At 42.7% G+C, this 228,238-nt stretch overlaps 6 protein-coding genes across 11 annotated transcripts; 4 read left to right on the top strand and 2 right to left on the bottom strand.

Annotated features, from left to right (window-relative positions):
- The first annotated feature begins 26,646 nt into the window (after positions 1 to 26,646).
- On the top strand, positions 26,647 to 151,854 carry CLIP1 (CAP-Gly domain containing linker protein 1). 4 transcript variants are annotated; one of them, XM_061169192.1, is made up of 26 exons: positions 26,647 to 26,823; positions 65,143 to 65,337; positions 69,268 to 69,836; positions 83,126 to 83,250; positions 85,472 to 85,694; positions 89,452 to 89,649; positions 90,277 to 90,380; positions 92,222 to 92,282; positions 93,483 to 93,515; positions 96,588 to 96,692; positions 100,489 to 101,433; positions 102,995 to 103,111; positions 105,468 to 105,525; positions 106,059 to 106,142; positions 107,043 to 107,199; positions 108,738 to 108,903; positions 109,002 to 109,217; positions 114,875 to 114,991; positions 117,120 to 117,226; positions 122,236 to 122,356; positions 140,258 to 140,310; positions 146,223 to 146,340; positions 146,418 to 146,568; positions 147,138 to 147,187; positions 149,294 to 149,418; positions 150,220 to 151,854. In XM_061169192.1, exons 2-26 carry the CDS (start codon positions 65,253 to 65,255, stop codon positions 150,443 to 150,445), a joined length of 4,314 nt encoding a protein of 1,437 aa, XP_061025175.1. In that variant the 5' UTR covers positions 26,647 to 26,823; positions 65,143 to 65,252; the 3' UTR covers positions 150,446 to 151,854. The 4 variants fall into 4 exon arrangements, with proteins under 4 accessions (XP_061025175.1, XP_061025178.1, XP_061025176.1 ...); XM_061169195.1 differs by lacking the exons at positions 93,483 to 93,515; positions 96,588 to 96,692 and adding an exon at positions 111,438 to 113,705; XM_061169193.1 differs by lacking the exon at positions 93,483 to 93,515.
- Positions 151,855 to 153,800: 1,946 nt separating this feature from the next.
- VPS33A (VPS33A core subunit of CORVET and HOPS complexes) lies at positions 153,801 to 178,916 on the top strand. Of its 2 annotated transcripts, none has more exons than XR_009697360.1 (13): positions 153,801 to 153,958; positions 156,216 to 156,281; positions 156,892 to 157,019; positions 157,897 to 158,083; positions 164,491 to 164,607; positions 165,552 to 165,726; positions 169,103 to 169,296; positions 171,194 to 171,320; positions 172,400 to 172,467; positions 173,374 to 173,511; positions 175,967 to 176,104; positions 177,521 to 177,669; positions 177,795 to 177,868. XR_009697360.1 is itself a non-coding variant. In XM_061169749.1 (13 exons), the coding sequence occupies exons 1-13, from the start codon at positions 153,857 to 153,859 to the stop codon at positions 178,520 to 178,522; spliced, it is 1,791 nt and encodes a 596-aa protein (XP_061025732.1). In that variant the 5' UTR covers positions 153,801 to 153,856; the 3' UTR covers positions 178,523 to 178,916. The 2 variants fall into 2 exon arrangements, 1 of the variants encoding a protein (XP_061025732.1); XM_061169749.1 differs by lacking the exon at positions 177,521 to 177,669 and adding an exon at positions 178,341 to 178,916 and having other exon boundaries at positions 177,795 to 177,963.
- Positions 178,917 to 183,663: 4,747 nt separating this feature from the next.
- Positions 183,664 to 183,798, top strand: LOC133075488 (uncharacterized). Its single transcript, XM_061169760.1, has one exon. It carries the CDS (start codon positions 183,664 to 183,666, stop codon positions 183,796 to 183,798), a length of 135 nt encoding a protein of 44 aa, XP_061025743.1.
- A 409-nt stretch (positions 183,799 to 184,207) lies between these two features.
- DIABLO (diablo IAP-binding mitochondrial protein) lies at positions 184,208 to 200,684 on the top strand. 2 transcript variants are annotated; one of them, XM_061169518.1, is made up of 6 exons: positions 184,208 to 184,293; positions 185,146 to 185,272; positions 188,641 to 188,772; positions 190,598 to 190,642; positions 190,832 to 190,928; positions 200,087 to 200,684. In XM_061169518.1, exons 1-6 carry the CDS (start codon positions 184,217 to 184,219, stop codon positions 200,281 to 200,283), a joined length of 675 nt encoding a protein of 224 aa, XP_061025501.1. In that variant the 5' UTR covers positions 184,208 to 184,216; the 3' UTR covers positions 200,284 to 200,684. The 2 variants fall into 2 exon arrangements, with proteins under 2 accessions (XP_061025501.1, XP_061025500.1); XM_061169517.1 differs by having other exon boundaries at positions 190,532 to 190,642.
- Positions 200,685 to 201,161: 477 nt separating this feature from the next.
- On the bottom strand, positions 201,162 to 202,588 carry B3GNT4 (UDP-GlcNAc:betaGal beta-1,3-N-acetylglucosaminyltransferase 4). The gene has a single exon (XM_061169659.1). The coding sequence runs from the start codon at positions 202,345 to 202,347 to the stop codon at positions 201,274 to 201,276; it is 1,074 nt and encodes a 357-aa protein (XP_061025642.1). The 5' UTR covers positions 202,348 to 202,588; the 3' UTR covers positions 201,162 to 201,273.
- A 2,857-nt stretch (positions 202,589 to 205,445) lies between these two features.
- On the bottom strand, positions 205,446 to 221,033 carry LRRC43 (leucine rich repeat containing 43). The gene is made up of 13 exons (XM_061169658.1): positions 220,941 to 221,033; positions 219,667 to 219,927; positions 218,940 to 219,050; positions 215,484 to 215,623; positions 212,882 to 213,120; positions 212,008 to 212,195; positions 211,059 to 211,291; positions 210,671 to 210,812; positions 210,346 to 210,513; positions 210,068 to 210,256; positions 209,732 to 209,768; positions 209,564 to 209,611; positions 205,446 to 205,549 (listed from the first exon to the last, which is right to left on the bottom strand). The coding sequence occupies exons 1-13, from the start codon at positions 221,031 to 221,033 to the stop codon at positions 205,446 to 205,448; spliced, it is 1,953 nt and encodes a 650-aa protein (XP_061025641.1).
- Positions 221,034 to 228,238: the final 7,205 nt, after the last annotated feature.

Raw genomic sequence — 228,238 nt, 5'->3', positions numbered from 1 at the left:
GCCATTACATCTTTATAGTCAAGTCCATGAAAATAAACATTTAGATGATCTTGAATGATTCCTGTTAGGTAGTGTTATTCTCCTCACAGGCCAGCAGAGGGAGCAAAATATAACCATTTCAGATTCGGTTTTCATTTTGGGAACTTGAGAAACCAAATTAACTGGGAAGAAAAATTATATGAAAGAGAGAAATTTATTTTCAAGGCCCTCACAGAACGTGCTAGAAATTGAATAAAATGTTTAATACTTTTGGCTTTTTTCTCTGAGTCGAAGTCCCTAATAAAACTGATCTTTTACAATAGTTTACATAGTGCTTTTACATTGTCTTACTCAACATTTCTGTCAGGTAAATGTCTTATCACCACATTATGTACATAACCTAAGGAAACTTCAGCGGCATAGAGAGGTCAAAAGGACTTGTCAGCAATTAAGAAGTGGTTGTTGAGACTTCCCTGGCGGGCCAGTGGGCTAGATCCCTGGTCGGGGAACTAAGATCCCACATGCCACGTGACACGGCCAAAAAAAAAAAAAAAAAAAAAAGTGGTTGTTGAGAGGCCAGTCCAACTAAAGACTTGACTGTTCCCTAAATCACAGACGTAGTTGTTTAAATGCCCCTTAAGCACAGCATTGTGCAGAGTCTCCTATGACACCAGAGATAATCTAACAGTTATCTCTCTAGCATGTCCCACAGACGATCATGTTGAGGTTCTTTGTGCTTTATTACCCCATTGTCACAATCGCCATATTAGGTAGGGATCATTAACTTCATTTTTAGAGGAAATGCCTAAGACACACAGTGGCTGAGTAACCTGGTGAACCTAAACCCAGATCACTCTGACCCCCATATCCATGCTCTTAACCATTAAACTGCCTCTCTGTCAAAAGCTCTATAAATCACTGGTTTCTCAAAAAATCGACTCCTATTTCTCTATTTTTCCAGTTACTTATTGAGGGTACACTTGAGTTGTTCTATGTGCTTTGGGGCATTAAAAGAAGAAAAGGATAGAATCTGTTTTAAGAGGAGCTTGGCTACTAGCAGGAGAAAATGGATGGTTTCCTCTTAGGAGATTGATCATGTGGCCATGTGAAGTGGGCAAGGTACCTGGGCTATTTTGGGATGGTGGGAGAGGCACCTAGGAAGGACTGGCTTTAAATTCACAGGGCCAGGGGTTTCAGTATTCGTTTGGAGGGTATTTGAAGACTTCTGGAAAGAGAACCTTTGAGCTAATCCTTTAAAAAGGTAGGTAGAACTACAGATTTCCATAGACAAAAAGTGTTGAAATACACAAGAAGTGGCATGAGTAAAACCAAGCAGGAACACTCAAGAAATGTAGGATGGTAGAAAAAAAAAAAAAGACTTAAAAGTATTGTTTATTCATTGATGCTAAGAACTCTTGATTGCTTTGCTATGGGGTTTGAATTTTATTAAGACAAAGGATCTGCTAAAGATCTTGCAATGTGAAGTGACCTCATCCAAGTGGTATTTTAGGAAGTGAAATCCTAAAGCAGAATTCAGAATAATTTGAGGGGAGATACTTTATAGAAGTGAACCCAGAAAAATGGAAAGTGGTTGCCTTAAGAAGGTGGCCCATTTTTTAAATGCATTCTGTTTGGTGTATTTGAATATTAGGAAGAGAGTGTTGGGTGGAGGAGTGAGTTGTTGTTTGCACTTGGCCATGCTGTGACAGGTCTCCAGGTGTGGAGAGGTGAGGTCATAACCAAACACTTGCACTTCAGGCTGGACTGGGAGCCGGGGTGGGGACCCGTTTCTAAGCTTTGCCTTCGGTGAAAAGGAATGTGAATTGTCATACAGGCTGCTAAAACGAGGCCAGCTCTTTGTCATCTCCTTGAGCACGTAAGTGGAAAGAAGTCTCCGTCCTCACTAAAATACTGAACGACTGATTTCTTTTTTCAAATGTTGCATGTCCTTACGTGGTCAAAGTACAGTCTACTTTGTGCCAATAAGAGGCTTCCTCCTAGTTGGTTCTATTCTTCAGCGTCTCTGATGGAATCATTTTGCCCTTCTGTCTCATACTGTGTAGGTTATCATTAGCACATAAAACCAGCAAGGGTATTGTAACAATCGTGAATTTGTAAGGTAGGGCTCAGTTCCCAAGAACTCGTGTCCACACAGGCTGTGTTTTTCTTTAGCATTTAAGAAAATAATTTTTTCTTCAACTTAATATATTCGTTTGATTTACTGGTATAAACTCACTTTTAAATATTTAGGATTAAATTATTTTGTTAAAGGGTTTCTAGATAGTTCTTGATAACAGAGCCGTTCCTATAATCTTAATAATGTGGAAGTCTCTGAACCAAACATGTTTTTAAAATCAGCAATCATCTAGCTAGAATGTTTATATTGAAATATTGGAGTGGAGGGGAAAAAAGTGAAAGCTGTCTTAAAGGAAATATCTTTTTTTGTCTCCTAAAGAAATAACTGCATTGGAGAGGAACCAAGACGGTGGAGTAGAAGGACGTGCTCTCATTCCCTCTTGCGAGAACACCAGAATCACAACTAGCTGCTGGACAATCATTGACAGGAAGACACTGGAACTCACCAAAAAAGATACCCCACATCCAAAGACAAAGGAGAAGCCACAATGAGATGGTAGGAGGGGCTCAATCACGGTAAAATCAAATCCCATAACTGCTGGGTAGGTGACTCACAGACTGGAGAACACTTATACCACAGAAGTCCACCCACTGGAGTGAAGGTTCTGAGCCCAACATCAGGCTTCCCAACCTGGGGGTCCGGCAACGGGAGGAGGAATTCCTAGAGAATTAGACTTTGAAGCCTAGTGGGAATTGATTGCAGGACTTTGACAGGACTGGGGGAAACAGAGACTCCACTCTTGGAGGGCACACACAAAGTAGTGTGCACATCGGGACCCAGGGGAAGGAGCAGTGACCCCAGGGGAGACTGAACCAGACCTACCTGCTAGTGTTGGAGGGTCTCCTGCAGAGGCGGGGGGGCGGGGGCTGTGGCTCACTGTGGGGACAAGGACACTGGCAGCAGAAGTTCTGGGAAGTACTCCTTGGTGTGAGCCCTCCCAGAGTCTGTCATTAGCCCAACCAAAGAGCCTAGGTAGGCTCCAGTGTTGGGTTGCCTCAGGCCAAACAACCAACAGGGAGGGAACCCAGCCCCACCCATCAACAGTCAAGCGGATTAAAGTTTTACTGAGCTCTGCCCACCAGAGCAACAGTCAGCTCTACCCACCACCAGTCCCTCCCATCAAGCCTCTTAGACAGCCTCATCCACCAGAGGGCAGAGAGCAGAAGCAAGAAGAACTACAATCCTGCAGCCTGTGGAACAAAAACCACATTCACAGAAAGATAGACAAGATGAAAGACAGAGGGCTATGTACCAGATGAAGGAACAAGATAAAACCCCAGAAAAACAACTAAATGAAGTGGAGATAGGCAACCTTCCAGAAAAAGAATTCAGAATAATGATAGTGAAGATGATCCAGGACCTCGGAAAAAGAATGGAGGCAAAGATCGAGAAGATGCAAGAAATGTTTAACAAAGACCTAGAAGAATTAAAGAACAAACAAACAGAGATGAACAATACAATAACTGAAATGAAAACTACACTAGAAGGAATCAATAGCAGAATAACTGAGGCAGAAGAACGGATAAGCGACCTGGAAGACAGAATGGTGGAATTCACTGCTGTGGAACAGAATAAAGAAAAAAGAATGAAAAGAAATGAAGACAGCCTAAGAGACCTCTGGGACAACATTAAACGCAACAACATTCGCATTATAGGGGTCCCAGAAGGAGAAGAGAGAGAGAAAAGACCAGAGAAAATATTTGAAGAGATTATAGTCGAAAACTTCCCTAACATGGGAAAGGAAATAGCCACCCAAGTCCAGGAAGCGCAGCGAGTGCCATACAGGATAAACCCAAGGAGAAACACGCCGAGACACATAGTAATCAAAGTGGCAAAAATTAAAGACAAAGAAAAATTATTGAAAGCAGCAAGGGAAAAACGACAGATAACATACAAGGGAACTCCCATAAGGTTAACAGCTGATTTCTCAGCAGAAACTATACAAGCCAGAAGGGAGTGGCATGATATACTTAAAGTGATGAAAGGGAAGAACCTACAACCAAGATTACTCTACCCGGCAAGGATCTCATTCAGATTCGATGGAGAAATCAAAAGCTTTACAGACAAGCAAAAGCTAAGAGAATTCAGCACCACCAAACCAGCTCTACAACAAATGCTAAAGGAACTTCTCTAAGTGGGAAACACAAGAGAAGAAAAGGAGCTACAAAAACAAACCCAAAACAATTAAGGAAATGATCATAGGAACATACATATCGATAATTACCTTAAACATGAATGGATTAAATGCTCCAACCAAAAGACACAGGCTTGCTGAATGGATACAAAAACAAGACCGATATATATGCTGTCTACAAGAGACCCACTTCAGACCTAGGGACACATACAGACTGAAAGTGAGGGGATGGAAAAAGATATTCCATGCAAATGGAAATCAAAAGAAAGCTGGAGTAGCAATACTCATATCAGATAAAATAGACTTTAAAATAAAGAATGTTACAAGAGACAAGGAAGGACACTACATAATGATCAAGGGATCAATCCAAGAGGAAGATATAAAAATTATAAATACATATGCAGGGCTTCCCTGGTGGCGCAGTGGTTGGGAGTCTGCCTGCCAATGCAGGGGACACGGGTTCGAGCCCTGGTCTGGGAGGGTCCCACATGCCGCGGAGCAACTGGGCCCGTGCTCCACAATTACTGAGCCTGCGCGTCTGGAGCCTGTGCTCCGCAGCAGGAGAGGCCGCGATAGTGGGAGGCCCGCGCACCGCGATGAGGAGTGGCCCCCGCTTGCCGCAGCTAGAGAAAGCCCTCGCACAGAAACGAAGACCCAACACAGCCATAAATAAATAAATAAATAAATAAATAAATAAAATTTAAAAAAATAAAAAATAAAAAAAAGTAAATACATATGCACCCAACATAGGAGCACCTCAATACATAAGGCAACTGCTAACAGCTATAAAAGGAAATCAACAGTAACACAATAATAGTGGGGGACTTTAACACCTCACTTACACCAATGGACAGGTCATCCAAAATGAAAATAAATAAGGAAACAGAAGCTTTAAATGACACAATAGGCCAGATAGATTTAATTGATATTTATAGGACATTCCATCCAAAAACAGCAGATTACACTTTCTTCTCAAGTGCGCATGGAACATTCTTCAGGATAGATCACATCTTGGGTCACAAATCAAGCCTCAGTAAATTTAAGAAAATTGAAATCATATCAAGCATCTTTTCTGACCACAACACTATGAGATTAGAAATGAATTACAGGGAAAAAACTGTAAAAAACACAAACACATGGAGGCTAAACAATACGTTACTAAATAACCAAGAGATCACTGAAGAAATCAAAGAGGAAATCAAAAAATACCTAGAGACAAATGACAATGAAAACACGACGATCCAAAACCTATGGGATGCAGCAAAAGCAGTTCTAAGAGGGAAGTTTATAGCTATACAAGCCTACCTCAAGAAACAAGAAAAATCTCAAGTAAACAATTTAACCTTACACCTAAAGGAACTAGAGAAAGAAGAACAAACAAAACCCAAAGTTAGCAGAAGGAAAGAAATCATAAAGGTCAGAGCAGAGATAAATGAAATAGAAACAAAGAAAACAATAGCAAAGATCAATAAAACTAAAAGCTGGTTCTTTGAGAAGATAAACAAAATTGATAAACCATTAGCCAGACTCATCAAGAAAAAGAGGGAGAGGACTCAAATCAATAAAATTAGAAATGAAAAAGAAGGAGTTACAACAGACACCGCAGAAATACAAAGCATCCTAAGAGACTACTACAAGCAACTCTATGCCAATAAAATGGACAACCTGAAAGAAATGGACAAATTCTTAGAAAGGTATACCCTTCCAAGACTGAACCAGGAAGAAACAGAAAATATGAACAGACCAATCACAAGTAATGAAATTGAAACTGTGATTAAAAATCTTCCAACAAACAAAAGTCCAGGACCAGATGGCTTCACAGGTGAATTCTATCAAACATTTAGAGAAGAGCTAACACCCATCCTTCTCAAACTCTTCCAAAAAATTGCAGAGGAAGGAGCACTCCCAAACTCATTCTATGAGGCCATCACCCTGGTACCAAAACCAGACAAAGATACTAAAAAAAAAGAAAATTACAGACCAATATCACTGATGAATATAGATGCAAAAATCCTCAACAAAATACTAGCAAACAGAATCCAACAACACATTAAAAGGATCATACACCACGATCAAGTGGGATTTATCCCAAGGATGCAAGGATTCTTCAATATACACAAATCAATCCATGTGATACACCATATTAACAAATTGAAGAATAAAAACCATATGATCATCTCAATAGATGCAGAAAAAGCTTTTGACAAAATTCAACACCCATTTATGATAAAAACTCTCCAGAAAGTGGGCATAGAGGGAACCTACCTCAACATAATAAAGGCCATATACGACAAACCCACAGCAAACATCATTCTCAATGGTGAAAAACTGAAAGCATTTCCTCTAAGATCAGGAACGAGACAAGGATGTCCACTCTCACCACTATTATTCAACATAGTTTTGGAAGTCCTAGCCATGGCGATCAGAGAAGAAAAAGAAATAAAAGGAATACAAATTGGAAAAGAAGAAGTAAAACTCTCACTGTTTGCAGATGACATGATACTACACATAGAGAATCCTAAAGATGCCACCAGAAAACTACTAGAGCTAATCAGTGAATTTGGTAAAGTTGCAGGATACAAAATTAATGCACAGAAATCTCTTGCATTCCTATACACTAATGATGAAAAATCTGAAAGAGAAATTATGGAAACACTCCCATTTACCATTGCAACAAAAAGAATAAAATACCTAGGAATAAACCTACCTAGGGAGACAAAAGACCTGTATGCAGAAAACTATAAGACACTGATGAAAGAAATTAAAGATGATACCAACAGATGGAGAGATATACCATGTTCTTGGATTGGAAGAATCAATATTGTGAAAACGACTATACTACCCAAAGCAATCTACAGATTCAATGCAATCCCTATCAAATTACCAATGGCATTTTTTACGGAACTAGAACAAATCATCTTAAAATTTGTATGGAGACACAAAAGACCCCAAATAGCCAAAGCAGTCTTGAGGGAAAAAAACGGAGCTGGAGGAATCAGACTCCCTGGCTTCGGACTATACTACAAAGCTACAATAATCAAGACAATATGATACTGGCACAAAAACAGAAACATAGATCAATCGAACAAGATAGAAAGCCCAGAGATAAACCCAACCCACGCACCTATGGTCAACTAATCTATGACAAAGGAGGCAAAGATATACAATGGAGAAAAGACAGTCTCTTCAATAAGTGGTGCTGGGAAAACTGGACAGCTACATGTAAGAGAATGAAATTAGAACACTCCCTAACACCATACACAAATATAAACTCAAAATGGATTAGAGACCTAAATGTAAGACCGGACACTATAAAACTCTTAGAGGAAAACATAGGAAGAACAGTCTTTGACATAAATCACAGCAAAATCTTTTTTGATCCACCTCCTAGAGTAATGGAAATAAAAACAAAAATAAACAAATGGGGCCTAATGAAACTTCAAAGCTTTTGCACAGCAAAGGAAACCATAAACAAGACAAAAAGACAACCCTCAGAATGGGAGAAAATATTTGCAAACGAATCAACGGACAAAGGATTAATCTCCAAAATATATAAACAGCTCATGCAGCTCAAGATTAAAGAAACAAACAACCCAATCCAAAAATGGGCAGAAGACCTAAATAGACATTTCTCCAAAGAAGACATACAGATGGTCAAGAAGCACATGAAAAGCTGCTCAACATCACTCATTATTAGAGAAATGTGAATCAAAACTACAATGAGGTATCACCTCACACCAGTTAGAATGGGCATCATCAGAAAATCTACAAACAACAAATGCTGGAGAGGGTGTGGAGAAAAGGGAACCCTCTTGCACTGTTGGTGGGAATGTAAATTGATACAGCCACTATGGAGAACAGTATGGAGGTTCCTTAAAAAACTAAAAATAGAATTGCCATATGATCCAGCAATCCCACTACTGGGCATATACCCAGAGAAAACCATAATTCAAAAAGACACATGCACCCCAATGTTCATTGCAGCACTATTTACAATAGCCAGGTCATGGAAGCAACCTAAATGCCCATTGACAGACGAGTGGATAAAGAAGTTGTGGTACGTATATACAATGGAATATTACTCAGTCATAAAAAGGAACGAAATTGGGTCATTTGTTGAGACGTGGATGGATCTAGAGACTGTCATACAGAGTGAAGTGAGTCAGAAAGAGAAAAACAAATATCGTATATTAACGCATGTATGTGGAACCTAGAAAAATGGTACAGATGAACCAGTTTGCAGGGCGAAGTTGAGACACAGATATAGAGAACAAACATATGGACACCAAGGGGTGAAAACCGCGGTGGGGTGGGCATGGTGGTGTGATGAATTGGGTGATTGGGATTGACATGTATACACTGATGTGTATAAAATTGATGACTAATAAGAACCTGCAGTATAAACAAACAAACAAACAAACAAACAAAAAACTAATACTAAACTTTCTTTGGGTTATTTGTATGGAAATATGTTAATATAAACGTTTCAGACATTACATGAAATGTCTAAAAATCTTATATGTTTTGGTATAATGTTATAAGTCATAATTCTAGTTATTACTTTAAAATGTATATCTCAGAAATAACTAAATTTCCTTGTCAATTGCATTATTATGAACTTTCATCAAATCTTTAACCGTGGTCATTTTTAAGTCTTTTGTCATTTACAGACAGTTTTGGGTGTACTCTGATGCTTTCGCAAAAATGTTCCTGTAAAAGGGTTTCATCTTCAAGGAATTCATGGAAAAGACTCTGACAAGTACAGGTTTCTGGTAACTGACTGTACTGCTGAACTGAATGAATAAGCATTTTCAGAACTCTAATGAAAAACTGATGAACTCATAAAAGTGCTAACAAAAGATCAAGATGAAAAAAAAATTAATTACATGGGACTGAGTGAACTGATGAGGATGATTATAGTTTTTGTGACTTTCTGTTTGAATAAAAAAAAAAAATCCCACAAGGACTCAGAGGCAAAGAATATAAAAATCAATTTTCACTGCAAAGTAAAGGAGCTGTTACAGTGGAGGATTACTGGACTGAATGTCAATATTATGACATAGTATGAGTGTGTTTCGTGTTTGGTAATTGCAATCATTGTTGCTTTTGTTGTGGTCATCCATGTACAATGCTTGGTGTCAGTTTATTTATCTCTTGTAAAAATAAAATACAGTGTGTGTGAAAAAAAATTACATTTATTGTGGGAAAATACGTCACATAAAATTTAGATCTTAACCATTAAAAAAAAAAAAAGAGGGCTTCCCTGGTGGCGCAGTGGTTGAGAGTCTGCCTGCCAATGCGGGGGACGCGGGTTCGAGTCCTGGTCTGGGAGGATCCCACATGCCGCGGAGCAACTGGGCCCGTGAGCCACAATTGCTGAGCCTGCGCGTCTGGAGCTTGTGCTCCGCAACAGGAGAGGCCGCGATAGTGAGAGGCCCGCGCACCGCTATGAAGAGTGGCCCCCACTTGCCGCAACTAGAGAAAGCCCTCGTGCAGAAATGAGGACCCAGCACAGCCATAAAAGAAAAAAAAAAAAGAAATAACTGCATTTTGTGGGAGGGAGCTGGGGGAAATGGAGTGAGGCCGTAAAATGAGACTAAGCTAAAAGTTCTCCCTCTTACCGATGAAAAAAGTAATCAATAGTCAACCTAAGAAAGAAATGGAATGTTTTATCCAAGCCAACCTGAGGACTATAACTTGGGAGACAGTCTTTCAGAAAAAGCTCTGAGGACGTTCCAGAGAGGTAACGGGGGAGGTCAGGATGTATGTGATTTGGGTGAAGGGGTATGTGCACACATCTTAGTAGAAATTTACTGCTATTCGAAAGGAACAGATACCTTAGTTAATGGTTTTAGTGCTTTTCCAAGTATGGGAAGATGCAAGAAACTGGGTTCATAAAATTTTCTCCCGAAAATACCTATCCAAGAGCCAGTTCTGCCCGTTTTCCCAGAGCACAAAGTGCCTCATCCTGATTTTTGCCCTGAATTCCTTTCAGGGTGTATTGTAGGTCAGTGACTGCAGTGGCTAATGACTTGGTTCTTGTAGAACTGAATGGTGGGCAACATTCTTTATTTTTACAATCCCCTCCCTTTCGGTCTTAATTTTGACTAAGGTTTTGGGGGCCATTTTGTGACCACTTTGTCCCATGGCGCTAGGAATGCTCATTTCCAGGTCAGGTGAGGATTTCATTGATAGGCCACTCTATGTGCTATTGCTGAACTAGGCCCCTCTTAACAGTAACCAAAGGCCTCTGGACCACCTGTCTTACTGGTTTGTTATGGTCCAAGAAATGGTTCCTTCTTGTTGCTTCTTCCCGTATCTAGAGCTACACTATTACAGTCATTGATCTTATCGAACTATATATTTGATTAATCGTTTCAAGTCACCTAGTCATTATTTTTATGAGGCTCAGTCACACATTTGGTAAGGCAAGAAACAATAATCTTGTAAAATAGGCAGAATATAAATAATACAGCTAATAACATTAATAAGGTCATCAATAAGTAAAGTGATCTAAGGAGTTACATGTTTGGAGCCAGAAGGAGAAAAACTGATCTTTATAGTCGAGCAGGTAGTATTTTTTGTCATTGTGAAGGCCTGATTGATACACAATACACACGAGAGGGGAGGGAGGAGACCCAAACCAGCAGAGAAAAATTTTATGTTTAAATTTTTCTTGTCTTGCCTTAAAATATGAATTTTATTTCATCACTCCCTATTCATACTCTGGCTGAGCATGTCTTTGTCATCCACCCTTGGAATTAGAATTTGTGGATTTTATAATTTAGAAAGCCTCTCTGTAAAATTCACCTCCCATACCCTTCTATTAGCTGACGTTCAGTGTCTGTGCATTAGATCCAACTTCTAAGACATTTATTTGCAATTAAATTAGATCCTTTCATAACCATTTAAAGAATAAAATAAGATACTTGATTTCTCTGTTTAAAATGTTTACTTTTGGAACTTCCCTGGCAGCCCAGTGGTTAAGACTCCACGCTTCCACTGCAGGGGGCATGGGTTCGATCCTTGGTCGGGGAATAAGATCCCACATGCCATGCAGCATGGCCAAAAAAAAAGTTTATTTTAGAATTGTAAGCAGAAGGAATAATAAAACCATAAATTTGAAGGAAAATAACCCATAGAGAAAGCACACAACATTTTTTCTTCATACTGCATAGTAATGTATTTTCTCACCAGATAATTTTCTAAACCCCCCAATTTTTTTTCTTTCCCAAAATGGAAATTCTTGATTTTGTTGTGGATTATAAATATAATACATATTTGTTTTATAAATTCAAACAAAACAGGATATTATAAAGTGAAAGTCCTTTATAATCACAACTTTCAGAGAAAATTGTGTTCAGAGTTTGGTATATCTTCTTCCTGAGCAAATACATGTAACTAAGAATTTTTTATTAATGTGTTGTATATATAAATGTGTGTTTTAACAAAAGTGAGATTATACTTTACTTTCCTTGTCAGTATTTAAAATCTAAATTTTTATTATTAATGGATGTGTAGTAGTATACCGTATTTTATTAAATACTGTTTACAATATTAACAATGCTGCAGTGAACACTTTTAGAGGTAAATCTTTGAATATTTATGGAAATATGTGCATAGGATGTGTTATTTCTAGATTATAAATCTGATTTATTCGCAATTTTTATTTCTTCTATGAAATGTCTATATCTTTTACTCATCGTTCTTTTTTTTTTTTTTTTGTCTGTGTTGGGTCTTCATCGCTGCACACAGGCTTTCTCTAGTTGTGGCGAGCGGGGGCTACTCTTTGTTGCGGTGCGTGGGCTTCTCATTGCAGTGGCTTCTCTTGTTGCGGAGCACGGGCTGTAGCCGCGCGGGCTCAGTAGTTGTGGTGCGCGGGCTCAGTAGTTGTGGCGCACGGGCTTAGTTGCTCTGGGGCATGTGGGATCTTCCCGGACCAGGGATCGAACCCGTGTCCCCTGCATTGGCAGGCGGATTCTTAACCACTGCGCCACCAGGGAAGTCCCGTGATTTTTTATAATATGAGGAATTACTGAAAAAGCAAGGGTCTAATCCTGACTCAGGTTTCTATCACTGTGGACGGCTGAGATTGCTCCTCCAGAGGGGTGACATCATGCTAGAGTGAGTCCTTAAAGTTTTCGCTGGAGGCTAGTTCATGAGTCATAAGCGAGAATGACAAATGAAACTGGATTACGACATGTTGTGGGATTAGACCCGGGGCAGATTTCTCACAGGCTTCTAACAAGTGTCCTTCTGTTCCTACCTCGTGCCTTCCATGCCTGTCCTGATCTTTGACTCTCTGCACCAAGTACAATTCTGTTTCTTGTACTGGTCCAGTTTACTTTAATGTTTTTTGTTTTGGTGGGGAGTGCACCGTGTGGCTTGCGGGATCTTAGTTCTCTGAGGAGGGATCCAACCCATGCCCCCTGCAGTGAAAGCATAGAGTCTTAACCACTGGACAGCCAGGGAAGTCCCTCTGTTGATTTTTTTTTTTTATTTTATTGAAGTATAGTTGATTTACAATGTTGTGTTAATTTCTGTGGTACAGCAAAGTGACTCAGTTATACATATGTATATATATTTTTCATATTCTTTTCCATTATGGTTTATCACAGGATACTGAATATAGTTCCCTGTCCTATACAGTAAGACCTTGTTGTTTATCCTCCTTTAATGTTTTTATATGAGAATATACGGCGCACTCCTGAGGCCCTACTATGTTAGGGTGGTTGAAACGTAATGTGGTTTCATGACTTAGAGAATCAAAGATCAGGACAGGCACAGCAGGCATTGCTAGGAGTAGAAACTGTTGCCAGTGTTCATAATCGAAAGAAATGTTGTTTCCCTGAATTCTATCCAACAGGTGTGCGGACTCACAGTTAAGAACCTCACATTAGAGCAATCAGAGGAGAGGTGTCTCAGGGCTGCCTTAGGGAATTTGTTCTGGCTGTTTCCTCTGCCTGGACTGCTTTTCCCCTGAAATCCAATTGGCTACTTTCCTCAGCTCCTTCAAGTCTGTGCTTAAATTTCACCTTCTCAGTGAGGCCACCCTGACCACGGATTTAAAAGTCTACACACACCACCCAATTGTTCCCAATTTCCCTTGATTTACTCTCTTCTCTGTAAGCATTTTTCACTCTCTAACATATTATAAAATTACTTTGGTTATTGTTTACTTTTTTATACATTTATTTATTTTACTTATTTTTGGCTGCGTTGGGTCTTCGTTGCTGCGCACGGGCTTTCTCTAGTTGTGGTGAGCAGGGGCTACTCTTCATTGCGGTGCACGGGCTTCTCATTCCAGTGGCTTCTCTTGTTGTGGAGCACAAGCTCCAGGCACGCAGGCTTCAGTAGTTGTGGCTCATGAGCTCTAGAGCGCAGGCTGAGTAGTTGTGGTGCATGGGCTTAGGGCTCGAACCCGTGTTCCCTGCATTGGCAGGTGGATTCTTAACCACTGCGCCACCAGGGAAGCCCTTGGTTATTGTTTATTGACTTCCATCTCCAATTAGAATTTAAATTCCACAGGCGCAGGGATCTTTTTTCCACTGATATGTCCCAAGCGCCTAGAACATTGCCTGGCACATTAGTAAATGCTCAATAAATTCTTGTTGGTTAAGTGACTAGATTTGGAAGTTGAAATATCCTACTTGTTTATTACCTTTTAGAGATTGGCTGGCATCTTGGCAGAGAAGTGGATTCATGCACAAGGTAAGAGTTTAAACTCTGATCTCTAAGGTCCCTTCCGACTCATGAATGTCTGTGTTTTGTCCTCACTTAGGCTTCCTTCACCATGAACTGCATTTCATTTTTGAGGAACCAAAGCAATCTCCTAAGCACATTCTTTATTTAGAGCAAAATTACCCTCATGTTTAATATGCTTTGTGTGAATGATTCACTCTCAGTTGCATGTAGGGTGTGTAGGCAAAGATAGACCTTACTGTGCTTTCAAGAAGTTGCAACCAAGTGTATTTTACAAAGGAATACATGAAAAACCGCAGGCACAAAACAGATGATCTACTGAAAATTCATCAGTTATGGTGGGATGGGTTATGTTGATTTCCTTGTTCATTGAATGTTTTCTCATGAAGCAGTATTGAATTTTGTCAGATATCTTTTCTGCATTGAGATTGTGTGGGTTTTGTCCTTTATTCTATTGATACAGTGTATTCCATTAACTGATTTTCAGATGTTAAACCAACTTTGCATTCTTGGGATAAATCCCACCTGAACGTAATGTATAATCCTTTTTATGTATTGGTAGGTTCAATTTGCTAGTATTTTGTTGAGAATTTTACATCTATATTTATAAAAATATTGGGATGTAGCTTTCTCTTTTTGTTGTACTGATTTTTAAAGTACAGTGAAGCTTAATGAGTCTGTGGGTAGTAATCCAATCGTCTAAGAACTTGCATCCTTGAAAAATTATTATTATTTTTTTAATGTCTGAAACATTTATATTAACATATTTCCATACAAATAACCCAAAGAAAGTTTAGTATTAGTTGTTTTTTGGTTTGTTTGTTTGTTTTTTTATGCAGCAGGTTCTTATTAGTCATCAATTTTATACACATCAGTGTATACGTGTCAATCCCAATCGCCCAATTCAGCACACCACCATCCCCACCCCACCGCGGTTTTCCCGCCTTGGTGTCCATACGTTTGTTCTCTACATCTGTGTCTCAAATTGAATAATTATTTTTACTTTATTTTATTTTTTTTATAAACCACTTTATTGAGATAATATATCACACAATTCTCCCATTTAAAGTACACAATTCAATGGTTTTTAGTATATTCACAGACTTGTACAACCAACACCAGAACCAATTTTAGAACATTTTCATCAGCACAAGAGATAATCCCACCCCCCCATAAGCAGTCATTCTTCATTCCTGTCACCCCAGTCCCTGGTCACCACTGCTCTGCTTTCTGTCTCCATGGATTTACCTCTTTGGATCATTTCATAGAAATGGAAATTTGGAGAGTTTTGCCATCTTAACAATATTGTCTTCTGATGCATGAATATGGAACATCTTTTCACTTATTAGGTCTTCTTTAATTTCTTTTAACAATGTTTTGTAGTTATTTAGTGTATAAAAGTCCCCCCTCCTTTTTTTATTCGCCAAGCCATGTGGCATGTGGGATCTTAGTTCCCCGACCAGGGATCACCCCCTGCATTGGAAGCGTGGAGTCTTAACCACTGGACCACCAGGGAAGTCCTCCCTCTTTTTTCTTTTTTTAAAATGCCATTGACTAGTTGAAAAAACTGGGCCAGTTGTCCAATAGAATGTTCCACCTTCTGAATTTGTTATTTAACTTTTCCTCTATCTCCTAGATTTCTTGGAAACTAGAAGATAGCCCTAAAGGCTGGATTAGATCCAGGTTCAGTTATTTGGGCGAGACTACTTCATAGATGGTGCTGTGTGCTTTGTGTTGCATCACATTCAGAGACACATAAAGGCTTGTTGTCCCATGGAAAAGTTTTAAGTAGGAGTTATATTGACTTTGCCTTAGAAAAAGACCTCTCTGGGGTCTTCCCTGGTGGTCCAGTAATTAGGACTCTGAACTTCCAATGCAGGGGGTGCGGGTTCAGTCCCTGGTCGGGGAACTAAGATCCCACATGTCATGCAGCGTGGCAAAAAAACCCAAAAAACAAAAAACCTCTGTGATAACAAGGCAGGGACGGGATTGCAGAGCAGTAACACAGAGTCAGGAAGACCAATAATCATATGTATTATTTTATCCAGAGGAAAGGACATCATTTTTTGTGTTGCAACAATCCGAAATTGATGGTGGTTTAGACTAGAGTGGCAGTAAGGATAGAGAAGGGTAGATGGATTTACAACAAATTTGATAGAATTGGCAGAACTTGGTGACTAACTTCATGGAGAAAGGAGATAAGGAAATAAGGAACCTAGAGGAGGAATTAGCAGTTCAGTATTGAATATATGCAGTTCGTACCCATGACACGAGCAGTAAATAATAATTGAATAAATTGAAGTGGAGATGTCCAATATTCATTTGTATATACTAATTTGAAAGTCAAGAATTCTGGGCTGGACATGTAGATTTGGGAATTATTTGTATATAGGTAGTAACTGAAGACGAGTGAACTGGTGAGATTATCCCAAGGAAAATGATGGGTGAGAAGAAAAGAGGGAACTCAAACAGATCCCTAAGGAACATTAATATTAAGGGGTAGATAAGAGAAAGGCCTACCAACGAGATTGAGAAGCAACAGCCAGAGAGGAAGGAGGAGCATAAGAAAAATGTGATGTTATAGAAAAGAAAGGATGAGAAGGGGATATGGAAAGAGGATGTACCAGTTAGCTGTTGCTGAGTAACAAACCACCCCAAAACTTAGTGGATTAAAACTTCAGCCATTTATTTAGCTCATAATTCTGTAGACTTAGACTGTGCTTAGTTATGTAGCTCTTCTGGTCTCATCTGGCTCCCTGATGAGTCTGAAATCAGTTGCAGGTTATTTAGGCAGCTCTTCTAATCGAGTTTGGCATGAGTAATTGTAGCCACTTTTTGCAATATACCACAGAGGGAATAGACAACAGTGAAAATGCTAAGATGTTGAGTAGGTCAAATTCTTGCCTCCACTGCTCAGCTGAAATGACTGTTGCCAAAGTCATCCATGAGAGCCATTTCACTAAGTTCACTAATGACATGGCTGTCATGGATGATGTTGGCAGTAACAGTTTCAGCTAAGCAATGGAAGCAAAACCAGATCGAAGTGGGAAAACAGAGACCTCGGGCATAGAGAACTTGTTCAAAAGCTTGGCTGGGAAAGTGAAGATGTGTGAAGGGAGTCCTGCTCCTCTGGGTCTCCGTTGCAGCGTGCAGGCTCCAGAGCACGCGGGCTCAGTAGTTGCGGCCCGTGGGTTTAGTTGCCCCACCGCATGTGGGATCTTAGTTCCTATACCAGGGATAGAACCTGCGTCCCCTGCATTGGAAGGTGGATTCTTAACCACTGGACCACCAGGGAAGTCCCTGTCTCATTTTGTTTTTAAGAGAAGCTTGAACATATTTACATGATAATGAGGAACTGGTAGAGAGAGACAGGTTGAAGCTGCTGAAGAAAAAAATGGATAATTGGTGGGGGAGGGCAATATGAGGGGGGAGTGAGAGGTACAAACTATTGGGTGTAATATAGGCTCAAGGATGCATTGTACAACATGGGGAATATAGCCAATATTTTGTAATAACTGTAAATGGAAAGTAACCTTTAAAAATTGTATAAAAATTGGGGAATTCCCAGGCCGTCCAGTGGTTAGGACTCTGCACGTCCACTGCCAGGGGCCTGGATTTGATCCCTGGTCAGGTAACTAAGATCCCACAAGCTGCGTGGCATGGCCAAAAAAGCATCATATAAAAATAAAAAAATTATTTAAAAATGGATAATTCATGGACTTCCCTGGTGGCGCAGTGGTTAGGAATCCGCCTCCCAATGTAGGGGACATGGGTTCAATCCCTGGTCCAGGAAGATCCCACATGACGCGGAGCAACTAAGCCCGTGCGCCACAACTACTGAGCCTGCACTGTAGAGCCCGTGAGCCACAACCACTGAGCCCGCATGCCACAACTACTGAAGCCCGAGTGCCTAGAGCCCATGCTCCGCAACAAGAGAAGCCACCACAATGAGAAGCCCACGCACCGCAATGGAGAGTAGCCCCCACTCGCCGCAACTAGAGAAAGCCCGCGCGCAGCAACGAAGACCCAACGCAGCCAAAAATAAATAAATAAATAAATAAATAAATAAATAAATAAATAAATAAAAATGGATAATTCATATACTTGGCATCAGTGTTCAACCTGAGATCTACCTAGGTATGCAGAAAGTTAAATAAAAATATGATAAACTACCTTATCTGGCAAAGCCCAGACTAATGAGAGGATTTATATGTGAAAATACTATTTGTGCTTGTATTCATATATGGATTATATACATTACAGACCATGCAAGTGTCATCTGAGGACTCTTCACTGAGGAAAAACTCCTATAAGTAAATTTTGGTTTCCCCTGAACCCACGTCTACATTGGAGCAGGACTCAGGACTACATGGCTTTCCCCTAAAAGCAAATTCAAACTCATAAAGACATACATTTTCTTAAAAAATTGGAGTAAAACACAGCTACACACAACATATAGTAAGACAATAAAAATCCTCAGTAGCCATTTCTGTTTTCTTCACAAAGTTCCTTTTCAACAAGTCTGTTAGCCCTCAAGTATTTATCATTCTAAGCAGCTCTATTTTTGTTCTTATCAAATATTTGCGCCAGATAAACAGTTCTTGTTCTAGGAGAGGAATTCTGTTCTTTCAGTCTTTCTTCTCTGTCAGCTTGGCCTGTTGGCTTCTGTCTCCATGTTCACTACCTCGGCATGACAACATAGCTGCTTTGGCTCCAGACAGTACATCTGTGTCTGTCTCCATTTATCAAAGAAGCAAAAGCTTTCCCAGAAGCACCTCTAGCCGAATTTCCTAGGAAAAGCCTGAGTAAGTGAGCATAAATTGTTGGGCACATTGTCATGTCAAGTATAACTGGGGTTTAAGTCAAAGGAAGGGAGAGGATCTCAGGTTGGTAATCAGCAATGTCAGCCACAGCTGAGTTCTTTGAGGGCAGCGGTCCTGATTTTGTGTCTCAGTGTTTGTTTGGAGTCTGTTCCTAACATATGCTCTTTCTTGGCTCAGAGCCTCCTCCTGCTGACTCAGCCTTCCCTCCTCTTTCTGGCACAGCTGGCACCTCTGAGTCTCTGCCATGATGCTGCCACAGTGGGTCCCAGAGCAGGTGCACAAAACTCTCAACCAGCCATTCATGTCTAAAGGAGGCCCAGAAGCGCAAACTAGATCTTACCTATGCCTGACCTTGCCACCCATCTTCCTAACAACGTTGGCATAGAACTACCACCCTGGCTAAGGGTTTTCTTCCAGACTCTCAAATGTGGAGTAGGGACAAAGAGTCTAGTTCTGGGGGCCACCCCTCTTCCCTGCCCCAGATCTCAACCTGTAGATCTGCCTTCCTTACCTGCTCTCTTGATCTTTTCCCTCCATCAACTCCCAGGCCTGGAAGTACAGCATTTTCTCTTATTTCTTTGATGCCATATTCTTTCTTCCCATGTCCAGCCTCCTAAGTCTTAATGTTGGACAGGAGTTTCTTCTGTACCTCATAGCAGAAACTCTGGTCTTCCAGGCCCTTGGTACGACAAATGGGAGCTAAACAAATTTTTAATAATCCTTTCTTGCTTGACAATGATGGAATACCAAGCCATTTTTTTTCTCTACAAAATTCTATTTTAGGTTGCATGACATTGTGAATGCAACTAATGCCACTGAATTGTACACTTAAAAATGGTTAGAGTGGCAAATTTTATGTTATATATTTTTTACTACAATTTAAAAAAGTTATTAATGTAACATACCAAAATCCATTGATTTGTACACTTTAATGAGTATGTGAATTATCAAGACATCTCAACAAAGCTATTACAAAGATCCTATTTTTTAAAAAATATTTATTTATATATTTATTTATTTGGTTGCATCGGGTCTTAGTTGCGGCATGCGGGCAAAGATCCTAGTTTGAATGTCAAAACCTGCATATAAACTTCTTTTTCTTTTCTCTTCTTGGGCAACAATCCAACCTCACTTTCTCTCCCGCCTCCCAGTCATGGCAAGTGGATGCCTTGCGCTGTTTAGGGTCAAGGTCAGGTGTGAGGAACATGACAAGAAACGTGCATTAATATTTTATTTAAAATGAATACTTCCAGAGACTTCCCTGGTGGGCCAGTGGTTGAGACTCTGCGCTTCCAATGCAGGGGGCGTGGGTTGGATCCCTGGTCGGGGAACTAAGATCCCGCATGCCAGCGCGGCCAAAAAAAAAAAAAAGACAACTTCTATTAAACAGGTATGTATGTATCTCTCCCTTGCTTATTTAAGGCAAAAACATAGCATATTATGCACAGTTTTGTACCTTCCTTTTTTTTATAATGATAAAATATTAATTTATATTAATATTAATATATTTTCCCCAGGAAATCCTGAGTCTCATTGACAACCATTAAACCCAAGTGTATCCAATCGACCTCTTCACATGTAATAAATGTATACTCAGAAAGATATACACCCATACCCACACAGACTGTGAGGCATGAAATCAATGAAGTTAATTTAGTACTAATGAGTTAAACTAGTTAATCTAGTATTAATTTTTTATTTGTTTTTTAAAAATTAATTAGTTTATTTTTGGCTGCGCTGGGTCTTCATTGCTGCTTCTCTAGTTGCAGCGAGCGGGGGCTACTCTTCATTGTGGTGCGCGGGCTTCTCATTGCAGTGGCTTCTCTTGTTGCGGAGCACGGGCTCTAGGCGTGCGGGCTTCAGTAGTTGTGGTGCACGGGCTTAGTTGCTCCGCAGCATGTGGGATCTTCCCAGACCAGGGCTCGAACCCGTGTCCCCTTCATTGGCAGGCGGATTCTTCACCACTGCGCCATGAGGGAAGTCCCTTAATTTTTTTATTTGAAATAAATTAAAAACTATCTATTATTTCCATGATGTAAGATTAAGGATAGTATTAAGTCTGCCTATTTAGTTTGAGCCTTTCCTTCTAGAAGGTGTCTAAATGAGATTTAGTCATTTTATTTGAATACAAGCCCTGGCAGAAGCTGACAATTCCCTGTACACATTTCCTTAATTTATAGTTCAACTTTAATTTTTATCTCTTTTGTACAGTTAGACTTTTTAGATCTAATATGGTTGTGATTGAACACTAAGGAAGAGCTCAGTCTGTAAAATAATAGACTCTTAGAGTTGGGAAGGACTTTAGTCCAAACAGCCTCCCAATTAAAAAATCTCTTTTCCAAAATCTCCCACCTACCTGGTTATCATCCATTCTCTACTTGCCTTTTTTTTTTTTTTTGAGTATTTATTATTTTCATTTATTTATGTATTTATTTTTATTGAGATAATATTCACATAATATAAAATTAATCATTTTAAAGTACACAATTCAGTAGCATTTAGTATGCCACAACTGCCTCTATCTAGTTCCAAACATTTTTTCATCCCAAAAGGAGACCTGTTGATTCCAACTTCCCTCTCATTAAACTGTTGATTCCAACTGTTGATTCCAGCTTCCCTCTCCCCTGCGTCACTGGCAACCACTATCTATGTTCTGTTGCTATGGCTTTAGATATTTCTGGCTATCTCATATAAATATCCTTTCTTGATATTTCGTATAAGTGGAATCAGACAATCCGTGACCTCTTGTGTCTGGTTTCTTTCACTCAGCGTAACGTTTTCGATGTTCTTCCAGGTTGTAGCAGGTATCAGTACTTCATTTTTTTTTTTTTTTTGACTGAGTGATATTGCATTGTATGTATATACCATTATTTGTTTATCCATTCATCTATTTTGGGGCATTTGGCATGCTTCCACCTTTTGGCTGTGAATAGTGCTGCTGTGAACATGTATATACGTGTATTTGTTTGAGTCTGCTTGATTTTTTGCTGAAGGTAGAATCAACTTTTCATGCACTCAACAAATATTTGTTGCATTAGATTAAAACTGCTGCAACAACCACTGATTTCACAAATGTCTTGCTTCACCGGATAAAAGTCACAGAATCTTAAAAATGTTTGTGGTAAGAACTTCATAAGTCATCTTGTTCAACCCCCTCATCATGAAAGTACACGCACTCAAAGCAGTAGTCTATTTAGAAGGCCCTAAATACAGTTTACATCATGATGTGTGGTACCCTACTGATATTGTTCTTTGTTAACTGAATGTGTACAATACAGCTTTTGTTGTCATAAGATGGTTCTCCTTGAGAAGTGATCTATGCATTTAAATTTAGTAGCTTGTCATTCTTTCATTGTTTTGCTTCTTGAAAGATTCCACAAAACCACCACCATCAGCATTGTTTTTATAAAGTAGATATGGCAGACAGTCTTAATTGGTTTCAGTGATAAAATTAATTTTTGGTCCAAAATAGTCTGAATGCTTCATCATGTGTTGTGGGATTTATTTTTTGGTTTCCTTTCTTTGAATTTTAAGACACTGTCTTGCTCTGGATTAGTCACTTTTGGATTAAATGAACCAGCACTAGCTCCTTACCTTTGCAAGAAAATGCTGGTATCTCCTTAAACACCAGAGTTAACTTAAAACATTTTTCTTGTATCTGACTTTATAAATCTCTCTCTCAATTTTTAGCAGAGTTGAATGAAATTGACAAGGAGTATGGTCTGGTGCATTATATCCACCGTGGGCATAAAACCAGTGGAATTCACGGAACAGTGATTATCCCACCTTGATTTAGTAAAGCACATAGCAGTAAAAGTCAAGGTTGGAGGATAAGTACTTGATCTCCACTGCCGCGCTCTCCCAATACCTGGAACAGTGCCTGGGACACAGCAGGGGACCAGTAACTATTTGATGGATGAGTGAATGAAATTAATTTGACTCTAGTTTCTGAAACAATGCTAATAAAAGTAGATGTAATTTAAAAAATAGCATAGTGAAAATGAATTCCTATGTCTTCTTTATAAAGATTATTTTAATTATGGACTGTCTCTTAGGAGTTACATTAAACATTTTTATTGAGGTATAATTGACATATTATATTAGTTTCAAGTGTGAAACATGATTCAATATTTGTATATATTGTGAAATAATCACCACAATAAGGCTAGTTAACATCTGTCACCAGACACAGTTGCAAAAAAATTTTCTTTCTTGTGATGAAGACTTTTAAGATTTACTCTCTCAGTAACTTTCAAATATGCAGTAGAGTATTACGAACTGTAGTCACAGTATTGTATGTTATATCCTCATGACAGTTATTTTATAACTGAAGGATTTACATTTTTAATTGTTATCTATTATGGTTCAGGAACTTAAAAAAAGAAAAAGAAAACAAAAAAGAATTTACTTTTAATTTAAAGAGTGTTCTTGTCTTGACAGCTTGTTTCATTTTCTATTTTAAAAGCTCTATAAATCCTCACATCCTTTTAGAAATTTACAGAGTACTCTCCAACCACTATTTTATACTGAACGTTGTTTTTGAATGGCAATAAGAACTATTTGTGCCTTTAGTGATTTAAAATGTTTTTAACAGTAATTAATTAATTTAAAACCATTATTTATAGTAATTTTCTCTGGATGTATGGGATTATAACTGTTTTGTTTTCTTCAGTTTGCTTGTTTTAATTTTATGTACTGAACACCTATTATTCTTTAAAAAAATGAAGATAAAATACTGGAAAAAAGTCCCCAGTTACTTAGAACCTGAAGTCTTATACTACATCCTTTTTAAAATTAATCTACTATGAACCAAGTGTATTCTAGGGACGCAGCTAGAGCAATGACCCAACAATCCTTCTCTCTTGAAACTTACATGCCAGTAGGGATGGAATTAGACAGGTAATAAACAAAATAATAAACCTGCTATACAGCAGAAAACTATCAGAGAAAAGAATGAAGCTAAAGAGCTGTGTAGAAACAAACTATAAACACCCACCACTTTGCAGAGAATATTCTCTATTCATTTGTTTGAGGACCTTAAATACCTTTTTTTTTTTTTTAAATAGAAATCAAAGTAACGCATGCACGTTTTTAAAAATAAAGTACGGGGCTTCCCTGGTGGCGCAGCGGTTGAGAATCTGCCTGCCAATGCAGGGGACACGGGTTCGAGCCCTGGTCTGGGAAGATCCCACATGCCACGGAGCAACTGGGCCCGTGAGCCACAATTACTGAGCCTGCGCGTCTGGAGCCTGTGCTCCACAGCAAGAGAGGCCGCGATGGTGAGAGGCCCACGCACCGCGATGAAGAGAGGGCCCACTTGCCACAACTAGAGAAAGCCCTCGCACAGAAACGAAGACCCAACACAGCAAAAATAAATAAATAAATAAAATTAAGAAGTGTTGTAAGAAAGGTTTAATTAAAAAATAATAATAATAAATAAATAAATAAAGTACGGGCTTCCCTGGTGGCGCAGTGGTTAAGAATCCGTCTGCCAATGCAGGGGACATGGGTTTGATCCCTCGTCCGGGAATATCCCACCTGCCGCAGAGCAACTAAGCCCGTGTGCCACAACTACTGAGCCTGCGCTCTAGAGCCCCCGAGCCACAACTACTGAGCCCACGTGCCACAACTACTGAAGCCCGCGCGCCTACAGCCAGCGCTCTGCAACAAGAGAAGCCACCACAATGAGAAGCCCGCTCACCACAACGAAGAGTAGCACCCGCTCGCCGCAACTAGAGAAAAGCCTGCGTGCAGCAACGAAGACCCAACGCAGCCAAAAATAAAACAAATTAAAAAAAAAAAAGTACATCAGGGTTTATAACGAAAAGCAACGTTGTTCTGCCAATCTTCCCAACCCTGTTCCCCAGAGACCACTAATTTTTTGCTTTCAGTTCTTCAGGTGGTAACTTCCATATCTCCAAAAGTATACTTATATTGTTATTTATTTATCATCTGTAGACATTATCTATTGACTTTGTGTTATGATTAAGCACCACTACCTTTTCCCCTCCACACAGGTCTACCACTATTTGTAGTTGTTCTTGTTAGTTACACTAATGATGTGAGTAAACCTTTTTTTTCCTAGCAAAAAGAAAAAAAAGAAGTATTTAATGACTTCCCCACTTTGTAAAATGAAGATTTGGGAGCTCTACTGGCTTTCACCTTCTGCCACTTCCCTCCGTCTTCCAAAGTTTTCTCCATTGAGCTGTTCCAATACTCTTACAGCAGATATACATTTTAAAAAGCTCAGTGGCTCAGCTCTAAAAACGGAATGTGAATGCTTATTTTGAAATAGGACTGAGCAACTTCTTTAGTCCTAACACCAGCCACACCGTGGGACTGAACACAGTCAATGCCCTGGTTGTAGGACAGGGACTAGGCCTTGGTCACAAAATTTAAGTGGGCGCTAAAAACTCAGTAGTCAAGAAGAATACTATTTTAATGTAATACTCTAAAAATCAAAATTAATGCAAAAAAGTCCATAAGGAACAAAATATAATTTAGAAATAAAGATAGGCTCAGCAGAATGAGTAGAAAAGAGAAAATCGGAAGTGTTTATATTTGCACCCCACGTTTAACAGTGGTCTTTGCCTCTTTCTACGGCATCTGTGATTACACAGGTTGTGTACTAGAGCGGAAAAGTGTTTCAGATGAGAGGGTGAGGTGTGCCTTTCAGATTAGGAATATCGATACTGGATATCCAGGTGCCACTACACTTTGACCTCGCAACTTGCAAGCTAAAGCGATGTTGAATTAGGAAACAGAATTTTTGTGACTTAAAAGGTGAATCGAGGGGAGGGGCCAGCAGATAAAGTTACTTATTTGTTCAGAATTCCATGCATTTTCAATGTCGTTTCCTCCCCCTGCTCTGTGCACGCCTGTTGGTCCAGGCAGCACGGTGCTTTGAATAAAGGTCAGCAAAGGGGTCACCCTCCTGATTATTCCCTTCTACCGGAGAGGAGGAGGAAGCCCCGGGCCCCTTATCCACCCCTGAGTCGCTGCAAAATCCTGGGCATCCCTGACAGCTGCAAATTCCTCCCAGGAGCTGCCAAGCTTCTGGGGTTGCCATGGTCCATGGGAGTGAAATGCTGGCCGCCCTCGCTGCACCAGCCCGGAGCAGGCTGTTGCTGCCTTCCCTTCAGTCCCTTTCAAAAGCTTTTAAAGGAGATCCCTGGGGGGAGGTGGGAGGACGGGACATCAACCAGGGCTTCCGTCCAAGCGGCTGGGGCGAATAAAAGAGGCTTTTCTCAAACTAACGGTGCAAGTGCTGGGCTTGTTTCACGGGATTTTTAACCCTCGTTCTTTCCCTGATGGGAAAGCGAGAGCAGAGATGGTTCTTCCCAAGCTTCACTTGCTGTAGGCAGCGCCTTTCAGCGTTTCCCCCAGGGATCCCTCACTCTGGAGGGCGAGGAGGGCAGAGAGGATGCTCCCTAAACTTAACCAGCTGTGGGCAGCTCCTCCTAGCTTGTTTCAAAGGGTTTCTCACCCTGGGGATTTGGGGGTGGGGGGTGGGGTGGAAATCGGCTCCAAACTAACAGGCTGTGTGGTCAAGACTGAATGGAGCTATCGGGTGTGACTTGCAAATTTGGGGAACACTTTCAGAAAATGGGGAACAAACCGAGATGATGAGAAGCCCCTTAGTCCAGGCCTCTCGGGTTTCCCTAGCACCTTCCTCCCCATCCCGGTCCTCGTTAGGGTCTGAGGGGCGGACGGCGGGCGCGCCGGGGGTCTGGGGTTCGCCGCCCCCGAGCCGCGGCGGGTGCAGACAAAGAGGCGGCGGTGGGGGGCTCGGGCCCGACGCCGGCCGCGGGGTGCGGGCCGCGAGGTTCGGGGCGCGGGGCCGGCCGGGGTGGGCGCGGCGGCCGAGCGCGCGGGGAGGAGCCGCCGCGGCGTCTTCTCCAGGCGGCGCGTCACGCTCTCCCCCGCCCGGAGCCGACGAGCCGGGAGGCGGGAGGCGGTGGCCGCGCGGCTGCTGTTACTGCTGCTGCTGCTGCTGCAGTGGGGCAGGTGGCGGTGACTGGCGGCGACCGAGGCGGCGGCGGCGAGCGGTGAGCGGGGCGCGGCCCTCTCCCCTTCCTCGTCCCCTCCTCACCTTTCCCCTCCCTCTCCGCCCGGCCCGCTGCTGCCCGCCCGGCTCGGGGCCGGGGGCCGGGCCCGGCGTCCGAGACGGGGGACCGAGTCCCGCGCGCCGGGCCGCTCCCGAGGGGCCGCGGGGAGCCCCAGGGCGATGGCCCTGGCGGCCGGCGGTCCCTGGGGTGCTCCGCCCGGAGCCGGAAAAGTGGCCGGCCCTGTCAGCGCCGAGCCCGGCCTTCCCTTCCTCCGCCCGCCTCAAGATGGAGCTTGGACTCCTTGCCCCTGCGCCGCCCCAGGCGCCGCTCCCTCCCAGGCACCCTTCGCCGCTCTCCTCGGCCCCGGAGGGGGTGGGGGTGGGGCGGACGCCCGGGGGGCCGAGGCCCGGCGGGACCTGTTGCCCCGGCGGGCACCTGAGCGTGCTCGGGCCCTTGGCCGCGGTGCCCGCGAGCCGGAATGGAGGGCACCCTGGCCGTGGCCTCCGTGGCGGGCGCCGGCCGGCGGGCTGGCCTTGCTGGCCTGGGGCCTGGCCGGCCGTGGCTTTTGTCCCCCAGCCCCACGCCCCCCGCCGAGTGGGACTGTGATTCTTGGAGAAGGTGGATGACAAGAGGTGACAGGGATTTCTGAAATAACACCGCCGCCCCGTAACCCGAACCTTCTGCCTCGGCAGGGCATTGGCTCGGAAGACAGATGACACTTGTTCAGAGGTTATTTTAAAAGCAGAGCCTTCTGATTCCCCTCCTCTGGAGGTCCTGTGCTTCCGAAATCTGATTTTGATCTGGGGAGAAACCCTGAACTCGGCTGTTTCTCCACTTCATGTGGCTTTTCCGTCTGGCAGGAGCCGAGCACCACTCCCTCCTCCCTTCCCAGCCCCACCTCTCTGGTGTGAAGACATTGCACGTTAAGTCTGTAATCTTCAGTTACCTGCTTTTAGCAAAACCCGGGCGCCTATTACCGTTTTTAGGAAGGAGGGTGGAGAAAATGCTGCTTTTTGTTGTTATTTTTGTTGGATTCAGCGGCCTTGCCTTCTTCCTGTTTCGGGTTAGGACGGTGCCTAGCCAGTAAGAGCTCAGCATTAGTGTCACCGCTGCTGCTCTTATGGTTCTGGTTCTGGTGGGTGTTACTGGTTTTTATTTTATTTTATTTTTTTTATTACTACTGTTACCTATAGTATGCGCAAGTCCGGAGACGAAATGTGTTAGAATTTTGGGTTTATTGATAATCTTTTGCAAGAATCCTCAGGTATGTGACTCCTCAGCTTTGGGGCATTTTTCTCTGGAAATATTAACATTTATTGAGGGCTTCCTGTGCTCATGCCCCGGGCAAGTCTTTTATATGTTTTAGCTCATTAATTAACCTAACCCAATGATGGTGCTGTTATTATCCCCATTTTACAGAGGAGGCATAGAAAGGTCAGGAACCTTGCTCAGGGTCACACAGCTGATAAGTGGTGGTGTCAGGATTTGAGCTCAGGTATCCTGACTCCAGGTGCTGAGTAATTAAATTAGTATAGTGCCTCTCTGGCAAGGAGCAAGGCTGGCCCTTTTTATAGGGTCTTTTTTAAAAAAACTTATTTTTGGTTGCGTTGGGTCTTCGTTGCTGCGCGGTGTGCAGGCTTCTCAGTGCAGTGGCTTCTAGTCGTGGCACGTGGGCTCAGTAGTTGTGGCACACAGGCTTAGTTGCTCCGCAGCATGTGGGATCTTCCCGGACCAGGGCTCGAAGCCATGTCCCCCTACATTGGCAGGCAGATTCTTAACCACTGCACCACCAGGGAAGCCCAAGGCTGGCCCTTTTTTTTTAACATTTTTATTGGAGTATAATTGCTTTACAATGGTGTGTTAGTTTCTGCTTTATAACAAAGTGAATCAGTTACACATATACATATGTTCCCATATCTCTTTCCTCTTGCATCTTCCTCCCTCCCACCCTCCCTATCCCACCCCTCTAGGTGATCACAAAGCACCGAGCTGATCTCCCTGTGCTATGCGACTGCTTCCCACTAGCTATCTATTTTACGTTTGGTAGTGTATATATGTCCATGCCACTCTCTCACTTTCACTTCGTCACAGCTTACCCTTCCTCCTCCCCATATTCTCAAGTCCATTCTCTAGTAGCTTTGTGTCTTTATTCCCGCCTTACCACTAGGTTCTTCATGACCTTTCTTTTTTTTCCCCCTAGATTCCATATATATGTGTTAGCATACTGTATTTGTTTTTCTCTTTCTGACCTACTTCACTCTGTATGACAGACTCTAACTCCATCCACCTCACTACAAATAACTCAATTTCGTTTCTTTTTATAGCTGAGTAATATTCCATTGTATATATGTGCCACATCTTCTTTATCCATTCATCCGATGATGGACACTTAGGTTGCTTCCATGTCCTGGCTATTGTAAATAGAGCTGCAATGAACATTTTGGTACATGACTCTTTTTGAATTATGGTTTTCTCAGGGTATATGCCCAGTAGTGGGATTGCTGGGTCGTATGGTAGTTCTATTTTTAGCTTTTTAAGGAACCTCCATACTGTTCTCCATAGTGGCTGTATCAATTTACATTCCCACCAACAGTGCAAGAGTGTTCCCTTTTCTCCACACCCTCTCCAGCATTTATTGTTTCTAGATTTTTTGATGATGGCCATTCTGACTGGTGTGAGATGATACCTCATTGTAGTTTTGATTTGCGTTTCTCTAACGATTAATGATGTTGAGCATTCTTTCATGTGTCTGTTGGCAATCTGTATATCTTCTTTGGAGAAATGTCTATTTAGGTCTTCTGCCCATTTTTGGATTGGGTTGTTTGTTTTTCAATAACAAAAAAGGCTGGCCCTTTTTAAAGCAAAGAAAGTGGGTGATTGCTTGGCCAAGAGCTTATCCTAGGTTTTTGAGGTTCAGAGAAAGTGGTAAAGTACAGCTTAGGCTTCCCACTAGGCATTGTTCAAAAGGGTAAAAAAACGAACTGGGTGGACCTTGCGAAGGTATTTTGTCTAAAGATAAAGATCGGCCCTTCCCTCTTTTTTTCAGCAATTGCTTAAGCTCCTAATTGTGCTTCAGTATGACGTAGGCAGATCTGGTTTCTGTTCTTTAGGAGTTTAGAATTTGGTGCTTCTCTTATTTACCTTAAATTTTTTTTTTTTTAACCTAGTGTCTAACACTGAGTCTGTCGCATCCTATGTGACCCGTTAAGTCAGTCATGTTTGACTCTTGCTTTTACGTGCTGTCTCTTTTGGGATTCCAAACCCAACTCATGGTGTGTAAGAGATGACTTGGTCCTCTTATACTCCATACAAAGGTAGGCACTTTTGAATTTGCCACGTAGTGGCTGCCTGATGTTCTTCATTGTTTTTTACAGATGTATTTTCTGTTCTTCCCAATGTGTGTGTGTGTGTGTGTGTGTATCTCAATGATATGTGTGTGTGTATATCTATCTATCTATCAAGGACCTTGTATTTCACTTTATAGCACCCTCTACAGAATTCTGCAGAGTCCCATGTGCTCAGTAAATATTTATTATTTAGTTAATTGAAAATATGAGGTCCATAAGTTTCAGGACTGGCTTTATAGAAGTTAAAGCTAAAGAAAAAAACTGAAAGTACTGTAGTAAAGTCACAGGAAGATGGCTTAATATTTGTTAACATTAAAAGAAAACTTTGTGCAGTGTTAACTAAAGTGAGACTTTTCACCTCATATAATTTTCCACTTTATCTGAATTATCAGCTTCTTTCCCTCTCTTCCTTGTACAAATGAGGTGGGAGGTTGAGTGTTTTTCTCTGATATAAAGAATGGACACTGTTGTTTATTAATCATTGCAAGCCAGTAGTTCTCCTTTTCAGTAATTTTGAAATCTGTGGGAGTCTTCCCAAAGGGAGCTTGTGGGGCTATGGTGTACTTATATGTGGGCAGTACTTAGGTCTCATTTGGTATTCACTCAACAAATATTTATTGAGCACCTACTGTATGCTGGGTGCTGTTCTGGGTGCTGGTGATACAGCAGTAAATAAAACAGACAGAAATCCCTGCTCTCTTGAAACTCGCCTTCAAGTAGGGGAGGCAGACAATACCATATTAAAAATGTTGGAGAGTGATACATGGTAAGGAAAAATAAATCAGGGAAGGGGGAATATGAAGTTTTGGGGACAAGAGTTAGGGTAATGGAAATTTTAGATAGCGTGGTAAGAAGAGACCTAGCTGAGAAAATGACTTTTAAATAGAGATCTAGAGGAAGTGAGGGAATGTAGATCCCAGAGGAAAGAGCATACTAAGAAGGGGGAACAGCAAGGGCAAGGGTCCTGAGGTGGGAGCTTGGGAGGGGACAGATAATTTAAGGCCATGTAGGTTGTAGTCCTTAAAATATGTATTAGAATATTTTAAAATAGTGAAAGGTAAAGAATTTTGTGCCATGTTATTAGTGATTTTGATGAAGAAAAAGTTAAAGATGGGGGAAGTAAGGCTTAAAGAATTTCACTAACTTCCCTAAAAGGCCACACAGCCAGTGAATACAGAGCTAGAAATTGAACTTAGTTTATATTATTTTAAGCAATGCACAGAATATGTTGGCAATGGAACCTTAAGTAAGTGGCTGGCAGAAAGGCCAGACCAGTACTTGATGTTCAGACTTGCTGTTAAGTGTATACTTTCCTGTTTGTATGCAGGATTTTTGCTCAACCCTGGGAGGCCTTGTAACTGACATTTGCAAATATAGCTTTTTCCTGGAATTGTGCTCCTGGCAGTAAAGCCTTCCTTTTTAGTCTTAAAAGCTTCATGGTTCAAAATCTGTGTTTAATATAAACTTTTATTTAAGTCTCTTCAATCTTAATTGGAAGGCAGTGACAGTATTACTCTGAATATGAATTTTTTAGAGAACTGTTTAGGGAGGCTTTAAACTAATACAGCATCTTATATATTTTTAATATACATAGTATATGTTTCCCATGTAGATGGAACTCAAGGAATCCATATGCTTTAAATCAGCATTTGAATTACAATGCACTTTTAAGGGAAAACATATTGACTGATGGTGCTGTACAATTTCAAGAGTGACTTCTTCAGATTTCAAATCAGGGGAACAGAGGAGTTCTTTTTTTTTTTTTTTGGGTGGGTTGGGAGACTGTAATTAACCAACCTTGAATTTGGCTTGGACATCTGGGTTAATATCCTGGCCCTGGCACCAAGTACCAAGGAATCTTGGCCACAATTAGTAAAGAGCTTTTTTTTTTTTTTTTTTTTAATCTCCATCTGGCACTTCCAGAAGGACAGCTTCCACTAGCACTAACTCAGTGGATGGGTCTGTTTTTTAATTGTCTATCTTATGGTGGTTCAGCAACAAAATCTTAAAAGTATTCTTTGCAAAATCTTAGAAAAGAAGTACTCCTATTACAGAATCCCTGTTGGAAACCCTTTCTGATATCTCTTTCCCTGGGGAATTGTATTCTCATTTGCCTCTTAGGAATCCCAATGAGACTACAGACAGACATTTTGCTGCCCTAATGTTTTATATAAGCATAAGGTCTAATATATTGTACTTCCATCTTGAATTAAGTAGTTTGATATTTGTATTCTCCTTTGCTTACTTATGTCTAAGTAATAGCTTGGATTAGATCCCAGTTTTAACTCTGCCCATTTTTTACTCTTAAAATTGCCGAGTCCTTGATTTACTGTATCTTCTCTGAAGTTAAAGGCCTGAAGATCCAGATGTTCAGGAGGTGCAAATCATCCAAAATTTGTGTTTGTTGTAAAAGGGAAGACAACTTTAATGAGATTTTTTTTTTCCTGATTCTACAGATTCCTAGTCAAGTAGTGCACTGAAATATTTGGCATAATTTTTCCCTGTCTTCTCAGGAAAAATAAGAGGTATTAGGGAAATTTCCCTAAAAATCTTTCAATCAAATCATTTTATCTCCTGCCTTCTCTCTTTATCTGGTTTCCTCCATAGAATGATTTCTTACTGGAGACATTGCCTTCTAATATCGTAAGGCAGGAAGTAACCTATTTAGACTTTTCTTTTCCACACTATAGAAAAATAAACTTTATAGGCAGGGTAATTTCTTTTTTTTACAGCTTAAGTGAAAGAAAACTTTTATCACTAAGTTTCTTTCACACATGGGTGACTGGAAAAAAGTGTATTGCTAATTTCTGTTGTGAGGCACACGTGGCTTGCTTGGGTTGTGACACTGAGAATCTAGTATCAGAGTCAGATTCAGATTTTAGAAAATTTTTTCTAGTGAAGTTGTTACTTTTTTAGATTCTCAGGTTTATTTTCCCCTTACGTACCAGTTTTACAAGGGCTCTCACATTTTAATAACATATATTGGTCATCCTATAATATGTGGTTTCAATGCGTAAGATATAAAACACACATATTAAAAAACACAGAAAAAAGCAAATTATCCATAAACCTACTGCTCAGAGAAGATTATTTCAGTGTTCTAGAGTATGTCCTTCTAAACTTTTTTTCTTTATACTTAAAAAATATGTTTATGGCTGGATCTATATTTATTTTTTGAAGTAATTACAAGTGTAATATTTTCACTGGAAATATTCTGGGTAAACCAACATGGGGAATCAGAACTACTGTTAAGAAGTTTGAGGGACTTCCCTGGCGGTCCAGTGGTAAAGACTCCACGATTCCAATGCCGGGGGCACGGGTTCCACCCCTGGTCTGGGAACTGAGATCCCGCATGCCACACAGCTCGGCCAAAAAAGAAAAAAAAGAGAAGTTTGAGGTCCTGGATTTGCTTCAGCCCCAGCTCCGTGAGTCATGTGTGAAGTTGGGCAAGTTGCTTGACCTCTGTCAGTCTGCTTCCCACTCTGTCAAGTGGGGGTAACACCTGCCCTGTCCACCTGCTGGGGTTGCTCTATTAATGTAGGGATTCGGTGACAGTCTTAGTGCTAAGAGAGTCGTCGGCGCTTTCAAATACCAGAGAGACCCAGGAGACAGAGGAAAGACTAGTCCAGGATCACTAGTTGCCTGTGAGTCACCTGGCTTATTTTGTGAATGGTTACATTTTTAGTAAAGCTTTTCAGATGATTGTGACCAACAGAAAGTGTCCTGTGGGGTGGGAGAAAACCCCAGAAATACCGATTTATCAAACATTTGTTGAGTGCTGCAAAGACTCTGTCTCACCAGGTGAGACAGCTAACTGTGGGCCAGGTGGAGGCTAAGGCGGAGACGTGCTGGGGCCCTGGAAGAGGGTCTGTTCTCTTGGCGTGGGTGTGTGGGTGTGTGAGAGGGGATTAAGGAAGCTTCCGAAGTGGGAATTAGCTCTTGTGTTTGGCATTGGTGGAGACGGAGGGTGTCTAGGCAGGGATGGGTTAGAGAAGACATTCTAGGCCGGATTGAGCAAAGGCATAAAGGTAGTGTGTTGAGATGATAGCAGACAGTCTACTGCTCTGAAGTTTGAGGGCAGGTAACAGAAAATAGAGCTCAGACGTCTGGGTTTATATCAAGCAAAGGCTTCCCTGCCCTGAGGAGGAGTCCCTCTTACTGGTCTGTAGCTCTTTATAATCATTAAGTTTTTTGGCAAGTTTTTTTTTATGATGTTTGGTCAAAAATATCTGGTTGTAGGTGGTAAATAGGAAAACTTCCGGGTATACCAATTATCTTTTTTTCCCCCAGTTATCTTTTTTGCACAGAGTTGTGCAGCCATCACCACACTCAGTTTTAGAATATTTTCTTCACACCAAAAAAGAACCCTGTACCCATTAATAGTCACTCCTCATTTCCTCCTTACTCTCCCAAGCCCTACTCTCTATCTCTAGAGATTTGCCTATTCTGGACATTTCATATAAATGGAATCATACAGTGTGACTGACTTCACTTAGCAAAATGTTTTCAAGCTTCATCCATGTTGTAGCGTATATCAATGCTACTTCATTCCTTTTTATGGTTGAATCACATTCCATTGTGTGGATATACCACATTTTGTTTGTTCATGAGCTGATAGACATTTGGGTTATCTCTACTTTTTCCTGTTATGAATAATGCAGCTGTGAACATGTGTATATTAGTTTTTGTGTGGACGTATGTTTTCATTCATCTTAGGTACACACCTAGGAATAGAATTGCTGGATCATGTGGGAACCCTGCCTTTTGAGGAACTGAAAAACTGTTTTCCAGAGTGGTTGTACTGCCAGCAATGAGCGAGATTCCAATTTTCCCACATCCTCATCAACACTTGTTATTATCTTTTTGATTACAGGCATCCTAGTGAGGATGAAATGTGATATCTCATTGTGATGTGATTTGCATTTACCTGATGGCTAGTGATGTTGAGTACCTTTTCATGTGCTTAGCTGTCATTGTGTGGCTTCTTTGGAAAATATCTCAGTTATCATTTTTTTTTTTCCCTTCAAAATATTAAGTATAAAAGCAAAGTGCAGAAAAATAGTATGTTACCATTTAGGATAAAAAGGGTATACAAAGGCATACAGGTTACCTTTTTTTTTTTAAATAAATTTATTTATTTATTTTTCGGCTGCGTTGGGTCTTCGTTGCTGTGCGCGGGCTTTCTCTAGTTGCAGTGAGCGGGGGCTACTCTTCACTGTGGTGTGTGGGCTTCTCATTGTGGTGGCTTCTCTTGTTGTGGAGCGTGTGCTCTAGGCGCGCGGGCTTCAGTAGTTGTGGTCCATGGGCTTAGTTGCTCTGCGGCATGTGGGATCTTCCCGGACCAGGGCTTGAACCCGTGTCCCCTGCATTGGCAGGTGGATTCTTAACCACTGAGCCACCAGGGAAGTCCCCAGTTATTTTCTTTAAAATTGTTTTTATTGTGGTAAAACATACATAACATAAAATTTACCATCGTAACCATTTTTAAGTGTACAGTTCAGTGGCATTAAGGACATTCACGTTGTTGTGCAGCCACCACCACCGTCCATCTCCAGAATTCTTTTCATCTTACAAAACTGAAGCTCTTTACCCATTAAACAATAACTCCTCATTCCTCCCTCCTTTAGCCCCTGGCAACCACCATTCTACTTTCTGTCTCTATGATTTTGACTACTCTTAAATACCTCATATAAATGGAATCATACTGTATTTGTCTTTTTGAAACTGACTTATTTCACTTGACATAATGTCCTCAAGGTTCATCCTTGTTGTAGCATGTGTCAGAATTTCCTTCCTTTTTAAGGCTGTATAATACTCCATTTGTATGGTTACACCACATTTTGCTTATCCATTCATCTCTCAGTGGACACTTGGGTTGCTTCCACATGTTAGCTATTGTGAATAATGACGCTATGAACATGGGTGTATAACTATTGCTTCGAGACCCTGCTTTCATTTCTTTTGGGTATATACCCAGAAGTGGAATTACTGGATCATATGGTAATTCATAATTTTTTGAAGAACCACTAGAGTGTTTTCCACAGGGGCTATACCATTTTATATTCCTACCAACAGTGCACAAGGGTTCCAGTTTCTCCATATCATTGCCAACACTTTTTCTTTTTTCTTTTCTTTTTTATAGTAGCCATCTTAATGGGTGTGAGGTCTTATTTCAGTGTAGTTTTGATTTGCATTTCTCTAATGATTAGTGATGTTGATCATCTTTTCATGTGTTTATTGGCCATTTGTGTATCTTTGAAGAAATGTCTATTCAAGTTCTTTGCAGAGTTTTGAGTTGAGTTGTTTTTTTGTTGCTGAATTTACCAATTATCTTTTTTTAAAAATAAATTTATTTATTTATTTATTTATTTTTGGCTGTGTTGGGTCTTTGTTGCTGCGTGCAGGCTTTCTCTAGTTGCGGTGAGCAGGGGCTACTCTTCGTTGTGGTGTGCGGGCTTCTTATTGCAGTGGCTTCCCTTGCTGCGGAGCATGGGCTCTAGGCACGCAGGCTTCAGTAGCTGCGGCACGCGGGCTCAGTAGTTATGGCTTGAGGGCTCTAGAGCTCAGGCTCAGTAGTTGTGGCGCACAGGCTTCGTTGCTCCGCGGTATGTGGGATCTTCCTGAGCCAGGGCTCGAACCCATGTCCCCTGCATTGGCGGGCGGATTCTTAACCACTGCACCACCAGGGAAGTCCTACCAGTTATCTTTTAATTCATATATTCATCAGGCATTTATGAGCACCTGCTGATGCGAGGCACTAGCCCAGATGTTGGAGATACAAAGTTCAGTAAAACAGGCTCACATTCTGCTCTTGGAGAACGCAGAGCTGTTAACGGAAGTAAGGTTAAGGCAAGACTTCAGTCCTTGCCTGACAGCAAATCCCAGCTCTGTTACTTTTATGGAAGATCTTGTACAAACTGCTTAACCTTCTGGAGCTTAGTTTTCTCATGTCTAAATTGGGGATAATAGCTATTTCACATAGTTGTCGTGACTATTAAATGAATTAATGTCTGTAAAACTAAGTGTCAGAACTCTTCTCTCCCTTTCCCTTAATCCCTTGCGTCTTACCGCCCTCCCATCCCTAAAGGAAGTCGGGGTTCAGCACCTCAATTTTTTTTTTTTTTAAACATCTTTATTGAAGTATAATTGCTTTACGATGGTGTGTTAGTTTCTGCTTTATAACAAAGTGAATCAGATATACATATACATATGTTCCCATATCTCTTCCCTCTTGCATCTGCCTCCCTCCCACCCTCCCTATCCCACCCCTCTAGGTGGTCACAAAGCACCGAGCTGATCTCCCTGTGCTATGCGGCTGCTTCCCACTAGCTATCTATTTTACGTTTGGTAGTGTATATATGTCCATGACACTCTCTCACCCTGTCACATCTCACCCCTCCCCCTCCCCATATCCTCAAGTCCATTCTCTAGTAGGTCTGTGTCTTTATTCCCGTCTTGCCACTAGGTTCTTCATGACCTTTTTTTTTTTTTTCCTTAGATTCCATATATATGTGTTAGCATACTGTATTTGTTTTTCTCTTTCTGACTTACTTCACTCTGTATGACAGACTCTAACTCCATCCACCTCATTACAAATACCTCCATTTCATTTCTTTTTATGGCTGAGTAATTTTCCATTGTATATATGTGCCACATCTTCTTTATCCTTTCATCCGATGATGGACACCTAGGTTGCTTCCATGTCCTGGCTATTGTAAACAGAGCTGCAATGAATATTTTGGTACATGACTCTTTCTGAATTATGGTTTTCTCAGGGTATATGCCCAGTAGTGGGATTGCTGGGTCGTATGGTAGTTCTATTTTTAGCTTTTTAAGGAACCTCCATACTGTTCTCCATAGTGGCTGTATCAATTTACATTCCCACCAACAGTGCAAGAGTGTTCCCTTTTCTCCACACCCTCTCCAGCATTTATTGTTTCTAGATTTTTTGATGATGGCCATTCTGACCGGTGTGAGATGATACCTCATTGTAGTTTTGATTTGCATTTCTCTAATGATTAATGATGTTGAGCATTCTTTCATGTGTTTGTTGGCAATCTGTATATCTTCTTTGGAGAAATGTCTGTTTAGGTCTTCTGCCCATCTTTGGATTGAGTTGTTCGTTTTTTTGTTATTGAGCTGCATGAGCTGCTTGTAAATCTTGGAGATTAATCCTTTGTCGGTTGCTTCATTTGCAAATTTTTTCTCCCATTCTGAGGGTTGTCTTTTGGTCTTGTTTATGGTTTCCTTTGCTGCAGCACCTCAATTTTCTTCTTTCATTTAAGTCAGAATGGGGGAAAGCCCCACTTCTACTAGTCTGGGAAATGAAAACCTTTTTTCTGTCATGTTTTAGAAAGTTAATTTGAGGAGGAGCGCTTTGCCACTATTGAAGGGCACATTTTTAATGAACAGCTTTCCCTGAAGAACTTTAATTTATGAGGAGCTAAATATTCAGCATGGGAAAGTACCTCCTGCTCCTCATGTCAGAACTTGCACCTTGCTAAACCTCAGGCCCTTTTGTATATTTGTCAGTTTTATTTCCCACAGTTTAATTAAAAGGGGTTTCTTTCTTTCTAAGGTCTGATAGAACTTGCTGTGTGTCTGTGTAGAAGATTACCTAAACAGGTAAAAAATAACCAACAATGAAGTTGGGTGTTAAGATCCAAATGAAACAATTCCTAGTTTCCTTTGACAGCATCTAGGGTGGTTGTACGGAAAACTGTCTTAGGGACTTATGAATAAATTTGAAGTAGCCGAGTATCCTTCAGTATTGTGAAAACAGAAATGTGGTTATTTTTTCCATTTGCTCTAAAGAGCTGCAACTATTTTTTTTTTGGCCACACTATGTGGCTTGTGGGATCTTAGTCCCCTGACCAGGGATTGAACTCAGGCCCTGGCATTGAGAGGGCCGAGCCCTAGTCACTGGATCGCCAGGGAATTCCCGACCTGCAACTATTAAACTTGCTCATTTGCAAGTAAAAGCAAGAAAATTTTTGTAAAGAGGCAAAAAAACCCAGTAAGGAAGTCATTGATTCTTCTTTGTGTTGTCTTTGTGCCCTTTTCCTGATCAGAACAAACAGTTGTGAAGTGTTTGCTTTTGGTATGGGCAATGTGTGGCTGTTTCAGGGCAAGCGAAAATGTGCTTACTTTTATTCCTTTGTGAAGACTGGAAAGGGAAACGAGTTTTAACTTGCCTTGAGATTAACTCACTCATCTCACTGCTGTTTATAACAGATCAGAAACTTTTATTCATCAGTATAGTTTAGGGTCAGGAGCCTTTAAACTGGAGACTGGGGTTTAAGTCCTAGACTCTTAAGTAACTGTGACCTTAACAAGTGATTTCACTTTTTAGAATCAGTTTTCCTCGGTGGTAAAATGAGGAAGTTGAACTAGATTGCAGGTCTCTTCTGATTCTAAAATTTTATGATGCTATATTAGGCACATTTGCTCCTTTTTACACATTAGTATAATTGACTGCTGCTGACCTATTAAGTTCTTCTGGGAGATACTAACCAGGCCTAGTAATTTCAGTTCCTTTTAAGATCCCATCTCTAAGCTGGTGGTATTAGAGTTACAAAGTCACAGGAATTTTGTCAAAACTTGTATAAATGAGCAGAATAGCTCAGCTTTACATGTTCCCCTCCTTTTAAAAAGAGTTATTTTGCAGATGGAGGAACTTTGGGAGGCTGCTTATTATCTGCTTGTCTAAGTAACAGGAACAGAAAATAAATCTTCACTCAAACTGAGCTGTACAAAGACACTCATCATTGCAGGCCGATGCATCATGGCTCAGTGTCCCGTCTTGAAAAAATTGTCAAATGCTCCAGCTCCTTTTGCTTTGGTTGGGTTTTGGCACCCTCCCCCTCCTTTTAAAAACTGCTGTGGACTTCGAAACTCTGGGTACAACTTGTATTCGGTACTGTGTCATATACACGTCGTTTTAAAAACATATAATTTTCGAGCACAGAATAATTTTTCAAGGGGTTATGTCTCTCTGTTGACATCCAATTCTGACTTTATTTGGCAAACATCCTAAACTGAGTCTTTAATCATTTAACATTCTACTTCTGTCTTTGATGGAAAGATGTAAAACTTTCTATTTACCTTCAGCACCTTATTGTGTGATATTCTCAAACGAACACTTAAGGTTGTTGGTACACTGACTTTATAAATTGCCCTGTAAGGGCTCTACCAGTTAGACATTGGAAGTACAACTCCCTTGTAGCACCATTTGAATTGAGGAGCCAATTCATTTTCTGACCCTTCCTGGCTGTGTCAGCCCTTTAGTGTCTAAATGGGCTTCTCACATTGATCCTTTTAAACAAACAGTGACTACATTATTTATTTTCATCTTATGTACTTTATCCTTGCTAGAGATATGTAGTTTGTGTTTTTAATCTTTGTGTTAATTTTAAAGCTATTTGAGTCTGGCCCGTTTAAAAAGTTGTATATTGTGTATGAAATATATAAATACTTATGTAGATAAGTATCAGTGAAAACAGATCTTAGTGGTCCTCTAGTACAATAAGGTGACAAAAGGCTAAAGAAGACCCAGAATTATGCCTCCTGGACTCTTCCTAAACACCAGTATTTCCTCAAATATTTCCAACCCCTGAGTAACCGTCAGGAGTTCTTTGACATCTGGGTTGTCCTGTTGCTGTCATCAGTCTGGGTAGCAAGGGCTACTCAGGGGTTGGAAATCTTTGAGGAAATACTGGTGTTTAGGAATATTGTTGACAATGGAATTTTTTAAAAAAGGACATGGCTTTAATATTGGATAAATATTTGTTAAGGAATCTACCATATGAAAGGCACATTGATCCATAGTCAACAAGGAATAGTTCCTTGTTGCAAGTGAAGACGGTGAGGACCACGGTTTTGAAGGATAAATGCTAGTACTCTTACTCCGACATGTGTCTCTTGGGAGTTAGTATAAGTAAATCCTGTAAAAGCAAGGTAGTAAATTTGGTACATGTGGGCCTGAATGGAAGTACTGACAAGTGGCACCACAGTTAAGTTGGTGTTTTTACATTTTAATTTTACTTGTGTCTCCCATGTCTCCTTTTCCCTCCCTTTAACTTACGTTATTGTTTTGTATCATGCTTTGTAATGATTTCTGAAAAGTATATACTTAGCACTGCACGAATATAAATTATTACTAGCTCTGTCTTCAGCTTGTGGATTAACTGTAAATTTATCAAAAGCAGTACCAAAATAACGTGAATGAATTGTGAGAGAGATATCAGGCAACTTTCAGTCCTTAGAAGGTTCTGTTTCTTTAACCAGGTGATTGTTGGAGAATGCTAGTAATCTTTAGGCTAGACTGAGATGCTGCTTTTTCCAGTGTATACAAGAAACTAAATAATGAACAGTGGTTTTCTTAATTTCATTTTTCACCTTGTATAGGGCTTCTTAGTTTGTCTCTGTCTTCTGCTGCTATGGATGCATTTAGATGTTTTAGACTTTGTACTGTATCTCAGTATTTCATGGTATTCTCTTAAGAACACCACTGTTTCCAGACGCCCTGGCCTCCTGAACAAATTTGAGACACTGCCCCACCCTTTTAGGCATAGCACTCGGAAGGACAGTCACCTCTCTGGAAGATAGATTCTCTCATTTTCTCTCTTTCACTTCTTGTGTGTGTTTATTTCTGAGAGGGCTGTATGACCTTTTCCCCTGGCTAATCTTTCCGTTATTCCTGAGTATTGGAATGCTCTGCTGAAGACGGTGGAATAAAGAAACAGAGGGGCCATTTGGATTTTCCCTCTCTGTCATCAGCCAGCCTCAGCAGACTTACCTCTCGCTTTACCCTTTAAGCCAACCACTTAGTTGCTGCTAAAACCAAATGGCTCCAATTCCCTGCTCATTCTTCACTTTAGTTTATCTCACTTGCTGTCACACTAATGTGAAGCAGTGGCTCTTTGGTGGCCTGTGCCCTAAACTGTGTTTGGTGACATCACACACATTTTCTGTGTTCAAGGGGCAAGCTTCTGGGAGGCCCGGACCTTAGGCTGACCTTAGGTGGCTTCACGTCACTCATCATCGTTCCCGCACATTGAACCCTCGCCCTGGAGGAGATGCTCCCCTCTCCACCCCCCAAGGAGTGTTCTGTGTCTTCATTCAGTGGACTGACATGTTTCCCAGATGTTAAAACTTGGGACATTGCTTTTTCTTCCCTGGGTCTTACATTTTAAATTATAGCCATTAGACTGTTTCTAAGTCAAAGCCAATTTACTAAAGTTTGGGGGGAAAAAATAACAGATTAGTAAGAAATGAATAACTGACAATGCGGTTTCATCCTGAGCCCCTCCTTCTCTCCTGTAGTTTTCCCCTCCAGTCTCCAGGCCTGTCTTTCCACATGTTCTTATGCCACCCGTCCTTGACTCTGTGTTGGTTTCCTGCAATCAGAAAGCCAGAAGCAGCTGAGCGTGATGGCACTTCAGTAGAACCATGCTTTCACGCCCCTCTTCGTGCTTGAAACGCTGCCTCCTGCTACGTTGCCCTTAAATCTGCCAGTCACTACCTCTCAGGTTCCTTTCTTGTATCTTGAGACACACTTATTAAATTTTCATCTGTAATTTAATCTCTGTACTTTGCTTTGAGTTTTGTGTGGGTGTGTTTTCAAACTGCATTGAGCTATCAGTTTTACTGGGCAGTGCCTTGTGCTATAAGCAAGGCTTCTTTATACATCATGTATCCCTGTCAAATAGATATTTTAAAGGTCCTCTTACAAAAAAAAAAAAAATTAAAAAAAAAAGTCCTCTTACTAGAAATGTTATTTTTTCTTTTTTTATCTTAACAATTAAATTATTCAGTTTTACATTCAAGAATTTACACATTTTTCCTTTCCCTCACATGTGTGTTGTAATGAGATAGGAAAGACGAATGTTGCATACCCACGGGGACTTGGGGTATCTGATTGGCAAGTTCATTATCGATGTCAAGAGGAGAGCTACCTTATAATCTACGTTAAGCGTATGTTCTAGAGCTGCACTGTCTAGTACAGTAGCCATAAGCCACATATGGCTATTGGCAAGTCCAAGTTGAGATCTGAGTATAGAATACACAATTGCATTTCAAAAACCTAATAGGAAAAAAAATGTAAAAATAGCTTATTAATAATTTTATATTGATTACATTTGAAGTAATATTTTGCATATATCAATATTTGGTTAACAAAAATAGGTTATTAATTTCACCTGGTTTTAAAAAATTTTTAAACATGGTTATTAGAAAATTTAAAATTACACATTTGCCTCGCATTATATTTCTGTTGGACAGAGCACGTATCTCTGTGTCAACAAAGGTAATCTAATTTGAGACTTACAGCTCTTACATAGCATTCACTGGAGGTGGTAATTGAACAGTTTGCCCATAGCCTCATTGGCCTACTTTTTAAAGGAGGCTCCAGGGTTGGGAAGCCTTATAATATTGTCATCTTCATCAAATGCTTAGAAGATGATGCTTTAGTTTGGAAATTGCAGTATTGCATCATTTTTGGTGTTCTTGTTTTGTTGAGTCAGTTCAGGACTTTTTTGAACTCTTGCTGTGTATCAGATACTTTTTTTAGGCCCGTTGGATGCAGAGACAAATTTCATCCCCGACCATGAGAAACTTAGTCATAGCATGATGTGCAAACCAAACAGGAGTGAGTATGATTCATCATTCAATTATAGCAGACTGCACGGTGGCTAGAGCAGTCCAGAGGAGGAGGAGATAGGGCAGGAAGCGGTCAGAAAAGACCTCTGAGGAGGCGATGTGTCTGCTTGTATTCTTCTAGAGTCATTCATTTCCTGTGTCCCCCAGAAGCCCTTACACGTGGGGGTGTGCCGCGTGGAGCAGTGGAATGTGGGCCTTGGGTGTATAAATAGGCATGACTGTGCAGTTCCCATACGAGGACTATCAGCTCTGTTCACCTAGGAGATGAGTTATGTTTAACTTGGCCCCAGGCAAGCCTACCAGCTTATTGATTGTGCTTTGCTATCCTTCTGTGAGGTTGAAATACTTGACCTTCCTTGTTTTACTCAGGAATTGAAGAAAATACGAAAATGATCTTCAACTTTGTGTTTTATGTCTGTACAGAAATATCAATGTGAATGAAACTGAAAGATGGGAAAAAATGGAATAACTTGGCTTTCCTTAGTAGAAGTACAAGTCAATTTGGAAAGCGACCAGGGTGTTGTGTAAGTGTTTTCAGTGACTGAAGCAGAGGAGCTCAGGTTACAAGGCGTCTCCTGTATTGGGGGTGGGGGACAGCAAGTGACACAGCAGGCAACAGACGCTTATGTAACCGTGACTTCAGGGGAGGGGATTAAACTGTGAATGAACTTCCCAAATTCAGGACCATGCTATTAGAACACAGCCTTTGAGTTTTTCTCTCTAGCTTGACTTGAAAATTAGCTTCAGAAATATCTTTCTCTAAACTAGCCTTTCCATTAAACCAGAACTTCTTTCCCCCTTCCTTTCTATTATAAAGTGCATGGACTTTTAACATTTTAGAAATAGACAGGAGGGCTTCCCTGGTGGTACAGTGGTTAAGAATCCGCCTGCCAATGCAGGGGACACGGGTTTGAGCCCTGGTCCGGGAAGATCCCACATGCCACGGAGCAACTAAGCCCACGCGCCACAACTACTGAGCCTGCGCTCTAGAGCCTGCGAGCCACAACTACTAAGCCCGCACATCACAACTACTGAAGCCCGCACGCCTAGAGCCCGTGCTCCGCAACAAGAGAAGCCCACACGCTGCAATGAAGAGTAGCCCCCGCTCGCCACAACTAGAGAAATGCCATGCGCAGCAACGAGGACACAACGCAGCCAAAAATAAATAAATAAAATAAATAAAAAAATAAAAAAAAAAAAGAGAGAGAGAAAAAAAAAAAAAAAGAAATGGACAGGAGCTCAGAAGTCTCAGAGTGCAGCTGTCTGCAGGTAAGTCACTTCGCCTGTCTGATGCCCGGTCTCCCCGCGGGCACCCAGCAGGGCCGAGCAGAAACCTGAGTGTCCAGGTAGGTGTTCACTCTGCAGTCGGGGGCAGCTTGTTTTTGGAGGCTCACTGTTAAACTCCCTCTCCCAGCAGGTTAAATTCATTGCAAATTCTTCAACTCTCCTTTGCCTCCCGATACAATTTCCAGATTTAGTAAATAGGGGAGTATTTTCATGTTGCTGATGGGGCAACATGGACTGTAAAGGGACTGTGGGGGAGTGTGGAGATGTGATTTGCCTCGGAGGATGCGGTGCCGAGCTGGAGAGCACCAGGAGACTCTGCCCTTGTTAGAGGCCGATCTTACCAGGTGTGGTTCTTCCTTCCCTCATGGCAGAGTACTCTTACTTTGGCAGAGGTTGAGCCACAAGTCCTTTCACTTGTGAATCCTTGCCCTGTCACTTAGGGAGTTTGGATTTGAAACCTGAAACAGTGGAACTACGAAAGGACGGAGCTAGAAACCGATCTTATGTAATGAGTATCCTTAGGTTATATAGATGAGAGTGCCGAGTTCCAGGAAGGGGTTAAATACTAGTTTAAGGTCATCCAGCTGGGACAGAATCCAGGTGTTTCATTTCCTAAGCTAACCCTCTTTTCCTACTTTTTTTAAAAAAAAATACATTTTTTATAACAGTAAACAAAAACAAAAACCGCAAAACAACAAAAGAGTAAACAAAACCTTAGGAAATCAGAGAAGAATTATGAAGACTATTATTTCTTTTCATTTGGACATAATTTATACCATGCTTGTTGTGGGGAACTGCTTATTTTGAGGAACCTCTCATTTCTGTAAATTGCTTAAGCTTTTTTTAGGTTACAAAGGGTGAGGAAGAAGGTGGAGCTTGGATTTTACTGAAATATCTTCTATAATAAAAACTTTTTATTATGGGAAATTTCAGACATTTACAAAAGTGAGTAGTACCATCATCTAACTCTTGAACACTTATCAACTCATCATCAGTCTTATCTTACATACAGTCAGACTTATGTGTTGTTTAAACATATTTTGCTCTTGCCAGTAAAATGTCTTTTTTTTTTTTGGCTGCACCACGTGGCATGCAGGCTCTTAGTTCCCCGACCAGGGATCGAACCCTCGCCCTCTGCAGTGGAAGTGCGGAGTCTTAACTGCTGGACCGCTAGTGAAGTCCCAGTAAAATGTCTTTTTGCTTTAAAAAAAAATACAGTACATTTATTTATTTTTTTAAATAAATAAATTTATTTAGTTATTTATTTTTGGCTGTGTTGCGTCTGCATTGCTGTGCGCGAGCTTTCTCCAGTTGTGGTGAGCAGGGGCTACTCTTCCTCGAGGTGCGTGGGCTTCTCATTGCGGTGGCTTCTCTTGTCGCAGAGCACGGGCTCTAGGCGCGTAGGCTTCAGTAGTTGTGGCGTGCGGGCTTCAGTAGTTGTGGTGCGCGGGCTTCAGTAGTTGTGGCTCACGGGCTCTAGAGCGCAGGCTCAGTAGTTGTGGCGCACGGGCTTAGTTGCTCCGCGGCATGTGGGATCTTACCGGACCAGGGCTTGAACCAGTGTCCCCTGCACTGGCAGGCGGATTCTTAACCACTGCGTTTATTTATCTTTCATATAATTATGCTTTTTGTGATGTGAAGCATTTCTGTCTCAGGTGCTTATCCTAAAATATTCTTTGAGTTCACTTAGCTGAGATGATTCCAAAGCTCTTAGCAAGAGTTTTTATCTCTTTGCCACTGTGTTAGGTAAGAAAAGCTAGCTGCTGTAGCAAACTCCACTAATTTTAATGACTTAAATGGATGAAAGTTTATTTTCAGTTATGGAGGAGTCCAGGGTAGGTATTTTCTGATGGGGGAATGAAGAGAAGTGATGCAGGGATTCAAGCTTCTTCCGAGTTGTGGTCACATTGTCTTCTATCCATGCTTTTGAGGTTGCCCTTCTCATCTCCATCAAGCCACCGGAAGGGCCAAGAATGGGAAGATATTATGGGGGAGGCCTAGAAGTGCACACATCCCAGGCACTGCTCTCATTCCATTGGCTAGGACTCAGTCACGTGGTCACCCTGAGCTGCAAAGGGAGCTGGGAAACGAGGTCTGTGACTCCTGGAAGAGAAAGAAGTCGGCTTGGTGAACACCTAGCCTCTCCCCATGGGTACCCACTTCTCACTGCTTACACTGGCCTGTTGGTTTCATGTTCCTATGCACATAGCACAGTAGAGTCTGCTTCCTCACTCTCTGGTTGAAGCCCATTTTACTGTGGCTCCAAAAAAGTCATTAAAAGTTTTTTTCCTGCTTAAGAAATTATATCTGTTCGTTAAATAAAATTTGAGAAACCCAAGAAAACACAAAGAGGGTATTAAAAACTGCCAGTAATCCCATCACCTAGAGATAATTACTGTTAATCGTTTATTACATTTCCTTCCAATTTAAGAATGTTTAACCTCTTAGAAGTAACAATAAAATGTCACTAATTCTTATTCTGTGCTGGCTTGAAAATTCCAGAACTCATGGGGGTGGGGGGAGGGAACCACAACAATGACAACAATCTGGCAATTTTGGCTTTTCTTAGCGAAGACACACTATTGTGGAGCTGTGGTGAGGCTTCGTACTTCTGGCATTTTCGAAATGAACCTCTAGCTTACACATTATAATCCTTATTCCTCTTAGTCAATAAATATTGGGATTGGTGAAGTTAGCGATGTGGTAGAGTGGCAAGGCCAAGGTGATATTTTAAGTTTATGACTTACATCCTACTCAGTTTTCAGAATTTTTAAATATAGCTTAATTTTCCAGGACAGAATACTAAGGAAAGGTGTTTGAAACTGAACTGAAATAAAAACTTGCAAACTTGAAGTATATAAAAATACCTTCCTGGGGCTTCCCTGGTGGTGCAGTGGTTGGGGGTCTGCCTGCCGGTGCAGGGGACGCGGGTTCGAGCCCTGGTCTGGGAGGATCCCACGTGCCGCGGAGCAACTGGGCCCGTGGGTCGCAACTACTGAGCCTGCGCGTCTGGAGCCTGTGCTCCCAAGAGAAGGCCGCGATAGTGAGAGGCCCGCGCACCGCGATGAAGAGTGGCCCCCGCTTGCCACAACTAGAGAAAGCCCTCGCATAGAAACGAAGACCCAACACAGCCATAAATAAATAAATAAATACTTAAAAAAAAAAAAAAATACCTTCCTGGTGGGGAGCTGGTTACTTAACTTCAGGTGGATGAGCTTTTCTCTGCTCACCTGCATTGCCTATGCTGGTCAGTAGCGGAGAATGATGCTGCTTGATTTTACATGGGAGGAGAATTTCTTGGGACAAGGTGCATGTTTTGGGTCATCGGCTCCAGGTTCAGGATTATGGAACCTTCTGGTTTTTCTTTAACGTGGTGAGGTTGCCTCCTAGAGGCGGACAGGCATCGGAATCCCTGTTTGTGATGCCGTCATTGTGACCTCACAGCCAGGATTGCTCACAGTGTTTGCCCAACTTCTGCCCGGATATGAGGTGAGGCCTGGCAGACAGTGTGCAATTCTGCAGACACCATGAGGTACCGGTTTGTCTCATTTTGCTAGATTTGTGTCGACTTTTCTGCAACTTCAGTAGATAAAAAGTAAAGACACTGACATTGGACCCTCTATATTTTATTGAAAAATAATGTATAATGATAAGAATATCACTGTTTTAAAGTATCCTCTGGCAGGACATTTGAAAATAGAAAACTCAGCAGTAGAGTAGAAGTATTTTGCTGTGTGAATGGGTATGTAGATAACCAGTGGCTCAATCAGCTATGAAATTTGCTGTCAATTTTCCCGTTCCCTGCAAATAAACATAATTTTTTGCTCTGTGAAAATGTATCTATAGCATTAGACGAGTAACAATTTGGAATGATTAGACTTGGTTTGTCAGTGGTATAAATTAATCACCCAGAGGCCTAAATTCTGATATATCACAATTGAGAGGTTGTCACCATTTGGTTTTGAATATATTGCTTTGCTCTTTATACTTGTTTTAGTGGGAGTTGGAAGAAGAGGTGTTGGTTCACACAGATATCCAGAAATCTAGTCTCTGAGGGTTAATACATAATATAATTTTCTTAAGGATTGTCCTCCTTTAAACAAACAAAAATTTCAAGGACCTCTGTGTTCCTGTGTGCTGGGTGCAAGCACTTGATAAATTATTCCCTCCTATTTTTTCTCTTTTTTTTGACTGCACGGCATGTGGGAATCTTAGTTCTCCGACTAGGGATTGAACCCGTGCACCCTGCATTAGAAGCGTGGAGTCTTTAACCACTGGACCGCCAGGGAGGGCCCCCTCCTATTTTTTTATTTAAGTAGATATTGGACCCTTTTCCTAAGTTTGATTCCCATGAGTTTAAGTTGAGAGATGAAGTGGGCAAAATTTTTTTGTTGTTACTGCTTTTTCCCCCGAAAAGCATGTCAGTATTCGAGAGACTCAACATCCCAGTTTCTGAAGTAGACCTCTTTTTTAAAGCATTGTCCTATGTATTCCCTATTTTTTCACCTCTGTAACAGTCACATGTCCCTATTTTCCTAAACACACATGACCTAGAGTCTTAAAACATTTACTTTCTTTGAGACTAGGAGGCTTTTTTAGATTTGCTTGGTGTGTTCCCTTCCAAATGTGTCAGATAAGTCTCCTTCAATTGGCTTTTCAGAAATGAGTCGTCCTGTACACGTAGGTTGTAGACACTCAAAATTGCCAATTTAAAGTCAGTTTTATCTATGGGGACAATATTTAACTGCTTTAGATCAGTTTTCACTATTGAAAGCATTTCTGTGCATTCAGCATTTTTTAAAAAATAAATTTATTTATTATTTTTTTGGCTGCATTGGGTCTTTGTTGCTGTGCGCGGCTTTCTCTAGTTGCGGCGAGCAGGGGCTACTCTTCATTGCGGCGCGCGGGCTTCTCATTGCGGTGGCTTCTCTTGTTGCAGAGCATGGGCTCTAGGCACATGGGCTTCAGTAACTGTGGCACGTGGGTTCAGTAGTTGTGGCTCGCGGGCTCTAGAGCGCAGGCACAGTAGTTGTGGCGCACGGGCTTTGTTGCTCCGCGGCATGTGGGATCTTCCCAGACCAGGGCTCGAACCCGTGTCCCCTGCATTGGCAGGCCGATTCTTAACCACTGCGCTACCAGGGAAGGGAAGCCCTCAGCATATATTCTTATGCAGGGAGAATAGAACTGAATCTTTAACTTCTGAATTTTCATTCACTTTGCAAGACCTCTTTCATGGAAGGGTTATCAGGATGGGGTCTGAGTGGTAGTGGGTGTTAGCAGATGGGAAGTGATCCCAGAGGCATCTTGAAATGACACTGTGGCAGTTTTCTGGGGTGGCTGGAGCAGTACCTGCTCTCTGTGTCTTGCATAAAGTGTTAGATGGCAGTAGTGTCACCTCCAAACTTGGGCTTCGTAAGTAGGGTCTTTTCTTTCCCCCCCGTTCAAGGTCCTTGTAACTAAACCACTGTTCTTACTACAAGTAAACTTTTTCTTTGTCTGGATGTTTTCAATGTTCTTACCTTTATGAGGCAGATGACAGGTGATTGCGTATTAAATTACTTATTAAAAGGAATAACTGCAGTAAGCATATGTTCTGTGTTTTGAGAAGGTTATAGTCTTGAACAGTATCTTCTACCTCTGAAAATTTGTTTGTTTAGAATGGGAGAGTGATTTGTATGTAATTTCCTGTCCAGTGATGTGTAGTGAGAAAGGTTCTTTCTGAGAGGAAAGTGGGGTGCTTGGATTCTTAGAAATAGTTATATCTGTGGCATTTTCTATGTCCCAGCATTGTTTTAATCTCATGAAACCTCCCCAGATGCCGGTATTTTCCAGTATCTAACACACTAGACAAATGTGTACCTGTCCTTGACTTCATAGAGGGTAGAAGACTTTTTTTTTTTTGGCCACACCCCTTGTGACCTGCGGGATCTTAGTTCCCCAACCAAGGATCGAACCCGTGTCCCCTGCAGTGGGAGCTCAGAGTCCTAACCACTGGACCACCAGGGAAGTCCCAGAAGACAATTTGTTTGTTGGGTGGAAGAATAGTCCTACTTCCTGAAATCCCAACTTTGAGTAAAGCTGACATTCTCAAGAAATACAACGCACATTTCTTTTTAAGAAATACCAAAGAGGATAGGTCTTATAAGGTTATTTGCTTCCCTGAAATAAATATCTTGCCCTTTTATATTTGTTACTTAGGTCAGATCTCGGAGTTAAATCACAAACACAGGCTGTTAATCTAGTTCAAAAGTTTTGCTTATTCCAGGCTTGGCTTTTTTGTCTTCTTAAAATAAACCTGTAGGTTACACAGAAACAAAACAAAACAAAACAAAAACTGTTCCTCTGGTGTTGATGTTTGGCAACAAAGCTTCCCATTTTTAGGTGGAAATGTAACCCTTTCACTGAGAGGGAGGGAGGCAGAAGGGACTGTGTAGCTGAGCTGCTGTGGCCTGGGGCTCTTCTCCCTGCTACATAGTTGGCTTTTGGAAGTAGGTCTCTCTCTGTCTCCCATTTGAGAATGTACTAGCAAAACAGTAGCTATTGTTGACTATTCAGAAATGAGTTGTTAAGTTCTAGAGATGAACATTTTACAAACGGTTTTTGGCTTGAAAAATATTAGAACTGTGGCATCAGTCAGTGGTGTAAATAAAGGATTCTGGGGGTTCTTGTGTGTGGTATATGTTGTAATATTATAGTTTGGAAGGTGGGATAATAAAGTGATGTGACTGCCTTAAAAATAAATGAAAAAAATACACCAGAACTTAGTTTTTTCATTTAGGGAGGTGTTCATTAATTATAGTGATAAGCCATTCATGAATACTTTTTCAAACTGTTGGAATTGGCCCATATGCCTTGGATAAATTTTTGCTATGTTCAGTAGCTGCATGTCATTATATTTTTGAGGTTTTTGGATTCAAGTTTTGGAAACAGCTAGTAGTGTTTTAAGAGCCAAGTCCAAAGAAGAGTATTGAGAGATTGAGATGGTCACTGTCGCCTTGGTTCACTAATAAAGTGCAACTTATAAACTGTCTCTGAAGTTATTTATTTCTTTTTTTTTTTTTAAATGCAGGCTCTAAATCTGAGATGGGGCCCAACACTGCATTTCTTTGTTTATTTTATTTTTGGCTGTGTTGGGTCTTCGTTTCTGTGCGAGGGCTTTCTCCAGTTGTGGCAAGCGGGGGCCACTCTTCATCGCGGTGCGCGGGCCTCTCACTATCGTGGCCTCTCTTGTTGCAGAGCACAGGCTCCAGACGCGCAGGCTCAGTAGTTGTGGCTCATGGGCCCAGTTGCTCTGCGGCATGTGGGATCTTCCCAGACCAGGGCTCGAACCCGTATCCCCTGCATTGGCAGGCAGACTCTCAACCACTGCGCCACCAGGGGAGCCATGAAGTTATTTCTAAAAGAAGAGTTAAGGGGGCTTCCTTGGTGGCGCAGTGGTTAAGAATCCACCTGCCAATGCAGGGGACACGGGTTCAAGCCCTGGTCTGGGAAGATCCCACATGCCACGGAGCAACAAAGCCCGTGCGCCACAGCTACTGAGCCTGTGCTCTAGAGCCCACATGCCACAACTACTGAAGCCTGCGCGCCTAGAGCCCGCTCTGCAACAAGAGAAGCCACTGCAATGAGAAGCCCGCGCACCGCAACAAAGAGTAGCCCCCACTCGCCGCAACTAGAGAAAGCCCGACCGCAGCAACGAAGACCCAATGCAGCCAAAAATAAAAATAAATAAAATAAATAAATTTTAAAAAATAAATAAATAAAGAAGAGTTAAAAATATTTTGACCAAAGCAGTATTATTCAAATAAACTTACCATTTCCTCAGGTGGTCACTTTGAAGGACACTGTTCATTTGGCACGTAGAGGGTTCCTGGAGGTTCTAGAACAGTGCTGTCCAATAGAACTTTCTGTGATGGTGGAAATTATTCTATATGTTGCATTGTGGCTCTTGAGCGCTTGAAGTGTGGCTGGTGTGACTGAGGAGCTGAATTTTTAACTTGATTTCGTTTTAAAAGAATTTAAAGTGGCTAGCGGCTACCATATTGGAGAGTGCAGACCTAGAATATTTAGCTTTCAGCCTGACTTGTAAACTGGGGTGAGCAGGTTATGCTAAGATACCAAAAATTATCAAGGCAAAGTAGGTTGTGGCATATCTGATCCCCCTCCCCTCCCGCAGTGCGAAGAGTAGTAGAAAACTCTGGAATTTGTCATTTGTGTTCAGTGGTATCCAATCTTTATAGCCTCTCCAGGTTTATCCTTGCTAAGGTGTTATCCGAAGGGTTTTAGATGAGAACCTTTCTTTGTATTTGCAATTTAATCATCGTCTTTTGATGCTCATGGTTCTTCCCTGAAATTTAAGACCTACCCCAGCAGCCAGCCCCCATCTGTTACAAGCACCCATGGTTGGAGTGAATGAAGACTCGGCATGCCACTGGAAAAGGGGCTGCCAACCTTTGGTTTAAATCTTTGCTTGGTAATGGTGGTTAGGTTAAGATAACTGAAATGAACAAATGAAATACATATAGGGCCTAAAGGGAAACTCTAGACATCTTTTGTCTTGTACCAGTAGAGTCTTAAAGTTTTTTTTTTTTTTGGCTGCACCTTGTGGCTTGTGGGATCTTATTACCCGACCAGGGATTGAACCCCGGCCACGGCAGTGAAATCTCAGAGTCCTAACCAGTGGACTGCCAGGGGATTCCCTCTAAGGCTCTTTATTTATTCATTCATTCATTCATTCATTCATTCATTTATTTTATTGGAGTATAATTGCTTTACAATGTTGTGTGCATAGCGAAGTGAATCAGCCATATGCATACACACATCCGCTCCCTCCCCACCCCGCATCCCACCCAACTAGACCATCACCCTCTAAGGCTCTTTAAAGTCTCCTTTTCATTTAACTTTCTAAATTGATTTCTTACAAGAATCTCCTAATGTTAGCCAAACTGAGCGTCTCATTGTCTTATTCCCATGCTTTATACCTTTCCTCTTCCTTCCTTGGTCTTTTCTGAAATTTTTCTGCCTTTTAAAAAATCCTGACTGCCAACAGCTGTTACTTTCCTTTGACACACAAGTTGCATTGTGTTCTTAGTTATTTTTCATATATCTGGGTCTTTTCTCTCCAACTGCATCATAAATTCTTGAGCTTATGCCTGCGTCATATATTTTTCTGTCACCTGTAGCAAGCACCAAGAATAACTTTTTAAAATATTGGGTATATCCCAACTGGTTTGTAAACTCATTTAAACGATTGAGACTATTTTTCTCATTTTTTGTAGTGAGCATAGTTTATAAAGTATCATGAGGGATATAATGACTAAAATACAGTTTCTCCCCCCAGGGCATTTGTAACCTGTAGAATCAATAGGCCGTGTACACCCAGCTCAGTGTGCTAGGTGATAGGAAAGCGATACAGACTCAGTTCTATGGGAAATTGAAGGATGAACACATTTTCATTGGAGAAGGTTTTGTGGGCTGGCTGTATCCCTGAATTTGCCCTTGAGTAAGGTTTCAGCAGATGAAAATAACTAGGCTTGGAAAGGGCATTCAAGGCTGAGTGAAAAACCTGAAACAAAAGCATAGAGTGAAAGCACCAGGGCTTCTGTAGGGGTATTTGCCAAATCGATCATGTGGGTGATTCATGTGCATGTAATTGAGAAAATGAACGTCTGATCTTATCAGTTGTTCAGCAGTGTTTCTCAAATGTTAGCCTCAGAGTTACCAGAAGGGCTTAAAATGCAGATAGCTGGCCCCGCCCCCAGAGTTCGTTTCAGTAGGTTTGGGGAGGGTCCCAAATTATTTGCATTTCTAGTAAGTTTCCAGGTGATGCGCATTTTGAAAAGTGCTGATTGAGAGCTCCGGTCCATCTGATATCTGCCTTAGAGAAATGTCTGTCTTACATATGCAAATACCGCAGTGTCAGTGCATCATTGTGTTCATGTTGCTTTATGTACACACATCTGGTCTTCCTGTAGATTGTAAGTTCAGGCTCCTTACATCACTCAACCCCTAGCACAATGCTGTATCAGTGGTAATACAGTAGTAAATCCTGTGCTTGCTAACTTGGCATCCAGATCTAAAATTATCTGAACAAGAAGCACATGCTTTTGGAAGGTCTTATAAACTGGGAAGCCCTTTGTGACTCAAAATGTAAAGCAAAAATGCATATAGCAGCAGTTCTCAAACTTTTTTCCTTAGGACCCCTTCACATTCTTAAAAATTATTGAGGTCTCCAAAGAGTTTTTATTTGTCGGTTTTATCTATAGATATTTACCATACTAGGAAGTAAAACTGAAAATATTTTAAAATATTTATTAATTCATTAGACATAATAATAAACCCATACATGTTATATTTCTTTAATGAAGAATAACTATTTTCTAAAGTAAAAAATTTAATGAGAAGATGGCATTGTTTTAAATTTTTGCGAATCTCTCTAAATATCTGGCTTTAACAGAAGACAAGCTTAATAGAAGTGAACTTCTGCATTTAATCTGTAGTGATACTTTTTTTTTTTTTAATTGATTGATTGATTGCTATGTTGGGTCTTCGTTTCTGTGCGAGGGCTTTCTCTAGTTGCGGCAAGCGGGGGCCACTCTTCATCGTGGTGCGTGGGCCTCTCACCATCGTGGCCTCTCTCGCTGCGGAGCACAGGCTCCAGACGCGCAGGCTCAGCAGTTGTGGCTCACGGGCCTAGTTGCTCCGTGGCATGTGGGATCTTCCCAGATCAGGGCTCGAACCCGTGTCCCCTGCATTAGCAGGCAGATTTTCAACCACTGCGCCACCAGGGAAGCCCCATTTTTTTTAAAAAATAAATTTATTTATTTATTTTTGGCTGCGTTGGGTCTTTGTTGCTGCGCGCGGGCTTTCTCTAGTTGAGGCGAGCGGGGGCTACTCTTCGTTGTGGTGCGCGGACTTCTCATTGCAGTGGCTTCTCTTGTTGTGGAGCACGGGCTCTAGGTGCGCGGGCTTCAGTAGTTGTGGCGCACGGGTTTAGTTGCTCCGCGGCATGTGGGATCTTCCCGGACCAGGGCTCGAACCCGTGTCCCCTGCATTGGTAGGCCGATTCTTAACCACTGCGCCACCAGGGAAGTCCCTATACATTGTTTTGGTTGAAGTACATGAAGAAAATTGGCCTCACAGATTTATAGGAAAGGAAGAGCATTTTCAGGTAATTATGGATTTTCTTCTTTAATACTACTCCAGGGCTTCCCTGGTGGCGCAGTGGTTAAGAATCCGCCTGCCAATGCAGGGGACACGGGTGGGATCTTCCTGGTCCGGGAAGATCCCACATGCTGCAGAGCAACTAAGCCAGTGCGCCACAAGTACTGAAGCCCACGTGCTACAGCTACTGAAGCCCGGGCACCTAGAGCCTGTGCTCCGCAATAAGAGAAGCCACTGCAATGAAGAGTACTCCCCGCTCGCCGCAACTAGAGAAAAGCCTGTGCACAACAACGAAGACCCAACACACCAAAATTAAATAAATAAAATAAATTTATGTATTAAAAAAAATACTACTCCAAGAACTTGATAGGCTGTTGTTTCTTTTTTTAAATTTATTTATGTATTTATTTTTGGCTGTGTTGGGTCTTCGTTTCTGTGCGAGGGCTTTCTCCAGTTGCGGCGAGCGGGGGCCACTCTTCATCGCGGTGCGCGGGCCTCTCACTGTCACGGCCTCTCACATTGCGGAGCACAAGCTCCAGACGCGCAGGCTCAGTAGTTGTGGCTCACGGGCCTAGTTGCTCCGCGGCATGTGGAATCTTCCCAGACCAGGGCTCGAACCCGTGTCCCCTGCATTGGCAGGCAGATTCCTAACCACTGTGCCACCAGGGAAGCCCGGCTGTTGTTTCTTAAAGGTGGCATCTCAAACTATATGAATGAACTTTTATTGTTACGTAAAAATCCATTGGTCTAATTTGTGCTTTGAATGAACGCTTTACCCATATGGGATCTTGTAACATTATACATTGTTGGTTGGAAAATATTGATTTACTGAGTTATGAGATCTTCCAAATATTGGCACATTAAAAATTATGTTTGTTAACACCATCGATCTCATCAGAAAAATGTGTAGTATTGCGAAGCTCACAGCAGAGGATAGGTTTTTCAAAATTCCTTCTCTTGAAAACTTAAATTTTATCATTGTCAACAAATAGTTGTTTTCCTTGAAGTGACAGGCTCACATACTTCATTTTCAAGAAAATGTCTGCTGGAGATACGGAGTCTGAGTAACCTAAGTTTGTCAGGGATTCTTTCAGGTGGAAATGGTGTTCCCTGAACAGAGTGGCTGATTGAGCTTGCCCCTCAGTTGCACGTGTGCTTTTTATTGAGACGGTCATTGTGCAGGGGTGTGCAGCAGAAGTGCTTCACGTGGACTTCCCATTTTGTTACTCAGAATATTAAAAAGGCACATATTCAAGGTTGAAATTTAATAAAATTATTCATTTTTATGCTTTATCAAGTGCTTTATCACATTCTTATGTGAAAGTAGTTTTTTTTTTTTTTCCTGGAAGCACTGAATACAGAAAAGAATAGTACAGTGTGCCTCTACTGCCTTGATTATGGCATCTACACTTTTTACCCTCTATTGCTACTGTACCACTAGTGCAAATGTCAACATTGCAGGAGAAGGCAAGTCACGTTTTAGCAATATTATGAAAATAGTTTTGACTCCCTGAAAGGGCCTCTGGGTGCCCTAGGCGTGCAGGGCTCACACTTAGAGAACCGCTGCATTAAAGTAACAAAAATCAGGGTTGGCAGGACGGCCTGTCTCTGTGTCACTCCTGCCTTAGAGATCTTACCCTCCACTTTGTAAGCTCAGAAACTCTTTTTTTTTATCCATATACTCAGAGATTAGACTCATACTAACAAATTCAGAGATTGAAGTTTATAAAATATAACTGTGTATTTATAATGAGTGAAATGCCAAAAGGCACCGTTCCCTTTGGTCGCTCTTAGAAACCCAAACCATAATGTGAGCAAAGGATTTTGGAGCATTGTCTCAAATGTCCTTAAATACTGATTTTCACCCAGCTTTTCCAAGTCTGCTCCGTAGACTCCCTCTGTTTATTTTCCAGAGAACCTTTTCCCAGAGTGAGTAAAATACACATTTTCTTTTAACTCTTTTTCTAGACTTCTTGGGCTGTGCTTCTTTTTAGTTTGGCAATGCACAGTCACCTTTCTTCCTTCTTTTGGTGTATTTCATGTTATGTTAAATTACTCATAATGAAATTATGTGTATACATATATAAGAATCTGCAGTTTAACAAGATCCCCAGGAGATTTGTGTGCACCTAATGAACAATGGAGTGAATACCCATGTACACCCCACCCAGTTTAAGAAATTGAACATTACCATTATGTGGACTTTTGATGTTGTTTTTATAACTGATTATTACAAAACATAGCATTATTTTTTTGTTAAATTTTAGGTTCATTATGTTTAGGTTGCTTTCTTCACAAATCCACTTTTTTTTTTTTTTAAGTACACTGCTTCTTAACTACAATGTAAGACATAATTTTATACTTAACCATTCATCTCTGTACTGCTGGGTTCATCTGCTAATTGAGCCCAATTCCAAACTCTTTAACTCGGCCTTCTATAGTTCATGTTTGTGATTATCAGTCTTCTCTCTCGGTCACCGGCCTCTTCTCTGAACAGTCTCTTTCCCTCCTTGCCTTGTCCAGAACTTGGCTGGTCTCTGAAGACACTGTTTCCCCTGCAGCCCTCTCAAGGGCCTACCTCAGACTTGACCGTGTTGTTTGATGCTGTAAATTGCTACTTCTCAGGCCTTCAAAAACCGCAGCCCCTTCGAGGCTCTACCATGCTGATATCCACTGACCTCAGCCTCTTGCCTTCACTCCTTTTAGCTTCTGCCTCCTTCTTGCTATCCACATCTCCTCCTCCAGTCCCTGTATTTTAGACTCCCACAGTCCTACCAGTAATCCCTTCAGCGCTCAGGCCCCTGAGTTCCATCCCCACGGTCAGAGCCTTCAAGCTTCTCACTCTAAACACCACCTCTGATCCACTGACCCCTTGCTACTCAAAGGGGAGGGGGTGTCCTCAAAATGGCAGGATTAATATCCTCTGGGAGTGTTGGAAAGCAGAATCTGAGGCCCCACCCCAGAGTTACCAAATCAGAATCTGCAGTTTGACAAGATCCCCAGGACTTCCCTGGTGGCGCAGTGATTCAGAATCCGCCTGCCAATGCAGGTGACACGGGTTTGAGCCCTGGTCCGGGAAGATCCCACGTGCCGTGGAGCAACTAAGCCCGTGCACCACAACTACTGAAGCCTGCGTGCCTAGAGCCCGTGCTCCGCAACAAGAGACGCCACCGCAATGAGAAGCCCGCACACCGCAACGAAGAGTAGCCCCCGCTCGCCCCAACTAGAGAAAGCCCGCGCGCAGCAATGAAGACCCAACGCAGCCAAAAATAAATAAAATAAATACATTAAAGGAAAAAAAAAAAAGATCCCCAGATTTGTATGCACATTTGAGTATCCAGTGTCTCCATTCTAACAATCCTTCATCCTCTTTGAGATCTCTGATCCAATTTTTCACTCTGACCCCACCCTGTCTTCACTTCCCTTTTTACTCATCTCAGATTCCCCGTGCCATTTTAATCACTCCTTTAAAACACTCCTTTAAAATCACCATCACCTCCCTTGCTTTTCCCTTCTATTTTAATTTTAACTGGCAGAATTTTGACTGTAGTTGAACTTAGCTATCTACCTTCCTCATATCTGTGCCTGAGCAGAAGCTTGTTATTAGAGAAAAAGTAACAGGAGACAGGTTTCACTTTAAATTCATGACCACAAGCCTCACGTGTACTTTGGGCTGCTTGGTGTTCCTACTACATTTCCCTAGTAAGCTCCTGTTTCTCTGCTCAAAGACAAATGTTTTTGTGTGTTCAGCACTCTCTCTGAGCCTCCCAGCGGTTTCTCCTTTCCTGCTTACCCCACCGGCCAGTGAGAAAATGAAAGAGTACCTTTTACATAGTAGTTTCTCAGGAAATATTTGTTGAATGAATGGATGACCATCTTGTGGGAAGATTTCCTTCAGAGAGTGAATCTGTTCAGCAAAGTACCAGGTCCCAGAAGCACCAGCACTAATTTGATTGACCTTGGGAAAGTCACTTACCTTCTCAGACCTTAATTCTCTTTGTCCATGAATGGGCATAAAGATATTTGTTCACCTACCTTCACAGGTATTTTGAGACACAAATAAGGCAGTTTTATATTTGTGCTTTGTGCACTCTCGGCACTGTACATATGTAGGTCATTTTAGTAATACTTGTCCTAATGTTTTTTTATTAAATTAATTTATTTTATTTTATTGTTTATTTTTGGCCGCATTGGGTCTTTGTTGCTGTGCGCCGGCTTTCTCTAGTTGTGGCGAGCAGGGGCTACTCTTCATTGTGGTGCGCAGGCTTCTCTCTCATTGCGGTGGCTTCTCTTGTTGAGGAGCACGGGCTCTAGGCACGTGGGCTTCAGCAGTTGTGGCACACAGGCTCAGTAGTTGTGGCTCACGGGCTCTAGAGCGCAGGCTCAGTAGTTGTGGCACACGGGCATAGTTGCTCCGTGGCATGTGGGATCTTCCTGGACCAGGGCTCGAACCTGTGTCCCCTGCATTGGCAGGCGGATTCTTAACCACTGTGCCACCAGGGACGCCCCCTAATTTTTTTTTTTTTTTTTTTTTTTTTTAGTCCTAGTGTTTTTAATTGTGGTGTGTGGTCTCTTCTGAGTTTGAACGTTAGATTTAGGGAAAGAACTTGGGCTCTGGAATCACACTTGTGTTCATCTCTCTGCTTCTTAGCTGAATAACTTTAGGTGGCAGGTCATTAACAAGTGAGGAAATACATGTGTTAGTTTCTGAGATGTTCCTTCACTAAAGAAGGAATAGTTATAGTAGCTAATCTATAGTATTATTGTAAGGCTCAACTGGGATAATAAGGATAACAATTATTTCTAAATTATAATATTCTGGTGTTGTGGTCCTCAGGTGTTGGGAGGATGGGGGTGTCTTATTTTAGATACAAAACTGTTGATTCAGTGATCATAAGTATCAAAATTTCAAATATTCTCGGTGTATTAGTGAGGCAAGAATATCTTTTTTCCTTTCGCATGTGTTTTGGAATTGATTAGTTTCAATGTGACATTCACTGACCTTGAAACACTATGCAGAGCTGTTGGTTCTGGATCATTACATTTTATGGGTACCATGACCAAGACTTTGATCTGTTGTTTCTCAGTGAATTGATTTTTTAAAGCAAGCCTGACTTGGCATTCATTAATAATGCATGAAGAAGAAACTTAAATTGGAAGATTTAAAAACCAACATTGTTGGTTTTTATTTTTTTTATTTTTTTTAAATGACGAATTTTTATTCATCAAAAAACCATGATGAGAATGAAAAATAATCAGAGAAGGAGAGGATATTTACAACAGATGTAACTCAATAATGATTAGTACCAAGAATATATACAAATCAATGAGTAAAAGACAGCTGACATGAACACAACAGAGACAGGTTTTGAATGGGCACTTTTCAAAAGAAGAATTGCAGTGACCAATGAACATAGGCAGATGCTCAAATTTGTTCCTAATTAGAGAAATGCAAAATAAAACCACAGTGAATGTCTCAACATCACACTGGCCAAAGTTAAAGTCTGGCAATATCAAGTGTTGGTGAACTGGAACTCATACACAGCAGGGGAAAAGGAGAGGGATATTAAATGTTAAAGATATGCCTACCTCACAATCCAGCAATTAAACTCCTAGGTCAATGCCCTACAGAAATGTGTTTACGTGCACAAAGATGCTCGTTGCAGCATTGCTTATAATAGCCAAAAACTGAAATCACTCTGGAAGTGTCTGTCGCAGTAAAATAAAGTGGTACTAAGGAAATGGCACATCATACAGTAATGAGAATGAATAAATCACACCAACATGCAATGTGAATTGTATAAGCAATGTTGAGTGAAAGATACCAGACACAACATACAGTGTGATTCCATTTTTGTACGTCAAAAGTAGGCAAAACAAACTAATCATATTGTTGCACACATAACCGGTAAAACTATTTTCTAAAAGGGGAGTGTTGCCATAAAGTTAGAATAGTAGTTACCTCTGGGAGACAAAGGCGAGGCGGACACACAGGGAGATTTTGGAGTGCTGGCAGTGGCTTTCCTGCATCTGGTTTGTGATTACATAGCTGTTTGCTTCATCCATTAAACTGCATATCTGTTTTATGTACATATCTGTTTTATGTACTTTTCTGTATATTTCACAAAATTTAAAAGAATGAGAGAGAACTTGTACTACGAAATATTAACAGTGATTAGAGCCATAATTATTAAAATAGTGTGGAAAACTAGAAGGCCCAGAAATAGGTCCAAGACACAGAAAACACAGAGTGGTTTTTTAAATTGCTCCTAATTCTCTTATTGAGACAGACTAGATTTTTCTCCTTCATTAAATCTTGGTCACAGTTCCCTGCTTTGGGATTCAAGTAGCTCAGATGGACCGAGAGCTAGAGGCATGAAGATTAGACAACAGAAGACATAAGACTTTGGGTTTATGACCGTTCTTGGGTTCCTGATAACCACACGCCTCTGTTTCTTAGGCTGAGGCTTTTAGGTGGCCAGTGTTTTGTGAGCTTAGCATGTTGAGCTGCAAGGTTTGAAACTGACTGAGGCTGGCCTAGTCGCTTATTGTGGCAGTTTTCGGAATTTCTCTTCAGGGAGGAGTGCTTGACCTGAGCCCAAGAATTCACTGTTTAGCCCGAGTGAAATATTTTAAGGAGTACTTCATCCTCTCTTCTCGCCGCTATAGTAGCTTTTCCAGGACGATCGTGCCTCCTTTGTCTGTTCTGTCCTTAACTACCTGACCATTGTCACTTTATGATATTGGACCAGGGTGAAGAGTAGCCAAGACACAAGACCCCATGGTAATCTCTGCAGTTAGCTTATCCCCATCCTCCTCAAATATTTTTGCACGAGTAAATAGCCTAGAGGAGACTCAGCGAAACCCTTCATGTGTCTAAGGCGGTAGCAGGAGCAGGTAGCTCTGCTTGCGGCCTACAGACTGTGTATGGTGAGGGTCTGGCAGTAAAGCACGTGGTTTCCGCTCTGAGTTAGAACCACCTGACCTGGCACACAGACTCCCAGCACACTGCCGCCGTCCTGGCAGTGAGGGTGATGGTGGTGACAGTTAAGGAGCCCAGGAATTTTGTATTAATAGCCGGGATCGGCAACCCCTGTCTTCAAGCACACAGCAGTGCTTTCTCTGTTAATCCCAGTCTTCCCCCAAGCCACACGGCTTACCTTTGACTTTGTAAAAAACACTGTGCCGTTTTGGACCCTCTTGAGAACCATGGGGAATCTTCAGAGTGAGCCTGATGAGACTACTGTCTTGGTTTGATTTCCATTCAGTCTGATTATCTTTGGTTTTTTTTGTTTGTTTGTTTGAAGATTTTTTGATGTGGACCATTTGTAAAATCTTCATTGAGTTTGTTACAGTATTGCTTCTGTTTTTATGTTTTGGTTTTTTGGCCTCGAGGCATGTGGGAATCTTAGCTCCCCGACCAGGGATCGAACTTGCACCCCCCTATTGGAAGGCGAAGTCTTAACCACTGGACCGCCAGGGAAGTCCCACTCTGATTATCTTTGAATAGAAAAACTTACATGGCTATATTAGTTTCCTGGGGCCGCCATAACAAGTGACCACAAACCGGGTGGCTTAAGACAACAGATTTGTTCTCTCACAGATCTGGAGGCCAGAAGTCCAAGATCAAAGTATCACCAGGGTTGGTTCCTTCTGGAGCTCTGAGGGAGAATCCGTCTCATGCTTCTTTCTTAGCTTCTGGTGGCTGCTGGCCATCCTTGGCTTGTAGTCACATGGCTGCAATCTCTGCCTGGGTCTTCACCTGGCCGTCTCCTCTGTGCTCTCCTCTTCTAATTAGGACACTTGTCATCAGATTTAGGGCCCAGGCAGGTGATCCAGGACGAGCTCATCTCAAGATCCGTAACTGAATTACGTCTGCAAAGACTCTTCTCTCAAATAAGGTCACATGCATAGGTTCCAGATGGACATATCTTTTGGGGAGGCCACCATTCAACTCACTACAGGGACCGTAGCAGCTCCTCTGTTAGCCCTGGCCAGACTGTTTACTGATGCTTGGCATTGCTTGTAAGAGAGCCAGAGTGTGAGGTCTGTGCTTCATCATCCAAGCTCAACTACCAGAAAAAAATGCAAAATGCAACCGTTTGAGAGAGTCAGTAAATAGCATTTTTCTCTTTGAATTCTGTTTTATTAGGTATTATGTCTAGAAATATTTTTCTGTATTCCAAAATCCCAAGGTCTTCCTCCTCTCTTAAAGAGCAAATGGCAAGGTACTGTTTTGCCTGAGCCCAGAAGCTGTAGATTCATACTTGGTCTTGAGTAAATCAGAAGTTCATTGTGTTTCTGTAGACAAAACAAAGATAACTTCCTTTTAGTACTTTCCAGATACGGCTTTTTCTTACAGAGTTTGAATTTGAATCTTTCTCTTGTTTAACATATACTTGGTTTATACTGAGTTATTGTATAATTCTGTGGATTAAATAGTATATACAGTTAATACGGGCTAGTGGTCATCAAGCTTAAGCAACATAGAAGTCAATGAAGTGAAAACTGAAAGCTCCCTTTTCTTCCCCCCATTAGTTTGGTGCACATTTTTCTGAACCCTCTTCTATGGATTGTGTGGTTTTTAGGCACTGTACTGATCTGGTATTATTAGATACTATAAAGAAAAGTGAATATATTGCCAGCCTTAGCTACTTGTCTTTAGGATAGTAAATTGCTTTTAAATCTATTTCAGCAGCATCTTCGTAGTTTTGATATCTGGAGTTTTCTAGGTTCCTAGGTTCATTGTGGAGATGGTTTTCTTATACATAAGGAAAAGTTTAGGCTGTGAAAGCTACTTTCGTAACTCTTTCTACTTTCTTTCTCCTATAGATTCTAAATTCTTTTTATATTTTTCTCTTTGCAGATTTAACCCAGAGACTGACTCCACTATAGAAACACCCACAGTTCTATCAATGACTGGGGAAAGATAGTGGCAACAGGCAAAGGAAAAACAGCTCTGATATCCTAAGGACAATGAGTATGCTAAAACCAAGCGGGCTTAAGGCCCCTACGAAGATCCTTAAGCCTGGAAGCACAGCCTTGAAGACACCTGCTTCTGGTAATGCTTTATGTTTCTCCTTAATAGCACGTTTTTCATCCTATGTGAAGACTTCTATTTGAAAAATTTAAAAAGACAATCTTATAAAACTTCATATTGTTGAAAATACTTGAGAAAGTTTCAATTAAAAGACATAGAATTTTATATTTAGTAGTCTTAATCAGTGAAGAGTCTATTTCATCGATTCAGCGTAAGGTTCTGAAATAGTTGTCAAGTTAATTTCAGTATTTGAGCCTTACAGTGTTAAAGTGTTTCTTCAGTTTTTCTGCCCATGTGTCTTCCTGAGCTCATCAGGACCTTTCTCTTGGGGTTTAGGGATAGATAGAGAAAACAAAGGCTAATCTGGCTTAAAAGATATGATGACAGGGCTTCCCTGGTGGTGCAGTGGTTGAGAATCCGCCTGCCAATGCAGGGGACACGGGTTCGATCCCTGGTCCGGGAAGATCCCACATGCTATGGAGCAACTAAGCCCGTGCGCCACAACCACTGAGCCTGTGCTCTAGAGCCCGCGAGCCACAACTACTGAGCCCGCGTGCCGCAACTACTGAAGCCTGCGCGCCTAGAGCCCGTGCTTCACGAGAGAAGCCACCGCAATGAGAAGCCCGCGCACTGCAACAAAGAGTAGCCCCCACTCACCGCAACTAGAGAAAGCCCGTGTGCAGCAACGAAGACCCAACATAGCCAAAAATAAATAAATAAAATAAATAAATTTATTTAAAAAAAAAAAAGATATGATGACAGTCATTGACCTGAAATTGACCATCATCATCAAGGGAGCAGGTAGTACAGTAGCTCAAGTCTGGCTCATGAGGGAAAACCTTCCCCATTTTATAGATGAACTTGTGTCTTTTATTATCTTTAACAACCTGTTCCTCATCTGTTCTCCATCTCCTCCTTCAGCATTTCCATTTCCATCCCATAATGATCACCTAAGGTCTTTAGTAAGAGAGGCAGGAGAGAAGCATCTGATGCTTGCTTTTACCATCTTTTATGTGATTTGTATTCTATTAGATCTTATGTTTTCAGCCTTTCCAGACAGGTGCCCACCATAATCTATTAAGTACAACATTGTTTTTTCAAGTTCTTCCATAAAGACATTCATTGGTCTTCCTTGAGGGAAGGGATCTTTGTGTTTGCTTTTTTTTTCTTTTTTTTCACTGCTGTATTCCATCCACACACCTAGAAAATTGCCTGGCATGTAACAGGAGCTCAGTAAATATGTGTTGACTCATTGGAGATCCTGAGTTATTTACGTTTTATGTATCAGGATAAAACCCGGTTCTTTTCAGAGAGGCCATAAAACATTGTAATAGGGAAGAACATTTTGTATTCTATTACAAGTTACTCACTAAAGGGATGTTGCCTGTAAGTTTAAATTATACATAATGGCCCATCTCTTGGAACCCTGCTTCCCAGATACTGAGCATTAAGCTAAAATACCTTTGTTCAGCTCACATGAAACATCCTGACCAGGCCCACCTGTGAATGACTGCAGGGAGGAAGGAGTTAACCCATGCCCTCCCGAGGCTGATGAGAACCAGGAAGTGTTTGACTTTACTCCCTCCCCTTTTAGTACAAAAGGAGCCCGAATTCTAACTCAGGCAAGATGGTTCTTTGGGGCCCCAGGCCACCATCTTGTCGGTCTGCTGGCTTTCCGTATAAAGTCGTTATTCTTTGCCCCAACAATTCGTCTCTTGGTTATCTGCCTGTTGTGTGGTGAGTAGTACGAGCTTAGACTTGGTAACAACATCTTAGAGGAAAGCTTTACTGATAAAGCAAAGGATTGTGAAGAAATGGGTTTATTTAAGGACTATTTAGCCTTGGGGAAGTCAGTCAAAATTGGCATCCCCTTCTCCTCAAAATCCTTCCTCTTTTAAGACCCCTTCAAATGCCAACCCTTCTATAAAGCCTTCCACTGTTATATTTACCCCTGTTAGCATTGTCTTTTTCACTTTTAGTATTTTTCGTGCATACCTTTTAGCACTTGAAGTCCTTGAGTGCAGGGGTCATGAGTAATTCAACTTGGTTTCTCCAGTGTTACTTGGCACACATGAGGTTTTTTTAAATTAAGATTAAAGCAGCTTATTAATACTGAAACTTACACACTTAAAAGGAAGTAATTGCCAAGGAATTCAAGACACTTTTACGAACATTGTTTTTCAGAAATTCATGCTTGCAGCACTCTGTGAAGAGTAACTGTTGATGTGCAAAGCCAGAACTGATGCTAAAAAAAAAACTGGCCCCTGTCTTCGGCAGATTATTTATTATCTGTTCTGAGAGCATCCACTGTCTTCTAAACAAACAAACAAACAAGCAAAAAAACCCTCCACAAATGGAAACTCCACAGTCCCCCTTTCTGTGTCGGGTAAAGAGATGTTCAGCGCCCACTCTCGCTCAGCTGGGCCACTCGGCTCCCCAGTCTGCGTGATTCAGTCCTGTCGATCAGCCCTCAGTCTAGGTATCACCTCCTCCAGGAGGCCTTCCCTGACTGCTCTGCCCAGAGGCACTGTCTCCTTCGCAGCACTTAGACCACCTGAAGTTACCTGGTGTGTGCCTTGACTGTCTGCTTCTCCACCGCTAGACTCTGAGCTCTGTGAAGGCATGGACTGTGCTGTCTTGCTTTGTCCCTGGTGAAGAACAATGCCTGGGACTAGTTCTGGAGTGGTAGGAACTCAAGAAAGATGCATAATGTGGATAAATACATTATTTCATTTAATCCTCATTCAAAGAAAAAAAGCCCTCAAGATAGATATTACTACTTTCCCCTTTTACAGATGAAAAAACTAAACTCAGAGAGGTCACGGAACATCCTAAGATCACGATATGCCCAGTAAATGGCAGACATTAAGAATTCAGGCTCTCTTTGCCAGTTCACGCTGAATATTTAATAAACACTTGCCAGGTGAATGCGTGAATGTATTTCCAGTGTAAATATCACATTCCTGGCAGAATTTAACTCTGTCTTTACCGTAGGGTAGAGTTTGCCAAGTCGTCTTGCCTTTACAGGGAGTCAGGCCAGATGCTCTCTTTTCTTCCCTGCTGTGATTTCCATTTCTGCTAGCAAAGGAATGGTCTTGGAATAATGATGGTAGGGACTGTGGCACTGAATCCCCTCCTGCATCAAGTTAATTGCGAATGTGTGTGGTTAAATGGGCCTAGTCCTGTCAGCTTTAACTGACCACTCAAATGGGGGAATAGAGCCCATCTCAGTGGGTCCGAACGGGCATTTGCTCATGATGTGCAGGATACAGGGTGAAGAATGAAATCAGACCTATATTATGAATTCTGGGAAAAGGACTACTTTTTTTTCTCAATTTTGACTTCTTCCAATCTTAATTGCAGATAAGGACTAAGTCTTGTCAGCTCACTGAGTTTTGACAGCATTGAAAATGGTAGCGATGCGGGACTTCCCTGGTAGTACAGTGGTAAGGATCTGCCTGCCAATGCAGGGGACACAGGTTCAAGCCCTGGTCCAGGAAGATCCCACATGCCACAGAGCAACTAAGCCCGTGCACCACAACTACTGAAGCCGGCGTGCCTAGAGTCCGTACTCCGCAACAAGAGAAGCCACCGCAATGAGAAGCCTGTGCACTGCAATATAGAGTAGCCCCTGCTCGCCGCAACTAGAGAAAGCCCGTGTGCAGCAATGAAGACCCAACGCCGCCAAAATAAATAAATAAGTTAATTAATTTAAAAAAAGAAAAAGAAAATGATAGTGATGAGTCAAGTACTTTTTGCCTCCTTGCTAAAAAAAAAAAAAAAAAAGAAGGAAAAAGAAGAAGAAGAAAGATAAACAGAGCACCTCTTGAAGAGTTGTGGCTCCTTCTGTTGCTTTTGGCCCTTTCTCTAGTTTATTTTCCTTTTAACTTAGGGGTTGTCTGCTTAAATATGAAATCGAATCTTTTCTGATCCTTTCTTCTCTGTTTTCAGTTGCAGCTCCAATAGAAAAAACAATATCCAGTGAAAAAGCATCAAGCACTCCGTCTGCTGAGATACAAGAGGAGTTTGTGGATGATTTTCGAGTTGGGGAGCGAGTTTGGGTGAATGGGAATAAGCCTGGATTTATCCAGTTCCTGGGAGAAACCCAGTTTGCACCAGGCCAATGGGCCGGGATCGTTTTAGATGAACCCATAGGCAAGAACGATGGTTCAGTGGCAGGAATTCGGTATTTCCAGTGTGAACCTTTAAAGGGCATATTCACCCGACCTTCAAAGTTGACGAGGAAGGTGCAGGCAGAAGATGAAGCCGATGGCCTGCAGACAACTCATGCTTCCAGAACGACTTCGCCTCTGTCCACTTCGACAGCCAGCATGGTGTCCTCTTCCCCAGCCACCCCCTCAAATATTCCCCATAAATTGCCCCAGCCAACCGCAAAGGAACCTTCAGCAACGTCTCAGATCAGCAACCTTACAAAAACCACCAGTGAATCTATTTCCAACCTTTCGGAGGCCGGCTCAATCAAGAAAGAAAGAGAGCTCAAAATTGGAGACCGAGTACTGGTGAGTCCATAAACCTTCCAAGGTCGTTATGTTGACCTGAGTGAGGGGTTGGAATACACACGTGCGGGCTCAGAATCTGTTCTGTAGGGATGACCATTCATTTATAGAGAAAGTAATCAGCTTTTCTGGTTCCATTTATGTGTAAATATACAACAGATTAGAAACTGGCTACGTAGTTTGCGTGTAGTATAAGGGTAGGTTTGCAGGGATCGACTCTAGTTTTATCTTCCAGTTTAGTCAAAAGAATATTGAGTTTTTAGCTTGTAAATATTAAGGTAACTTTACTTGACAAAACAAGCTGAGAGGTGGACTTAGATGTTTTTAACAAAGGTTTTTTTCTTTCTGGTTTTTAATTTTTGCTTTAAGGATAGTGTGTGGGTAAATATGAGATCCTGTTTCTTTGAGTGTCTTGGAAAACTCAGAGATCACAGGATGTTATTTCAGAATTTCTCTGCCTTTTAAATGATCAGGTTTAGGTCTAGGAAAAGAAAGGAGGGACTTCCCTGGTGGTCCAGTGGTTAAGAATCCACCTTCCAATGCAGGAGACGCGGGTTTGATCCCTGGTCCGGGAACTGAGGTCCCACGTGCCGAGGGGCAACCAAGTCCGTGCACTCTGGAACCTGCGCGCCACAACTAGAGAGAAGACTGTGCACGGCAGCTAAGACCTGACGCAGCCAAATAAATAAATATTAAGAGAAAAAAGGAAATGTACTGTAGTTTCTTTTTTTTTTTTTTTTTTACTAATAAGCAGGAAACAATGTATAAGGTCTACATGCTGTACATTCTAGAACCCCTGAATGACACAGTGACTGACTTATTCTTTTTTTGTTTGTTTTAAATGAGAGGCAGTGTAGCAGTGCTAAAAACACAAGCTGAGTCCAGCTCTGCCTTTGTGACCTCAGCAAGTTATTTAACTTCTTAGTTTTCTCATCTAAGAAAATGAGGTTGAATAACAGTGCTAACATCTGGCATTGTTGTGAGGATTAAATTAGATGATGCATATAACATTCTTAGCAGTGCCTGGTATCCAGTCAACACTCAAGAAACGGTAGCTTTTTTTTTTTTTTTAAAAACAGCAGAACCTTATTTATTTATTTATTTATTTATTTATTGGCCACACCATGCAGCTTGTGGAATCTTAGTTCCCCGACCAGGGATTTCAATCCTAGGCCCTCGGCAGTGAAAGCACCGAGTCCTAACCACTGGACCACCAGAGAATTCCCAAGAAATGGTAGCTGTTTTTCTCATTGATGAAAATTTAAAGCTATTCTCTGACTTTTTTAACACTTTGGTCAGTTCAGTTCAAGGCATGACGTTTGTCTGAAGTCTTTGACCCTGTGCTCTTCAGTTTCCTTTGCATCCGTAAAAATTCCATCAGTCTTGGAGGCTTACAGTAATATAATGGGAAAAAAAGAATGGCTGTTAGCCTTTAGAATGTCCCGTGCATCTTGTTTAATGTGTCAGCAGTATATGGAATAGCCCCCATAGAATTGGTGAGGAAACAGAGGTTCTAAGAAGTACAATCGCTTGCCCGAGGTCATACACCCTGAAGAGTGGTGCTTCTGCGATTTAAATGTAGGTATTTTTACTCCAGAACCTGTTATGTAGAGCTGATGATAGTATAATTTTGAAATTGGAAGTTTTTGTGATTTTTTTTGTCCTACAGACAAGGAAACTTAAGCCCCGAAAAAGGAAGTGACTGCCTATAGTCAAATAGTGCGTTCACTATAGGTTTTAGATTTAGAACTTGGGACTTCTGTCTCCCAGTCCTGTAGCATCATGAATCTAGAAGGCCCCGTGCACCTGTGGGAACCCTTTAATACCTGTTACCTTCAAGGGGGTCCTTCTGGATCTCTTAGTTTCAAGGTCAGTAGGTTCCTTCTTGTTATAATAGTCATGAGTTTTAGCAGTTGATGCTTCAGGACTTAGAGCATCATTTCAGTATGGCAGTGCTCTGCGGCTCAATCTCATACTCACTTGCTATACCAATTTTTTTTTTTTTAAAACCACGCTGAGCGGCTTGTGGGATTTTAGTTCCACCACCAGGGATTGAACCCGGGCCCTCGGCAGTGAGAGCACGTATCCTAACCACTGTTGCAGTGAAGGTTTTTTGATGCTTACTCTTCTTTTCATTTTTACTGATGTTTACTTCCCCTCCCCTCTCCTCCACTTTTTACTGTATAGATATTGCTGTCATGAATGCCATTTAAAATTTTTTGTGTGTATCTCTCTTACTTTCCTAGGATAAATTTATAGTGGTGGAATTACTAGGTCAAAGGGCCTAAAAATATTTAAGACTTATGGTACTTATTTATCTAGTAAGCTTTGGTTAAATCAGAAGCCTGTTACCTTAGCACAGGACAGCTTTGTAGATTAGACTGCAGGTTATATGCAGTTCCATTCTAAGTGCTTAGCTGTAAATGAAATGGATAACGTATGGCATGCTTTCAAAACAAGTAGCTCTCCTTTTCCACCAGAGTAAGAAACAGTTGATTAAATTACTAGTCAAGTATTGTGCTGCTTGGCTGATAAAACAGACAAAATGACAAGGTCCGGATGGTTTAGCTTACAACAAAGGGCTTCCATGAGGATGTAAGGATTAAAGTGGACCTGAAGGAGAGTAGGAGTTGGCCAGGCAGAGCAATGGTAGTGGCAAGAGGGAACATTCTAGCAGAGGGATTGGCAAACTCCCCAGATGGGAGGGAGTTGGCACGTTTGGGGAAGTGGCCAATGTCATTCCCCACAGGCGGAGGAGCCCATCGGGGTAGGAGGTGAGACTCATTCACTAGGTGGTGTCTGCGGGGACTGGTGGCATAGGGCCTGTAAGTTTAGGCCATGTTAAGGATTTTGATTTTGACCTTAAGAGCAACAAGAGTGATAAGTGATGTGATTAGATTTGTAGTTTGGAAGGATCGCTCCAGCTGCTTCGCAAAGAATAGGTCAGAGGTGGTTGAAAGTGGATTTGGGGTGACCGTTCTTTGAAGAAGTTGGATGTTGAAGGAGAGTAGAGCTGTCAGGCTGGTGCTGGAGGAGTATTGGATCTAGGGAAGGTGTTTTCTAAAGATGGCAGAGTCCGGGGTGTTTACATCCTGCCTAAAATGATCTGGACCAGAGGAGCAGGGTGCAGATACAGTGGGGGGGGGGGATCAGTGTTGGGATGAGGGTCCTGGGAAGAGGTGGCACCCCGAGCGCACACGCGGGGATTGCTTTGCCTTCGATTGAGACGCACGGAGATTTCCTCCATTTTTATAGTAAGGAAGGAGGAGAATCTGCAGATGCAGGTTGGTTTGTAGAGGCTTGAAGGGTGTATTTGTAGGAAAATTTTAATTACATGTGCAAAACTAGCGTACTTGGAACAGAATTTGCATCTCTAAGAGTCTTAAGTCTAATGAGAGTGTTTTTAGAGGCAGTAAAATTATTTACTGTTTTGGTTAGTTATTTCTAGGAGAAATTAAAGGAGTACCTTAGAATCACAGTATTTTAGATCTGGAAAGGCTCTTTTGAGATCAACAAATGCCTCTTTTTGCTTAGAATACTGAAGCCCAGAGAAGAAATGCAACTTGCCTCAGGTCGTATGTGATGTACGTGTACACATATCATTATGGCCTCTTGGTCCCAGTTAATATGTTTTTTCTACTTTAATGTGCTACCTTGTTTAATAGAAATCTTTGATTTAGGAACGTAAAACATTTTTACTTCAAAATTCATGTATAAAGGGAATTAGATTTAGAAATCTGAAATATTTGATTGGAATTCTCCTAATTAAAGAAAACTTCTGTTGGCAACCTAAATGTACATCAGTGGATGAGTGGATAAAGATGTGGTATATATATACAATGGAATATTACTCAGCCATAAAAAAGAATGAAATCTTGCCATTGGCAACAACATGGATGGACCTAGAGGGTATTATGCTAAGTGAAATAAGTCAGAGGAAAGACAAATATCATATGATTTTCCTTGTATATGTGGAATCTAAAAAAATGAAACAAACCAACACACATAATGAAACAGAAACAGACTCATTCATGGATACAGAGAACAAACTGGTTCTGCCAGAGGGGGATGGGGGGGAGTGGGCGAATTAGGTGAAGGGGATTAAGAGGTACAAACCTCCAGTTATAAAATAAGTCACAGGGATGTCATGTACAGCATAGGGAAGGTAGTCAATAATATTGTAATAACTTTGTATGGTGATAGACAGTTACTAGAATTTTCCTGGTGATCATTTCGTAACATATGAGAGTATCAGGTCCCCACGTTGCACTCCTGACATTGTAAGTCAGTTATGCTTCAGTAAAAAAATTCCGATAGAACTAAGATCGTTAGGTCACTGTGATGTGAGGAGCGGTATAGAATATTCCCAGTCCCGCCCCCAGCGCCCTCGTGGCGCCTTCCACTTGGAACGAGCGCAGAGAGGGCAGGAGTGGAGGCTGCCTTCTCCACGCAGCTCTCTCCAGTTCTTGCTCTCATCGCGGGAAGAGCAGGAAAGCGGATTTCTGCGTCAGGTGTGAGGTTTAGCTCAATGACCTCTTGAAGATCCAGGTGGGATCTCCTGAGCTATGACTGTATTGGGCACTCCCATCTTGGGGGAGGCAGTCAGGGCCTGGGGAAGCCTGTCCTCGCCCCCCTCCATGCTCGTGGTCCTCAGTGGGGTGGATGAGCTGGGTCAAGGAGGGTCAGTTGGAGCTGCTTGTAACAAACCCACCTGCCTCCTTCCCATCTCTCTCTGGCCCCTCTGTTTTCCCATTTGTCCTCACGAATATTCCACAGATCTCCTTAGTTGAAGATTGCTTTCATCTGTCTTGTGGCATGAGCTGCTTTGGGCTGATGCTGCGGTTCAGCTGACTCTCAGAGACTCACCTCTTTCCAGACTGGGAATCCCTGGGATGACCAATTACTCTGAATGTTTTTGAGATGGTCGTGCTGCATTTTCGGGTGTAGGCACTATTTCAGGGATGTGATGTCAGGTTCTCGAGAACTTGACTGACTTCCAGCCATTCTGTTTCAACATGGTTGTCTCCATGTCCGGTACTGTATGTTCTGTGCTGAATTCTTAGCTTATGACCAAGTATGAGAAGGAGACTTTTTAGGCTTTTGTTTTTAAAGTGACAAGCTTTATCTTTCTACGAGCTGCTCCCAGGGCTCTTAAACTAAGAATCCTATAGTGTAAATCTGTAGGTCTTTTGGATGCTGTGAAAGGGAAAAACATCTTCCTGAGATTTAAAAAAAAATCTTATTTAAAGTTATTTTGCTTGTGTTTGAGTCTAAATAACTACAGTTCATTTAGTATGTACTTTTCTGTGTGTCTTCATTTGTTCAGCATTATTTGTGAGACTTATTATAACATGTAAATTTAAAACAAACACATATAGTGGGGTCATATTATATACACACCATTTTACAGTATACTTTGATAGATTTGGGGCATTTCTATGCTAGTAAATACAACTCTTCATTTAAAATAATAAGCTGCTGTTTGGTATCACACTGTTTGGGGCACCTAATTTAATCATAGACATTTAGATTGCTCCCAGCCTTTTTTCCCTAGAAATGAAATTTCTGAGTCAAAGAATATATAAATATTTTAAATCATAATAAATATTGCCAAAGTACAGTCCAAAAAGCTGTTACCATTTTATGTTCCCACAAAGTGTGTACAAGTATGCCCTTTGTAATAATTTGATTTCTTCTGTTTTTCTCAGTCTTCTTTCCAGTGACTTATAACCCCCAAATCTACAAGTCTGGTTGTGATATTGCACTCATATTGGGCGTTTGTTCATCATCTACCTGGGGTGGTTCTTGGGCTCTTTTTGGGTGGGGCATTTGCGCTCTAGGGAAGCTGTTCTTTACACAGTGACCTCTCCTTCCTTTGATTGCTGATAGAGTAGTTGTTAGTAGAAGGATCTGTTATTTTGTATGGCCCAAGGTTGAGAAGACTCCAGATGTTCACATTATGTTAACTCTTTCTGGACACCTTGGCTGAATGTTGAGATCTTTTCCAGCACCACAGTCTTAGCCTAATTCCTTTGCAGTGAGGATTGCTGCAGATTTGAATCATTTTTTCTGATTTTAGTTTTCCTTTTTTTTTTTTTTTTTTTCTTTTCATTTTCAATTTCCATAAGACTTAAATCTTACTCAGCATAGCCTTTTAGGGCTGTCTGGGAAGGATCGCAGAGAATCACACTGTTGATGAGAAGCGAGATTTGGCAGCTTCCTCCTCTCTGCACACAGCCGGGTTCAGTAGAGCCACTTCTTAGGTCATAGTTGATAGCAGTGCTCCTCTTCCTGCTCACTGCTTTCAGCTGTGAGAGGGTAGGATTCGTGTGCTTTTGCCATTTTCACTCTTGAGGCTTGGGAGTGCATAAACTCATCCATCTGCCCGTTGGATTTCATGTCTTTGGTTTTACGACCCATCCTCCTCTCTGCAGCCCCATTGTCCTGCGCTGCCTTGAATTAAGCCGTCTTCCTCTTCACCTGGACCCCCAGACTGCTGTCCATGCTGCTAGCCTCGTCTCTCCTGGGTTCTGGTCTTCACACAATTACGGAGTGATGCGCCTGACACGTGGATCTCATCACGCTGTTCTCCTGTGTGGTGGTGCCCTGTCTGCCTACACCAGTGCTGTTTTCACAGTGCTGGGGGTTTTCTACGGGGCTCAGTACCTGGGCACTGGCTGATCAGTGTGAAATTAGGTTCTTTTTGCAAACCTAAGCCAGTATCTTTACACCAAACATGTCAAAGCTGGTATCTCTGCCTTGAGGACTTTGTGTAGGCTCTTGAGGAGGCAGTTTATGCTGTCTAGCTTTGGGACTTGAAGAGAGGAAAGTCTGACCACTGCCCAGGCCAGAGTCTAATGTTGAAATGCCTGTTGCTAGATCACATCTTCTAACTTTTAATACTGCTTCTGTGAATTCTTTAAGCATAATTACAAAAATATCTTGAGGCTGAGACTCTTTGTAGCTTCTGAAACATATAGATTAGAAAAGCAAACTTTGCTAATACCGTTTTGGTCAAGTGGGGTACTTTTTGATCTCAGTGCTTTAAAAGAATGTGACTCTGGCAATTAAATATTCTGCTCTTTTATCAACCTCAGGGCTAGTAAGGGTTCTTTTTTTTTTTTTTTTTTTTGGTTCCTATTAAATGTTTAAACAGTTACAAATGGATTTTTTAAAAGATTTATTTATTATTTATTTATTTTTCTTTTATGGCTGTGTCGGGTCTTTTGTTTTAATAGCAATAGTTTAATTAATTAATTAATTTTTGGCTGCGTTGGGTCTTCGTTGCTGCGCGCGGGCTTTCTCTAGTTGCGGCGGGCGGGGGCTACTCTTTGTTGCGGTGCGTGGGCTTCTCATGTGGTGGCTTCTCTTGTTGCAGAGCACAGGCTCTAGGCGCGCGGGCTTCAGTAGTTGTGGTGCACAGGCTCAGTAGTTGTGGCTCACGGGCTTAGTTGCTCCACAGCATGTGGGATCTTCCTGGACTAGGGCTCGAACCTGTGTCCAGGTTCTTAACCACTTAACATTCTTAACCACTGCGCCACCAGGGAAGTCCCCCTCTATGTATTTAAAATGATGTTTTCATTTATTTATTTGTTCATTGCCCATCTCCCCCTGACCAGAATTTAGGCTCCATGAGAGTCTGGAAACTTTCTGTCTCATTCACCGTCTTTTCCCCAGTACTTAGAACAGTGCCTGGCACACAGTAGGCATTCATAAAATATTGTCAAAAGAATCAGAGGGTTTTAAATACTGTTGTCACATTATACCCTTAAAGGGGAGGAGTAACATTGTAAAGTATGACAAGAGATGCAATTAGGACCTGTGGATAAAAACCGGGCCAGGCGGATCTTACCTTTCTTGCAGGAGTTGCCCAGTGGAGCTGCCCTAAGCTGGATTGCTCTCTAGTTGAGGTGGTATAAAATATGGCCATCATCATCTCACAGGTGATTAAGTTTTAAGTCAGGGCTAAATTTGTATCGGTAAATACCAATTAGCCATATTTACCTTTTTAAATTAAGCTGCTTAACTTACAATATGGCAGATAAGAAGCCACCTCACAAAATTCAGTAGCTCACGAAACCCCTGTGGAGCAGTCCCTCATTACCACTCACTAGACATTTTATAGCTTTATAAATTGAGGCACAGTGGGGTTAAATGGCTTGTTTGAGATTTGATGAATAGATGGGAGAGTTGAGAGAGGATGAAAGGTTTCCTTTTTCTTGTTTGTGGACCCATTCATCAGCCCAGCAGAATTTTTTCTTTTTTAATATTTATTTATTTATTTATTTGGCTGCACCAGGTCTCAGTTGCAGCACACAGGATCTTTTTTAGTTGTAGCATGTGGAGTCCTTAGTTGTGGCACACGGGCTGTTAGTTGTGACATGTGGGATCTAGTTCCCTGACCAAGGATGGAACCCAGGCCCCCTGCATTGGGAGCGTGAAGTCTTAGCCACTGGACCACCAGGGAAGTCCCCAGCAGAATTTATCAGTGTTCTTATTTTTCGAAAGAGTTTACAAGAAGGGTGTTTGTCTCTGTTCCCACAGCATTTTGTAGAAACCTCTTAAAGTGCTTATCACTTTTCACTAGAAATATTTGCTTGAATTTTTCTGTCAGTGGCCAACACTGTATTCTGTTTATATTTGTATCCTCAGGGCCCAAGCACTCAGGATATATATATTGAATGAATGAATGAGAACTTAAAAACGTGAGATTTGCTAAAGCCTGAGCACAGCTAGGTTTTCCTTTAGCTGAGTTTCTAGTTTAAATTAATTTGGTCTCCAGTAGTGACTTCTAATTTTGACTTAGGTTGACCACAGTGTTATGAGTTATATATATATATTCTGAAAGTAAAGAGAATGAATGGTAGTTACTTGTGTTTGCCATAGGGATCCATTTTTTTGTTTTTTGTTTCACTGTTGTAAAACTTTTTATCTTTAATAATCTTGATATCTGGGACTTCCCTGGTGGTGTAGTGGTTAAGACTCTGTGCTCCCAATGCAGGGGGCCTGGGTTCGATCCCTGGTCAGGGAACTAGATCCCACATGCATGCCGCTGCTAAGAGTTCCCATGCCACAGCTAAGGAGCCAGCGAGCTGCAACTAAGGAGCCCGCCTGCCGCAACTAAGGAGCCCGCCTGCCACAACTAAGACCCAGTGTAACCAGATGAATAATAAATAAATAAATATTTTTTTAAAAAATCCTGATATCTGCCCCTAAAACATAGATTTGAAAATTGTGGCTTATACTTAATGTAAATGCACATACTATAATACTCTGGGTTCTCTGGAACACATGAGAAGTAAAACTTAACTTTATAAAATCACGTTTAAATGCTTAGAAAAAAATTTGACTGTAAAATGATTAAGTAGAAAAGTGAGTGATTTTGGATGTGACTTTCTGTCTGTGTTAAAGATATTTTGAATAATTACTAAGGATCTTTTACAGGGGAAAGGAAAGCATATTATCTGTTATATGAGTCAAGAATTTCAAGTTAGGTGAGAGAAAAAGTATAAGAAAACTGCCCATTCTAGGAACTAGTAATCATCCATTTGAAACAAACTTTATGGCTTTTTTTTTTTTTTTTTCGGGGTAGATGTATGTTCTGTTACCTGCATTTAGAGAAAAAGTTGCTGATCTGTTTGTGGTAATTTGTTATAAAGTTTCTGATCTGAGTGAAGCCATGGTTTGTTTGGAGAATTTACTGCCCACAGCCTGTTAGACGCCTCTTGGAAAAACAACTGTCATGACAGTAACTTAGACTCACCCCCAAAGAATTCAACAGATTATCTGGAAAGATTGCATCATCTTTAACTAATGTGCTGTGTTCTGCTCATGTGATACTGGCTGCTCTGAAAGGTGTGTAAGAGGACAGAGAAAACAGAGGCCAATTTTATATAGGTTACTCTTCATACATTCCATGGTTACCAATAAGAGTGCTAAAAAGTCCAATTTGCCAGATCTAGAACTAGTACTTTCCTTAGCATGGACACACTGGCTGCTAACATATAGCAGACTCTCACACTATCTGTCAGACACTGACTAAACAGTTTTATGTGGATTATTTTATTTAATCTTCACAGCAATCCTATAATTATCGCCATTTTACTTATGAGGAAGCTAAGATTGATTGATTGATTTATGGCTGCATTGGGTCTTAGCTGCAACACGTAGGCTCTTTGTTGTGGCTCAAGGGCTTCTTTCTAGTTGTGGCACACAGGCTTAGTTGCCCCGCGGCATGTGGGATCTTAATTCCCCGACCAGGGATCGAACCTGCGTCCCCTGCATTGAAAGGCAGATTCTTAACCACTGGACCACCAGGGAAGTTCCGAAACTAAGATTTAGAAACTAAGCAACTTGACTAATTCATAGACAGAGCTGGCATTTGAATTTGTCCAACTTGGAGCCCATGCTCACTTAGTCTGTGTTAGCATATGTCTTCCTTTGCTCTCTTCTGAGCCATCAAATTCAGCCTCAGCCACTGGATATCTTTTTCCTTTTGTTGGTTTACATGGAAAAATGGCCTTTTCTGTGTAGTTCCCTATGGAGAAGGTCACCTTTCATTTCTTCAGCAGATGTTTGTTGACTGTCTCCTGCTGTGCACTGTGGATTGCGGTGCTGGACACAACGGTTCCCGCATGGAGTTTTCTCCGGCCTCCAACTCCATCTTTCCTCAGTGACACCTGTCATGACACCAGGACGTTTCTGAACTGTCCAGGGGCTGCCTGCCCTCTGTCACCGTTCACACGCTCTCCTGCCTAGAGTACCTTAAACTGTAACTGCTTTGGTTCCTTAAATCAGTTTCACGAAGAGTTTGTCTTTCAGAGAAAAAGTATATAGCTTTGAGACTTTAACGTTTTCCATCTTCAACAAAGCTTAAATAGAGCTGGAAAAAAATGTGTATCATCCCAAACTCATAGAAAACTATATTCAGAGAAAAATTAGAACCAAATAGCTTTGGTATTAAAAAGCAAATTAATATTGGTCTTAAGAAGTTAGGAAGGAAAGAGTAATAAACCACAAGGAAGTGGGAAAAAAGGAAATAGTGAGATAAAAAAGTGAATTAAATAAAATAGAGAACATTAAAAACAAAAAGGAAAAACTGAAAAGCTGGTTCCTTGTGGAGATCGATAAAGTAAGTTACCTTCCCAAGGTAAATCTACATTTAACACAATCCCATTGGACTTTTTTTTTTTAATTAACCAAAATGATTTTTAAATTTATTAAATCAATAAACCTACATAACCTAAATGTCTCCCAGTGGGGGCTGATTTAATAAACTGGAGTGAATCCGTATAGTGGAATGACGTGCGACTGTAAACACAAGGAGGGCGTTCTCTGTGTCTTGATGTGGAGTAAAGCGAGGTGCAGGGCAGCTCAGGTAGTACAGGTGCAGGACAGCTCATTTTTTGTGTGTAAAAATGAAAGGGAGGAGTAAAAATATGAATTAACATTTCCTTTTTTTTAAAAATTTATTTATTTATTTTTGGCTGCGTTGGGTCTTCGTTGCTGCGCGTGGGCTTCCTCTAGTTGCGGTGAGTGGGGGCTACTCTTCATTGTGGTGCGTTGGCTTCTCATTGCGGTGGCCTCTCTTGTTGAGGAGCACAGGCTCTAGGTGCACAGACTTCAGTAGTTGTGGCACGCGGGCTCAGTAGTTGTGGCGCACAGGCTTAGTTGCTCCGCGGCATGTGGGATCTTCCCGGACCAGGGCTCGAACCCGTGTCCCCTGCATGGGCAGGCGGATTCATAACCACTGCGCCACCAGGGAAGCCCCAACATTTGCTTTTATATGCATAAAGAAATGCTGGGAGGAGGATACACTATACATCAATAGCAGTGGTTACCTGTGATGGGGAGGGTCGGATAGTTAGGGACAGGAGTTTAGTAAGAGAGGCTTTTCCCTGGATACATACTTACATTTAAAAGTTTTTGAACCATGAGAATGTATTAGCTATTCAAGAATTAATTCATTATAAAGAATTACTTTTTTAATCAGTAAGAAAAAGGTGAACATCCCAAACGAAAAATGAGTAAAGTACATATTGTGATACATCTGTACTGTGGATATTAAACAGCTGCCATAAAATAGCAGGGAAAATGAACCAAAATGTCAGCAGTGACTGTCCCTGGGTGTTGAGATTACAGGAATAACATTTATTTGTTGTTCGTAATGTTCTTAATTGCCTGCAGTGACTCGCCTCTTGTATAATTGGGGAATTTTTTTTAATTAAGGAAAAAGAGGGAATTCCCTGGTGGTCCAGTGGTTAGGACTCTGTGCTTTCACTGCCGGGGCCCAGGTTCGAGCCCTGGTTGGGGAACTAAGACCCCGCGAGCCATGAGGCTCAGCCAAAAAATTTTAAAAAAAAGCTTAGCTAAAAGTAAGAAAATCAGTATTCTGAAGAATAATAGTAGTAAGGGAAACCAGCACTAGGAAATATCATGCAGGTTGTGAAGTAGCAGTAGTCAAAATGCCAGGGCAGTAGCACAGATATTGATCTTTTGAAACTGTAAAAAGACTCAGATCTGTTCTTATGTGCATGTCAGAGAGAATATGATAAAATGAGTATTTGAAGTAGAAAAATAATGGCAAAGGAAGAAATAATAAATGCTGATGGGATAATTTTGGAAATAATTAATGTTTGCATGTTATATCAAACAACAGCTGGGACAAAGAGACATTTAAAAAGATTCACAGCTTTGAACAGTTCACGTAAAATAAAATGTGAAGAACAGTCATTTTAATAGTTGTGAAGAAATGGAGAGCCTCACAGTGGAAAATATCAATATTTTAAATATTTTAAAGAATTTGCATTTCACGTGTGTGGATGTGTGAGTATTTGTCTTTAATACGTATGTGTTATTGCTGTACCTGGATAATGATGTTAAAGGAAGTTTGGGAACATAAACACAACAATTGTTACAGTGGATTATGCATGAATTTTGTTTTTCTTTAATGACGTAGGGGTTTTATTTTTGTAGCAAATATTTATTTTGAAGCAGGAACCTCCCTCTGGAGTAATAAGGTATTTTTTTAATTCGACTAAATGTTGATGACTGCACATCACCTAGGTGATTTCATTATTGGACTATCTCAGGTATCGGATCACTCTGGTGACAGAAGCCACCCAGGTGAACTTTGCTAACCTTTGGAGAGAACTCTTTGAAGAGTTGGAGAGGAGGTTAAGAGAAGACCTGCTTATAGAAATGATGGAACAGTACTGGCTGCAACTGCAAAGGATTAAGCTGTGAAACTGTAATCATGTTCATCTCTTCCTTTTAACGTTCTCTTCTTCCAGGTTGGTGGCACGAAGGCTGGTGTCGTCCGGTTTCTTGGGGAGACAGACTTCGCCAAGGGGGAGTGGTGTGGTGTGGAGTTGGATGAGCCTCTTGGGAAGAACGATGGGGCTGTCGCTGGAACAAGGTTTGTTTGCAGTTGGAATCTCGTCTCCCTCTTGCATGTAAAGGTGCTCAAGCCGATCCCACCAACCGTGTATAATAAAATGGATGTGAGTGTTTTGGAGAGCTGCACTTTTATTTCCTAAGACTCATCTACAGGTTTTTCCCCCACTAGAATCAGAGTCTTTCTTTTGACTGACTGTTTTAGTAATATGTGCAATGCGTCTGAATAGATTCTGAGCAAGCATTTGGTTTATTTATCTATCTATCTATTTATTTTATTTTATTTTAAAAATTTATTTTATTTATTTATTTTTGGCTGTGTTGGGTCTTCGTTGCTATGCGCGAGCTTTCCTAGTTGCGGCGAGCGGGAGCTACTCTTTGTTGCTGTGCGCGGGCTTGTCATCGCGGTGGCTTCTCTTGTTGCGGAGCACGGGCTCTAGGTGCACGGGCTTCAGTAGTTATGGCACACAGGCTCAGTAGTTGTGGCTCGTGGGCTTAGTTGCTCCGCGGCATGTGGGATCTTCCCGGACCAGGACTCGAACCTGTGTCCCCTGCATTGGCAGGCGGATCCTGAACCACTGCACCACCAGGGAAGCCCTATCTATTTATTTTTAAGACTTTTTTTTTTTTTAGAGCAGTTTTAGGTTCACAGCAGAATTGAGAGGAGGGTACAGAGATATCCCTCCTGTACCCCCTGACCCACACGTGCACAGCCTCCCCCATTCTCAACATCCTGCACCCAAGTGGTCCATTTATTACAGCTGATGAACCTATATTGACACATTAGCCCCCAAAGTCTGTAGTTTATATTACAGTTTATTCTTGGTATACATTCTATGGATTTAGACAAGTGTGTAATGACATGTTTCTACAAATATGGTATCATCTATAGTGTTTTCATTTTATTTTTCAAAATAGAAAGGAAATACTATATCATCCTTTTGGCTGCTCTCCCTTTGATAGCAGTCAACGTCTGAATGAGTTTCTGGGCATTGGAGGGTAGGGGGAGTGAGGAGAAGGAAGCTGCTCTTGTTAGGGCGAGAACGCAAAATGTGTCTTTATATCTGGTGACAAGGATTCCATCCTGTGGCAAGAGAACTGACGGCAGGCACACCTATTCCACTGTGAGGATAACCCCACTCTCACCTCCCAGGGATGGGGTGGGAGTTAAGTCATGCAGATGAATGCAAGAGGCGTTTCCCACACTTCAGATGCTTTGAAGGCCTTGGGCACAGTTGTGGTCTCTGATGCATTATTGTTAGTAGTATAAAGTGTTATAGTTAACATTTTACTTATAAAATGTTTACAGACTGATTATAAGCGTATAGGTCTTATGTACCAAATACAATAATAATGCCTTGAGGAGATTAAAAAAAATCTCTTAGTGCTGCAACGATTATGAAGCCATATCATTGATATCCTTGATATTAAGATGTTATAATTCGCTAGAGTCGTGAGATCTCCAAGTGTCAGTACCAGTTGATACTACTCCACCTTTACTTGAGTGAACCTGCCAGAGTTACGTACTTGTTTGATTTCTCTTGCCCTTTGTTTGGCAAGGTTTTATGAAGTGAGATCACTCCTCTGCTGTGTGTTTATCAGATAGTAGAAATACCTTCCCTTTGCGTAGAATCTTAGTAACAGATGAGTGATTCCATCTCTGTGTATCATACTGTTATTTCCTAGTGTGTTTTCTAAAACATTATTGTGGGGCTTCCCTGGTGGTGCAGTGGTTAAGAATCCGCCTGCCAATGTAAGGGACACGGGTTCGAGCCCTGGTCCGAGGAGACCCCACATGCTGTGGAGCAACTAAGCCCTTGCACCACAACTACTGAGCCTGCACTCTAGAGCCCATGAGCCACAACTACTGAGCCCGCGTGCCTAAAGCCCTTGCCCTGCAACAAGCGAAGACACCGCAATGAGAAGCCCACGCACTGCAACGAAGAGTAGCCTCTGGTCACCGCAACTAGAGAAAGCCCGCGCGCAGCAACGAAGACCCAGTGCAGCCAAAAATAAATAAATAATTTTAAAAAGTAATACATTTAAATAAATATATATTATTGTGGTTATTTATCAGCTTGCACACCAGTGAGTGCCACAGGCTGGTGCACCACCCCAGCTGGTTGGTAAAATTCACAGCAAACCAGTCACGAGTTAGGAGTCAGGAGAGCTTTTCGGTTATAGTTGTTATTTATTGTAATTAAGCTGCTTCTTGTTACTGTTCCTGTTGTTGTCTCCTAAAGGTATTTTCAATGTCAACCCAAATATGGCCTGTTCGCTCCTGTCCACAAAGTGACCAGGATTGGCTTCCCTTCCACCACACCAGCCAAAGCCAAGGCCGCTGCAGTGAGGCGGGTGATGGCGACCACACCCGCCAGCCTGACGCGCAGCCCTTCTGCCTCTTCTCTCAGCTCCATGAGCTCTGTGGCCTCCTCTGTGGGCAGCAAGCCCAGTCGGACAGGATTGGTGAGCCTCCCTTCTCCCGCTGCGTGTCTCTGCGGCCCAGGCACTGTAAATGCCCCCCCGCCCCGTCGGTGTGCCTGCTTTGCTTTAGGAGATGTGAAGTCTCCCCTTGCCCTTGTACTAAATGTTCTCTGTAGCTTGTGAAAGTCCTTACAAATTTTGCAACAAAACAAAACAAAACCCTCTAGCAAGAATACAAGTTTGAAATAAAGAATTTTTTTAACAGCCCTTTTCAGGTTCCTTAGACTTTAAGATATCACAGTTCTTGGTGAATCTGTAGTAACTACTACTTAGTCTAACATATGGGATGATTGAGTATTCTGAAATTATTTTGGCATCAGAAGGACAGGAAAATTGGAGGGACCCTTTTCCTCAAGGACCTGGGTCTCTTTCTCTTTGACATCAAACAATTTTAGGAACTACAGTCTCTTGAGAAAAGGCATGTTCTTAGAATTTTAGTATTATGTTCATACAGTCTAACCCACTGAAAGCAGTTAGTGTGTGGAGCGTTCCTGACTCAGGCCAGAGGATGCAGAGGGGAACTTAGGGAACTTGAAAGGATGCTAGGAAAAGCCATGTTTTGTTTTGTCTCCATCTCGCCCTTCCCCCACTCCCTCTTACTCTCTCCCTCTCTTTCCCATTTAGATCAGCAAGAGAAAATCATCAGAATCAAAATAGGCAGCATCTCATTCTGTTTGTTAATGTCATGCTTTTTTTTTTAGCGTCAAAGCAATGACTTTTTTGGCTTCGCCCCCTCCCACCCCCCGCCGTTTAGTTTATTCACTTGAAGTGAGGCAAGTACTGTTTAAATTTGAAATGGCAGTATGAGGTTGTACTCCAGACTGAATTCAGGATCTCTGCTTTATGACGATGAACTACAGACAGGAGTTAGAATGTGAAGTGTCATGATCGGGCAGTAAGGCTGCTGGCCCTTGATCTCGTTTTGCCTTCTCTCCATTGACCTTGGGCAGGGAAGGCAACGGCTGGCCCTTGATCTCATTTTGCCTTCTCTCCATTGACCTTGGGCAGGGAAGGCAACGGCGGAAGCATCTTTCTTTAAAGTAGGGGTTATGCTCCTCTGGACTTTGTTCCTCTTATGTTCAGGTAAAATAAATAACCTGCTTGGACTATGTCATTTTGCATATAAAAGTCTGCATCTTCAACAGAACAATTACAAATGGACTTATGAGAAAAGCTTGTCAAGAACTTTTTGAATGTTTGAGTGAAATGGATGAAGAAACCCCTCTGTTTGGACGAAGCCTTGCTCAGAGTGGGTCAGCAGACTCTAAAGTGGACATCGAGTTTACTAATCCAGGAACAATTCCGTGGCAGTATCTACTCTGGATTAGGAATTATTTCTTGTGTAATTTTTATTACGTTGTAATTAAGTGTCCATTTCTTTGGAGATACCCAAGCCCTGCCTGCTCCCCCAACCCGTCCTCTTACTTTTTAGAACAGTTCTGATTCCTCTTAGTTCACCTCATTTTCTTTTGAAGAAAACTAGCAAAAGAGAAATGAGTCTCCTTGCCTTCTAAAACAGCTTGTTTTTGTATCTCTTTATATAGAGTGGCTATAGTTTCTAAACCAAAAATCACCATAAAAGAATATACCAAAAATACAGAGTAATTGAAAGCGTGACTTCTTAAAAATGCATCTCAACAATGTGTGATCCCTTGTATATATATATAAAAAGTGGGAACATTCCTTAATGCAGAATGATCTTCTGAAAGAATTGAGTACAGAGATGCCCAACCTTTCTGGTTCCACAGAACCTTTAGAGTCTCAGTTATTTTTTCACAGTGCCTGTAGGCCAAAAGAAATAGCTAACAGTTCTGTTTATTAAGTAGTTAGGTCCAAACAACTTAATATTTATGTCCTAACAATTTAGTAGCTCTTCAAAAAAAAAAAATATGGTTCACATTAATTGAAAGGAAAAAGAATATTTTTAATTCATTCTTAAATAACCACAATGAATTAGTATTAGGTTGCATGCTCTTCTTGGGCACTGCATATCCTGTCAGACCTTGGACTCTTCCTGGACACTGCCACCCTCACTTCCTGTGCCACATTGGCTTTTGCACAGTACTTGCTTTTGGTCTGGAAGTAGCCAAAACCCAGCTTTGGAAAGACATGAAATTACGGAAGGGAATGTAGTACAATCCAAGGTTGAAACTGAATCGCCTCCAGCTGGTAGTTTGCATGGTATCCAACAGGTGTCGCTCTGTTTCCTTGTGTTTCCCTGTGAGTTTGCTGCAGTACCCTGGGGTGTACCTCTGCGCAGGGTTTGGGAACCTCAGATTTAGTGTATTCAGGAAGAAATGTTAGTATGAGAAAGTATAACCGCATAGTAAAATCGGAAAATCAAGGTCAGACGGTTAAAAGAGAGAATAGGAATGCCCCTCCCCCCCATATATTTAAGTAAGTCAAGGAATTTCACTAAATAGAAACAGCGAAGGACAATTTGGGTTTACTTTACTCTCATAGTTGCCAAATCGCCTAACTATGAACTGACAGCAGATCGTCACTGTCGGTCTGTGTCCTGGCTGGGGGCTCAGGTAGACGGAGGACGAGGAGAGCCTTCAAGCAGCAAGTGAGGCTTTGACTGCAGAGGATGAAGTCAAGAGGCGTTGACCTAGAGCCAGTGATTGCTAAGTAAATGGCCTTGGACAAACGCTTGCCAGGGGATGCGGCCTCTTCTGGACCACCTCCCAGCCCCTGGAGCCCAGCTTGGGAGAGTGTTCCTCAACTTGCCCACATTACCTATTCACATTTAACGGAAGGTTATGTCCTCTGTGTTTTTACATGACGATTAGCCATCTTGAGGAGGTATCTGGTGTGTGAAACAGCAAAGATTAACAGGTGACAGCGCTGAAACACGTTTTCTCCACGCCTCACCCCACCACTCTTTCTCCCTCACCTCTTGTTTTGCTCCAGTTCCCTCTCCAGTCCCCATTTTTTCTCCCTCCTTCCTTCCCCTGCTTCTCTTTCTCCACAGATTTATCTCCCCCCCTTTTCTCTCTCCCATGCCCTTTTTCCTCGTTTCTCTTACGTGTACTTGCACACTCATTCACCCACTCACACACGCTTTTGAAGGCACATACAGGTTTCCTTTTAATCTTTTGTCTCTATTAAGTTTTTCTGGTGACTGGGATTCAGGTCCTCATGGCTGGATTCCTGGGTGAAATCACCTCTGCCTTTCATTTTGAAAGAAAGATGAAGAAAATCCTGACAGAGATCCAACTACGTAATCAGTTGAAAGAAGGTTTGTGACTCCAACGGTGACCTCTTGGTCACGTAATGGTATTTAGAAGCTTAAGAAGTTGAAAAAAAGGTCTAATCCCGAACTCTAAGGATCAAAAGATTGGCCAAACTGTCATAACAAGAAGATAACTATTCATGAAGCTCAGGCCGAAATGGAATCTAGAGAAGCTTGTTACCTGAGTTCTGAGGAATTTTTTAGATTCCTACCCGGCCCCGTCAGCCGAGCTCAGGGCACCTTTGCTTTTGAGCCACTTCTTCTAAACATCTTCCCGGTTGTTCCATGGCTTCTTTTACATTGCTGGGTTCTTTGTGAAACTGACAGACAGGAGGCACACGCTGTCTTGTTTCCTCGATGAAAAGCCTTTCCTAAGCCTCGGCAAGCCTGCGAGCTGGGGCAGCGCTTTTGCTTTGCCGAGGAGACACCTGCCTGCATGCACCGCTCCCTCCTTGCGTCCCTGATAGCATCATCGCCCTTCACTTCTTTAACTTTCCTTTGCAGTTGACCGAAACCTCCTCCCGTTACGCCAGGAAGATCTCCGGCACCACTGCCCTCCAGGAGGCCCTGAAGGAGAAACAGCAGCACATTGAACAGCTGCTGGCTGAACGGGATCTAGAGAGGGCGGAGGTGGCCAAGGCCACGAGCCACGTGGGGGAGATAGAGCAGGAGCTAGCTCTGGCCCGGGACGGACACGACCAGGTGAAGTCTGGCACTGACCTTGTTGCAGAGATGGTGACAGGTTCTAAGCTGATCTTGTTGCAGAGACCGTGATGGTTTCTAAATTGAGGGAGGAGGTTGAACAGTGTACCCGGTGCTTGGAGCCGGGGAGCTGGTCTCGAGAGCACTGGAAAGGAGCGTAGATGTCTCTGCTGGGCTTGTTTGCACGCTGTGCCCTGGGGTACCAGTTTGCATCATCATAAAGATGAATTTCTGTTCTTCTCGAGTCTACTGCACTCTTTTGGTCTTTACATCCAGGTCTCTTGGCCTGTCTGTGTCAGGTGAGCTTGTGTACTAGGACCTTACCAGTGGTGACAGCTCCTGTTTTGTAGATTATGCTTTGTACGAGTTTCAGCTCAGAAAAGATGAGCGTTGTTTTGACATTGCCCCCTATTTCTTTAATGGTGTGGTTTTTCATCATCTACCTCCCAGGAGTGCTGCTGAGAATAACCTATCATAAGAGATCATAGAAAGCATTTTAATGCAAAAAGGTTTTTTGAGTAATGCCGACCCACAGTGGTACCACTTAGCCGTAGCTCTTTGGAGGCATCCCTGGGCATGCATCTGGGTCAGAAGGAGGCCACTCACCGACACCCTTGCCTTCCCCAGCATGTCCTGGAATTGGAGGCCAAGATGGACCAGCTGCGAGCAATGGTGGAAGCTGCTGACAGGGAGAAGGTGGAGCTTCTCAACCAACTTGAAGAGGAGAGAAGGTGATCCTAAACTGTTCTCCTTTTAAACAGCCTTCGGGAGAACTTGCCCATCAACAATCTTGTTGGTGTCAAACCCTTAGAACCAAAGGACTCTCTGTGTGTTCAGTGGAGCTTGAACTCCTCATGCTGTGTGAGGAGGGTTTGCTTTGATTTGACTTTTTTGAGAAGTTTGGAACCAGCTAAATGTGCCCTGATTAAGTTAACAACTATTTATTGAGCACCTACTGTGTGCCAAACATCCTCTAGAGGATGGCCTGAGTCAGTTCATTCAAACCCAGCTTCTACCTAGAGCCACTCCTGGAAAAAGGATTTTCTAGGCCCAGTTACCTGGTATTTATGAAACGCCTTCTGCATATCTAGTGAAATCGTATTGTGTCTGGGGGGTGACAGAGGGGCCCTGACCTCAGGAAACTCACTACCTTTATAGGAAAACAAAACTCTCAATTAGAGAATTATCCAGGTCGGGATGAAATCAGGTGCTAAACTGTGTGAGACAGAGAAAGCAAGTTTGATTCTTACAAAAGGTCTTTTGAGGCCGTGAGCGAACAAGATCTCTGGGAAAAGTGTCTGCGTGGAAACGATTTGACTGTCTCTGGGCTCTGGGACATTGTTTGTCCTCGGTTGCACTTAATGTCATCTCCTGTCATTTCTGATCGCAGCGATGTCATGCAGGGGTCTTTAGGATGGTCACGAGCACTGCTGCGCTGGGGAATACAGGGGGGTAATAACAGTGCCTTACCAGGGAAATGGCTGTCCCACTGGAGAGAGAAGCACTGTACTCAGGAAGTTCTCCTTGCATCCTAAAAATGGCTACGAGTGAGCGAGACATAGTGACAGACCCTTCCAGGCCCTTCTGAAGGCCAAGGCATCTGCACCACTTGCTTCTGTTTTTAAACCGGCTCTTGCTCTGCTGACTTCTGGGCAGTAGAAATGTCCCCCAGCTCTCCAGTAAGCTTGAGGGCTTTAACCTATGATTATATTTCTGACTTAACCGAGTAGAATTTTTTTATTCTTAATTTTGTTAGAAATGCTAGTGAATTTGAAAGATTTTTTTTTTTATTTGCATGTAGGTTTGTCCTCCTTTTCTTCCTTCTCTTACATCCAATTTTGTAAAGATTCACAATGTGGGTGTTACCCAGATTTTGTAGATCTTCCTAGTATCATATTTCATTGAATTTGTGATGGCATTAATTGAAACCCACATGCCATATCAGAGATTTTTAAACGTGAAAAAGAAGTGTGCATTTTAGAAACAAAGAAATAGGATCCTTGATTGCCTCTCTCCCAAATTATTCACAGCCTTATTCTCCCACTCTTGGAACAGGTACTCGTGTTGTCCTGGGGATCTCTGCATGGGTAGCATCTCTGCTAACCTCACCCTAGAATGCCTGATGTGGGGTGGTATAAAGAGAGATTTGTTTTCTGTGCCACTTTCCCCTATGTTCTGTTATTGGAAAGTAGAAATTATAGACTTCCATTCTCAAACCTGTTTCTGTGGTAATCAAACCTTTTCCTTTCAGGCTGATCTTGTCTTGATTAGATCCATTTCTGGTGGCTGTGACCTGGGGAACCAGTTGCTTTTTCTCAACTCTTACCTCATCCCTTCTGGAATCCATACCTGGATAAAACTTTAGAGTTTCCCAAGTAGAGAGGAGCTCTTAGATTTATAAACCAGAGGCTTAAAGATGCATTTCTTTATTTTCTATGTCTCTAAGGCATTTCTTTCCATCATCATCTGCTAAATTCATCAGGACATTGATTATATATATATAATTTTGAGATAAGGCAGAGGTGTTTCTTAGTTACTTTCTTAGGTGTTTTGTTTTGATTTTATTCCACAGGAAGGTTGAGGACCTTCAGTTCCGGGTTGAAGAAGAATCAATTACTAAGGGCGACCTTGAGGTAAAACCCCACCACCTCTCTAAAGCCTTTATGGGTACAGTATTCAGAAATACGGATAAAATCGTTGTGGTCAGAACAGGCAGCAGAACCCCGGCCTCTGGCCTGTGGGCTGTGGCTGCCCTCGAGCCTGTCACTGTGCCGTCCCAACTCTGGTGGCCGAGTAAAATTTTTACTACCCTTTTCTCATGCTTCAGAATTCAAAACCTTGAATTGGAGTTAATCAAGTCATAAATCTGGCAGTGTGTCCTAAGTGAGACTCTACACATTCCTCCGATGATCAGAAATGGCATTTTAAAGAACATTTTTTATTTCACCATGATAGTTCAGAACAATCTCAGCTTTGCTTTTCAGTTGAGCAGGATAAATCTATAACCCTACAGACAATAAATGTATGTTCTAGTAATTGATTTTTTTTTCTAGTAATTACCAGAAAAAGAACAATTTTATTTCAACTTCTTTTATTCCATGGCATATTTTAAATTCACAGAGATTTACCTTTAGCATCAAGTTTCTCTCTCTTAACAGTCATTCATATTCGTTTTTTAATAAGACACCAGAATTAAATGGTTTCGATGCTTTTCAAACCACTGCTAGATGTATGACAAATATAAATCTAAAAATTTTCAAATTTGCAGATTTTTTTGTACTTTAATCTGTAATATTTTAGTAAAAGTTTCACTTGTCTGTGCAGTTCTCAGAATACACATTTTTGCTACTGTTGCAATTTTAGTCTATTGATTGCCCCCACCATGCGTCAATTTCAAGAGCCCTTCCAAATAAGAACTCTGATTTCTTTGGGAATAAATGTATCTTTACAGTCAATGAAGAATAAGGGAAACATATTCTGAGTTCTAGTTTTATAAGACCCAGAATTTATTGGATTATCAGTAATTTGATGAGTATCTTCCTCCCTCATTTCATGTAGAATCACAGTCGTTTAGCTGACTTTTGTGTTGTTCTCATCCATTTAAAAACACCCCAAAGTCTCATTAGAAGTTTCATATCATCATCTAATTCATGTCAAATACAGCCTATGATGTTTTGAGGAGGGGCAGTTAAAATATTTACATCAGCACTAGGCTAGGATAGTCTGTCTGGTAAACTTGTAATTAATCAAAGTTATTTTGAAACCCTAACACATATTGAAACTTTAGTTGAATCTCTCTTTTGTTGTTAATTTTTTTATTTTTTTACTGATAGCAAAAGAGCCAGATTTCTGAAGATCCTGAGAATGTAAGAGGGCACTTAACTGTGTGGATATTTCCCTTGTTAACACAGATTGATTACAGATTAAAATGCTTATTGATATACTCAAATACTAACTGCATAATCTGATCTTGAGACATTGTCCTTAATATTTCTGTGCATGTGGGCTTTCAAAGCAGTTACATTTGAATCCTGAAGACATTGTATGTAATGACTAAGTTCTGTAAACCCATTTGTTTAACACATAGGCACACGTTTCTTCTATAAAGAATTTCGGCAAAAAGAAAGAAAAGAATTTTGTATGGGGCCCGGCCTTCTTCCCGTAATTCATAATGCCTTCTAGTTTTAATAGAATTATTCCAAAATAGATGATACCTGACTGAAACATAAAACATATTAGATGAAGTTGTTACAGAAATTTTGGGGGAAAGTTTCCCCAAGTTTAATTTATTCCCATGAAAATAAAGGAATCGAGTCCCAGACTGATTGCCTTTTGTGTGAGCGCCCACTGCTGGCCAATGGCTGCCAGTGCAGCTGACGAGAAATTCAAACTTCAGTTTGTTGGGGCAGTGTTTTCCCTAGTTTGAGGCTAGAGGCAAGCATTCTTCAGTGAAGACGTTGTGTATTTTAAATTTATTAATTTTGAAGCGAGATTTTTCTAGTAGCAGTGCCACTAGGCACGGAGGTGTATTTTTTTTCCTTCCTCCCTCTGTTTAGGATCAAACACCCAATTCAGATCGTACCAGAGTGGCCTCAGAAGCACGGCTTCTCGGCGTACCCTGCCAGCTGAGATGCCAATTGAAAAAAACCTAAAAACTTCTTCCTTTGAGGTACCACCACAAGAGAACAAGATTAAAACAAAGAATTTTTCTTCCCACCACCTCCCGGCAGCTGAACTAGACAACTCGAGACTGAACTTTTTAAAAAGCCTCCGTTCTGAAGGTCTCCTTTTTGTGAAGCTCCTTCAGTGATCTGGGTCTCTTCTCTGCTTCCAAAACAGGCTCCTGCTACCTCCGGAGCCAGTCTGCATGGGACTCCCTCCCGCCTCTCCTGTGCGCTTCTCGCGGAGCCTTGGCTTTCCCTCTCAATCCCCTGCCCCAGGGCTCTCCTCTTGGGATACTCTGTGCTATTCTAAGAAAGGAATCATTTTAATGGGAGGGTTGTTCTGTTCAACATAACGTTTTTACCACATACCGTGGAAGGGAAGCGGATCGCTAGCTTCCTTGCTGGTAGTTGACCAAGTACAGCTGTAGAGCCCAGATCATTCGTGTGCACTCTCACCAGTCAGGAGGCACCTGGAGGATCTCGGAATGGGGAGAAGATCACATTCAGTGGGTATTTGCTTTTTATCTGGAAGTAGTGACCTTTCACCCAGAGGACACTGAACTCAGTGTCAAGGGAAGAAAGGTTCTGTTGCCTTTGGCTTCTTCCTGTTAATTTTGGATTTCTGTTCTTGAGGCTGTGACCCCAACTGTGTAGATCTGGATTAGATTCTTTTCTTGTAAAAGCAGGTAAATTGAACAACCTCTGTCTAAGGTACATATGGATGAAGGGGACTACCCAGACAATTAGGTTTTGAATTTTATTTCATTATTTTTGTTGAATGTAAAGAGCTGAAGCAGGTGAAGAATTTTTACAAAAAAATTTTTATTTACTTTTTAAATATTCTATGATGGTTTTTTTATACCTGATTCACAAGCAAACTGACCTCTTGAATGCACTGAAATCCCCAGAGTACCACTGGAGTGAGCAAAGATGTTTATAATGTAAAACATTCCACCTCGTGCTTAAGCTTTGCACTCCTTTCTGTCACTTTAGAGTTTGTTGTCATTTCCTTGTTGCCCTTAATTGTCCAGACTGATAGATCCGACCAGTTGGAACCACAAAATAACTAGAAGCTGCTGGGAGCAGCTCTGTCAACAGGTTTTATCAGTTGATTATGTTGATAACCTCTTGGGTGGGAGAGGTGAGTGGGGAAAGAGGTCCATTCGGACTGACCTAGGTTATTTCAAATTGATTAAGATTCTGATGCACTTAAGCCTGTTAGAAAGAGGTCGGCCTCTGGCTTCTCCATCAGCTTCCATGTAAGTAAGTGATGATGGGGAGTCTGAGGTTTTGAAACATGTGAAGACCTTACCGGCTCTTTTTGCGTGGAGTTGAAACTCATGCCTTTCTGTTGAGTCACCATTTCTTACCTCTGAACTGAGAAGAATGAATTGTCTTAGGATCAAGATTATGAGCCCCTTACCAGTTGCGGTTCAACTTTTCTCCTGCTTTGAACCTCAGGGATGGAGGCCCTCAAGCATAATTATTACCAAATTTTCTCTTTTAAATCAGATCCCCCCCACCTTTTGTTTTCTGGCAACAGTCTTTGGAAAGTCCACCCTTGGAAGGAAATGAGAGCTTTAGTGGCTCCTCGCCTGTCATATTTGGGAATGTTGCTAAGAATCTCAGACCCTTCTCACTCATCTCAGCAAAAGGCCCCTGGTGTGATTTCCTTAGCTCTAGGTCCTAGATTTCCTTCGTTAGGTTTAATACTTGACCCTTGCTCACGTCAAATTTTACGCCAAAGTGCAAAGATCTGCTGTAGGGACTAACTGAACACCTACAGACTTATGACGTTCTCTTTTCCATATTTGGGTGATAATGATCATTTTGAGGGTCAATTTACTTTTTAAGTCACTGAGTCAGTTACATACACATTAATGTCAAGTTGCTGTTGTGGGGAGGAGGGAACATGATAGATTAGAGGAATATTAACTATTCTAATGTGTGCTGATAAACTTCACTTATCAATATAACTTATATTTGGCTGCATGCCTCTGACACTTTTCACCTTGCCTCATGCGTTTTCCATTTTTTCTTTCTCAGTAGACTAGCTCGTGTCCCCTGCCCACCTCATCCTCTCGGCCATAGTGTTCATCCTCACCCCCCAGCCTCTTCACCTCAGTCCGCCCTCATCCCCCGCTCCATCACCCTTTCTGTTCATCCTCCGGCGGAAGGTACTGCCGGCTCAGCCTGCATGCCGCGCCCTCTCCTCCTGCGCTGGCATGTCACGGTGGCACTGTTGTGTTTCTTCCTCTTCCTTTTTGCTGACAGACGCAGACCAAACTGGAGCACGCCCGCATTAAGGAGCTTGAACAGAGCCTGCTCTATGAAAAGACCAAAGCTGGCAAACTCCAGAGGGAGTTAGAAGACACTAGGGTAATGGCTTTCACTATTTAATGAAGCAGACCCATGTTTGCGAACGGTGGACACCGCGGGTGACCGGCCCTGCAGTGGGCCCAAGCCTTGACCCAGTGGTTCGACTCGAGTTTGGCCTTGGCGCCGCCCGGGTGCTCGTGAGTGTAGGCTGACGGGTGGGCACAGGTGTTTTATGTGGAACCTTCTGTCCAAGGTGAAGATTCATTCCCCTTTGGTTAACTCAACCAACATCAAGATCCGAAACTCTGCGACCGTGTAGACTGCATGGACGTCCACAGCTGCATTTGAGGTTCTTTGTATTCATACCGGGAAATACCTTTCTCCAGTTTGCACCGGCAGTCAGTTGTCCTCTTGTTCTCATATTCCTAGTGGGTTTTCTAAATAATTTTTTGTTGTTTCACTTTAGCTCTCTTTTCCTGCCTTCTTCCCTGGCCTCTTAGGCAAAGGGAATTGAAACATTGGCTCTTTTTGAATGAGAGTTAGGGACTTTCACCCCAGCTGTCTTTTTTTCTTCGCACCTGATCTCTTTGCATTTCTGTTACCCAGTAGGTTAGAATCTCAGGGGTCAGGAGGAAAAAGTGTGTTGGGAACAGAATGGCTTCTTACAACCCCCAGCTCACTGCGTTTGACCCTCAGAGCCAGTGCATTAGTCATGTTTTCACTTATTTATGTATTTAAGCACCCATATAGTGCTTACTTTATGCCAGACACTATTGCAAGCACTTTACAAGTATTAACTTATTCAGTCTCACCACAACCCCAGGGGAGAAGTAGTAGTATTGTCCCCATTTTACAGATGAGGAAACCGAGGCACGGAGAGGTTAAATAATATGTCCAAGGTCACACAGCTAATAGAGATAGTGGGGCCAGGATTTGTATTTGGGCCATTTGACCCCAGAGTCTGTGCTCTTAACCACTACAGGATGGAGTCTGTCTATTATGGAAGTAGTTTTGTGGTAAAAGATTTAAGAACTAATCTGAGTCACATATAAGAAAACATGTATGTATTATATACCTTTTAAATCATGAATTTGACTGTTAATAGCTAAATCACCCAGATCCTTAATTTTAAAATTTCAAAAATTATTCTGTCTCTGATCAAATTTGGTATCCTGATTTTTTTCCTTTTGAATTATTAGTATTTGTAGAAATTTCTCTTCTTGAGAAATCATTGATCTAAAAAATCTAGAAAATCGAGTAATTTTTCTTCTCTAAGTCATGAGTTTGTATTTTTTAAGAGAAAGAAAATGTTCTCAGTCGGCCTCAAAACTAAAGATATCGTCTGTGTATTTGGTAAGAAAAAAAATCCTGGTAGTTTGGTGCCGTTTCTTTGTTACCCGAGAGCCAAAGACTTGATCTGGGAAATACAAGGGACTAACAGTAAGACTGAGCTCCCGTGGTGTGGCTGGCTATTGAAGTAAGGATGTATTTTTTTTACTTCTGAACAAATCTCCCTTACAGCTTTGTCAGCAAACAATTTTGATTTTTTTTGTTTTTGTTTTTTTTTCTGTGGAAAAGAAGGCATCCGTTCACAGCATGGTTTATTTAAGTATTTCAGATTCAAGCAAGCTGTCATCTTCCTGTAACAAGCCTTGTCTCCTGTCGATCCTCACTCTTGGTTTGCCAAGTGTGCAACGAACCACTGACCCATCTAAGTTTCCCATCACCTGCATTCCTTTTTGGGAAGCGCTTTAGAATTCCTCTAAGCCAGTAAGCCCAGTTTATAAACAGTGTGCTTGGCGCTGTAGAAACATTAGCAAGAATAAGAAATGATACCTGACTTTTATGGTGGGAAAGGCAGACACATAGATAGTTTTGCCTGAGGGCAGATTTTGGGAAATAAAGTTAAAAGATGGAAGTGCTGTGAAAATGCTGCATAACCACACTATTTATTATTTTCCCTTATTTTTTACTTGGCATTTCCTCAGTTTGACGGTTTTGTTGTGACTGATTAAGAATTAGTGCCCTATTGGTTTCAATTTATTTACGTTATGAACCTTGTAGCGGTGGGGTTTAATAATGCACCTTATCTGTGGACTCCCCACCTCCACCCCAGAAAAAACTATGTAAATGAATTAACGTCTTTGAAGCACCTGTAACCCTGAAACACAACAGTTATAGCCAGCTCTGAAATACTTAATGATTTGATCATGCAGTTTTGGAGCCCCAAGTGCTTTATTTTCTTGTTCTTGGTGGACACTTTAGTCTTCATCCATGTCACAGCCTGTAGGTGGACAGAGGGGCTGAAGGAAAAACACGCCCGTTACCTTCTGTCCCGATAAAGGCAGTGAGGGAGCAGAGCCTTCACTCCGGAGGACTTTTGATCCATGAAATTTGGGATTCACTGATGTCTTTAAATCATTCAAGTTCCCTTCTATTTCCCAGGTTAGTCCCATAATTAGTTTTTATGCCCAAAGCTACCATTTCCCACATATTTTGTGTACTAAACTTGCTGCGTAACAGCAGAGGGAAATAACTTCCTAAGAACAAAAGGACGCAGGTTAGGAAAGTGTTTTTCCTCGTCCTGGGGGTATGAGTTTAAATAGCAGCATATTCCCGGGTTCTGTCCCAGAGCTCAGGTAGAATCAGCACACGTGGGAGGAACTGGGCCTGCACCGTAGACACACGTCCCAGGCAACTCACACGCACACTAAGGTCGGAGAACCACTGGGTTAGGGGAGCGAGACATGTACGTCAAGATGGTGAAGGATTTATAAAATCTAAAAGGGGGAGGGACTCTGTATAAGATTCTTATGTATCATTGCAGGTAAGTAATCATTCTTTCTTTGTCCTTTTTAAAAAAAGGTTAGTAAATTAGTTCTTCTTTATCCACTTGAGGCTTTTATTCTACAGTTGTCGTGGTATTCACTGAAACATTTCATAGATATTTTTACACCTTTAACACCAGTGCTATCCAACAGATTTATGACATGAGCCACATATATATAATTAAAAATTTTCTGGTACCCACATTAACATACTTTTTTAATACATAAAAAGGAGCAGGTGAAATTAATTTAATCATATACTTTATTTATTTAAACAAATATATCCAAACTATTATCACTTCATCATGTAATCAATATAAGAAATTATTGGGAATTCCCTGGCAGTCCAGTGGTTAAGACTCCGTGCTCTCACTGCTAAGGGCCCAGGTTTGATCCCTGGTCAGGAAACTAAAATCCCATAAGGCACGTGGTGTGGCCAAAAAAAAAAAAAAGAGAGAGAAAGAAATTATTAACAAGATGTGTTCTGTTTTTCCCAAGTCTTCATTATTTGATGTATATTTGACACTTGGAGCCACGTTTAAAGTGCTGAGTAGCCACGTGTGGCTAGTGGCTGCTGTACGGGACAGCACACTTCTGTAAAGTCACTTCCATCAGATAGACAAACGTTCATACACCTTGGTTGAAGTAGGCAAAATAAAGATTCTTCTTCCAGAAGGCAGATGTAAGAGAACCTTGAAAGGTACTGTTTCTATTAACTTACTACAGTTAATGGGTACTTTCCTGATTAAGGTTCTTTAAAGGGAAAAGAAATACTTTGGGGGTGAGTTAAACTCAATTTTATTTTCCTTTAGCATCTCAAAATGGTGAAAAGTTTGCCGAAGACTATAAATTTGATTTGGAGCTCCCGGAACTGGGCTTAAGCCATTATGACAACTAGATTAACACATAGCCATTCTTGGTGGCTTGACTGCTGCCTGAGCTGGGGTAGTTACTAAAGATCTTCAAGGTTAAAGAAAATCATCAGTGATTTGTTATTTAAATGATCTCTCTTTCTTTGCTGATACTAGGTGGCCACAGTGTCAGAAAAGTCCCGCATAATGGAACTAGAAAAAGACCTAGCGTTCAGAATACAGGAAGTAGCTGAGCTGCGAAGGAGGCTGGAGTCCAGTAAGCCTGCTGGGGATGTTGACATGTCACTCTCCCTTTTACAAGAGATAAGCGCTTTGCAAGAAAAGTTAGAAGCCACCCATACTGACCATCAGAAAGAAATCACTTCTCTGAAGGAGCATTTTGGAGCCCGGGAAGAAACGCATCAGAAGGAGATAAAGGCTCTTCAGGCCACCACAGAGAAGCTTTCCAAAGAGAACGAGTCACTGAAAAGCAAGCTTGATCACGCCAACAAGGAGAATTCGGACGTGATAGCTCTGTGGAAGTCCAGGCTGGAGACCGCCATCGCATCCCACCAGCAGGCGATGGAGGAGCTGAAGGTGTCCTTCAGCAAGGGGGTCGGCACGGAGACGGCAGAATTTGCCGAGTTAAAAACGCAAATAGAGAAAATGAGACTAGATTACCAGCACGAAATAGAAAATTTGCAGAATAAACAAGACTTGGAAAGGTCTGCTCACACTAAAGAGCTTGAAGCCCTGAGGGCTAAACTGATGAAAGTCATGAAAGAGAAAGAGAACAGTCTGGAAGCCATCAAGTCGAAGCTGGACAAAGCGGAAGACCAGCATCTAGTAGAAATGGAGGACACCTTAAACAAATTGCAGGAAGCTGAGCTAAAGGTAAAGGAGCTAGAGGTACTACAAGCCAAATGCAATGAACAAACCAAGGTTATTGATAATTTTACATCACAGCTCAAGGCTGCCGAAGACAAGCTCTTGGATCTTGATGCTCTTCGGAAAGCCAGTTCCGAAGGTAAATCGGAAATCGAGAACCTTAGACAGCAGCTTGAGGCAGCTGAGAAACAGATTAAAAATTTAGAGATCGAAAAGAATGCTGAAAGTGGCAAGGTTTGTATCAACATCCTCCATCTTTTTCTTTTCCATTTCTTGTTCTTATTTTGCATTGTATCTTATTTTTCAGTTGCGGTAATTCATCCTCCAGATTCTTGACTTAGTTAAAACTGGTGCTAACGAATTTCCCAGTTGAGTATAGTATCTTCTGAGTATTTTGAGTATGGTTTCATCTGAGGAGATTAGAGAAAATAATGGCTCAACTATGTGGATTGATCCTGGTTTCCTAGTATCTGAATACTTTATTACTTTATCTCTGGGCTTGCTGTGATCTCCTGTTTAAGCTTGGTTCCAGTCTATAAACTTTTTAAAATAGAGAACTCCCCAAAAATGATGGCATTGAGGTGAATGAATTGAAAGAATAAGATAGAAACTTGTAAGATCATCTCCTCCTTTCCCACCTACATAACTGCCTTGTCTGTAAGGTTACATGTGAAACAGAATGTGAACTCCGAGAGCACTTGACTGGTGCGAATTAACATGCTATGATGAATAACGTTCACAGCAAAATGAAGGTGAAGAGCCTGGAGCCCTTTGCGTTGCTACTTATGTCTCATTGGAGTTTTTTCTGTGTCACGATGAGAACGTGATCTAGTCCCTGGTTTCTTGAGGAAAGACTGGACAAGTGTGCTTTTGATCAAGGCATAGGAAATGATGTGAGACATTCGCTGGCTACCTTTCTTACTAACTAGCCTTGCTGAATGTCATCTTCATTTTTAAGGATTGTTCAAGGAAGGAACCCTTTTTCCCAGTCCTCCTGCCACTAGAGGAGGCGCTGGTATTGCTGCTGAATGTTCTGAGCTTTTTGCGGGAGAAGCTGCTCTATTGGCAAAGAAGGAAGGGTTGTGATGGTTAAATGGGGAGAGGTGAAGACAGACAAACGGCAAAAATTGCTAAGTAACATTAGTTGAAGATGACAGTCATAGGAAATTTTTCTCAAATCTCCTCACTTGGTTCTGAAATACCAATCAAAACACAAAAATTAAATTAATATGGAATATGCAGCTAATGTGTTGCTCTACTTTTTTTACATTAAGATTTAATGAAAGCCAATTTCTAACGACTGTTGTGTAGTACATTTTTAAAATTTTATTTTTTATTTTAAATGTTGAAATACTTTAAGCGTGTACAAAAATACAGAAAATGAAACACAGTCCGCATGAATCCACCATTCCTGTCTTAAGGTTTTCTAAAGTCCAGAAGATGACATTGCTCAACTGTCTCATTTAGAAAGTAAGCATCTGTACTTTCTGCTTTAGAGCATGCTGACAGTCCAAATTCAGGTATAGAAAAATACTCTTTTGATTATTTAAAATTAGCCATTGGACAATCTTATCAAGAACTGATTGTATGAAAAGTCATTGGCTTCTTAGAATTAAAGACAAAAAACCAAAAAAACACCAAAACGACTTTTTACCCATGCCTTTATTCCTTTCAGTTTTGTTTGGTTATGTTTGTATCTCATACATTTTTTTATATTTGTTTTATGTTTTCTTTCTCATTCTTTTTTGTTTCCTTTTGTTCACTGGTTTCTGTACCATGTAACTCTGTATGTTAGGCTAGTAGCATCACCAAAGAGCTGCAGGGAAAAGAGCTAATGCTTAATAAACTTCAGGAAAACTTGAGTGAAGTCAGTCAAGTGAAAGAGGCTTTGGAAAAAGAACTTCAGATTTTGGTAAGTACCTGTTGGGAATCTGAATCTCAGGGTTTCTGGCCATTCAAATTGTTCCTGTTTAAAAAACAAAAACTTCTATAAAGAAAGACGTATTGCACCTATTTCCTTTCTCTTGCAAAGTATTGATTGGTTGATGAATAACTTGAGAGGAATTGGATCAAACCCAAACAAGCAATAAAGGTAAGTATTACTTTTTTTTTTTTTTAATCTGTCCTTTGCCTCTGGTAATGCATTGCTTTGGCATGTTATTGACTACTTAGTTTCACCAAACACAGGAACCTTTCAAGTTATATACCCAGCACATTAGGTTTCATACATAGTGAGGTCTTGCCCTATGCCTTGTCCTACCTGCCCTGTGACAGCAAGCCAGCAAGCTCTCCTGGACCATCGGCACCCTCTGTTAGCAAGGCAGGGTGCTGTCTAATTAATGAGTTCACAGAATTCTCTCTTACAGCTCAGTTTATTCCTCCTCAGGAAATTACTTTTCCTTTCATATATATCCTCTTAGCTTAATCCCAGGTTGTAGGACATTTTTTGTCTTTCTCAACTGTTCTCCCTTCTGCCTTGCCTCCTACATCAAAAACACAAGCTTAGTCAAGGCTGATAACCACGGGCAGGTGCCAGTGATACCCACACGTCATGGGAAAGGAGAGGCGTAGGCTCATGGAGAAAACTTGATAAGAGAAACATTAGCTATGAAGGGTCAGTTGTCTTGGGTCTTACATGCACCTTCCTGTTCTCCACGTTTTACACTTCTCTGCTAATACCAGTGGTGAATAAAAGTGTTTGATTTTTGGACTTCCCTGGGGGTCCAGTAGTTGAGACTCCATGCTTCTAATTCGGGGACACGGGTTTGATCCCTGGTTGTGAAGCTAGGATCCCACATGACACACGGCCAAAAAAAAAAAAAAAGTGATTTTTTTTTTCTTATTTAAATGCCAATATTACATATTTCTACTTTTAAAATGTTAACTATATAGCCGCTCTCTTCATTATGGTAGCTACTGTCTATATATATGGCTCTATAAATTTAAATTAATTAAAATTAAATAAAATATAAAATTCAGTTCCTCAGTTGCACTAGCCATGTTTTAAGTGCTTAGAAGCCACACGTGGCCAGTGGCTGCCAATTGAACAGCACAGTTTCATTGTAGAGAGTTCTATCAGACAGTTATGATACAGCGTATTTCAGCTACATATTGAGAAAAGTTGACCTGGAAATTACCATTTTTCAATATGGTGTCCTTTAAGAAAATGTGTTTTGAGTTTCATGTCATTTCTCTGCCCTCCTCCCCAAACTTTCAGGATGCCTTACTATTTTTTTAAGTAAGAGTATTCCTCTACGTCCTCTGAAAACATGCCACCTGAGGTCTGGCTTTGGGAGTAACACAGGTGGACAGCTTGTGGGCTTTGATGGACTTGTGGCTTGTGAGCCCATTTTCAAACTAAAATATTAATTAATTAGAAAGACTCATTTAAAAATTCACTTGGTGTATCTAGCTCAAAGTTCGCCTCAGGAAAATCAGGAGAGTGGTTTTATCTTGCCCTCCTGTCATGTTTAGAAAAGATAGTGAGTGAGCGATGGACTTTTTGGTTTAAGGTAGCTGACACAGATCTGGTTTTAAGATACTAGGTTCTGACTATTCTTAGATGTAAAACATTTCAGAACTCAGACCCACAGACATAGAAAACAAACTATGGTTACCAAAGGGGAAGGGCTGGGGGGAGGGATAAATTAGGAGTTTGGGTTTAACGTATACACACTGCTATGTACAAAATAGATAACCAACAAGGACCTACTGTGTAGCACAGGGAACTATACTCAATATTTTGTAATAACTTATTAGGGAAAAGAAGTTGAAAAAATATATATGTATAACTGAATCACTTTGCTGTACACCTGAAACTAACCCAATTGTAGTATAATTGTAAACCAATTATACTTCAATGAAAAAAAGAAATATTAAAAAAAAACAAATTTCGGAACTCTGTTCACTGTCTCAGGCAGATTTCTGAAGAGAGGTTCTGCTACTTGAGGGTAGCAACATGAAGAAAAGGCATACGTGTGGCACCACATGTGTATCCACACATGCATATACTGACATAAGTGTGCACATCCACACGTGTACAGACATATGTGCATACCCGCGCATGCAGCACACATGCAAACCTCACTCGTGTGTACACGTGCACAGTATGCATATGGTAGTAATTGATGCCTACATGTTTTAAGCGTAAGTTAGCTTTAATGAAACAAAACTAGCAACAAAAAATAGATAATGTTGTAGTCATAGAAACTTTTTATTTTTATAATCTGAAATCTTTCTATTCTGAACGTCCACTTCTTTTTCTTTAGAAAGAAAATTTTGCTGATGCTTCAGAGCAGGCAGTCTCTGTTCAGAGAAGTATGCAAGGTATGTCTTAGCAGAGTATGAGCAGCTCTCTTGTTCTCAAGCTGGAGCTGGCCTTTGGTGCATAAAAATAGATGCTGCCTGTAGCCTAATTTCACCACCCTGGAAGTTCCTGCAGCGCACAGTAATACTGGGTTCCCTTGGCTTCCTGAAGCCTCAAGCTCCCATTCATTCTTTCTTCTTTTTGACTTAAAGCTTGCTCCATATTAAAATGTAGGTGTACTTGGGAAAAGTGTTGTCTTACTTAAGCTTCAGTCATTGATAGCTTTATTGAGTTTTAAGTGGAAGGAGGAAAGAGATGCCTGGAAAAGGGATGCCTGGTGCCTGCCTAATCTACAGATTTGGGGAGACAAGAAAGAGTTGCTTGCTTGTTTCTTTAGGTTCGTTATTCAGTGGTTTGATTTGTAATGGGACTCTTTAGTATTCCCGTGATCCCAAATCTCAAGCTTTTGATTTGATTTGGTTTTAAGACAGTCAGGCTTTAGATGGCTTATTAACTATGAAATGTATTAAACTTTTAACTTCATCCCAAATAGAAACTGTAAATAAATTACACCAAAAAGAGGAACAGTTTAATGTGCTGTCTTCTGAATTGGAGAAGTTGAGAGAAAATTTAACAGGTAAGAAGACGTCTCTACACATTAAATGTAGTAGGCTTCCTAGGATTTGAGATAATTTTAGTGTGTTGTTACAGCATATCTACTATTCAGGCATAAATTCTTCACTCGTGTTATATTGTGATAAAATACTTGTTTGAGGTCTGTAAACCTTAGCGAATTCTCTCTGCCTTGTTTTCAAACAAGTCAGAATCCACCCCATCTCACTACTCCCCCTGCTATCCTTGATCCAAGTCAACCAGCATCTTTAATCGAAGCTGTAGTAACAGCTGCCCACCTGGGCTGCCTGCTTCTGCTCTGACCCCTTCAGTCTGTTCTCAGCCCAGCAGCCAGGGGGATCCTTTCAACATCAAGTCAGATCATGTCACTTCTCTGGTCAGAATGGCCCAGTGGCTCCCATCTCACTCACAGTAAAAGCTGTGGTCCTTACTGTCATCAGGTCCTCTTATCTCTATGATTTCATCCTGTACTATTCTTCCCCTTGTTCCTTCCACTGCAACCATATTGGCCTCCTTGGTGATACTTGATTGTCAAGCATGTTCCTGCCTCGGGGCCTTTGCACTTGCTTTCCCCTCTGCCTGCATTCTTCTTCCCTCACTTCCCTCAGGGTTTTACTTAAATGTCACCGTCTCAGAGAGGCTCTCTCTAAGATTTTAACCTCCCCGACTCCTTTCTCTGCTTGTATTTTTTTTCCCTCTTAGCACTTACCACTATCTATTGTACTATTTATTCTCTTTATTTATCTTGTTTATTGTCTGTCTTCTTTGCTAGAATGTAATTTTCCTGAGAGCAGGGATTGCTATATGCACATATTCCCAGAGCAAGGCTTGGCATACAGGGTGTAGTTAATACATTTTTGTTGATTATAACACAACAGTGCTATTTTTTTCTATATATATTCAGATATGGAGGCAAAATTTAGAGAGAGAGAGGAAAGGGAAGAACAGTTGATAAAGGCGAAGGAAAAACTGGAAAACGACATTGCAGTAATAATGAAAATGTCAGGAGATAGTTCTTCTCAGCTGACAAAAATGAATGATGAATTACGTCTGAAAGAAAGGTATGTATGAGTATTAATAAGAGCGCCTGCTTTGGGTTAGGCCCTCAAGCAAGGTCTGGGTGGGAGGGGAGCTGAAATCTTAAGGACTATTAGGTTTTAAAGTTGCCTGAATCTCATTCTTTCTCTGTTATCACAGTGTATTGCAGACTTTCTGGTGACTTGTAAAGAAAAGGTAGTAGTTTACCAACGGCAATAACATCTTTTACTGGCAGTTAAAAATATTTTTAGGGACTTCCCTGGTGGTCCAGTGGCAAAGAATCTGCCTTACAATGCAGGGGATGCGGGTTCGAACCCTGGTTAGGGAACTAGGATCCCACATGCCATGGGGCAACTAAGCCCACGCACCACAACTACTGAGCTCTTGCGCCTCAACTAGAGAAGAGAAAAAATATATATATATATTTTTAACCTATTTCAGTGGGATGATAGATAACACGTGTGAAGGGCTGATCATGTGCCACACGCTATGCTAACAGCTTTGTGTAGAGTATATTTTCTAGTTCTCCTAATTAATAATCCTCTGAGGTGAGTGTATTATTGTTCCTATTTTAAAGAAAAGGAAATTGAGGCTTAAGGAGGTTAAGTAACTTGCCTGAGGTTTCGGATCTAGGTGGTCTGGTCCCAGAGCCCTTGCTGCTCTTCATCACTACACCCTACTTCCTCAGCGCTAAAGCTTCTTTTATCGTAATCTCTCTTCTCGTCTTTATTCTGAGGCTCTCGTTGCTTTGATTTTTTTTTTTCTTTTAATGGCTGCCCTATAAAAATCAAATGTTTATTTTATAAGGCAAAAACTTTTAGAGGACATATTAGCCCCGGTAGACTTCTGATTCTGAAAGCATTAATACTTGGCAGAGTTAGTTTACGTCCAGCCGTGCACTCACGCACGGCTCAGCGTTGGTGGGTGACGGGCAGATGGGCCTTGGTTGGCCGACTGTGGCAGACCTGCTGTGAGGTGGGCACAGCTGCCCCGGCGGTTGTGGCACAGAGCCTTGGAGAAGTTGCATTTCTGTCGGTGCTTATCCAGAGGCACCGTCCAAGTTTCCTTCCTGTTCTCCGGTCCATGAGCCAGCCTTTTCTCCAGGTTGATGGCCCTCGTACATCTTTGTGGGACCACGTGGTTCTCTTTGAGCTAGAACGTCACATTATTGTTATTTTCGTATCTTCTGTTCTCAAGCGACCCCAAAATGAGTCTTTGATTATCTAGTCTGCTAAAATTTGGAAACCTTGAAATACTTACCTCCTCTAATGTGCTTACTTTTCACTCATTTTTCCTTATTGATCTACTGACATAAAATAATAAATGTTCACAGAGGAGTAGTTACTCTAAGGTATTTGTAACCATCACAATTGTTAAAATTATTCTTCAGGACAAGTCAGTTTTTGTTTTTGTTTTTGTTTTTTGCTTATTTCAGATGTTATTAATTGCTCATAACATTTATAATCATTAAGACAATTATTATTAATATTTTAAAGTACAACTCTAGAATTTAAAGTACTCTTTTGAAAAATCTGACGCCTTATATTGAAACTTGTTCTAGAAATGTAGAAGAATTACAGCTAAAACTTACCAAGGCTAATGAAAATGCAAGTCTTCTGCAGAAAAGTATTGGGGAAGTAACTCTCAAAGCTGAACAGAGCCAGCAAGAAGCAGCTAAAAAGCATGAGGAAGAAAAGAAAGAACTGCTGAAAAAATTGTCAGACCTGGTAAGGAGAGAATCAGTGGGACTGTTGGCTGGCAGGGGAGGTTGAGGGGCAGAACAGACATGGGCAAGTGACTCACTCCTGACTCGGGGTGTCTGCAGGAAAAGAAAATGCAAATGAGCCACAACGAGTGTCAAGAGCTGGAAGCCAGGTATGAAGAAGCCAGTTCTGAGACACAGGCCAAGCATGAAGAAGTGCTGCAGAACCTCCAGAAGATGCTGTTGGACACAGGGGAGCGGCTGAAGGCTGCACAAAAGGAGAACAGTGACTTGCTGCAGGAGATGGAGGAGCTGAGAAGGCAAACCGACAAAGCCAGAGTACGTGGTGGCGAGAATCGTGTGGTCGAATTACAGTTTGCTTGCGTTCCGCCTCAAGGCTGCAAGGGGGCTTAGAAAGCAGCAGCACGTGGGATGGGTTCAGTGGCCGTTACCAGTGTCGGCCCTCAGAGTGCGTGGCAGGAGGGCGAATTACATGTCCTGAATCTTCAAGTGCTTTGTACCAGCCGCTGTTCCTTCTCAGGGAGGGTGATGGCTACAGGTCTTTCCCCAGAATGTACTGTGTGGCCACCACCCCCTACGCGGCTTGCTCCCCAGCTGTCACGAAGAGTCTGCTGTTGCCTGACTCTTTGTTGCGGGAAAGCATGTTCCTCTAATCTTGGCCATCTTGCTGCCACCTTGCACCAGGGTTAGGAGAGACCTCTTGCAGAGAAGCAAGAGGCAGAGGCCACGTGAGGCAGGTGGGCAGGGGATGGAGCCTGGTTGGAGGAACAGAGCTCTTAGAGGATAAAGTAGAAGGGAGAGCTCTAGAGAGGGCTCTCGCATGTCCCCAGGAAGGCACTACGAGCTCATCAACAAGGAAGCTGGATTTAAGGGCTGTGAGAAAACATCCTACTGCTAAGTAGAGTAGAACTTGATACACTGATTTTCATTGTATGGTGTCAGGATCGTATCAGTGTCCCAATATGTTTTTTGACTCTGGTAACGTAATGAAGTTCAACCCTCCTACTCCCATCTAAATTGCTCAAAGAAAAGCAAATACTTGTCTTTAATTATTTTTAATGTGTCAGAGAAATGTTTATATATATATATATATATATATATATATATGAGTTTAGTAGACAGAAAATAGAAAAGAGCATACATAGGACTTGAAACAGAGCCCATTTAAAACTTATAAAATTAAGTGTAGCATGACATGTAATACATGTCATGTATAGGATGCCTAAATTTTCTTTCTTCTACATGCTGTCCATCAAAGCTTTCTCTTTTCCCTGTGAAGTGTCTCCAGGTTTATGAACCATTTAACAACTGGATATAATTTCCAGAGTTTTTGTCTTTGTGGTTCCCTTTATGTGGACAGACTCTAGTTTTTTAGTGTTTCCCTTAAAATGTTGCAGCCTGACCAAACCACAGCATTCTAGTGGTTTGTGTAAAGGCTCATTAATTGTGTTTGTTGTTGTTGTTGTTGTTTTTATAAGGATCATTTGGTTAAAATGCCAGGATTGTTCCCCCTCCAGAGTTGTCTGGATATCCGATTTCTGTGAATCTCAATGTTGTCAACAGCAGGGGCTCAACAGACTCTTTTGAGAATCTGATGAAACCTTAAGATATTTTCCCCAGGAAAGCTGGTATATGCACTCAACAAGTTTTAGATGAAATCTCAGGAGATTCATGGAGCCCACAATGCTCCCATGTTCCCTAGTTTAAGAGCCAATGAACTATAGCTGTGCCGTCCAGTACAGTAGCCACTAGCTACGTGTGGCCATTTAAATCTAAATTAGTTCAAGTTATAAATTCATCCTCTCAGTCGCAAGCACTGCACGTGTGGTTAGTGGCTACCACAATGGACAGCGCAGATAAAGTCCATTTGTATCATTGCGGAAAGTTCTGGACAGCGCTGGTAGAGACATTGTGGTCAATTTACTTTATAAACCAATACACTTTTTTAAAGCCCATTTATTTTGGTTGCCAAAGACTAGAAAATTAGTCTGTATTTTTACTAAGTTATATGTAATATTGAAGCTAAATCAGTCTCAGGCCAGGTCCTTTAGTAAGTAAGGTTCTGCATTTAGTTTGAAAAGCAACAGTTTATAATACCTTGCCCTTCCTCCTCTTTTTTGGTTAAAGTATACTCACTTTTTGTAGTTCTTTAGATTGTGTTTTAAAAAATTCTATGAATCCCTTCTACAATAGAAACAATTGGATAATTGGAATGGCAGGAAAGAATTTCATGCCCTGACATCAAAGTCAAACTACTGTTTGTATCTTCTAGGTGTCTATCAGGAATACTTCAAAAGTTGTTTCAAAGATAAACCAATAGATATATCAGCACTTTGCAAAGCTAAACTTGCTTTGCATTATCCTTTTATGGGGTCTGTTCATCGAGTTTCTTTCCCCTGTTATCCAGATAGTTTCTATGACATTTATTGTAAAAATTTTTTTAACTTTTATGCTTTAGGTTACATTAAGTTATTCGGGCTTGCATTTGTCTGCTTGATTTCATTTTGTTTCCATTCTTTCCATCTTTTGTTTCTGTAGTCGCTAACTTACTTATTAACATCAGCCAAAAAAGAAATTGAACTAATGTCAGAAGAGCTGAGGGGTCTGAAATCAGAGAAGCAGCTTCTTGCACAGGAGGGAAATGCTTTAAAGTTAGAAAAAGGCTCACTTTTGTCAAAGCTTGTAGAGGTGGAGGCCAAAATAACTTTACTTCAGGAAGACCAACAGAAGCTATGGTCAGTGAACGAAACTCTTAATTTAGAAAAGGAGAAAGTCTTAGAAGAAAAGCAAGATGCTGAAAAGCTTTATCAGCAGGAGCAGCTCAATAAAGCAGCTTTGGCTGTTGAGAGAGAGAAATTACTTAAAGAAATCAATAACGCACAGGAAGAACTCTTGAAGATAAATATGGAAAATGAGTCTTTGCAGGCTTCCAAAGCAAGCTTGCAGGCACTCACAGAGGAACTCCAGTCCAGCCAAGATATTTTGATGGCTGAGTCTAAGAAGAATCTGGAAGAAAAAGATCACCTGGAGGATCATATCAAGAAGCTTGTAACTGAAAACCTTGCGTTGGCTGAAGATAAAGATGAAATTATTCAGAAGCTTCAGAGCTCCTATGAGGAGCTAGTCAAAGATCAGAAAAGCTTGGTGCACGAGATGGAAAATCTCACAACTGAGAAAAAGTCAGCTTTGGAGAAACAGTCAGGTCTTGATAACATGTGCATAGCCTTAAAGATCGAAAGAGACCATCTCCTCCAAAACAGCAAAGATCTGCAGTTCGAGAAGGACATGCTGCTTCAAGATCAGGAAAAGCTGAATGCCAGCCTGGAGGCTGCCCTCCAGGTCAAACATCTGCTCAGCACGGAAGCCAGTGGGCTCCGCGCGCAGCTGCAGGAGGCCAGCAAAGCTCTGAGGGAGGCCGAGCTGGAGACTCTGCAACTTCAGGCCACAAACACAAGCCTCACCAAGCTGCTGGAAGAAATGAAGACCAGTCGGGAGATCACAGACTCCGAGCGCGTCCAGCTTCTGCGTGAAAGAGAAACCTTGGCCTCGTCTGAGAGAAGGCTCTTGGCCAAAAAAGAAGAACTTCTAAATGAAAATAGGCTCATCACTGAAAAACTCAACAAATGCTCGGAAGAGGCTGCCCACATCGAGATGAACCTGAACGAGAAGATCACTTACCTAACTTCTGAGAAGGAGATGGTTTGTCAGAAAATCACTAAGCTCAAAAAGCAGCAGGATAGTCTCTTGAAAGAAAAATCTGTACTGGAAATGCAAAATACAGATTTACTTGCAGAAAGGGAGAATTCCATCAAAGCCATAGAAGACCTTAAAAAGAAATACGATCAAGAGTCTGCAAACAGAAGAATCGTTGTGCACGAGAAGATGAAACTGCTTGGTAATCTTGATGCTCTGAAGAAAGAGCTTCAAGAGAGAAAAAAGGAAAACCAAGAACTCGCAGCCACCAAGTGTGATCTCGCTTTGATGCTGAAAGAGGCTCAAAATGCCAAAAAGACTCTAGAAAAAGAACACGCGAACGTACTGCAAGCAAAGGAGAGTTTGAACGCTGAACTCAAGGCTTGCTGTTCCGAAAAGAACATCTTGCTGAAGGATGGGTTGAACCTGCAAGAAGAGTGTCAGAAGTTAAATGAGAAGATCCACATGATGCAGCAGTCCCTAATCCTGGAGAAAGAAGCCAGGACCCAGGACAAAGAGTCATCCTTGTATGAAAACAACAAACTCCACGGGAGAGTGGTGCTCCTGGAGCAGGAGGTGGGGGAGCTGAGGGTGTGCAGCAAGGAGCTCCAGTCCGAGAACTTTGTGCTAATCCAAGACAAGGCCAACTCAGAGCAGAAAGTGGCGGAGATTGTTAAGGAGAAGGAACTCTTGAGCGCAGAGACGGCTCAGCTGGCCACCAACATAGAGACTCTGAAGAGCGATTTTGCTGCCTTGTCCAAATCCAAGCTGGAACTGCAGGAGCTGCACAGCTGCCTCACCAAGATGCTGGATGACCTGCGGCTGAACCACGAGGTGACCCTGGCCGAGCGGGCCAGGGTGATGCAGGACAACAAGAACCTCCTGGCTGAGAACAGAGAGATGATGCTGAAGAAGGACGAGCTCCTGAAGGAGAAGGAGAAGCTGGCCGAAAGCTACTTCATCCTTCAGAAAGAGATCAGCCAGTTGGCCAAAACCAACAGCCATATCTCAGTCAACCTCCTAGAATCTCAAAATGAAAACCGTATTTTGAGGAAAGACAAGAGCAAGCTCACTCTTAAAATTAGAGAGCTCGAGACTCTGCAGTCCTTTACGGTAAAGTGGGAGGTTCAAGTGTTGAGCACCTGGCCTAACCCTGTGCACTAACCCTGCAGTGGCTGAGGGATTTGTCTTGTTTCCGCAGAAGGAGACCCACCCCATTTAATCACTGGCTTAGATATCTCAAGCTCTTTGTCACCACCTGAAAGGGCAACTCTTTACTAAATGTCTAATTGCAGTTGTCCCTCTCCATTAGAAAAAATTGCAAACTGTGAATAAAAAGGATAGATTTTTTTAATGTAGGGAGAATTTTTTTGTGAAAAAGGCAACCGTGGTTCTTAAAGGCTTAAGAACAATAGTAAAATGGGCACATGTTAAAACAAAGTATCTTCTATGTGACTTTTAATTGTTTCATTGTGTCTCTTCATTTGGAATGGGAAGATTCCAGGGAAATCTCCACAGTTGGTAACAGGGAAGGTATAAAGGCAGAATTCCCATAAGCTTTATTAGACCACATGAAATTGTAATAAGCAAGTGCCTAAAAAGATTTTAATTCACTTAGGTGATTTTTTTCAATATCTTATCAGCTAAGGATTTGTTTCCATATGCATGTTATCTTTTTTATTCACAGCCATGCTTATGTTCATTACCTACAGCTTCTCATCGACTTTGTCATTCAGTGCTTCTCATTAAACGCTTGAGCCTTACACTGTAATTGCCCAAATAATTTTTATTTTTATTTGAGAAGTTCCCAACCTAAATTCCAAGTGATATCAAAAGCCCCGAATTTGAGATAGCAAGAATAGTATTTTAAATTTTTAACAATAAATATGATGAAGAGAAAATTCGGCCACATAAGGATGTTACTCTTTATCATTGCTAAGCATTTCTCTCAAACATAAGTCAGAATAGTGAGCACTGTTGTTAGTGGAACTTGGAACTTAGAAAATGTAGGTTTAGAGGGGTCTGAAAAAACACAAATTGCATATTACAGTTAGCCTGTTGAAAAAAATGGCACAAAAAGGGTCTATAACTTTGTTCTGCTTCGGAGTAAAGACCTTTGATGCCTTGGTCTGTCTGCTTCGGCATGGGATCAGTGACTGGCTCACCGTCTCTGTGTGATTGCCTTCACCACACAGACCCTGAGCCCTATGGCCTGAGCGTTAGTCACCTCCCCGGGTTGGTGAGGGGTGCCCTCATTTCTCACGGGGCTTTCTCGTATTTAGGCTGCTCAAACAACAGAAGATGCCATGCAGATGATGGAACAGATGACCAAAGAGAAGACAGAAACTCTGGCCTCCTTGGAGGATTCCAAGCAAGCAAATGAAAAACTGCAGAACGAAGTAATCAGATTTAAATGGCTTTTTGTACAAAGGACGGCTTACCGACTTCATGGAGTGTTTGATCACTAACTCAGGATTGTTTATTTTTTGAAGTGTGGCCTTACACAGGTTTGATCTATGTTAGTGGAGTCGAACGTACACCGGGATGATAATATTAAATAAAGTGTATTACTTCATTACTTATTTAGTAGGATCAACCTTTAAAAAAGGAGGGGAAAACCCTAACAGCGTGGCTTTCTGTGATAATTGTTCAGTGATAGAACTAATGAGAGGAGGTACCGATAACATTCTCTAGCTTTTGTATTTTTTATCTTGAATCACATAGGCTTTTTTTCTCAACTTTCTCCCAACTTTGAGCCACTGAATTCCATCCCGCAGCCCTGAGTTTGACATAGGCCTTTTTCTTGGCCTAATTCAGTACTGGTTCCCTTTTGTCTCATTTTGAATCAGTCACTTCTGGGTCTTGGATAGATTTGCGGCCTCAAGATAATTTTGATTCTGTCCAGAAGTAGCATTTCTTATTCTTGCACCTTCCTTTGATTCCCAGTCCCCCCACCCCCAGCTCGTACCAACCCTTTCTTTCTTTGGAAAGCTGTTACATAAATCGCAAGCAGATTGCTTCGCTGAAATAGTTATGTGAAGTTCTGTAGAACTTGAAATGCTTTTTAAAGCGATAGTCAGGTAAGAGGTTAAGAAATTAAAGCCAGGGAAAATCCGGAGAGCCGCATTGAATAGCTACTATAAAGATCAGGCCTTCTCATGATGGAAGGTCAATGATTGAAATCCATAAAGACATGAACATTTTGAGATAATTATAGGGTAAATAAAACTTGACATAGAAAAGAGTATGTTTATAAAATTGATGACTAATAAGAACCTGCTGTATAAAAAAAGAAAAATAAATAAATAAAAATTAAAAAAAAAAAAGAAAAGAGTGCGTTTAGGAATTGACAGTCCTAACAGAAGAGGACTTAAGCTGAAAATATAAAAGCATCAAAAATAATAGGTGATAACCAAAATTAGAAGGTAAAGTAAATGAGAAGATTTTAGGGAATGTCTCTAACCTTTGAAGATAGATTCAGGGAGAATTGTGTGCTTCTAAACCATACCCCTTGGTGTCTTGTTACAGCCAGAATACAGACTGGAGGAATCAGTTTTTGGACCCACTGAACATTCCATGAATCTGGAATGTTAGGGGGCATTAAAAGGGAGATGGTGGTGTTGAAACTAGCAAGACACTTTCTAGGGCTCCTGACTGGTAGCAGGTGACAGGACAGAAGTACCTTTGGCTGTACGAGATAACTATACAAGTCCTAGAAAGCCAGCAAGGCGCCAGAAGCACACCCTGTGTAATGGATCACCCGTGAAGAGCTCCCCATCCTTGGGGGATGCACACCTCGAACTCCAGCCAGCTGCCAGAGCCTGTGGTTGGTCACATCCCCACTCATTCTAGTAATGTGTCTGGCTTTCCCACCAGGGGCCAGGACCTAGGCTGGCTGTGTCCCCCATGGGCAGGTGATGGGGCTGAATGTGAGTGAGTGGTTTTCAGTCTCACTACATGACCTTTTCCTTTTCAGATTGAAGTTGAGATGAATAACTAAATCTTTTCCCATCTACAAATATCCCAATAATTTTTATAATGAGGACCATAGAAGTTTGGTACTGACATTAAAAAATATCTTATCCTAAATGACTAGTCTTTGGGGAAGAAAGTGGTTTATTTTCATTCCAGAGAATTAATCCTTGCTGATGGCATGCCTTTGCAATTTCTTTTTGTTTTTTTTTTAAGATGGATTATGCATGAATAGCAAGTTCAATGATAAATTTTGAGAATTGTATACAAGGTGAAAGAAAACTTTTGCTTTAATTTATGTAGCAATTTAGTTTGACATTTTGGCCAGGTGTACAGGACATGTCTGACTAAAGTAAGGGGGAGGTTGCAGTTTATAATAGACTTGATCATTTATAATCTCTTCACCCAGGTGATCTTTTTGTTTGTTTGTTTGTTTGTTTTGCAAATGACTAATTTCACCTTTCTAATGCACCTTTTCATGAATGATTTGTCTATCCAGTCATGTGATTGGAAAATGAAATAATTTCATCAAGTTTTTTTCTCTTGGTGTTTAAGTTGGATACACTTAAAGAAAACAACTTGAAAAATATGGAAGAGCTGAACAAATCAAAAGAACTTCTGACTGTAGAGAACCAAAAAATGGAAGAATTCAAGAAAGAAATGTAAGTTTACCTCCTTTGAGAGAAATTATGGCACTAATTTAAAATTGCAAAAAGGAAAACAATGCTAATTATTTTTAGAATACTTGACAAGTACGTAGTCAGAAGTAATAGTCTCCCTCCTGCCCCCCGAACGCTGTTGCAAACCCGAGAAGTCACCCCTGTAACGTTACACTGTGAAGTCAAAACAATAGCTAAGTTACAGGATCAAAATGAAATGTGTGCTGGCTGATGAGTTAGGACAGCTGGAATTCAAATGTGACTTGGTAAAGCCTTATGAAAATCCAAGGGGAATCAGAGCTTTTTAAATTTTTTATTTTTTTTAATAAGTATTTTAATTAATTAATTTATTTTATTTTTGGCTGTGTTGGGTCTTCGTTTCTGTGCGAGGGCTTTCTCTAGTTGTGGCAAGTGGGGGCCACTCTTCATCGCGGTGCGCGGGCCTCTCACTATCGTGGCTTCTCCCGTTGCGGAGCACAGGCTCCAGACGCGCACGCTCAGTAGTTGTGGCTTACGGGCCTAGTTGCTCCGCGGCATGTGGGATCTTCCCAGACCAGGGCTCGAACCCGTGTCCCCTGCATTGGCAGGCAGATTCTCAACCACTGCGCCACCAGGGAAGCCCAGAGCTTTTTAAAGTAGTATGCTTACATGGTAGCTAATCTCAACATTAGGAAACATCAGACCCTCTGTGAATCAATCCCTCAAAACTCTTTCTATAGGAAAAAAAAAAAAGCATGCACTTTTGAGATTGTCAGTAGTCTTGATTTTAAGAGTAATCTAATCTTCTGGCGTGGAAATTAAAAGAGCAGAATTTTGGGAGACTCTTTCCAATCAAGGTTTACCCATCAGTCTGCTGCCTAGATTTCAGGCAGACAGGCTGCCCATGTTTCCTTTGTCAATACCACCTTTCGAGTTTGGTTCTTATAATCATTGCAGGTGGTTATTTATCTGGCATTGTAAGTGACAGTTACAGAGTAGATTTCATTTTGCTTATCTGTTCTGAGAACTATACTGTATCAGCCATGTGAACCTAAAATTCAAAGCCAACTAATCTGGTGAACATTTGAGTATGTCCTTTGTTCTAGGTACAGTTAAGCTAGGAAGGATACAAAGGTGAATTGCATGTGGACCCTGCCCTCCGAGGGTTTGTATTATTTATTTCCAGTTTTGATCAAACGAATAGATGAGATTCAAACACAAACAAAAGCACCAGTTCCAAACTGCTGTTCTCAAGTCACCATCCTCAATACTATGTGTTGATCAAGCTCGGATTAAATTAGTATACTATGTCTAGTTCTTCTGAGAGTTCTTAAAATCCTCCTAGAAATGATCTCATCTGAGCTGCTCATCTGAGGGGATGGACAGCTCACGACATTGATGGTGGATCCTTTTGTCAGTCTTGGTTTTAGTGATGTTTCTCTGGGTGGTGTTTAAACAGCTTCCAACGGTTCCTTTTACACCGATGTGTACGTGCACAGTCGTGGTGATTGGCCACCAGGAGAGGCTTGAATCTCCTGGTCTGCCGGACGCAAAGGGCACAAATAGAAACGGTCACTGTGATAGGAAAAACGAATTCAAATCAGTTCAGAGAGGGTGGGTTCAGCTACAGTTCAGGGTTCCCCCCCCCTGCACCCCCGTGACACAGTAGCTCTGCTCACCTGAGTGTCTGGAGCCCATCATCTGCGTCACAAAGGCAGCTGGTGAGGGAGGATCTGAGCGTCGGGAGAAGATACCCTCACCAGGCCCCCTCTGCCATCACCCCCCTCTGAGCTCTCTGGGCCGTGCTGGGTAGTGGAGGGGCGGGGCCAGAGGGAACCCAGCCGAGAGGTGGAATTCCTGTCTCCTGCAGGGCTGTCTGGGCGTCTCCTGTAAGGGTCGTTGCACTGGTCTAGCGTTAAGTGTCACCCTCCTCACTCAGTGTCTCTGTCATGTCCCCCACCCTCCTCAGGGTGGGGTGGTTTCACCCCTGTCGAGAGGGAAGCTCTTTCTGCGTGCCCTTCTTTGAACGACCCCATTGAATAAGGAAAGCTCAGCCTCGGGCCCGCGGCCGCAAGGGAGCGGGAGCAAAAGCCTGTGGGCCGCTGCGGTCCACCTCACCTGCGCCTTCCTCCCCGGGCCCGGTTCCCGGGTCTCTGATCCCTGAGGGGGGAGTTCGGGCCAGGGGGAGCCAGACCACAGGGCAGACAGGGCCTGCGCTGCTTCTGATTGTCCTGGCCCAGCAGGGCTGTGAGAATTGTGCCTTGTGCCAGTAACTTGGCCGGTCAAGGCCGGGACTCTTAGCAGCACGGAGGGGCAGTGGGAGACACAGCGGTGATGTACGTGGGAAGCTGCTAGAGGGAGGTGTGAGGAGTGGGTTGAAAGCGCCCCCCGCCCCCAGTGACTCATTGTTCCCTGCCTGAGACTTGGCCGCATTTCAGGGACCAGCTGATATAAATGTACTGTGTCATGAGAACAGTGCTTCTTAAAAAGAAAAAAGCAGTCATTTTACTGTTCCTTAGTCTTGTTCCCCGGTGCTCCGAGCTAGGGAAGGAGCAGCTGTTTGTTTTTCGAGGTTTAGCACGTACCTGGGATCTTCATGGCCTCTAGAGCTTTTCAGGTGTTTCTCTTCACCTGCCAGGACACCTATGCAGACCCAGGAGTTCTAACGGGAGCCACCTCCTACAGAAACTTGCCCTCTGCCCTGGAATCCCAGCATTTGCAACTAAATGTTCCTTTTCCTCTATGTCACTTACTCAACTGGTTTTAGGAAAACTTGATTTTGGTGAGCCAGCTCCTATTTTTAGTTGGAGAGAGAGAATAAAATGGTTTCTCTCTGGTGTGTAATTTTTGACTCTCAGGGAAAACGATATAAGCCATCTAACTTTTGCCTTTAATTACTCAACCTGGCACAGTAATAAATCTAGAATCTATTTAGCATGGTAATTAATAGGTTTATGATAGATTCCTAAGTAGAATGTCTGCAAGTCAATATTAGCAATGTTTGCCTCTCAGTTTTAAAACTGCGACAGTCTCCTTTTCTGTTGCAAGATATCTATCTTATAATGTAGAAAGAAAAGCATCTTTAAAAATTGTGAGAATTATATTTGTAGGTATTTTTAGAATTATTCCTTAGAGTATGTCCAGAAGTTGGGCTGTTAGAGCCTCCTTCTTCTATGAAATGTACATATCCCCTCTGGTCTAAAGAAAAATTGAAAGAGGTGTTTCTATATTCAAATCACAACTGAGGTCTGTCTGCCAGTTTTAACTCCAGTTCTCTTGGTTCTACAACTTACTTGATTTGGGGCAAATCTTTTCACTTACCTGAGCTTCAATTTTGTCATCTTTAAAATATAAATAATAACATTAGCTTCCTTGGGCTTTGAGGATTAAATGTATGTGAAATCATTTTGCAGGTTTTAAAACATTGAACAAGTATCATTTTTATAAACCTTAGGGCATCTTGATATTTCTTTGACTCCTTGTTTTAATTTTCTTTACTGTGGGCTCTTAATAGAAACCAAGGATTTAAAAAATTTGAAAGGATGAAAATCTTTAAAAGAGAAAGAACAGGATCTTGAACTTATCTCTGACAGGCCACACAAATGCTGAAACCAAATAGCCCCTAATGAAGGTGGTGACCACTTGGGAATAAAAGGTTTGGCTTATGATGATTTCATCATAAGTAAAATTTTCTGATTTGTCAAGAGCTGATGGACTTTGGCCAGAAGATGAACTTTAGCTGTAGTGCGCGCGCGCGTGTGTGTGTGTGTGTGTGTGTGTGTGTGTGTGTGTGTGTTTTGATCCATAATTAAAATCAAGCCTCCCAGCTTTTGAATGACTAATTACCTGAAGCTAAAATTCCTTCTCAGTTTTTCTTCACTTGCTAAATAAACATCTCTGTAAAATGCCAAATTTAATGTGCTAGGAGGATTTTTGTGTAGACATCTTCCCCTATATCTTCATGAGGTCAGCCCCGTAGGTATGTTATAGGTACGTGGAGAATTAAAAATCAAGAAAACTGAAGATGCCAAGCACTGCCACCCATTAGACAACTGAAGTTAAAAATAGATGTGTTCATGCATCAGCAGATGGATTCATACCCAGATGACTTGATTCAGAATTCAGCCACGTATGACAGCTCACTAAATGGAATATAGCCAGCACAGACTTAAAATTCATAATTGCATCAAAACCTTCTATGGTATAAAACTAAAATTCAACAATCAAATAAACTGTTTTCAATGTCCACGTGTAAAGGATAATTTGGGATGTATATTTGCAATTAAGCTTAATAATGGGAAGATGTTTAATAAATACATTTACCCTGTTCACATTTTATATGCTGATATTCATGGTATAATATGGTTAGCAAGCTGTATTTTTATTTGCTTCTTTTAATTTCAAGTTAGCAGTATGGAAAGAATACAATCAAAATAAAACACTTGTTATATAATTAGAAAACTGCATTTCCTTTGGGCATTTCACCTCTAATTGTCCTGAAAATATACCCAGATTCCCGCCAGCACTTGATTCTGACAGATACTGGCAAATGGAACCATCAGATATGCATTTCTGCTAGGAAAAAAAAAAAAAACAGATTACAGATTTGTACAGTTAGAACAGTGCCGTGGCAGCAAAGTAAATCACTTTATCAACATGATAGGTTTAAGTATAATTTTCTAATGGAAATAAGGGGAATACTGACCATTTCATCTGTCATTTATTTTAGAGTGACATTGCTTTTTTGTATGGGGAGTATTTAGAAGTGGGGTAAGTGTGGGTGATGAGAGAGTGGATGTAGTGTTTATCAGGTTTGAAAAAAAATGGAATACATGTGAGTAGCAGTCCTCCTCCTGAGAGGTTAAAGCCATTTGGCCCCTCCTGCATGTAGATAATGCTGCCTTCTGTTGTTATAGAGCCTATCAGGCACGTGACCCAGATATATTTTCCTTGGTGCTGTGAAGCTGGTCGTCTCCCACAGTTTCCTTGCCTGTCTTGTTTCTATGGTAACCCTGCACTCACTGTCCTTGCAGAGAAACCCTAAAGCAGGCAGCAGCTCAGAAGTCCCAGCAGCTTTCAGCACTGCAAGAGGAGAACGTGAAACTTGCCGAGGAGCTGGGGAGAAGCAGGGACGAAGTCACAAGTCATCAAAAGGTCAGTGGGCGTTGGGTGGGCATTCCCAGCTCGGCCATGCTGATGTCTGCTGCTGTGGGCAGGGCGCTCGGAGGCTCCTCAGAGAACGTGCTCGATGTGGTGGGGTGGTTCAAATGGGATTTCAAGTCACCTGTGTTACATGTCTCCTCGTTTTCAAGCGTGCTGCTGTAGGACTTGGGTAGGAGTGAGTTGACAGGTCCTTTAAAAAAAAAAAAAAGCGCTGGGAACTTGCAGGCAAGTAGAAAATAAGATCTTTATCAGATGATCTTATGGCAATGCTTTTAAATGGATAGGGACAGTATCTTTTCCCTACTGCTTGGGTTTCAAATTTTTTTTTCTCTAAGATTTTTTTTTTCTTTCATCAAAATTGATTTTAAGAAAAAGGTTCCAAGAATACAGATTTGGTGTGAGGGTTGGCGGCTGTTTTTAAATAGGACTCTGCTTTTCTTTAAATTAAAAAAAATGTTTAAACATCTCCTAATGGAACTGTGTGTACATGTGCACTTGTGCGCATTGGTGTATGGAACGTGTGTTACACTTGGAATGAACGATAAGCTAACCAGAACCCACTTGTTTCCATATTTAAATTACAAAGGCTTCTGACAAGTTTATTAAACACTGAAGCGAAACTGATTTTAAAGAATGCTGTATTCTGCTTTTTTCTTGAATCAAAACGCTAGACTGTTAGTCACATCTGACCTCAGAGCAGAAGTTCCAAAAAATGACATTTTTAAGAGAATTTTACTGTGTGGTCATTATTTCTTGCTTTGCACGTCAAGGGGAAAAAAAATTTTTTTTCCCAAGCATACTTTGCAAATATTAATTCTCATTTGGATGGAGTAGATTGAGTGTCCATTGATGTGGTGCCATTTGTAGTGAAAGCGCTCTTCAGAGAGTTGATTTCATACTTGCAAGTCTTCGTTAGAGCTTTCCGCAGCTGCCTTACTTCACTGGAGAAATGGCCCATGTCTCCAGACTCCAGGCCAACAATGATGCTCTTGGTGATAGTAGCTCACATTCAGTGGCTCTTATTTTACTGTGTGACAGGCACAAATACATGATAGCCGTCCTCTCGATCTTCACAATAGTTCCATGAGATGGCACTGTCATTACCCCCACTTGTAAAAGAGGAAACGGAAGCCCAAAGAAGGTAGTAATGTGCTCAACCTCATTCAGCCAATAGCATCAGGAGACGTGTGTCATTTTCTGATTTGGGTCAGGAAAAGGATCAAAGGGGGTTGACGTAAATAGGGTTGCTGCATTCTGCTTTGGTCACTATGTGAGAAAGCGGGGTTCATGGAAAACAGAAGCCCTTTGACCAGATGAGGTTCTTTTTTTCCTGGCACAAACCAGAGCGTCTGAAACCCTGTGGGTACCTCTGACATCAGTGTGTCTGTAAGGACTTGCAAGGAAAGGATCTCGGCCAAGTGCTGAGTCTGTCCGTCTCCTTTTATCTCGTCTCACTGGACGTCGTTGGTGGAGAGCGTGGAATCCACCAATGGGAAGAACACACAGAGGTCAGCCTCCTGTCTCACGTTGTGACCTTAACCGGACTGTTGATTACATTTCTTGTTTCTGTCACTCAGAACCGGAAAGACTAAGAGGGAAGCATCACGATTCCTCGGGCAGAGGTTTTCAGGGTTCCTCTCCATCCTCCAGCCCTTTCTCTTTTGCCTTGGTATTTGAATTACCTTCTTTTTGAAAAGGTTTTGGGACTAAAAATTTGAAGCTCAGTGACTTTGAAGAATGTTAGAAAACAGCACCTGCAAGAAACAACCAGGGCAGTGACTTCCCTTAAAAGCAGGGGTTGTTTTGCCCTTTGTAGGGCCCTGTGTTTTTCTCTGGAGAGAGAAGCAAGCGGCTGTGAACTAAACCATGATAGGCTGCGATACCAGAGATTGTGAACAGCGATGGTGAACACCAAGGAAGACTGCAGATACTGCTTCCCTTGACGTGTACACGTTTCAAAAGAGTGGAGAGAATCCCCCCCATTTAAAATAACTTAGAAGCAGCCTTAGGCTGAAGAAGACTGATTAATTCATCGGCTCTTATTACTCTTACTACATAATCTCCAAGAGTCTAGAGTGCTGCTTACTTATGTAAAATCACGAATTTCCACTTTGTTACTTGCTGCAGTTGAGCCAAACTATTGATCAACTTTGTTCAGAAATATACTACAGAGTTTGGCAGAAATCCTAGACATAGTCAGTGTTTCATTCTAAAGTGAAGACAGTGGAGGACTGTGGTCCAGTGGGTGAGACTCCGCGTTCCCAATGCAGGGGGCCCGGGTTTGATCCCTGGTTGGAGAACTAGATCCCGCATGCTGCAGCTAAGACTTGGCGCAGCCAAAATAAGTAAGTAAATAAATAAATATTTTAAAAAAATAATAAAGTGAAGACAGTAGAGACTAGATTGACGTGGGACAGATAAACACTGACCTGGGACCCGAGTTCCATCCCGGTCCCTTTGCTCAGCAGCACCGCATTCGCTGACCGTGTACTGAGCGGATTGCTCTGCCGTTGTTTCACAGAATCATCACCACATACCTGAGACAGTAAGGTTATTTTGTAGGACGGAAGGAAGCTGAGGCTCAAAAATGAAGCGGTTCACCAAGGACACAGAGCTAGGCAGCGGAGGAGCCGAGATCAGAACTCGTGTCTGACTAACTCGTAAGCCTGTTTGCCTGCTCCTGTCCCTTACTGAGAATAAAACTTATTTCTATGTATCTCATAATTATTGTTAAAATTAAAAAAAAAAAAAAACCCTCTGAGCTAGGAATGGGGTAGGTGGGGTCAAACAGTACTATAAAAATATACTTTCAATTCTACTGTTACTTTTTTTCTGCCTCAAATATTTATTTTGCTTAGAAAACCCACGAGATTCCAGAATCTGTTCTGCATCTTTTTTTTTTTTTTTGGCCTCGCCGCGTGGCATGTGGGATCTTAGTTCCCCGACCAGGGATCGAACCCACGCCCCCTGCATTGGAAGCACAGAGTCTTAACCACTAGAGTGCAAGGGACATCCTATCCTGCATCTTAAGACTCTCACTGGGAATGTGGGCTAAGGATTTTGATTTCCTTGAGAAGCCATCTTCATGAAGAGGGCTATTTCATTTCCTGTTTGTCATTTGGAAGTCGGATTATTTGTTGAAATAAAAGAATCCCTGCTCCCCTGTGACAGTGGTTTTGTAGAGCATTCTCTCTATCACCTTAAAAGGTGATGAAGGAGTTCCGAAATTAAGAGGGCTAACAGTGAGCAGGACTGGTTGGTCAGAGGTGGGGAGTGATGATAGCTTCTGTGCTTTCTTAGAAACCCTCGTCTGCCGTGATTGGCAAGCGGGTGCCACGTCCCCCGGGAGGAAGTGTTTGAACAGTCGTGGGGCTTACCTGCTCGCTGGCAGCCCTCCAGGGTGGAGCTGGCTAAGCCAGAAGCAGAGCCCCTGTCAGACACTCTCCTTTCCTCTCTAAGTGCCCTTTACCCAGTAGGGTTTTTCATTTTAAGAGGGGAGGGGAGTGACAACCAGCATCAGTTAGGGTTGTGAGAAGCAGAAGTGTTGGAGTTATCTGGCATCGCCCGTGACAGAAATCTTCATAAAATGTCACATAGAGTGCCTCGTCTTTTAAAAGAGGCTATATTAGATTGAACATATGAAATAGCTATTGTTCTGCAATTTCATAGGGTTCAACCTAATAGCTCAGGTAATTTAGTTTTTCTTATGACTGATGGTTTTGAAGATTGTCATTATAATTGCTGTTGACGGTTTGCCCTCACACTGTTTCCTTCCTGATGGCCTGACTGGTTTCATGCTGCTTTGGGTTGGTTTTGGGGATGTGTGTGTGTGTGTGTGTGTGTGTTCAAATACACGTAACATAAGATGTACTGTTTTACCCATTTTACAGTGTACGATTCAGCGGCACTTAGTCCATTCACAGCGTTGTGCGACCATCACCTCCGTCTAGTTGCGACATCTTCATCGCCCCGAAAGGAAACTCCACTTAAGCAATCACTCCCCATTCCTCCCTCCTCCCAGCCCTTGGCAACCACTAATCTATTTTTTTTACCCCGTGGATTTGCTTATTCTGGATATTTCACATAAATGGCATCATACAGTCCGTGTCCCTTTGCGTCTGGCTTCTCTCACGGAGGATAATGTTTTCGAGGCTCATCCATGTTGCAGCCTGTGTCAGAACTTCATATCTTGTCGTGGCTGAGTCGCATTTTATTGAAGGGATAGACCACGTTTCATGTATCCGTTTGCTTCAGGCGTCTCAGTCTCCTTCTCCACTCAGACTGCCACCCGTCCCTCCTGAAGCCTCCACCCCTGCCTGGAGCCGCTGCGTCTCACCGCCCCTTCGGGTCTTCCGCGGGTCGGGAGATCCTCCTCGTTTCTAAATCTCGCCACACTCTTCACACTTGCAGCCCTATCTTCAGCTTACCAAACTTTTAAAGTTTGTCTTCTGCCTTATTTCTCACTCCCCTTTCCTTCTGCGTCCCTTGCAGTCGGCTTCCTGCCGCCCCAGCGCACGCCGGCAAGGACTCTGGCTTGAGCAGTCGCTTCCCTGCGGCTGCGCACGCGCGGCTCCTTGCACGCTCTGTAGACGGTGCGCACCACCATCCGCGTGCCGACGCGCCTCCCATGGCTTCCTCCGCACCTCACGTGTCTCCCGCATCTCCCGCCACACCCCGTCCCTGGCCGTGTGCCTGTCTGCTTGTCCATCTCTCCTCCTCTTCCCCCACTCGTGCACTTTTTTCCTCACCGCCGGAGGCCCGTGCCGTGTCCTCAGCTCTCGTCTGCAGGTGGCTGCTTCCTTCCCGGGTCCGGGTCGCAGTCTCCTCGGCTCTCTGCGCGTGACCCTCGGAGCCGGGTGTGTGGTCGACTCAGGCTCTCTCCCCGCACAGCTCGGAGACAGTGGGCCTCCTAGAGCAGGACATGCAGGTTTAACGAGTGAATGAATGAACGGGTGATGAATGACTGTCTCATCTTTAGCCAGGCCCTCAGGTCCCGTTTTACAGCGTAAGATATGGAGACAGTGTGACTGCTCTTTCTGCTTTCTTCCCGTCCACTTACTTCCAGTTTCATGGCTCTGTTGCAGAGCTGCGGTTGCCAAAAGCCAATCACCACACGAGCGGGACATTTGCTCTGTGTGGATGGTGGACTGTACAGTGAATTCGGGCAGGGTCACGTGGTGTCAAGCTTAATGGAAACCGTGCAGAGCATTATTTCTTCTCATAGGGAATACTAAAAATAATCAGAATGATGTGAGTTCTTCTACAGAAACAGTCACCTTAAGGAGTTAGTTTTTTTTTGTTTCTTTTTAAATATGCCATTTTTTTAAATTTTATTTATTTATTTATTTATTTTTGGCTGTGTTGGGTCTTCGTTTCTGTGCGAGGGCTTTCTCTAGTTGCGGCGAGCCCCGGGGGCCACTCTTCATCGCGGTGCGTGGGCCTCTCACTGTCGCGGCCTCTGTTGTTGCGGAGCACAAGCTCCAGACGCGCAGGCCCAGTAGTTGTGGCTCACGGACCTAGTTGCTCCGCGGCATGTGGGATCTTCCCAGACCAGGACTCGAACCCGTGTCCCCTGCACCGGCAGGCAGACTCCCAACCACCGCGCCACCAGGGAAGCCTAGGGATTCCGTTTTGAAATGTATGATGTATCATTCCCAAACCTCACATGTATTCTCCTCTGTGAGGGTTGCAGATACACTGAACTGTCCCTATGGGAATAGTGCTGGTTTTTCCCCTGGTTATTTGCAAAATGAGGTCATAGTTGGCTTATGGAAACTGGACAGATATGAGATGACTCAGTAACTGTATTTCATCAACACCTCTTCCGAACAGAGGTTATAACAGATGTAGTATACAAAAAACTGGGGTTATCATCTAAATTGATCCATGAATCATTGCCTGCCTTTTAAATAAGCCTGCATTCCCAGACCTGAATGTTTAGAAAGGAAACGCTGTTTTTAGCTTGTCGTGTTTTATTTTGGAAAAGTAGTGATCATCGGCCATCAAATTTTAATCTGGAGTTGGGGTGGGGTGGCTTCCTGGCCAGTAGGGCCGAGTGAAGCTGGATCACAGAATCTCTCCCGCGCACTATACCTAGTGAAATGAACACACTTTTTCAACTATTAAAAACACCTTCAGGAAAATCCAGCAAAGCCAATCAAGTTCATGCTGTGAACGTTGAAACTGACAACCAAGAAAAGAAACAAAATTGTGGTGTGACTCTGTTTGAAACTGTGTTCACAGTGGTAAGAGAAAGGAAAACAAATAGCAAAATCCCCAGAAATTTCCCTGTAATTCTCCCCATCCCCATGCCCAACCCAGTTTGGAGAAAATTAGCCTGAAGAAGTGAGTAGGCAGTCAGGGAAAAATCTTTGAGGCCAGAGCTGCTTCTGCCACCCAGCACTCTACCAGAGCAGGAAAAATGGCTAGTTGTCATTTTCCATAACTCCTTTAGCTGACAGGGTGGCTTAAGTAAACAGGGGTGGGTGGGAATGGGTGGGTTTTTACTCAAATGATGGTAAGTTCACAGGTAGGTAGTCCCCCGTGGGTCCAGCCACTCAAGAAAGAATGTCCTCAGGGAACCCTGCCCTCCCTCTCTTCTCTGCTGCTGTCCTCAGCAGATAGTTTTCATCCTCTTAATCTCAGTGGCTCTTACACCCCCAGGCATTGCAAAACTTTCCTGGAGGAAGCAGGCGGAAGGACAAGTGGGGAAAGGCAGAGGGCTCCTCTTTACATGGTTTATCTTTTCATTTGGAGAGGACAATTCAGATCTCTGTAATAGTGTCACCTCCAACCACGAGTAAGGCTGGATTCCTCCAGGAAGGGAAGGAAACAGAGGAGGTGAGAGTAGACGTTGAAAGAGCCAACTTGTAATATCTGCCTGGAGCTGAAGCTGAGCACACACTCCTTCAGGAATAGAGTTGCCTCTTTTCTGATGCAGTAGATGAGACGCAGGACACTAAAGGGAAAAGCTCAGAGAGAGAGCTCCAGCAGATCGTATAGTCACCCGAACAGCACTCTGCCCACCCTTGCCCCAGGGCCCTCTGGCTACAGAAATACATAGACTGCAATGCCCGATTTTTCAGTTGTAGCTTGGAGGTCTCAGATAAAGTAGGAGGGGCATAAAGGAAAATTCATTTACATTACATGTGAGCAAATAGAAGGTCTAGGTAGAGCTGCCCAGGGTAAGATGAACAATTGACTACATACGGTACCAAAAGAGGAAAGAAGAAAAGAGAAGAACCTAGGAATCCAAAGAGAGATGAGGGATTCAGGCCATGAGAAAACATTACCCAGAGTAAAATATTGCTTTGTGTTATATAAAAGCTTAAGTGATGTAAATAAAACAGCTGTTCAAAGAGAAGATGGTAAAATGACACAAGCTGAACAGAGAGAGGAAAGAGTTAAGGAAACAAATTGAAGACCAAAACCACACCGTATCAGAACTGGTAAATACATCAGAAACAGACAGGGACCTAATGAACGTTTCTGAAAATATACAGAGAATTCTTCAGGTCCCCAGGCAGAAAAAGCAGATTCCTTATAAAAAGAGAAAAAATAGCCCACTGCAGCCGCATTCAATGCCAGAAAAAAAACCCAAAAAACATAGTGCACTGTTTCCAAAGTTCTAAGGGACAGAAAATATGATCAGGAGCATCATATCCAAGCAATTATTATTCAGGTAAGAAGACAGGTGTTTCCAAACTTGAAAGAACTTAGAAGCTATAGCATCTAGGAGTCCTTCTGGAAAGTAGCTTACTTGCTGGTAAAATTTGGCCAAGCAAGACATGACTCAATATACAGGACTTACTAGCTCAAGAGAAGCCTGGCAAAGGGACTGGAGGTGAGCACTAAATCCAGGTAAATAGACAGCTAAGCTAACAGTTTAGGGAATCACAGATGAGGAACAGAGTTGTGATTTTAACTTTTTATTTGGAAATCATTTCAAGCTTTGCAAAAGTTGTAAAAATAAAACACAGAATGCTCATGTAGGCCAAAGATTTGTTTTTACCTAACCACAGTGCAGCTGTCAAATTCAGGAAGTTGAACACTATTATCTAATGTATGGGCCCTATTCCTGTTGAGGCAGTTGTCGTGATATCCTTTATATCAATAGTTTTTGAGGGGTTTTTTCCCCCCCCGATTCAGGATCTAGTCCAGGATCATGCGTTCCATTCATTGACTCAGGTCTCTTTAGTTGTCTTTATCTGGAATGGTTCTTCTGCCTTTGTCTTTTATGACTTGACTTTTTTGAAAACAGGCCAGTTATGTTGTATAAAATCCTTCATTTTGGGTTTGTCAGGTGTTTCCTCATGATGGTATTTAGGTTATTCATTTTTAGCAGGAAGACTATATAAATGATTACCATTTCCTGCCCGGAGGCAGGTGATGTTGCTTTATCCCATTATTGGTGATGTCAATTTTGATCATTTAGTGAAGGTAAGCATAAAGCATTTGCAAGACAAAAAGAAAAAAATCAAAGACAGAGGAGAAAAAAGAAAAATATACAGAGAGAATATGACTAACAAAATTTGAGGTGATAGAGTTGAAAGAACGTGGAAGTATGCAAGCCTCCTCATCTTTTATATCAGGGTGATGTTTGATATTATTTAAAATTAAAATTAACTTACACCTAAGAAAATGATATTAACATCTATGTTTTTTTAAAAAATATATTCTACTTAAAAATTTTACAAAATAAATGTATAAACCTAGTGGGAGTTCTTAGAAAGGAATATATCTTTGTGGTAAAGAACATTTTTCTGCCCTCAGCCATTTTCTTTTATTTACTTTGATTTTTCTTTCTCCTGTTAAATTCAAGTCAAATTAAATTTGCTTTTTTCTCCCCTCTCTGTCCTTCTTGCTCTGTGTACATGGAGAAGTCTGTCTGTGTGTGCGAGGAGAGACAGCTGATGTTCATTGTTTCTTCTCTGAAGGGGCTTGTCCACAGAATTGACAATCCTCCTCTTCCTTCCTCCCCATTACCTTCTCCACTTCCAAGAGCACGAGTCTGTGTGGGAGGCGAGACTAGAGATCCGCAGACACAGGGGATGGGGATGTGTCTTGTGCTGTCAAGGTAGCGCCGCTATTTTGGACCTCAGAACACTGGCTCCGAGAAGAGGCTGAAGTCGCCCACACGTGAACCACTTCCCTGGGGAAGTCGGTGAGAAAAGCAGCAGCTGAGCGCCAGCTCGCTCAGACTAGCTGAGCAGAGAGTTCCTCCTGTGAGAACCCTGGCTCCTCAGCGTCACTGCCAGCTCACACCCGAGGAGAGCACCAGCTTACCGGCTCTCTGACCCCGTCGTGTACGCGACACGTAGTTATTGAGTGCCTACTGTGTGCCTGCCCGTGCTCCAGAAACGGAGGAGACAGCGGTGAACAAAACAGAATACTGGTCGTCCTCCCTCCGTCAAGTGGTCTGCGTAATGGTTCCGAACTTCAGCACATCCTTCACTTCACACAAGCTAGTATTTTTCTTAGGTGATAGATTGAAAACAAATTACCCACCATGTTTATTGTATTATAAAACAGTTTTGTGGATAGATCAGCTGTGTGAGATTTTCTGGTCCAGTGTTCCCCAAATCATGGTCACGTGTATACTATCTTCACTGTAATGTTATCTTCTTAATATTTTTCTGTAAAGTAACCCTCCCTTTTATTCAGCCTTTTATTACAGGAAGTTTCAAACACGCACAGAAGCAGAGTGAGAGAACAGTGAATCCCCACGTGCCCCACTCCAAAGGCAGTCAGCTCTTGGCCACTCTTGTTAATTTTTTTTTTTTTTTTTTGGCCGCACAGCCTGTGGGATCTTAGTTCCCAGACCAGGGATTGAACCCGCACCCCCTGCTGTGGAAGCGCGGAGTCCTAACCACTGGACCTCCAGGGAAGGCCCAGTCATTCTTGCTTCAATTCTACTCTCACTCACCCTCCACCCCATCATAGATCAATTTGAAGCAAATCCTAGAATACTGTCATTTTATCTGTAAATATCTTTGTACCTCTAAAAAATAAAATTATTTATCCCCCCCCCCCTTTTTTAATAAATTTATTTATTTATTTATTTTTGGCTGTGTTGGGTCTTCGTTTCTGTGCGCGGGCTTTCTCTAGTTGTGGCGAGTGGGGGCCACTCTTCATCGTGGTGCGCGGGCCTCTCACCGTCGCAGCCTCTCTTGTTGCGGAGCACAGGCTCCAGACGCGCAGGCTCAGTAGTTGTGGCGCACGGGCCTAGTTGCTCCGCGGCATGTGGGATCTTCCCAGACCAGGGCTCGAACCCGTGTCCCCTGCATTGGCAGGCAGATTCTCAACCACTGCGCCACCAGGGAAGCCCCGAACCCTTTTTTTTTTTTTTTTTTTTTTTTGGCCATGCTGTGTGGCTTACGGGATCTTCGTTCCCAACAAGGGATTGAACCCAGGGCCCACAGCAGTGAAAGCACCGAGTCCTAACCACTGGACCGCCAGGGAATTCCCTACTCCTTTTAAATTGTAATGTTATTTCAAAATTAAAAATAATCATACATGTTTGTAACATGAAACAATACAAATACATACCATTTCAAAGTTATTACTCCTCCCATTGTTGTTTCATTGAGGCAACATTATAAATGGTTGGGTGTACCTTTCCATACTGCTCTTCATGTGTGTAACAGCATATACATATAGTTTGTTTTTTACAAAAGCAATATTGTATACACTACTCAAACTCGCCTTTTTCCCCCGAAGTTATATATATTAAGGTATAATTTACGGGCTTCCCTGGTGGCGCAGTGGTTAAGGATCCGCCAGCCAAGGCAAGGGACACGGGTTCGAGCCCTGGTCCGGGAAGATCCCACATGCCGCGGAGCAACTAAGCCTGTGCGCCACAACTACTGAGCCTGCGCTCTAGAGCCCGTGAGCCACAACTACTGAGCCCGTGTGCCACAACTACTGAAGCCCGCGCGCCTAGATCCTGTGCTCTGCAACAAGAGAAGCCACCGCAATGAGAAGCCCGCACACCGCAGCAAAGGGTAGCCCCCGCTTGCCGCAACTAGAGAAAGCCTGCGCACAGCAACAAAGACCCAACGCTGCCAAAACATAAATAATAAATAAATTTATAAAAAAGAAAAAGGTATTAAAAAAAGGTATAATTTACATACAATTCACCCTTCATAGGTATATGGTTTGATGAGTTTTGACATATATATATAGTAATATAATTTACCCCGAAATCAAGATTTCCTTCACCCCCAAAATTTCTCTCATGCTCCTTTTATAGTCAGTCACTTCCCAATCCCTGAAAACCATTTCTCTCTTTTATGGTGCTATAAAAGTTTTGCCTTTTCTAGTAGGTAACATAAATGGAATCAAAATAGTATGTAACAACAAAATATTAGCAAATTAAACCCAACAATGTTTAAAAGGAGGAATGATAGATTTAAAACAAATTACTAGCTTGTGTGAAGAAAAATACTAGCTTGTGTGAAGTGAAGGATGTGCCAAAGTTCGGAACCATTACACATACTCCTGCTTTTGTAGGCTCAGTCAGACCACTTGACTGAGGGAGGAGCAGCAGTTTTCTGTTTTGTTCACCGCCGTCTCCTCCATTTCTGGAACATAGTATATAATTCCACGACCAAGTAAGATTTATCCCAGAGATGCAAGGCTGGGTTCAGCACTTGAAAATCAAATAATGTAATCTATCACATCAACAGACTAAGGAAGAGAAGCCACAAGATCATATCAGTAGATGCAGAAGAAGCATTTGAAAAAGCTAACACCCATTGTGATAAAATCTCTCTGCCAACTAGGAATAGAGGGGAACTTCATCAACCTCATAAATAATACCTACAAAAACTACTGCTAACATCGTACTTAATGGTGAGAAACTCAAAGCTTTCTTTCTAAGATAAGAAACAAAGCAAGGATGTCTCCTCTCACCACTGCTTTTCAACATCGTACTGCTAGTCATTGCCAATGTAGTAAGAAAAGGAAATAAAAGGTATACATATTGGTGAGGAAAAAATAAAACTCTTTGTTCACAGATCACATGACGTAGAAAATCCAAAAGAATGACAAACTCCTGGAACTAGTAAGTGATTATAGCAAGGCTGCAGGATACAAGGTTCAGTGTACAAGAGTCAGTCACTTTCTTATATCAAAGCAATGAACAAATGGAATTTGAAATTGAAAACATAATACCATTTATGTAAGCAGCCCCCAGAATGAAATACTTAGGTAAAAATCTCACAAAGTATGTACCAGGTCCATCTGAGGAAAACTACAAAACTTTAATGAACAGAAGCAAAGAGCTAAATGAGAGATATTCCATGTTCACAGATAGAAAGACTCAATATTGTCAAGATGTTGGTTCTTACCAACATGATCTGTAGATTTAACACAATCCCAATCAAAATCCCAGCAAGTTATTTTATGGATATCGACAAACTGATTCTAAAGTTTGTATGGAGAGGCAAAAAGACCCCAAATAACTCAGTATTAAAGAAAAACGAAGTTGAAGGACTGACACTACCCAATCTCCAGACTTAGTATAAAGATACGATAATCAAGTACAGCAAAAGAGTAGACAAGTGGGTCAGTGGAACAGAATCAAGCGCTCAGAAATAGACCCACATAAATATAGGCAGTTGATCTTTGACGAAGGAGGAAAGGCAATACAATGGAGCAAAGATCATCTTTTCAGCAAATGGTGCTGGAGCAAGTGGATACCCACATCCAAAAAGTGAATCTAGACACAGATGTTACGCCCTTTATAAAAATTAAGTCAAGATGGATCATAGACCTAAATGTTAAGTGAATAACTATAAAACTCTTAGAAAATAACAGGGGAAAACCTAAATGGCCTTGAGTATGGAGGTGACTTTTTAGATACAACCCCAAAGACATGATCCGTGAAAGAAAGAATTGATAAACTGAACTTTCTTAAAATTAAAAACTTCTACTCTGTGAAAAGCAATGTGAAAAGAATGAGAAGACAAGCTGCTGACTGGGAGAAAATTTTTTACAAAAGACACATGTAATGAAGGACGGTTAGCCAAAATATACAAAGAACTTGTAAGACTTAAGAATAAGAAAATGAACAGCGCAATTAGAAAATGGACAAAAGACCTTAACAGACACCTCACCAAATAAGACATGTAGATGGCAAGTAAGCGTATGAAAAGGTGCTCAGTATCATATGTCATTAGGGAATTATAAATTAACAGTGAGATAATACTACACACCTATTAGAATGGCCAGAATCCAAAACTCTGGTAACACCAAATGCTGATGAAGATGTGGAGCAACAGAAATTCTCATTCCCTGCTGGGAATGCAAAATGGTACAGCTGCTTTGGAAGACAGCTCAGCAGTTTCTTACAACACTAAACATACTCTAACCATATGATCCAGTAATTGTGCTCCTTGGTATTTACCCAAACGAATTGAAAATTTATGTCCACACAAAATCCTGTGCATGGATGTTTACAGCAGATTTAATCACAATTGCCAAAAACTTGGAAGCAACCAAGATGTCCTTCAATAGGTGAGTGGACAAATAAACTGAAGTACATCCAGATGATGGAATGTTACTCAGCACCAAAATGAAATGACCTATCAAGCCATGAAAATAGATGGAGGAACTTTAAATGCATATTACAAAGTGAAAGAAGCCAATTTGTAAGCAACATACTGTATGGTTCCAAAGATATGGCATTCTGGAAAAGACAAAACTATGGAGACAAAAATATAGTGGTTGTGAGGGGTAAAAGGAGGAGGGAGTGATGAATAGGCAGAGTACCAAGGGTTTTTAGGGCAGTGAAACTGTTCTGTACAATACTACAATGGTGGATACATGTCTTTATCCATTTGTCAAAACTCGTAGGATATACAACACCAAGAGTGAACCTAATGTAAACTATGGAAGTTTGGGTGGTAATGATGTGTCACTGATTGTAACAAATGCACCGCTGTCCTGTGGGAAGTTGATAGTGGAGAAGGTTGTACATGTGTGGGGACACAGAGTTATGGGAAATCTCTGTACCCTTTGTTCGATTTTGCTGTGAACCTGAAACTTCTTTAAAAAAAATAAACTGTATTAATTGAAAAAAAAAGTATGTAACCTTACGCATAATAACATTAAATGTAAGTGAATTAAACACTGATTAAAAGGCAGACATTGGCAGAATTAATTTTTAAAAAACATCATCTAACTATATGCTGCCTATAAGAGACACAATTTAGATTCAAAGACACAGTGGATTGAAAGTAAAAGGATGTAACAAGATATATCATACAAATAGTAACCAAAAGCAAGCTGGAGTATCTATACTAATTATCAGACAAAGTAGACTTTGACGACAAAAATTGTTACTAGAAACAGAGGAAGAAATTTTATAATGGTAAAAAGATCAATCCCTCAAGAAAATAACAACAATTACAAATATATATGCAACTAATGGCAGAGCCCTAAAATACAGAAAGCAAAAACTGACAGAATTAAAGGATGAAATAGATAATTCAGCAATAATAGTTGGAGATTTCAGTATTCTATTTGAGTAATGGATAGAACAACTAGGCAGAAGATCCACAAGGAAATAGAAGACTTGAACATCAGCTAGGCCTAACAGTCATCTTTAGATCACTCCATTCAACAATAGCAGAAGACACATTCTTCTCAAGTGCACATGGAACATTCTCCAGGGTCGACCATATGCTAGGCCATAAAACAAGTCTCATCAGATCCTGCAAAGTATGTTCTCTGACCACAATGAAATGAAACTAGAAATGATGACCCAAGTATCTCAGGTGTAGTTTTAATTTGCATTTCCTTGATAGCTAATGATTTTGAGCTGCTTCTTTGGTCAAGTGTCTGTTCAGATCTTTTGCCCATTTTAAGATTTGGTTTGTAGTCTGTGTATTATTGAGTTGTAAGAGCTCTTAATATGTTCTGGATACAAGTCCTTTATCAGATTGAGTTTTGCAAGTTTTTTCTCTCAGTCTGTGTATTCTCATTACACTTTCTTCACAGTGTCTTTTGAAGAGCAGAAGTTTCAAATTTTGGTCAAGTCCACTGACAGGGCTTAGAAGTAATAACACTCCAATATCAATGAGCACACCGAACTCCCTAGATTTTGGTTTCTAAATACTCTTCCCCACTAAAAGGTCCTTAGAGAAATGGCTGATTCCAGGGCTGAGACAGAAAGACTACAAGATGAGCCTGGAATATCTTGTGTACCAAAAAGCAAGGAAGCGCTTAAAGAATACTGGGGATTAGTCAGAAACTTATCAGAACCATGTTGAAGGGGCTTCCACTGGCCAAATCTGAGATAATTTGAGCATCAAAAGAAACAATGGTAGTAATGGATTATAGCCTATTGAATAAAATAAGAAACGATGATATATAAATATGCCATGGAAACAGATATAAATAAGTAAATGAGGGAAAAATGAAAGCCCTTCCTGGGACTTCCCTGGTGGTGCAGTGGTTAAGAATCCGCCTGCCAGTTCAGGAAACACGGTTCAATGCCTGGTCCGGGAAGATGCCACACATGCCGCGGAGCAACTAAGCCCATGCGCCACAACTACTGAGCCTGCGCTCTAGAGCCCACGAGCCACAACTGCTGAGCCCGTGCGCCACAACTACTGAAGCCCTCGCGCCTAGAGCCTGTGCTCCGCAACAAGAGAAGCCACTGCAATGAGAAGCCCACACACCACAACGAAGAGTAGCCCCTGCTCGCCGCAACTAGAGAAAGCCCGTGGGCAGCAACGAATACCCAACACAGCCATAAACAGATAGATCGATAGATAGATAGATAGATATAGATAGATAGGAATGCCTTTCTAAAAAAAAAAATAGAAAGCTCTTCCTTATGGTAAAATGCTAACTGTTAAGTACGTGAAATGATGGAATTAGAAAATCACTATTTGGTATCCATCATGGTAATTATTTCGGCAAGAGTCATCAATTGGTGCTAAAACCAGTGGGTGAAATTTTGTTAAGGAACAGAATGTTTACATAGTTTCAGAGTCTCTCTCCACAAAATAGTAGTATTTTTACAGTGGAGAAACATGGAAGATGCTTCTTTAGCCAAGTGATTGAAGTTACCCTCACCGAAAATCGACATTGTGTGCCTCTTAATATCACATACTGAGAAGGACATGGGATCACTTCTGTGGTATTTCTGCCAAAAAGTGCATAGTCTGACTCTACTCATGTGGGAATATCAGGTGAATCCAAATTGACGGACATTTTACTCGCCTCTGTGCTCTTCAAAAATGTCAAGGTCAAAAAAAAATGTCAAGGTCAGGGAACTCCCTGGCGGTCCAGTGGTTAGGACTCCGAGCTCTCATTGCTGAAGGCCCGTGTTTAATCCCTGGTTGGGGAACTAAAATCCCACAAGCTTCGCAGCCAAAAAAAAAAAAAAAAAAAGTCAAGGTCACAAAAGACAAAGAAAGAATGAGGAACTAGACAGGCTAAAGAAATTTGACTACTAAATGAAGCTTGTTATCCTGGATTGGATCCTGGACCAGAAGAAGAAAAAAACATTATTTCCCATGAAGAATCAGTACAATAAGTATCCTAAACTTCTGTTCTGTGGAAATTCAGGCACAAGAAATTCAGCCTCCAAGAAATGGGGAGAATCTCTGCATACTTGTTCTTTGCAGTGTTGAATGATTTTCCAAGTGTTTATTAATTATTTGTATTTTATCTGTTGTGAATTATCTGCCATGTCATTTATCCATTTATATCTTCATTGTAGTCATTTCCCAGTCTTGTTTGTTTATTGATTTTTTCTTTTTTAATTTTTTTAACTATAAAAGTTAAACAGCTTCCTTGTTTAAAAAATAAATATAAACCATATAAAAGGGCACAAAGGAAAAAATGAGAGCCCCTCTCGTCTCCAGATCCCACTCTCCAGATGTTCTCCCTCTTGTTTCATTCCTTTAAAGTTTGCCTCCCACTGTTCTTCCTTCCTTTTACTCTTTACAAATTTCTAAATATATCTGTGAATTACTCATGCAGCAAAAGCATTTATCTTAATGGACTAGGAAAGGAGAGAGTCTACAGTGGAAAAAAACTGTATGTTAATCTCTATAGATTTCTTGATAAACTTATGTTCAAAACATACATGTTTATATTTAAGAACTTTTAAAGTATAAAAGACCTTTATAGCAAAGCATGTACATAACTGACACATAATCAGAAATAAGACCACAACGACTTAGCGTGAATTAGTGGCTTAAATTCTGGGCCACTCCCAAATGGTTGGAAACCATTACATAGTCTTTGGTGTTATCCTTTGATTAAAAAAAACCATGTAAGAGCTTTTGTCACCTCTTTGTTTTATTAACAGTGTGAGTTAAAATTGGTACTGTATTTGGCTAAACTGCATGTGGTACAGATTGGGGGTAGAGGTGAATCTTTTCTCACAAGATTGGCTAGCTGAATCTTTTGTTTTTTATCCTTAATAGAATAACAGAATTTTAGAACTAAAGGGCCAGTGGAAATTTGTCTGTAACTTTCTTATTTTATAGGTGAGAAAGAAATGCCTGGATATAGTAGGCATAAGATAAGGCCCGTGTAGAATAAATTACCTGTTCCTAGCCCTACACAAGTTAGTGACCTTTGACTTCTTTTGTTTCAGTAAAGGAACCAGAATGTTAATAGTGAAGCTTTCACTCATTCATCTAACAAATGAAGGAAACATTTATTGAATGTCTAAGATATGGCATATACATGGTGTTGTTTAGTATTTTAACTCTCAGGTCCCTGATGTACACTTGGTCCTTTTTCACTGCCTCTGAGGAAAGCCCGTTGCTTTAGCGGTACTGGAGCATGGGAATGTGACCTGGGGGATGAGAAACTGACCTCTCTGTTATGCACTGAACTTTTTTTTGTGTGTGTTTTTTTTCCCAGCTGGAAGAAGAGAGATCTGTGCTCAATAATCAGTTGTTAGAAATGAAAAAGAGGTAGGCTTTCTTTTTGTATATATTGTTTTGTGTGTATGTGTGTGTGTTTAATAAGGAAAATGTTAGAACATGCTGTGTACAGTGACTTGTAGAAAACACACGACCTTATATTCAGAAAATTGCATCGTGATAGTTTGGTACTCGTACTTGACAAATTTGTAAAAGTTTCAGTATGAATTACTAAAAGAATAGTTCGATTTTTAAGCCATGTTCAGTTGCATTTGTCCAGAAGTGTTCTAAATTAGATTGTCTCATATTATACTGCTTACCTCCTAGTTTCAGTAACTAAAGTACTATAATTTTACCGAGAGTAATCTGCAAATAAATTCAGTTATATAAAAATTTCATTTTTTCAATAATAATGGGAAACATTTTAAATGTTTCTACTTACTTTCTTAAAAAGAGCTTTGTTATTTGTTATTCTTTGATGATAATCGAATGCTGTTCACATGGAAGCTTCCAGTACTTTTGAGTAAGGATAAACGGGCCCCCAGGAGTAATCATTTAGAAGCCTGATGCTTATGCTTTCTGATAGTCTCTGTCTGCTTTTTTAAAATGTGCAGTTTGTGTCTAGAGAAATTCTCTGCTTTACTCTGCATGCCAAGTAGGCATAGTGTATACTGTTGCTAAGAACCACAGCCTGTACAGTGGTTTGCTGTAGAGTACATCACAACAGTGACAGGTGTTTTTGTCTTATTAATTACAAAAAGAAAAATAAACCTTTAGGAATAGTATAATCAAGAATTCTTCTATACCTCAATTAAAAAATAATAAGAAAATAAAATAGAAAAAAAAAGAATTCCTTCATGGTCTTGCAGAGCATTTTATTCTTACTTGTCAGAGCAGAGGAAGTCTCCCTTACTGACCACTGACGCATGCGTTTATGCTGACGTTGTCCCTCCTGCCAGTATGGCGGTTGCTTCAGAGTCAAGGGCTTTATTTAGCCCGCAAAGATATTTGGGTTCCATAAGCTCCATTCTAAAGGAAATTAGGCCTCAGTTCAGGGGTGCCTTCCTCCTTTCTTTTTTTAAGACATCCTTAGACTCATTCTTCTTTAAAGTTTCACATCAGAATGCATGTGTGTTTCATGACTGCCACGCCCCTGGTCCAGCCAGGTGTTTGCCCAGTGCCCATGAGCTGTGGTGACTGGCCTGCCATGCCTTAACCTGGGGCCCAGGTACAAGCACAGCTCCACCCGTGGGGGCCTTGGGATATTTAATTTTCCATGAATAAGGCTTTGTTTCTTTAAAAAGAACCCCATGTATGCATTGTCAAGGGTATGTGAAAAAATTGATAGCACTTATTCCTGAGGCATTCTGACAAGGGAATGAATAAAAACAGGCTGGTGTGAGTACTGATGTAATCCCTTTGCATTTATGTAGCCCTTGTAATTCACAAATTTCTCATATCTCAAAACAAACCATTGAAATATATGGTGGGGCTTGCATTTAAAAATGATGAAACTAAAACCCCCAAAGTTAGGCAACTTGGCCAAGAACTCAGATGCAGGCACAAGACCCAGGACTTCAGATTCTTACAAGGGATCCTTTCTTATTGTACATTTATTATTTATTGATTTTTACTTTTTAATCTTTTTTAAAAATAAAGATACTATTGCTTTGTTAGTCCTTTTCATGTGACTTTGACTAAATTACCTGCCTCTCAAAATGTGATTAGACATGTGACTTTTTTCACGGCTTGAAAAGATAGAACAAATTTGGGTACTTGTCCATTCCTCTCTTCTTATTTCACCCTGCTCCCATTTTAGGTCCTGGATAATTATTCTTTTAATCAATAAACACGGATAAAGATGATAATTTTTCTGGGAGTGAAAAATGTTAAAACTTAGTTTCTTATATTTAGAACCGTTTTTTTAATCAAATTGTTAATTAATCCTCATGGAAAGTTATGTCTCTTTCAGAAATCTGAATGCAAATATATTTTAGCTAATATTTTGGGGGCCTTAAATGCCTTCTGAAAGTCAGTTTGGTAAAGGATTCATATGTAGGTCTATGTGTGTAATAGTTAAGTACCTGTAGCATAGAGTACTAAAAAGAATTGGATACTTTCTTAATTTAAAAATCTAGAAGGTACTTAAATCATGAAGATATTTGAAATGTAGTGGTTCATGCAAGAACTGAGATCTTAGCCAACAGTTTAATTTAGAGGTGAGAACTGAACATACACAGTCAACATAGTATATGATGGCTTCATTCAAACTCTGTTGTTCATTATGTTGAAGTGCAGTACTTACTCCTGATGTAGGGTGAAACTACTTATCGTTAAGAAATCAGTATCACCCTCTTGTACTTGCTCTGTTTTTTTGCTATCTAGCATCAAATTGCAAGCAACACGTAGTGTAAGTTTTTCTCTTAGCTTAAAAATGTAATCATTTCTTTGGGAAAGTGGTCTCCAAGTTAGGCAAACCTCTTTCAGAACAGGTTCCAACACGTCTAGTAGATAAAGCAGAGGCAACCTTGAGCGCTCTAATTGATGGAAGTAGAGAAGTGTGTCCCTCTGGCCAGAGAGCCTACGGCAGATTTGGGAACCTGTTTGGCTCCCCTCCCTTCTCTAGGCTTTTTGATGTCCTAGAAGGAACTCCAGAGCCATCATCTTAGCTGTGGACTTGTAGAGTCAGGCTTAATTCTGTGTGCGTCAAGGCAAGATTCCTGTCAGGAGGGAAAACTGGCCGACGGTCCCGTCCACCAGTTCTGAAGAGGTCACTGCCACGCCAGCTCATTCAGCTTACCGTGGGTTGCTAACTGTCTGACTGTCTCCAAGCTTGCGCTACTTATCAATGCTCATTTCACCCCTCTCTTTTCCCTTTCCTACTCTTGCTTCCTTTGCTATATCTGTGTGTCTTTAATGGTAAGACTAAAGAAAGTCTATCCACGTTATAATAAATAAATTTCATATATTTTTAGTAAACAAAATTGTTGTATATATTTTTTGGCTGCCTTTGTCCCTCTGTGTCTTGCTTTTGTTTTGTAAAATATTCTCAGCAGTATATATACATACACACACACGTACACATATCTTTTTTATATCTATATACAGCACAGAACTTCAGTGCAAATAGAGTACTCCTTACTGCATTTGCAGTTCTCTTCATGTTCCTAATATTTGGTTCTTGTTATCTTGCATTTTTTAAAGCTTGCCCAGTACAACTTTAAGGTATTTGCTTCATTACTGGAATTTCTTTCTTATGTAAGTAGTAAGGAAAGAATCTGGGTAGTATGTTCCCTTGGTGGAAAGATTTCTGGCCCCTATAACCCTTCTTTCATGTTATGTTTATCTTCCCTTCTTGATACTTTTAGTAACGCCAAGTCACTGGGGCCAGCGTGGCTTTAAAGTAACACAGGCCTTACTGTCAATGTGATGTGTGACTCAGGTGTCAGTAATGCTGGCATAAATGGTTTAAGTTAGCCCCTCTTGGTTTGCACGGTGGGATTGGGCTTAGAAATCACCTAAGATACTAACACTGAAGACCTGTCACAAAGATAAGCTGCCAAGGTCTATTTGTCCCTTCATTTGGTGTACAAATCGCAAGTCAGATCCCTTTTTTAACCACGCATCTTTTGATAACTTTTGTACGAGAAACATCTGCTTGCCATCTTCTTAGAAAGCAGCCTCACTTAGAGGGTGGACGTATGTGGCGATAAGCAAAGATACCTGCTCCTTTTTCCTTCTGCCGGCTGATGCCGGCCTCATCCCTCCCTAACACAAAGAACCTGTGAGAGCTTGACTAACTAGAGTCCTGATTACAGAGGAATCTAAATCCGTTAACCCCCAAATCCTGGTATTTCTCAGTAAAAACATTTAAAATCACATCTTTCAAATTTGAGTTGGATTTACAAGTGAATCTCTTGAAACGGTTTTTATAATAGAGTGAACTACCAAATAAGTTTAATAGAAACTTAAAGAGCCCAAGAGTTATTGAATCTTTGGATAAAATCAGATATTTACTTCCCAAGTGGAAAAAATGCCTGTGTACATCCCTTTCACTTAAATCTTTGGGGGTTTTTTGTTTGTTTGTTTTTGTTGTTGTTGTTTTTACTTAAACAGGATCCTATTTCCTAGCGAGGTGTTATGCAGTTAGTAATTTAACAGCACCAAGTGTTCATATAATGCTTGAGTGTTGAATTCAAGACATTTTCTCTAAGTCTCAGATTCTTTTCTTACTACTTATTCTGGGGTGTAAGTGTAAGCCACACAATGAGATAAATACAACACTTATATTTTTCATCTTTGTGTAGAATAGAATTTCAATTTACCATAAACCATGAGAATTCTGTAATTCGTGTGCCGGATATCTTGGGTCTCACTAACCAGACATACATTCTGCCATTTCTAACCTGGGCCTCAGTTTTCAATCCCTCCAGTTGGTTCAAAGACAAACTGAACCACTACATGCTCTGCACTCACCCAGCTACTTCTAATAGAACCGGGAGTAATTCGGTTTGTTGTGGTTTAAGCCATGAACTCTCACTGATGATTATCTATGTGGATGCAAATGAGTAGGTTGTATGGCCAGCCTGAGGGCTGGCCGGGAAATTTTTCTCCAGTTGTGTTTTCCCCAAATATTTTTGTGATACAAGGTCTTTTTTCCTCTTGTTTCACACTGCATGTCATTTTTTTAAAACTTATTTCAAAATCTGAGGTTTCCAGAAGAGCAGCAAAGGTAGTACCTGGAGGTCCCACATTCCCTTCACCCAGCTTCCCCTCACGGGCACATCTTACATCCCCTGGTCCTTTGATCCAAACTGAGAGAGTAACATTGGTCCAGTACTCTTAGCCAGACTCTAGACGTTGTTCAGATTTCCCCAGTTTTTCCATTCATATCTTTCTGTCTCTCCCAGGATCCGGTCTAGGAGACCACAGTGCATTTAGCTGTCCCATCTGTGACAGCTACTCAGTCTTTCCTTGGCTTCCGTGACCTTGGCACGTTTGAATTTTCACCACGAAAATTTAAATACACTCACACATTTATAAACACATAGTAGCCTGCTCTCTGGGGTTGTCTCTATTGTGTCTTGCCCTCCTCCCCTGTCTTCCCTTCATCTTTCCCTTTCTTTTCCCACTCCCCTGACTCCAAGATAAATGTTCTCCTCTCCTGGAAAGCCCGGCCCCCGTCCCTGTGCTGATAACCAAGTGCTGGGTCGGCCTGAGAACATACATCCCGTGTGCTGACCTTCTCCCTCCAGATGCCCCTTGGCTTCCATTCTATACCTGGAAATCCATCTTCACATTTCCGTTCTAGCCTTTATGTCATTACCTTTGATTTCTATGAGCAACTTAATGTCTGTCCTCTTCAGAGTCTATGGACGAAAAGTAATAATCCTTCCGTTTGAATAGTGGTAATAATCTCTGCTACTGTTTTGGCCCAGAAGATCTCCAAAACACACTCTTGGAACTTGCTGAAAGTTACTGAAATTAGTGAGAACCAATCGATACTTCCAGCATAAAACTGCTCTGCATGACATCTGTTTAATCGCTTTGCATGTGTGTATTTTAATTGTTGTTATTGCTTGGTAATGATTTATTCAAGAAGTAACAGAATTCATCTGGGGGGGGGCTTAGATTTTTAAAGTAATTATTTGGGGGTGTAACAGTCTTGTTTTTTAATTCTGCGTCTTCCAAAGTTATTAACTTGTTTCTTTAAATTCAAACGGATACAATGATATGCAGATTCTGGCATGTCTCTGCATAGGTAAACTTTTTCTCCCCTCACAGTAAGTAAAATTTCAAGTAACATTCTGCAAGCGTAATAGCCTTAACCCCCTGTAAAACTTCCCCGTGATATTTTCTCCCTGTATATTAGCTAAAGTTAATTGCGCGTTTGTTCTAGGACAGTTGTACACTGACCGCTCTCTCGGTTGATTTCTGGAATTTTTAACTCTTTGGTCTTTTAGAGAATCCAAGCTAATAAAAGACGCAGATGAAGAAAAAGCTTCCTTGCAGAAATCCATCAGTATTACTAGTGCCTTACTCACAGAAAAGGACGCAGAGCTGGAAAAGCTGAGGAATGAGGTAGAGTACCACCTCGGGGACCCTGGCGGTACCCGTCTGTGTTCCGACCGGAAGCTAAGCCCAGCCGTGTGTTTCAGGTCACAGCGCTCAGGGGAGAGAACGCCTCCGCCAAGTCCTTGCGCGCAGTCGTTCAGTCTCTAGAGTCCGACAAGGCGAAGCTTGAGCTCAAGGTAAAGAACTTGGAGCTTCAACTCAAAGAAAACAAGAGGCAGCTCAGCAGCTCGTCAGGTAAAATGGCCACGTGGTTCCTCCCGACCCCGCTGCTTCCCGCGGACGCGGGGTTCGTGGCGGGCGCGCGCTTTGTAGGCGGCGGCTGCGCCGCGCCGCGCCGAGCCGACGGGGCTGCTCTGTGCCGGGCTCGCCCGCCTGTAGTCGGACGAGGCCCCACGCAGAGGGGCGCGCCTGCCTGTCCCCACTTCCGGACCTTCCCGTGGCCCTGAGCATCGGCAGGAGTTTATATAAGACAGTGGGTGATAGCTGCCATCCCAGCAGCAGCCGCGGCTTCTGCAGGTGCCCCGCCGGGGAGGAGGAAATGACGGCCGTGACCGTGACCGTGACCGTGACCGTGACCGGCGTTCCTCCCCGCAGTGGGCCGGCCTGAGAGAGGACGACCACGTCCGAGGGGTCCAGAGAGGAGACAGGAACTTCAAACGTGTTCTCAGAGAGGCGCATGTGGGGATTCCACATGAGAATGAGTTTCTAACACTGGCCCTTTCAATGCAATAACAAGGAAATAAGATTGTAATTTTTTTAAAAATCCCCCTCCACTTTTTTTTTTTTTTTTTTTTAAATATAAGGTAATACTGATACTCAGGCAGAAGAGGACGAAAGAGCCCAGGAGAGTCAGGTAATATTCCTTCCTTTTGCTTTGCTTACTTGCTGTTTTTAAAAAATAATTTAATCTTTTGAATAGGTAATACATTAATATGTTCTAAACATTAAACAACGTTAAAAATACGTACAGTAAAAAAATAAAAAAAAAATCTCCCTCCAAACACCATCTCTCTCCTGCTCAGTTCCCAACCCCCCAAACAGGTAATCAGGGTTATTAACGTCTTTTTTATGTTTTCAGAGATTTTTTTAAATCTACATACAAGCCAAGACTAATACAGTCTTTCCCCCTCCTTTTTTTTACACAAATGGGGGCATATTACATAAACTGATCTGCACTTAGCTTTTTATAGCTGTATGGTATTCCATTATATGGGTGTACCATAATTTAATCAGGCCTTATTGGTTGACATGACATTTGGGATGTTTTCTGATCTTTTAGGTGTATTATAAACAATGCTATAATGAACTGTCTTGAACACCTTATCATTTTATAGATATACTAATATTTCTTTAGGATAAATTCCTAGAAGTTGAATTGCTCCATAAAAGGTTCCTTCCTCATCTTTACCTTCAAAAGACAGGGTTCTTGAAAACTGTTTCCTAAAGCCAAAATTATCAAAATGGCCTTAAGTTTTAAAAATGGTATTATATGGAGGCAAACTATTCTGTTTTTGGAAATGTATAGCCCACAAGCAACAAACATCTATTTTCAATTTTTATTATATATTTTGGACATACTTATCCCATTCAAAATTCAAAGGTACAAAAGCCTTCTTTCACTTTTAAATAAAAGAGAAACTCAGTGCATTAGTGGTTTGTTTTAGTTGTGACATCTCCTTTGAAAGGCATGTAAGGATTAAACGCACAGCCTAATTTACCCTGAATAGCATTGTCTCTGCTTAGTTTGTATGTCTGATGAGCACAAACTTAATTCACAATGTTTTCTCTTTCCCCCTTCCTTTCTGCTTCCGTTTGTTTCATCTGCCACTGCCAACACTTTTCTTCCAATCAGCAAATGGTTTGTTTTATGTTTCCTAATTTGTGAGCACGCGTGTGTGTGTGGTTTCCCACTGTACTTACATCCATTTTGTGGCTTTTCCCCCCCTTTCTGATATGTATCTGCTAACAGGATAAAGTCTTTAGAAAATACAGTTTGAGAAGTGAGATGAGATTCAGTGGGTCTTGCCTTCAATGGCAGAAGGGAGATTCTGCAGAGAATCACAAAGCTAGTGATTTCTAGCTTTGTTTCATGACTGCCCCAGCAGGAGAAAAAGGCCAAATATTTCTTTAAAAAGTGAATATGTATGTATGAATATATACACACAAAAAGATGTATTTTTTAACACTGTAAAATGGGATTTTTTTCCCAATGGACATTTAGAGAAATGAGACCTTTGTATTTGTAGAAGAGGGAAGAAACTTACTGATTTTTTTCTTTTCTTGGCTGCGCCATGCGGCATGTGGGATCTAGTTCCCTGATCGGGGATTGAACCCTCACCCCTTGCATTGGAAGCGCAGAGTCTTAACCACTGGACCGTCAGGGAAGTCTCGAAACTTAACTGATTTTAAATTAAAGTGCCCTTGCTTTGCAAGGTTAGGACAAGAGCGTTTCCTCCTGGTGGGCAGTCATCTCATTATCCCACTGCCCCAGTTCTGGGCCCAGGTGGCCTGAATGCTGCCCCTTTAGTGTGTGGCCACACCTCCTCAGGTGAAAGAGAGCTTAAGCCTTCTCTTTAAAACGCCTTCCTTTTTCTCTGAAGACCCATTTACCATCCCACCATGACTAATAAGTGAATGTTAATTCATAGTTGGAGGAGAATTTCCATGAGCGTTTTGAAATCTACAGAACATAAAAGTCCTGGCTTAGTTGTAGTTTAGTGTAACAAGTAACTGGTTACGCTTTCTGTACAGTGTATGTGTGTGTGTGTGTGTGTGTGTGTGTGTGTGTGTGTGAACATAATCTAAAACACGGTTGAGTCACGGCTGCTGTGGGCCCCTGCGACTCCAGCATATACTCTGCAGCCACAGCCTGAGAGTGTACTTGTAGCCTTCTTGATGCTCCAGCGAACACATTTCAGACATTTTACACATCTGCTTTTGTTTTTTCCTAAAAAATCAGATTGATTTCCTAAATTCAGTAATAGTGGACCTTCAGAGGAAGAATCAGGATCTCAAGATGAAGGTGGAGATGATGTCGGAAGCAGCCCTGAATGGGAACGGTGACGACATGAACAATTACGACAGGTATTTCACGTCCAGCGATACTGAGTGGAACCTTAGTTCCATCTAAATAAATGTGTGTTTTTAAAGTTAGGTTCTCCAGACAGAGGACAAATATCGCATGATATCGCTTCTAGGTGGAATCTAAAAAAATGGTACAAATGGTACAAACAGAAATAGAGTTACAGATGTAGAAAACAAACTTACGGTTACCAGGGGGTAAAGGGGGGGAGGGATAAATTGGGAGATTGGGATTGACATATACACACTACTATATATAAAATAGATAACTAATAAGGACCTACAGTATAGCACAGGGAAGTCTACTCAATACTCTGTGGTGATCTATATGGGAAAAGAATCTAAAAAAGAGTGGAATTATGTATATGTATGGCTGATTCACTTTGCGTACAGCAGAAGGTGACACAACATTGTAAATCACCTATACTCCAATAAGAATTTTTTAAAAAGAATATATATATGTATAACTGAGTCACTCTGCTATACAGCAGAAATTAACAAAACGTTGTAAATCAACTATACGTCATCAGTAAAATTAAAAAAAAAAAAAGTTAGGTTCTCCAGTGGATTGGAGAAACAGTTGCTTTGTGGTTATTTGGCCATAAATTGACTTCCACAAATCTGGCAAGAGAGTGAAAATGGTTTGATGTGAAAATTTAAAACGTGGACCGTAGTACTTAAACACTTGAGGCTCCCAGACTTGGCCATAATTCTTGCTTATTTTTTGTTCATTACAAGTGATACTGTCTCTTGAATTTCTTCTGATGGAGATGAGTTTCTGATTATGCACGTTAACATTTGTAGTGATGACCAGGAGAAACAGTCCAAGAAGAAACCTCGCCTCTTCTGTGACATATGTGACTGCTTTGATCTCCACGACACAGAGGATTGTCCTACCCAGGCACAGATGTCTGAGGACCCCCCCCATTCCACACACCACGGCAGTCGGAGCGAGGAACGGCCCTACTGTGAAATCTGTGAGATGTTCGGGCACTGGGCAACCAACTGCAATGACGACGAGACTTTCTGATGAAGCCTCACATCCAGAACTGGGCTTTCTCAGATGCACTAGCGTTTAGGCAACTGACCACCAGCATTGTGTGTGCAGACTTCAGGAGAACTCATGTTATTTTTGACCCCCCCATCAACAAATCTAAGAAAATATTTTGATCTTCAACAAATCTCCCTTTTAGTCTCCCCTTATAAGTTTATCAGTTAGAATAATAAATAGGTGAGCTTTCACCTCTGATTTTGTCTTGATTTTTAAAAAGTATTAACAAGACATTGCACCAGATGCCATTACATTAATTGTCCCTAGGGAGACCTCAGAGAATGACTCCTACCCTCACAGTACCTTATTTAAGTACTTTAAATTATGCTGTTACTTTTCATATTTGCACTAAAATATTTCCAGGCTGCGTTTGTATATTTAGATGTTTTGGTTAAACTTCGACACTGGAATGAGTTGAAAAAATGTGCCACTTTGCATTTTCATCTACTCATTTAAAGTATTTTATACTTAAAGAAATACCTGAGCTCTTTGCACTACCTGATGTCAGTAGTGCCTTTATTTCAGGCTTGATGATACTTAGGTGTGATTATAAAATCATGAAACAGGTAAAGGGAGGGGGAAGCCCCCAAACTGCTGTGGGGACATTTTATAATCTCTATGCTGCACCCACTTACTCTTTTATGGTGTTTTGTTTATTGGTTTTGCATAATTTCAGCTTCTATATATTATATGTATATATTTTTGTAAAATCTCTATTTTGGGAAAAAACATATACAATGTGACTTTCTTTTCAGATTTTTACCTTTATGAAAAAGAAAACACTTAAAATGTTCATCAGGACCTAATGGACTAGGCCAGAAATAGCATCATGTGGCTTTGCAGCTCTTTGTTCTTTGTGTTTTCATTTTATTTCTTTATCAGATATAAATAACTGGGAGAATTTTCTCCAGATTTTTTTTTCCTTCTCCAGCAGATATCCCCAGCAGTCAGTTAATTAGATAATAAGCCACTATAAAACACCTAAATTAACCAATCTACAGTCTTTACAAGTTTTTTTTTTACTGTGTTTTTAGATGAATGTACGATGAGAAATTCAACATTAATAATTTTGGATTTTCTTATCACAAAAATAAACTGAAGGACCTCAACCACAAGAAGTTTATCAACCAGTTTGAATCTATTTATCTTCATTAGAATGTCTCCTAGAATATGTAAAAAGTAATAAATAAATGTATCTTCCATGAGACATGTATAATAAGAACTTCTATAATTGTATATATGCCTTTGATGTATTTTCCTCTCAAGATTATCAACTAGGTGTTTGACAAGTGAAAAAATAAATCTGTAGTCTGTTGAAATGTGGGGTTATAAGCATATAATAGGAACAGTTTCACAAACACAATATGTAAAGCAATATTAAAATCTGAGCAAACAGGTGTTCTGTATCTACTTTAATAAATGGTTATTCTTTTTTGCCAGTGTAGTAAACTGGTATTATTCTCAGGTTTATTTGTCATAATGGTTTTTCTTTAAGTGAGCGAGCACTAGAGACCCAAATAGCAATTTCTACTGCAGTCTGTTGATAAATTGCTTTTAAGAAATTATCTCAAAGCATTCTATGACCCATTCAGCATAAGATAAATACCCAAGGTGGTTATCCATTGCTATGTCTCACTGTATTACCTGACAGAAATGTAAGTGGCACCATGTAGTACCCACTACCTATTACAGCATGAAGTTTTGGAAGGAAACTCTGTGAAAGCTGTTGTGGTATTTTCCAAAATGATAACTGAACCAAGCAATCTGTTTTATGAGCTCTGACTCCCCCACAGGTAGATAGTTCCAAAGCAGAGTTACCAGCTGAACATTATTTTGACCTAAAAATTACCCTGACAGTGGTCCTTGACTTCAGCATTGACCGAATTGATGAAAAGACTCAAAACTATGAACTACATTTGTTGTGGTGACCATCTCACAACATATACATATATCAAATCATGTTGTACACCTAAAATTAATATTAAATATCCATTATGTCAATTAAAAATACATTTTAAAAAGAAAACAACACTAAAGTCTGTGATATTTATAGGGCAACTGCGGTAGTATTGCAGTATCTCCAGTTGGGTCTTTACACAAAACACCTCTGTTGATCATTTAGAATCCTGGTCCTGTTTGCAGAGGATCGTTTATCATCCTCCTCTTGCTCATTTGCACCCACACATGCCTGAGCGTTCGCTAACCGTGGGCATTTTTACCTCTTAGGTGGGTGTGCCCTCATTTACCAGTTCAGGACATGGCCTGCTGAGCTCAACATTTATTCTCACAGATGGTGCTAAAATAATACATGTTCTCAGTTGAGCAAAAAACCTGCGCACGTGAGAAAAGTTTGTGATACAGGTTGAGAAGAATCCCTGGGAAAATCGGGTGAGAACTAGGGCAGGGAACAGTCTGCACGTGTGGAAACGTTATTTTAAAATTAAATGTCTTTGATAGAGTCAAGAAGTTGAGAGTGGAAGTATGTAAATATGTATAGTTGATTACTGTATCATCTCCAAATTCCACTCTTTGCTTTTTCATACTCCATGGTAATTGCTTAGCGATTCCTTTCTTGGTAACAGTGTATAAAGGGTTGAAGGAAGCCAGGCAAGACCAGACATTTTCAAGCCTCTTTCACCAGATTCCAAATAGCCAATTTTACACCTCAAAGTACTGAAACGCATATATCTTCCTAATAAGTTATTTATTGAGCACTTATTAAATTACAGGCACCCTGCTAAGCCTTTTACGTAAATCACACGATGTAAATTACATCCTGTTTCACCCTCGCAACTCACGAGGTAACATGCGAATTTTACCTAGATTCTACATCGGATAGTATTTGTGTGAAATACCATGTCGCATGAATGTCTACCAGGAAGAGCTGAACAGACAAGTCACTCAAGGTTCCCTCAGCCCTTAGCCATTTTTGTAGATTTTAGCCGACAAACCAAAAGGGCAAAGCGCAGGACCTTTTTGATTGCTATAATTTAAAAGATTTCCATTCAAGTTTAGCTTCGTTACCATTTTACAGCGAGTATGCTTGCTGCAAAGATGAAAGTCTCGATTTTTAAACGGGACAAGTAGGATCCGGTCTCGGCCCTTAAACCCAATTCTCAGCACCCAACTGAGGTGCCCTGGACTGAAGCGGGGTCTGGACGGGTCTGTCGGTCGTGGGGAGCCTCAGAACCCACGCAGTGGAAGAAAGAGGCGGGCGCTAGGGCCTGGGGAGAGAGCAGCAGACACCCGCCGATTCCGGTTTCCGGGTTTGGCTTGCTGTCAGCGGCCCTCGTCACGTGAACATGCCGTCACGTGACAGCGTCTGTGGGCCTCACGTAGGGGTAAAGCAGATCCGGTTGGATTGCGGGGAAAAGAGAGCGGTGGGGCAAGATGGCGACGCACCTGTCCTACGGGCGAGTGAACCTGAACGTGCTGCGCGAGGCGGTGCGTCGCGAGCTGCGCGAGTTCCTGGACAAGTGCGCGGGAAGCAAGGTGAGGGACAGTGCGCGGCGACACCGCCCTCCGGCGCCGTCCGGCCTGGCCTGATCAGGTCCCTGACCGCCTGGGCTTCAGGTGTACGAGGTTTCCTAGGGCTTCCAGGAGCAGAGCTGGCGGCAATGATAAGTCGGGGAGAGGGGCTCGCTGGTGGGGCCTGGGGCGTCCAGCCCGCAGTCCGCGTGGCATCGTGATTGTTTCATGATGGCAGAATAAGCCACCGTGCTGTCTCAGCCCCTAGTGAACCAGCTTGTGTCAGGTCGAGGGGCGGATCTGGTGCCCCCCAGCTCCCACCCCAGACACTGGAACTGGTGAGGCGGGCCCGGCCCGGCCCAGGGACATAGCTGGTCCAGTGTCCATTCATTACAATGATCATACGTGTCGTTACAAATCATACCCTCAAAAGTATGAAGCACCAGCACCTTACAACCTGCTGCTCCCTCGGATTATGAGAAGTTGTAGCTATTTGAGGTTTTAATGTCGGCTTCCTTAAATAGTATTGTTCCTCCTGTTAGACGTTTATTAGCACCCAGCTCACAATGGGATCAGAAACCGTAGATTAGAGACTTCATAGGATTTCTTTTAAGTGGTATTACCTCTTCTCTCTCCCCTTAGGATTTATCAGTCCCTTTAAGTAACTGGCAATACAACTCTGAAGAGAAAAGGAAAATTGGGGAAACTCAGGAATCAGTATTAGAAAGAATAGGACCTCAAGAGGTAGAGTGGATGCTAGAAGCTATTGAGAGAAAACAAAAGCAGGCTAAGTCCTACGTGCCCAGTTCAAGCTCAGGAAATAAATCTGAAATCTGAATGAGATCATGGATTGTATCAATGTCAATATCCTGGTTGTAATACCTATTGTACTATAGTTTTGCAAAAAGTTTCCATTCGGGGAAACTGGGCAAAGTGTACTAGGGAGTCTCTGTATTGTTTCTTACAACTGAATATTAATCTACAGTTATCTCAATAAAAATTTCAATTAAAAATGAAAGAAAAAGAAATCACACTGGAGTTTAGCAGTAGTAGGGCCCCAGAGCACTACCCTGTGGGGTCATTAAGTCCTAGGTTGGAGTCCTGACTCCCTTATACTGTATACGTCCAAGGTCCCTATATGGCCTTGGACGTTACTTAAACTTTCTGAGCCTTTAAAAATTTCCTCTTCTGGGACTTCCCTGATGGCGCAATGGTTAAGAATCCGCCTGTCAATGTAGGGGACACGGGTTCGAGCCCTGGTCTGGGAAGATCCCACGTGCTGCGGAGCAATTAAGCCCATGCGCCACAACTACTGAGCCCACGTGCCACATCTACTGAATCCCGCGCGCCTAGAGCCCGTGCTCCGCAACAAGAGAAGCAACCACAATGAGAAGCCCCCGCACCGCAACGAAGAGTAGCCCCTGCTCACCTCAACTAGAGAAAGCCTGCATGCAACAAGACACAAAACAACCAAAAACAAAAATAAATTAATTAGTTTAAAAAATAAAGTATACAATTCAATTTAAAAAAAGTCCTCTTCTGTCAAAATAAGATTTGTAATACATATATCAGAGGTTTTAATTTTTATAATTCGATTATATGATACTTCTATATAAAATACAAGTTGAGGACTTCCCTGGTGGTGCCGTGGTTAAGAATCCGCCTGCCAATGCAGGGGACACGGGTTCAAGCCCTGGTTCATGCCGCGGAGCAACTAAGCCCTTGTGCCACAACTACTGAGCCTGCACTCTAGAGCCCGTGAGCCACAACTACTGAGCCCGAGTGCCACAACTCCTGAAGCCCGCGCACCTAGAGCCCATGCTCTGCAACAAGAGAAGCCACCGCGATGAGAAGCCGTAGCCCCCGCTCAGGAGAAAAAGCCTGCGTGCAGCAAGAAAGACCCAATGCAGCCAAAAATAAATAAATTAATTAATTAAAAAATAAAATAAAATACAAGTTGAATTTTTGCAATTGGCAGTTTCCATATGGTTCAGTCTAATAATAATACCATGACACAGATACACAACAAAGTACAGTTCCTTCTTTCCTTTGAGGACAGTAATTAGGTCTTAACTTTACCATTACCACCAGTAACATCACTTGCCCTGATGCTATTTTTTTAAGACCTGTAGGATATGAATGTGACCAGAGCCAGTTACAATCTTTGTTAATTCAGACTTTGAGGCCAATAGTTCTACTACGTATGACTGCTATTTTCTGTTGATATTGTTGAAATTCCTGATATTAACTGTAGTAAGAGAATGTTTCTCCCCTCTTATAGGCAATAGTTTGGGATGAGTACCTCACAGGACCATTTGGCCTGATTGCACAGTATTCACTACTGAAGGTAAGCTATTTGGGTTTTGTTCAGGGATTTGATAATTGTGTACTTTAGGGACCTCCCTGGCAGTCCAGCTGTTAAGACTCTGCATTTCCACTGCGGGGGGCGCGGGTTCGATCCCTGATCCGGGAACTAAGATCCCGAATGCCGCGAGTTACGGCCATAAATTTAAAAATTAAATTAAATTAAATTTTAAAAAATAATAATAATTCTTTACTTTAGCAATAATAATAAGTTTACATTTCCTCCTGAGTAGTTGGCTTGCAAGGCTGTTCGGTTTTTATAAACACCGATACTAATGCCTGGCTAACATTTTGTATACAGCGGTCCTTCGGCTGATGATTCTATACTGATCCTAATTACTAACATTGTATTATGGGACTGTTACCTGGTGTCTTTGATAGTTCATCATGTGAGAGTCATTTAAATTCAGATACAGTAGCAGTGACTTCATCCTGAAACCTTGTCCTTTATACAGCTGGCTTTGGGAAATCTAAATTTTGATAACAAAGTATTGATGTACATTTGACTGGGAGTGTTTATGATGTCTGAGTCTGGATACCATACGTAAATTTCAGGGGTTTTGTTAACCTTTTGTGTGTGTGTGTTTTCCTAGGAACATGAAGTGGAAAAAATGTTCACGCTTAAAGGAAGTCGTTTGCCAGCAGCTGATGTCAAGAATATTATTTTTGTTGTCAGACCCAGGCTAGAATTGATGGATATAATCTCTGAAAATGTGCTCAGGTATCTCTCAGAGCTTATGTTTGGGCCAAAAGAAGTTAATCCTTCTCATGGTTTTAATGTCCTGAGCTTTTCATTGTGAACCCCTTCTCTTGCCAGTACCTTGGAAAGTGGTCTTTTGGAAAAACTGGGACAGGCACAGAAGAATACAGTGAAGGAAAGTGGGAAACTTGTGACATTGTTCAAACAGTTTGAGAGGGCGGTCATCATAAAACCCCATTCTTTCAGGACAGCTAAAAGTTTGGACGTGTATCAGTAGAAAGGACACTGATTTTAAAAACAAAAAACAAACAAAAACACCTCTAATGGTTATACTGAATATAAGGTGCTTGAATTTCATAAGCAAAGTAAGAGCTGATTAAAATTTAATTTAGCATCCAGTCTAGAGAGAGGAAGTTCCCTCAGCCCAGTCTGTACTCTGTGGTATAATCGATTGATGTGGCCCCTAAAATCTTAAAAGCATATGGGCTATTTTGAGAAGTCCACTGTCGAGGAGAGATAGGAGTCAAGAGTGATGTTTCGTTTTAATATGAGACGCTGTGGCTGCATTGGTTTGGTTAAAGAACAATTTGTTTTCAACAAGACACAGATATCCTGTTTCAATAAACCTGAGCGCTTTAATGCCCCCATAAATAGTTTAAGAGAAAGCTAGAAAATGCAAATACCGGCTATGAATCAACGCTTTCCTGTCAGGGAAAAAAAAAGAGAGAGAGCGAGAAAGCAACTGTTAACAGTTTGGGTCTGAAAGTCAATGTTCATATGTTTATCTAACCAGCATTTATTTAGTGCCTCCTGTGTGCCCGGCAGTTTGAATAAAGTAAGTGAAAGAGTCTGTGACTCTGAGGAGCTCGTAAGCTAACAAATGTTCCTTCTTTTGCAGTGAAGACAGACGTGGCCCAGCAAGAGATTTCCACATTTTGTTTGTGCCACGACGTAGCTTATTGTGCGAACAGCGGTTGAAGGATCTAGGTGTTTTGGGATCCTTTATTCATAGGGAGGAGTACAGCCTAGATCTCATTCCATTTGATGGGGATCTCTTATCCATGGAATCAGAGGGTGCATTCAAAGTAAGTTTGGCGTTTTCTTTTTTAACGTCAGACTTTAATTTTTGCCAAATTTGTGAGCATGATGGTCATGTTAATCTCAGGTGTACAGCAGAGTGATTCAGTATTTTTGCAGATTATATTCCATTATAGGTTATTACAAGATACTAGGTGTAATTCCCTGTGCTATACAGTAAATCCTTGTTGCTTATCTATTTTATGTATTCTAGTTTGTATCTGTTGATCCCATACCCCTAATTTGTCCCTCCCCCCCTTCCACTCCCCACCGGTAACCACTGGTTTGTTTTCTGTGTGTCTGTGAGTCGGTTTCTGTTTTGTGTATACATTCATTTGTATTATTTTTTTAGATTCCACATATGAGTGATGTCATGTAGTATTTGTCTTTGTCTTATTTCACTAAGCATAATATTCTCTAGGTCCATCCATGTTGCTGCAAATGGCAATATTTCATTCTTTTTAGTTTTTTAAGGAACCCTACATACTGTTTTCCAGTGGCTGTACCAATTTACATTCCCACCAACAGTGTAGGCGGGTTCCCTTTACTCCACACCCCCTCCAGCATTTATTATTTGTAGACTATTTTTTTAAATTAATTTTTATTGGAGTATAGTTGCTTTACAATGTTGTGTTAGTTTCTGCTGTGTAGCAAGGTGAATCAGCTATACGTATACATATATCCCCTCTTTTTTGGATTTCCTTCCCATTTAGGTCACCACAGAGCATTGAGTAGAGTTCCCTGTGCTATACAGTAGGTTCTCTTTAGCTATCTATTTTATACATATTGGTGTATATATGTCAATCCCAATCTGCTAATTCATCCCACCCTCCCTCCCCCCGCCTTGGTATCCATACGTTTGTTCTCTACATCTGTGTCTCTGTTTCTGCTTTGCAAATAATTGATGGCCATTCTGACCAGTGTGAGGTGGTACCTCATCGTAGTTTTGATTTGCATTTCTCTAATAATTAACGACGTTGAGCATCTCTTCATGTGCCTATTGGCCATCTTTGTGTCTTCTTTGGAGAAATGTCTATTTAGGTCTTCTGCCTATTTTTTGATTGAGTTGTTTGGTTTTTTGTTATGGAGTTGTAGGAGCTGTCTGTATATTTTGGGAATTAAGCCCACGTCGGTCGCATCATTTGCAAATATTTTCTCCCGGTCCATAGGTTGTCTTTTCGTTTTGTTTATGGTTTCCTTTGCTGTGCAAAAGCTTATAAGTTTGATTAGGTCCCATTTGTTTATTTTTGCTTTTATTTCTGTTGCCTTGGGAGACCGACCTAAGAAAACATTGGTATAATTTATGTCAGAGAATGTTTTGCCTATGTTCTCTTCTGGGAGTTTTATGGTATCATATATTATATTTAAGTCTTTAAGCATGGCATGTTTTTAGAATTGGGCATTTATCTTTTCGTTTTAAGAGTTTTAAGAATTCTTAATATATTCTGGATGCAAGTCTCTTACCAGATATTTGATTTGCAAATATTTTCTCCCATTCTGTGGGTTCTTTTCACTTTTTGGTGAAAGGGATATCTCAATGCACCAAAGATTTTAACTTCGATGAAGTTCGATTTATCTATTTTTTTCTCTTGTTGCTTATGCTTTTGGTGTCGTATCTGATCTAAGGTCATGAATTTACTCCTATGTTTTCTTCAAAGAATTTTACGATTTTGGTCCTACATCTAGGTCTTTGATGCGTTTTGAGTTTATTTTTATCTGAGGTGAGGTCGGGGTCCAACTTCCTTCTGCATGTGCAGATATGCATGTGGATATCCATGTGTTCCAGCACCATTTGCTGAAAGAGTATATTTTCCTCAGTTAATTGTCTTGGTACCCTTGTCGAAAATCAATTGTCCCTAAATGTGTTTGTTTCTGGTGTCTCAGCTCTACCCCATTGACCAGTATGTCTGTCCTTAATGCCAGTAACACACTGCCTTGATAAATGTAACTTTGTAGTAAGCTTTGAAATTTGGAGGTATGAGACCTTCAAAGTAGTATATCACTTTTTTTCTTTCAGTCTGTGTTTTTTGAGTCTTACTAAATCCTTCTCTACCTGAAGACGTAGAAAATCTTGTATTTTCCTTTAAAAGTTTTGAAGTTTTGCTTTTCATATTCAGGTCTTTAATTCAGCTTGAACCATGTGTTTGGAGTGTGTGGTGTGAAGTAGGGACTAATTTATTTTTATCTGTATTTTTCCATATGGGGCTTATTTATTTTTTCCATAGAGTGCCGCCAGTTGTTCCAGCGCAATTTTTCCCCACTGATTATTTTCGGCATGTGTTTGTTAGCAAATATGCATATCTTTGTTTCCCAGTTCTGGATGGTTTTTCCAAATGTAATTTTATATATTGGTTTTGTTTACAACTTTACTTCAAAGAATGCTTTCTCTCGTAAGAATATTACTTTATGTTTAAAAAAGTAATTTGAAAATCTTGCGTAAACATAATCTGTGTACATGAAAATTTTCTTTGAGTAAGAAAGGGTACAGAATGAAAAGTAAGCCACTCTCCACCCAATTCTCAAAATGCTATCCCTCCCAGAAGCAATCACTATTACTCATTCTTTTTTATTTGTTTTTGGAAGTGCTTTAGGCAGCTACAGCTCATAGTATATACGAGCTTTTATTCAAATGGTAGCATATCCTATATAACTTGGTAACTTGCTTTATTCTCTTAATAATATATCTTGGAGTCATTTTCTACCATTTATGAAAATACTTTTTTATTCTTAGCTGAAACTGCATACTGTTCCATTGTTTGGATGTACGGTGATTTATCAAGTCAGTCCCCTTTTGAAGGACATTTTGTTATTTCTCATCTTATGCTTTTAGAGGCAGTGCTACAGTGAATTACCTCATGCATAGATCACTGTACATGTGGGCCCTGTATCTGTAGGCTCTTTACCTGCCTTTGACATTTTTTTTTGACTTAGCTTATGGTAGTTTTTGCTATGTGTGCTTTCTTAGTGTAATCGTATTTATCAGTATTTCCTTCTTTGAGTTATGCGTATGTGACGTTGATGCTGCTGGTCTGGAGACTAGAACTTCTGAGAACCACTGGTGTTGTGCAAAAGATTATTTGAAACTCTTTCTTCCCTAGTATGTTGTTACAGTGACCACCGCCTTCAAAGAGTTAACCTGAGGAAGAACTCAGTGGCACCACTGATGAATTTTATAACCAGGAGAGTTTCTTGGCTCTTCTTTTCAGCCATGTTCCCCACTGATCTGCTTACACTAAATCTCTTCCAATGATGGTACAGATTTCCCGCCCCCCAACATTTTATATGAAAATTTTCAAATATACAGAAAAGTTGAAAGAATGGTACAGTGAACACCCGTATACTCATCACCTAGGTTCTGGAATTAACATTTTGCTCTATTCGCTTTATCACGTAGCTATAATGGTATACCCTCATGTAATTAATTCACATCCGTGTAATTAGTGTGAATTGGTAGCAGCTGAGGCAAACTTGTCCTGGCATGACAAAACCTGTCCAGAGGAGAGATTTCCTGTTTACTTAACCGCTGGTTTGCAAAAAAGAACAGAATACTTTTCTGCTGAGAATTTCAAGCCCTTGGCTTATATATGTTCACTTGTATTGTATTTTAGAAGTCAAAGATTTCGCCTGGATAATAAAGCTGAGAGTTCTACCTAATGTTAAATTCAAGCCCGATTTCTGATAGAGTTGAGGTAATTTTACTTATTTATGTGATTTTAAACAGTGAGCATAATTTAGCTTTTCATGGCATCAGGAGGCACATGTAGATCTTTCTGTGCTTTGGGGCTATGATTATGATCGCCTTGAACATTGCACTGTACAAAACGTGGGAATTAGAGTTCAGCTCATTGAACTCTAATGCTCAGTCACAGGGCTTAAACTATTGTGGCCTTCATATGTATATATAGAAATCAGTATACATAAAATCTACCTACCTCCTTTGTAAAAACTGCAAGGTAGCGGGCGGTAGAGGCCTCCCTTCCGAGGCGGCGGTGTGGGTGCTACCCGCTGGGGCTCTGCTCCCCCGCGCGAGCCCACGCATCCTTCCCGGCGAGGCCCCCGCGTGGCGCGACCAGGCCCAGTGGCACGGGTGTTTCCATGCAGGCGATTTTGACAGCAATCATCATACCAAGCTATTATGAAGTGTGATGTCAGTCTGGAGGACGGATAATATATAAGCCAGTTCTTGGCACGCTGTCTTACACGGAAACATCTGAGACCATCAGTCCACTTCACTTTGCCATTGAACATGATCCCTATAAGCATATAATACATAATTGTTGAAGTGTAACTAAAATGTGGAAAATATGTATATCTTTTTCTGGCTCAAGGAATATTATTATAAAAGAGTTAAAAACTGTGGCCTTTCATTTATACAAATGGAAAATTGTATTGACTTCTCTCAAGTAGTAAGGTAAGGGAAGAAAAATAAAGTTTTCTCCAGCCTATGCCCTAGTCACAGTACCATATTTTTTTCTCCTTAAGACTTTCAAAGCGAAGTTTAAAGGACCTGCATGATTGAATGAGTTTATGTTGTCCTTTTAATAATTTTAGAATGTAAAGTTTTCCTTAAAAGGTCTTACTTCTTATATGGTGTGCTAGACTCGCTGGTGTTATGTGAGTGAAGCACTATAATTTTAGTTAAAATCAAAACCGCCTGCCCTTTTTTTCCCCAACCTGAAGTAAGAATTGCCTACAATTAAGTCAAGAAAACAAACACATTCCAAGTAGTTACAAGTCCACCTGTTTAAAATTCATTTTCATTGGTTTGATAAACATAGAAAAACAAAACAAAACAAACAAAAAAACTGCCAGGTATTCTATTGTGTAGGCATGTGGGACTTTGGGGTCAAAAAATATGTGTACTTAAATGTTAATGGGTATTAGCATTTGTCCCTCCAAAAATGTCCTCATGGCTTGAAATACCAGGTGATTCCACAAGCACAGAATACAGGGATATTAGTACAAATAATCATCCCACCACCAATTATAATAGAGCAAAAAATTCAAGATTAATATGTCATCAACTTTTAAATTTTTTTTAAAAAGAATTACAAAAAGAATGTCTATAGTAATACAACTTCTTAAGTTTAAAAAAATGAATACGATTTTGAGAGATATTCCCTAATATTTTTTTTTTTCTTGAATTTTTAGCTTAGCTCTGCTCTGATAGGGAGTTTTAAGTAATTTTTCAAGAAAGTATGTCTTCGGACATTCTTGAGTTGGACATGTCGTATGCAGTGAAATGTTAAAATCATCAGACTTGGAAGAGCCACCAAGCACTCTCCCCAGGCTCTTTCCAGGCACAGCCCTCCTTCCTCCCTGGGTGGAGCACATGAGTCCCACCCTCTCGTCCTTAATGCCTCCAGTGTCCCCTCCCTCTTGGCTTTGGAGGCTAGAAGCACGTTGGGAGGGTCGGTGAGGGGTGTCTGGTACAGTGTTCCATTTTGACTTATGAGTGGATGATGATTGTAAAAATATAATAATAATCAAACAATTTCTAATAATAAAAGCTAACATTTGTTAAGGACTTACTATATGTTTCAGGTACTGGGATGAAATGTTTTACATGTAATTACCTCATTTAATCCGTATACTATGTTGAATATACTCCCTTCTGCAGACAATAAATAAGGCACAGAGAGGTTATCTAAGTGGCCGAGGGCACCAGTTGGGAAGTGACACAGCTGAGGTTCAGATCAAGACAACCAGAGTCGAGAACCTGTGCTCTTACCCATGTCAGAACTGCTAGAGTCTCTCCTCTCACTTCCTAGCTGGTTTTGTGTATATTTTTTGGTCCCTTTTTCTATGCAGAAAAGTATAATTTTGCCTACTTTACAAAATATACCCTGTATATTTTATAAAGTAAAATATATTTTCTGAAAATGAGATCACTCTCTAAAGATTCTTCAGCTACCCCTTTCTCATTTCTCAAGATGTTATGGCCTTCATTTGCTGTCAGTATATATGAAATTGGCGTCATGTTTGTAAAAACTGCCAGGTATTCTGTTGTGAGGTCATCTGGGACTTTGCGGGGGGGGGGGGGGGGTCAAAGAATATGTGCGCTTATGTGGCCCTCCCATGGTGTCCTCCCAGCCTTTACACTCACCACGGTGAATGAGAGAGCCCAGTTCCTGTGTCAGTCTTTCTTAATCAGTAGCTTATTCAAGAGCTGACGAACTAAGAGGAGTGCCTTCCAGAAGGCTCTGCCGTGGGAGAATTGCTGCCATAGCTGCCCCCGACGGCAGAGCTGTTGGCCTCCTGGCCTGGGCTGGACCCGAGTCTGCAGCTTCCTGGCAAAGTGGGGAATTAGTGGAAACGGTCTTACCCAGTGGCTGCGTAGTCCCAGCGCCAGACAGAGGTGGGTGCCTCACGCACCCAGATGACCGTGACCGTAACCGGCCCTTCCTCCCCGCAGGAGTGCTACCTGGAGAGCGACCAGACCAGCCTGTACCACGCAGCCAAGGGGCTGATGACCCTGCAAGCTCTGTACGGGACGATCCCCCAGATCTTTGGGAAAGGAGAGTGCGCCCGGGTGAGAAACGGCAGGTGCTTCTGGTGGTGGAGGAAGGGTCCCCTGGTCCCCAGGAAGGGAAGGAGTGGGAATCTGTTTACAAATACAGTCAATCCTTTTTATTTGGGAATTCACCTCTTTGCTGAAATTTATTTGTAGCCCCCAAATCAATATTCACAGTGTTTTGTGGACATGCTCAGAGCGGCAGTAATTTGAGTTGTCCAGTGTGCGTGTTCCCAGCTGAGGTCGCACAGAGCAACCCTCTGCCTTCAGCTCATACCGTAAACAAGTGTCCTTTTTGCCGCTGTATAATGCCATGCGCTGCTCAGTGCCACTTTTTTTCTTTTTTCTTTTCTTTTTTTTTGCATTTTTGTGCTCTTTTTGATGGTGATTTTGCTGTTTAAAATGGCCCCCAAGGGTGGTGCAGAAGCGCTGTCTAGTGCTCAGAGCGCAGGAAGGCTGTGATGGGCCTTAGGGAGAAATCCCGTGTTAGATGAGCTTCGTTCAGGCATGAGTGACGGTGTTAGAGACTCAACGGCATATATTTAATGTGTCTTTAAACAGAAACACACATAAGACAAGGTTATATATTGATCAGATGACAAAAATGTTATAACCAGAGGCTCGCGGCACCCTAACCCTGATTGTCCCTCGGGGCAGTGGTTCGGTATTTGCTGATTCAGTATTCACAGCAACTTTATAGAACAGAACTACTGTGAATAACAGAAATAGACTCTCTGAATTATGCCCTGTTGAGAAATAGCTGCTGCCACTGGCTAAAGTGTAAGTGTTGGGACAGGCAGCCAGCAGCGAATGCTTTTCTGTAGCTGCTTATTTCTTATCCCTCTCACTCTTCCACAGTTTTTCTCCTTTTTTCACTTTTTTGATTCTTTCCGTTTTTAGCCGAATTTTTTAATCTGCTTATTCCCAGGAGGGCCCCAGCTGATCCCATGTTTTGTTTCCAGCAAGTGGCCAATATGATGATCAGGATGAAGAGGGAGTTTACAGGGAGCCAGAATTCAATATTCCCTGTTTTTGATAATCTCTTGTTGCTCGATCGCACTGTGGATCTGTTAACGCCTCTTGCCACTCAGCTTACGTATGAAGGACTCATTGATGAAATTTATGGCATTCAGAACAGTGAGTAAAGTAACACCTACTTTTACTGATAGGTAATCTGATAAAAATATCCAAAAGGCCGTTCTTTTAGAAGGTGCTTCCTTTTCAAATAAATCAGAGAATATTTGAAAAAAATAAAAATGCTGACTTTAGACCTGCAGACGCTAGGATTAAACGACATCTGAGGGACTTCCCCGGTGGTCCAGTGGTTAAGACTTCATTCTTCCAATGCAGGGGGCATGGGTTCAATCCCTGGTCAGGAAACTAAGATCTTGCATGCCGCACGGCGCGGCTAAAAAAAAAAAATTAAACGGCATCTGAGCAAACTACCATTGTCCGTCACACAAGGGCAGGCAGACGTTTACTGCACAGGACCCTGCTTGCCCGCTGCGAGCAGAGGCCAAGGGCTAAATAAACAGATGGCTCTGCAGTTGCAGAACATAGGTGCCGTGGCAGGCAGTTGTTCAGGAAAGCTTCTGGAAGAGGTGGCCTTGGTACTGGGTTTGGAAAGAGGGGTAGAGTTTGGGGGGGTTGCTGGCGAGGGGCAGGTGGCATAATACCTGCAGGGAACCATGGGACGACCAGCTTGCTGAGGCAGAGAGCACAGCTGGGACCTTCTGGGGCAAAGGCTGATTCGGGAGGCTGGGGACACTCGACGGAAGATTTGAAGGCCTGCTAGAGTTTAGGCCTGACAAACTGTTGGGGTCAGAGGTCACAGATGTTTTATTTGGTTTTGGTCCGCATGATGTTTGTCTGTTTGTTTCTGTCAGCATTTAAAATTGGAGAGAATTTTTAATAATAATCCTGACGGATGCCATGTCTTTTTTTAAATTTATTTTTATTTTTTTGGCCATGCCACGCAGCTTGCGGCTTATCTAAGATAAGATCCCTGATCTTAGCTCCAGGGATCAAACCCAGGCCCTCGGAAATGAAAGCACGGAGCCCTACCCACTGGACCGCCAGGGAATTCCCATGTATGCCATGTCTTTAAAAACATCTGAAGCTCTGGCAACCCCGAGGTCACACTCCCACATTGCAGCTGGTGCCCGGTGGAGATCCCACTTTAGACAGGCCCCTGTCTCCAGTTTACGACAGGTCCCACCACTCCCTCTGTCCCTTCCAGGCGCCCTTCTCTGGTTTCCATCAGCCCTGGCCTCTATTGCCATCCTGAATTACATCACAGGGAGCCAAGGAACGGCCTAGAAGGAGAAAATACAGAGACAGAGAACAGAGTAGTGGTGGCCAGGACTCAGGAAGAGGATGGGGAGTGACTGCTTATTGGGTATGGGGTTTCCTTTTGGGATAAAAAGGTTCTGGAACTAGGTACTGGCTGTGGTTGTACAAAGTTGTGTATGTACTAAATGCTACTGCAGTGTTCACTGTAAAATGGTTAAAATGGTAAATTTTATGTTATGCGTATTTTACCATAAAGATGGATGGATGGCCGAGGGAATAGGTGAAGACACAGCCATGAAGAGGGGTTTCCACAAAACAAAGAGTCTTTAATGATAAAGTTGTAAAAAGTCTTATTTTTAAATTATTTGTTCCAAAAGATGACATCTTAAATACTTTTTAAAACTCCATTTCATTGACAGAGGAGTTCTGTGCTGGATAGTGGGTGGGAGTCAAAGAAACGAGGTAGCAGGGCTGTTGGAAAAAAAAAACCCAGAAAGAAACAAGGGTGCCTCTCCTCTCATGGTCCCAGAGAGTGAAACACCCAGGAGACCATTAAAGGGAGCTAGAGTTTAGAGCAGGGAGATGACCTGTGAGGCGGCCTCAGGGGGCTCTGTCTAAGACAGGCGAGAGGTAGGAGGGGATTCTCCAAGAAGAGAAGGAATATAAATTCACAGTTTCTCTGCAGCAAGTTTTTTTCATAATATGAGTCAAATATCAATTAAGGGAAAATTGGAAAAATAAAGAAGGAAAACATAGATCTCCCATTATCCCCGAAGCCCTACCCCCCAAACCTTGGGACAGCCAATGTTAATATTTTGGTGTATTTCCTTATAGTCTTTTTTCTATGCAGAGTTTATTTTAGTTAACAAAAAATAAATAGCATCAGCTTGTCCAAATTATTTTGAACCTCTTTTTTTGTCGTTTTTTTTTCACCGCACGGCTTGCGGGATTCCCCAACCAGGGATTGATAAATCACTGGCCGTCGGCAGTGAAAGCACGGAGTTCTAACCACTGGACCGCCAGGGAATTCCCTGAACCTCTTTTTTGATTTGGTATAATATGAGCATTTTCTCAGCATATGCGTAATTTTAATAGCTTAATTAAAATCCGTAATATATATTATACCATGGTTTGCATAATCCTTCCCCTAATGTTGGGCATTTTAGGTTATTTGGGGTTTTTTTATGGTTATAAAAGCATCTGTATACAAAAAACTTTTTTCATATAGCATATTACTTTCTTTCGCTACATTCTCTGATGTGGGATTTTGGGGTCAAAGGTGTTAACGTTATAAGGCCCTTGATTCATAGTGCCAAGCTTCTTAGAGTTAAACCGGTTTATAGGCAACTCATGGGGGTGTGTGGGGTGTTCCCGGAAATGGTGACTAAGTTGGTTTGGCAGGAACAGAGACGGGAGAAGAGGGTTAAGGCTACTTAGTGGAGGAACTGAACGCTGTGCTGAGGAATTTGGGAGCTTGTTCTAGAGCGGGGTGGACAACTTCTGTAAAGAGCCAGATAGCAGATATTTTAGGTCATGCAGTGCCCCTGTGGAATCTCACTTCTTCATTGTAATGTGAAAGCAGCCCCAGATGAGACATAATGAAAAGGCATGGCTTTGTGCCAATAAAACTTTATTTATAAAAACAGGAAGTGGGCTTTCAAACTATTTTCGACAACAACCTATAGTAAGAAATATATTTTATATCATGACCTAGTACATGCACACATATGTGTGTGGGAAACTGAAGCAACATTTTATTTTAAAAAAAAAACACCCTACTTCATGTGATGCACTATGGTATTTAATGTTTTGTTTGTTTGTTTATAATGCTAATTGCAACCCACCAACTTGATTTCATGATCTACTAATAGGATATGACTTACAGTTTGAAAAATACCGGAAGATAATGGGGAGAGCCTTGTAATTTTTTTTAAGTGAAAAAGTAACCTGATCCCTGAATAAGTTTAGGAATTGGTCATTGCTGCAGTGATTCAGATAGGTGCCCCCAAAGAAAAGTGGAACCATGATATTAATATTAAAGAGTCACTGCATTCTGTACTTTGATCGCGGAAAAATCAAAACCTCAGTGCTATACTCCAGTTCTTTCTAAAGCCGGCTTCCATCCTCTCCTAAGTTGTAAGATTCTGTTTTGTGCCTGAGCACTTGACTGGTTCTTCCATTAAATGCGCGCAGAGCCTTGTTCCCTTCCACTGCTGTTCAGGTTACGTGAAATTACCTCCGGAGAAATTTGCACCTAAGAAACAGGGCGATGGTGGTAAGGACCTTCCCACGGAAGCAAAGAAGCTTCAGCTGAATTCTGCAGAGGAGCTGTATGCTGAGATCCGAGATAAAAACTTCAATGCAGTGGGCTCCGTGCTTAGCAAGAAAGCAAAGGTGATCTCTGCAGCGTTCGAGGTGAGACGGTTTGGTTGTTATCCTGATTCTGGCTAGACTGGCCACCCCACGAAGGAAGGAAGAGCTGCCAGAAGTGCAGCCACTAAGCAGAGCTGCAGTTCTCGTCCTAAGAAACTGCGGACTCAGCCATTGGAGGACCCAAGATTTTCTTTTTAAACTTCTTCCCAGACCCATGAGAAAAGGTGTTAAGTTTTTCTCCTTTTGGAGGAGAAAGGGGTAGTGTTTGCAGTTTACAAGCTTTCATCATAAATATTTGTTTTACCTTCCTTTTAATTATTTCCTATCTCACTTAAGAGGAAGGCAGCTGTAAAAAAAAAAAAAAAAAAGGAAGCCAGCTGTACTCTAAATAAAATATCCTCTATAATAGAACTTGCAATTTGGGCCAAAAGCTCCCAGTTTAGCCAACATGCAGGGGAACCCTGCAGATGCAGTAGGTGATAATAAGAGTGAAATCCCAGCAGCCCAGAGCTTTTATTTTATTTTTATTTTTTTAAAAGGAATTCCTTTATTTTTATTATTTATTTATTTTTGGCTGTGTTGGGTCCTCGTTTCTGTGCAAGGGCTTTCTCTAGTTGCGGCAAGCGGGGGCCACTCTTCATTGCGGTGCGCGGGCCTCTCACTATCACGGCCTCTCTGGTTGCGGAGCACAGGCTCCAGACGCACAGAGCTCAGTAGTTGTGGCTCACGGGCCTAGTTGCTCCGCGGCATGTAGGATCTTCCCAGAGCAGGGCTCGAACCCGAGTCCCCTGCATTGGCAGGCAGATTCTCAACCACTGTGCCACCAGGGAAGCCCTGCCCAGAGCTTTTAAATTGGCGGCTTCATTATCACCTTCCTGCCTCCTCTTGTCCCACCACTGATTTATTCTTGGTTAAGCTCATTTTTGAAACATGTGAATTCAGTAAGATGCTGAACTCTGCGTATTTAACCTTTGGAAACATAAATTGGGAGAATTTTTGAAGGCTGATTTTTTTTTACTGAGTGTGTATTCCAGGTTTCATCTTTCTTAGGAATTGTATTCGCTAATTGATTTTCTTAAAATTTCTGAAGTTACTTTTGGCTTAAATTACTAAATTTTTTTTTTTTTAAATAAATCTATACTACGTTTTCTTTTTTCTTTTTTCTTTTTTTAAATTAATTAATTAATTTATTTATGGCTGTGTTGGGTCTTCGCTTCTGTGCCAGGGCCCTCTCTAGTTGTGGCAAGTGGGGGCCACTCTTCATCGCGGTGCGCGGGCCTCTCACTGTCACAGCCTCTCTTGTTGGGGAGCACAGGCTCCAGACGCGCAGGCTCAGCAATTGTGGCTCACGGGCCCAGTTGCTCCGCGGCATGCGGGATCTTCCCAGACCAGGGCTCGAACCCGTGTCCCCTGCATTGGCAGGCAGACTCCCAACCACCGCGCCACCAGGGAAGCCCTAAATTACTAAATTTTGAAAAAAAAAAAAATTTCTCATCACCAGTAAGGTTCTGTTTATTCATGGACAGTATTCAAGATTGAGGTTCAGCAGTAAGAATGGATTTTTTTTTCTCTATTACGGAGGAAATGTTTTGCCGTTTATGTTCCCCTCTTAACATGTCTTTGTTTTAGTTTTTTACTCAGAAATGTTTGTGGACAACCTAGTACTGTCCCCCACAAATACTAATCACAATATGATCTGATGCCTGGGAAGAAAAAACATTAGGCATTTGCTCCCTTAAAAAGTACTAATGCAGTGAACAGGAACAACGAGCCTATCTTTTCTGTTTTTCTGGGTCATGTTGGAGGTGGGTTTGGCCTGATGTATTTGTATTCTGTTCTTTCGCATTAGTATAAATTAAATGTCCTCTAAGCAATACAAAGAACAGAGCACTTAAAATATTTTCCCCGCTCAACGGTTCTGCTGTTTTACGCGTTTCAGGAGAGGCACAACGCCAAGACCGTTGGGGAGATCAAGCAGTTCGTTTCGCAGCTGCCCCACATGCAGGCAGCAAGGGGCTCCCTCGCAAACCACACCTCGATTGCAGAGCTAATCAAAGATGTAACTAGTGAGTATCCTTGGGAGTGATCGTGCTCACCTGGGGCTGACTTGCATGCGCCATGACCGACACCGTGATCACTGGCACCACAGTACTCCCTTGGGAAGGTCAGCTCTGTTTTAACACCGTATGTTATTCTCAGCGTTAAGTATTCGAATGTTTATAGTCAAAAATGTTCCCTTTGTGGCTAACTCAATTTTTCTCATTATTAAAATCACGTAATCATATGATAAAATATTTGGAATGTCGAAAAGAGAAAAAAATTCTTCCCATAACATGAGGCGGTTAATTTTTTCAGTCTGGGTTTTTTCCTGTTGTTAAGGATTACTTAATTAGAGCAGCATCATGTTTCTGTTTTAGTTCTTGTTTTTCTCTTGAAGACTCTCTGCAGAATTGGTAGAGAGCATATGTTAAGTATTTTGAAAGGGCTTGGAAGATGTGAGTTTATTCATTAAAACACAGGCTGTAAAAGCTGAGTTGGCGATTGTTCAATGCCCTGTTTTATAAAGTATACTTTGAATCTTATATAAAAGTGTTGGAAAATCAATCCATTGTTTTCATATTAATAGAAGTGGAAATCAAGTGAAACTGGGTTGGATCTGATGATGCAAGTAAAATGCTCTTTCAAAATTAGCTTTCATTGATACTGAGAAAAAATTCTTGATGTGGACCATTTTTAAAGTCTTTATTGAATTTGTTACAATATTGCTTCTGTTTTTTATGTTTTGGTTTTTTGGCCGTGAGGCATGTGGGATCTTAGCTCCCCGACCAGGGATCGAACCTGCACCCCCTGCATTGGAAGGCAAAGTCTTAACCACTGGACCGCCAGGGAAGTCCAGAGAAAAAATTCTTGAGTCCTTATTAGAGTCCTAAGGATAGCAAAGGGGTACAGTGGTCGACTATTTCTAGATGTAATTTAGGAACTCAGGATTGTAGGGGTTTCCATATTTCTTAGAAGATTCTTTTCAGGTGACTATTTGAACTTTTTGCTTGCTTTCTTTTTTGCATGTCTTGTTTCTTAATCATGCTCTGTGTATAAAAGCGTTAACATTAATTTCTTAGTTACAAATTTGCTAATTCCATTTTAGCTTCTGAAGACTTCTTTGATAAATTAACAGTGGAGCAGGAGTTTATGTCTGGAATAGACACTGATAAGGTATGTGTACAATAAAACTGTTCTAACAAATAATTGATACCTTATCAAACATAAGATTATAGCTAGAAAAGCAATTGCTTTGATTCCCATGCCTTGTCTACATATTTTGAAGAGCAAATGCAAAATGTGAAAATAGAGATTGTATCAAGTATCAAATATTTAACATTATCCTATGCAAGGCACTTTCTGCAGTGCACGGAGAGGTGAGACCCAGCCCCTAAAATCAAAGACCTTTAAGGACTATAATAAATAAATGAATAGATTTGCTTTCTGAGAGAATTGATCATATAATTTCCCTTACATATTCACCTCTATTACTAAATTTAAAATTATTCAATTTATGAAAATTCCCATCTTCTAAAAAGATTCCTGTTACTTTATGCTGATAAATTGTTGCTGTTACGGTCACACACCCGGGACGTGCAGCAGCCTCTCCCGAGGTTGTCCATGGAGACAGGTGAGTCCAGACAGGCCGCTGGATTGCCTGCGTGTGCCCTCACTGGCCTGTGCTCCCCATCGCTGGTGTGTCTGCATGGTGACGGGGGTGCGTGTAGCAGGGGCCAGAGGAGCTACTTTGGAGGGGGCTTAGGGACAGTGAAAAAAAGAATGAACCGTTCTCCCACTCATCTCCTTTTTTTTTTTTTTTTTTCATTTTTAAGTTTATATTGGAGTATAGTTGATTCACAATGTTGTGTTAGCGTCAGGTGCACAGCAAAGTGAATCAGATACACATATACATACATATACACACATATGTATAGGAATAGGTTATGGTATCTATTCCTTTTCAAATTCTCTTCCCATCCAGGTCACCACACAATATTTGACTTTGAAAAATAATAGTAAATATCAAGTTCTTTAGGTCCCCAAACCAGATGCTGGTAACGGTATATATTTTGTTTCCAGGTCAACAGTTACATTGAGGATTGTATTGCCCAAAAACATCCGCTGATCAAGGTGTTAAGACTAGTTTGCCTCCAATCCGTGTGCAATAGTGGACTCAGACAAAAAGTTTTGGATTATTACAAAAGAGAAATCCTGCAGGTCAGTATAGTTCTAAATTACTAATTTGCCAGGGGAGAAAACATGTTTTTAAAAAAATATTTCCCAAAGCTGCTATTTTGGTATAGTGTTTCCACTATCTTTTAAATGTTTTAATACATGGAGGGATTGTCCTTGGTATTCATTGTTTACTGTGTTTGCATAATAATAACAATAGCTAATGTTTACTGAGCTTTTACTATGTGCCAGGCTGAATTGGAAGAGCTTTATGTGTATTCATTTGTTTAATCCTTACAACAGCGCTGAGTTATATACTCTTACCATCCCCATTTTATGGATGAGAAAACTAAGGCACAGAGTAGTGCTATAACTTGCCCAAGGTCACCAGCTAGTATGTGGCAGAGCCAGGGCTAAAACCCAGGCAGCCAGGGTCTAGTGCTCTTGTTGTTAACCCAACTATTCGATGGAGGAAGGGAACTTTTTGCACATTTCTGATGATGATTCTTTAGCCAACTTACTTAAATCAAGCCTGTTACTTTATAATAAGGAAAAGCCCACCATTGTTTTTAAAATTCTCCCTTCTGTTTAAAAATATCTCAGGCACTATTTATTTGCTATTACTAGTCACAGTTAAGTATGTTAGTGTTAAAACTAAATACTCATTCAGGTTGGGTTTTGGGGGGTTTTTGTTTGTTTGTTTTTTGCCTTTTAAAAAATTACACAAATTACATGTGCATTCTCATCATATAACGTTCAAACAAAGCAGAAGTCCATGGTGCAAACCATGACCCTCCCCCGCCTCCCCCTCCCCCCATTTCCCTCCCTGGAAGGGACCAACGTCAGCAGTTTGGTTTGTGTGCTTCCAGATTCCTGTCTTTGCATCTATGTACAAAGAATGTTTACATACACAGACCATGGGGCGAGACCAGCTGGATCCACGTCCCAGCTCTGTTACTCATTAGCTGTGTGACCTTGGGCAAGTTATTTAAAGTTCTCTATGAAATGGAGATAATAGTGGCTACTTCGTGGGGTTATAATAAGAATGACTGAGTTAACGTATGTAAAGCACTTAGAACACACCAGTGCCCCCCACCATAGAAAGTATTATATAAGTGTTAGCTATTATTATTAGTTACTATATCTTTTTTAACAAAAATAAAATCCTACTATACATAATAGTCTTCTTATATTTTTTTGTCCTTAAGAATAAATCCAGAAGGTCTTTCTTATCAGGATGTATAGATCTGCCTCTTTCTTTTTTTTTTTTCCTCTTTCTTTTTTTAATAGCTAATTATGTCCCATATAAAAATATACTATAATTTATTTGACACTCACTTAAGTTGGGTCCATAAATTCTGACTTTAAAGTAAAAAATTTACATCATTCTTTGAGTGATCCAGTGAGCTGGATTTGCTGTAATGGCAAGCAGTTTTAGGGTAGGGTTCATCCCTGCCCTGCACCTGTGCCCATGGACGGTCATTGCCTGGACTTCGGTAATGTGCCCCAGAGTACAAACTAGTGGATTTGTTGCAAGTGCTCTTTTTTTTTTTAATTGAAGTAGAGTTGATTTACAATGTCATGCCAATCTCTGCTGTACAGTAGAGTGACTCAGTTATACACATAGAGACATTCTTTTTTTTCATATTCTTTTCCATGATGGTTTATCACAGGATATTGAATATAGTTCCCTGTGCTCTACAGTAGGACCTTGTTGTTTATCCATCCTATGCATACTAGTTTGCGTCTGCTAACCCCAAACTCCCAGTCCTTCCCTCCTCACCCCCCTTCCCCTTGGCAACCACAAGTCTGTTCTCTATGTCTGTGACTCTGTTTCTGTTTTGTAGATGGGTTCATCTGTGCCATATTTTAGATTCCACATGTATGTGATATCACATGGTATTTGTCTTTCTCTTTCTGACTTACTTCACTTAGTATGATAATCTCTAGTTGCATCCCTGTTGCTGCAAATGGCATTATTTCATTCTTTTTTTATGGCTGAGTAATATTCCATTGTATATATGTACCACATCTTCTTTATCCATTCATCTGTCGATGGACATTTAGGTTGTTTCCATGTTTTAGCTATTGTAAATAGTGCTGCTGTGAACATAGGGATGCATGTATTTTTTGAATTATGGCTTTGTCTGGATATATGCCCAGAAGTGGGATTGTTGGATCATATGACAACTCTATTTTTAGTTTTCTGAGGAACCTCCATACAGATTTCCATAGTGGCTGCACCAACTTACATTCCTACCAGCAGTGTAGGAGGGTTCCCGTTTCTCCACACCTTCTCCAGCATTTGTTATTTGTAGACTTTTTAATGATGGCCATTCTGACTGGTGTGAGGTGGTACCTCATTGTGGTTTTGACTTGCATTTCTCTAATAATTAGTGATGGTGAGCATCTTTTCACGTGCCTACTGGCCATCTGTACGTGGAAGTGCTCTTTTTTGAAAGTCGCAGAAACCGTTCTCCTGATTCGACTTCTCTTGCAGACATATGGCTATGAGCACATATTGACCTTGCACAACCTAGAGAAGACTGGCCTGCTGAAACCACAGATGGGGGGCAGAAACACTTACCCAACCATCCGGAAAACGTTACGCCTCTGGATGGATGATGTAAACGAGCAAGTAAGACGCTCCTGCTCTGCAACTCATTTGAGTTCCCAGTCAACGGGTTATTGCAGCGACATACGCTACTTGATCTCTGCATCCACCTTGCTTTCTAAAGACAGTTTTCTAATGTTTTGGAGAAAGTCATGCATTCGTGTGGATCCCAGCAGGAAGCACAGGGTGCTCTTGCACTGGGTAGTTTGAGGGAGTTTCATAAAGATGGGGTGGACCGGGGAGAGGCAATGCAGTGGGGAACCCTCCCCAGCCGAGGCCTGAGGGCAGGGGAAGGGGGCTGTTCCAGAACCGGGAGAGAAGAGCTGTGTGGCCAGGCCGTCTGACAAGCCGAGGGACACAGCCAACCTCTGGCAGCACCACAGAGGGGAAGTCAGGGCAACAACTCACGCTGCCATCCTCTCTCCAGTTCCAGCTGGTGTAGAGCCCATGGGGCTGCCTCTGAGGCACAGAGCACCAGGGAGAAATGCGGGAGGGTCAGGCAAAGATCCAGTACAGGGAAAGCAAACGGTGAGAAGCAAGGCTCCTCCCACATCCAACCTCAGTTTCCCCTCAGAGGCGAGCACTGTAACCCGTTTGTAATCTATCCTTCCAGAAAGATTCTCTGTACAGACAAACATTTTTACATAAATGGTGCATATTCTATACCACTGGTCTCCAAAGTAGGGTGCGCTTTGCTTTATATTTATTGTTTATTCCAATCTTTCTAAGTTTCATTTTTCTTATTTTCTTTTTTGGTTTTTCATAAGGGACTTTATTAGGCTGTGTCTTGCCGCAAAAGCTAACAAACAGTCTCCTGCCTCAGTAGCAAAATTGGATTGCTTTTGTCCAGTGGGAATATAGATAATCTTAATTCCTGTGTTGTACAACGTAAATCATAGATTAGTTCAGCTCTTCACAGTGCTGACCTGTCTTTCCCCACTCCACCCACCACTTAACACTGTATCTTGAAGAGCCTTCTGTGATCTCCTCATTCTTTTAAGTTCTTTTTAATTGCTACATAGGGACTTCCCTGGTGGTCCAGTGGTTAGGACTCTGAGCTTCCACTGCAGGGGGCCTGGGTTTGATCCCTGGTCGGGGAACTAAGATCCCTCAAGCTAAGCGCCAAGGCCAAAGATAAAATAAAATAATTTTTTAAATTAATTGCTACCTAGTGGTTTTTCAGATACATCTTATTTTATGATTTATCAGATTTCTACTGATAGAAATTCAGGTCGTTTGCAGTCCTTTGCTAGTTCGCACAGTGTTGCAGTTAATATGTTTGTGCTTTGGTCTTTTGTCCTCTAGAGTACAAGCCCCTCTGTGGTATAAGTGCCTGAAAGTGGAATTGCCGTGTTCAAGGGTTATATTCTCAGCTAGGGAGTTCCACTTTACCGTCCAAGAAGTTTCTTGCCAAACCAAGTAACAATTTTTCATCTTCAGTACCTATAGATGCTTTGAGTGGCTGTTGAAGATTTGAGTCGAAAGTGAACCTTTGGCTGCTAAGAACAGAGCCCAGCAGGGGTGGATTGGAGCAGGATATTTCGATATTGCAGCAGGATGTTTCAATATTGGAGCAGGCTATTTCGGGGGTTTGTGTTTCTGCCTTCAAAGCCAAATTAAATAATTTTGGGTTACCCCACGAGCCACAGTTAGGCGGCTATACGTCTCTCTCTCGCCCTCTCTACAGGCCTTTTCTCCTTTAATTATTCAACAGAATCCCACGGACATATCGTACGTGTACAGTGGTTATGCCCCTCTCAGCGTGCGCCTGGCCCAGCTGCTTTCCCGGCCCGGCTGGCGGAGTATTGAGGAAGTTCTGCGCATCCTCCCAGGGCCCCACTTTGAGGAGCGGCAGCCATTGCCCACAGGGCTGCAAAAGAAACGTACGTCCACAGCCCGTATCCACAGATGATTATGTAGTGTTAGTGTGCTTTTCATGTATTATGCAATTGCTTTGTAAAATACATTTGTAAAGTACTTAGGAGTCAGAGTCCGATGTACATACCTCTTTTGTTAGTTGTGAATTATATTGTAAGCACTAGAACCCATTACTCCCTCAGGAGAAGCCGCTTTCAACCTCTGAACTGAGGATCTCAGAAGTTAGAAAAAACACTGAGATCAAAATCATGGTCCTGAGTTTCAAATGAATTGTCTGTACCAAGACATATATGACTATTTTTCCTTAGGAATGGTGCAATTTTTTTAAGAGGTGGGGAGAGAAGCATCAATAATTCTTCATTCTGAAATGTTTATATTTTAGGTCAACCGGGAGAAAACCGAGTCACTCTGATATTTTTCCTCGGGGGTGTAACCTTTGCTGAAATTGCTGCCCTGCGATTTCTTTCCCAGCTGGAAGATGGAGGTACAGAATATGTCATCGCCACCACTAAGCTAATAAACGGGGCCAGCTGGATAGAGTCGCTAATGGAAAAACCTTTCTAGGGCGTTCAAAGGAGACTTACCGGTGAACTGCAGAATAAACTGCTCCTTTGAAGAAGTTGCTGGAAGGAAGTGCAACCCCATGGAGGAATAACACAAGAATACAGAATTTACTTTGGGCTCAGCTTCTTAAATTATGCTGTTTTCTCCTTTCTGCTTGTCTTTTGTGTTCCTAATTTCTTAAAGAAAGAAGAATGGAAGAGAATCAGCCAGGGTAAAAGACATAACAGTTTTTAATGTTCTGAGCTCAGGATCTTCATTAGAGACCTCTGGAAATATATTAAGGATGGTGGGATGGATAATCTATACAGCCACACAGATGGGTCCAGTTCTTAAGAAAGCAGGGACCAAGCAGGTAAAAATGAAAATAAAAGTGGAAGGTCCGACCCCTAATAAATAGTGCTGAATTTCTTAAAGGTGCATCACGCCTAGGGCAGTGGCTGAGTGCTGGGAGCCTAGGGCTAGTATTATCACTGAGTTGAGATTTCTTTTTCCTGCAGAACATGGCACATTACATTCAGTGTCACCAGTCTCTACCTTATCTGGTCATTAAGGCAAGTTGTGTTCCTTCTGTTTTTTTTTTTTTTTAATTTATTTATTTATGGCTGTGTTGGGTCTTCGTTTCTGTGCAAGGGCTTTCTCTAGTTGTGGCAAGCAGGGGCCACTCCTCATCGCGGTGCGCGGGCCTCTCACTATCGCGGCCTCTCTTGTTGCGGAGCACAGGCTCCAGACGCGCAGGCTCAGAAACTGTGGCTCACGGGCCCAGTTGCTCCGCGGCATGTGGGATCTTCCCAGAGCAGGACTCGAACCCGTGTCCCCTGCATTGGCAGGCAGATTCTCAACCACTGCGCCACCAGGGAAGCCCCCTTCTGTTTTTGATTCCTCTGCTTCTAAAATGCAAGAGGTTTGGAAGAGCTTCTTTCCCCAGAACAAGATTATGATCTGCCTGATCAACTAAGTCGGTATGGGTCCCATACTTATCAAGGGCTTTTTACATTGAGTAACATAATAATTAGGGAGCAGCTTCCTGAGAATGTAACCATTCAAAGATGCGTTCTTAGTGCACGTGTTATTAACGCTAAGACATTTCAATGGTAGATGCCTCCAGTTTTCTTCCCTGCCCATCGTGGGCCGCACCATCCAGCCAGGCCCACTGTGAGCAGTGGCAGCTTTGCTTCTCCAGCATCCGGCAGCTCCCTCTCCCTGGTAAGTGCCACACGTGCTTCCCCAGCAGTCTGCGGACACACCCTATTCGGCCTCTGGCATTTATTTTGCTAGAAGACACCCAGCCCCGTTTCAGTCCGTGGTCCGGTGACTTCATCCCCCTCTGGTGCAGCTTGTCAATGATCTTGGAGTCCAGCTGCTACCCTTCCTACAGGAGACTGCTAGACTGCAGGACGGAGGAGCTTGGGTGCTGGTGGGGGAGTTGGAAATCTCCCTCCTGCTCCATCCCAGTGTCTGGAGGAGTTAAGGCCAAGAAGGGGACCAAATTGATGGTTTCACAGCCCTTGCCTGAGTCTCCATCCAAATTAGCTGATCCCCGTCTTTGCTGAGGGCCAAAGTCAGTGTCCTTCCCCAGGTGTCATTTCTACTGTTAATTAGTACCTGTATATGTTTTCCTCGCTTTCTTTCGCTAGTGGAAGTCTCTTAGCACACTGCATGTTATGAGTGAAGGAAAAATTCTGTACTTTTTAAAAATCTCCTTAATGTAAGAATGAGGGGTAGAAGAGGGAATATTTAAAAGATTAGCTACTCGAGGATTTAACTTGGCTTTGACATTCAGTATTTGGAAAGGTCTTTAAATGATTCCTGTTTTAGGAATCCTTTTTCAGCTCCTTGTTATCCCAGGGAGATTAGTTTATACCTTCCAGCCCCAGCGGTTGTGAGTCTCAGCTGCTTTATAGAATGAAATCCACCTTGTCTGTAAGTGTTTTTGGCTCATGGGATTCAATTCAAGTCCAGTCAAGTCTCTTTGGCTGGGGTTTTGTCCTGTGAACAGGTACTCAGTTGTGTCTCGTGTGTCTGCATTCACTGGTGACTCTATACTTGCTTGCTCCAAGCATAGTTAGGTCAGCTCCTAAAAATGCATTCAGCAGAAGACTTCAAAACATCAATTGCTTCATTTGTATGCAAATAGAAAGTGGTGGATAATTATATATTATACGCTTTTGTGTAAGTTCATTTAATACTTGAAGCAGTCTTTGTCTCAAAGGAGTGTGCCCTTACTGAGAAAAAGGGTATGTGAATGGTACGTTTATTCTTGGAGAGGGTGGATTGTTTACATCATGTCTGGACTTTTGTCTAGTTGGGTACACGGTTCTACACCAGCAGTCCCACCAAAAAGAAGTCTACATAGACAAAGAAGTCTACATAGACACTATTGTGTGTCATACTGTACACTTTTGAATTTTAGCCAACAGAGAAATAAGTATTTGAACTGTAGTTTAACTGTGGAGTAAGAGACTAATGGTTAAAAGGAGGAGGATTAAAAACAGCACATTTAGTTCTTGAAGAGAACTGGGAAGGGAGGGTCTCCGTGCGATAGTCCCCTTTAGCTCTGCCCTCACGGCAAGTGGGTTATGATTAATCCGACATGGAGTCCATCTCTTGTTCTCAGTTGTATGTTAAAGACTGGCCTGTCACCAGGAGGAAGTGTTTGTATTCAGCCGAGTTGAACTCAAGAAGAAATACTTTTAAAAAAAAAACAACGAAACACCAGAACGGACTGAGTATCTAAAGCAGCCAGGAAGAGGGGCTGTAATAAAGATGGCAAGGCAGAGAAATACAGATATCACATAGACTATGAATTATGAACAGACTGTGAATTATACTCTAGAGCCTGGTGTATTCTATTCAATCATATGGTTTAACGATGACCTACTGTAGAAAATAGAGGATGCCTTTTTGTCATCCAACAATTAAAGGCAGTAATGTAAAATTTCTCAGATTCTCTTCTCAATGAATGCATATGAACTTCAAGCTACATAATGTTTCTCAGCTCCAGTTACTCCGTTGCTGTAAAATACCCCCAAATTGGGTGGTGACTAGAGTCCGCAAAGGCTGGAACACATAACTGACTTGAGATATCCATTTGAAGGATGTGAGAGTTAAAGGGGAACAGAATCAGGCCTATTTTAATAGCCTTTTTCATCTGTTACTTTGGTGTGGGATGAGGGTATAAATCTCAGCTGTACTTTCTTTGCTGTGACTCGGCAGGACACAGAGCCCTCCAGATGACCAGTTCTCTGGGGGAGCAATTACTACTCACTGGCTTCCTGCGCAGCTTGATAATATTCTGCTCCTGTTTTCAGCCCAGCTGCGGCGGGGCAATGATTTGATAATAAGAGATCCTGATCAAATTAGAGAGCCATTTGCTTCTGGATGATGATGTTGATAAAAGGGTTGATGTCCACACTGCCTGCTTTTTTTTAAAGGTCAAAACATATTCTTACTACAAACTACTACAAAAAGCAGAAGAATCAGAAGCAGCATAAAGTTTGTGCTTTCTTTTCCTTTAATTGTTACATCTGGGAAAGGGTCTGTTCTTTATTGGCTGAAATCCTGACTGGTTCTTTTTGCCTCGCATTTGGAGTAGTTGAAATTGGAAGTGGGCACATTGGGAAGGTGACTGTATAATGAGTCTCTAACCTGCTAAACTCTGTGAATTAGAATCAAGCACTTGGGAGCTTTTGGTTCTCTGAGCTGGTTCTCACACACACACACACACACAAATGCTCGAACTTGCATATGTTTTAAGACAACAGCTTTTGCTTTAGTGGGGCCGTCATGAGTGTTGTATGTACGGTGGTTCTTCTTGTCTGAGACTCAGGAGTAGGATGGGATTGCTCTCAGTGGGAGTCTGTTAGGATTTGGACTGTATCCACCTGCAGTGTTTAGAAAAGCCAGACAAGAGGCATGAAATCCCCCCTAGTGTGCCACTTGCTCAGCCCATCTAAGTCAGGAGCTTTGTAGGCAAGTTCAGAGCTCTGTGGGCCGTGGTGGTGACATAGGCAGAGGGCGGGCAGGGTTGCCAGCGCCCCGCCTGGTCTGGGATCGCCTGTGCGCAGCTCTGTGAGAGCTCAGGGACCACGTGAAGATTGTGATTGGTCTCTAGACCACACCTAGTTGGTGAGTGCAGCTGCTGCCTGAAAATCCCTCAGCTCTGCTGACATCGCTGGAGTGCATGCAAGCCTACCTTTGGACACCAGACTGGAGAGCGACCGTGGAGCTGCTGCGGTGGACGAGTCGTGGAAACTTTCCTGAGTGAGTGAAATGGGGAGAAAGGGAAGCTGGTGGCTGGCACTGAGGGGCGTTGCTGGGCAAGGCAGCAGTGGAGGTAAAGAACTGGTTTGTGATTGTTACCATATGATTCCATCTGTGGTGGAAGATAGAGCGCTGGAGCAGATGCCAAGAACACGATGGGGAAGGAGATTAGCCCAGAATCAAATTGATACCCACCTCTTGGCACTCCTGCTATCCTGGCTGGCCAGAAGGGCAAGCATGCCTGGCCACAAAGCAGGGATCCTCAAACTCTTGTGTACTAATAAGCCTTGGGGCCAGAGGAATTGCAGAGGGGCTGCAGTGAGGGTCTGCTGCTTTCCCCCTACTCAAAAGGCTCTTTCTTCTCTTCCCCTCCCAAGTAGCGCTGACAGCCGGGGCTGCAGCTTGAATGATGGCAAAAGAAAGCTTTACTTCACCAGCCCATTAGCAGCACTCACAACATTAAAAATGAAGGAGGTGGATGGGGGGAGAGGGCTGGGGATGAAGACCAGTGCAGCAGCGGGGTCTGGGAACCGCCAGGCTTCTCTCTTCTCTGAGCCCAGATCCAGATCGGGAGCCGAAGAATGAGGAGAACTTTCGGTTTAAAAGAATTCTGTAGTGTCAATGCAGAGTGTCTAGGTTGTTGTTAATGGAGAAAATCAGCACTTTGGGCTTCCTTAGCCTTAGGAAAGTATGTTCACTCTGTAGAGGGCCGGGACCTAGTCTCGCCCCCTGTGTCCACGCTGCCTATAACAGTGCCTGGCTCAGCAGCGCTTGCTCAGGGTCCAGCGGAGGTTGGTCAAGGGAGGGAACCGTCCTCTTTGCGTGCTCAGGGTCTCCCGGGTGCCCTGCTCCACAGGTCCTCGGGCCTCCCGCGCAGGGCGATGCCGGCCTCGACCACCATCCACGTGCTGCAGCTGCTGCGGGAGCTGCTGGCCTTCGTGCTCCTCAGCTACACGGTGCTCATCGGGGCGCTGCTGCTGGCCGGCTGGACCACCTATTTCATGGTGCTGAAGTGACAGCGCCGCTGGCCCGGCTCCCCGCCCCTCCCGCCTCCCGCCCCGCCCCCTGCCCCAGCAGCAGCCTGCCCAGCAGAGCGCTGCTCCGCCTCCGACTTCTGTCCTGACGGACCCGCACGGCCAGCTAACGAGAAAACTCTCCCGAGGTGAAGGGCCCCAGTCCAAGCACCCGCCACGACGGCCGACTTGGCTCCGCCCGCTCCGCGTCCTCACACGGCCCGCCCCGCCCCACGCGGAAGCTCCGGCAGTTGGGTGTCCGGCCAGGCCGTTATAGCCGTTACCCTCAGCCCCGCCCCCTCTCTCCCCGTCTGTCCAATCCCGGCTGCGCCCTTGGGCGGGGGGCGTGGTCATGTGAAGCGGCCCTCTCAAGTGGTGGCCTGCCCCGCCCCCGCTCACGGAGGGACGTCACTTCCGGCGTATGCGCGTGGGGTCCGTCCGACGCGGAATGGCGGCTCTACGGAGTTGGCTGTCGCGGAGCGTAGCCTCCTTCTTCAGGTAGGGCTGAGGTCGTGTAGGAGGTCAGGGTCGGACAGAGGGAGGGGACGCTGAGAGCGCCGCACCCGGGCCGCAGCCCCGGCCTTGCGGGCGCGTGCTTCCCTTCTCGGCCGAGAGGGTCATGGCGTCCCGCCCCTCTCGGAGGTCTGAGGACGTCCCGCCTCTGCCTCGGGCCAGAGGCCTCCCGCCTCCTCGGCCAAGCCCGGGCTTCGTGTCTCACTGACGGCTTTTCCGTTTTCCCACCTGCCGAAAGCGCGTTCCCCCACCCTCGGGCTGTCTTTTGGGGGACGCTCGGCCTGCCCGCGAAGTGACTCTCGTTGGCCCATTGGAGTCACTGGGGAGAGTAGGGGGAGAGGCCCGGGCAGGCGGCGGGTTCCCGGAGGAGGTTTTCCGTTGAGGGCGGAGGAGCCCCAGGAACTTGCCGGTCTCCCCGCGGGCCCTGCTCCCTCGGCCTCTTGACGCCTGCGGGCTCCAGGGGACCATCAGAGCCCTTGCAGCCTAGGCCAGAGGGCCAGCGCTAAATCCTGCCTGCAGAAGCGTTTTATTTTGGCCTGAGTTTTTAAAAAGCTTTGAGACCACCTCTTAAACGTCCACACCTGGTAACTCTTAAACTGCGGCCCCGTCGGCCCGCATTCCCGCGCGGGGAGCCAAGTAGCGGTTTCTTCGCGCCCGGGCCTTTCCGGTCCACCCAGCTCCCCACAGAGCCCTGTCGTGTGGAAGGCCACCCTGCGTCGTCATTTGGGTTCCAGCGTGGCCCGAGTTTGAGTCTCCAGCCCCTGCAAATATCAGTAAATTGAAGAGGCTTTTACAGGTTGGTGGTTGTGCCTTACTAAATTTGAGTTCTGTTTCCAGGTACAAACAGTGTGTGCCAGTCGTGGCTAACGGTGAGAAGCGCTGTTTCTCAGAATTGATAAGACCATGGCACAAAGCTGTGGCTGCTGGATTTGGGGTAACCCTGTGTGCTGTTCCTATTGCACAGGTGAAGTACTGTCCTGTCACTCCGTGTTGTCTTTGTGTACTGTGTCCTCTTGAAGTCTCAGGTGGGCAGTGAAGCATCTGACAAGCTCTCATGGTTTTACCCCGCGCTCCTCCCCACCCGCATGTGATGGTATACTTTCTAGTGTATCGGCATCTTCTTTTCAGAGCTGAGCAAATATAGTAATATTTCCATTTTAATAGTATTATTTGGTAGGAACACTATGTCAAGTTGGTCAGATTGTATGAAGAGGGAAGAAAGAAAAGAACATATTACAGTATCAACAAAATAGTCTTTCATTCAACAAAAATTTATTGGGCAACTTTTATGTGCCATACACGCTGAGACCGTACGAGCAAATCAAACGAAGTTTCTGCTTTCATAAAGCTTACATTCTGGAGAGAAGGAAGAGGAGAAAGTGGAATGAGAGGGGGAGAGAGAGAGAGAAATAGATGAGCTCAGCTCACAGAGTTAGCTCAGGACCAGAATGTGCTTCGACTTCTGTACTTCGTGGGCCATTGTAGAGCTTTGGATTTTATTATGGAGAAGAAGCCACAGAGGATTTTAACATAAGATTATTATGATCTGACATAAGTTTTTAAAGGTTGCTGTGTGGAACTAAAAAGACTAGCAGGGGTCCAGGCATGAGATGATCACGGGCTTGGATCAGGTGGGGGGAAGCCGGCTGCATGTGACCAGCTGGAGTTGCTGATGGGTTAGGTGTGAAGAGTATGTAACTTCGATTCCAATGCTTTTAAAAGGCCTAAGCAACTGAAAGAATGGTGTTGCCATATACTGGGATGGAGAGGAATGGGTTTGGGGAGGAAGAAACCAAGAGTTCAGTTTTGGAAATGACATCTAGGTGGAGTTGTCAAGTAGACAGTGATATGAAAGTGGTACCTTATAAAAAATTGTTGGTTATATGCTTTATCGGGAAGAGCTAAATAAGAAATCGGCAAACCCCATTTTGTCAAAACATTCCTGATACTTAAATGTGTGTTTATCATAGCAACAAGATTAATTCCATCTATCACAAGTATTTTCAGCATCTTCTGAGGCTCACTCATGAGCCTTTCCCTTTTTGTGCTCACTTCAGCCCTCATCTCTGTGTACTAATGACCCTTTAACCCTAAAATCCTTACTTGGACACCAAGCCATTTTCAGTCATTGTTAGGACAGCCTTTTCTTTCTTCCTCCAAAAGATTTTTTGTGTGTTTATCCTTTTTTTTGTTTGTTTGTTTACCTATTTTATTTATTTGTTTGGTTGCACTGGGTCTTAGTTGCGGCTCCCTGGCTCCTTAGTTGCAGCATGTGCACTCTTAGTTGCAGCACGCGTGTGGGATCTAGTTCCCTGACCAGAGATAGAACCTGGGCCCACTGCATTGGGAGCGCGGAGTCTTAACCACTGTGCCACCAGAGAAGTTTCCTGTGTTTGTCCTTTCTAGTTCGTATACTATTCTTAAGCCCTAGTTACCTCAGTTCTAGGCCACATGCCAGGAGCCTCTGGTTGACAGGAGCCTCTAGTCATTCTCCTGCAGGAACAGCAATGCCACTTCCGTTCTTCAGAGCCTGCAGTGGCTCCCCATAATGTGTTACAGAACTAAAATCCAGCAAACTCTCCTCGCACTCCAGTGCCCTAGCCAGTCTCATCTCCCTTGTGCCATCCACTCCAACCAGGCTAGATTCCCGACATCCCCTGCATACATCATATGTATTCTTTTCCTCATTGTTTCTTCTAATCCAGGACGCATGTCCATTCTAATCCTAGTTGTCTTGAGACCCAAATCCCACCTCTTTTTAAAGCCTTTCCTAGTTCCTGGCCAACAATGATTTCCCTCTCTGACCACTTATATTGTCTATTTTGATATTTGAGGATAATCTGTTTGACTCCCCTGAGTCAGCAGAGCATAATGGAAACTTTGGAGTGAGATTTGGTTTGAGGTCTACATGTGTACTTTTGGGGAGAGTTACGTAACTATTCTGAGCTTCCATTTTCTCATTAAAAGAGAAGTGCTAATACCTAGACTGTTGTGAGGAACAAGTAAACATGCATTGTAAAATGGAGAGCATTATGAAGACACAAATTATCAGAATAGGTCAAAATTAGCTTCTCATGAGCAGAGATGATATCATTCTTTCCATCATTCTTTCCTTTCTAGCCCCTCAGTGCGAGGTACATAATGCTTACTTAGTTGATTGAATGAAACATAAATATGATAAAATTCATGATTTGTTTGTGTATCAGAGATATTTCTTTTTTTTTTAATTAATTTATTTATTTATTTATTTTTGACTGTGTTGGGTCTTCGTTTCTGTGTGAGGGCTTTCTCTAGTTGCGGCAAGCGCGGGCCACTCTTCATCGCGGTGCGCGGGCCTCTCACTGTCGCGGCCTCTCTTGTTGCGGAGCAGAGGCTCCAGACGCGCAGGCTCAGTAGTTGTGGCTCACGGGTCTAGTTGCTCCGCGGCATGTGGGATCTTCCCAGACCAGGGCTCGAACCCGTGTCCCCTGCATTGGCAGGCAGACTCTCAACCACTGCGCCACCAGGGAAGCCCTAGAGATGTTTCTTGATTGCTACTTTCAACAGGCAGTGATTCAGTGTGCTTATACTTTAAATAGCAAAAAGACAACAGATGATAGAGGGATTGGTTTGTTAGTTCTGATACAATAAATCCTCTGCTATGGGAGAAAAAGGGAGAGTTAGGGATGACTTGTCATCATAGTTGCCAATATTTAATCAAGGTGGCCACCACATTCCCTAAACTCGTCAGATAGTTATACTGCCCTTTTTTTTTTTTTTAAACATAACAGCTGAGGTCAGAGGGAAGCGTCCCCTCCCCCCGCATCAAGACTGTACAGCTCATTCTGCAGATTTGCCCTCTCCGCCATTTACTTTCTTAGACTCAGCTTAATCCTTATCAACTCTATGAAGCCTTTTCTAAGTTATTCTCATTCAACGTAGACGTGATTGCTGTCTTACGTGTGCCCCTCCAGACTTCTTCCACAGCTCCCATGGTACTTGATTGTATTAATTTTCTAGTTTATCTTTATATCCCAAGCATCTAGCACTGTGGTAATGAATGAATCATAACTTCATGAAATTTGTTGATTATAAATACTAGCCTTTTATTTGATAAAAAGAAATACTTTGCTTTTTGGAGCAGAGAATAAGCAACAAAAGTAGGTAGAAAGCATATTCTAGAATTATTTTCATATGTTGTCTTAAATAGCGAAAATAAAGCTTAAAAAGAAAAAGTTAACACAGAAGCATCACAGTGCAGTTGCAGTGTGAGAATTACATTTTTCACTTGGCTGTCTATGATCTCAGCTGGAGCTTTAGGTTCGAAATTGACTAAAAATGTTTGTGTTTCAGAAACCGGAGCCTCATTCTCTTAGTAACGATGCATTAACGAGGAGGGCTGTGTCTTTGGTAACAGATAGCACCTCTACCTTTCTCTCTCAGACCACATATGCATTGATTGAAGCAATCACTGAATATACTAAGGTAAGTGTCCTCTTGTTAAGTCTTGGTCATCTAAGTCAATGGTTAGCAAACTATGGCTCACACATCAAATCGGGTCTGATGCCTGCGTTTGTAGTTTGATTGGTACACGGTCAGGCTTGTTTTTTTGTGTATTGTCTATGACTGCTTTCGTGAGTTGAATAGTTGCAAACAGACTGTAGGGCCACTCTCTGGCCCTTTACAAAAAAAAGTTGGCTGAGTCCTGATCTAAATTACTGGTTTTTAGACTTTCTCCAGGAACCCTTTTTATTATTCATTTTATTTTATTTAAAAAAAATTTTTTATTGAAGTATAGTTGATTTACAATGTTGTGTTAATTTCTACTGTACAGCAAAGTGATTCAGTTACACATATATTCTTCATATTCTTTTCCATTATGGTTTATCACAGGATATTGAATATAGTTCCCTGTGCCATACAGTAGGACCTTGTTGTTTATCCATTCTCTATATAATAGTTTGCATCTGCTAATCCCAAACTCCCAATCCATCTTTCCCTCACCTCCCTCCCCCTCGGCATCCACAAGTCTGTTCTCTATATCTGCGAGTCTGTTTCTGTTTTGTAAGTTCATTTGTAGCATTATTTTAGATTCCACATACAAGTGATATCATATGATTTGTCTTTCTCTTTCTGGGTTACTTCACTTAGTATGATCATCCATGTTGCTGCAAATGGCATTATTCCATTTTTTTAAAATAAATTTTTATTTATTTTTGGCTGAGTTGGGTCTTTGTTGCTGTGCATAGGCTTTCTCTAGTTGTGGCGAGCGGGGGCTACTCTTCATTGCGGTGTATGGGCTTCTCCTTGTGGTGGCTTCTCTTGTTGCAGAGCACAGGCTCTAAGCGTGCGAGCGTCAGTAGTTGTGGCTCGCGGGCTCTAGGGCGCAGACTCAGTAGTTGTGGCGCACGGGCTTTGTTGCTCCGCGGCATGTGGGATCTTCCCAGACCAGGGCTTGAACCTGTGTCCCCTGCGTTGGCAGGCAGATTGTTAACCACTGTGCCACCAGGGAAGCCCCTGTTCCATTCTTTTTTATGGCTGAGTAATATTCCATTGTATATATGTACCACATCTTTATCCATTCATCTGTCAGTGGACATTTAGGTTGCTTCCATATCTTGGCTACTGTAAATAGTGCTGCTATGAACATAGGGGTGTGTGTATCTTTTTGAATTAGAGTTTTGCTTTATCCTCATTTAATGTAGGGCCCCTGCAGGTGGGACACTCGCCCTCTGGGACGGGGCTGTGGTCGGCCTCACTGTCCAGGAACGCTTTTTAAAAGAAAAATCTTAAATATAGCAGCCCAGTATATAAGACAAGGGGACCACACTGATCTGGTTCAGTTGGGGGTACCAGGGGCTTCTGTGTGAGGACAGTTTGAAAACCACTGATCTGAGCTAATAGAGAGTATATGGATAATCAGAATCATTTTTAAAAGTCTCATTTATATGTTTCTTTACCTTCATTTTCCAGCAGCTTTATTCCCAGATTTCTGAGTTTTCCATCTGCATTATGTTCTTTTTGTATGTCTAAATTGCTAACAAGCTTTTAAAACACAAAAGTTGACAAGTAGAGATACTGATGTCTTAGGATAATGCCTCTGCTTCATACAATAGTGCAGGTTCAGTGAGGCAGAAGGACTGAAGAGCCAGTTTGCTGCAATGGGACTTCATCACCTTGAGGTCTAAGTCTCACTAACCCTAATATGTCTCACTTATTTTACTCATTTATTCTATATTTGTAGGCTGTTTATATCTTAATTTCTCTGTACCGACAATACACAAGTTTACTTGGGAAAATGAATTCACAGGAGGAAGATGAAGTGTGGCAGGTGATCATAGGAGCCAGAGTGGAGGTGAGCAAAAAGTTACTTGGCGTTTCTTTATTAGTGCTCCTACCTCATTGTGGTTATCTAAATGATTGAATGAAGGTGTTTTACCAGTAGCTGTTGTTCTCTCAGTCTACTATTGAATAAGTCCATTTAAATGTGCTTAATGACGTAATGCAGAGTCATGTTGTCTGAAGTGCTTTGTTTAATTTATAGATGACTTCAAAACAGCAAGAGTACTTGAAGTTGGAAACCACCTGGATGACTGCAGTTAGTCTTTCAGAGATGGCAGCAGAAGCTGCGTACCAAACTGGTAGGTTAAAGTTCTTACTGTGGAGGTGCTGTTTGAGTTTTCATCTAGCTGAAAAGTGAGGGAATATTGTGGCTATAATTTTGTGGGAAAATGTTCCCATTTCCAATGTATTAACCAGTATTTCATCTGCACAAAAGAAAAATTAATGCCCTTGTAGACCAGACCCATAGAAGCTAGATAGTTAATATCTAGAAAATGAGAAATGATAAAACTACTGTCAGCTGGAAATTTTGATTGCTTCCAAATAGTTTTTGAACATTTTATTTTTTAATAATAACCTGGATAATTTATGAATAACTAGTATCTATATTTCAGGCTTTGTGGTAAACATTTTATAGACATTTAACCCCTATAGTTCTTTTAAAGTAGGAGTTACCATCATCATTCCCACTTTATAGATGAAGAAACTGGCAGATAGAGGGGGTTAAGTAATTCACCCAGCATGCTGTGGTACACAGTAAGTAAGCAGCCAAACTGGGATTCAGCGAGGTAGGTCAAATTCTAAAGCCTTTGCCCCTGGTAGCCAGGGCTTCATCCTCTGTGCCTTGGTGCCTGAGTATAGAAAATGCAGTTATTCATTCACCAGGCGTTTTTAAACCATCACTATCCATCCAGTGGGCTTGAGCTGAATGGTTTTCTAATTAAATGTATTTGAGGGAACCCCTCATTTGACATCTTACCTGGTTGGGCCCAAACTATGTCACCACAGAAATTCTTATTAGGAAACTGGTTTGTTAAAGTGCTTTTGTTTTCTGAAATCTTAACGATATAAAAGATTTTTTAAGTAAAAACAAAAAATTCTTTCTTAGTTACTAATGCCCGAGGAATAAGAGATTCTGAAGACAGGATTGGAATGAAGAGCGAAACAACAGACATGTAAAAGTAGCATTTTAGTAGTGGCGCACCAGAGGTGGGAGCAGGGTTTCCAGGTGCAGTGAACAGGGAGGTTTGCTGAGGGTTCTACAGCAGGAACAGTCCCAGGCAGCCCTCACCACTCACTAGGCTTAGATCTAGCAGGAGAAAAGAGGAAGAGTAATTTATAAGCATTATCTGAAAAATGACATTTTCCCAGAACTGATTGAAAGGGCTCACAAAGGTTCTGAACAGAATTTAAAATATAAATATATCTCATGTGGTTAAAAAAAACAAACATAAACTATACAAAGAAAAATCCTAAAAACTATAAGAAAAAAACAGAATTACTTACAGAAGAAGTATAATCAGACATTAATCTTCTCATCTGCAACCCTAGATGCAAGGTGACAAAAAATAACCATCCAAATATCTTTAAAATGTGAGAATAAAAGATGTTTTCAGACATAAAGACTCAGCTTACCAACTGCTTATGCTTTCTGGAAAACCTACTCTGTAAAGAAAAATTAGTTTAGAAAGAAGCAACTGAGATACAAAACTAATGAAGAAAATTTAGTAAAACTTGTCAAAAGTGCTGAGTGTTCATTTTTTTAAAAAAATAAATTAATTTATTTATTTTTGGCTGTGTTGGGTCTTCGTTGCTGTGCATGGGCTTTCTCTAGTTGTGGGGGCTACTCTTTGTTGCAGTGCATGGGCTTCTCATTGCGGTGGCTTCTCTCATGGAGCAGGGGCTCTAGGCACACAGGCTTCAGTAGTTGTGGCGCACGGGCTTAGTTGCTCTGCAGCATGTGGGATCTTCTTGGGCCAGGGACTGAACCGTGTCCCCTGCATTGGCAGGCAGATTCTCAACCACTGTGCCACCAGGGAAGCCCCCTGAGTGTTAAATTTTTAAGTAATCAATTTGGGGAAGAAGTGAAAGCATGCTAAGCTTTCTTGCTTGAGAAGGGAGAAAATGGCTTAACATTAGACATTGTTAAACACTTCAAAAAGAATTGGGGGGGAAAGGGAAAAGTTGATAAAATTCAGTTAAGGCAGGAAAGGTTTAAGAATTAAAGCCTGTTAATTAGAAAATGCAAAGTAAAATAGAAGAACACATTCAAATATCAGTAATCACAATAACTAAGAATAAATTTACATATTAAATGATACTTTCTGAATGTATTAAAAAATAATTCTAGCTAAAACTGTTTACAGAGGCACATCTAAAACAAAAACACATAGGAAGGTTTAGAATTTTACGATAAACTGAACCATTACTAACAAAAAGAAATCTACCCCAAAAAAGGTGGCAGAGCAATGTCAGAATCAGAAGGGGGATTCCAGACAAAAAGCATTAAAGGGGACAGAACAGTTCATCAAGACATCAGTCATGAAGTGTGTGCCTAATGAGGCAAAAACTGATAGATTTACAAGGAGAAATGGAGGTTTATACACATCTCAGGCTCACAGGTCAAGACCAAAACAATTAAAACTATTAAGTGTTGGAACAGAATGATTTTTAAAAGCTTAACCAAATACATATACTGCATACAAAATTTTGCCCTCCCCCCCAAAAAAAATTCTCTTCAAATTCAAATAGTATACAGCATGTACAAAAATTGATTTTTATGCCAAGTGACAAAGACTCAGCAAATTACTTGATACCCCCCTTCCTCACCAAAAATCAAAATGGAAATTAACTTGTACAACTCAATATCAAAAAAAACCCCTGATTTAAAAATGGAAAGACGATCTGAATAGACATTTTCCAAAGACAACGTACAGATGGCCAATGGGTGCATGAAAAGATGCTCAGCATCGCTAATCATCAGAGAAATGCAAATCAAAACCACAATGAGATATCATCTCACCTGTCAGAATGGCTATCATAAAAAGATCATAAATCACAAATGTCAGTGAGAATGTGGAGAAAAGAGAACCCTAGTACACTGTTGGTGGTAATGTAAAATGGTGCAGCCACTGTGATAAACAGTATGGAGGTTCCTCAAAAAACTAAAAATAAACCCACACACCTATGGTCCACTAATCTGTGACAAAGGAGGCAAGAATATACAAGGGCGAAAAGACAGTCTCTCTTCAATAAGTGGTGCTGGGAAAACTGGACATCTACATGTGAAAGAATGAAATTAGAACACTCTCTGACACCATACACAAAAATAAACTCAAAATGGATTAAAGACCTAAATGTAAGGCCAGATACTATAAAACTCTTAGAGGAAAACATAGAACACTGACATAAATCACAGCAATATCTTTTTTGATTCACCTCCTAGAGTAATGAAAATAAAAATAAACAAATGGAACCTAATTAAACTTAAAAGCTTTTGCACAGCAAAGGAAACCATAAACAAAACAAAAAGACAACCTATAGAATGGGAGAAAATATTTGCAAACGAAGTGCCCAACAAGGGATTAATCTCCAAAATATACAAACAGTTCACGCAGCCCAGTAACAGAAAAACAACCCAATCAAAATATGGGCAGAAGATCTAAATAAACATTTTGCCAAAGAAGACATACACATGGCCAAGAAGCACGTTAGAAGATATCAATATCACTAATTATTAGAGAAATGCAAATAAAAACTGCAATGAGGTGTCACCTCACACCGGTCAGAATGGCCATCATCAAAAAATCTACAAACAATAAATGCTGGAAAGGGTATAGAGAAAAGGGAACCCTCCTACACTGTTGGTGGGAATGTAAATTGGTACAACCATTGTGGAGAACAGTATGGAGTTTCCTTAAAAAACTGAAAATAGAACTACCATATGATCCAGCAATCCTGCTCCTGGGCATATATCCAGAGAAAACCATAATTTGAAAAGATAATGCACCCCAGTGTTCACTGCAGCACTATTTACAGTAGCCAAGATTCGGAAGCAACCTAAATGTCCATCTACAGAAGAGTGGAGAGAGAAGATGTGGTACATATATACAATGGAATATTACTCAGCCATAAAAAGAACAAAATAATGCCATTTGCAGCAACATGGGTGGACCTAGAGATAGTTATACTGAGTGAAGTAAGTCAGAGAAAGACAAATATCATATGATATCGCTTACATGTGGAACCAAAAAAAAAAATGATACAAATGAACTTATTTACAAAACAGAAATAGAGTCACAGATGTAGAAAACAAACTTATGGTTACCAGGGGGAAAGGGTGGGGGGAGGGATAAATTGAGAGATTGGGATTGACATATATACACTACTATGTATAAAATAGATAACTAATAAGGACCTACTGTATAGCACAGGGAACTCAATACTCTGTAATGACCTATATGGGAAAAGAATCTAAAAAAGAGTGGATATATATATAACTGATTCACCTTACTGTACACCTAAAACTAACAAATCAACTATACTCCAATAAAAATTTTTTTAAAAAGACAATGGTAAAAATAAACTGGGCTTCCCTGGTGGCGCAGTGGTTAAGAATCTGCCTGCCAATGCAGGGGACATGGGTTCGAGCCCTGGTCCGGGAAGATCCCACATGCTGCAGAGCAACTAAGCCCGTGCACCACAACTACTGAGCCTGCGCTCTAGAGTCCGCGAGCCACAACTACTGAGCCCGCGTGCTACAACTACTGAAGCCCGTGCACCTAGAGCCCGTGCTCCACAACAAGAGAAGCCACCACAATGAGAAGCCCGCGCACCGCAACGAAGAGTAGCCCCCGCTCGCCGCAACTAGAGAAAACCCGCACACAGCAACGAAGACCCAAGGCAACCAAAAATAAATAAATAAATAAATAAATAATTTTTAAAAAAGAAATAAATTAAAAAAAAATAAAAATAAAAAAATAAACAAACTGAAAATAGTGGGAATTCCCTGGTGGTCCAGTGTTTAGGACTCTGCATTTTCATTGCCGAGGGCACGGGTTCAATCCCTGGTTGGGGAACTAAGATCCCACAAGCCGAGCAGCACAGCAAAAAAAAAAAAAAAAGAGAAAAAAAAAGAAGAAAAAAAAAATAGAACCACCATATGACCCAGCAGTTCCTTTCCACTCCTGGGTATATCTCTGAAGAAAATGAAACTGTGAATTCAAAAAGATATATGCACCCCAATGTTCATAGCAGCATTATTTACAACAGCCAAGATTTGGAAGCAACCTAAGTGTCCATCAACAGATGAATGGATAAAGATGTGGTGTATATATACAGTGGAATATTACTCAGACATAAAAGAATGAAATTTTGCCATTTGCAACAACATGGATGGACTTGCAAGGTTTAGTCTTAGTAAAATAAGTCAGACACAAAGACACATACTGTATGATATCACTTATATGTGGAATCTAAAAAATAAAACTAGTGAATATAACAAAACAGACAGATACAGAGAACAAACTAGTGGTTACCAGTGGGGAGAGGATGAAGAGGTATAAACTACTATGTATAAAATAAATAAGCTGCAAGGATATATTGAACAGCATAGAAAACATAGCCAGTATTTTATAGTAACTATAAATGGATTAGAACCTTTAAAAATTGTGAATAACTATGTTGTACACCTAAAACTTACTATCGTAAATCAACTATACCTCAATAAAGAAAAATGGAAATTTAGAAGTATTTAGAACTGTCATAAGTCTTGTATATAGCAGACCCAGAGAGTTGTATACAAAGTAGCTCTTAAATAGAAATTGACCGTTATTTAAAGGCACATGTCATAAATAAAAAGAACAGCAGCCATAAGTGACAGGTAATGTTCACTGTACTAAGAAGAACTGAAAATTAATTAAATAAACTTTTAACCCAGTAAGTTAGAGAAAGCAAAATAAATTCAGACAATGTGGAATAAAAGAAATAAAAGGTATAAGAAGACTAAAAAGAAATAGGGACTTCCCTGGTGGTGCAGTGGTTAAGAATCCACCTGCCAATGCAGGGGACACGGGTTCGAGCCCTGGTCTGGGAAGATGCCACATGCTGTGGAGCAACTAAGCCCGTGCTCCACAACTACTGAGCCTGTGCTCTAGAGCCCGCAAGCCACAACTGCTGAGCCTGCGTGCCACAGCTACTGAAGCCCTCACACCTAGAGCCCGTGCTCCGCAACAAGAGAAGCCACCGCAATGAGAAGCCCAAGTACCACAATGAAGAGCAGCCCCCGCTTGCCGCAACTAGAGAAAGCCTGTGTGCAGCAACGAAGACGCAATGCAGCCAAAAATAAACAGTCAAAAAGGCAAACTCTGGTTCCTTGAAAAGAATTTAAAAATTAGGTTTGGCAAGTATAACTTCTTAGAGAGCAAAAGTAACATCAGAAGGAGCTGTTATAGATACGGAGGGGTTTTTTAATCATACGAGAATATTATGATCTTTATGTAAATCCTAAGTTGGCCCAAGAAGTAAAGAATCCAAGTAAGATCAGTAACCACAAAAGTTGAAATAGTATTCACAAAGAATCTGTTCCCCCAAAGTAGACACTAAGCCCAGGCAGTTTTGTGGGAGAGTTTTATCAAATCTTCAAGAAACATAATTCCTATGTTACAGAAAGTGTACCAAAAAATGATGACAAGCCTCCCAACTATTATAATTGTCTAAAGTCAGCATAGGCCTGATCCCAAACTGGACTTGCCCAGCACCAGAACAAAAAAACTATAGTTCAGGGCTTCCCTGGTGGTGCAGTGGTTGAGAATCCGCCTGCCAATGCAGGGGACACGGGTTCGAGCCCTGGTCTGGGAAGATCCCACATGCTGCAGAGCAACTGGGCCCGTGAACCACAACTACTGAGCCTGCGCGTCTGGAGCCTATGCTCCGCAACAAGAGAGGCCGCAATAGTGAGAGGCCCACGCACCGCGATGAAGAGTGGCTCCCGCTCGCCGCAACTAGAGAAAGCCCTTGCACAGAAACGAAGACCCAACACAGCCAAAAATAAATAAATAAATAAATAAATTAAAAAAAAAAAAAAGAGCCACTCCAATTTGTAAAAAAAAAAAAAAAAACTATAATTCAGTATCACTTATGAATATAGATATAAATCAAATATAGCCATTTATCTTCAAAATAAAATGATAATTCAATATTAAAAAAACCTATCAAGAGAACATAGACAAAACATTCTCTGACATAAATCACAGCAATGTTTTCTTAGGTCAGTCTCCCAAGGCAATGGAAATAAAAACAAAAGTAAACAAATGGGACTTAATCAAGCTGTTGCACAGAAAAGGAAACCATAAACAAAACGAAAAGACAGCCTACACAGTGGTAGAAAATATTTGCAAACGATGTGACTAAAAAGGGCTTAATTTCCAAAATATATAAACAGCTCCTACAACTCAACGACAAAAAAGCAAACAACCCAATCGAAAAATGGGCAGAAGACTTAAGTAGACATTTCTCCAAAGAAGAAATACATATGGCCAATAGACACATGAAAAGATGCTCAACATCGCTAATTATTAGAGAAATGTAAATCAAAACTACAATGAGGTACCACCTCACACCAGTCAGAATGGCCATCATTAAAAAGTCTACAAATAACAAATGCTGGAGAGGGTATGGAGAAGAGGGAACTCTCCTACACTGTTGGTGGGAATGTAAGTTGGTGCAGCCACTGTGGAAAACTGGAGGTTCCTCAGAAAACTAAAAATAGAGTCGCCATATGATCCAGCAATCCCACTCCTGGGCATGTATCTGGACAAAACTATAATTCAAAAAATATATGCACCCCTATGTTCACAGCAGCACTATTCACAATAGCCAAGACATGGAAACAACTTAAATCTCCATTGACAGATGAATGGATAAAGAAGATGTACATATTATACAATGGAATACTACTGAGCCATAAAAAAGAACGAAAGAATGCCATTTGCAGCAACATGGATGCAACTAGAGATTATCATACTAAGTGAAGTAAGTCAGAAAGAGAAAGACAAATACCGTATGGTATCACTTATATGTGGAATCCAAAATATGACACAAATGAACCTATCTACGAAACAGAAACAAAATCAGGGACATAGAGAACAGACTGGTGGTTGCCGAGGGCATTAGGGGAGGGATGGAGTGGGAGGCTGGGGTTAGCAGCTGTAAGCTTTTATATATAGGATGGATAAACAACAAGGTCCTACTGTATAGCACAAGGAACTCTATTCAATATCTTATGATAAACCATAATGGAAAAGAATATTAAAAAAAAGAATGCATATATATGTGTAACTGAATCACTTTGCTGTGAAGCAGTAACTAACACAACATTGTATATCAACTACATTTCAATAAAAGTAAAATTTTTAAAAACTCTACATATAGCAAAAAAAACCCTATCAACATTTAATTCACTACTTGAGATTATCTACAGTAGATTATAGGAGAAAAGCCGCTGTGTAATCATATCAGTGTATGCCCCGGAAGCCTTCAGTAAAATGTAGTGCCCATTTCCGATTTAAATCTGAGTACAATTATAGAGAGAATGTTCCTAACATAATGAAGGTTAAATAATCCTATTTCATAGTGAAATATGAGAAGCATTTCCATCAACGTCAGAAATAAAAGGATGCCTGCTATCCTCCACTGTCTTTCTACAATGTACTAAAGGTTCTCATTAATGCAGTAACATAGAAGAGAACTGCTTGAATGTTCTGTAGATGAATTAATAAATATGGATATCTATATGATGAAATACACTAGCAGCAGGTAAAATGATAGCGCTCAAAAACAAAATTGCAAAGTATGTTCAATAAATACTGTTTGTGCCATTATGTAGATTTATAGTCATAAAAATTTTTTCTATGTATTCCATATGAATGTGGTAACTTTTTAAAAAAGATCCAATTGGCTTTATTCAACAGTTCATGAATTGGACAGCAGCCCATCTAGTAAACAGATGAAATGTTACTTTATAGTAACATTTTAAAGGATGAGAAAGGTGCCCTTTAAACTTCTAAAAGATGTTATCTCTGAAGACTGGGTAGGGTGAGGAAAGAGATGTTTGACAATTTTATTAGTGATCTCTTCATTTGTCAAAAAGAAATGTATTACTTGTGCAGTTAAAAAAATTAAAATCTTAAAACGTCTATACAAAGAGCTGAGTAGCTATAAAGATGATTGTGGGAATTGCATTTGATAATTATAACAATGGTGGCTGCTGATAGCTGGAGGAAAATGCCAGGGTTTTGACAATAAAGAGTAGAATGCAGACCTGGATGTGGAGGGTGGAGGGTTCTCTGCTTTGCAGGGAGGGCAGGGGAAGTGGCCCCAAGAAAGGCTCAGATGACAACCACAGAGCCCCCAGGCTTTCCTTGTGTCCACTCAGCATAAGTGGCCCATCTTTTGGCAGGAGCGGACCAGGCCTCTGTAACCGCCAGGAGTCATATCCAGCTGGTGAGATCGCAGGTGCAGGAGGTGCGCCAGCTTTCCCAGAATGCAGAAACCAAGTTGGCAGAAGCACAGACAGAAGAACTCCGACAGAAAACACAGGAGGAAGGGGATGAGAGGGCTGAGCCGGAGCAGGAGGGCTACCTGCGTGAGGATTGAGGGCCTGAGCTGCTGCCCACGTCTGCCCACTCGGCCTGGGGAAAGCAAGGGCAGACGCCATCCAGCCCTGGGTCAGCACAGCTTTCTCTGCACAGAGAGGCATGGCAGGCAGGTCCTGCCCTGGCCCATCAGACCAGAGGTCATTGTGAGCTGTGAGTGCCTGACCCCCATCGCCACGGTCTCAGGCTTCTACTGGACCTGGTTCTTAGTCCTGCAGCCTGCAGGGCACTGCACCCTGTTTAACATTTCACCCTGCTCAGCACAGCTGCCCTCTCACCCATCGATCTTTTTACCTCCCACCCAGAGCATCTCACCAACCTGGCCAGAGAGAAGGGGCCTTCTCTGTCATGTCCACAAGTTCAGTAGCTATTAAACCTCAGTTTCCCATCTACATTTTCAAATATGATTGAGTATTTGCTCCCTCCATAGGGATGTGAGTTTTTGGGGGAAAGGGGAGCCTGTGTGTTTGTAAGATTTCTTTTTGGTAAGTGTTTCTAATGCCTTCTGTGACTTGGCCCCATTGCCCTGTAAGGACAGCTCAGGCCAAGGAGCCAAAAGCCCAAAAGCCCAGGGACTGGTGCAGAGTGTTTACCTGGTGCTCTTAACAGGACTTACTCCAACACACACTTCTCGTTTCCTTCTTTCCTTGGAGTTTCTCTATTGTATCTAAAGGAGAATAATTTTTTTGCATTTAAAAAAGATGTTTGTGTGTGTCTTTTGGAGCCCTAGGCAGCCTCCCTCCTTCACCACCCCCTCCAGACTGGAAGAGCCCCAAGGGGCTCCAGGAGTCCCCCCTTGGAGTGATGGCAGCATTTGCCCATTTAACACATACTGGTACAAGTCAGCCAGGTTTCAGTGTTTTAATCAGAGTTAGCAAGGTTTGGGAGGGGGTTACAAAAACAAATTCAGCATTTCTTGTAGACCCATCAAGGGCCAAGTTTCAGGGTTCTCGATTTCTCATCATGATTGCAAAATTAACAGTCTACTCGCTCAACCCACCCCTCGAAGCTGGGACAAGGGGGCAGCTGCACACTTGAGCCCCTCATCTGTTACCAGTGCCCACATGGTCCACATCTCCAGGGGGCTGAGGCGGTGCACCAGAAGGAGCCCTCTGTACAGGCAGGGGTCCAGAGGGTCCAGGGGTTGCCGTATTCCAAATGTCTTGAAGCCAGCATGGTGCATAGGGCTCACCCCCAGCTTTTTCAGGCACATCCCCACAAAGACGTCATCAATGGGGAAGAGTTCAGCCTCTTCCACGGCTGCTTGGAGGTGCTGCACAGTGGCTCTGGACATGACATACCCTCCACCCCCAGCATAGGGTGGGTAGTGGCGGGCCCTATACATGGAGGGTGGGATGAAATATTTGACCTTGGTGTTCCTGTTGGGCAGGGCCTGGCGGATGACATCTCCCACCAGTAGGTCCTGGGCTGGGTCCCAGCCATCCAGGAACTCCAGCACATTGGGGACATGGACAAAGACATCGTCATCTCCCTTTAGCATGAAATGGGCCTGGGAACAGGCAGCTGCCACCCAGCGCTGCAAGTGCAGCTCCTTGAGTGTCAGGTTGAAAAAGTCCTCAGCAAAGTCCCACTGTAGGATATCATCAAACTCCCGACTCTCGTAGGCCAGCAGCTGGGCTGGGGGCGCAGATCCTGCCACCCCCAGGAGGAACACCAGCTTCAGCTGCCGGCCCTTAGCCCAGCTTCCTGCCCGGCCCCACGTGCTGCGGATGGCCGCCCGCCGCTCCACGTGGCCAGGCTGTGACTTGATGGCCAGGAGCAGAAAGGTGTCCTTGGCACAGCCCGAAGGCTCCAGCAAGATGGAGAAGTTGCGGCAGTGGCGATAGGTCAAGAAGAGGCGGTGACGGTTAGGCAGGAACAGGGAGGCATTAGCCACTGTGTGGTTGGGCGGACACTGGCTGCGCCGGGGCCCTGGGGGAGCCCAGAAGGGCTGTCGGGCCATGGGGCCCCCCGCTGGGTGGGCCTCCTTCTTCAGGAAGAACAGGCAGCCCAGCAGCAGCACAGCAAGGCTGTACAGGGCCAGCCAGCCTACCCTGCGGGACATGGCAGGGCCTGCAAGGAGAGAGCCGACGAGCGGACTGAGCCCGGCGCTGGCCCGCCCCCACCGCCCCGCTCCCAAGAGCAACCCGCGGCCCAGCAGCTAGGTCCTTTGATGTATCTTCTTCAGCGTATCCTCCGGCTCTTTCCAGAGTCCCTCTCCCAGAGGACAGACCAAACACACCTGCTATGCCAGCCCTCGCGTCCCTTCTGTCATTAGGGGACTCCTGGGTCAACTTTTTCTCCAAAAGGACTTGCAGCCACTTTAAAACTGAGGCACCACAAGTGTTTTCAGCATTTCCCACGAAACTCAAGTACCTAATGAGCTTTAGTGAAAATGGCACAGCTTATTTCCAAAAAAAAAAAGTCTAGAGTGGTGGCAGGCCCTGTGTTTCACGTCTCAGAGATGACAGCCCCTGGCACTGCCCTTAGGGAGTTTGCTCCTCCAGGGAGAGGAAACCACTGCAGGGCAGCAGCAGGTGGCGGAAGCCACCACAGAACACACCCATTTAACACACACTGGTACAAGGTTTGGGAGGGGTACAACACATACTGGTACAAGGTTTGCCTGAAGTAGTTGGGGTTTCCTGGGAGTCGTTTAAATGGAGCTTTAGGAAAAAAACAAAAAACAACATGCACAGGAAGAGCATGAAAGCAAATAGGAAAGCCATAGACTTGTACTAGGATGGCTCCCCTGCGGCCACCCCTCACCAGTTCTACCGCTTACTGAGTTCTGGTTTTCTCTCAGCAAGTCTCCCAGCAATACAAAGAGAAAGCTGAGAAATGGTAACAGTACAGTAACCTGCCCAAGAGCCACAGTAGCCTGGCATCAGTCCCCTCCTCGTCACCTCCCCCTGCCGTGTCCTGGTCCAGCTGGCCATCACTTCGATCCGGTCTACCCGCATTAGCCTCATCCCAGGTCTCCCTGCCGCCGCTGCCACAAAAGCATCTCTTCTAGCTGCCAGGGATGCAGTGGCAGGCAAGACAGACAGGTCCCAGCCCTCACAAAGAGACCAAGAAACCAGTACGAACTTCAGGGAGTGCGGAGAAGAAATTAAAGCAGTGTGATGGAATAGAGTGACCGGAAAGGCTCTTTCAGCCCACGGTAGTTTAGAAAGCCCTCCCTGAAAAAGAACACTTGAGCAAGAACTGAACAAAGTAAGGGACCAAACCACATAAAGACCTGGGGTGGGGGGGAGAGTGGGGGAGTGGGCCGGGCAGAGGGAAGAGTTAAGTGCAGAGCTCCTGAAGCAGGACAGGAGGTGCGTAGCGCGGCTGGACCGGAAAGAACAAGGAGGAAAGTGTTAGGTGGTGAAGCGGGAGCAGTAGCCTGAGGAGGGTCACGTGCACGATCCATGGGGAAAGTTTGGGGAAAGAGCTTGGGTTTTATTGTAAGCACCACGGAGATACGTCGGAGGATTTAACAGAGGCAGTAAAAGAATTTACATTGTTTGGAAGGTCACTACTGCTGCTGCTTAGATGTTGGATTGTGGAAGCGCAAAAGTGGTAACAGGAGACCAGCTAGCAAACTGTTGCATTAGTCAGTAACTAGCCGCAGCTGAGACTAGGGTGGGGGGGGGTCCGTGGAGCACGTGAAAACCAGATGGATTTCAGGCGTGGCAAATGGATTTCAGGTGTGGGAGCTACGCCTGCTGTGGGTGAGGGCACCCGGGGAGGGGAAAGAGTTGGGGGCGGGTTGGTGGTGCCACTTACCGAGAAAGGTGCAAAGCCAGCTGTTTAGTTTTGACTTGTGCGTTTCAGAGGCCCAGTCTGAGATGCGCTGTGGACCTGACTTCCCCTTTGTCCACAGCGCTCCCAATGCACCCAATCCCCCAGGCGCTTCACTGCGGGAACTAACCCGCAGCTCCCCACCGCAGTGGCGGCGGCCGTTCCTCTGCTCCCCACTCCACACACCTGCTTGTGAATCCCATTCAGTACCTGCTAAGCGTAAGCCTCCCTCCGCTCTCTGAGCCCCCAAGCCTGGTCCTTAACCGGCACGGGCTTCAGCGAGTGCACGCCCCCCTCCAAGTGGGTGCTGAGCCCTAAGGGTCTGAAATTGTTTCTGGGGCCCTCACAGGGCTCGGTGACCCATCACGCTTTGATGAGGGAAAGGGTCAAGGGCTGGTTCATTCTCTCCAGACGACAGCCTCTAAAGGGCTCTTGTGGAGGCGCAAAGGCCCGTGGGGTCGCCAGAGCAAGGACCAGAGCCCCGCGGGGGACACCCCTCCGGGCCTGAGCACAGCGAGCGGCGCTGCCCGTCGGAGAGTCCGGAGCAAGCGCCCCAGGCTGCCTCGTCCACAACCCGCGGCTCCGGCCATTCTCGCCCCAGCGGGGCGAACAGAAGCCGACAGGCAGCAGGAAGCCACCTGGCCCCGACGGTCCACCGCAGGCGGGAGGCCGCTCCCGCGGGGCAGTGCGACCGCGACCCCGCTGCTGCCAAGTCGCCTCCTCCCGCCGGGGGCTCGGCGCCCCTCCGCTCACAGTGGGACAGCCCCCTCCCAGCAGCGGGGCTCCAGGCGCCCCAGGCCAAACACCGCCCGCCCCTCGCCTACCTACCTGAGCCAAGACGCCGAGCGGACACAGGCGAGGAACTCGCGCAGCGCAGCCGCATAAGCACAACTCTCTCCGCTGGGCGCGGGAGGTGGGGAGGGCTCAGCGGCGACCCCTGAGCGCTGGCCACGCCCCCGCGCGGCCCACCAACCCGGCGGCTAAGGCCGGGCTTGGGGGCGCGGTCTCTGGGGGCGGGCCCGGGGCCGCCGCGGGTCCCCGCCCACCTGGGTCTGCGCAGCTCCCCGCGCACCTGCCGGCTGAGAGGCCCGGCCCTGCGGAGCCCGCCCCGGGGAGAACGACCCCGCTCTCCCCGGCCAGCCCCCCGCCTCCTCCGGCCAGCTCTCCTCTCCTCCCTGGCCAGCTCCACCCCCGCTCCCCACGGCCAGGCTCCCCGCTCCTCCGGACAGCACCCTACCCCCCGCTCCCCTCGGCCAGCCCCCCGCTCCTCCCGGCCAGGCCCCCCGCGGCCCCGGCCAGCACCCCGCTCCCCGGACGCGCGGCGGCGGCTGGACAGACGCTGAGCCGCGCTGTCAGAACAACCTTTAATCCCGCGCCCTACGGGACGAGCCCCCGAAGCGCCTCCTCCGTCGAGCGGCCCTGGATCAGCTGGATCTGGATCTCCACCGTCAGGGGGTCGGGGCGGTAGTCGCTTTCGTACACTGAAACCGAAGATTTTCTTATTTCTGAGGAAATATTAAAGTGTGAATCCGGAGCGATGATGGGCTGGCAGTGCCGGGCCATCGCGGGCCGGCTCACGACACGTCCCGGAAACGCAAATGTGACCTCCGCCGTCTGGAGGCGAGCACGGTTTCAGAATCAGATTCCGCCCTCGGGTCTTAACCGTACTAAGGAATAAAATTAAATCACATCTAACTAGATCATTTAACAAGTCTCAGTTTGACTTACAAGATGAACTAGCTGCTTTTTCTTGGAACATCTTTTTCACTTGAAAGTACGCTGACAAAATATGGTTATTTCGACGTGAATATTTGGCAGATATTTTCTAAAAAAAGAATGAAGCAAGCCTGGCACTTCAGGGAAAACAACTGAAAGCATTTTGATAAATGCATTTATAACATTTGAACTTTCAAGTAGAAACTAGAATTTTGTAACACTGTATCTGCCACCATGAACTTAACAGTTTTCCAATACTCAAAAGACTTTTCTGATGTTGTGGTTGATGATAAAGAACGCGATTTTTGGATAATGGATAAAAAAATGTGTCAACAGTTGGAAGATCTCCATAACTCAGTGAACCAGTATTTTACAAATAACAATTGCCAGATGTTAACAATTGTGCATGGGTAAGACAGCCGTTCAAAATGCAATGTTAAAAAAAAAAAAGGCAATGTAGACCAATGGATTAATTTAACATAACTGATTATGAAAAAATTCATCCATATAGATTCAGTTTTCACACTGTAACAACCTTTAAAAAACTACTAGTTAAGTCTCATGCAAAGAGGAATATCCACAGTTATTTAAAAGCCTATTAAAATATTTCCCTCTTTTCCAATTACATGTCCACGTGAGGTTTGATTTTCTTCATACACTTCAACTACAGCAACATGTCACAGAGACTGACTGCAGAAGCAGCTATGCAAATGTGGTTTCCTCAATTAAGCCAGACATTAAAGAAATTTGCAAAAATGTAAAAAAAAAAAAAAAAGTTTTGTTTAAGCCCATTTTAACCCCAGGATTCAATCACAAATCTCATGTCCGTATTTGTCTGGGTCTTCAATTCCAGTAGTATAAGTCCTTTGTTCTTTTTCAAAGTTGTTTTGGCTATTCTAGATCCTTTGAATTTCTATATGAACTTGAGAATCAGCTTGCTGATTTCTACCAAAAAAAAAAGAAAAAAAAATCCCTCCAGGGTTATGATTGAGATTTTATTGACTCCGTAGATCAATCTGAGGAAAACCAACATCTTAGCAATGTTGAATCTCCTGATCTATGTACATAGTATGTATCTCCACCGATTTAGGTCTGGTTTCTCTCAGCAACATTTTATAGTTTTCAACATATAGAACTTCTATTGATAATGCTATTGTAAATGGTATTATTTAAAAATTTTAATATCTGATTGTTCATTGCTCGTATATGGAAACATTTTTTGAATACTGACCCTGTATTCTGCAACCCTGTTAAACTCACTTATTAGTTTTAGAAGCTTTTCTAATATACGCATTTAGTGCAATAAATTTCTCTCTAAATACTGCTTTGTTATATCCTACTAATTTTGGTATTTTGTATTTTTATTTCCATTCAGTTAAAAATACTTTTTAATTTCCCTTTTGATTTCTTCTTTGACCCATAGGTTATTTAGAAGTGTGTTATTTAGTTTCTAAAAATTTAGGGATTTTGCAAGTATTTTTCTGTTACTGATTTCTAATTTAATTCCACTGTGGTCATAGAGGATACTTTATATGACTTGAATTCTTTTAAACTTATTGAGACTTGCTTTATGGCCCAGGTTATAGAATATCTCAGTTCTGTGTGCACTTAAAGAATGTGTGTTTGTGTGTGTGTGTGTGTGTGTGTGTGTGTGTGATTGGATGGAGTGCTCTGTAGCTGTCAGCTCAAGTTAATTAGCAGTGTGATTCAAGTCTTCTACATGCTTATTGATTTTCTGTCTATTTGTTCTGTCAATTACTTATTTGTGCTGAAATCTCTGAATATAATTTTGGATTTGTCTATTTCTCCTTGTACTTCTATCAGCTTTTGTTTCATGTATTTTGAAACTCAATTATTAGGTGCATACATGCTAAGGACTGTTACATCCTCCCAATGAACTGACTCCTTTATTATGAAATGACCCTCTGTATCCCTGGTAATAGTCTTTGCTCTGAAATCTACTTTGTCTGATATTAATGCAGCTATTCCCATTTTCTTTTGATTAGTGTTAGCATGAATATTTTTTTCCATCCTTTTTATTTCTCATATTTTTGTATCTTTATATTTAAAGGGGGTTTCTGATAGGCGGATAGCTTGGTCTTACTTTTTTATCCAATCTGATCATCTCTGCCTTTTAATTGGGTATTTAGACCATTTATATTTCATGTGACTCAATATAATTGGGTTTAAGTCTACCATCTTGTTATTTGTTTTCTATTTATCCCATATGTTCTTTGTTTTTCTGTTTCCACCTTCAGATTAACTGAATATTTTTATAATCCCTATTTTCTCTCCTTTGTTGGCTTATTAACTATAACTCTTTGTTGTGTTTGGTAATTGCAATCATTGTTGCTTTTGTTGTGGTCATCCATTTACAATGCTTGGTGTCAGTTTATTTATCTCTTGTAAAAGTAAAATACAGTGTGTGTGTGAAAAAAAAAAGAAGGTACAGTTCAGGGGCTTTTAGTATATTTACAAAGTTGTGCAACCATCACCGCTAATTTCAGAACATTTTCATCACCCCAAATGGAAAACCCGCACCCATGAAGCAGTCACGCCCCATTCCCTCCTTCCCCCGCCCCCAGGCAACCACTAATCTACTTTCTGTCTCTATGGATTTGACAATTCTCCACATTTCATATAAAATCGTTATGTGGTCTTTTGTGTCTGGCTTCTTTCCCTTAGCATTGAGTTTTCAAGGTTTATCCGTGGTTTAGGACATGTCAGTGCTTCATTCCTTTTTGTGACGGAATAATATCCCATTGTATGGATGGACCACATTTTGTTTATCCTTTCATCCGTTGATAGCCATTTGGGCTGTTTCCACTTTTTGGCTGTTCTGAATCGGGCTGCTGTGGTCTTGCTTTAGACTTTTGCAGCAGTCTCCCAGCTGAGTGACCTGTCTCCTACCTCTCCCTCCAAGCCAGACAGTTCTAAAAATTAAATCTAGGGACTTCCCTGGTGGTCCAGTGGTAAAGAATCCGCCTTACAATGCAGGGGACACAGGTTTGATCCCTGGTCAGGGAACTAAGATCCCACATGCCACGGGGCAACTAAGCCCATGTGCCACAACTACTGAGCTTGCGTGCCTCAACTAGAGAGCCTGCCTGCTGCAAACTGCAGAGCCCACGTGCCCTGGAGCCTGCACGCCACAACTAGAGAGAAGCCCACGCACCACAACGAAGATCCCGCATGACTCAACTAAGACCCGATGCAGCCAAAAATAAATAAAATAAATAAATAATAAATCTTTAAAAAAAAAAATTAAATCTAAAACTTACCTATTTCAATGCTGCCACTGCCCATACAACAAGTCCAGGCTCCTTATACAGCAAATAAGGGCTAATGTCCTGCAGGAGCAGGACCACCGATGAGCCAGAAGGACCCTGGACACTCCCAACCCTAAGCCTCCCTACCCGCTCCATCCTGGCCCCCACCCCAGAATGCCTGTCCTGCCCATGTCATGACCGCAGCAGGGCTGCAGGGAAGACACAGGGTTTGGTCCTCAGGGTAGGCATGGCCCTCCCACCGGCTGGAAGATACGATTCTCCATCCTTCCATTCCTTTGGTCCCCAATCAGGCTGATCCCTCAGCAAGTCCTGCTATATTTGTGCCCTTCCCCAAATTCATATGTTGAAATCCCAGCCCCCAAAGGTGATGATATTAGGAGGTGGGGCCTTTGGAAGGTGATTACGTCATGGGGGCAGAGGGAGACCGCTGGTCCCTTCCACCACGTGAGGACCCAGGGAGAAGGCGCGAACCAGGAAGAGGACTCTCACCTGATGCTGCTGGCAACTTGGTCTTGGACTTCCTGGCCTCCAAAGCAGCTAGAAACAAATGTGTGTTGTTTACAAGCCACCCACGCTGTGGAATTTTACAGCAACATGAACGGACTAGGACCGGTCCTCAGTAAACACTCCCTGCCCTGTTACCATCATCGGTCTTACCTTTTTTAGCTTTCTTACTCTTATGCTTCTTTGAATCCTGAGAGGAAGAACCACAAAATAAGTTCCTTGCTGGAGTGGGGGGATGCTGGGGAAGGGGTGGGTGCTCTCACCCCGCCAGGGCCTCTCCTGGTCTCCTGGGGAGCAGCTGCCCGACCTGCCCGCTTGCCTGGCCCTTCGCACTCGAGAAGGCCGCCCACCGTGCAGGTGACCCTTGCTGCGTCACCCCTCCAGCCCCCGCTCCTGTGGTTCTGGACCCCTCCCCCTCCCCGCCTCCCCCTCCTTCCCACAGCCTGGCCAGGCTTCTGTGGGCGGGGGAGGCCAGGGGCACTGCTGTACCCTGTAAAGCGTCAGCCTGTCGGTCTCCAAGGTACGGACCACCCCAAAGTTGCACACGGTGGACACGAATGGCTCCCCGGAGAGCAGAGGCTCCAGGACCACCGGGCCACTGCCCAGCACCCGGAGGACGGGCGGGTCCTGGCGCAGGTCCTGACGAAGCTCCTTCTTCTTCTTGCTCCCCTTCTGCTCCTGTGGGGAGAGGCTGGGCGAGTGGAAGTGGGGAGCAGGGGACCGAGGGAGCAGCCTCCCGCCACCCAGGCCGCCCCACGCAGAGGCACCTTGGCTGGTTCTTTCTCCCCTTTGCCGGCTTTGTCTTTCCCATCGTTTCCCTTCTTGTCTTTCTCTTCCTTGTCTTTCTTCTTCCCTTTCTTGTCCTTCGCCCCCTTTCCCTTCTTAGCAGCCGAGGGACTGTTGGGGGAAGGTGGCACCGCAGGCCAGGAGAGAATCTAGGGGACAGAAGCTGGGTTGGAGCTAGCCAGGATCTTTCTGGAAAGGCACCGAGACCCTGCCAACAAGGGAGCAGGGCTACAGATGCCCAACAGAAGAGCAGAACAGAGGAGAAGCGGGGCAGTGTGTGGACCCTGGAGAATTCCAGCCTCCCACCTTCTCCTCCACGATGGTGACGGTGGTCCCTGAGAGCAGGAAGGCCTTGAGCGGCACCAGGTCCTCGAGCGTGTGCTGCATCTTGTAGTCGCAGGGGATGACGTCAGACCAGGGCTTGCGGACTGTGCTAAAGAGAACTGTCCTTGGGGAGGGGAGATGGAGACATGGGGGCCATCACCCAGGGGGCTGTGCTGGGGGCCAGGGACAAGGCTGGGAGGGCACTGTGAGAAGATGTGCACACATGGGCACAGCGTGAGGCTGCGGGGCCCATGCTGTCAGGGAGGGCAGGGGACAGAAGGCCAGGAGGGCTGTGGGCCAGAGGAGAATGCAGAATGATAAATGCCAGGTGTGGTCTGGGCCCTGCTCCCAGCCCGGTGAGCAACCTTACCCTGGGGACGGGCAGAGCCGGGGATCCAGGCGCGGCCGCAGCTTGGCCAGCTCTTCTGCAGAGTCTATGGACCGCGGCAAGGGCGCTGAGGCACCGGAGACAACAGACACCTCCGGCTCCCCGGACCGGGACTGGGAGGCCAGCCCAGACTCTTCGGAGTCTTCAGCTTCTTTGATGGGCTCTTTGGGAATGTCCTCACCCAGCTGTTCCGTGCTGGGAGAGGGCTTGACGATCTGCCACAGAAGACACGAAAACATGTCCAGGGCTGCCGGCCTCAGAGCTCTCACCTGACACTATGTGAAGGTGGTGTAAATGGGCACCAGTGTTTGATGGATGTGAAGCAAAGCAAACATGTGGACTTAGGAGGCAGGAAGTTATAAAAAAAATACCAGTCCTGTTTTTTTCTGAAAGTTCTATGTTAACAGTAAAAACAGTAACAACTTCCACATGAGCTGGGGACCCTCATGTTTTTGGGGGGTTTTTTGGCCACACCCTGCGGCACATGGAACCTTAGTTCCCTGACCAGGAATCGAACCCACGCCCCCTGCAATGGAAGCGCAGAGTCTTAACCACTGGCCCGCCAGGGAAGTCCTGGCCCCAGGCATTTCTCCTAGTCAGATGACACCGATGGGTTTTCTTGTGACAGGAAGGGAGCCGGGAGGTGTAGGGGGAGTTGGAGAACGCGGCTGGGAAGCCAGCAGCCTAGTCGGGAAACTCTGGGCTGCTCCCTTGTTATGTCCTTTGCTCTATCTCAGGGGGGATGGGAAGGGGTGAACACGGTTGAGAATTACTCCAGCTGCAAGAAACAGGCTGAGTGGAAGCCAGTTTCCTGCTCAGAGTAGGGTATGAATTGGAAAGATCCATGTTAAGGGTTTTCCTGGGTCCCCAAAGCCGTTGTGCCTGCATAGGAGACCCTGAGGACCCGAGAGCAGAGCCCCCATGGACACACCTCAGCCAGCACGCGGCCGTATTCATTTCCTTCGCCTTCCTCATCTTCCACAAACTCGTACGTTACATAATAGCTGTAAGCGATGAAAGGGCCTTGGGGCCCTGGTTCCGGGTCCAAGACCGAGGAGTCCAGAACCCCTCTGACATGTCCAACAGTCACCACTAACCGCGCCTCATGCGCCAGGAGATCTGCAGGGGGGAACGGGCAGGGGTGAGGGGAGCCGCGGGGAGGGAGTGGGCAGGCAGACAGCAGGGGAGGGCAGGCGAGCTCAGCTCCTGCCTTCTTTCCTCCGAGCAGGGCTGAGCCTCACTTTGCAGACTTGGGTTCGAATCCCAGCTCTACCAAGTTCAACACACCGTGATTTGGGGTAAGTCTCTTTTGGGCAAGAGGCCCCTCTTAAGCCTTGTTTTCCTGATGTGTAAAATGGGAATGGTAGTAGCTACTTTGCAGGGTAGTTACAGATGGAGACTATGTTACCTTAGCCCATGCTGGTACTCAGTAGGCGTAGCTATTTTTATCAATGTTTTATCACCCTGACCTTGAGAAGGCTCTGGTGCAGCTTGTGCTGTGAGCCACAAGGGGGTGATCTCAAGCCACCACGGACGCCAAGAAACTAATTTAAAGAATGTTTCCAATTTGTCTAGGAAGGGAGGGGAATGTGATGGTCCCAGCCTCCCTACCATTTCTGTCGCCACATCTCAATCACAACGATCAAAATCTGGGAGAGGACTCTGACCAAGAAGGTGACCTACACCTGACCAGGGTCTGGGTCAGCCAGGGAGCTGGATGACAGACACGTGCAGCCAGTAGGGTGATGGGTGGGCCAGCAGGTCCCCCTCACCCCCCGCCCTGCCCTGCACATCGGCTCCCTCACCCGCGCTGTGGCTGAGCCCTCGGAACAGATGCTTCTCGCTGGATGCCACGGTGATGTCGTCCAGCACGCAGAGCCCAGACAGGCTGTCGATGATGAAGCCCCGGTAGCAGGGCACCAGGGCCAGTGGGTTCCCCTGCAGCACCAGCAACCGCAGGCGCCGCAGGGTCCGGAGGCCGGCCACCATGCCCCGCAGGTCCGTCAGGTCGTTGAAGCTCAGGTCCAGGGAGACGAGGTTGGGCCTGGAAGGTGAGTGGGACCGCCAGGAGTCAAGAGGCCAGGTAAGCAAAGGGGTGGGGACAGGGAGCTGTGGTCTTGCCACGGCGCCTGCATCCCCCAGCACCCCGAGTTCCCGATGGACAAGGCCTGGTGCTGAGGACGGGATGGGAGGCTGTGTCCACCCTCGACTCTCAAGCCTTGTGCTGCCCTTGACCTGGGTTAGCCGCCCTGTTGGGAAGGGGCTCCTGGTTCTCCCGGTGCCCTCCCTCCTTGCTGTGGCATAGAGGTGGCCACCGCCACATCCTGCCTCTACCGGACTTCTATGTATACAGACCTCTTCTCAGTTAACCATCTATCTCCCATAGAGCCTAATACGGGCTTGTGCATCTAGAAGGTTCTCAGCAGAGAGGGACAAACTGGCGAGGAAGGCGGAGGGGAGCCTCTGCGCGGAGGAGCAGCGGGTAGGGGTAGGAGAGGTCGGTAAATAGGGGGGCCTGGGAAGAGGGTGCATGAGGCTTGAGGGGTCTAGAAGCTGGAGGACGCTCTCCAGAGTCAGACCAGCGCATGACCACAGGAAGCCATCTGGTTCATTTCTTGGGGAACGTGGGTGAAGAAGAACCGGCCGGTGAGGACAGAGGAGGCGCCCTGCACCCCGACCTGGAGAAGAGGGCCTCCCTACTGCACAAAGCGGAAAGCAAATCAATTTCAGCCCTGAGAACAGAGGCACAAAAACAAACAAACAGAACCAAAACCCACAAGGGGACAACGCATCAGTACAATCCCGCCATCACATGTGACGGTCTCCCAGCTGTTGAGTTCAGGGACTTCACCTCCCCTTCCTCCCTCCTCTCATCCTGCCCGCGATGTTGGCCAGCCAGTCATGAAAATACCCGAGAAGAACATTTCATGCTGACCGGCACACAGATTTTACCCAATATCAGCCTCCTTCAAGAGACCTGGTGGACACATCAGCAAAATGGATTCGCAGGAAGCGTACCCTCCTTTTAAACTCAAAACAGCAAAAGACGGAGGTTTCACACATATATGTGTTTCTATGAAATCCATACTCAGCATTAAGCAGGTTACGTTACCGTAAGTTTGTTTTCCAAATCAAAAACTAGAACACTTAGAACCCTGTCCATGGTACGAGTCTGAACTCAACTGTCACACAAAGTCCAAAGTGTATGTTTCCTTCCTGTGCTACACACCCTGACGGCTGAGGTCAGTGGAGGGACGGGAACCGGAATTGTACACGGCCAAGGCTGTGAAGAGGCAGCTTGGCCAAGAGTAGGGAAAGAGGAGGAAGGAGGAAATTAGGGTCAGAGAGACGGACCTTCCACGAGCACGTTCCCAGGAGACCTGGGAAAGCAGGGAAGCGATGTTGCCCTGCGCCTCGTGCCCCTTCTGGGCTGTGAAGAAAGGAACAGTCATGAACGTCAGCCTGGGGAAGTGCTGCCCAGGATGCTGAGCCCCGGGAATCCTCAGAGCTTCTCTGACAGGCCTCCCTGGCCCCGCTTCCTCTGATGGATTTTCACGGGTGGCATCTGAGGCCCTGAGACTCCTCAGATCCAGCGTTTCAGTTTCCCGCTGCTCACCCACCAAGAAGACAAAGTCAAACCGAGAGCTGTCTGTAGGGCAGCAGTTCTCAACTGGGGGTGGTTTTGCCCCGCAGCGGACATTTGGAGCTGTCTGGAGACCGTTTGGTTGTCGCAGCTGGTCTGGGGTGGGTGCTCCTGGCATCGGGTGGGGAGAGGCCAGGGACGCTGCTCTGCCTTCTGCAGCGCCCAGGACGCCCTCACAACCAAGAATTAGCCGGCCTGAGTGTCAACAGAAACCCCGAAGCAAAAGGTCCCACTCATTCCCACTACCTCTTGGTGTCCTTCCCCGGGCCTCAGTGGGACTTTTTGTTTATTGGGTCAGAGAAATAAATCCTGGGTCCGGCCTTAGCAGCCAACCAGGAGTTATTATAGAAAAGACCAAAGGGCTTCCCTGGTGGCGCAGTGGTTGAGAATCTGCCTGCCAATGCAGGGGACACGGGTTCGAGCCCTGGTCTGGGAAGATCCCACATGCCGCGGAGCGGCTGGGCCCGTGAGCCACAACTACTGAGCCTGCGCATCTGGAGCCTGTTCTCCGCAACAAGAGAGGCCGCGATAGTGAGAGGCCCGCACACCGCGATGAAGAGTGGCCCCCGCTTGCCACAACTAGAGAAAGCCCTTGCACAGAAACGAAGACCCAACACAGCCATAAATAAATAAAAAATTTAAAAAAAAAAAAGAAAAAAAAAAGAAAAGAGCAAAGCTGAGTTCTCCAAGCCACCAGCATAGAATGGCCCAAATCTAATGCTCAACCCCTCCCTCCCTCTTTCCACGTGGGGCTCCCGAGTTACCAGTAATCACTGGTGACGTATAGACTCTCCAGGGGGCCCAGAAGCTTGTTGTGACCCAACCCCAAGTGCTGGAGCCTTGGGGGCGGGCAGGTGCACAGACACTCCATGCTGGTCATCTTGTTGCCGTAGAGCTCCAGCACCTGCGACGCGGGTGGAAAGACAGCCCGTGAGCCCAGACAAAACGGAACCCACTCCCTGCTTCCGCCCTGGGCAACTCAAGAGAGGAATTATGAAATACTCATGCCTCGTCTCCCTGTGCCCACCTGGACCCCCTTCTAAGAATCCGGGAAGAAAATATTCCTGCAGCAGGTGTCAGAAAGTTTCTTCTCCGACGAAAAGACAACCCTCAGAATGGGAGAAAATATTTGCAAATGAAGCAACTGACAAAAGATTAATATCCAAAATATACAAACAGCTCATGCAGCTCAATATTAAAAAAACCAATAACCCAATCAAAAAATGGGCAGAAGACCTAAATAGACATTTCTCCAAAGAGGACATACAGATGGCTAAGAGGCACAAGAAAATATGCTCAGCATCACTAATTATTAGAGAAATGCAAATCAAAACTACAATGAGGTATCATCTCACACCGGTCAGAATGGCCATCATTAAAAAAATCTATAAACAGGGCTTCCCTGGTGGCGCAGTGGTTAGAAATCCACCTGCCAATGCAGAGGACACAGGTTTGAGCCCTGGTCCGGGAAGATCCCACATGCCGTGGGGCAACTGGGCCTGTGCGCCACAGCTACTGGGCCTGCGCTCTAGAGCCTGTGAGCCACAACTGCTGAGGCCCGTGCGCCTAAAGCCCGTGCTCCGCAACAAGAGAGGCCACCGCAATGAGAGGCCTGCGCACCACAATGAAGAGCAGTCCCCACTCTCCACAACTAGAGAAAAACCCGCGTGCAGCAACGAAGACCCAACACAGCCAAAAAATAAATAAAATAAAATAAATAAATTTTAAAAAATATCTACAAACAATAAATGCTGGAGAGGGTGTGGAGAAAAGGGAACCCTCATGCACTGTTGGTGGGAATGTAAATTGATACAGCCACTATGGAGAACAGTATGGAGGTACCTTAAAAAACTAAAAATAGAACTACCATACGACCCAGCAATCCCACTACTGGGCATATACCCTGAGAAAACCATAATTCAGAAAGACACATGCACCCCAATGTTCATTGAAGCGCTATTTACAGTAGCCTGGACATGGAAGGAACCTAAATGTCCATCAACAGAGGAATGGATAAAGAAGATGTGGTACATATATACAATGGAATATTACTCAACCATAAAAAGAACGAAACTGGGTCATTTACGGAGACGTGGATGGACCTAGAGAGTGTCATACAGAGTGAAGTAAATCAGAAAGAGAAAAACAAATATCGTATATTAATGCATATATGTGGAATCCAGAAAAATGGTATAGATGATCTTATTTGCAAAGCAGAAATAGACACAGATGTAGAGAACAAATGTATGGATACCAAGGGGGAGATTGGGGGTGGGAGGAATTGGGAGATTGGGATTGACATATATACACTATTGATGCTACGTATAAAATAGGTAACTACTGAGAACATACTGTACAGCACAGGGAACTCTACTTAATGCACTGTGGTGACCTAAATGGGACCGAAATCCAAAAAAGAGGGGATATATGTATACGTATAACTGATTCATTTTGCTGTACAGTAGAAACTAACACAACATTGTAAAGCAACTATACTGCAATAAAAATTAATCTTAAAAATTAAAAAAAAAAGAAAGTTTCTTTTCCTTTTGTGAAGGAAACTTTAAAATATGGAGTGGAGGTGATGTCGGAGAGAGTGGGAAAGGAAATGAGTTAACACTTTTTAAAAATTTATTTATTTATTTATTTTTATTTTTGGCTGTGTTGGGTCTTTGTTGCTGCGCACGGGCTTTCTCTAGTTGTGGCGAGCGGGGGCTACTCTTCATTGTGGTGCGCGGGCTCCTCATTGTGGTGGCTTCTCTTGTCGCGGAGCATGGGCTCTAGGCGCACAGGCTTAGTAGTTGTGGCGCACGTGCTTAGTTGCTCCGCGGCACGTGGGATCTTCCCGGACCAGGGCTTGAACCTGTGTCCCCTGCATTGACAGGCAGATTCATAACCACTGCGCCACCTGGGAAGCCCCAAGTTAACATTTTTGCAACTTCTCGACTCATGGCAGTTGTCTCTGGGAAAGCCAAAGGGCCCCTGGCTGGAATAGGGAATAAACCCAAAGATAACAGAGTTCTTGTATTTCTCCTCCAAGGCCTTGCCCGCTTTCTTCTTGAGCCCAGTACTGAGCCATACTTCTGAGCCTCTTCTGCCACAAAACCTACTAGTCTCAGCATTTAATTTAAAATTGAGACCATTTTGATATGCTCAGCTGAAGACTCGTAATAAAGCCTGGCCTACCTCTTTTGGGGGCTTCCCTGGTGGTGCAGTGGTTAAGAATCCGCCTGCCAATGCAGGGGACACGGGTTCGAGCCCTGGTCTGGGAAGATCCCACATGCCGTGGAACAACTAAGCCCGCGAGCCACAACTACTGAAGCCTGTGCGCCTAGAGCCCATGCTCCGCAGCAAGAGAAGCCCCCGCAATGAGAAGCCCGCGCACCGCAACGAAGAGTAGCCCCCGCTCGCCGCAACTAGAGAAAGCCCACGCGCAGCAGCGAAGACCCAACACAGCCAAAAATAAATAAATTTATTAAAAATAAAGTATTCTTAAAAAAAAAAAAAGCCTGGCCTACCTCTTTTTAAAACTTTTTTATTGTGGTAAAATATATATAATTTGCCATTTCAACCCTTTTTAAGTGGACAATTCAGCAGCATTAAGTACATTCACTTAATGTACAACCATCATTACTATCCATTTCCAAGATTTTTCAATACTCCAAACAGAAACTGTGTACCCATTAAGCTATAACTCCCCAATCCTTCCCCCTGGTAACCTCTAATCTACTTTCTGTCTCTATGGATTTGCCTCTTCTAGATACTTCATGCAGTGCAATCATCTAATACATGGCCTTTTGTGTCCGGCCTCCTTCATTCAGCATCATGTTTTCAAGGTCATCCATGTTGTACATATGTCATTCCTTTTTATGACGGTGTGGATAGACCACATTTTGCCGCTCCATTCATCTGCTGATAACAAGCGGGCTGTGTCCACCTTTTGGCTATTGTGAATAGCGCTGCTGTGAACACTGGCGTACAGGAACCTGTCTGATTCCTGCCTTCTATTCTTTGGGGTGTATACCTAGGAAGGGAATTGCTGGGTCATGTGGAAATTCTAGGTTTAACTTTTTGAGGGATCAGGCCTACTTCTCCAAAGCCTGAGGCCGGCCCTTAGCACAGTCACGATGGCCAAACCTTCTGTGTGGGGGGCAGAGGAGGGGCAGGGCCTCTGGGCAGTATTGGCTCCAAGACCTGGAATGGAACCTGGGCTCCTTTACCTTGAGAGTTGGGGGCAGGTTGGTGCTGTCAATCTCCTTGATTTGATTAGCACTCAGCACCAACTCTTCAAGCTTCACAAATTTCAGGAGGTCTTTGTCCACCAGGCTCACCTGGAAGGGAGGAAAGGGAGCTCAGAGCTCCAGTGCGTGAGGCGGCACTGGAGTGAGGACGGCAATGGCACGTCCATCTTCAGAGAGTGACCGCCCCACACCCCAAACCCTTTCTTCTCTTGCACGCCTTTCCTGCCAGGATCCGAGTGCCTCGGCCGTAGCAGTGGCCTGTCACCTCTCAACCCTCACCCCTCCTCTGACTGTAGGTGTTGGACAACTTCCAGCTCATGTCCTGTGTCCCTTGTTGGATTGTCAGCTCCTGAAGCCAGGAATCCCAATTTCTCCACTGTCTACCCCAGAGCCACAGTGAATCCTATGGTCTTAAGGAATCATTCTAGTTTACACCCAGCAGGGTCAGACCAGAAGCTTCAGGGGTCTGTCTGTGAATCCTCAGTTGACTTTGGCTTCAAGGACATTAGGGGCCCTTCCCGGCTGGGCCTCCCTTCTCTGGGGTAACAGACTGGGCCAGCTCTCCAGGATTGTTGGCCCTGCTCTGTGGACAAGCTGGTGAGATTAATTAGGAGGAGGGCAGAGCTAGGTCTTACCACCAAGCCCTGTAAAGGGAATGGCCCCCCTAACATCACCCCTGTACCTGGTGTTCGCTCCCAGGGCTCACCTGTTTGTCCACCACCCGTAGCGACCTGAAGTAGGTGTAGAAGAAGCTGTCTTTGAGCATCAGGGGATTCTGGACGGCCAGCTCTCTCAGAAAACGGTCCTCATCGCTTGAGCCCTCCAGCAGGGCCCAGGGTGAGTGGGGGCTGCAGACCAGGCCCAGCAGGGCATCCACCGTCTCCTCCCCGGGGCCCACAGCGTCCTCCTCTCTGGGGATCAGCTCCCGCCATGCTCGGCAAGTTTGAGGAAGAAAGCGCGACTTATTCTGCAGAGGTGGAGGTGGAGAATTTCTCTCGTTATGACTCAGCCCCTCTCAAGGACTCAAAACTCTCAAAATGGAATCGATTGTAAAACAGGACAATCAGGGAGAGTTTAGAAGCCGGGAGGTGCAAAACGCAATCTGTGGGATGTAACGAGCCAAGGAAAGGTTTTTGGAGAAGAGGTGGCAAAGCCTGCAAAGGTAAATTCAGAACCTTTAGATGCCATAAGTGGAAGATGAAAGATTTCGGTCCTGGAGTTTACTCTCTCCCACTCCTTCCTCTTGAGAGAAATCTATCCATGAAACCCCCAAGCTCAGCACAATGCCAGGCACATAGTAGGTGCCCAATCAATGTTTGTTGTTGAAACAAATAAATTAGTTCCTTGATTGGTATCTCAGTTTTCTCTTCTATGAAAATGGAAACCAGCCGACAATAGTAGGTGGGGCTACAGCTTCCCACCAAGTCCACGGGAACCCTTCAGGACTCAAGACTTCCGGGCACACCTGGGAAGCCCCGGGCTCTCAATGTCATGCTCCTTGTGCACTTAGGTGATGAGGATAGCCCCTCTGGTCACAGCGCAGCAGGGTCCTAACTGCAAACCTTGCTCTCAGGATGATCTTTTCACCCCAAAGGAGCCCGGCGTCTTTAAGACAGCCAGGGGCCTGTCCCGGATCCGCCTGATGCGCTCAGGATGGGGTCCTGCTCTGGTGGGGGGGGGGGGGTCCCTGCCCTCCACCCTGGGTCAGCGCCCACAGGCCCGGGGGGGGCTATCCCGTCCACCCCTGCAGTGTCCCTGTTCCCACAGTCCATCCCCATCCCCCCCCCACCCCGGTCAGGACGCTCCCCAAACGCCCAGACGCAAACATCGTCTCAGGCTTCTCCAGATCAGCCAACTCCTGGGGCCAGCACCACCCCGGCTCCGCTCTCCGCCCCTAGGCCCCGGCCTGGCCCCTGGTCAGTCCCCTCCGTCCCCCAGACCCCCGAGTCCCTCCTCCAGCCGCCCCGCCAGCGCCCGCACCCAGCTGCCCGTGCCGCACGGGAACTCGTGCAGACACAACTTCCGCAGGTGCTCCCGGACCGCGGCGCTCACTGTCAGGGCGGGCGGCTCCATGTTCGCGCGTTCTCCACGCCACCCGGTTGCTAGGCAACCGCCAGGACGCGCGCGTGCGCCAGGGCCGGGCGCGTGCTCCAGCAGGCGGGGGCGCGCGGCCGCGCCGGCCCTCGTGAAACCCACTACCTCCCCTTGCGGGCGAACTTTTCCCCAGCCGGGAATCTGAGACCCCGTCTCAGCCCCACGTGCGCTGGGTTAAAAATCCACTTCCCCACCACAGCCTGGGGGTTATAACCTTGGGGGCCCCCAGCAGGTCCTGAGCGCTTCCCAGTTGTTAATCTGTTTCTATTTCTACTCCCAAACCCACTCGGAATAAAGTGTTAATTCTTATCCCTGTTTGGCAGACCTGGAAAGGAGAAGTGAGCCCAAGGCCAAATACTCTGAACACTCTCATCAGTGGATTCCAAGGTGGATCTTTAATCCCTGAGTCAGGGGTTTTAATCACTGTCCCATCTATACAACCCGTTTAGCACCGAGGCCCCATTGTAGACTCGTCCAATCTCATTCATCTCTCCATCCTCCCAGCACCTAGCCCAGTGCCCGACATTCTAGGGACTCCTGGGCACCGGTTTGTGAAATTAATGGGGTAAGATGATTCTGGTTCCTATAACTTGGAAATGCAACTTCTTGATTGAGATCTAATTTACATAACTAAAATTCACCCGTTTAAAGTGTACAATTCTGTGGTTTTTAGTATATTCACAGTGCCACTATATTCATAGTGCAGCTGTCACTGTAATCTAATTTTCAACATTTTCCTCACCCCAAAAGGAAACACCACCCATTAGCAGTCAAGCCCCACCCCACCCCCCCATTTGCCCAGTCCCTGTCAACCACTAATATGCTTTCTTTCTCTGTAATTGCATCTTCCAGATATTTCATGTAAGTGGAGTTATACAGTATTTATCCTTCCATGACTGGCTTCTGTCACAGCATAATGGTTTCAAGGTTCATCTATGTTGTAGCATGTGTCAGTACTGCATTCCTTCTTATGGCTGAATAATTTTCTATATGTGGGTAGAAGGCATTTCGTTTACCCATTCATCAGTTGATGGACATTTGAGTTGTTTCCACTTTTTGACTCTTACGAATAATGCTGCTGTGAACATTTGTGTACAAGTTTTGTATAAACATGTTTTCGTTTCTCTTAGGTAGATACCTAGGAATGAAATTGCTGGGTCATGTGGTAACTCTATGTTTAACTTTTTTTTTTTTTGGCTGCCTTGGGTCTTCGTTGCCGCGCACGGGTTTTCTCTAGTTGCAAGCAGAGGCTACTCTTCGTCGCGGTGCTCAGGCTTCTCCAGTGGCTTCTCTTGTTGTGGAGCATGGGCTCTAGGCACGTGAGCTTCAGTAGTGTGGCACACAGGCTCAGTAGTTGTGGCTTGGGGGCTCTAGAGCGCAGGCTCAGTAGTTGTGGCACACGGGCTTAGTTGCTCCGCAGCATGTGGGATCTTCCCAGACCAGGGATGGAACCTGTGTCCCCTGCATTGGCAGGTGGATTCTTAACCACTGCGCCACAAGGGAAGTCCTATGTTTATCATTTTGAGGAACTGCCAAACTGTTTTACACAGAAGCCGCACCATTTTACATTTCTACCAGCAATATACGGGGGTTCCAATTTTTTCATATCCTCACCAACACTGATTATTTTACATTTACAAAAACTATAGCCATCTTAATAGGTGTGAAGTTGTAGCTCACTGTGGTTTTTATTTGCAGTTACCTAATGCCTGACTAATGATGTTGAACATCTTTTCATGTGCTTATTGGCCATTTGTATATCTTCTCTGGAGAAATGTCTATTCAAATACTTTGGTCATTTTTAAATTGGGTTGTCTTTTTACTGTTGAGTTGTAAGAGTTTTTATATATTCTGGATACTAGCCCCCTGTCTTGTACATGATTTTCTCCCATTCTGTGGCTTGTCTTTCACTTTCTTGGTAGTGTCCCTTGACAAACAAAAGTGTTTAATTTCGATGAGATGTAATTTATGTTTTTTCTTGGTTACTTGTGCTTTTGTGTCATTTTAAGAAACAACTGCCTAGGAACTTCCCTGGTAGTCCAGTGGTGAAGACTCTGCGCTCCCAATGCAGGAGGCCCGGGTTCGATCCCTGGTCAGGGAACTAGATCCCGCACGCTGCACTGAAGATTGCACGCCGCAACTAAGAACCAGTGCAGCCAAATAAATAAATAAATAAATATTTTTAAAAATAGTAAGAAGAAACCACTGCCTAATCCATAAAATTGAGTTTTGAGCATTCTTTATACATTCTGCTCACAACTCCTTTGTCAGATTTGCGTTTGGTAAACATTTTTCTCCTAGTCTAGGCTTGTCTTTTCATCCTCTTAACAGGGTGTTTAGAAGAGAAAAAAATTTTTTAATTTTGAGGAAGTTCAATTTATTGATTGTCATCCTTCCAAAAACACCCACTCTTGTGGACATCTGTCATTCTTTTTGACTGTCCTATATTAGAACACCTTTACTGCTATTAGAAAAATTTTCCAAAACTGGGAAATAAGACAAAAAGGGGGCCACACGTCCTTCTAAAGAATAAAACAAATATCCAAGAATCTACAGTGATATAAACACATCAAAGAGATGAACCAGGGAGGACTCCTGGGGTTTTCGTAACACAGCTGAGTGGTTTTATTTTTTCCTCAATTCCAAAACCACCACAATATGGCTTCTGCCCCCCCAACAATTTATTCAAACTCCCCTAGCAAAGTTCCCAGTGACCTCATATTCTCACACCTAGTGTATCTCTTCAGCCTTTATCTTTTTATTTTTTTTAACAGATTATTATTATTTTTTAAATTAATTAATTTATTTATTTCTGGCTGTGTTGGGTCTTCGTTTCTGTGCGAGGGCTTTCTCTAGCTGTGGCAAGTGGGGGCCACTCTTCATCGCGGTGCACAGGCCTCTCACTATCGTGGCCTCTCTTGTTGCGGAGCACAGGCTCCAGACGCGCAGGCTCAGTAATCGTGGCTCACGAGCCCAGTTGCTCCGCGGCATGTGGGATCTTCCCAGACCAGTGCTCGAAACCGTGTCCCCTGCATTGGCAGGCAGATTCTCAACCACTGCGCCACCAGGGAAGCCCCAGCCTTTATCTTATTTGACCTCTCCGCAGCTTTTGATGGTGCCAATCATTTCCTCCTTCTTGAAAACCACTTCTTATCTTGTTCCATGACCACATGTTTTTCTAGTACATTTCTTTCCCTCTTGAGGACGTCTTCTCGGTGTTTTAGACTAAATCCTCTTCCTGTACCTGTTCCGTTAATGGAGGTGTGCCCTAGGGCTCCACACTTGACTTACACAACTCACACTGGTCCTCTCTTGTAGGCTTATAGTTTTATCAACACAATATACAGGTGGCACCCAAATGTATGTCTCTGGTTCCTTCCTTCAAGCTCCATATCCAAATGTCCAGTGGCCTGCTGTACATCTTCACCTGAGGGTTCCATAACACTTCCACCTCCCCATGTCAATAACTGAATTCTTCACAGCACCTGAGCCCTGTAATCCTCTCTCAGTTTTGAGCAACCCCATCTATTTAGTTGCCCAAACAAGAGACCTGGAAGTCGTCCTCAATTCCTCCCTTTCCATTATCCCTAGATGCAACCAATCACCTCCTAAACACTGGATTCTACCTCTTACAGATTTCAGCAATCCATCCACACATCTTCATCTCCACTCTCACTATTACCCTGGTTCAGATCCTGGTCTTTGGCTATGTCAAGTGTGAGGTCCAAGTGATATCCATTGGGCAGTTGGACATTTAGATCTGAAAGAGAGAGACATTAAAGTGTGAGGAACAGACCAATCGTGGGGCCCCTGGAGGCATGTCCATTAAAGGGCCAAGCAGGGAGATGATTCAGCCTCAGAAGGCACTGTCTGAGGCTGAAATCCAAAACGTATCAGGAGGGGACGTCCCTGGTGGTCCAGCGGTTAAGACTCCCTGCTCCCAATGCAGGGGGCCCGGGTTCGATCCCTGGTCAGGGAACTAGATCCCACATGCCGCAACTAAAAGATCCCGCATGCCACAACTAAATACCCAGTGCAGCCGAATAAATAAATAAATATTAAAAAATATATATACATATCAGGATAACGTTGTCATGAAAGGAGAGGGGAAAAAAAGTTTTCAAGGAGGGAGTAGTTGGCATTATTGCATACCATGAAGGGATTAAGTCAAATGGAGGCTGAAAAGAACCCAGTGACATTGACAATATGAGGTCACTAGAGACTATACTGGTTCTCACAAATACCATAAATTTAGCAGTTTAAGACCACAAAGTTACTGTCTTACAGTTTCTGTAGGTCAGGAGTCCAGCATGGTGTAACTAGATTCTATTCTCTCCTTGGGGTCTTACCAGGCTTAAGTCAAGGTATCAGCTGGGGCTGCAGTTCTCACCTGGGACCCAGGGACCTCTTCCAAACTCACTGGTTGTTGGCCAAATTCATTTTCTTCTCCTGCTTTCCACCTGGCCCCCTCCATCATCAAGCCAGCAATGGCAGTTGAGTCTTTCTCATGCTTTGAGTCTCTCTCACTTCTTCTTCCTTCCTCTTTTTTTTTAAGGCTCATGTGACAACATTGGACCCACCTGGTAATCAACCTATCTTAAGGTCAACTGATTAGTAACCTGAGTTACATCTGCAAAGTCCCCTCTGCTGTGTAATGTAACATAATTGTGGGAGTAAACACCAGAGGGTGAAAGTCATGGGGCCAAAATGTTACCTACTGTGGACTTTTCTAGAGGGTTTTGAATAAATTATTGGGGTGAAAACCATATTGTGGCAGTTTGGGAAGTGAGGTAAAAATGAGTCTAGATCTCTCTGTCAAGAAGCTTGGGTAAGAAGAGGAAAGAGACAGCAACGACTAGAGGGGGACTTGGGTTAAGGGTGGAAGGGGGTTGCTGGCTGTCTCTTCTGTTGTGCACTGGGTTCTATGACCCACCCAGGTCCGACCTCATCTCTGAGCTCTTGACTTTTATCCAATGGCTGACTTGACATTAAATAGATGCCCAGTGGGCATCTCGAACTTAACTCATTCCAAACAGGACTCTTGATTTCTCATCTCCAGACTTTTCCCCCATGGCACATTAACCACTCAACTGCTTTATCAAAATCCCAGGAGTCATCCTTGATTCCTCTCTTCAGTTCATCTCCATGGCAATCCACCAGCCAGTTCTGTAGACTCCGTCTTCATCCACTCCACCCTAATCCAAGCCACCATCATCTCTCTCCTAGACTGCTTCATAACCTTCTAATTGGTTCCTCTGCTTCCATCTCGGATCACACAATCCATTCTCCGCTCAGCAGCCTATATCTTTCTCACCCTTTAAAGTACACCAGAGCCTATATTTTCCCACCTACAGCCATGCAGTGGTGCCTTATCACACTTGGAATTAAACCCAAGTTCTTTAAAGCCCTCTGTGACCTGGCCTCTGCCCAGCTCTCCACCACCCTCTCCTTCTCTCGCTTCACTCCAGCTACCATGACCTGCTTCTCACTCCCAGCCACATCAAGCTCATTTTTGCACTAGGGTCTCCCCTGCTTGGAACACTCTTTCCCCAGATCTTCCCACAGCAGGCTCCTTCTCATCTTTCAGGTCTCAGCTTCAATGGCATCTCATCTGAGAGACTTTTCCTGATCCCCTGACTTAGAGTATGTCACCCATCACTCTCTATCTCATCCCTTGTTTTATTGGTATAGCTCTTTTCATTACCTGATACATTCTTGTTTATTAATGGTGTTTGTTGTCTGCTCCTTGCCCACTAGAACACCAGCTCCCTGAAGGCAAAGACCTTGTCTAACTTTTTTGCCGTCATTTCTGAGACCCGAGAAGAGTATCCGGTCAAAGTTGGCACTCAAAATACGAATAAGTGATTTCAACAAATAACTCTGGAGCATGGATTCTGGTTCTAGGCCTACGGTTGCAAAGACACCATGGAGAATCCAATGATGTTCAAGGCCAAGCAGAGTGGAGATGAAGGCTTTGACTCACCACGTCCACGGTGGTTATCAGGGCCTTCCCCATGTTCTGGCATGGGCAAGCTTCAGAAATTTCCAGAGATAATACATTTTAAAAACTTCATGCCAGCTTTACGCCTACACGTGCTCACCATGACCCTCCCCAGAAATTCCCTGTGGGGCACTGACCCTCAACTCTGGTTAGTCACATGTTCCTTGGGGGTTGTGCCTGTCACCCCCGGGACTTCGAAATTTCTTCTAGTCAAATCAACAAGCTCTTTCCAAGAAGAAATGGCAAAGACGTGTACACCTTCCTGTGTGTGCCTGTGTGTATCTGTACTGAATCAGGCGTCTGCCCACCTTGAGGGTAACCTCAGCATCTCCTTCCAGCCCTGCTTTCACCCAGCCTTGGGTGGCAGACTTTTGAAAGTGTTTTCTGGGAAAAAGCTGAGTAATGATTTTGCCATGGGTGGGAGAGTGAGTGCCCCTCTTCCTCGCCATTGGCCCTTTATACAGCTCCTGAAGACCACGGCGAGCACATCTGGCTCCAGGAGCTGTTGCTAAAGCAGCCTCGCTCTCCCACCATGGTCTCCCACGCAGGTACCACGGGGTCCCGCGGCCGCGGGGCAAAGTTGGGTCTCACCAGACAGAGAGGAAGACTGGAGGGGCTCAGCCAGTGCTCGACAACGTCCTGAGCGGTTGAAGCCGGGGGGTGGGCTGGGGTGTGCGGCCTCTGCTCCTCCCGGCATCACCCTCTTTCTCCAGGATCTGCCAGGTTTGCCCTGTTCCTGCTCTGCTGTTCGGGAGCCTTGCTGTCCTCCCATACGGCACCCTATATGCTAGGACCAGATAAACAACAAGCTATAATCAAGGAATTACGGTCCTCGTTTGAGAAACTCTTGAATGACTACGTAAGTGCCCTCGAGATTTCTTTTCCAAGCCATTTCTTTAAAATGCCTTCCACTGCCCCCAGAAGAAGCCTACTCTTTTCAGACCAGAAGCTAGGGCTGTGGATACACCAGGAAGGATTGGGAACAACTAGACAGGCTAGGATGGAATTTGTATGAGGGTGTGAGGTCAGAGGCAGAGATTAGCCCGGACAGCCCCAAACACAACAATTTCTCATGCACCGCTGCTTTAGTAGGCTGTTCATCCCGAACATATTCAGTTTGCAGTAATAGTAAATGATTTTCCCTCCCATAGCACATCCCTAGAGATGGGCCACGTTGCCCACC

This window comes from Eubalaena glacialis, chromosome 15, assembly GCF_028564815.1.
Source record: "Eubalaena glacialis isolate mEubGla1 chromosome 15, mEubGla1.1.hap2.+ XY, whole genome shotgun sequence".
In the NCBI taxonomy this organism is placed as follows: Eukaryota; Metazoa; Chordata; class Mammalia; order Artiodactyla; family Balaenidae; genus Eubalaena; species Eubalaena glacialis.
This window is presented reverse-complemented; position numbering and strand designations above follow the sequence as displayed.

Bases quoted from the DNA above. Each gene is read 5' to 3' on its own strand.
- LRRC43 (XM_061169658.1), bottom strand. From the start codon at position 221,033: ATGGAGCCGCCCGCCCTGACAGTGAGCGCCGCGGTCCGGGAGCACCTG. The intron at 219,928-220,940 runs GTGCGGGCGCTG...CCACCTCTGCAG, and splicing joins CGTGCGGCACGGGCAGCTGG to AATAAGTCGCGCTTTCTTCC. The intron at 205,550-209,563 runs GTGAGAGTCCTC...CTTCGGTTTCAG, and splicing joins CAAGTTGCCAGCAGCATCAG to TGTACGAAAGCGACTACCGC.
- LOC133075488 (XM_061169760.1), top strand. From the start codon at position 183,664: ATGCCGGCCTCGACCACCATCCACGTGCTGCAGCTGCTGCGGGAGCTG.
- DIABLO (XM_061169517.1), top strand. From the start codon at position 184,217: ATGCGCGTGGGGTCCGTCCGACGCGGAATGGCGGCTCTACGGAGTTGG. The intron at 188,773-190,531 runs GTAAGTGTCCTC...CTATATTTGTAG, and splicing joins CAATCACTGAATATACTAAG to GCTGTTTATATCTTAATTTC. The intron at 190,643-190,831 runs GTGAGCAAAAAG...TTTAATTTATAG, and splicing joins TCATAGGAGCCAGAGTGGAG to ATGACTTCAAAACAGCAAGA.
- VPS33A (XM_061169749.1), top strand. From the start codon at position 153,857: ATGGCGACGCACCTGTCCTACGGGCGAGTGAACCTGAACGTGCTGCGC. The intron at 169,297-171,193 runs GTGAGACGGTTT...TACGCGTTTCAG, and splicing joins TGATCTCTGCAGCGTTCGAG to GAGAGGCACAACGCCAAGAC. The intron at 172,468-173,373 runs GTATGTGTACAA...TTTTGTTTCCAG, and splicing joins CTGGAATAGACACTGATAAG to GTCAACAGTTACATTGAGGA.
- B3GNT4 (XM_061169659.1), bottom strand. From the start codon at position 202,347: ATGTCCCGCAGGGTAGGCTGGCTGGCCCTGTACAGCCTTGCTGTGCTG.
- CLIP1 (XM_061169195.1), top strand. From the start codon at position 65,253: ATGAGTATGCTAAAACCAAGCGGGCTTAAGGCCCCTACGAAGATCCTT. The intron at 90,381-92,221 runs GTGATCCTAAAC...TTTATTCCACAG, and splicing joins CAACTTGAAGAGGAGAGAAG to GAAGGTTGAGGACCTTCAGT. The intron at 147,188-149,293 runs GTAATATTCCTT...CTAAAAAATCAG, and splicing joins AAAGAGCCCAGGAGAGTCAG to ATTGATTTCCTAAATTCAGT.